We start from the raw sequence: 285,778 nt of genomic DNA on the forward strand, positions 1-285,778 counted from the left end.
TCTCCACTAAGTAGCTTTCCTCAGTGAGCATTTTGTTTTGGGGATCTATGTTGACATATCATGTTTATTTATTTCACTGCTACACTGCATTCTATCATCTGATTATATGTGAATTTATTCATTCTGTTATTAATGTACACTTATGTTTCTAATTTTTTTCTATTACACACAATGCTTCAAATAACATCCTTGAATATGCATGTGACAGAGTTTCTCTAGGTATTTGCGTAGAGCAGAATTTCTGGGACACAGAGTATCATACATCTTTAACTTCAACAGCTATTGCCAAATTACTCTCTGATGTGGGTGTCCCTGGTGGCTCAGACGGTAAAGAATCTTCCTGTAATGCAGGAGACCCAGGTTCAATTCCTGGGTCAGGAAGATCCCCTGGAGAAGGGAATGGCAACCCACTCCAGTATTCTTTCCTGGAGAATCCCATGGACAGTGGAGCTTGGCAGGCTACAGCCCAAAGGGTCGCAGAGTCAGACATGACTGAGCGACTAATGCATACACACACTCTCTGATGTGGTTACATTAATTTACATGCCCACCAGTAGGAGCCAAAAGTTCTTATTTCCCCGTATTTAGTGTTATCAGACTATAAAAATTTTGTCAGCCTACTAGTTATGAAATGGTACCTCATTGATGTTTTAATTTTTATTTCCCTAAGTACTGTTGAAGTTGGATTTTTTAATTTATTGGCCATTTTTTCTTCTAGAGGTTGTAGGTCAGGGGTCTTCAAATTGTTGGAGAGTGATGGCTGTGATGGGGATGTACCTAGGCTTGGAGTTCTCATAGCTTCCTCTCTGATTTGCATCTTTAAATTGCTTTGACTCGAAGTGTCTCTGCACTCTTCTGTACATTTCTTGTATCAGGTATCTGAGAGAATAATAAAATAAAGAGGAAAAATAAAATAAATGCAAGGTTACAAAAAGAAGAAAGATAATAGAGACAGTGAAGTCTACTTGGATGTAAAAATTATAAGGCTTTCTAACTTTCTGTTTTGTCCATTGGATTGAGTAGCCCACCAGTACAATATTTCACTAAACAACTGGCAAGGGAATCACAGAATTTAGATTTTAAGCTTTGCCCATACACTCCATAGCTTTGCTTTCTGGGGTCCCCACTTACCTCTTTATCTTAATTGAAGGTATATCTTCACTGCCTGTGTTTTTGGTAGAGGAACAGATTTTTCTCTGAGGTGTGCTATGTAGTAGATAAGATGGGGGCTCTGGAATCAGGTACTAGATCCATTGCTGGTTCTCTTACTTACTAGCTTTGTCAACCTGGAAAAGTTTCTTAACCATCCTACATTTAGTTTCTTCAAGGTAACATTACTACTTACTTCATAGGGTTGTTGGAGAAGGCAACGGCACCCCACTCCAGTACTCTTGCCTGGAAAATCCCATGGATGGAGGAGCCTGGTGAGCTGCAGTCCATGGGGTCGCTAAGAGTCGGACACGACTGAGCGACTTCACTTGCACTTTTTTACTTTTATGCATTGGAGAAGGAAATGGCAACCCACTCCAGTGTTCTTGCCTGGAGAATCCCAGGGGCAGGAGAGCCTGGTGGGCTGCCGTCTATGGGGTCACACAGAGTCAGACATGACTGAAGTGACTTACCAGCAGCAGCGGCATAGGGTTGTAGTAATGGTTCATGGATATAATATATGTAAATACTAAGCCCATGACACAGTAAGCCCTTAAGGTCAGTAATAATTAATCATCTAAATAAATAAGACATGGATGAAAATATACTATAGAAATTCAGTATTCTTATCTTAATGAAAAATCTGAAAGTTTGTATGACTTTCCTAGAAGTAGATGTGGTACTTTCTGTGATTGATAGATATACCAGTAACTTCAGGGTGATTTAAGTGGAAATGACTCAATTGATAATAGAATTTCCACCTAGTGTTGGGGAAAAGATGAGCACATTATGAAAGCAATCATTCATTCACTTATTCATCAAGCATTTATTGAAGACTTATGATGTGCCATGAACACTCTGTACAAGACAATGGGGAAATTAAAAAGCTAAATGATACTTCAGTTCAGTCACTCAGTCGTGTCTGACTCTTTGCGACCCCAGGGACTGCATCCCTGTCCATCTCCAACTCCCAGAGCTTGCTCAAACTCATGTCTATAGAGCTGGTGATGCCATCCAACAAAGGCATTGTCTGTTGTGCTCTTCTCCTCTTGGCTTCAATCTTCCCCAGCATCAGGGTCTTTTCCAATGAGTCAGTTCTTTGCATGAGGTGGCCAAAGTATTGGAGCTTCAACCTCAGCATCAGTCCTTCCAAAGAATACTCAGGATTGATTTCCTTTAGGATTGCCTGGTTTGATCTCCTTGTAGTCAAGAGTCTTCCCCAACATCATAGTTCAAACACATCAATTCTTCAGCTCTCAGCATTCTTTATGGTCTAACTCTCACATCCATACATGACTACTGGAAAAACCATAGCTTTGACTATATGAGCCTTTGTTGGTAAAGTATGTCTCTGCTTTTTATATGCTATCTAGGTTTGTCGTAGCTTTTCTTCCAAAGAGCAAGCATCTTTAAATTTCATGGCTTCGGTCATCATCTTCAGTGATTTTGAAGTCCAAGAAGATAAAGTCTGTCACTGTTTTCATTGTTTCCCCATCTGTTTGCCATGAAGTGAAGAGACTGGATGCCATGATCTTCATTTTTGAATGTTGAGTTTTAAGCCAGCTTTTTCACTTTCCTCTTTCTCTTTCATCGAGAGGTACTTTAGTTTCTCTTTGCTTTCTGCAATAAGGGTGGTGTCATCTATATATCTGAGGTTATTGATATTTTTTCCTGCAAACTTGATTCCAGCTTGTGCCTCATCCAGCCTGGCATTTCAATTAAATAAGCAGGGTGACAATATACATTCTTGACATGCTTCTTTCCCAATTTGGAACTACTCTGTTGTTCCATATCCAGTTTTAACTGTTGCTTCTTGACCTACATACATATTTCTCAGGAGGCAGGTAAGGTGGTCTGGTATTCCCATCTCTTGACAAATTTTCCACAGTTTGCGATCCACATAGTCAAAGGCTTTATAGTCAATGAAGCAGAAGTAGATGTTCTTCTAGAATTCTCTTGCTTTTTCTATGATCCAACAGATGTCGGCAATTTGATCTCTGGTTCCTCTGCTTTTTCTAAAACCAGCTTGAACATATGGAAGTTCATGGTTCACATATTGCTGAAGCCTGGTTTGGAAAATTTTGAGCACTATTTTGCTAGTGTGTGAGATGAGTTCAATTGTGTGGTAGTCTGAACATTCTTTGGCATTGCCTTTCTTTGGGATTGGAATGAAAACTGACATTTTCCAGTCCTGTGGCTACTGCTGAGTTTTCCAAATTTGCTGGCATATTGAGTGTAGCACTTTCACAGCATCATATTTTAAGATTTGAAATAGCTCAATTGGAATTCCATCACCTCCACCTGCTTTGTTTGTAGTGATGCTTCCTAAGGCCCACTTGACTTCACATTCCAGGATGTCTGGTTCTAGGTGAGTGATCACACCATTGTGGTTATCTGGGTCATTAAGATCTTTTCTGTATAGTTTGTCTGTATATTCTTGCCACCTCCTCTTAATATCTTCTGCTTCTATTAAGTCCATTTCTGTTCTTTATTTTGCCATCTTTGCATGAAATGTTCTCTTGGTATCTCTAATTTTCTTGAAGAGATCTCTAGTCTTTCCCATTCTATTGTTTTCCTCTATTTCTTTGCATTAATCACTGAGGAAGGCTTTCTTATCTCTCCTTGCTATTCTTTGGAACTCTGCATTCAGATGGGTATGTCTTTCCTTTTCTCCTTTGCCTTTCACTTCTCTTCTTTCTCAGCTATTGGTAAGGCCTCCTCAGACAACCAGTTTGCGGTTTTGAATTTCTTCTTCTTGGGGATGGTTTTGTTTACCACCTTCTCTATAATGTTACAAACCTCTGTCCATACATCTTCAGGCACTCTATCAGATCTAATCTCCTGAATCTATTTGTCACTTCCACTGTATACTCGTAAGGGATTTGATTTAGGTCATACCTGAATGGCCTAGTGATTTTCCCTACTTTCTTCAATTTAATCTGAATTTTGCAATAAAGAGTTCACGATCTGAGCCACTCAGCTCCTGGTCTTGCTTTTGCTGACTGTATAGAGCTTCTCCATCTTTGGCTACAAAGAATATAATCAATCTGATTTTGGTATTGACTATCTGGTGATACCCATGTGTAGAGTCATCATTTGTGTTGTTGGAAGAAGGCATTTGCTATGACCAATGCATTCTCTTGGCAAAACTCTGTTAACCATTGCCTTACCTCTTTTTGTGCTCCAAAGCCAAACTTGCCTGTTATTCCAGGTATCCCTTGACTTCCTACTTTAGCATTCCAGTCCCATGTGATGAAAAGAACATCTTTTTTTGGTGTTATTTCTAGGAGGTCTTGTAGGTCTTCATAGAACCATTCAGTTTCAGCTTCTTTAGCATTACTGGTTGGGGCATAGACTTGGATTACTGTAATATTGAAAGGTTTGCCTTGGAAATGAACAGAGATCATTTTATCATTTTTGAGATTGCATCCAAGTACTGCATTTTGGACTCTTTTGTTGACTATGATGGCTACTCCATTTCTTCTAAGGGATTCTTGCCCACAGTTCAGTTCAGTCGCTCAGTCGTGTCCAACTCTTTGTGACCCCAGGAACCACAGCATGCCAGGCCTCCCTGTCCAACACCAATTCCCAGAGTTTACCCAAACTCACGTCCATCGAGTCGGTGATGCCATCCAACCATCTCATCCTCTGTTGTTCCCTTCTCCTCCTGCCTTCAATCTTTCCCAACATCAAGGTCTTTTCAAATGAGTCAGCTTTTTGCATCAGGAAGCCAAAATATTGGAGTTTCAACTTCAACATCAGTCCTTCCAGGACTGATCTCCTTTAGGATGGACTGGTTGGATCTCCTTGCAGTCCAAGGGACTCTCAAGAGTCTTCTCCAACACCATAGTTCAAAAGCATCAATTGTTCGGCGCTCAGCTTTCTTTATAGTCCAACTCTCATATCCATACATGACTACTGGAAAAACCATAGCCTTGACTAGATGGATCTTTGTTGACAAAGTAATGTCTCTGCTTTTTAATACGCTATCTAGGTTGGTCAGAACTTTCCTCCAAGGAGTAAGCGTCTTTTAATTTCGTGGGTACAATCACCATCTGCAGTGATTTTGGAGCCCAAAAAAATAAAGTCAGCCACTGTTTCCCCATCTATTTGCCATGAAGTGGTGCAACCAGATGCCATGATCTTAGTTTTCTGGATGCTGAGCTTTAAGCCAACTTTTTCACTCTCCTCTTTCACTTTCATCAAGAAGCTCTTTAGTTCCTCTTCACTTTCTGCCATAAGGGTGGTGTCATCTGCATATCTGAGGTTATTGATATTTCTCCTGGCCATCTTGATTCCGGCTTGTTCTTCATCCAGCCCAGCTTTTCTCATGATGTACTCTGCATGTAAGTTAAATAAGCAGGGTGACAATATACAGCCTTGATGTACTCCTTTTCCTATTTGGAACCAGTCTGTTGTTCCATTTCCAGTTCTAACTGTTGCTTCCTGACCTGCATACATGTTTCTTGCCCACAGTAGTAGATATAATGGTCATGTGAATTAAATTCATCCATTCCAATCCATTTTAGTTCACTGATTCTTAAAATGTTGATGCTCACTCTTGTCATCTCCTGTTTGACTACTTCCAGTTTACCTGGATTCACGGACCTTCCAGGTTCCTATGCAATATTGTTCTTTACAGCATCAGATTTTACTTCCATCACCAGACATATCCACAACTGGGTGTTGTTTTCGCTTTGGCTCAGCCTCTTTATTCTTTTTGGAGTTATTTTTCTACTCTTTTACAGTAGCATATTGGGCACCTATTTATCTGGGGAGTTCATCTTTCAGTGTCCTATCTTTTTACCTTTTCATACTGTTCATGGGGTTCTCAAGGCAAGAATATTGATGTTTCGTATTTGCCATTAAGAAATTGAATAGGGGAAATAGCCACAAAAGTAAACTAGTGAATTCAATGAATTTTACAACAAAGATGCAGTGGGACCACAAAGAGGGAGTTTTCAGTTCTATATTAATGTATTAGGAAAACGTCCATAGAGTAGCATGTCATAAGGAAGGAAATCTCCCCACCACCTTTCAAATTCCAAGAGGTGGTTGCCTCTGGGCAGAGCCAGGGGAGAGCATCATGGTGAAGAGTAGTATTGGGAGGACAAGTCAAGCTATGAGGGTGCCTGAACCACATAATCTATGGGCTCGTTGCCAGACCAAAGATGCAAGGTAGTGATTAAGAGGAACCAAAGTCACAGCCAGGAATGCAGAAGTATGGTCAAGATAAGGACAGGGCCACGCCCTCTCTGGAAATGATCAGTGAAGCTGGAGATCCAGTCTAGAGAAACAAGAAGAGGTTTGTGGTCCAGATGTAGATGCAGATTCAGGCTTGTTAATCAATGAGCCCCTTTGGCTGTGCCAAGCGTCAGCCTTGGAATAGTGTGAAGTTATTTCAAGAAGCCATGCCAAGTTGAACAGATGCTGCCTAATTTGCCATCTCAGAAGTCTGATTTTCTAGCTATTTTTCCTCTTCATTCTAGTTCATGTAGGTGCTATCATCCTAAGCATAATTTTTGCTAACAGGTCCTGAAATGTTAAAATTCCTGCTTTAAAAAGTCTCATTTCTATTGGGCCATATTCAGATAGTAAAACACATGATTCATCTATATTCTGTGAAAGGTGTCCAGTGGAAATTGTGTTTAATGTGTTAGATATAAAATTACACCATCCTATTTAAGGCTATATGAGAGATTCCAGGAGAAGAGGACCAAAATGTGATGATTTAGTGTGGAGAGTGGCCCCAAAGAAAGAGTTGCTTGGTGTTCCAGCTACTGAATTCAGAGGCCAGATTTAAATGGTACAAACACGTCCAGTACTGATGCTTATTACCAAATGCATACCAGACAGTGGCCCACTTGGCAAATAACAGACATGGTGTGATTTTCCTTCCTTTTGTTGTTATTGTTTAGTCACTCGGTCACGTCCAGCTCTGCACAGCCCCATGGCCTGCAGCACGCCAGGCTTCCCTGTCTTTCAGTATCTCCCAGAGTTTGCTCAAACTTGTGTCCATTAAGCCAATGATGCCATCCCACCATCTCATTCTCTGTTGCCCTCTTCTCCTCCAGCCCTCAATCTTTCCCAGCATCAGGGTTTTTCTAATGAGTCAGCTCTTAGCATTAACTGGCCAAATCATTGGAGCTTCAGCTTCAGCATCAGTCCTTCCAGTGAATACTCAGGGTTGATTTCCTTTAGGATTGACTGGTTTGGTCTCCTTGCTATCCAAGGGATGCTCAAGAGTCTTCTCCAGCACCACAGTTCAAAAGCATCAATTCTTTGACTTGCCTTCCTCCTTGAGCTATTAACTTGCTTTCCATGGATGGTACTCATGTCCATCATGTTTAAATCTGTCCAACTTGTTTAAATCTGTATGATGGTAAAGTGTGATGGGAATTCTGGTCAGATCAAAAATGATTTATCAGTCTCTACAGGAATGGGCAGCTTGCTGGCAGGCCAGTGGCACTTCTGTCATTTTGCCAAAGTTCACAACTGGGGAGAAATAATTAAACCTAGACATGAAGCTCAGAAGTCTTTGAAAGTTTCCTGTAACGTTACCTTCTGCTTCAGAATTTGAGGCTGAATTCAAAGGTCAGTCTCTGAAAACCCAGGGACCATCCAAATCAGCATATTATTTTAAAATAATGCTACTAATAAAAGTCCCACACAGCTTTCTTATCATTAATTCAAAGAACACCTGTCTCTCTTCATATCTTAATAAATTACTTTTGCCCCTGGACAAATATATCCTCTGTCACTTTGCCAAGTCCTCACTTACATGCTGAATACACATTAGTAGAAGAACACAGATGATGTTAGTTGCCATTCCTGAATATGAGAAAAATAGCTTTTTTCATGGTTTGGGCCTTCCCAGAATCCAGTCAGACATAGTACAGAGCTACACTGAATCTAAGTTATTAAACTGAACAGGAAGTACCTTGCTCAAATACATAGTCTTAAAATTCTATGTTCTCAACTTCCTTCTCATAGTGGAAAAGTTTAGGAGAGTGAGGCCAACCCAACTTGTTTAAATCTGTGTGCCCTGACAGACGAAAGCCAATGGGGTTGGTATTTGGGGGATCGGTGGAAGGACACAGTGTGGTATTCAATATAATTGAATGAGAATCCAAAACCAAAGAGGAGGATCTAACGAAATACAAAGCAGGTATGTGAGGAGACCTTATGGGGAAATCTTAGGATAGGCTGTGGGCACTCGTGTGTTTCCCTTTACTCTCTGCGGGGCAATACATAGGTGAGTCAGATCCACTTAAAGGGTTATGTGGGATGCGTTTCCTTTGCTTTTTTTTTTTTTTTAAGTGCTGTGGAGCTGGTTGGGTTTTACTTCCCCAACCAAGGATTGAACTCCTGGCCCTTAGAAGTAAAAGCACAGAGTCCTAACCTCTGGACCACCAGGGAATTCCTGGATGTATTTCCTTTGATTCCCTCTGTTCATGTGGCTTTAGATGGTCTGTTATATTTATTCCATTTCAAAGGTGAAAGGCAGAATTCTGTGATTTCTGGCACCTACTCTTTTCCTAGTTAACAAAGCACTGGATATTCTTGGGAGCCCCCTGCATCTTCTCAGCCTTGATTCAGTGGGGCTTGGTATTGGGGTATGAAGTAGAAGAGTGGAATTTCTGTGGAGGCAAGTGGGAGGGGGATGCTGGAATACAGATGATGGGCAGACTACTTCTGTTACCTAGGAGCATTCCTAGCAGAGGTCCTCTGGTCTTTGGCAGAGGTGAGGGAATAATTAGCAATGGGAGGAGAGTCAGATGGAAGCTTTGAGTTTCTCTATGTGTCGGGAGCCAGCGTGAGGAACTCCGCCCATGGCAAAGGTCATGAGGAAGGAGGCTCGGCATACGCAAAGGCGGGATCAAGCCTCAGGAGTCCCCCTGGACATTCTCGAGCATCTACCCCCAAAACCAGAGTCTGCCTACTTTACTGCTTTGTGCTCGTACCTACACCTCTGACTTTACGGGGGGCTGTCCCCCACCACCTCTCTCTGAAAAAGAGTTAGCTTACAGCTCCAGTTAATAAAGTTCCTGGGCATGCCAAGGGTGTTTCAACCTACAAACTCCTTTGGAAATCCTCTAGCCTGCCTGAATAGGTTCTTCTGGCCACATGTGATTGTTCAGAGCCTCCCAACTGTGAGAGGCATCAGATGTTCCAAACTGTCTAAATACAGATTCCTTTGAGCAGTTAAAAGATTGATTAGAAATTGTATTGGTGAAGGGTTTTTCACTTGTTGGGCCAATGTTTGCTGCTAAGTTTCCCTTATCTACTGTGTCCCTGGCAGTGTATTGATTAATATAATTGGTGTATAGGAATGTAAGTAATAGCTTTAATGTTTGTAACCTTGGACCCTCGAGTTAATTCTTTTTCTTGTTATAGCCCACCACACCTTTGCCCTATAGGAATGCAACTTTATCTAATGCTTTCGGAGGGTGGCGCCTGACTTTAGAATAATCACCTTTAGAGAAAAATAAGTTTTCTGAAGAAAGGGTCTTAAAATGTTAACATGCCTCCGGGCCAGAAGATGATGTAAATCACCTAAACTTGCATATGATAAGTTTGCAGGAAGAAAGCCTGGCTTACTGCATGACTCTACCCCTTCCCCCATTATCCTCTATGCATAACTTAAGGTATAAAAACTACTTTGGAAAATAAAGTGTGGGCCTTGTTCACCGAAGCTTGGTCTCCCCATGTCGTTCTTTCTCTCACCTTCCGGCTGAATTCCTATCTGGGACGTGGAGGCTCGTCAAGCCTACTAATTTTGCCTGGGCTTCTAAGATCTGACCGGGGAGGCCTTAGTGTCTCCTCTCCTTTAGGACAACGGGAGGACACCTGCGGCCTATGTAGGTGACGCAAATTCCTTATTTTGGAATTTTATTAGCTTTCCACATAAACCAAGTTATTCAGCCTCTTTCTCCACTGAATTTTCCTGCTGAGCTATCCTTATTCTATTACTCTTTATATGTCTAATTAATATTTAATTAAAGCTATTGTATCCAGTTCGCCAACACCATCCCCGCTTTGAATTCCCTGGATCCACGGGGGCTGGACCCCGGCATCTATGCCTCTCAGGCATGAAGGCCTTCTTGAACTGTAAGTATCACAACTTGGTAGAGACTGGCTCCTAATTACTGTGGAAAGTCACATTCTGGGTGGAAAATTGTATCCAAATGTCATGGTAACTTAATCAGCCTTTAACTCCAGGAGTGCTGTCTCAGTGGCTGTAGAATGGAGGAACTCTGAGCCCAAATGTGCTCTATTAGGTAAATGGTTCAAACAAGCTGGAAAGTTGGGAAGATGGATGAAAATTTGGAGCTTTTTGAGTAGCATCCTACAAAATAAAAAGTTTGCTAGAGTCAGAGATGGTGTGCTTGGCTCTTCCGTGGAGAAGGACAATTTCCTTGCTGATCAAAGATGCAGTAGCTGGAATATATGAAGAAGGAAGACAGTTTGGGGGAGGGGACAGAGTCATTCTTTTTGAAGATACAAGGAGGAATGTCTTTGTATGGGGATGGGAGCAGTCTTAAATGAAGTTTGTTGCCAATGAATCCTCATTTAGATTTAGAACTGGGAAAGGAGATCCCAGATTCTTATACCACCTTGGCCTTTTCCTTTTATGATTTTTAAAAATTGAAGTGTAGTTGATTTACAATCTTATGTTAGTTTCTGGTACACAACAAAGTGATTCAGTTATATATGTGTGTGTGTATATATGGTTTATACTTGTTATGGGCTATTGAACGTGGTTCTGTGTGCTATACAGTAGGACCTTGTTGTTAACGCATTCTCTGCATAGTAGTTTGCATCTGCTAACCCCAAACTCCCAGCGCATCTCTCCTCCACTCCCCTCCCCCTGGCAACCACAAGTCTGTTCTCTATGCTTGTGAGTCTGTTTCTCTTTCATAGATATGTTCATTTGTATCACATTTTAGATTCCACATATAAATGAAAATGATATCCCATAGTATTTGTCTTTCTCTCTCTGACTTACTTAACTTAGTTCAATAACCTCTAGGTCTATCCATGTTGCTGCAAATGACATTATTTCATTCTTTTTTAGGGCTGAGGAGGATTCCATTGTATCCATGTATCACATCTTTATCCATTCATCTGTCCATGGATATTTAGGTTGTTTCCATGAATTGATTATTGTGAACTGTGCTACTATGAACATAGAGGTATACGTGTCTTTTCAAATTACAGTTTTGTTTGGATATACGACTTGGCCTACTCCTAACTCCCCAAATCTTTGGCCATTATGTTAAGACTTTAAATGGAGTCATCCAGGGTAATTTCTGGGTGAGAGACTTTCAGGCTGTGAAACAGAACTGATCATCCTACTAGATTAGAGGCCTTTGAAGTCCTTGACCCCTGGGGCTCCTCTGCATAGTTCTGGAGCTCCAATAATAGCTACTGCATCTTCTTGGTCAGCTAAAACCTGGGGCTGGATGGTCAAAGATTTCTCACACCAACAATTTCCCAAGGCCTGCTGGCACCCCATTATCACCTTTTATAGACAGCATTCTCTGCCTGGTGGGGCCAGAACTGGGCAAGGAAAAGCCAGGGGTTCCACTTCAGGCTCTCAGGCACCTGTTTCCTGATCTGGCCCCACACATGTTCTATTATCAAAGAATACTCAGATCAGGGGGGGTTGTAATGCCAGGATTGATTAAGAACTGAAACTGCCACCTATATCCTATGGTGCTCAAGCATAGAGAATCATCCGAATCACCTGAAGGAGTCTTTAAATGGTAGAATCCCAAATTTCTAGAACTCGTTTAATAGAAACAAAAACTAGCCTTCATCAAGTGGTTCTTATTATTAGCCAGGTTTAGGAAACTGTATGCAATATCTTTTAGATCGAGAATATCGAACTGTCTTGTAATTCAGCAAATTGTTGTTCTTGCTTTTGTGGTCAAGACCACTGGTGTCCTGGATGCCCAGGTTCAGGCCAGGACCACCAGAAGAGCAGAGATCAGAAGGTAATTGAGTTGAAGCTGCTGTCATGTTTTAATTGTACTCTTTCTTTGCCTCCTTGATATTATGGAGGCCCTTGTTTTCTGGAGTGCACCCTGGTGCTGAGAACTTTGCTTGGGATCCATCACAGTACATTTGTGATGGCCAAATAGGTTGCACACCTCCTCAGGTTCCTGGTCTGATGCTGTTTCCTGGTTGGCATTAGGAGCCTGATGTTCCAAGACTCCATCCTGGATATGGAGGAGACTACCTGTCATAGCTAGTTTCATAAGAATACATCAAGGCTTTCCTGGTAGCTCAGTAGTAAAGAATCCTCCGCCAATACAGGAGACACAGGTTTGATCCCTGATCCAGGAAGATCCCACATGCTGCCGAGCATCTAAGCCCATGTGCCACAACTATTTAGCCTGTGCTCTAGAGCCCAGGAACCTCAACTATTAAGCCCATGTGACACAACTGCTGAATCCTGCCTGCCTAGAGACTGTGCTCTGCAACAAGAGAAGCTACTGCAATGAGAAGCCTGCACACCACAACCAGAGAAAAGCCCATGCAGCAACAAAGAGCCAGCACAGCCATAAATAAATAAAATAAAGAATATATTGTAATCTAATCCTGAGATTAGAATACAACAAATGTACAGGAAATCTCTACCCAATTTCCTTCCTTTCTGTTAGAAAGCATACAGGGTCAATAAGTAGGGAGATTTAAAAAAGTGAATAATGAATCAGTCAAAGCAGAGGAAGTGATCGTGATGGTGGAGATGTTGGTGCTGGTGCTGATGTTGGTGATGGGGAGATGGCAGTCATCTTGATGACCGTGGTGATAGACATGATGTAGGAATAGTGGTTACAATCTAATAAATGTCTGAGATGGCAACTGTTGCTTGGGGCTAGCCTTTATTTGATCTTTTTCATATGATAAGTGCTGGTGAGTCAGCTACTTTTAAAAGGCTAGGAACAGTGAACAAAATATATAAATCAAAGTTTAATAAATATTTCCAGTGTGACTCGTTATTAATTTCAGAAGCATTAAATCTTTATTTCTGAATGACCTTTCATTGTCAGTGATGGAATAGTTAAGCCTTAAGTTACCCACCCCCATTCCCCCCCTAACATATAGTTACTTTGTAAAGAAACTGCTAAATGTTTCTTGGAACTCATATTTGAAGAATCATTTTGTAATGAGTAGTTGGCATATGTATAATTTATTAAATATTTTTGTTTTCCATCAGATAAAAAATTTTACACTGAAAATTCTAAGAGAAATATGCTGTACCATCCCTAAGGCTACATAGCTCATGAGGAATAATATTTAAAAGACCTAAAAGACAAATTATCTGTGTATTCCATTTTCTTCCTTTTTGGGAGAGATGATTCAGTTAGGAATTTTTAAAAAATAGCAAAAATGTGATAATGATATTCCACACATTAAAATGACTAAAATAACACTTTGTAGCAACATGAAAAATTTTTCTCTGAAGTTTAAAAATGCTGAAGATAGGATATTAGAAAAAAACAGAATGTTTATCTAAGAGAATTTCACTTAAAATAAAAATATATTTCATCACAAACTTTCTAATATAAATCTCAATGAGATAAAGCAATTCAACTAACCTATGAACAACTTTAGTCCAATAACTATAATTATTTTAATTTTCTTATGCTCCTTTTTAGTAGTTTTTGTCATTATCATCATCAACCTGCTATTTTTGTTGAGCAACATTGTATGCTTGACACCATGCTGGACATTTTACATATACAATCCCTCTGAATGCTCAAAGCAGTACTAGGTGGTATCTGTGATTGTCTCCATTATCAGATGAGGAAACTGAGGCTCAGGGGCTTTTAAGCAATCTACCCAAAGACACAGGGCTTGTAAGTGAAGACAGGAATGATTCTGAATAAGGTCAAGATTAAGCTCTTAACTACTACGAGATGCTTATCCACAAGCATACGTAATTCATATGAAGTGAAGTGAAGTCGCTCAGTCGTGTCCGACTCTTTGTGATCCCATGGACTGTAGTCTACCAGGCTTCTCTGTCCATGGGATTTTCCAGGCAAGAGTACTGGAGTGGGTTGCCATTTCCTTCTCCAGGGGATACTCCTGACCCAGGGACTGAACCCAGGTCTCCTGCATTGCAGGCAGACGCCTTACCCTCTGAGCTGTTGTAATTCGTATAGAGCATCTGAATTCAATTTTTTTTTTTCACTAAACACTGTATTGCAAACATTTGCTCTATTTGCTGGTCTTACACCCCCAGGACTCGTAGGCTGGGATCCTCTCTGGGGTGCACTGCCCTCTGATGGAATTCAGTTCACAGAGTACTGTTATCCCCTCCCCAACCCCTGGGATAAAGAAGGGTTTTCTACTGAATTACTGTTGCTGTTATTATCTCAAATATGGTGAAATGTTAAAAGGTCTTTTTCCTAGCTCCTTTAATGTAGAGAAAGATGATTATGTCCAGTTTTCTGGGTTGAGGGGTTGGAAAATAAAGTGAACCCCAAAGAAGTTCTGAAATATCCTCCAGGGAATGAAGTAAGTACTAGGTGCTCTTGGTGTTGAAAGCTATATGACTGCTCTGTTCCCTGAAGTAATCGGATATTTCAAGCATCTCCCTTCAAATTACATGGAAAGGCTTGAGAATGTGTCAAACTGTGTTAAGACCAGCACTGGAAGACAAAGCAAGACTTTACTGGGATCCATTAAAATAAAAAACTTGGAAATATATTTAAAACACAGGAAATTCAAACAGATCAGGAGTTGTTTTCCTCTGAGCTCACATAACTTCCTCAGTGTTCATATTTTTCTAAAGAATTTTTCAGTTTGATATTGCTAAAAATCCTAATTGGATTTAAATGCATAATTAGATGGCCTTGCAGAGAAGGCAATGGCAACCCACTCTAGTACTCTTGCCTGGAAACTCCCATGGACGTAGGAGCCTGGTAGGCTGCAGTCCATGGGCTCGCGAAGAGTCAGACACCATTGAGCAACTTCATTTTCACTTTTTACTTTCATGCATTGGAGAAGGAAATGGCAACCCACTCCAGTGTTCTTGCCTGGAGAATCCCAGGGACGGGAGAGCCTGGTGGGCTGCCGTCTATGGGGTCGCACAGAGTCGGACACGACTGAAGTGACTTAGCAGCAGCAGCAGCAGCAGTAGATGCCCTTGGTTTAATTAGAAAGGACTTGGGTTAATACCGCATTGTTTTGTAGACTCAGACACAGACTTGTGTGGTTGCCAAGGGGGAAGGTCGGTGGGGGAGGGGTGGAATGGGAGTTTGAGATTAGCAGATGCAAATTGTTACATACAGAATGGATAAACAGTAAGGTCTTACTGTATAGCACAGGGAATCATACTCAACATCCTGTGACAAACCATAATGGAAAAGAATATGAAAAATAATGCATGTATGTGTATAGCTGAATCAATCTGCTAAACAGCAGAAATTAACACCACATTGTAAATCAACTATATGTGGATAAAAAAAATATTGCGTTGTTTTGGGGAAAGTGACAGGAATGTGGTTTTTTTTTTTTTTTTCTTTGTAGAGAATTAGGCCATTATTTCTGCTATTGTTCATCAAAAAAAAGAAGCCCTGAGCAAAATTGCTGATGCTATCACATGGAAAAGGGCTGACTGGTGAGTCGTAATTGCTTTGTGTGCAGTCTGTGGGGCACACTATAGAGAGGAAGGGGGAAACCTGCCAGTTTTATCTTTATTAGCAAGCTGGCTCTTAAATATTAGATGTCTTTTATGCTTAGTGAATGACCAATATGAAAAAGGAGAAGCAGCAAAGACAGGCTTAGATGGTATTTAATAAAAAAGAGTTTCCCAAGGATTCTTAAGGAAATTATATTTCTTCATGGCCTCCATTAAATTATTTCCTCTGAGCTTAGATTTCAGGACAGGGATTGTAAAAAAAACTTAATAAAAAACAAACAATTTTAAAGACAAATACTTCTCAAACTAATACATAGATAAATTACCCAAAGGGTAAAAAACATCCATGACAAAAATACTCTTTAAGGACAGAAATGTACATGAGAGTCATGGAATATGCATTCAGTAGATTAATTTTGTTCATTTAGAGTCTTCTTTCCCAGCTTTTTTCTTTTTTTTTTTTTAATTGAAGGATAATTGCTTTACAGAATTTTGTTGTTTTCTGTCAAACCTCAACATGAATCAGCCATAGGTATACATATATCCCCTCCCTTTTGAACCTCCCTCCCATTTCCCTCCCCATCCACCCCTCTAGGTTGATACAGAGCCCCTGTTTGAGTTTCCTGAGACATACGGCAAATTCCCATTGGCTATCTATTACACATATAGTAATGTAAGTTTCCATGTTACTCTCCCCATACATCTCACTGTCTCCTCCCCTCTCCCCATGTCCATAAGTCCATTATCTATGTTTGTTTCCCCACTGTTGTCCCTGTAAATAAATTATTCAGAACCATTTTTCTAGATTCCGTATATGTGCATTAGAATACGATATGTATCTTTCTTTTTCTGACTCACTTCACTCTGCATGATAGGTTCATCCACTTCATCAGAACTGACTCAAAGGCATTTCTTTTATGGCTGAGTAATATTCCATCGTGTACATGTACAACAGCTTTTTTATCCATTCATCTGTCAATGGGCATCTAGGTTGCTTCCATGTTCTAGCTATTGTAAATAGTGCTGCAATGAACAATGAGATACATGTGTTTCTTTCAATTTTGGTTTCCTCAGGGTATATGCCTAGGAGTGGGATTGCTGGGTCATATGGTGGTTTTATTCCTAGCTTTTTAAGGAATCGCCATACTGTCTTCCATAGTGGCTGTATCAATTTACATTCCAAACAGTGCAAGAGCATTCCCTTTGCTACACCCCTCTCCATCATTTATTGTTTGTAGACTTTTTGGTGATGGCCATTCTGACTGGGGTGAGGTGATATCTCATTGTGGTTTTGATTTGCATTTCTCTAATAATGAGCAAAGTTGAGTATCTTTTCGGGTGTTTGTTAGCCATCTGTATGTCTTCTTTGGAGAAATGACTGTTTAGGTCTTTTTCCCACTTTCAGTTCAGTTCAGTTGAGTCACTCAGTCATGTCCGACTCTATGCAACCTCATGAATTGCAGCACGCCAGGCCTCCCAGGCCATCACCAGCTCCCGGATTTCACTCAAACTCATGTCCATCGAGTCAGTGATGCCATCCAGCCATCTCATACTCTGTCGTCCCCTTCTCCTCCTGCCCCCAGTCCCTTCCAGCATCAGGGTCTTTTCCAATGAGTCAACTCTTCGCGTGAGGTGGCCAAAGTATTGGAGTTTCAGCTTCAGCATCAGTCCTTCCAATGAACACCCAGGACTGATCTACTTCAGAATGGACTGGTTGGACCTCCTTGCAGTCCAAGGGACTCTCAAGAGTCTTCTCCAACACTACAGTTCAAAAGCATCAATTCTTTGGTGCTCAGCTTTCTTCACAGTCCAACTCTCACATCCATACATGACCACTGGAAAAACCATAGCCTTGACTAGACGGACCTTTGTTGGCAAAGTAGTGTCTCTGCTTTTGAATATGCTATCTAGGTTGGTCAGAACTTTCCTTCCAAGGAGTAAGCATCTTTTAATTTCATGACTGCAATCACCATCTGCAGTGATTTTGGAGCCCCCCAAAATAAAGTCTGACACTCTTCCCACTGTTTCCCCATCTATTTCCCATGAAGTGATGGGACCGGATGCCATGATCTTCGTTTTCTGAATGTTGAGCTTTAAGCCAACTTTTTCACTCTCCTCTTTCACTTTCATCAAGAGGCTTTTTAGTTCCTCTTCACTTTCTGCCATAAGGCTGGTGTCATCTGCATATCTGAGGTGACTGATATTTCTCCCGGCAATCTTGATTCCAGCTTGTGCTTCTTCCAGCCCAGCGTTTCTCATGATGTACTCTGCATAGAAGTTAAATAAACAGGGTGACAATATACAGCCTTGACGAACTCCTTTTCCTATTTGGAACCAGTCTGTTGTTCCATGTCCAGTTCTAACTGTTGCTTCCTGACCTGCATATAGGTTTCTCAAGAGGCAGGTCAGGTGGTCTGGTATTCTCATCTCTTTCAGAATTTTCCAGTTTATTGTGATCCACACAGTCAAAAGCTTTGGCATAGTCAATAAAGCAGAAATAGATGTTTTTCTGGAACTCTCTTGCTTTTTCCATGATCCAGCAGATGTTGGCAATTTGATCTCTGGTTCCTCTACCTTTTCTAAAACCAGCTTGAACATCTGGAAGTTCACAGTTCACGTATTGCTGAAGCCTGGCTTGGAGAATTCTGAGCACTATTTTGCTAGTGTGTGAGATGAGTTCAATTGTGCGGTAGTTTGAGCATTCTTTGGCATTGCCTTTCTTTGGGATTGGAATGAAAACTGACCTTTTCCAGTCCTGTGGCCACTGCTGAGTTTTCCAAATTTGCTGGCATATTGAGTGCAGCACTTTCACAGCATCATCTTTCAGGATTTGAAATAGCTCAACTGGAATTTCATCACCTCCACTAGCTTTGTTCATAGTGATGCTTTCTAAGGCCCACTTGACTTCACATTCCAGGATGTCTGGCTCTAGGTGAGTGATCACACCATCGTGATTATCTTGGTCTTGAAGGTCTTTTTTGTACAGTTCTCCTGTGTATTCTTGCTACCTCTTCTTAATATCTTCTGCTTCTGTTAGGTCCATGCCTATCATATATGACATTTACTATGTTGAGGTAGGTTCCTTCTATTAGCCATTATGGTCAACAAAAGAGTTCAAAATGCAGTATTTGGATGCAATCTCAAAAATGACAGAATGATCTCTGTTCGTTTCCAAGGCAAACCATTCAATATCACAGTAATCCAAGTCTATGCCCCAACCAGTAATGCTGAAGAAGCTGAAGTTGAATGGTTCTATGAAGACCTACAAGACCTTTTAGAACTAACACCCAAAAAAGATGTCCTTTTCATTATAGGGGACTGGAATGCAAATAAGAAGTCAAGAAACACCTGGAGTAACAGGCAAATTTGCCGTTGGAATACGGAATGAAGCAGGGCAAAGACTAGTAGAGTTTTGCCAAGAAAATGCACTGGTCATAGCAAACACCCTCTTCCAACAACAAAAGACAAGACTCTACACATGGACATCACCAGATGATCAACACCAAAATAAGATTGATTATATTCTTTGCAGCCAAAGATGGAGAAGCTCTATACAGTCAGCAAAAACAAGACTGGGAGCTGACTGTGGCTCAGATCATGAACTCCTTATCGCCAAACTCAGGGTTAAATTGAAGAAAGTAGGGAAAACCACTAGACCATTCAGGTATGACCTAAATCAAATCCCTTATGATTATACAGTGGAAGTGAGAAATAGATTTAAGGTACTAGATCTGATAGACAGAGTGCCTGATGAACTATGCTCGGAGGTTCGTGACATTGTACAGGAAACAGGGATCAAGACCATCCCCATGGAAAAGAAATGCAAAAAAGCAAAATGGCTGTCTGAGGAGGCCTTACAAATAGCTGTGAAAAGAAGAGAAGTGAAAAGCAAAGGAGAAAAGGAAAGATATAAACATCTGAATGCAGAGTTCAAAAGAATAGCAAGAAGAGATAAGAAAACCTTCCTCAGCGATTAATGCAAAGAAATATAGGAAAACAGTAGAATGGGAAAGACTAGAGATCTCTTCAAGAAAATTAGAGATACCAAGAGAACGTTTCATGCAAAGATGGGCTCGATAAAGGACAGAAATGGTATGGACCTAACAGAAGCAGAAGATATTAAGAAGAGGTGGCGGGAATATATAGAAGAACTATTCAAAAAAGATCTTCATGACCAAGATAATCACGATGGTGTGATCACTCACCTAGAGCCAGACATCCTGGAATGTGAAGTCAAGTGGGCCTTAGGAAGCATCACTACGAACAAAGCTAGTGGAGGTGATGAAATTCCAGTTGAGCTATTTCAAATCCTGAAAGATGATGCTGTGAAAGTGCTGCACTCAATATGCCAGCAAATTTGGAAAACTCAGCAGTGGCCACAGGACTGGAAAACGTCCATTTTCATTCCAATCCCAAAGAAAGGCAATGCCAAAGAATGCTCGAACTACTGCACAATTGCACTCATCTCACACGCTAGTAAAGTAATGCTCAAAATTCTCCAAGCCAGGCTTCAGCAATACATGAACCGTGAACTTCCAGATGTTCAAGCTGGTTTTAGAAAAGGCAGAGGAATCAGAGATCAGATTGCCGACATCCACTGGATCATGGAAAAAGCAAGAGAGTTCCAGGAAAACATCTATTTCTGCTTTATTGACTATGCCAAAGCTTTTGACTGTGTGGATCACAATAAACTGTGGAAAATTCTGAAAGAGATGGGAATACCAGACCACCTGACCTGCCTCTTGAGAAACCCATATGCAGGTCAGGAAGCAGCAGTTAGAACGGGACATGGAACAACAGACTGGTTCCAAATAGGAAAAGGAGTTCGTCAAGGCTGTATATTGTCACCCTGCTTATTTAACTTATATGAGAGTACATCATGAGAAACGCTGGGCTGGAAGAAGCACAAGCTGGAATCAAGATTGCCGGGAGAAATATCAATCACCTCAGATATGCAGATGACACCAGCCTTATGGCAGAAAGTGAAGAGGAACTAAAAAGCCTCTTGATGAAAGTGAAAGAGGAGAGTGAAAAAGTTGGCTTAAAGCTCAACATTCAGAAAACGAAGATCATGGCAGCTGGTTCCATCACTTCATGGGAAATAGATGGGGAAACAGTGGAAACAGTGTCAGACTTTATTTTTGGGGGCTCCAAAATCACTGCAGATGGTGATTGCAGCCATGAAATTAAAAGACACTTACTCCTTGGAAGAAAAGTTATGACCAACCTAGATAGCATATTCAAAAGCAGAGACATTACTTTGCCAACAAAGGTCCGTCTAGTCAAGGCTATGGTTTTTCCAGTGGTCATGTATGGATGTGAGAGTTGGACTGTGAAGAAAGCTGAGCGCCGAAGAATTGATGCTTTTAAACTGTGGTGTTGGAGAAGACTCTTGAGAATCCCTTGGACTGCAAGGAGATCCAACCAGTCCATTCTGAAGGAGATCAGCCCTGGGATTTCTTTGGAAGGAATGATGCTGAAGCTGAAACTCCAGTACTTTGGCCACCTCATGTGAAGAGTTGACTCATTGGAAAAGACTCTGATGCTGGGAGGGATTGGGGGCAGGAGAACAAGGGGACGACAGAGGATGAGCTGGCTGGATGGCATCACTGACTTGATGGACGTGAGTCTGGGTGAACTCCGGGGGTTGGTGATGGACAGGGAAGCCTGGGGAGCTGAGATTCATGGGGTCGCAGAGTCGGACACTACTGAGCGACTGAACTGAACTGAACTGAGAGTATTTTTCGGAGAAGGCAATGGCAACACACTCCAGTACTCTTGCCTGGAAACTCCCATGGACGTAGGAGCCTGGTAGGCTGCAGTCCATGGGCTTGCAAAGAGTCGGACACCATTGAGCAACTTCATTTTCACTTTTTACTTTCATGCATTGGAGAAGGAAATGGCAACCCACTCCAGTGTTCTTGCCTGGAGAATCCCAGGGACGGGAAAGTCTGGTGGGCTGCCATCTATGGGGTCACACAGAGTCAGAGACGACTGGAGCGACTTAGCAGCAGTAGCAGCCTCAGAGTATTTTTAATTTCTATAATTGTGTTGTTTCTCTCTGCATGTTTATTTAATTCTTCTGCTGCTGGTAAGTCACACCAGTCGTGTCCAACTCTGTGTGACCCCATAGACAGCAGCCCACCAGGCTCCCATCCCTGGGATTGTCCAGGCAAGAACACTGGAGTGGGTTGCCATTTCCTTCTCTAGTGCATGAAAGTAAAAAGTGAAAGTAAAGTCGCTCAGTCGTGTCTGACTCTTCGAGACCCCATGGACTGTAGCCTACCAGGCTCCTCCATCGGTCTTTGTTAATTGATTCTTGCATTTTCTCCATTTTGCTTTCAAGGTTTTTGATCATCTTTACTATCATTATTCTGAATTCTTTTTCAGGTAGTTTGCTTATTTCCTCTTCATTTATTTGGAGTTCTGTGTTTCTAGTTTGTTCCTTCAATTGTGTAGTATTTCTCTATCTCATTATTTTTTTTAACTTATTGTGTTTGAGGTCTCATTTTCCCAGGCTTCAAGGTTGAATTCTTTCTTCCTTTGGTTTCTGCCCTCTAATGTTGGTCCACTGGTTTATGTGAGCTTCTTAAAGGGTGAGATTTGTGCTGAGTTTTTGTTTGTTTGTTTGTTTGTTTTTCCTCTTATGGGCAAGACTGAGTGAGGTGGTAATCTTGTCTGCTGATGATTGGGTTTGTATATTTGTTTTGTTTGTTGTTTAGATGAGGCATCTTGCACAGGGTTCTACTGGTGGTTGGGTGATGCTGGGTCTTGTATTCTAGTGGTTTCCTTTGTGGGAGTTCTCATTATTTGATACTCCCTAGGATTAGTTCTCTGGTACTATAGGGTCTTGGAGTCAGTTCTCCCACTCCAGGACTTGATCTCTGGTCAGGAATTAAGATTCCACAAGTGGTTTGTTATGGCATTAAGTGAGATTAAAACAAATATCCAAAAACGAGAAACCAAAGATGAATCCCAGACAAATGGCAGTTACAAAATCAGGTAAATAATAATTAAAATAATGGAATATACACATATACATATACACCCATGAGCAAAGTCAAAACAGTTCAACTAAAATAAAGTACAATAGATTGACCCAGTGAACAACGGGAATCAAAAATTACATTAACCAGTTAAGAACAAAACTAACTAAAGCACAAACTGGAAAACAAAACTAAAGCAAGGTGCCAAGTGGGGAATAAAGCAATGAAAATAAAACTAACAAATATGTTGAGAGGAAAGAAAAGAAAGAAAGAATAGCTATGCAAAGTTAAATTGAGGTAGATAAAGAAGATTTATATACACTGAAGATTAACTGCAAGGGGAAAAGAACAGTAGGAAAGGCAAACAAAGGAATAAATGTAGAAAAAATATAAAAGGTTAAAAAAATTAAAAGTTAAAATTATAAAAAGGAGAAAAGATTTAAAAAAAAAAAAAAAGAAGAAGAAGAAAGAAAAAAGGGGGATTAATGAAAACTCCACAGAACTGCAAGTGCCCAATGTAGAAGCAGAGGTTTATAAAAACAATAAAAATGTGACTGAATATGCACATATACATATATACCTATAAGCAAAATCAAAACAGACCAAAAAAATAAAGTACTATAGACTGACCTGGCAAACAAAGGGAACCAAAAATTATGTCTCAGTTCAGTCACTCAGTCATGTCCAACTCTTTGCCACCCCATGAACTGCAGCATGCCAGACCTCCCTGTCCATCACCAACTCCTGGAGTTTACTCAAATTCATGTCCATTGAGTCAGTGATGCCATCCAACCATTTCATCCTCTGTCCTCCCCTTCTCCTCCTGCCTTCAATCTTTCCCAACATCAGGGTCTTTTCCAATGAGTCAGTTCTTCCCATCAGGTGGCCAAAGGATTAGAGTTTCTGCTTCAGTGTCAGTCCGTCCAATGAATATTCAGGACTGATTTCCTTTTGGATTGACTGGTTGGATCTCCTTGCAGTCCAAAGAATTCTCAAGAGTCTTCTCCAACACTACAGTTCAAAAGTATCAATTCTTTGGCACTCAGCTTTCTTTATAGTCCAACTTTCACATCCATACATGACTACTGCAAAAACCATAGCTTTGACTAGATGGACCATCATTGGCAAAGTAATGTCTCTGCTTTTTAATATGCTGTCTAGGATGGTCATAACTTTTCTTTCAAGGAGCAAGCATCTTTTAATTTCATGGCTGGAGTCACCATCTGCCGTGATTTGGGAGCCCCCAAAAATGAAGTCTCTCACTGTTTCCATTGTTTCCCCATTTATTTGCCATGAAATGATGGGACCAGATGCCATGATCTTAGTTTTCTCAATGTTGAGTTTTAAGCCAATTTTTTCACTCTTCTCTTTCACTTTCATCCAGAAGCTCTTTAGTTCTTCTTCGCTTTCTGCCATAAGAGAGGTGTCATCTGCATATCTGAAGTTATTTATATTTCTCCCCGTAGTCTTGATTCCAGCTTGTGCTTCATCTAGCCCAGCGTCTCTCATGATGTATTCTGCATATAAGTTAAATAAGCAGGGTGACAATATCCAGAACAAAACTAACCAAAGCACAAATTGGAAAACAAAACTAAAGCAAGGTGCCAATTGGGGTATAAAGCAATGAAAATAAAACTAACAAATATGTTGAGACTAAAGGAAAGACAGCAAGGAAAGAAAGAATAGATATGCAAAGTTAAATAGAGGTAGATAAAGAAGATTTTTATATATTAAAGATTTACTACAAAGGGAAAAGAACAGTAGGAAAAGCAAACAAAGAAATAAATGTAGAAAAAATAATAATAGGTTTAAAAAATTAAAATTTAAAAAAGTGTAAAAAAACAAAACAAAACAAAAACTCCCCAGAACTGCAAAAGCCCAATATAGAGGCAGAGGTTTACAGCAATAAACAGGGTGACTGAGAAAAAAAAAAAAAAAGCTCAAAAGCTTAGTTATATTTCATAGTGCCAATAAAATTGACAACTACAAAGAGGTGGGGAAAATCCAAGAGAATCTACAGGACAAGTCAAAACATAAGAATAATAAGTGTTTTTATTGAGTCACTGCTGTCAGAGTACTTTCCCTCGCTGGGAGTCACAGTCCACTTCACCTCCCTAGGATGCCATCTAATGCTGTGCTGATGCCTAGACCTGCTGTGAGGGCAGCTCAGATTCTAATCTGCTCCCACTCGTACTCTGTGTTCTTGCCTCCAATGTCCACAGCTATCAGAACTAGTGCATTTTCTTTGGTGGGAGCTCTCAATGACATTTTATATATTCCACAGACGCAGAGTCTGCCTAGCTGATCGTGCAGATTTAATTTGCAACTTGTACAGCTAGTGGGAGGGTTTGGGGTCTTCTTCCTTAGTCACATTGCACCTGGGTTTCAACTGTGGTTTTATTACCACCTTTGGATTTGGGTCGTCCACTGGGGTTTGCTCCTGAGGCTTCCCTGGAGGATTTGTGTTTGCCCCTGTGAGGGCCAGGTGTGGATGTGGTGCAGCTGCTTGAGTCACAGGGGTTCTGGCAGCACTAGGTACTCAGAGGAGTTAGCAGCTAGGGCAGCAGGAAATAGAGTGCTCTAGAAGGGTATGGCAACCAGTATTGGCCAATACTCTCCAGTATTCTTGCCTGGTGAACCCCACTCCCTGACACAGAAGCCTGGCAAGCCACAGTCCACAGGGTCGTAAAGAGTAGGACACTACAGAAGCAAACCAGCATGCATAGGTGCAAGAATTTTTTTGCCTGTGGAAGCTCTGCCCCAGTGAGAGTTGAGTGTGAAGGTAGCGCAGCTGCTCGGCTTGAGGGTACCCTGGCAGTGCCAACAGTGCAGTGACACAGACTGCCTCCACCACAGGAGTTATGGCCCTATCAGAGTCTTTTTTTCAAGCCTCTTGTAGCTGATGATCAGAAGGCCCCTTTAGCCAGTCTTTCTCTGTAGCTCCACCTGTGCAGGCACTTAGAGGGCTTGCTTGCCTGGGATCCTTCTCTGTTGTTCGGCGCATCAGGCACTTAAAGGAGCACCCTGGGTGGGGTCCTACTCTGTAGTTCAGTGCATTAGGCATTTCATGGGCCAGCCTCTCTATTGTGCAGCTGCGGAGGCTGTCCTGTAGGGGGAGAGAGGCTATGGTGATGGCTCCACCCCAACACGTGACTTAGCAGTATCGCCTTGCTTCCATGTCTGCCCAACTTTCCTCCACAGGCATTTCCCACCACAGTCTCCTCCCTCACATCTCCTTGATCTGTCTCTCTGCAGTCAACAGCACCCTCGCCCTAGGATTGCTCCACAATCCCTGAACTCCAGCTCCCAGCTGCTGTGCCATCTGGGGTACGTATGGCTGCAGCAAGGACTGTCTGATTCTCATTCCATTTAGGCTGCCACAGATCAGCTGTTTCCCTCTCAGCCTTAAATGTTTCTCCCTTGACTCAGATGCCCCAATGTGGAAGTTGGACCCCTGCTTCAGTTCCTCCACCCGCCAAAGGCAGGTCCAGTCCTACTAACCCTCTCCTTTTCCCCCCTAGTTCCTTCATCCTACTGAGTTTTGTGTGTGTCTATATATTTTTTCTGCTGGTGAGGTACTCCTGTCCACTCTCAGCTGCTATTCTCCATGCACTTCTGTGTCTGAAGGTGTATTCTTGATGTATCGTGGAGAGAGATGTATTCCACATCCACCTACTCCTCCACCATCTTGTTCCTCCTGTTTGCCAGCTTTATTGAGATGTACCTGTCACATAACATTGCATAAGCTTAAGATGCACAACATGTTGATTTGCTGCACACATATTGCAAAATGGTTACCTCCACAGTGCTAGCTAATTCTTCCATCACCTTACATAAATTACCATTTCTTTATTTGTGGTGGGAACATTTAAGATCTACTCTCTTAACAACTTTTAAGTATATAATACAATATCATTAACTATAATCACCATGCTATACGTTAGGTCCCCTAATGTACTCATAACCAGAATTTTGTACACTTGATCAACATTTCCCTGTTGTCCCTACATTTGAGATCCTGGTAACCACCACTCTATTCCCCGCGCCCCCTGTTTTTTTTGTTCTTTTGTTTTTTTTTTTTTTCATGAGCTTGACTTTTTTTGATTCCATGTATAAGTGATATCATACAGTATTTGTCTTTCTCCGTCTGATATTTCATACAACATTATGCTCTCAAGGCCCATCAGTGTTGTCACAAATGGTAGGATTTCCTTCTTATGGCTGAACAATATTCCATTGTGTATTTCTACCATATCATCTTTTTCCATTCATCCCTCGATGGAAACTTGGGTTGTTTTTACATCTTGGCTATTGTGAATAATGTTGCCATGAATTTGGGAGAGTAGATGTCTTTTTGAGATCCTAATTTCGTTTCCTTTGGAGATATACACATAAGTGGGATTGCTGGATCATATGGTAGTTTTTTGGTTTTTTTGAGGAACCTCTATACTGTTCTCCATAGAGAACACTGTGAAATGGAATATCCCCTTCTATCTCAATAAATAAAGATGTCACAGCTATCCGAGACTGCAGCCCTCTAATATGAATTTCTGAGCCATGCCAGCAAGCAGCAGCTATGAATTCCTGAGCCAGGCTGACAAGCAATGCCACTCCTTACTCAAGAAACTTAAGGATGTCACAGTCATCAGCAATTAACAGCCCTCAGATGTGAGCCAAAAGGCCCTAAAGGAACTCAAAAAAGAGAAAAATGTCTCTGTAAATATGCTGGATGCTGGCCCCAGATAGCTGAGATGCATATGAAAGGAATGACTAAATAATCCCAGACTCTTGCATCTTCCCATACATAGAAAAACACTGAATTCCTTAACTTGATATCTGGTTTTCCTTACTTAACAATAATCTTTGATGTTCAGACTGCCTGCCTGCTTTGTTGAAAATTTGTGTATAGTTTGACTCCCACTCCTGTCTCCTTGGAGCAGTCTCTCAGGGCAACTGAGATGTTCCTTCCCAGGCTTGGAGTCCTAAACATTCCCACCAAATAAAATAAGTCTCTACTTTCAGATTGTGACTATATTTTTAGTCGACAACACATATACATATTTCATACTACTTGCTCTTCTTACGGGCTTCCCTGATGGCTCAGATGGTAAAGACTCTGCCTGTAATTCAGGAGACCCATGAATTTGATCCCTGGATCAGGAAGATCCCTAGAGGAGGGCATGGCAACCCACTCCAGTATTCTTGCCTTGAGGATTCCATGGACAGAGGAGCCTGGTGGGCTACAGTCATGGGGTCACAAAGAGTTGGACACCACTGAGCTCTCTTTATAATGGGAGCTTGACCTGCCTCCATTGAGAGGTGTATCAGCAAAGAAGAGAGGAGATGTATGTCCCTTTCTCTTGAATCTGAGTGGACCTTTATAATTGTCTCACTCAACATAAGGTAGAAGATGTGACACTTTGTCACACTGAGGATAGACTATAAAAGGCAATGCAGCTTCCCTCTGACTCTCTCTCTCTCTGGATGCCCACTCTGGGAAAATAGCCCCCATGTTATAAGGAAACCCAGGTCACATGCAGAGGCTCTGTGTTGGGTTGCAGGTGACAACCCCAGCTAGGCCTCCTCCATGGCCAGCAACAACCTCCAGACATGTGAGGAAAAGAACCTTCAGATGATTTCAACCCCCAGAATTTAAGTCTTGAGGCCCCAGACTGTAGAGCTGAGACAAGCTGTCCCCACCTGGATATCAGATCCACAGAAACCATGAGAGACAGTAAATTCTTTTTATTTTAAACCACTATGTTCTGAGGTAATTTCTTACATAGCAATAGAAAACTAAAACATGTTAGGTTAAATCAGATCACTTCCATATATACACAAGGGTCTCATTCAAGAGAAAGGAGTCTCAATCTTTCTGAATTCTATTAAATACAAAGAAAACAAAACAACCACACCTATCCTATAACTACCAGATCCTTCCCTATACCAACATCTTTATTAGTAGTTCACAAAAACATCATGGTATCGATTTTACTATGTGGCAAGTACTGTCAAACTGAATCAATTAACATTTCCAGGAAATTTTCATTTCTACAAGCAAACCACATTCAGCTGCTAGAAACACATGAACTAAATTAAAGGTCACGGGTTTACTTTTATTTTTCAAGGCACATGGGCATCCCCATCTGCTACAAATGAGATCTATAAAGGTCAGATTGTAATATAAAAGTCAGCTCCATCATAATTGCAAACCTGAACAGTGATATCCCCTGGAATTAAGTGACTTTAAAAGTTCTCCGTTCAGTTCAGTTCAGTCGCTCAGTCGTGTTCGACTCTCTGTGACCCCATGAATCGCAGCACGCCAGGCCTCCCTGTCCATCATCAACTCCCGGAGTTCACCCAAACTCATGTCCATCGAGTCGGTGATGCCATCCAGCCAGCCATCTCATCCTCTGTCATTCCATTCTCCTCCTGCCCCCAATCCCTCCCAGCATCAGAGTCTTTTCCAATGAGTCAACTCTTCGCATGAGGTGGCCAAAGTATTGGAGTTTCAGCTTTAGCATCAGTCCTTGCAAAGAAATCCCAGGGCTGATCTCCTTTAGGATGGACTAGTTGGATCTCCTTACAGTCCAAGGGACTCTCAAGAGTCTTCTCCAACACCACAGTTCAAAATCATCAATTCTTCGGCGCTCAGCTATCTTCACAGTCCAACTTTCACATCCATATATGACCACTGGAAAAACCATAGCCTTGACTAGACGGACCTTTGTTGGCAAAGTAATGTCTCTGCTTTTCAATATACTATCTAGGTCGGTCATAACTTTCCTCCCAAGAAGTACGTGTCTTTTAATTTCATGGCTGCAGTCACCATCTGCAGTGATTTTGGAGCCCCCAAAAATAAAGTCTGACACTGTTTCCACTGTTTCCCCATCTATTTCCCATGAAGTGATGGGACCAGCTGCCATGATCTTTGTTTTCTGAATGTTGGGCTTTAAGCCAACTTTTTCACTCTCCTCTTTCACTTTCATCAAGAGGCTTTTTAGTTCCTCTTCACTTTCTGCCATAAGGCTGGTGTCATCTGCATATCTGAGGTTACTGATATTTCTCCCAGCTATCTTGATTCCAGCTTGTGCTTCTTCCAGCCCAGCGTTTCCCATGATGTACTCTGCATAGAAGTTAAATAAGCAGGATGACAGTATATGAGCAAGATAAATGTATTCAGTGTTTACAGTAATGTATCAGTTAAGGGAGCTATTTGGTCAAAAGAGCAGAAAATTCAACCAACATTGGCTTAAACAAATGTGTTTTTTTTTTTTCTCATGTAATGGGAAATTTGGAGATTGGGGCTGTTGACATTGGTTCAGAGGCTTGAACATTGTTAGGGCCAGAATTTCTGTGATTCTTTTTTTTTTTTCTCATGGTCTTAAGTTATGGTCGCATTATAGCTATTGGAGCTCTTGACAATCTGTGGATGGGGGCTGGAAGAAGTCAAAGGAGAAAAGGTGGTGCCAGAAAATTTCTCTTTGTATCTCAGTGGGAGAAACACACCAAAGTCACTCCAAGTGTAAGGGAAACTGGAAAAAAACAGTATTCAGCTTTCACATCCTCTGTAGTAGAGGCAGCAAGGAAAATAGCTAAAAGTTGAATGAACCTGCAGTGTCTGAAATTAATATTAAAAATGACACTTTATCTTGGTCAAATATTCATGAAAATATTGACCAATAGAATGTATAGATACATCAGGCCTTCTTTTCACTCATGAACTCATCCTTCTGATTACAACCTATATACATATACATCTCAGGTTCCAAAACTGCATGAATTTCTAATCAGTCAATTAGTGTGCACAGTATAGTCCTATTTTTGTGAAAAATAAACATGAACAAATAGACATTCAAAATAATGTAGAAGATTTGTTGTTGCTGAGTCCCTAAGTTATGTCCAACTCTTTGTGACCCCATGGACTGTAGCACGCCAGGCTCCTCTGTCCATGGGGTTCTTTGCCGGGGTCCAGCCCCGGTGGATCCAGGGAATTCGAAGCGGGGACAGTGTCGGCGAGGATCAGGAAACAATTGCTTAATTAAACGTTAATTAAGGATATAAAGAGTGGTTAAATAAGGATAGCTCAGTGAGAAAATTCAGTGGAGAAAAGAGGCTGAATAATTCAGCCAGAAGGTGAGAGAAAGAATGACATGGGGAGACCAAGCTTCGGTGAACAAGGCCCGCACTTTATTTTCCAAAGTAGTTTTTATACCTTAAGTTATGCATAGAGGATAATGGGGGAAGGGGTAGAGTCATGCAGTAAGCCAGGCTTTCTTCCTGCAAACTTATCATATGCAAAAGTTTAGGTGATTTGCATCATCTTCTGGCCCAGAGGCCTGTTCACATTTTAAGACCCTTTCTTCAGAAAACTTATTTTTCTCTAAAGGTGATTAGTCAGGCGCCACCCTCCAAAAGCATTAGATAAAGTTGCATTCCTATAGGGCAAAGGTGTGGTGGGCTATAACAAGAAAAAGAATTAACTCAAGGGTCCAAGGTTACAAACATCAAAGCTACTACTTACATTCCTATACACCAATTATATTAATCAATACACTGCCAGGGACACAGTAGGTAAGGGATATGGAAACTTAGCAGCAAACATTGGCCCAACAAGTGAAAAACCCTTCACCAATACAATTTCTAATCAATCTTTTAACTGCTTAAAGGAATCTGTATTTAGACAGTTTAGAACATCTTATGCCTCTCACAGTTGGGAGGCTCTGAACAATCACATGTGGCCGGAAGAACCTATTCAGGAGAGAGATGGTGGTGAGGGACAGCCCCCCTTAAAGTCAGAGGTGTAGGTGAGAGCACAAAGCAGTAAAGTAGGCAGACTCTGGTTTTGGGGGTAGATGCTCGAGAATTTCCAGGGGGGACTCCTGAGGCTCGATCTCGCCTTTGCGTTTGCCGAGCCTCCTTCCTCATGACCTTTGCCATGGGCAGAGTTCCTCACACTGGCTCCCGGCAGTTCTTCAGGCCTTTCCAAATACAGGAGAAGAGACACACACTAAACTATTGAGAAAATCATGCATCTTCCCCCTTTTATGCCACCTGATGTGAAGAGCCAACTCATAGAAAAAGACCCTGATGCTGGGAAAGATTGAAGGCAGGAGGAGAAGGGGATGACAGAGAACCAGATGGTTGGATGACATCACTGACTCAATGGACATGAGTTTGAGCAAGCTCTGGGAGATGGCGAAGAACAGGGAGGCCTAGGGCGCTGCAGTCCATAGGGTTGCAGAGTTGGACACGATTGAGGAACAACAACACCTTTTATACTGCTTCACTTTTTGTTTTACAATAAAACATATTAACTATGGCAACCCACTCCAGTATTCTTGCTTGTAGAATCCTCATGGACAGAGGAGCCTGGCAGGCTACAGTCCATAGGGTTGCAAAGAATTGAACATCACTGAAGTGACTGAGCATGCACACAAGAAAAAAAGAATAATATACATAGACAATTAGCATTAAAAATGTCAACTTTTATGAAAAAGGACATATATATGTATAACTGAATTACTACTTTTCTGTACACCTGAAACTAACATAACTTGGTAAATTACTTATATTTCAATTTTTAAAAAGAAAATGGAAAAAAAAGTTAACTTTTAAAAATATAAACCAAAGAGAAATAATCTCCGTTAACACTGGTATCAGTTTAGTTCGGTCACTCAGCCGTGTCCGACTCTTTGCAACCCCATGGACTGCAGCATGCCAGGCTTCCCTGTCCATCATCAACTCCCAGAGCTTGCACAAACTCATGCCCATTGAGTCAGTGATGCCATCCAACCTCTCATCTCAACCTCTCAACCTCTCATCAATCATCTCATCCTCTATCATCCGGTTCTCATCTTGCCTTCAAGCTTCTCCAGAATCAGAATGAGTCAGTTCTTCTCATCAGGTGGCCAAAATATTGGAGTTTCAGCTTCAGCATCAGTCCTTTCAGTGAATATTCAGGACTGATTTCCTTTAGGATGGACTGGTTGGATCTCCTTGCAGTCCAAGGGACTCTCAGGAGTCTTCTCCAACACCACAGTTCAAAAGTATCAATTCTTTGGGCTCAGCTTTCTTTATAGCCCAACTCTCACATCCATACATGACTACTGGAAAAACCATAGCTTTGACTAGACATTGGTATAAAGCCTTTCAAATGGATACACAATGCACTCACACATTTAACATATACTATATGTCAAAATCCTAATATATGATAGTGTTATCTTATGTAATCCAAACAATTATGTGATAAAGTTACTACTGAGAATCTTTCATTTCCCATGTATTTATTATCTAATCCCAAAGTTAACAATGAACATGAAAGTAATGGTCATAAAAAAAATCACTAATGAACACACCACCAATAAACCCACTGCTTACTCGGATATCGTCCTCCACTCAAAAACTAGCATGTTTTTGTCTAGTACATCAATATCTTTGTGTTTATTTACTACTTTTGACTTACTAAGAATTTGATCTTAAGTAAGTTATTAACTCTCTGTGCCTTCATTTTATCATTTGATAATTGCAGATGTAGAGGTATCTGCTTCATGGAATATAAGTTTAAATGGACAAATATCTGGCACATATTAAGCCCTGTACAAGGGATAGCTTTAAAAATTATAACATGCTTAAATGTAATAAGGTTAAATAGACATTAAATATATGAACTCGGGCTAGGTAAGGGTTTGAGAGGGAAAAAAAATATAGGATTGTCAGCATACTGATGATGTTTAAAATCACAGAACTGGAGAGAGGGAGTTTCTCTTTTTCTTTTCCATTATGGTTTATTACAGAATATTGAATATAGTTTCCTGTGCTATACAGTAGGACCTTGCTATTTATCCATTCTATATATAATAGTTTGCATCTGCTAATCCCAAACTCTCAATCTATCTCTCCTCCATTCCCCTCCTCCTTTGCAACCACAATTCTGTTCTCTATGTCTGTGAGTCTGTTTCTGTTTCATAGATAAGTTAATTTGTGTCATATTTTAGATTCCACATATAAGTTATATGGTGTTTTCCTTCCTTTGTTTAGTATGATAATGTCTAGGTCCATCAATGTTGTTGCAAATGATATTATTTCATTCTTTTTTATTACTGAATAGTATTCCATTGTATAAATGTATCACATTTTCTTTATTCATTCATCTCTGGATGGACATTTGTTTTCATGTCTTGGCTATTGTAAATAGTGCTTCTATGAGCACTGGGATGCAGGTACCATTTTAAATTATAGTTTTGTCTGGATATGTGCCCAGGAGTGGGATTGATGGATCATATAGCAACTCTGTTTTTAGTTTCTTAAGGAATCTCCATACTGTTTTCCAGTGGCTACTCTGATTGATTGATATTTTTCCCACCAACAGTGTAAGAGAGTTCCCCTTTCTCCATACCCTCTCTAACATTTTTTATTTGTAGACTTTTCAATGTTGGCCATTCTGACTGGTATATGATATGTTGGATCATAGAAAAAGCCAGGGAATTCCAGAAAAACATTTACCTATGCTTCATTGAAGCATATGTGAAGTCAAGTGGGCCTTAGAGAGCATCACTACAAACAAAGCTAGAGGAGGTGATGGAATTCCAGTTGAGCTATTTCAAATCCTGAAAGATGATTCTGTGAAAGTGCTGCACTCAATATGCCAGCAAATTTGGAAAACTCAGCAGTGGACACAGGACTGAAAAAGGTCCGTTTTCATTCCAATCCCAAAGAAAGGCAATGCCAAAGAATGTTCATACTACCACACAATTGCACTCATCTCACATGCTAGCAAAATAATGCTCAAAACTCTCCAACCCAGGCTTCAACAGTACATGAACCGTGAACTCCCAGATGTTCAAGCTGGATTTAGAAAAGGCAGAGGAACCAGAGGTCAAATTGCCAACATCCGCTGGATCATGGAAAAAGCAAGAGAGTTCCAGAAAAACATCTATTTCTGCTTTATTGACTATGCCAAAGCCTTTGACTGTGTGGATCACAATAAACTGTGAAAAATTCTGAAAGAGATGGGAATACCAGACCACCTGACCTGCCTCTTGAGAAACCTATATGCAGGTCAGGAAGCAACAGTTAGAACTGGACATGGAACAACAGACTGGTTCCAAATAGGAAAAGGAGGACATCAAGGCTGTATATCGTCACCCTGCTTATTTAACTTCTGTGCAGAGTACATCATGAGAAACGCTGGGCTGGAAGAAGCACAAGCTGGAATCAAGATTGCTGGGAGAAATATCACCAAACTCAGATACGGAGATGATACGGATGAAAAACCTAGACAGCGTAATAAAAAGCAGACATCTCTTTGCTGACAAAGGTGCATGGTTTTTCAATAGTCATGTGCAGATGTGAGAGCTGGACCATAAAGAATACTGAGTACCAAAGTATTGATGCTTTCAAACTATGGTGCTGGAGAAGACTCTTGGGAGTCCTTCAGATAGCAAGGAGGTCCAACCAGTCAATCCTAAAGGAATTCAACTCTGAATATTCACTGGAAGGACTGATACTGAAACTGAAGCTCCAATAATTTGGCCACCTGATGCCAACTCGTTGGGAAAAACTCTGATGCTGAAAAAGACTGAGGGAGGAGAAGGAGACAACAGGATGAAATGATTGGATGGCATCACTGATTCAGTGGGCATGAGTTTGAGCAAACTCCAGGAGATAGTGAAGGACAGGGAATCCTGGTGTGCTGCAGTCCATGGGGTTGTGAAGAGTCAGACATGACTGAACAACTGAACAACGTTGTGACTGGTGTAAGGTGGAATCTCATTGGAGTTTTGATTTGCATTTCAAGAGGGAGTTTAAATGGAGATCAAGTGCCTAGAAAGACAGATTCTTTAAACATATCGGTCCCAAGTGGTAGGCACCATATTTACTGAAACACTTAGTTAACTCTGTAGAACATCTTTGCTCCTGATATTTACTTAACATGTTAACTAATGTCTTTTCTATAAAGATTCAAGGGGAAAAAATCCCACCTTGAAGCTGCTCTAGGGAAAAGTTTCCTTTCCCTATGCATGAATTTATTTCCCTTTCCTGGACAATGGCAATACGTAAACCACAAATTTAGTTTTGGGGATTAGTTCCCACAGTTTCAAAGCTCAACTGAAAATTCATCTGCAGTTCAATTCACTGACTCTAAGTACTAATAGTTCTTTACTCTTTTTAATGAATATTTATTGTTTCTGTTTTCACTGTCTGATTTGGTTTTGTAAGGTCACTCCAGATCCTTTGTGGCAAAGTGTTGGTGGAGAAGCAGAAGCGGAAGAACATTGCTGGAGTAGAAGGATGGCACTGATGAGTGAACTCTGCATGCCTACCTCCTCACTGTAGCTGGCTTCACACACTGTCCTTCCCTCCCCGCTACACTGGCTTTCTCCTGGCTCTTTGGTTCAAAATTCTCCCACCATCAGGCTCCTGGGGTGTAATTCGAGGACCACCAAATGGGTGGGGAGTTTACCTTTTTTTTCCCCCCACCAGAAACCAGAGGCCTGAACTCAGTTCAGTTCAGTTCAGTCTTGCCCAATCCGTTTCGACCCTATGGACTGCAGCACCCCAGGCTTCCTTGTCCATCGCCAACTCCTGGATCTTACTCAAACTCATGTCCATCGAGTCGGTGATGCCATCCAACCATCTCATCCTCTGTCATCCCCTTGTCCTCCAGCCTTCAATCTTTCCCAACATCAGGGTCTTTTCCAAGGAGTCAGTTCTTCGCATGAGGTGGCTAAAGTATTGGAGTTTCAGCTTCAGCATCAGTCCTTCTAAACCATATTCAGGACTGATTTCTGCTAGGAGTGACAGGTTTGATCTCCTTGCAGTCCAAGGGACTCTCAAGAGTTTTCTCCAACACCACAGTTCAAAAGCATCAATTCTTTGGTGCTCAGCTTTCTTTAGTCCAACTCTGACATCCGTACATGACTACTGGAAAAACCATAGCTTTGACTAGATGGACCATCGTTGGCAAAGTAATGTCTCTGCTTTTTAGTATGCTATCTAGGTTGGTCACAGCTTTTATTCCAAGGAGTAAGTGTCTTTTAATTTCATGGCTGCAGTTACCATCTGCAGTGATTTGGGAGTCAAAAAATATAAGGTCTGTCACGGTTTCCATTGTTTCCCATCTATTTGCATGAAGTGATGAGACCAGATGTCATGATCTTAGTTTTCTGAATGTTGAGTTTTAGCCAGCTTTTTCACTCTCCTTGTTCACTTTCATCAGAGGCTCTTTAGTTCCTCTTTGCTTTCTGCCATAAGGGTGGTGTCATCTGCATATCTGAGGTTATTGATATTTCTCCCGGCAATCTTGATTCCAGCTTGTGCTTCATCCAGCCCAGCATTTCACATGATGTACTCTGCATATAAGTTAAATAAGCAGGGTGACAATATACAGCCTTGATGTACTGCTTTCCCAATTTGGAACCAGCCTGTTGTTCCCTGTCCAGTTCTAACTGTTGCTTCTTGAACTTCATACAGATTTCTCAGGAGGCAGGTCAGGTGGTCTGGTACTCCCATCTCTTTCAGAATTTTCCACAGTTTGTTGTGATATACGCAATCAAAGGCTTTGGCCTAGCCAATAAAGCAGAAGTAGATGTTTTTCTGGAACTCTTGCTTTTTCGATGATCCAACAGATGTTGGCAATTTGATCTCTGGTTCCTCTGCCTTTTCTAAATCCAGCTTGAACATCTGGAAGTTCATGGTTCATGTACTGTTGAAGCCTGGCTTGGAGAATTTTGAGCATTATTTTGCTAGTGTGTGAGATGGGTGCAATTGTGCAGTTGTATGAACATTCTTTGGTATTGTCTTCCTTTGGGATTGGAATGAAAACACCTTTTCCAGTCCTGTGTCCACTGCTGAGTTTTCCAAATTTGCTGGCATATTGAATGCAGCAGTTTCACAGCATCATCTTTTAGGATTTGAAATAGCTCAGCTGGAATTCCATCACCTCCACTAGCTTAACTCAACCAGTTCCCAAACCAGGGGGGTCATGAGTGTGGACAGGAAGCCCTCCAAGATTGGGGGAGGGGCTTTCCTAAGGCTTTGATTGCAGGACAAAGCTCTGTGGGCTTTTTAAAATTAATATTATAAAGAAGGCTGAGCACCAAAGAATTGATACTTTCAAACTGTGGTGCTGGAGAAGACTCTTGAGAGTCTTGTGGACAGCAAGGAGATCAAACCAGTCAATCCTAAAGGAAATCAACCCTTAGTATTCATGGGAAGCACTGATGCTGAAGCTGAGCTCCAATACTTTGGCCACCTATTGGGAAGAGCCAACTCATTGGAAAAGACCCTGATGCTGGGAAAGATTGAGGGCAGGAGGAGAAGGGGACGACAGGTGATAAAATGGTTGGATGGCATCACCAACTTGATGCACATGAGTTTGAGCAAGCTCCGGGAGATGGTAAACGACAGGGAGGCCTGGCATGCTGCAGTCCATAAGGTCACAAAAAGTCAGACATAATTTAGTGGCTAAACAATAACAACAGCAAAATAATTGCTTTTTTGACTTCCCTGGTGGCTCAGTGGTAGAGAATCTGCCTGCCAAAGCAGTAGATGCAGGTTCAATCCCTGGGTCAGGAAGATCCCTTGGAGAAGGAAATGGCAACCCACTCCAGTAGTCTTGCCTGGGAAATCCCATGGACAGAGGGGCCCAGCCGGCTACAGTCCATGGGGTCACAAAGAGTTGGCTGTGACTTAGCAACTAAACAACAACAACATAATTGTTTCACAATGCTGTGTTAATTTCTGTTGTACAATGTAATGAATCAGCTGTATATATACATATATCCCCTCCCTCTTGAGCCTCCTTCCCATGCACACCCCTACCCCACCCTTCTAGGTCATCACAGAGCACTGGGCTGAGCTCCCTGCATATGCAGCAGCTTCCTACTATCTATCTATTTTACATATGGTAATGTATATATAAGCCTCCCAATTTGTCCCACCCTTCCCTTCCCACCATGTCCACTTGTACATTCTCTACATCTGTGTCTCTATTTCTGCCCTGCAAATAGGTTCACTTGTACCATTTTTTCTAGGTTCCACACATATCCATTAATATATGATACTTGTTTTTCTCTTTTTGACTTCACTCTGTATGACAAACTCTAGGCCCATCCATATCTCTATAAATGACCCAGTTTTGTTCCATTTTGAGGTTGGGTAATATTCCATTGTATACATGTACCACATCTTCTTTATCCATTCCTCTGTTGAGGGACATTTTGGTTGCTTCCATATCCTGGTTATTGTGAACAGTGCTGCCATGGGGTGCATCGTCTTTTGAATTATGGTTTTCTCTCTGTATATTCACAGGAGTGGGATGCTGGATCATATGGTAATTCTATTTTTAGGTTTTTAAGGAATCTCCATACTGTTCTCCATAGTGGCTGTACCAATCTACATTCGCACCAATAGTGTAGGAGGGTTCCCTTTTCTCCACACCCCTCCAGCATTTATTGTTTGTAAGTTTTGTGTTTTTAGTCTCTAAATCATGTCTGACTCTTTTGAGACCCCATGGATTGTAGCCCTCCAGGCTCTTCTGTCCATGGGATTTCCCAAGCAAGAGTACTGGAGTGGATTGCCATCTCCTTCTTTAGGGGATCTTCCCGACCCAAGGATCGAACCCGTGTTTCCTGCATTACTGCTGCTGCTAAGTCGCTTCAGTTGTGTCCGACTCTGTGCGACCCCATAGATGGCAGCCCACCAGGCTCCCCCGTCCCTGGGATTCTCCAGGCAAGAACACTGGAGTGGGTTGCCATTTCCCTCCAATGCATGAAAGTGAAAAGTGAAAGTGAAGTCGCTCAGTCATGTCCGACTCTTAGTGACCCCATGGACTGCAGCCTACCAGGCTCCTCTGTCCATGGGATTTTCCAGGCAAGAGTACTGGAGTGGGGTGCCATTGCCTTCTCCCTCCTGCACTGCAGGCAGATTCTTTACCACTGAGCCACCAGGGAAGCTCTGTTTTTAAGGTTTTTTTGATGATGGCCATTCTGACCAGCTCACAGGCTATCTGCATCCATGATAGTGAAAGAGGCACAGGAGCCTAACACTCAAGGTGGTAACCGGAAAACCATGCCTGTCTGGGAGCTTTGCCAAGGCTGCTCTACCTGCCTGTGTGCCCTTCCCTGGTGTGCCAATGGCTCCCCCCAACTCGCCTGAGCAAATGCACTAAACTGGAGAGGACTTCCCCTTGTCTAAAACCAAAACCACTTCCCTACTCCCTCCTGTCCACCTGGAGAGTCTCAATTCTGGATGGACTGAGTACCTGGGAGCTTTCACATCCCCAGATCTGGGTGTTGATTCAGCTGATCCCCAGTGGGACCCTGGATGTTTCTGAAGGTCCACAGGGTGTGGGAGGTCTAATCTATACTCAGGTGGCAAACCACACGTCTACCCCCTCACCCCTCACCCCTGAGCACTTACCACTAGATTCCACATCTTAAAATTGCTTATTTATTTATCATCTGTCCTCCCTACCCAAATAAGAGCTCCTTGGAGATAGTAAGCCATGGCCATCTGGTTCCCCTCTATAGTCCCAGGGCTGGAAGGGGTCTGGGACTCAGCATGCACTTTAATAAACTGGTGTTCAATGAATAAATACAGAATTGTTGGAGGTCTTAATATGTATTCATTGCTTTGATGATGAAAAGTTATTCTAAAGTCAAGTCTTTAATCTGAAGCTAGGAAAAATAATTAAATCCAATATTACGGGGTCTTTGGGAGGCAAACACATTTCTCCATTCTGATTGTGCTACACATGTAACCTGGTGTCCAGCAAGTGGCAATGGGTGATGAAAATTACAAAAGCATTCATCCCTTTGCTAGAAAAGCAATGAAATAATTACTTATTTTTTTGGCTGCACCTCCTGGCATGTGGGATCTTAGTTCCCCAACCAGGGATCTGACACAAGGCCACTGCTTTTGGAACTCAGAGTATTAACTGCTGGATCACCAGAAGTCCCAAATGACATGACTCTTTTTTTGACAATGAAGTAATGAATAACCAAATTAACTGCAGAGAGGTTATGCAAAAATGCTACATCAGGGGATTTATAAGGCAGTGAAGCTATTCTGTACAATACTGAAACCGTCTATACATGTCACTGTACATTCGTCAAGATCTACAGCAAAAATGGACAGAAGACCCCAATAGACATTTCTCCAGAGCAGACATACACATGGCCAATAGGCATATGAAAAGATGCTCATCATCACTAATTATTAGAGAAATGCAAATCAAAACTACAGTGAGGTACACCTCACACAAGTCAGAATGGCCACCATTAAAAAATCTAGAAATAATAAATGCTGGAGAAGTGTGAGGAAAGGGAACCCTCTTACCCCATTGGTGGTGGTAATGTAAATTGGTGTAGCCACTATGGAGGTTCCCCAAAAAACTAAAACTAGAGTTGCCCTATGATCTTACAGTCCCACTCCTGGGTATACATCTGGACAAAATCAGAACTCAAAAATATACATGCACGCCAGTGTTCATAGTGGCAGGTTCATAACAGCAAAGACATGGAGACAGCCTAAGTGCCCATCAACAGATGAGTAAAGAAAGAAGATGCGGTGCATAGACTCAGTGGAAGATTAGTCATTAAGAAGAATGAAATACTGCCATTTGCAACAACATGGCTGGATCTGGAGATAATAATACTAAACAAAGTAAATCAGAAAGAGAAATACTATAATGTATCACATACATGTGGAATCTAAAGTACCACATAAATGAACGTATCTATGAAACAGAAACAGACTCGCAGACATACAGAACAGACGTGTGGTGCCAAGGGGGCAGGAGCTGGGGGTGGAGGAGGGAGGTATTGGGAGTTTGGGATTAGCAGATGACAGCTGTTATTAATATAGAGAGAATGAATAAACAACAAGGTCCTACCATATAGCACAGGGAACTATATTCAATATTCTGTGATAAACCATAAGGGAAAAGAATATGGAAAAGAACATGTATATATGTATAACTGAGTCACCATATATATGTGTATAACTGAATCACTTTGCTGTACAACATAAATTAACACAACATTGTAAGTCAACTATATGTCAATAAAATTTTTTTAAACTTATAGAAAGTGAACCCCAATGAAAACTGTGGACTTTAGTTAATAATAATGTGTCAATATTGGCACATCAGTTGTAGCAAATATAGCACCTGAATGCATGGTGATAACAGAAGGAACTATGGAGGGGGAATAAAGTGGTATGTGGAAACCTTGAAGTTTCTGCTCACTTTTCTGGAAACCGAAAATTACACTTAAGAAGTCAATTAGTAATAAATGAAATTTTAAGCTACAGCAGTTTCTAAGCATGACCAGCTGGAAACAATTTGAGAACCTAGTGATACAGAAATGATGAGGGAACTACTAAGATGGAACCACAATGCAAAAGTTTTGGAATACACAACAGATTTTTTTAATCTCATACACATTGATTTTACTTTAGACTCCACAGCCCTAAAGAAGGTAGGGTTATCACCATCACTCCCAAAAGAGACAGCAGGGTCAGGTGGAGAGATGGGAGGGCCACCTGCTGGTCCCTGAAGCCTCAGGGGGCTTGGACCTGGGATCCTGACTCTAAGTCCACGATTCTTTTCACCCCATTATATCACACACAGAAAAGGGACACCAAAGAGGATTGTCCCACTGCAAGGAAAGCAAGACAGTGTCGAACTTGATATATGAGAAGTGCATAAAGCAGGACTCAAGGAGAAAATCTAAACTAACGCTGGAACAGATTTTGAAGTTAAAGAGTGGTTAATACAGTTCATGGCAAATAGATGGGGTGGAGGGGAGGAGTGGAAACTGTGACAGATTTTCTTTCCCTGGGTTCCAAAATCACTGTGGACAGTGACTGCAGCCACAAAATTAAAAGAGGCTTGCTCTTTGAAAGGAAAGCCATGACAAAGCTAGAAAGCATATTCAAAAGCAGAAACATTACTTTACCGACAAAGGTCTGTCTAGTCAAAGCTATGGTTTTTCCAGTAGTCATGTACGGATGTGAGAGCTGGACCATAAAAGAAGGCTGAGCACTGAAGAATCGATGGTTTCAAACTGTGGTGCTGGAGTAGACTTTTGAGAGTCCCTTGGACTGCAAGGAGATCAAACCAGATATTCACTGAAAGGACTGATGCTGAAACTGAAGCTCCAATACTTCGGCCACATGATGTGAAGAGCCGACTTCACATCAGGAAAAGACCCTGATGCTGGGAAAGATTGAGAGCAGGAGAAGGGGGCAAGAGGATGAGATGTTGGATGGCATCACCGATTCAATGGACATTAGTTTGAGCAAACTTGGGGAAATGTTGAAGGACAGGAAAGCCTGGTGTGCTGCAGTCCATGGGGTCACAGAGAGTCAGACACGACTTAGCAACTGAACAACAAATACAGTTGAATGTGTGTCACCTGGTTGTTCAGGATTTATGAACTTGGCCAAGTTTTATAATGATCATGTTTTAAAGAGACCCAAGCAACAGTTAGAACTGGACATGGAACAACAGACTGGTTCCAAATAGGAAAAGGAGTCCATCAAGGCTGTATATTGTCACCCTGCTTATTTAACTTATATGCAGAGTACATCATGAGAAACACTGGGCTGGAAGAAGCACAAGCTGGAATCAAGATTGCCAGGAGAAATATCAATAACCTCAGATATGCAGAGGACACCACCCTTATGGCAGAAAGTGAAGAGGAACTCTTGATGCCTGTTGATGAAAGTCAAAGAGGAGAGTGGAAAAGTTGGCTTAAAGGTCAACATTCAGAAAACAAAGATCATGGCATCTGGTCCCATCACTTCATGGCAAATAGATGGGAAAACAGTGGAAACAGTGTCAGACTTTATTTTTGGGGGGGCTCCAAAATCACTGCAGATAGTGACTGCAGCCCTGAAATTAAAAGACACTTAGTCCTTGGAAGGAAAGTTATGACCAATCTAGATAGCATATTGAAAAGCAGACACATTATTTTGCCAACAAAGGTCCGTCTAGTCAAGGCTATGGCTTTTCCTGTGGTCATGTATGGATGTGAGAGTTGGACTGTGAAGAAAGCTGAGCGCCGAGGAACTGATGCTTTTGAACTGTGGTGTTGGAGAAGACTCTTGAGAGTCACTTGGACTGCAAGGAGATCCAACCAGTCCATCCTAACGGATCAGTCCTGGGTGTTCATTGGAAGGACTGATGCTGAGGCTGAAACTCCAGTACTTTGGCCACCTCATGCAAAGAGTTGACTCATTGGAAAAGATTCTGATGCTGGGAGGGATTGGGGGCAGGAGGAGAAGGGGATGACAGAGGATGAGATGGCTGGATGGCATCACCGACCCGATGCATACAAGTTTGGGTAAACTTTGGGAGTTGGTGATGGACAGGGAGGCCTGGAGTGCTGCGATTCATGGGGTCGAAAAGAGTCAGACACAACTGAGTGACTGAACTGAACTGAAAGCTCAGGGTCCCAGAAGGCACTTTTTTTTTTTAATTGGAGGAAAGCTGCTTTACCGTGTTGTGTTGGTTTCTGCCGTACAATGACAATCAGCCATACCGGAAGGCACTCTTGCTGATGTTGAGACACCCTGACTCCCCCCAACTTCTCTGCCCTCTCGTCTTCCTGATGAGCACACGCTGTGGGCCTGGCCCTCAGGCAGAGTCAGGATGCTAACTGGGGAATTCCTGCGCAGCACCACCCCGCCCTCAGCCTGTGTGCCTCCCCCGACCCCCAGGCTGGTGCTGCTGTACCTGCAGACTCAGGTGAATCTCCAATGATGGCAGCAGTCTGCCAGTCAGAAGGGCTTGTGAAGGATGACTCAGTACCAGCTGAAGGAGTGGCCTCATGATTCAGGCGGGCCTGACTCCTTGCACGGTCATCGGAGTGGGGGGCAGTGTTATTGGGGATCCCCAGGTGATCTGGGAGAAAGAAGCTGAGGGTGGGTGGCTCCTGGCACCGGCCATATCACTGGGTCCTGCCACCCACTGCCACGCACTAGAGGGAAAGGGAAGGATCATTATGAAGGGGTGGCCACAGTGACATCGAGGGTCACCACCACCACCATTTTAAAGAAGAGACTCAAGGGACTTCCCTGGTGGTCCAGTGGTTAAAAATCTGCCTTCCAGAATTTATTTGCAGGGCAACAATGGAGAAACAGACATAGAGAATAGACTTATGGACATGGGGAGAGGGGAGAAGAGGGTGAGATGTATGGAAAGAGTAACATGGAAACTTACATTACCATATGTAAAATAGATAGCCAATAGGAATTTGCTGTATGTCTCAGGAAACTCAAACACGGGTTCTGTATCAACTTAGAGGGTAGGATGGGAGGGAGATGGGAGGGACGTTCAAAAAGGGAGGGGATATATGTATACTTATGATTCATGTTGAGGTTTGACAGAAAACAACAAAATTCCGTAAAACAATTATCTTTCAATAAAAAAACTAATTAATTAAAAAAAAAAAAGAATCCGCCTCCCAGTGCAGGGGATGCCAAGTTCTATCCCTGGTCAGAGAATTAAGATCCCACAGTTCTCGGGGCAACTAAGCCTGTGCACCTCAACTTGAGAAGCCCCAACAAAGACCCAGTGCAGTCAAAATTTAATTAATTTAATTTTAAAAAATAAAGAAATAAAGAAGAGATGCTGGAGACTTCCCTGGTGATCCAATGGTTAAGAATCTGCCTTCCAATGCAGGGGACACAGGTTCCGTTCTTGGTCAGGGAACTAAGAGCCCACATTGCTTGGGGCAACTAAGCATACAAGCCACAACTATCGAGAAGCCCCGACCTAGACCCAGCACAGTCAAAAAATTAATTCAATTTAAAAATAAATTCAAGAAATAAAGAAGAGGTGCAGGGCAGTTCAGCGAGTCACTATGGAGCAGAGGATCTCAGATCCCAGACCCCCTCTCAGCTCTGCTGGCCTGAGATGACCATCCTCCCCTAGAAGCAGTTCACCCTTTGCTTTGATGCCAGTCCTGGGTTTGAAGGACTTGTGAGACCCCCACCCCAGATCACTTATAGCCAATACCACACTCAAAAGGACATCATCAGAAGTCATCAGTCTTGCCAGAGGATGTCTGGGGTGCTGCCCTGGCAAGCAGGGGGGTCTCACTGTGGATGAGCAGAGACAACCATCTTCAAAGACGCTCACCTATTTCATTCTAAGAAAACACAACAAACTTGTTTCTGGCAAATTGAGCACACGTGGACATTTCTCCATGAACTCCAGTCGGCCAGTCTGCCAAAGTTAAAGACATCAGAGAGAGGGTGGGATGTATGGAGAGAGTAACCTGGAAACATATATTACCATATGTAAAACGGATAGCCAACGGGAATTTGCTGTATGACTCAGGGAAGTCAAACCTGGGCTTGGTAACAACCTAGAGGGTGAGATGGGGAAGGAGGTGGGAGGAAAGGTAAACCATGGCTGATTCATGTTGATGTTTGGTAGAAACCAATGCAATACTGTAAAGCAATTGTCTTTCAATTAAAAATAAATAAAATTTTTTAAAATAGATAACTTCAACTCAAAAAAAAAAAAAAAAAGATGTCAGAGAAACTGAAGATTCGCCCACACTCACAGCCAAAGATGTCATGAACCTAGGAGAAATGCAGGGAGGGTTCGACTAGCATGGCTCAGTCTCTGGTCAAGAACAAAAGGTGTTTCTTTCCCACGCTAAGTGATAATGACTGCTTTCCCCTGTACTGTCCCTCCAGAAAGGTATCAGACTTTTCAAACCCGCAAGCACACACACTCGTGCACTTGCACACACACCGGTCTGTGTTCCAGGGGAGTGTGTCCAGCAGGAGGCGGCCATGCACACACAGCTGTGAGTCCAGACCCTGGCTGGTGGGGGCTGCATGCTTGGGTCCCGCACCTGCCCTGCTGGGAGACCACAGAGGCAGGGAAAAGACTAAACTGGGGATTCTAATTAAAGAAAGCTGATCTTCTGTTCCTCAAATAATCTAGGGGCAAAGCATGACATTTTTCCTGAATGTATTTATGGCATTTTTCCATTTGAAAAAGCATCCGCAAAAGCAAAAAAGGAAACAATGCTAAGAAACATTGTCTCCATTTTCAAGGAGAGGAGAATCCCTGTGCGGAGAGGAGAGGGTTGCCCAAATCTGTAAATAGCCAACCTTGGAAGGAACAGCGAAGGAAACCATGTTTGTGCCTGTGTGTGTGTGTGGGCGGGGACGAACCTTCCAGAACTTTCCCATCCCTTGTGATGGCAGGAAGCTCTCTATAAGATGAAGGCTGCAGACCCCACAGGGACCCAGCTAGAAGGAGCTGCTCCCAGGGTCCAGGTAAGAGCCCCTCCACCACCACCGTGCACTTGTGGGAACACACACACACACACACACATGTTATACGTGTTTCACTGTGTTTATTTCCACTGCAGAAAAGGGAGGAGCGGAGGCTGGGGAGAAAGCACAAGAGCTGCTTTACCCTATGTCTTTGTGTTTGTTGAGTTTGAAACTTGAGATCATTTGTGTGTGTGTGTGTGTGTGTGTGTGTGTGTGACCTCTGGATTAACTGTTGTCTCCTAAGAGATTCTGGCATCACTCCCTAATCTTCAGCAACAACCCACTCTCCTTCTGGGATACAGCACGCCGCCCCTCCTCCCAACCCCGATACACACAGCACACACATCACCCTCACACCACGCACCACACGTGCGCATCACACACCCTGGCCCTTAGGACACCTCCTGCAACATCTGGTGCCGGGCGGGGCTCAGCCTGCAAAGCAGGTTAAAGTCAGGTCACGATGCGCCCACTGACGGACAGGACTGGAAGGGCCCTGCCGTGGAAACCCCAGGATGCAGCGCCACCTAGAGGCTCCTCGGTGACACTGTTTCCCAACTTGGATAGAACAGAACACTAGGCGCATGGCATCTTGAAGAGTGTGGGAGAGCCTGGGATGAGCTAGGAAGGCGCCGCGTTTCTTGGGAGGACTGGACAGCTGGGGCTGCCCCTTCGAGGTGCTGGCCGGGCCACCACGGCAGCCGGACGTGCTCCACACCCTGCGATTTTGTGACTCCCTCTTTTGTATATTTATAATTCCTTCAGAGTGCAGAAGAATTGATGCCTTCCAACTATGGTGCTGGAGAAGGCTCCTGAGATTCCCTTGGACAGCAAGGAGATCAAACCAGTCAGTCCTAAAGGAAATCAACCCTGAATACTCACTGGAAGGACGGATGCTGAAGCTCCAGTATTTTGGCCATCTGATGTGAACAGCTGAGTCACTGGAAAAGTCCCTGACGCTGGGAAAGATTGAGAGCAGAAGAAGAGGGCGTCAGAGGATGAGATGGCTGGATGGCATCACCAAAGCAGCAGATGTGAACTTGAGCAAACTCTGGGAGATGGTGAGGGACAAAGAGCCCTGGCGTGCTGCAGTCCTGGGGTTGCAAAGAGTCAGACACAACTGGGCGACTGAACAACAAAAACTCCTTTTCCACTTGTATACACATATTTAATTTTTTCTAATTATAAAAGAAAAGTGTTTGAAAAGATGCCAGATGTCTTTAGTCATCAGAAAATGCAACCTCTGCCACGGGGAGGATGGGAGGAGGGATAGTTAGGGAGTTTGGGATGGACATGTACACATTGCTGTATTTAAAATAGATAAGCAAGGACCTACTCTCTAAGAGCCAACTCCTTGGAAAAGACCCTGATGGTGGAAAAAATTGAAGGCAAAAGGAGAAGAGAGCAGCAGAGGATGAGAGGGTTAGATAGCATCACTGACTCAATGGACATGAATTCGAGCAAACTTGAGGACATAGCGAAGGACAGGAAAGCCTGGCATGCTACAGTCCATGGGATCACAGAGTCCGATGTGATCCGTGGATCCATGTGATCCACACACAACCTAGCAACTGAACAACAACAAACCAACTAGGGCCTATTGGATAGCACAGCGAACTCTGCTCAATGTTATGTGGCAGCCTGGATGGGAGGGGAGTGTAGGGGAGGATGGATACATGTATCTGTATGGCTGAGTCCCTTTGCTGTCCACCTGAAATTATCACAACATTGTTAATCAGGCATACCCCAATACAAAATAAAAAGTTTAATTAAAAAAAAAAGAATGCAAACTAAAATCATATGCAGCCTCATGAATGCTCATATGGGGAACACCAAGTACTGGGGAGACTGTGAAGCAGCTGGACTCTCATACCCCATGGGGGCATAAATCCAGTACCTGGGGAAAACTGTGTAGGGCTTATCTGTGGAAGTCCAGCCCAGGCAGCCCTGGGCACCATGGTCCCACTCCTGCTATACGCCCAACACACACGTGGGCACACAGACCTGCTGCTCCCCCTCCAGGTGCATAAAATGAGGGCCTGGAGGACCTGAGCTCCCTCACTGGGCCCTTCACTCCTGCAGCGGAAGATCCACCCCCCCGCCCCCGGGTGCAGTGGCATCACACGTGTGGCCAGCCCTCTCCACCTGCCCTCTCTCCACCCTCTCTCAAGGCAGCAGTCCACCAGGGACAGTTTGGCCCCAGGGGACTCTGGGCATCTGGAGACATTTCTGGTTGGCAGCACCAGGGAGGCGGGGTGCTGTGACATCCAGTAGGTGGCAGCCAAGGGTACTGCTCAACATCTTCAAGGGCATAGCGCAGCCCCTGCCAGAGCAGGACCATCTGGCCAAAATGCCAATAGCAGGTTGAGAAACAACCTTAAACGCCCAACTGTGGAGCAGTGGTGTGTAAATTATTACTGCTTTTAAATAAATGGATGTTTTTATCTAAAATTTTAGAATAAAAAATTCTAAATAGAATTAATCAGATGAGATGGTTAGATAGCATCACTGATTCAATGAACATGAATTTGAGAAAACTCCAGGGGACAGCAAAGGACAGAGAAGCCTGGCATGCTGCAAAGAGTTGGACATGACTTAGCAACTGAACAACAAAAGACTCAAGCAGAGCACAGTTATAATGTAAGTGCATCCAGCCTGTATTGAAAAGGACAAAACTTCAGAAGGAAAAAGGGAATTAGCGCACTTGTTTTCCAGGGCGTATGTACAGATTTTAATACCTTTTTTTTTTTTTATCAACACTGGGGTTGCTCTGTTCTCCAGCTAACATTTTGCTTCCTTACCTAACAACTGTTAGGACTTTGGAGTTGGGAGGACACTCACATCCACGTGCTTCTATACGGAGCCATTCAAGAAATACATTTCTACACACTGTTTTCTCCCTAAGGGCAGTGTCTTGTGCAACATTCCTTTTGCCTAATCGGATAATTTGACTAATTTTTTTTTAATTTAATTTTATTTTTAAACTTTACATAATTGTATTAGTTTTGCTAAATATCAAAATGAATCCGCCACAGGCATACATAAATTTGACTAATTTAATTATGTTACCTATGAGATTGATGATTCAAAGGTCCACATAGTCAAAGTAATTAGCCTCCAATTAAAATAAAGATAAAAATAAATAAAATGACGTTCACATTGAAAAAAAATGAAACAGTCATATCATCTATTATTGTTGGCATTAGCCGTGAAAATTGTTTCCATTCACCATGGATTTATTAGGCATTTAACTTAATATTGCATAGAATTTACTGGATGCCATGGGAGGCACAAAGAAAGTAGAAAACACGGTCTCTACAAATGAGGAATTCTGTGTGTTCAATTTTTGCCAAATACTTTCTAGATTGTGGCTCTATCTGGTGTTTTAGAGACACTGAGGTCTCTTTCAGTACTTTTATTTGTTAAACTACATCATTCAGATCCAATCCAACAAAGTTTCAAAATTTATTCTGGCTGTTCCGCTTTTGAAGAATTAAGTATTTTTCTTTGGAAAACAGTTTTGTAGAAGAAACCAAAACCCCAGCAGTTCAAAACATCTGAGCAGAAACCAACACGAGGAATCAGTATAATCTTCAAGGGCTGGTCCCAGAGTAATTTAAGGAATCAATGTAGGAGAAAGTCCAATCTAAACATTACTAACTTGTTATAAATTTTAAAAGTCAAACATGTACATCATAAATTAAAATTCCAAACAGCATCAGAAAGTATACAGAGAAAAAGTAGGTCTCCACTTCATATGATTTCCTAGACTCCTTATTTGTCTGTTTTTTTGTGTTCTTTCAGAAATTCTTCAGGCTTCCCTGGTGGCTCAGATGGTAACGGATCCACCTGCAATGCAGGAGACCAGGGGTCAATCACTGGGTCAGGAAGATCCCCTAGAAGAGGGAATGGCAACCCACTCCAGTATTCTTGCCTGGAGAATTCCATGGTCAGAGGAGCCTGGCGGGCTACAGTCCATGGGGTTGCAAAGAATCAGACATGACTGAGCAACTATACTTTCACGTCAGAAATTCTTTATGCATACAACAAGCAAGCATAGACACTTTTATAAGTGGGGGTTGTGCTACATACTCAATGAAACAATGAGCCATGCCATGTAGGGCCACCCAATATGGACAGGTCATGGTGGAGAGATCTGACAAAATGGGGTCCACTGGAGAAGAGAATGGCAAGGCACTTCCGTATTCTTGTCTTGAGAACCCCACGAACAGTATGAAAAAGATATGACACTGAAAGATGAACTCCCCAGGTAGGCAGGTGTCCCATATGCTACTGGAGATCAGTGGAGAAATAACTCCAGAAAGAATGAAGAGGTGGAGCCAGAGTAAAAATAACACCCAGTTGTGGATGTGACTGGTGATGGAATTAAAGTCCAATGCTGTAAAGAACAATATTGCATAGGAACCTGGAATGTTAGGTCCATGAATCAAGGCAAATTAGAAGTGGTCAAATAGGAGATGGCAAGAGTGAACATCGACATTTTAGGAATCAGTGAACTAAAATGGACTGGAATGGGTGGATTTAACTCAGATGACCATTATAATCTACTACTGTGGGCAAGAATCCCTTAGAAGAAATGGAGTAGCCCTCATAGTCAACAAAAATGTCTGAAATGCAGTACTCAGATGCAGTCTCAAAAATGACAAAATGATCTCTGTTCATTTCCAAGGCAAACCATTCACTATCACAGTAATCCAAGTCTATGCCCCAACCAGTAATGCTGAAGAAGCTGAAGTTGAATGGTTCTATGAAGACCTATAAGACCTTCTAGAACTAACAACCCCCCCCCAAAAAAAACGTCCTTTTCATTATAGGGGACTAGAATGCAAAAGTAGGAAATCAAGAGATTCCTGGAGTAGCTTCAAATTTGGCCTTGAAGTACAAAATGAAGTAGGGTAAGGCTAACAGAGTTTTACCAAGAGAACGCACTGGTCATAGCAAACACTCTCTTCCAACAACACAAGAGACACCTCTACACATGACATCATCAGATGGTCAATACCAAAAGCAGATTGATTGTATTCTTTGTAGCTGAAGATGGAGAAGCTCTATACAGTCAGCAAAAACAAGACTGGGAGCTGACTGTGGCTCAGATCATAAACTCCTTATTGCAAAATTCAGGCTTAAATTGAAGAAAGTAGGGAAAACCACCAGACCATTCAAGTATGACCTAAATCAAATCCCTTATGATTATACAGTGGTAGTGACAAATAGATTCAATGGATTAGATCTGATAGACAGAGTGCCTGAAGAACTATGGATGAGTGTTTGTGACATTGTATAGGAGGCAGTGATCAAGACCATCCCCAAGAAAAAGAAATGCAAAAAGGCAAAATGATTGTCTGATGAGGCCTTAAAAATAGCTGAGAAAAGAAAAGATATACCCATCTGAATGCAGAGTTCCAAAGAATAGCAAGAAGAGATAAGAAAGCCTTCCCTGATCAGTGCAAATAAATAGAGGAAAACAATAGAATGGAAAAGACTAGAGATCTCTTCAAGAAAATTAGAGATATCAAGGGAAAGATGGGCACAATAAATGTCAGAAACAGTATTGACCTAACAGAAGCAGAAGATAATAAGAAGTGGCAAGAATACACAGAAGAACTATACAAAAAAGATCTTAATGACTCAGATAACCATGATGGTGTGATCCCTCACCTAAAGCCAGACATCCCGGAGTGCAAAGTCAAGTGGGCCTTAGAAGCATCGCTATGAACAAAGCTAGTGGAGGTGATGGAATTCCAGCTGAGCTATTTCAAATCCTAAAAGATGATGCTGCTAAAGTACTGCACTCAATGTGCCAGCAAATTTGGAAAACTCAGCAGTGGACACAGGACTGAAAAAGGTCAGTTTTCATTCCAATCCCAAAGAAAGGCAATGCCAAAGAATGTTCAAACTACCACACAATTGCACTAATCTCACAGGCTAGCAAAGTAATGCTCAAAATTCTCCACGCCAGATATCAACAGTATGTGGACCGTGAACTTCCAGATGTTCAAGCTGGATTTAGAAAAAGCAAAGGAACCAGATCAAATTGCCAACATCCACTGGATCATCGAAAAAGCAAGAGAGTTCCAGAAAAACATCTACTTCTGCTTTACTGACTGGGCCAAAGCCTTTGAATGTGTGTATCACAACAAACTGTGGAAAATTCTCCAAGAGATAGGAATACCAAACCACATGACCTGCCTCCTGAGAAATCTGTGTGCAGTTCAAGAAGCAACACTTAGAAGTGGACATGGAACAACAGACTGGTTGCAAATTGGGAAGGGAGTACATCTAGGCTATATACTGTCACCCTGCTTATTAAACTTACATACAGAATACATCATGCAAAATGCCGGGCTGGATGAGGCACAAGCTGGAATCAAGATTTCCGGGAGAAACATGAATAACCTCAGATACGCAGATGATACCACCCTTATGGCAGAAAGTGAAGAGGAACTAAAGAGACTCTTGATGAAAGTGAAAAAGGAGAGTGAAAAAGTTGGCTTAAAACTCAACATTCAGAAAACTAAGATCATGGCATCCCGTCCCATCATTTCATGGCAAATAGATGGGGAAACAGTGACAGACTTTATTTTGGGGGGCTCCAAAATCCCTGCAGATGATGACTCCAGCCATAAAATTAAAAGACGCTTGCTCCTTGGAAGGAAAGCTATGACCAACATAGACAGCATATTAAAAAGCAGAGACATCTCCAATGATGGTCCATCTAGTCAAAGCTATGGTTTTTCCGTTAGTCATGTATGGATGTGAGAGATGAACTAAAAAGAAAGCTGAGGGTCAAAGAATTGATGTTTTTGGACTGTGGCATTGGAGAAGACTCTTGAGAGTTCCTTGGACTGCAAGGAGTTCAAACCAGTTCATCCTAAAGGAAATCAGTCCTGAATATTCATTGGAAGGACTGATCCTGAAGCTGAAACTCCAATCCTTTAGCCACCTGATGCGAAGAACTGACTCACTGGAAAAGACCCTGATGCTGGGAAAGATTGAAGGCGTGAGAACAAGGGGACAACAGAGGATGAGATGGTTGGATGGCATCACTGACTCGATGGACATGAGTTTGAGCAAGCTCTGATTGTTGGTGATGGACAGGGAGGCCTGGCTTGCTGCAGCCCCCGGGGTCGCAAAGTGTCGGACACGACTGAGCGACTAAACTGAACTGAACTGTGCTACATACACATTGTTTTTGCAAGTTGCTCTTTTTTCACTCTTTTATTGTGGTGAAATACACATAAAATTTACTGTCTTGGACTTCGCTGGTAGTCCACTGGTTAAGAATCCACCTGTCAATGCAGGGTGCACACGGTCCGTCCCTCTTCCGGGAAGATTCCATATGCTGAGCAGCAACTGAGCCCTTGCACCTAAACCCGTCCTCCACAATGAGAGACCCCTCCGCGGTGAGAAGTCCTTGCACTGCAGCTAGAGAGTAGCTCTTGCTCACCGCAACTACAGAAAGCCCGAGCACAGCAAAAAAGGTACAGCACAGGCAGAAATAAATAAATGAAGTAATTAATTATTTTTTAAAAAAGAAAAAAATTACCATCTTAACCATTTTTAAGTATACAGTTCAGTGGCATTAAGTACTTTCATATTGCGCAGCTATCACCACTGTTTATTTCCAGAACGCTTTCATCCTGTGAAACTGAAACCATCCCCTTTAAACAACTATTTCTCATTCCTCCCCTGGCGAGCACCATTCTATTCTATACCTTCTGTCTCTATGAATTTAACTCCTTTAGATGCCTCGTATCAATGGAATCATACACTATTTGTCTTCTCTGTGACTGGCTTTGTTACCCTTCACGTAATGTCATCCAGGTTGTAGCATGTGTCGAAATTTCCTTCCTCCCTTTTTAAAGCTGAATAACATTTCACTGTAAGCATACACCATAATTTGCTTATCCATTCATCTGTCAGTGGATACTTGGGTCGATTCCACACTGTAGCTATTGTGAATAACACTGTTATGAACATGAATGTACAAATCTCTCTTCAAGACCCTTCCTCCTATTCTTTCAGGTTTATACTTAGACATGGAATTGCTGGATAATACGCTTGTTGTTTAGTCCCTAAGTCATGTGTGACTCTTTTGCGACCCCACGGACTATGGCCTGCCAGGCCCCTCTGTCTATTTTCAGGATTTCCCAGGCAAGAATACTACAGAGGGTTGCCATTTCCTCATTTCCTTCTCCAGGGGATCTTCCCAACCCAGGGAAGATAAGTGTACAAATCTCTCTTCAAGATTCTCCCTTTAATTCTTTCAGGTATATATTCAGAATTGCTGGATCGTATGGTAACTGTCTTTAATTTTTGGAGGAGCTGTCAAATTGCTTTTCATAGAGGCTGTACCACTTCACATTCTCACCAACAGTGTACAAGGGTTCCAGTTTCTCCATATCCTTGCCAACGCTGATTTTTTTTTTTTTTTTTGTAACAGACATCCTAACTGGTACAAGGTGGCTTCTCATTGTGATTTTAGTTTGCATTTCCCTAATGCCCTGAGGATTTATGATGTTTGGCATCTTTTCATGTGGTTATTGGCCATGTGTATGTCCTCTGTTCACTTTCTGTGGTTAGAACTGAGTCATAAGCAAGAGGTAACTATAAGGAAGCCTGAGAGATGCGGTCTAGTTGGGCTATGCATTAGCTATCTGTTATGCCTAATAACGTAACCACTAATTTACTACCTTAAAACTAAACATTTCTTATGTCACAGTTCCTGTGATAGAAGCTTGGGCACAGCTCAGCTGGGTTCTTTGCAAGGCTGCAGTGAAGGTATTGGCTAGGCCTGCAGTCTTTTCTGAAGCTGAACTAGGGAAGGATCTGCTTTTGGTTGTTGGCAGAATTCAGTTCCTTGCAGCTGTAGGACTGAAGACTTCAGTTTCTTGCTAACTACCCATCAGAAGCTTCCCTTAACTCCTCGGAGCCACCTTTAGTTCCTTGTCATATGGGATTTCCTCCAAGCCAATGAAAGAGAGAGAGACTCCAGTAAGACGGGTGCTACGATCTTACAAACACACACATCTGTGTCCTACTACCATGGCCATATTCTGTGGTTACAAACAAGTCTCAGGCCCTGCACACTCAAGGGGAGGGGACTATGCCAGGGCACAGACATCAGGGATTGTGGGCAGCACCCAAGAGTCCCACAGAGGCCTGCCTAGGATTCCAGGACAATGGAAGAAAGAATACAGATTTCAGAGGACAACCGGCTTTCAGCCTCCACCACATTATGTTGCAATGGAAAATTGCTATGTGGAAGATTGACTTTATATTTTAATTTGATGGTTACTTTTTGGTTGAGATTTTATTTTTAAAAATATTAATCTATTTTATTTGGCTGTACCAAGTCTTAGTTGCAGCACCTGAGATCTTTTTTTTTTTTTCTTTTCAGTTGCGGTGACTCAAACAATAAAGAATTTGCCTTGCAGGAGAGGTGAATTTGATCCCTGAGTTGAGAAGATCCCCTGGAGAAGGAAGTGGCAACCCACTCCAGTATTCCTGCCTGGGAAATCCCATGGACAGTACAGTACATGGGGGTCACAAAGAGTTGGACACAACTGAGTCTTTCTTTCATGCAGAATCTTTAGTTGCAGCATGTGAGATCTAGTTCCCCGTCCAGGGATCAAACCCGGGCCTCCTGGACTGGAAGCGTGGGGTCTTAGGCACTGGATCACCAGGAAACTCCCTTGACTGATATTTTAAATACTCATGACATAGAGAAGCTTTCCAATTGGATGAAGTCAAATTCATCAATATTTTCCTTCAAATACCTTCTGAATTTTGAAGACCTCCCCCTCCCAAAGTTACATAAAATCCCATCCACGTTGTCTCCTAAAACAACTCATTATTATAGTCAAGCATCCCATTTGGGGGAAATTTTTCTTCACTGGCAGAGTAATTTGTTTATATAAACTGTTTTGCTGCTGACTTGCTTAAAAAGCAATTTGTTCACAATTTTGCTAATCAGTGACTTTTTAAGGGGACGAAGTGGGATTTCAGCAAATTATTTTCACCCTTTAATATACAATTCTTCGTATGGTTCTAAGATAAGCAATAAAATTTCATGGAAAGCTCTTTTTTAGTGCAAAATCATCATTATTCCCATGTAGTCCCGGTATTGTTTATTCCATTTCTGAATTCTTAGCCTTTCTTGAGCAGGCCACAACTTCATGTTTTGTTCAGAATGTTTACTTCCAACAGAAAAGTATGATTGTGCCAATGGTATTCATCCACTTAAAGTCACCTGCCTCTCAAACAGAGGTTGAATCATTTAGTAAATCATAAAGGGACACCGTTTTCTTCTTGTCTTTTAGCAAATATTTAGTGCACCCCCTACTCTGGGCAAAGGAACCCATTCAAAATGGGTAGGGGCTAGCAAAAAAGAAAAATTTGAAAAATTGTCACCAACTTAAGAACCCCATAACTTAATTCTACAGATTCTACAGTTTTGGTAATAGTTTAACATCCCAGCATTATTCACATGTCCAAGTACATGAGACCTTCAAGCACGGCCACCTGTGGTCCTAGTGGCTCGAGTAGGGATAAAAGAGTAAAAGAGGAGACCAGTGTCTCATAAGTCTGTGTCTATGACAGTTTTTGCATCTGCAGTACTCATTCTTTGCCAGGCCCAGAGCTGATGTCCATGAAGTCTTGTGTAGTAGATACAGATCTCTGTTGATAAGTTCAGGTGTAACCCTGTTCATTTCTCTGTGCTGGCGCTCAGTCAGTCAGTCGTGTTCCACTCTTTGCATCCCTGAGGACTGTAGCCCACAAGGCTCCTCTGTCCCTGAGATGTCCCAGGCAAGAATACTGGAGTGGGTTGCCATTTCCTCCTCCAGGGGATTCTCCTGACCCAGGAATCTAAACCCATGTCTCCTGCATCTCCTGCATTGGCAGGCAGATTCTTTACCACTGAACCACCTGGAAAATCCCACGGACAGAGGAGCCTGGCAGGCTACAGTCCAAAGCGGTTCAAAGAGTTAGACACGACTGAGCGACTGAACATAAGAGGTGGGAACAAACTGTTTAAAAACTCATTTTTCCATCAGTTCAGTTCAGTCGCTCAGTTGTGTGCGACTCTTTGGGACCCCAAGAATAGCAGCACACAAGGCCTCCCTGTCCATCACCAACTCCTGGAGTTCACTCAGACTCATGTCCATTGAGTCAGTGATGCCATCCAGCCATCTCATCCTCTGTCATCCCCTTCTCCTCCTGCCCCCAATCCCTCCCAGCATCAGAGTCTTTTCCAATGAGTCAACTCTTCGCATGAGGTGGCCAAAGTATTGGAGTTTCAGCTTCAGCATCAGTCCTTCCAAGGAACACCCAGGACTGATCTACTTCAGAATGGACTGGTTGGCTCTCCTTGCAATCCAAGGGACTCTAAGAGTCTTCTCCAACACCACAGTTCAAAAGCATCAATTCTTCAGTGCTCAGCTTTCTTCACAGTCCAACTCTCACATCCATACATGACTACTGGAAAAACCATAGCCTTGACTAGACGGACCTTTGTTGGCAAAGTAATGTCTCTGCTTTTCAATATGCTATCTAGGTTGGTCATAACTTTCCTTCCAAGGAGTAAGCGTCTTTTAATTTCATGGCTGCAGTCACCATCTGCAGTGATTTTGGAGCCCCCAAAAGTAAAGTCTGACACTGTTTCCACTGTTTCCCCATCTATTTCCCATGAAGTGATGGGACCAGATGCCATGATCTTCGTTTTCTGAATGTTGAGCTTTAAGCCAACTTTTTCACTCTCCACTTTCACTTTCATCAAAAGGCTTTTTAGTTCCTTTCACTTTCTGCAATAAGAGTAGTGTCATCTGTGTATCTGAGGTTATTGATATTTCTCCCGGCAATCTTGATTCCAGCTTGTGCTTCTTCCAGTCCAGCGTTTCTCATGATGTACTCTGCATATAAGTTAAATAAGCAGGATGACAATATACAGCCTTGACATACTCCTTTTCCTCTTTGGAACCAGTCTGTTGTTCCATGTCCAGTTCTAATTGTTGCTTCCTGACCTGCATAATAGGTTTCTCAAGAGACAGGTCAGGTGGTCTGGTATTCCATCTCTTTCAGAATTTTCCACAGTTTGTTGTGATCCACACAGTCAAAGACTTTGTCATAGTCAATAAAGCAGAAATAGATGTTTTTCTGGAACTCTCTTGCTTTTTCGATGATCCAGCGGATGTTGGCAATTTGATCTCTGGTTCCTCTGCCTTTTCTAAAACTAGCCTGAACATCTGGAATTTCACAGTTCACGTGTTGCTGAAGCCTGGCTTGGAGAATTTTGAGCATTACTTTACTAGCATGTGAGATGAGTGCAATTGTGCAGTAGTTTGAGCATTCATTTTTCCATAGCCCTGGGTAATTTCCAACAATCAAATCACAGTTCCCCCACCACCAATTTCCTGAGTTGCAGCTGAGTTCTAGGGGAGGTGCATGGTTCCCCAGTGTGGGGCAGGGGCTCAGGGGTCATCTGTCCACACTTGCCCCTGCTGAGGTGGCCTTAGGTGCATCCGTCCTGCTGTCAGGCCCTTTTCTATCCCAGGGCCCCCAGGACCTGGCTTCCTGCTCACGTGTCTCCCACCTGTCCCCTCTCAGCACTCTGTGCTGAAAAGTCTTTTCTGACACCCACTAAGGGTTGGACCACACCCTACTCCCAGTTTTTTCTTTGTTTTGTCCCCTCCCTTCCCTGAGACAACAAAAACCTAACTGAGTGAAGGATCAGAGGGCAAAAGGGGAAACATCAGCCAATATTTCCAAATCACACGCTGCCTCTTCCTTTGGCAAAGAAGAGCCAACTCACTGGAAAAGACCCTGATGCTGGGAAAATTTGAAGGCAGGAAGAGAAGGGGATGACAGAGGATGAGATGGTTGGATGGCATCACCAACTCAATGCATTTGAGTTTGAGCAAGCTCTGAGAGTTGGTGAAGGACAGGGAAGCCTGGTGTGCTGCAGTCCATGGGGTCACAAAAAGTCAGACATGAGAATGAACTGGACCATCAACTGACCATAATGCAGAAAACTCCTTAAAAAAAAAAAAGAAAAAAGGAGGCTATATATTATTCTGGAACAATGCAAGGCTAGGTAAGCACTGATTTGCTTAAGCGTGATTAAAGTTAGCTTTCAAAAGACACTAGAAGCTTATTATTTTAAATTACAACGTATGTTCATAGCTTTAGTGGAGCTGTAGCCACATTACTACTGGTTTAAACAAGAAAGCCTTTTCTTTTCTCTCCCATTCCATCTAGGTATAGGGTCCCTCTGTCTCTTTGCTCCATCAGTCCTGGGGTGGCTTCAAACTGTCTCAGCACCACCATGGCTGCTGGCCAACCAGTAGAAGAGGAAAAAGGGAAAGGGTCCCTCCCAGGAGTGGCATGTAATGCTTCTTCCCCTGGGCCACACCCAGCTGTGAGGGAAGCCCCAGAATTAGGGGTCCTGTTACTGAAGAAGATGGGACAGTGGCTTAAAGGACAGTGGTCAAGTGGTAGAGAATCCGCCTGGCAATGCAGGAGGCACAGGAGACCTGGGTTCAGTCCCTGGGTCAGGAAGATCCCCTGGAGAAGGAAATGGCAGTCCACTCCAGTACTCTTGCCTGGACAATCCCATGGACAGAGGAGCCTGGCGGGCTACAGTCCATGGAGTCACAAAGAGTCGGACACGACTCTAAGCACACACAGCAATCTGTGATGCTCTTCTATAATAAAACAACTACTTTGGGACTTCCCTGATGTTCAGTGGCTGACTCTATGCTCAGAGTGCCTGGGTTCAATCCCTGGTCAGGGAACTAAATCCCACAGGCCACAACTGGAAAAAAAAAAAAAGATGTCCTATGCTGCAATTAAGACCCTACACAGCCAAATAAATTGGATAAAAGAGTTACTTTGCAAAAATGCCATCCATCCTTCAAGCCTAGCTCATACATCTCCAGCATCAGCTTCTGAACTAACAGTGATTCCTTCCCCTCCAAACTTTACCCACACCATTCACATGACAATTACCCTGAAACAGCTTCCTCCTCCCAAGCTGACCCCCTAAACCTCCTCCAGGTCCCAGTAAGACAGCTCCCACCTCTGCCAAAGAGGCGACCATGGGCCGCCTTTCCTGACCATGAAAGTGGTCTTTTTATTGAGATTTGTGGCCAACAGACCCCTTCCATTCACTCCCAAAGCCCATACAGCTCGCTCTCTCTCTCTCTCTCTCTCTCTCTCTCACACACACACACACACACACACACACACACACACACACACATTCACATCACACACTTCTCTGCTCACAGACCCCCATGACAAGAAAGATTGAGGGCAGGAAGAAAAGGGAATGACAGATGATGAGATGGTTAGCTGGCATCACTGATTCAACAGACATGAGTTTGAGCAAACTCCTAGAGATGGTGGACAGGGAAACCTGGGGTGCCACAGTCCACAGGGTCACAAAGAGTCAGATATGACTGAGCAACTGATAACAATGACAATGTGTTCTGTAAGCCCCTGCCCAGTGCTGGGGGAGCCATGATGGGAATAGACCCATCTTGGCAACTTCTCTCCCCTTTCCCATCCACATGTGGCCACATGACCCGATTCTGACCAATGAGACAAAAGGGGACCTTCCCTGCAGGGACCTCTAGGAAACCTGCTGTTTTCCTGCAGAAAGGGTGCAACCTTGGCTGCAAACACGCTCCCCACTTTCCTTTCCCCCTTCCTCCAGCCTGCATCTTGGAAATACTTCCTGGAGACCCAGTTTCCTCTGCAACTACAAGGACAACAGGCTGCGAGGGCGCAACTGAAAAAGTAACGGCCAGTCCTTGAGCCCCTGCGGCAGCCCACAACCGCCCCACTCAGACCTCCTGTAGGACTATTCAGTTAACCAGGTTAAAAAGAAATGTGCTATCATGCCATGAAAAGACATACTTATCACTGAGTGGAAGAAGCCAATCTGAAAAGGTGGCACGCTGCACAATTCTAACTCATGATGAACGTGCCAGAAAAGGCCAAACTGCAGAGACAGTCAAGAGATGAGTCTCCGAGGGGCTGGGGCGAGGGATGCGTGAAGAGCTGGATCACAGAGGATTTTCAGGTGGTAAAAATAATGTATTGTTGTTGTAGTTCAGTCGCTAAGTCCAATTCATGTCCAACTCCTTTGTGACCTCATGGACTGTCACCCACCAGGCTCCTCTGTCCATGGGATTTCCCAGGCAAGAATACTAGAGTGGGTTGCCATTTCCTCCTCCAGGGGATCTTCTCTTCTCAGGGATCGAATCCAAATGTCATTGGCAGGCAGATTCTTTACCACTGAGCCACTAGTGAAGCTTGAAAATATTCTACATGATTATATGATGGTGGATACATGTCAGTATACATCAGTCCAAACCCATGAAACACACAGCACCCAGAGTGAACCCTAATGTAAACTATGGACGCTGGGCAATGATGTGGTGCCGGTTCATGGATTGTAACCTGCCACCCTCTGGTGGGGTTGGTGATAGTGGGGGAGGCCTGCATGTGTGGGATCAGAGGGTAGATGGAGATCTCTCTACCTGCCGCTGAATTTTGCTGTGAACCTAAATTTTCTCAAAAGAATAAACTCTATTCACTTCAGATTAATGTATGTGACTATTCATCCTTGTTTGCCTCCACCTCTGCTGACAGATGTTCTGATACAAGCAGCCAAGTGAGCTTCCATCAGACACAAGCTGCAGTCTGCCTTCTCTCCATGCTGAACCCACAGAAACTGCTGGTCCCCTCCCCTCTCCAGGCGGAAGGGATGGGACCCAACCCACCTGAGTCCACTAGCACCCCCAACCCCTTGGTCAACTCCCACCCACTTGGAGGCTGGGCGGCCGGGGATGTCCCTGGGTTTCATGGACAAAAGCCAGGATCCAGGCTGAAGCAGACCCAAGAAACCAGACAGCTCTCTGACTGGTGCTGCCCCAGGTCTCAAGAGTCCAAGGTGACCAGAACTCCCTTCGTAGGGAATCTGAACTCTCCAGTTGCTCCATGCTGGTCTTAGTTCTGAGATGGGACAGATCAGCCCGCTGGGCTACAGGTTCCTGGAGGGTGAGTGAGATGCCTGCAGGTCCCCAGGGCTGCGCGGGCATCACGTCATTTGTGCTCTGTGCTAAGTCGCTTCAGTCGTGTCCAATTCTTTGTGACTCCATGGACTGTAGCCCTCCAGGCTCCTCTGTCCATGGGATTCTCCAGGCAAGAATACTGGAGTGGGTTGCCATTTCCTCCTCCAGGGGATCTTCCTGACCCAGGGATCAAACCCGAGTCTCTATGTCTCCTGCATTGGCAGGCAGGTTCTTTACCACTACCACCACGTCAGTGTCCATTAAACAATATTAAGCTCCCGTTGAAATCCTGCCGTGGCCTCAGGCAAAGAGAAGAGGTCCCAGCAGGCCAAATGGCAGTCGCCAGAGAGAACACAGCAAGTGTCACCTTCCATGTCACCTTGGACCGGCCTCTTGAGTCAGCAGAAGCTCCAAAGAAAACCCCCTTTGAAGACTCGAAATCAGGGCCCTTCCTGGGGCCACAGAGCTGCCTGGAAGGAAGCCCAGCAGACAGACAATTTATGGTTACCAAGGGGGTAGCTGGAGGCCAGCTCTTCAGAGGTGGTGGTGCGAGCACATGGGGTCACATATGGAAAGCGTCTTGGAGAGGAGGGGCGGGCATCTGGAGCGGGGACCAGGTAGGGCTGCACAGTTAACCAAAGCAGGAAGCCTTGTTAACGGGCCGGCAAAGCTGCACACGAAGCCCCAGGGCTCCTGGAAGGAGGGGAATGCTCACATTCCAGCAACTTCTAGGTCAGATGCCTCAGAAAGCGACAGTGCTGAAATTTGTGAACTTTGAGTTTAATAAATGTCACTGTCTAACAGTGTGTGCTACGTTGCTTAGCAGTGTCTAACTCTCTGTGACCCCAGGGACTATAACCCATCAGGCTGCTCTGTCCATGGGATTTCCCAGGCAAGAATACTGAAGTGGGTTGCCATTTCCTACTCCAGGGGATCTTCCCAACTCAGGGGTTGAACCCACATCTCTTCTGTCTCCTGCATTGGCAAGTGGGTTCTTTGAGCCACCTAGAAAGTCCCACCATCTAACAGACCCTTGCAAGAGTGGTGTGACAGGGCTCAATTTGGAGCAGGTGACAGTAGAAGACACTGTGACCTGGGAGACCCCTCGGCTGTCCCTTTCACTAGGAACTGTTTCCCCTCATAAGAAACTGAGGCAGCAACTGAAGCATTCAAAATAACACAATCTTGCATTTCTCAACCAATAGGCTTCCCCAGCGGTCACTTTCTCCTTGGGAACAAAAACTCCTGAATCTTAAAAGAATGTCAGTGTCTCTGGGACTGGATGTTCCAGCTCTGCTGACACAGAACAGCATCTTCCAAGAGAGGATTGCTTTTTCATCCTTGGTAATAATGAAAATTTCAAAGGAAAAAAAATCCTTAAAAATATATTTAACAGTCAATGGACACTTTTAGGAAAAGGCAATGGCACCCCACTCCAGAACTCTTGCCTGGAAAATCCCATGGGCGGAGGAGCCTGGTAGGCTACAGTCCATGGGGTCTCAAAGACTGAGCGTGTCCGACTTTTCATTTTCATGCATTGGAGAAGGAAATGGCAACTCACTCCAGTGTTCTTGCCTGGAGAATCCCGGGGATGGGGGAGCCTGATGGGCTGCCATCTATGGGGTCTCACAGAGTCAGACATGACTGAAGCAACTTAGCAGGACACTTTTAAAGGTCTGATGCATACATATTTGCATGTTTTTAATTGCTTCTGGGTCCTCGAAAAAAGAACAAAGAGTATTATTGAATAGACGTATTTAGAAAGAGCAGATTACCAGATCCAGGTTCAGCAGCCTAAATGAAGAAACTGTGGGGCAATACTGCCCTCTGGTGACCAACTTTTACTTTATTTCAGGGCGGTCCATCTAGAAACCAATGCAGCTAATTTGCATCAATACAATCTGCAGAACAGGACATGAAACAACAGCCTGGTTCCAAATTGGGAAAGGATTACATCAAGGCTGTATATTGTCACCCCGCTTATTTAACTTATATGCAGAGTACATCATGCAAAATGCCAGGCTGAATGAAGCACATAGTCAAAGCTATGCTTTTTCCCACAGTCATATACAGATGTGAGACTGTAAAGAAGGACCATAAGGACCATATGTTGGACCATAAATAAGGCTGAGTGCCAAAGAATTGATGTTTTCAAACTGTGGTGCTGGAGAAGACTCTTGAAAGTACCATGGATAGCAAGGCGATCAAACTAGTCAATCCTAAAGGAAATCAACCCTGAATATTCACTGGAAGGACAGATGCTGAAGCTCCAGTACTTTGGCCACCTGATACGAAGAGCCGACTCCTTAGAAAAGACCCTGATGCTGGGAAAGATTGAGGGCAGGAGGAGAAGGGGACAACAGTGGAAGAGATGGTAGGAGGGCGTTACCAATTCACGGGACATGAGTTTTAGCGAACTCCGGAAGATAGTGAAGGACAGGGAAATCTGGCGTGCTGCAGTCCATGGGGTCAAAAAGAGTCAGACACAACTGAGTGACCGAACAACAACAACAAATCTGCAGAAATAGAGGAATCCTATATGTTGCACCCCTGTTAACACCTTGAAGGAAGTAGGCACTTGCAGCACCATCTCTAAGTATGGAGAAATTTTAGAACTATGCCATCAAATTATCATAGTGGCTTTCCCAGGACTACTTAAGAAAATGTGGACCATTGATGTGGTAAGGAACGTCTTGCCTCCATCCCAGCTTTTTTTTTTTTTTTAACATTCCCCACAAATAAGGGAGCTGCAAATGTCCAAGGGATTAAAGTGTAAATTGCTTCCAGCTCATATAACTTACCTGGATTGTTTGCTGTAAAGAGACTGTTGTTCAGATAGTTTGTCTTCCTGACCGAGAACCCTGCAACAGAGAAATCGCTATCGCCAGCCCTGTGTCACAGGAGGAGATGCAGCACGAATAACCATCCAACATCACTAAAGTTGCCCAGTTAGGCTGCAGTGCTAACGGGTACGCACAAGGCTACTGGACTGTGGCACAACGAAGTCCATGGGCCACAACTACTGAACTGTGCTCTAGAGCCCGGGAGCCACAACTGCTGAGCCCACGTGCCACAATTACTGAAGCTGGCGCCCTAAAGCCTGTGCTCTGCAGCAAGAGAAGCCGCCGCGATGAGAAGCCATCACACCACAGCTAGAGGTAGCCTCCGCTCACTGCAACTAGAGAAAAGCCCACACGACGACGGAGACCCAGCACAGCCAAAAGTAAATATACACATTTTTTAAAAAGAATGAAACAGGAATGGAGGACAAAGAAAGTGTCGAATGAGTGGGCAGATTTATGGCCATCAGTTATGTAAATCGGTAATAATAACAACTGGATCTTTTCATCTGTATGGATAGACCTAAAACCCCAACTGATAATCCTATGTCAGGAGCAAGAACAGGCTGAATGTTCCCTAAGATCTGTGTATTATCTACGAAGAAGGGGATGCTTTTCATTCATTTCAAAAATAGCTTAATTTCATATGTTTATAATTTCTAAAGCAACCACTAAAAGAACAAAAATAGTATAATTTACAAGCCAGTGAACTGGGAATAAATGGAACAATATAAGGAAGAACTGATAGATCCCAGAAAAGGCAAAAAAAAGGAGATAGAACACTGACAGCATGAAATAAGATGACAGAAATAATCCAGATATAACAATTACATTAAGTGTAAATGGAGTAAATGCCTCACTTAAAAGGTAAAGACTCCATTTTTTTTATCCAATTTACAAAAGATGCAGGGAAATATATATATTTATGTATATAAATATATTATATATAAATATATATATGTATACATAATTTATACATATATTTATATAAATATATATATTTCCTTACATCTCTTGTAAATTGGATATATATATACACAAAAACTGAGCAAATGCTAATCAAAAGAGAGTTCAGTTCAGTTCAGTTCAGTCGCTCAGTCGTGTCCGACTCTTTGTGACCCCATGGACTGCAGCACGCCAGGCCTCCCTGTCCATCACCAACTCCCGGACTTCACTCAGACTCACGTCCATCACTCAGTGATGCCATCCAGCCATCTCATCCTCTGTTGTCCCCTTCTCCTCCTGCCCCCAATCCCTCCCAGCATCAGAGTCTTTTCCAATGAGTCAACTCTTCGCATCAGGTGGCCAAAGTACTGGAGTTTCAGCTTTAGCATCATTCCTTCCAAAGAAATCCCAGGACTGATCTCCTTCAGAATGGACTGGTTGGACCTCCTTGCAGTCCAAGGGACTCTCAAGAGTCTTCTCCAACACCACAGTTCAAAAACATCAATTCTTCGGTGCTCAGCCTTCTTCACAGTCCAACTCTCACATCCATACATGACCACAGGAAAAACCATAGCCTTGACTAGACGAACCTTTGTTGGCAAAGTAATGTCTCTGCTTTTGAATATGCTATCTAGGTTGGTCATAACTTTCCTTCCAAGGAGTAAGCGTCTTTTAATTTCATGGCTGGAATCACCATCTGCAGTGATTTTGGAGCACAAAAAAATAAAGTCTGACACTGTTTCCCCGTCTATTTCTCATGAAGTGATGGGACTGGATGCCATGATCTTTGTTTTCTGAATGTTGAGCTTTAAGCCAACTTTTTCACTCTCCATTTTTACTTTCATCAAGAGGCTTTTTAGTTCCTCTTCACTTTCTGCCATAAGGGTGGTGTCATCTGCATATCTGAGGTGATTGATATTTCTCCCGGCAATCTTGATTCCAGCTTGTGTTTCTTCCAGTCCAGCATTTCTCAAAAGAGAGTAAATGTCCCTAATTAATATCAGATAAAATAATATCATTCAGCCTTGAGAAAGAAGGAAATCTTGCCTTTTGCAAAAGTATGAATGGACCTTGAGGGCATTATGTGCTTAGTTACTCACTCGTGTCTGACTCTTTGCAACCCCATGGACAGAGGAGCCCAGCAGGCTACAGTCCATGGTGATTTTCCAGGCAAGAATACTGGAGTGGGTTGCCATGCCCTCCTCCAGGGGATCTTCCCAACCCAGGGATTGAACCCAGGTCTCCCACATTGCAGGCTGATTCTTTACCACCTGAGTCACCAAGGAAGCCCTGAGGGCATTATGTTAAGTGAAAAAGTCAGAAAAAGAATGGCAAATACTGTATGTTCTCATTTTTATGGGGTATCAAAAAGGCCAAACCCCAAAAAATAGCAAGTAAAATGGTGGTTTCCAGGGACTGGGGTTGGGAGAAACAGGAAATGTTGGTCAGAGAGTACAAACTCCCAGCTTCAAGGTGAATACACTCCGGGATCAAATCGACACACAGTGACTACAATTAACAATACTGTGCTACATACTTGAAAGTTGCTAAGAAGGTAGATCTCAAGTGTTCTCACTACAAAAAAAAAAGTGTCAGGACTTCCCTGGTGGTCAGTGGCCAAGATTTCATGCTCCCACTGAGGAGGCCCGAGGTCCCATCCAGGGACAGAGAACTAGATGCCGCATGCCACAACTAAGACTTGGAGCAGACAGATAGATAGACAGTTTTTTAAAAAGCTTTTTAAGTCTAAGGAGGTCTTCCCTGGTGGTCCAATGGCTAGTGATCCAGCTTCTAGTGTAGGGGGAGCAGGTTCAGTCCCTGATCAGGGACCTAAGATCCCACGTGACTCAAGGCCAAAAAACCAAAACAAAAACAGAAGCAATGTTGTAACAAATTCAATAAAGATGTCAAAATTGGTCCACATCAAAAAAAAAAAAAAAATCTTAAAAAAAAGGGTAAGGGGAAAGAGGGGAAAAGGACTTAAAAAAAAAAAAAAAACATATAAAAACGTATAATAAGTGAGGAGATAGATGGGTTAGGTAGCCATTTTTGTGGTAATCATTTGCAATATCTACATGTATAAATCACACTGTAACCTTGAACTTGTACATGTTGTATGTCAATGATACCTCAGTAAAGCTGAAGGAAAATAAAAGTAGTGGATGAAAGCTTAAAAGAATATTAAATAAAACATAAGTTTAGTCCAAGGCATTTTTAAAGTCAGATAAGATTGCTAGGGGGACTCTTGGGGCAGAGTTTATTGTTTGACTGAGGTGTTCATGAGAACGTGTCTACTGGGGCTGTAGGTTTAGGATCTGTGTACTTTCTGTACAGAGGAAGTGGGGGCTATTATGGCCACTCAGGCTTCAAGTCTCATTCTTTACACCCAGTGGCTAAAAAAGGACTTTAACTTAAAGTCAGACTTGCACGTGGTGAAAAGGCAGCGTCTGTTCTAAGGCCTGAGATTTTGGATCCTAGACTCTCCCCCCATGTGCCCCTGATATGCCTTGCATTACAACTTCTCTGGTGGATCAGATGGTAAAGAATCTGCCTGCAATGCAAGAGACTGGGGTTCAATCCCTGGGTCGGGAAGATCCCCTGGGAAAGTGAATGGCTATCCACCCCAGTATTCTTGCCTGGAGAATTCCATGGACTGACGCAAGCTACAGTCCATGGCATCGCAAAGAGTTGGACACGACTGAGGGACTTACATACACACCACATGTCTGGCTTTGCCTAATTAAAATTTTGCCTAATTGAAACAGCTGGATTTGTGTGACAGCTGCATGTGACAATTAGGGACAAACCCTCACACCCCCCCAACCAGGGGGGGAGGGACACTAAAAGTGAAAAACGAAGGTGAAATTCGCTCAGTCCGCTCGTGTCTGACTCTTTGCAACTCCATAGATTATACGGTCCATGGAATTTTCCAGGCCAGAATACTGGAGTGGGTAGCCTTTTCCTTCTCCAAGGGATCTTCCCAACCAGGGATCAAACCCAGGTCTCCCACATTGCAGGCAGATTCTGTACCAGCTGAGCCACCAGGGAAGCCCAAGAATACTGGAGTGGGTAGCCTATCCCTTCCCCAGGGGACCTTCCCAACCCAGGAATCGAACCAGGGTCTCCTGCACTGCAGACGGATTCTTTACCAACTGGGCTATCAGGGAAGCCCAAAAGTGAAAAATAGACTTTTCTAATAAAGTCAGATATTAAACACCTATTTATACAAAAATCTTTTTAATGAGATATACATACAAAAAACATTCTAACCCACTGACTTTATAAAGTGATTGAAAAGTACATAATTTGTGGATTGGGCAGCTGCGTGCCTTGGTTCTCCTCTCACTTCATGAGCAGGAAAAATGAGGTCAGGAAATCCAGAGCCTGAGCTCTACCTGGGAAGTCCTCAGCATCACAGGTGAGCCCCTGGCTGCCTGCTGGCTTCCTCTGTCATCAGCCAGTAGGAGAAAGACCTGCTTTAATTGTCTACAATGAGCCGAGCTCCTAGTACTCCAGATGTGTTGAATGCTCGTAACAATTCTCTAAGGTGAGTGCTAAGCTTACCTTAGTGATGCTCAGCCCCCAGCATCTGAGAGTAGTACTGAAGGTGCCCCGGGGAGCATGGTCCTCCCTCTGTAGGAACTATGATATCAACACATTTAATGAACACCAGCATCAATTGTGCGATAGGTAACTGTCTCCAGGTACCTGTCTGGAGATGTAGGAAAACGCTCAGACAACATGACAAGTACCCTCATGCTTGTGGATGCTTCAAGCCTGCTGCTTTCAACCAGCTAGGAGGGAGACCAGGGGTCTTTGGCACCTGGATGGAGGTGGTGGAGCCCAGAGAGTGGATGCAAGCACCCTCTTCCTCGTCTGTGTCCTGCCAGAGCCCAGGTTTCCAAAAAAGCAGAAAGATGCCACAGAAAAAGGCTTTTGCACAGGACTAACTAATATTTTGGACCCCATGGGCCACCAGGCTCCTCTGTTTCTGGGATTTCCCAGGCAAGAATACTGGAGTGGGTTGCCATTTCCTTCTCCAGGAGATCTTCCTGACCCAGGGATTGAACCCAGGTCTCTGCGTCTCCTGCATTCGCAGGTGGATTCTTTACCGCTGAGTAACCAGGAAAGCTCAACTAAACCCAAGTGTAAATCCTGACTCTGGCACATGCTAGTTGGTGACAGACAAGTTACTTCTCTGATCTGCATTTTTCTCAATCATGAAAATGAGGAAATGCTTACCTTAGAGAAATGTTACGAGGATTCAATACATCTGGAATACCAGGAGCTCGGCTCATTGTAGACAGTTAGAGCAGGTCTTTCTCCTACTGGCTGATGACAGAGGAAGCCAAAAGACAGACACAACCAGCCAGCTTTCCTGAGCGTCCCAAAACCCCTTGGAGATCTTTCTACCCTGGAGACCGCTCCCCTCCAAACCCAGTCCACATCCCTAGAGCAATTCCTGCCTGCCTGCCTGCTTTCTGAAATCCTGGAAATGTTCTGTATTTCCACCGTGCAAAAACCACATGGAGCCACTGAGCCCGGGGGATGTGACCAGAGCGATGGAGGAACTGATCTCTCCAATCCCTTCATTTCACAGTAAAGAGCCACATATGACCAGTGGCTTCTGTGCAGAACGCTAAGTCTTTATAAGCTCCAAGAGACCCACTTAGTTGCTGGAATGGTCAGATGAACTCCAAGTAAGGGTACCCCAGCATTGATTAAGCAGCTCTTCCATCTGACATCTTCATGAATTGCTGGATTCCAGGACTGGGATTACAAACATCAGATAAGTATTTATTTTTGCACTTTCATAAAGAAAGTCGTCCTGATTAGACATAAAACCCAAGCCCTAGTAGAGCCCTTTTGATTCATTGGGTAAGTTTGTCTAAAATATGTTTTGTTTCTCTCTTCATTGTTTCATACCCCACATGTCCACCACACATTTGCACATAAGTGCATGCAAAACCTCACACACTTAGCACTTTGATATCCCAGCCTCCTTCTCCATCTGCTGTTCAGCTGGTGGCCAAGGCAGGGAGCTGGGGTCCTGAAAGTTCCAACCGGGCTCCCCAAGAAAAGCTGGGGAGGGTGTGTTTGCTCTGCCTCCTCCTTCAACCCCAGCACCACCTTCCAAGACTGGCCTGGGGCAGAAGGTGCTTCCTGGGAATCAGAGTAACTACAATAAATAGATTTCTAACTTATTTCCATTGTCATCAAAGAAAATACTATATTTGATGCTGTTTAGTTGCTAAGTCGTGTCTTTGTGACCCCATGGACTGTAGCCCACCAGAATCCTCTGTCCATGGTATTTCTCAGGCATGACTGCTGGAGTGGGTTGCCATTTCCTTCTCCAGGGGATCTTCCTGACCCAGTTACCAAACCTGCGTCTCCTGCTTGACAGGCTTTACCACTGAGTCATCTGGGAAGCCCATGATAGTAATCGTTTATTTTGTAAACATCCCCTGTACATTTGAAAACAAAGAGTATTCTGCTGTTGTTGGATGAAGGGTTCTGCAGGTGTCAATTAGGTCAAGGTTTTTGAGAGTGCTGTTACGTTTCCTATTCTTGCTGATTTTACACCTGCTTGTCCTATTACTGAGAAAGAGTATTAAAACTTTCAACTCTAATTATTGGTATTTCTATTTCTCATTTCAGTTCTGTCAGTTTTTACTTTATGTATTTTGGAGGTCTCTTTTAGGTACAAATAGATTAATAATATTTATTTATTACTGCTGTATGACACTTTCATCGTTATGAAACAGTCCTCTTTGTCTTTAGTAATATACATTTTCTTAAAGACTCTTTTATCCGGCATTAATAAAAACCACTCCTCTTCCTTATGATTATTGTTTATATGTTTGCATCAGGTACATTTTGTCATCCTCTTACTTCAACCTTTTGGTGTCTTTGAACTTAAAGTGATCTCTTGCAGACAACATCTCTCTCTCTTTTTCCCAGTTTGACAATTTGTCTTTTGTCTGGAATTTTTAGTTCATTCCCATGGTAATGTCCGCTTTTTGCTATTTTTTTTCCTATTTGTCTCATCTTTCTCTCTCTCTTCTTTCTTTCTTTATTTGGCTGTGCTAGGTTTTAGTTGCGGCTCGTGGGATCTTTGATCTTTGTTTCAGTATGCAGGTTCTTTAGTTTTGGCGTGTGGGCTCCAGTTCTCCAACCAGGGATCAAACTTGGGGTCCCTGCATTGGGAGCATGGAGCCTCAGCCACTGGACCACTGGGGAAGTCCCTTCTCTCTCTTTTTAATGCCTGTTACTATTGCACTATGAAGTTAAACAAACATGTGTTAGTATTTTGTTTTAATTCTTATACTGACTTTTTAGCTGTATTTCTTTGCATTGTTTTGCATTTTATGTAACTTTTACAGTATACATTTTTTATTATCACAATCTATTTCAAGTTAACACTGACTTACTTCAAATACAGTTCATATAGAAATTTTACATTTTTGTAGCTCCATTCCTTTTGTGATGTTTCTGTGTTATTGAGTGTATATATATGTGTGTGTGGTTGTGTGTGTGTGTGTTTATATGTTAAAGCCCAATAAAGTGGAATTAGAGTTTTTGCTTTAGATATTTCTTATTTTAAAGTGAGAGGAATACAGTATACTAACGCATATATATGGAATTTAGAAAGATGGTAACAATAACCCTGTGTACGAGACAGCAAAAGAGACACTGATGTATAGATCAGTCTTATGGACTCTGTGGGAGAGGGAGAGGGAGGGGAGATTTGGGAGAATGGCATTGAAACATGTATAATATCATGTATGAAATGAGTCGCCAGTCCAGGATCGATGCACGTTACTGGATGCTTGGGGCTGGTGCACTGGGATGACCCAGACGGAGGGTATGGGGAGGGAGGAGGGAGGAGGGTTCAAGATGGGGAACACAGGTATACCTGTGGCGGATTCATTTTGATATTTGGCAAAACTAATACAATATTGTAAAGTTTAAAAATTAAAAAAATAAATAAATAGAGAGGAAACAAAGAAACAATTTACATATACATATATTCTCCACATTTCCATTTTGAGTATTCTGTCCTTCTCGTATCTGTGTTACTATCCAGGTTACCATCTGATATTTCTCTTTAGCAGTTCTTTTAGCACAGGTCTGCTAGCAACAAATTCTCTCGGTTTTAATTTTAAAGTTTTTTTTCTCTCTCTCTCTTAATCTAGAAATGACTTTACTTTTTGTCTTCAGTCTTGAAAGACAGTTTTGTTGGTTAGAGCTTTCTGTTTTCTTTTAGCACTTTGAAAATGTCATTAAGTGGAAAAGGAAAGCACTAAAAAGAATAGGAAGCCACTGTTCTTTCACTGAAAATGCAGTAAATCCACAAAGTATCTTAGGCTGTCAGTGTCTTCTGGCTTTTATTATTTCTATGAAAAGTTAACAATAAATCATATTGTTGTTCCCCATGTATAATGTAAATTTTTCTTTTCCTCTCTTAAAAATTACTTTTTTACTTCTGGCTTTTGGCAGTTTGATCATGAAGTATTTTCTTTTTGTTCTTTGGATCAAATAATTTCCATCATTGTATCAAATTCAGGGATTCTTCCTTCTCACATTTCAAATAAACTCGTGCCATGAATTTTTCATTTCAGTTTAGGGGCTTCCCAGGTGGCACCAGTGACCTGAAATGATTCTTTAATAATCTTGCCAGTTTTGTACTTATTTTCTACAGAGGAAAATCACTTGATTTTCTTTCACCATCATTACCAGAAATAGCTCCAAGATTTTATCCTAAATAGAACAGGAAGTTACTAAAAGGACTCAAGCTACAAAATGATAGAAATCAGCTTTGTATTCTTAAGTGCACATTCTGACTATTGTATGGGAAATTCGCTGGTGGAAGCAAGTTCCAATCAGGATGTATTTAGGGACAAGTCACAAGAAACACAACACATTCAGCTAAAACAATGAAAGTAATTTTGTTGTTATTGTTCAGTTGGTAAGTTGTGTCTAACTCTTTGTGATCCCATGGGCTGTAGCATGTCAGCTTTCCTATCCTTCACCATATCCTGGAGTTTGCTCAAATTCATGTCCATTGAGTTGGTGATGCCATCCAACCATCTCATCCTCTCACCTCCTCCTCCTGCCCTTCATCTTGCCCAATATCAGGGTCTGTTCCAGTGAGTCATCTCTTCACATCAGGTGACCAAAGTATTGGAGCTTCAGCATCAGTCCTTTCAATGAATATTCAGGGTTGATTTTTCTTTAGGATAGACTGGTTTGGTCTCCTTGCAGTCCAAGGGACTCTCAAGAGTATTCTCCACAGTTCAGAAGCGTCAGTTGTTCAACACTCATTCTTCTTTATGGTCCAACTCTCACATCCGTACATGACTACTGGAAAAACCATAGTTTTGACTATACGGAACTTTGTTGGCAACAAAGTGATTTGTTAGCATATAACCAGAAGTAGGACAATGCAGTTGGAGCCAGATATTCATGATGTCTTTAGAATGGTAGTTCTGTTTCTCTGGGATGCCCCCCTGGTCTGTCTTAAGCAGTCACGGTAGTGAGGTATGTGTCAGGAGCCTCCAGGTTCATATTTCTCCATTTATATCCAAGAAGAAGAATCTTCTCTTTCCTCAGTCATTGAGCCAGAGCACTGGGCTTTTCTCTGGTTAGCTCACTGCTAGACTAATGACCGTGACCAAAGAGTTCAATGTGCAAATGGCTCTGACTGATCGGGATTGATCCCACCCAGACCACATACCTGGGAATTTCTGGATCTCAGTAGAAAGAGGGGAGGGTTAAGTGGAGGCTGAGGAGGCTCCAGGGTGCCGGAGGGGAGAAGCACTGGTGCTGTTCTTCATTACCAGTGCACTAGTCAGTGTTGCACGAGTGTTGTTGCTGTTGTTCAGTCACAGGCACGCAAACAGTGTCTGACTGTTTGCGACCCCGTGGACCACAGCCCGCCAGGCTCCTCTGTCCATGAGATTATCTTGGCAGGAATACTGGAGTGGGTTGCCATTTTCTTCTCCAGGGGATCTTCCAAACGTGGAGATCAACCCCCCATTACAAAATCCTGCATTACAGGCAGATTCTTTACCACTGAACCACCAAGGAAGCCCCATTAGTCAGCTTGGGCAGTTATAACAAAACACCACAGACTGGGAGACTTAACAAAAAGTTTGTTTTCTCACAGCTCTGGAGACCAGAAGTCCAAGATCAAGGTATCAGCAGGGTGCGTTTCTGTGTGACAAGTCTCCTCAGCTTGTAGATGGCCACCTTCTCCCTGTGTTTGCACACAGCATTCCTCTGGGCTTCCATAGTGGCTCAGATGGTAAAGCATCTGCCTGCAATGCAGGAGACCCAGGTTCAATCCCTGGGTAGAGAAGATCCCCTGGAGAAGGAAATGGCAACCCACTCTAGTACTTTTGCCTAAAAAATTCAATGGACAGAGGAGCCTGGTGGGCTACAGTCCATGGGGTCACAAAGAGTGGGTCACAAAAAGTCACTGAGTGACTTCACACTCACATTCACTCATGTGGAAAGAGAGACCTCTACTGTCTCTTCTTCTTCTCCCAAGGATACCAGTCTTTGTGGGTTAGAGCCCACCTCTATGACCTCAGTTCAGTTCAGTTCAGTTGCTCAGTCATATCCAACTCTTTGCAACCCCACAAATTGCAGCACGCCAGGCCTCCCTGTCCATCACCAATTCCCGGAGTTCACTCAGACTCACGTCCATCGAGTCAGTGATGCCATCCAGCCATCTCATCCTCTGTCGTCCCCTTCTCCTCCTGCCCCTAATCCCTCCCAGCATCAGAGTCTTTTCCATGACCTGCGGAGTTCGACCTCATTTAACCTTAATTATCCTCAGAAACTCAATCTTCAAATACAGTCATATTGAGGGTTAGGGCTTCAGTGTACGAATTCGGGGTTGGTGGAGCAGGGACACAATTCAGTTGATGACATCAAACAAGGAGCAAGGCTTTGGACCACCACTGCTCTCCTCCGCTCTGGCCAGTATCACTGCAGAAGATTCCACATGCCATGGAGCAACTAAGCCGAGTGTGGCAACTTCTGAAGCCATGGGGTCACAAAGACGGGACATAATAGGGCTTGTATCCGCTCTCTCTTTGCCATACAAGGATTCAAGGAGCAGATAGCCATCTTCAAGCCAGAAAAAGAGTCTCACCAGGAACGGAGTCAACCAGCAACATGATGTCAGACTTCCCAGACTCCAGAACTTTAAGAAACAAATGTGTGGGTTTTGCTACCATACAACCCAGCAATATCACTTCTAGGCATACACCATGAGGAAACCAAAACTGAAAAAGACTCATGTACCCCTGCAATATTCATTGCAGCACTATTTACAACATCTATGACATGGAAGCAACCTAGACGTTCATCAACAGATGGATGGATAAAGAAGCTGTGATACATATATACTCAGTTCACTTCAGCTCAGTCACTCAGTCGTGTCTGACTCTTTGCAACCCCACGAACCGCAGCACGCCAGGCCTCCCTGTCCATCACCAACTCCCGGAGTTTACCCAAACTCATGTCCATCGAGTCGGTGATGCCATCCAGCCATCTCATCCTGTCGTCCCCTTCTCCTCCTGCCCCCAATCCCTCCCAGCATCAGGGTCTTTCCCAATGAGTCAACTCTTCGCATGAGGTGGCCAAAGTATTGGAGTTTCAGCTTTAGCATCAGTCCTTCCAATGAACACCCAGGACTGATCTCCTATACTACTCAGCCATAAAAATGCATTTGAGTCAATTCATTAGATGAACCCAGAGCCTTCACAGAGTGAAGTAAGTCAGAAAGAGAAAAGCAAATACCATATATTAACACATATATATGGGATTTAGAGACATGGTACTGATGAATCTATCTGCAGGGCAGCAGTGGAGACGCAGATATAGAGAACAGATGTGTGGACAAGGACGGGTGGGGGGCAGGAAGGAAAGGGTGAGATGAATGGAGAGAGTAGCATGGATGCATAAACAGTAACATATGTAAATAGATAGCCAATGGAAATTTGCTGTGTCACTTAGGGAACTCAGACTGGGGCTCTGTAAGAACCTAGAGTGGGAAAAAGTGGGAGACGGGAGGGAGGGGACATATGTACACTTATGGCTAATTCATGTTGATATATGGCAGAAATCAAACCAATATTGTAAAGCAATCATCCTACAATTAAAAATGAATAAATATTTTTAAAAATAGTGGTTTTTAAACCACTCGGTCTGTGGTAATTTGTTGTGCAGTCTGAACTAAGACACTCCTCAACACTCCTCCTCCTGTCCCATACAAACCCAGTCCTCAGGGGACAGAAATGTGCTCCCCCCGACAGCTGTCCACCTCTCAGGAGCTTCTATGGCTGGAGACCTCTAAACCCATGGAGTCCATTCTCATTACTCTTGTTAGTAATCAGCTCACCACAAACATGGAGTCATGAGAGCTGAACCACTGCCCTAGGGGAGACATGGGCATGTACACTGTAGATACGCATCTCACACGAATCACAGCCTTTCATCCTCAAAACAACTCATCCAGGCAGATCCTAGTTTCTTTATCTTACAAAAGAGAAAACAAACAAAAGCTTCTGAACAAAGCTTTAAGTGAGTTGCCTGACAGAGAATAGGAGTCAAACCGTGTGTGGCATTCTGAGTTCTAAAATGTGAAGGTGTGAGTCGCTCAGTCGTGTCTGAGTCTTTGCGACCCCATGGACTGTAGCCCACCAGGGTCCTGTGTCCATGGGATTCTCCAGGCAAGAATACTGGAGTGGGTTGCCATTTCCTTCTCCAGAATAAATAATGTGGAGGACCATAACAAACTGTAGAAAATTCTTAAAGAGATGCGAATACCAGACCACCTTACCTGCCTCCTGAGAAATCTGTATGCAGGTCAAGAAGCATCAGTTAGAACCAGACACAGAACCACAGACTGGTTCCAAATTGGGAAAGGAATACATCAAGGCTGTATATTGTCACCCTGCTTATTTAACTTATATGCAGAGTACATCATGAGAAATGCTGGACTGGATGAAACACAAGCTGGAATCAAGATTGCCGAGAGAAATATCAGTAGCCTCAGATATGCAGATGACACCACCCATATGGCAGAAAGCAAAGAAGAGAGTGAAAAAGTTGGCTTTAAACTCAACATTCAGAAAACTAAGATCATGGCATCTGGTCCCAGCACTTCATGGCAAATAGATGGGGAAACAATGGCAACGGTGACAGATTTTATTTTCTTGAGCTCCATTTCTTGAGTCAGATGGTGACTGCAGCCATGAAATTAAAAGATGCTTGCTCCTTGGAAGACAAGCTATGAACAACATAGACAGCATATTAAAAAGCAGAGACATTACTTTGCCAAAGAAGGTCCATCTAGTCAAAGCTATGGTTTTTCCAGTAGTCATGTATGGATGTGAGAACTGAACCATAAAGAAGGCTGAACGCTGAAGAATTGATGCTTTTGAACTGTGGTGTTGGAGAAGACTCTTGAGAGTCCCTTGGACTGCAAGGAGATTAAACCAGTCCATCCTAAAGGAAATCAATCCTGAATATTCTTTGGAAGGATTGATGCTGAAGCTGAAACTCCAACACTTTGGCCACCTGATGCAAAGAACTGACTCATTGGAAAAGACCCTAATGCTGAGAAAGATTGAAGTCAGGGGAGAAGGGGACAACAGAGAACAAGATGGTTGGATGGCATCACTGATTCAATGGACATGAGTTTAAGCAAGCTCTGGGAGATGGGGAAGAACAGGGAAGCCTGGCATGCTGCAGTCCACGGGGTCACAAAGAGTCGGACACGACTGAGGGACTCAACAAGTCATATAAATAAATATTTTTTTAAAAAACATCTAAGCAGGGACTTCCTTGGTGGTTCAGTGGCATCTCTCAAAGGTGGAGGCATCCTGGGACCCCCTCCACCTCTCCATGGACAAGCCCAGAAGCCAGCCTGGTTGGGCAGCCCTGAAGACAGGCTTGGTCTTGGCTGGCCAGCTGGCACACAGCACTAGCAGTCAGGTCTATGGCCTGGTCTAGTGGGTGATGCTGTCTGGATCAGGAGTTGAGGCAGCAGGTGGACGAGCTCCACAAGAGTCCCCCTGGCACTTCAGCAGCACCTGGCTGGGCCCCACCGAGCTTGTTGGAGGAACTGAGTGCCCACCAGACAGACATCCAAATCCTGCTTTGCCGTCCACAGCCCAGTTCAGCTGCCAGGTCTCTGGCTGGTCCCTTCACTAAACACCTGCAGACATCCTCAGTCTGACTGTCTCTAAGCTACAGCACACATGGCCTCTAATTCCCTTTCCTCCAGGACTTGAGTCTCAACCCTTGCTCTGTCGGCCCAGCTGCCAACCCATGTTTTCCAAACCTGCCCAGCAGGAAACAGGTGCCTACAGAGACTGCCGAGTTCAGATCTTGGAGGAGCATAAGGGGAACCAGGTCTGGAGCTAAGAGGCACGGTGCATGAGAGCCTGTGATCAAAACCCGGGGGCAGAGCTGAGAGAGACCGAGACTCAACAGCCTGGCCCCATGTCACCCTGGCCTGGCCAAAGGTTGCTATTCCGTGTCCAGGTGCCTCAGCTGTGGCCAAGATGGAGCCGTTGAGGCCAGGAACCCGGTTCTTCTGGACCGTTTCCCTCCCAATGAGGCTGAATCCAGTCTCCAGTGGGTGCAAGTTTCCCTGTCTGCTGGTGGTTCCAGCCGTGAGGCCCAGAACCTCGTATCTCCAGCCCTGGGCAGGGCAGGATGGGCAGGACTAAATCTGCTCCTTAGCAGAGGAAAGTTCTACTCAACTCATCTGTATTGTAAAACAGGCTCTTCCTAGGTCTACTTCAAGGATATGAAATCGGGGAGGGATGAATTACAAGTTTGATTAACATATGCTTGCCGGGAGCCACCAAGGGAGATCCCACCCATGACAAAGGTCATGCAGAGAAGACCTTCCCTGGACCTGCTCGAGCATCTACCCCGAAACCAAAATCTGTCTATCTACTGTTTACTATGTTATGCCTTTCAACCACTCTTCTGATATTAGCAGGGGGCTATCCCAGACCACCTTTCTCTGGAGAAAATCGACTTAGGGCTCTAAGTTGATAAGTCTCCTGGGCATGAAAGGAATATTTCTATTCTAACCCCTTTGTTGGCATTCTAGCTTGCTTGACGGGTTTTTCCTTACTCTTACAACTAACGCGCATGATTGTTCACAACTTCCCAACCATGAAAGGCACGGGAAGCCTAAGCATTCTACAAGTCCTAATGGGCACAGAGCCCTTTAAGGGGTGAAAAATTATTAGAATAGTACTGGTAAAGGGCTTCACTATTGGGCCAATGCTTGCTGCCAAGTTCCCATATCCCTTATCCATTGTGCACCTGGGAGTGCGTTAGTTAATGTAGTTGGAATGTAAGAAAAACAAGTAGTAGCCTTGGTATTAACCACATCAGACCTTTGAGCTAATAAGTTCTTTCTTTGTTGTGACCCACTGCACCTTTGCTCCATGAGAATGTAACTCTGTTTAGTACTTTCTGAGGCTGACACAGATTAGAAATATAAAGAAAAAACACTTCAAGGGAAAACAAGTTTTCTGGTTGATCAACCTTTATCAAAAAAGGGTCATAAAATGTCAACAGGCCTCCAGGCCAGAAGATAATGTACATAGCATAAGACCCTTGTTTAAGGAAAGACATACAGAAAAAAAAATCCTGGTTTCGATAAGGGCAAAACTGCTGGAATGTTTGGGCTGACTCTGCATGACCTTGCATCTTTCATTTCCCTCTATGTACAAGTCAGGGAATAAAAGCTCCTTTTGAAAATAAAGTTACGGGCCTCACTCACTGAAGCTTGGCCTCTCCCTGTCATTCATTCGCCAATGCCGTTCATCTTGAGGGTATCCCTGGACTCTGAGGCTGGTCCCCAGCATATGCTCTTGTTGTTCAGTCGCTAACTCCTGTCTGACTCTTTGTAACTCTATGGACTGCAGTGCACCAGGGTCCCCTGTCCTCCACCATCTCCCAGAGCTTGCTCAAACTCACATCCATTGAGATGAAAATGACATCCAACCATTTCATCCTCTGTTGGCCCCTTCTGCCCTCAATCTTTCCCAGCATCAGAGTCTTTTCCAAAGAGTCAGCTCCTTCAGATGGCCAAAATATTGGAGCTTCCCCTTCAGCATCAGTCCTTCCAATGAATATTCAGGGTTGATTTCCCTTAGGATGGACTGGTTTGATCTCTTTGCAGTCCAAGGGACTCTCAAGAGTCTTCTCCAGCACTACACTTAAAAAGCATCAATTCTTCAGGGCTTAGCCTTCTTTATGTAGACACTACTATCTATAAAATAGACAACCAACAAGACCTTACTGTATAGCACAGGGAACTAGCTCAATATCTTATAATAACATATATTAGAAAAGAACCTGGAAAAGAAAGGACATATGTATACATATAATTGAATCACTTTGCTGTACACCTGAAACTAACACAACAGTTGTAAATCACCTATATTTCAATTTAAAAAATATAGAAAACAAAGCAGGGACTTCCCTGGTGGTCCAGTGGTTAAGAATGCACCTTCCAATGCAGGAGCCTGGGTTCGATCGCTGGTGGGGGAACTAAGGTCCCCTATGCTGTGGGCTGTGTCCAAAAATTTAAAAATGAGACACACATAAAACAAAAGAAGGGGACATGAAATGACAAATAGAACCCTGTCTAGGCAGCGCCATGTACACTATGAGGATTTAAGAAGCATTTGTCCCTGTTCCTCTGGTTAATCACAGTAGCTTCTTTTTAGGGCGGAATTAAGGTGAAAGGGGAGTGAACGCATTTCCAAATGGCCCCGAGGATGGACAAAGCAGGAGGTTTTAGTTCATTCTGTTTGCCTTTTTCCTAAATAAGCAAGTCTGGTGTTCCTGGCTGGAAGTTATCTTTTCCCAAAAGAAACAACACTGACCTGGCTTCTTTGGAACTCATCCCTTCCCTCCCTCTCTCTCGGCTCTACTGGTGTGAAAGCCAGGAGGACTCAGATCAACCAGCAGAGATGTGTTAACAGTAGTGAGCCAGCTTTGCCTTTCATCTCCCTTCCTTTGCTTTTCTGAGGCGCTAATGAAGAGCGACATTGCCATGGGGTTTCACGAATCATAAAATGTCACTTGCAGATTATGCTGAAACAAGACTTCTATTTGTCGTCATACCGGAGATTATTTAAGCAGTGTCAGATGGTGCTTTCTTAAATAGGTCACCAGATAGGGGCTGGAGATGGTTTTCATGTTCCAAAATCGTTGTGGCGGCTGTATTTAACAGGAGGGGGTGGACAACAGACTGGATCACCAGCAACAAGATAGACTGACGTCAGATGATTATTTCAAAGAACTGCACAGACGTGGGTGACGTGTGTGTGTGTGTGTGTGTGTGTCTGCACAAGCGTGCTCGTCATGTCTCTTTCCAATTCCACGAACTGTAGCCTGCCAGGCTCCTCTGTCCATGGGATTTCCCAGGCAAGAATACTGGAATGGGTTGATATTTCCTTCTCCAGGGGATCTTCCTGACCCAGGGATCCAACCCGAGTCTCCTACATCTCTTGCATTAGCAGGCAGATTCTTTACCACTGAGCCACCTGAAGTGTGTAAAATGAGTTCCTCCTCTCATCGGAGGCTCTCGGCCAAGCTGTATTCAATCTGAGTTTTTCTTCAACTCTGATTTATCTGGAGAGTCCCAAGGGGAAATCCAAGCTTCATCATGCATCCCGCTTCCCTAAAAAAAACAGGAATACCAGGCCACTCTGGAGGCAGTCAGTATCCCTCTCTATTTTCACCTTTCTCACACTTTCTCCTCTCTGCCCCCTCCAAGGCCCAAATGAAGGTCACGAGACTTGACTACAACTCTGAGAGGTCTCCATTGCATTGGAAAAAGAGAAATCAGAAGGAGAAGTCATCTGTGTGCATTATGCTGTTTATTTTTCTCCAGAAACCACCACCATACACATTCGTGATCCACTGGTATGAATAAAATCACAAATCCTAAACCTTGAAATAATTACTGATCTGTTGTGTGCATACTAAATTGCTTCAGTCATGTCTGACTCTTTGGACCCTATAGACTCTAGCCCACCAGGCTCTTCTGTCCATGGGGATTCTCCAGCCAAGAATACTGGAATGGGTTGCCATGCCCTCCTCCAGGGGATCCTCCTGACCCAGGGATCGAACCTGCATTTCTTATGTCTCTTGCATTGGCAGGTGGGTTCTTTACCACTAGCACCAATTGGGAAGCCCCATTGATCAGTTACTCTTTATTAATCTCTGTGCAAAGTGAGGGAATTCAACCAACCACCACACTGAGAAATCCAAACTCGTTTTCCTTGACATGTCAGCAGCAAGAAACTCAAATAAATAATCCTTCCTGCTTCAAACACCTTCTTGGTAGGCTTGCAGGAAACCATGGTCTCCCAGCTCCATCCGACCTTACTGGGGCCCTTCTGGGTCTCCTGGGGTTTCCCTGACTGGTGACATGGCAGGGCCCCAGGGCTTGTCCCTCGGTCCCTCATACTCATTGCCTGGTGATCTCACCCCACCCCAAAGCACTAAAATGGTCCCTTTGCAGACAATTCCCATCTTTAGCCGCCAGCCAGGACCTGTCTTCCAAGCCCCAGGCTGTGTGTCCAATTCAACATCTCCACCTGAGCATCTAGTTGACACCTCAGACTGACACCCAGAACCACCCTGGACTTCTCTCCTTAACCTACAGGCCTCCCTCTGTTCAACTGTTCACAACACAGACCTGTGGTGCATCCTGGCTTCTATAGCCAAGCTGTTAGCAAATACTATTGGTCAGATTGCTCAGTGGCTGGTGGGGCAGTATAGATACAAGGAGTGAATTTTACTGGGAGAGAAGTGTCACATTTCTGCACTTGTTAAGAGCAGAGATGCTAATTCAAGGCTGTTTGTGGGGCAAATGATCTTGGAAAATGGAGATTGGGTCTCCTGGAGCAAAGCACAGATCTGCTTCTTGTCCAGTGAAATAACATTTCCTACAGAGAAAAGGCAGGGCTTTCCCGGTGGCTCAGAGGGTAAAGAATATGCCTGCAATGCAGGAGATACAGGAGACGTGGGTTCCATCCCTGGATTGGGAAGATCCCCTGGAGGAGGAAATGGCAACCCACTCCAATATTCTTGCCTGAAAAATCCCATGGACTGAGAATACGACTGAGCGACAAAGCATGCACACACAGAAAAGGCAGGTTTGCTTATCATTCGTCATGGAAGTTCCAGGTTCCTTAAATCCAAGGGTCTTCAGCTGTGATGCAGACCCACTGCAAGCAAGTATCTACCTGGATAGTTCTGCCTCAGCCTATTGGGACTTGGGGGATGGAAGGCAGGTGAAACTGACACAGACATGAAGCACAGGCTCCTTGCTTGCTCCAATTAAGTCCTGTCTCTAGCCTGAAGTCTCATGTCTATACCAGGCCTAGGGAGATTGTGGCAGACTTACCTGTAAGTTTTCAAGTCAGCAAAATTCCTTCATGGTTCTTGACACTGTGATGTTACAGAGTGGACTATGATTAGATATATAGAAACAACACAATATTTTTAAGGGTGTTGTATTTCAGGCCATCATATTTCTACTAATCAGAAAGCTACAAAGCTGCTAACAAAGGTCATTTCTTTGAGAGTATGCAAGGAAGCAATGAAAAAGAATGCCTTACGAAAGGACGGTGAATGAGGTGGGAGAAGTTCTGCCAGAGAAGAGAAACAGCCTTGTCATGGAACCCTTCCCATGAGTAGGCGGCGGACGCCAGGCACTAATTTCAAGACTGGTACAACTAGTGCCTACTGTCTGTTCGGTTTCCCGGTGGCACTAGTTGTGGTAGAGAACCCACGTCCAATGCAGGCAACGTAAGAGACACAAGTTTGATCCCCTGGAGGACAGCACGGCAACCCCTTCCAATATTCTTGCCTGGAGAATCCCATGGACAGAGGAGCCTAGCAGGCTGCAGCCCACAGGGTTGCACAGAGTAGGACACAACTGAAGCAACTTAGCTTGCATGCATTATCTGTGTTCTAGTCTCTGTGTTTTCAAAGAGAAGCCTTTCTTGCATATGTGCTGTCCCTGTCTCACCCTCATGCACCAGGTGTGTTGAGAACAGACAACTTGTCTTTTTAGTTTGTTGGTGTCTGTAGAAGGTGCATCTTGACCTGATCTAGGTCACAAGATTCTGGACTTTGAGCCTAATACAGTAACTGGATGACACAATGGGTGTCAAAGGACTGGGATGCATGTATGTTGCACGTGGGAGAGGCATGAGTAATTGTGATCAGAGGGCAGACCCAGGCACATCAATTCTATTGATGGCCCGTTTCTCATACTCCTGCCCCTGCCCCATCTATACCTCTTGGCGGTGCCCCCTCCCACATACTATCTCTGGATGTGACCATGGGGATTACAGCCAACTTGATAGAGTGACTTGAAAAAGCCCTTGCTAGTTTCTGTCCCCTCTTTTGCTCCTCTGTAATCAGTGGGAAATTCTGAGGCACGTCTCAGCACATATCCTGGCTCCTATTGAGAGTCAATTCCTAGGCATGTTGATAAGAAGTCCAGGGTCCCTGAGGAGGAGAAAGGGGTCTGGGGCCCTCAAGGAGGAGATAGGGGTCTGGAATTCTCAAGGAGGAAAGGACAAAAACACAGGAAGAATTATATAACAATAATGTATCCTGCTTGAGGACATGTTTCTTATTCCTGAAAACCTCCTGACTAATCATTATCTTAAAATGTGTATTATGGGAGTGGGTCTAGTAAGGTCTTTACAACCTTGAGACATTCTTTTGATTCATGGGGTCACAACGAGTCGGACACGACTGAGCGACTGAACTGAACTGAACTGAATAACCAATTAAAAAGTATAAAATTCCCTTGCCAAGACTAGGGATTGGGGCACTCTCCGTCCCCCTCTGATGTCTGTATCAGCTTTCTCTGTCCCTTTTTATACTTTAATAAAACTCTGCTACACAAAAGCTCTTGAGTGATGAAGACTGGTCCCTGGCCCCGAGGCTAAATCTTCTTCGGAGATCACGAATCAGACACCATTCACCCTAAATTATCACTATGCTGGGGGAACAGGAGTGATGGGTGAAGAAAGCTCAACCACACCAATCGAGGCCATTGCAGGATCAGCCAGGCCCCGGCAACTCATGTCACACACCTGACTATGGATGTGGGAGCCGAGAGACCAGTCAGTCAGGGACACTCGCCCACTCAGCAGACTCAAGATTGACAGAGAATGCATTAAGTCTCCAAGTTCAAGTGTGGGTATTAGGCTGTAGTATTATAGCTAGTAAACAGGTAAGTTACCATTTTGTTCTCAACTGCATGGCACTTCAGCTTAAAATTCAATAATCTAGCTTTTTATGTCTTCATTCTTAGCACTGATGGGACTCTTTCAATTTACAGAAAGTCTTTCAAAGTCTGTCTTCATATTGGAAGAAATTGTTGTCATTAATTACTGTCTATGGTCCAGTCCCTTCTCCAGGAACAGGCCATCTTGCATCATCTTTCCATTCCTGTCCTTCTGCATCAAAGGACATACCTCAGCTTAATTCCCAATGTAACAGCTTTGTTTGTATTAAATACTGTAATATACATGCAATAAATAGTACATGTACTTACGTGCTGCTGCTGCTAAGTTGTTTCAGTTGTGTCCAACTCTGTGCGACCCCATAGACGGCAGCCCACCAGGCTCCCCTGTCCCTGGGATTCTCCAGGCAAGAACACTGGAGTGGGTTGCCATTGCCTTCTCCAATGAAAGTGAAAAGTGAAAGTGAAGTCACTCAGTCGTGTCCGACTCTTCACGACCCCATGGACTGCAGCCTACCAGGCTCCTCCGTCCATGGGATTTTCCAGGCAAGAGTACTGGAGTGGGGTGCCATTGCCTTCTCCGGTACTTACGTGACAAACTGCCTACTACTGACACACAATCCCAATTTTAATTCTAAGGGTAAATTTTGGTTTCTTTCCACATCTTTTACACAGTTCTTAAATTTTCCTTTCAGCTAGCTTCTTTAGCTCATACATTCTCAATCTCTCAGAAAAATCCAAAGTCCCTGAATTTAAAAACAGCCTGATAGGTATGGTTCTGTCAACTCCACCATTTTAAAATTTATCTTCGTGGATGCAGGTTACAGTTTAATGAATGGTCCTGTGCAGCAGGGCAGCTCCTTGGAACTCATCACCTCCTCACATTCTAATGAGAACATTCTCCCGCAGCCAAGCTGAGGACATCAGTACAGCAGCAACACTGCAAACAGCCCAGCAAGTCTGGGGAGAGCAGCTACCGTAAGAGATTACTGAAAGTCATGAGATACAAATTTTCTGGTTTCATTTTGAGCAAGTATGTAACTTCGATTTTTATCCATAAAACAAAAAAACTGAAGAACTCACAATATAGAACCTTTCCGCATATTAAGACTCACCAATACCAGATCATCAGCTTTCAGGTATCACATAGAATTTTTGCACCAAAGTATATATTTTGCCATATTAATAACACTTGTTAGCTGTAGCTTTTTAACAATTTAACTGTCTTACCTTAAGATAGTCAAATAAGACAAAACCCCCACCTTGTGGATAAAGAGAACCATCTGGCTTATTTCAGGTGTGAATAGAACCACCATAAACAAGGAACAGAAACTACAATGAATTTAAAATAAGTTTATTCTGTTAACACCCTCATAATACCCCCGTGGAAAAAAGTAACTACAAAACAGGGTATGCTGCTGCCCTTAAAGGAATGGATGGGTGATACACGGCACAAAACCATCTTGGGAATCACGTGTAAATGTTACTCTGAATCTCATTTGTTGTCATCAATTTCTTCAGTATCTCTGTGCTCTGGGGAATGTTCTGGAGGGAGAGAAGTTGTTAACATAGTGAGAATTTAGTCAGAACAAGGCACACGTGCCCAGCCAGCCCTACTACTGACACAGAAGCAGAGAGGAAACCGGAAAGGACAGGCCCCACCTCTCACCGCCTCACCTGATGGACGGGACATCTGGTGGGTCCTCTTCAACCCTGCCCGAAGCTCTCTGACAGGACCCCAGGCCTCCAGGAGTCTTGAGCCCTTTGCCACCTCTTCCACATGTGCTCAGTCCTCTCTGCACCCCAACCAAGGGGCCTCCCAGTCCCCTCAAACGCACCTGAGCCTGCCCAGTTCACGCTACACTGCCTCGCTGGGCATGTCTCCTCCACCGGGACCTGCCCATCCCCTGGGTCCAGCTGAAGGGCTCCTTCCCGTGGAGCCTCTCCTCGGATGACCTCACCCCCCGCCCACCCTGGCTGGCAGCTGGCACCTGGCACAGCAACCACCTGTGCCACCTCCAGGCCATGGACCACCCAGCACCATGTGGTCCACACAGCAGGGACGCAAGAGAATTCCATCTTGTTCCCAACTTGAACTCCATCTTGTTGACCAAATACCACTTCAAGAAGAACAGAAGCTCTGACCTAAGCCAGGACGACTGTATTCAGTCACTAAGAAGACAGTGCTCTTCAAAAAGCCCCTTCATCCTCCCATAAGTCATCATGTTTACAGCAAGAAATGAAAAGGTAAAGAGAAGTTAACTACATTTCCCCTACAAAGGATGTTTTTAGACACTTAAAGTTGACTTAAACTCTACATGACAAATGGTTTACAAGTCTCAGAACAAGTACAGAATATTCTGGGTCACTGGAGCCCTGAGCACTGACCAGCATCACAGAGCCCATGCAGCCCCTTCATGGAAGCATCTGGACGGCTCTGCTTCTGGCCCTTCACCACTCTCACCGCAGAGCTGACAGCTGCGAGGCAATTTGCCATAAAAGACGGAATAACTGGCTGACAGTCTGGACTTTGCTGCCGATGAAGGACTCTCATTTGTCACTTAAGTCGCAGCCCTCACAACGGTATGCAAGGTGACAAGGAGACCTGGTGTCTTAAAACAGGGGACTCTGACAACTACGGACACCGACATGATAGAAAACACGGTGACAAAACTCAGGGGACCATATGTGAAACAGACAGCCAGCCGGAATTTGCTGTATGGCTCAGGAAACTCAAACAGGGACTCTGTATCAACCTAGAGGGCTGGGATGGGAGGGAGACGGGAGGGAGGCTCCAAAGGGAGGGGATATATGTATACCTATGGCTGATCCATGTTGAGGTTTGACAGAAAACAAAATTCTGTAAAGCAATTATCCTTCAATAAAAAAAATAATAAATTTAAAATTAAAAAAAAAAAAAAAGCCAAGGGGAAGTGTGAAACACGGGAGCATGAAGCCAGATTGCACGCTATACAGAAAAGAGCACATCAGTGCAAAGCCTTTGGTGATCTGCAGGTGCAGAGTCGGGTCCACGCTTCCCACAGAATTTAGAATGTCCACCAATGGACCTGTGAGAATGGGCCAAGAACAGACAGTGCAGAACAGGCTTCACCAGATAATAGCAGGCTCAGGTCACACATCCACATCCCAGGCTTGGAAACTGACACCTGTCTTAATAAAGGGAGAAATTCTGGTGAAAAAGACGAGGTGCAATGCTGAAAGGGAAACAAATCAACAAGCCTATACGTCTGTACTACCTACACACACACTATGTTCACGTGGACGTACAGCCGAGCAGACTAGTGCTTAAGTACAACCCCCAGAACCCGTGCTTTGCACAGCACTGCCAGGAGGTAGATACATTTTAAATGTATTCAAGTATTTCGTGCTTCATAATAAAGTCTAAGTTTGTTATTCATTTCTCTTGTTTCACTATGTCCCTTTTAATGTCCCTCTTTTATTTTTTCATTATTTTATCTCTCATGGCAAAACTGCCTCTCAGACAATTCAGTACGTGGTGGCAACATCTGCATGAACGAGCTCATGGCCATGATGTCTGTGGTGAAGATGCTTGGGTGGCAGTGCCCAGAGTGAAGACAGTGGCCACGGCCCCTGCCCTCAATGAAGTGGGAAGAGTTGATCAGGTAATCACAGACGCAGGCAATGCCACTAGTTACCACATCCTCAGAAAGGGATGCTAAATACAAAATAACTTGCCTGAGAGGTTATCCATGACTCCAGGTAAGCTGAAAGATATACTTCAATTATACTAAGTTAGGACTTCACTCTTACTAATTCAGTAAATGCCTGAGGGCCTTTGACACATCAGACTCATGACGTACTGGGGCTACCACAAGAGAAAACGCTCCCACGTAGGTGACAGTCTAATTTACGAAACCTATGAAATTAGCTGATGCCAACAGAAATTACAAAGGAAGCTGCCCTACTCCTAATGGCCATCCTAGAATAAAACAAGGCTTTCAACCTGGAACAATGCTGTTATTATCTCATCCCCTTAAAGAAGAAGTTCTTCAACAAGAGTCCATACTGTCAGCACATCTCTTAGGGAGAAGATGGGAGTCCCTAGACTACCTGAAATTACTGGCAAAACCTTTCTGTACATGCGGATATGTATTTTTCTGGGAAAAGAGCCCACAGGTACATCCAAACTTAGAACAGGGAACAGATTTAGCCCATCTAGTCCCAATGCAAAATTAAGTCAATAAACGTTATGATAATTTGATCCATACTATGCTCCAAAATGCCTTCTCAAAAATTATACTTTGCAGGAACTTCCCCGGTGGCACAGTGGATAAAAATCTACCTGTTAACGCGTGGGACGTGGGTTCAATCCCTGGTCGGGGAAGACCCAACATGCCACGGAGCAAGGAAGCCTGTACACCACAACTATGGAGCCTGCGCTCTAGAGCCCATGTTCCATGACAAGAGAAACCTCAGCAAGGAGGAGCCCGAGCACGGGAACAAACTGCAGTCCCAACTTGCCGCAAGTAGACAAAGCCCATCGACAGCAACAAAGACCCAGCACAGCCGAAAATTAATTAATTAATGTAAAAAAAAAAAAAATTACACCTTCCAAATTAATAAGTTACAGAAACTTCTTGAAGAGTGAAACCATCTTCCCACACAGACATCTGGGATTTAAAGCACTGGCCTATCCTGACAAACATGAACAAAATATTCTCGGAGTTTCAGAAGTGTATCTAGAAGAACATGTGATAATCATATGCAAACTCCCAGACCAGCAGCTTTCTCTTTACTTGGGGTGAAAAAGATCTCTATTTGCTACTTAGGTTTCACATTCAATACCACATTTATGTTCGCTACCAAGTTCATTATTAAGTCAATAAAATAAAGCCTTACCTTAACCAAACACTTTAAACTTTTGGAAGAAAGTACAGGCTTAAAAGCTTCGATTGTGATCAGGTCTAATTTCATCACATCAGTGTAACACAAGTACAGAACTGCAGGGATTCTCCATACTTGACAGTAACTCAGAACTATGAATAGACAAGAACAAAATCACTTAGGTTTTCTGTTACACAATTTTAAAGTGTAACACCTCTACCTCATAAAGGCTGCTTTTAAAATAGTCGTCTCTGTTGCCTCTTTTCATCATTTATAGCCATTTTGAATCAATTATAACGCATATTTTCTTTCAAAGACAATTTACTTTCCTAAGTTATCTTTGCTTTACAAGTAAGATACAAGATTATAATTTTGTTAACTGCACTGAAGTAAATTAAATGCAAATAATAAATATATAATGCATAATATAAAACATTTAGCCATTTGCTCTAATAAATGTAACATTTAAAGTTTAAAAAAAACTTTTATTTATGAACAAATAAGTGAATTATATAACATATTAACCACTAAAAAGTGAGAATCAAAATTTGATATGTTAGGGTATAATTGGTAGTATGAATAAAAAATAAACTATTAAAGTAACTACCAAAATTCAATATCTGAAGCTTCTATTCTAACAATTAAAACACACTTTGCCAACTTTTCATGCATGAACAAATGACATCTAACACTGGTTTGCAGGATAAGTTATCAATGCTAGAAAGAAATGGCAGCTCTGAGTTAAGAGCTAAGAACTCAGAGCTGCTCTCATACAATCTCTCATACAATGAATGTGTGTCTGCAAAGTTTAAACACTGAAACCAAATATAACATGCATGCGTGCTCAGCTGCTCGTCATGTCTGACTCTTTGTGACCCCATGTACTGCAATCTGCCAGGCTCCTCTGTCTATGGGGATCTAAATGCAAGAATACTGGAGTGGGCTGCCATGCCCTCCTCCAGAGAATCTTTCCCACTCAGGGATCGAACCCACTTCTCCTGCACTGGCAGACAGGTTCTTTACTGCTGAGCCATCAGGGAAGCTACAAAATATAACATACCTGCAACTACAGATACTGAGGACTAACACCAACACACTGGTATCAATCACCATTAACACCTCAAAAAGATCTCTACTTGTCCTAGCAACAACTATGAAAAAAGCAGTAACAAGAATAGAAGTGAATGGCATGAACTGCGATACTACCTGCTGCAGGAAGGTCGTGGACAATATTTGGTTGTTCTAGCAGTGAACAAAAAGGAGGCTCTTTGAAATTCTGAGTTTTTAGAGCTTTCAGGAAAGGAGTATGAAGGCTGCTGGTAGATTCTGAAGTTTTATAGTCAGTAACATGGCGACATGTGAGAATAGTGACTTGCATATTCTTCCTTGGACAAGAGCCAAAAACCTAACACAAAATTGATTTCAAATTAAAATAGATACATATTTTGTGACAGAACAGAAATATCCCTCAAGCTATTTACCTAACACCATTCATATTACAGTGTATACGTATGCTCTGAAGGGCTGGACGTGTCAATGGAAAACAGAGCCCCCGCTCTGCTATCCCCTCACTGGGGTGGGACTGATCTTAATTCTGTCACTTTCTAGCCAGGTGACCTTCTCCAAGTCACTTCCCCCACCTGTGAACTAAGGACAGAGGGAGGTGTGATCTGAAGTCAGAGAAGACAGGAACAAAGGAGGCAGAGCAGCTGCTATAACAGCCAGAGACACCATCACAGGTAAGGGAGTCACTCAACTACAAGCACCTGTTCATTTACACCCTCCCCGCCATCCGCCGACGATGCCTGTAGGCGATTTTTTTTGTTTTGTTCCAGTGTTTGTTCAGTTTCTAAGAGCACTACTTGCCTACTTGCCATCGGTGTTGAGAACAATGTTACACTGAATGGAAGTGACACCCATTCTTTGCTGGAGAAAGTGACATAATTAAGATCCTACCTCGATGGACATGAGTTTGAGTGAACTCCGGGAGTTGGTGATGGACAGGGAGGCCTGGCATGCTGCGATTCATGGGGTCACAAAGAGTCGGACACGACTGAGCGACTGAACTGAACTGAACTGAACCTCTAAGAACGCTCCATTCAGACTAGTGTTGTATTAGCAACAGGAAGTGGTCCTCTCCTTAATGCATGGAATGATGGGTTCAAGAGCACTGTACTGAGGATGCTTCTAAGAACATCACTTGCAAGTTGCACTCATAACAGTGTTACATCAGTGCAAATGATTCTTAAATTCACCTTTAAGTGTATTTCCTTTATAAATCAAGTTTCAACTGCTCAAGGCCTCAATGTCCACCTAAGTTGGTACTTCATGGATTTCTAAGGACTCTTTCAGCTTTTAAAATCTCTGATAACATAAGAAAAGGGAAGAGGCTATCTTCAAGGGGAAAAATAAGAGCAGATTTTAGATATCTGCACCTCTTCTGAAAATATTTTATGAAGAAAAGAAAGAAAATGGCTATTTCAAATAGCAAGAGAACTGAAGATTTTAGGTTATGTGCTGTAAATGATTTGTAAGACTTTTAATTATAGCATAGCTTTATAAATAAACACAGAACTTAACATCATATACATTTATAAGCAATGTTCCATTTAAGAAATATAACATTATTCACAAGGCCTGATTTATCATCCTCTCTGAATACTTATGTTTTGGAATACTTTGTTTTGGAAATGCATAACTTTACATTTTCTCAAGTCAGAGAGAGAAAAGCTATTCCACAGTACAAAACATCATACATAAATTAATAATATAAATTCATACAGCAGTTTTCTACTCTTCTGAGATCTATTCAAAGTTATGGACTCTGTCCCTACAAAATACACATAGGGACATAAAATAAAATGATATATACAGCCATCAGAACATTCATAGACCATATCAGAGAATCTCTCCTTTAATCAAAACAGCTACCAAAAATTATAAAGTGCATTTTAAGTATGCCAATCTAGTTTAAAACAGGTGTGCACAAAACTTATTTCTAATGAACTTAATTATATCTATATTTAACTGACATTAAATATATATAATAAATAAATATATATCTATATTTAGCCTAACTTTTAAACTGAAACATTTATAAGATGTATTGAAAAGGTTTATTTCATTAAAAAATAATACACAACTAAGAAAATTATGATTATTCCCTAAAATTGTTCAGTTCAGTTGCTCAGTCGTGTCTGACTCTTTGCGACCCCATGGACTGCAGCACGCCAGGCCTCCCTGTCCATCACCAACTCCCAGAGTTTATTCAAACTCACGGCCATTGAGTCAGTGACGCCATCCAACCATCTCATCCTGTCAGCCCTTCTCCTCCCGCCTTCAATCTTTTCCAATGAGTCAGTTTTGCGCACCAGGTTGTGAAAATATTGGAGTTTCAGCTTCAGCATCAGTCCTTCCAATGAATCAGTTGAGTTCAGTCACTTAGTCGTGTCCGACTCTTTGCGACACCATGAATATTCAGGACTGACTTCCTTTAGGATGGACTGGTTGGATCTCCTAGTTAAATTCTTCACTGAAAAATTTTTTACTGGGCACATACAATTGCTCTATTCTCCCACAAAATGAAGACTCAGTTGATCCATCCTAATGCTAAGAAATATGGCTGCAGCTCTGGTGTGAGTGGCGGCTTCGCGCCAGCCCCGTGAACCCAGGTTGTGAGACCAGTTCACAGAGGCCTCCCACCTCGCGGCCCCGCGTTTCCAGGCAGCCTGGGCACCATGGCTGGTTCTCACCCGTGGCTGTGCCCTGCTCTGCCTCACGTGGGTAACTTGTTCAAAAATGTGTTACATTTTCATGACCCATGATCTTCAGCACATGCTGGTTACATTTGCTTGTGTTCTTTTATTCTTCATGTTCTAAAACTCCTATAATATTTCTAAGGGAAAAAGCAAATACTTGCCCTACGTCAACATCTGACTACGCAGGCTTACATGTAAAGACACTGAACCCTGATACAGTAGCAACCCCAGATGAGACTCTCTCACCTTTTCCAGCCACTGATATTGCTGATCTTCGGCCACGTAGCAACTGCACTGGCAGAGCATGACCTGAAATCAAATTCCGTGTTTCCCGTCAGGTCAAGCAAGCGTTACACACACCCCACACTGTCATCACATATGCATCATGTGAATCCCAAAACAACCCTTGGATAACATTTGGTTTGCTTAATCTTGTACCGGCTTATTCATTTTTCTTTAAAGTTTAAAATTTTAAGGATCAAGCCACTACTGGCAAGTAGTATCAGAAGAAAGTGCACACTGACAGCACAACCGTGAGGGCTGGCCAAGGAGATGCTGAAGATGCTGTCAGTAAACACCACCAGAGTCCTCTTTACAAAACTGGGGAGAACACCAGGCCTGCTGCCCTTCTCGGGGTCACACACTGTGAAGACCAAACTCAAAAAACAACAACAAAAAAACCACAAAAACATCAAGTGCTGTGAGAGTCAAGGGTAACAGTCCAGCCACATCTCAGGCCAGCAGTACGCAAGGATGGGGCTGATGTCTGGAAGGTGGCGGTAGTCTAGAAGCCAAGTGCTCAAACTGAAAACCTGCCACACAGAGGTGTCAGAGGGTAAGATGACTGATCATCAATGCTCGTGGAACGATAGTATCCATAAAAATCAACCGTGTCCAAATATTGCCAGAAACATTAACACCTAATGATGCAAGTGGGAAAACATGAAGCACAGGGACCTTCCCAGCAGCCCAGTTAGACTGCAGGGGCCACGGGTTCAATCCCTGGCTGGGGAACTGAGATCCCACATGTAATATAGCACAGCCAAAAAAAAAAAAATTAAGCACAAGAGGACAAAAAGGGGCTCCAAGGTTAGGGAGAAGAACAAGACTAGATACATAATTAGTTATACACACAGGGTCTGAATAGTCAAGACACCCAACAAACCAATGGTAAACCTAAACACAGTAACAGAAAGTTTTCCTGCTTGACCCCCAAGACGTATTCTACAGCGAAAACTTTCCACTAAGGACCAGATGAAGAACATGCTTAGTTCCCTTACTATTTATGCCCCATAAATATTGGGTGCTTACAAAAACCCTTATGTAACATTTTAATAACGTTGGATTACATGTTACAGAAACAAACTGTAAATATTATAAAACCAAATTTTATCATTTTCAAGGCTAACCTTATAGTATTACAGTTACTGATGTCTTCTACTGTCTGAGCCCCTGCCCCTGGCCTCCGTTCAAGCGTCCAGCACCAGTGGAAGAGCACTCTGTCAACAAGCAGGTGGGCAGACAGGCATCACCCGCAGGGCCGCCTCACCAGCCTAACGTGTCTCCTCAACTGTGCTGCTTTTTTGGAATGGTCCCAAGGACAGAAGATGTGCTCAGTTGCTCAGTCGTGTCCAACTCTCTTCAACCCTATGTACTGTAGCCCGCCAGGCTCCTCTGTCCATGGGATTTCCCAGACAAGAAGACTGGAGTGGGTAGTCATTTCCTCCTCCAGGGCATCTTCCTGACTCAGGGATCGAACCTGCGTCTCCTGCCTTGTTTACTATGGAGCCACCTGGGAAGCCCAGGACCCAAGAACAGGACTAGGACAAATGCGATCCAATAAAATCACTAGGCGTCAGCTGCAGAGCATGTTTTACAGCTTAACAAATCAGGATGAATTAGGAATTCTCTAGGGGTCCAGCAGTTAAGACTTCACACTTCCACTGCAGGGGGACCAGGTTCCATCCCTGGTCAGGGGGAACCAAGATCCCTCAGGCCATGCAGCAGCAAAGCCAAAAAATAAATCAGGATGAATTAGGCAAGGATGAAAGCTCAGTGTCAACAGAATTGCATTCAGAGTGCATAAAGCACTCATCTGCTCAGTGTTAACTGAGTGTCCGGTCTATAGGAATGGGTTTAAAGCTGAATGCCAGGTGGATTTAGGGCAACAAAGCAGAACCCCTGCTTCCACAGCGTGTATGCATTTTCCCACATTTAGATCTGCCAGCTTAAATCATTTTCTGAATGAGGGCAAGGTTTAAGTATCTAATGTCATGGTTTGTTTCTAAAAAAGTTACTTCAGAATTTCTTCAGAAGTTTACCAACACACCGTATTTGCCACATTGATATTATACAAGCAGAAAAATGATTACTACCACTGCCAACAGGCAGAATCCCTCAGCCCAAAAGTAGATATAAAGGAATGTGGAATTCAAATGAACACTACATAAATGACGCCTAAATAACTCCCACTATACACACAAGCCAGGCGCCACATACCGAAGGATTCGATTTCAGGTGATAAAACACACAAAAAGCCTCTGTGGGGGACAGGTGTGCAGTGTCCGTTGTCCTACACCATTCATTCCAGAGTTTAGCACAACCGACTTCTTCCCAGGCTCCTGAATTCATGACAAATGATGACAAAAACGCTGTGAAAAACAAGGCACATCGGTTAGTGCTGGGCTCCACAAGTTGTATTTTCTATTCAATAAAAAACAAATTCAGTATCTACGGCTGATTCATATTGTTGTTTGGCAGAAACCAACACAACACGGTAAAGCAATTATCCTCCAATTTAAAATAAATGAATTTTTTAAAATCATAAAAAATAAATAAATTCAAGTTGAGAATCCTAGTGCTAAAGAGCCATTGAGAGCATCAACCTTATACACATCATCATTGTGCAGAAAAAGAAACTGAGGCCTCAAGAAGTTAGAGGCCATGCCCTGAGTTTAGAGGATACTGGAGCCAGGAATCAGGAAGACAGGTTTACTGACAGGTCTCACCAAAGTCTCACACTGTAACAACCTTCTGGAAAATTTTAGGCCAGGAGAACTGTAAATAAGTGAGTCAGCTATTATTTACCATGTACTGTTCTACAGGCACTGCTGCTGCTGCTAAGTCGCTTCAGTCGTGTCCGACTCTGTGCGAAGGCACTAGGGGTACCTTACAGGGCAAGGAATTTTCACTGAGTTCCCCAAGGCTCTCCTCTGGGCCTATGAACTCCCTAAAATGATACAGGTTTGTGTACTTTTGTGTGTGTATTCATTATTCCAGCTGAACTCGGCACTGTTCCGACTTTAATCTATCAAATGAATTCATATATATATAAACCTTATATTGCTAGAGTTCTCCTTATGATTTTAAAGGAGTCAGTTAACTCACAAACATACAAAGACCCACTGTAACAAGGGACTGCTGACCCCCTGGCCAGCTGGGCCACAACAGGCCCAGAAGCCCAAGAAAACCTGGATACTAGAAACGGGGTTTCCTTGAAATCATAAGTTCCTAAAGCCAAGAATATTTCCCTTAAATCTTAGTTTTCAAGTTTCTCAAAAAGCGCCACATGAGCAGGGACGGATTTCATTCAGACACAGTTATTCTGCTATGACTTCTTCTAAAAAAGTAATATCCATCTGAAATCTGTTATGATGGAAAGAAGTAACTTCAGCTTCTGCTCTTTCAACAAAGCGTGTAGTCTAATGCACTTCCACTTACCTACTGCATTATTCCCTATTGCAATTATAAACTTGGAGCAAGGATGTTTTTCCAGCAGAGAAACTTCCAACGTTGTTTTTGTCTGTCTTCGAAAGAGCCGCACCTCCCTAACAAGAGAAACAAAAAAATGAAAGAAAAGCAATTTAAATGTTGTTGTTCAGTCACTCAGTTGTGTCTGACTCTTTGTGACCCTATGAACTGTATCCCACCCCAGGCTTTCCTGTACTCCACATAATTTAAATGTAATTAGTATCATACTGTGACAAAAAGGTTACCACAGGTATGATTTTGTATTAAGTAGAATGCAAACTTTAATTCTATAAAGAACATAATTATCATTTTAAGGAAGCAACGGATTCAAGCAACAATAATTCATAGGTAAAACCGTTTGTTGCCCAGTTTATGGAGAACTGTAGCAGAGAGATCAGGCTGTCCAGGTGATCCACAGATCAATCTGTCTTAGCAACCCAAACAGTGGACAACTAGGCACAGTGTGTGGTGAGAAACGGCAAGCACCACCTCTGAGGCTTTCTTGCAGCACAACACTGACCAAGCCTCTTAGAAGGAACTTCCCTTTACAGGAAATGCATGTGACAGACACACACCTGAATAAAGGACACCAAGAGGAAGCAATCAGGCCAGTCCAGAGAGTGGGACATCCCACAGGACAATCGGTCTCTCGAAGCGGGAGAGAGAGTTGGGGGCGGGGAGGAAACTGCTCTAAATGCATGGAAGTTCAAGAGATAAAACGTCTAAATCTAAGGTGTGTGCCTTGCCAGGGTTCTGACTTCCTCAAACCCACTGTAAAATGTCGTGTCTGAGACAACTGGATAACTCTGACCATGGACTGGCTATATTACACTGTATCCAAAAAGTTAATATGTAAGAAAATACCTGTATCTTTTGATACGCATTCTGAAAGCTGTAGAGGTGAAAGGCCACGGAGACTGGGACCCACCAAAGGGTGGAGAGAGAGAAAATGTGGCAAAATTTTCCTGTTGAATTTATGTGACTGGAGGGGCTTAACGTGCCATTTTACTGTTTTCTCTAATGTCTATGTGTTTGGAAATAACACTTTTTTAAAAAAGGACATATCCATATGCTGCTGACACACGATGCTAACCAAGAAGTGCGGCGGCGAATACAGTTTTTAAGAGTTGTCTTATATCCATGAACCAAACGCACGACAGACTTGAGGGAGGAAGACAGCCCCGCAGCGCTGGAGAACGGATCACGCCCGCAGGAAACCACCGGCACCAACGCTGAAGGAAGCCTTTGAAGACGGCAGGAGCCGACGCCCCACCGAGCCGTCAGCAGAGCCCGCGGGCCGCCTCCACCCGGCACCCCCGCAGCCGTCTTGGCCCCCAAAGCAGGGGGCCTGGGGGAGGGCGGAGCAGCCGCAACCTCAAGGCCTGCACGTCCGCTCCGATGCCCCAGGACCTCACCTCTTCCGCGCCAGCTGTCGCCGGACCTCCCTATCCTCGGGCGTCTCCCTATTCCCCTCTTCTTCCTCCTCCTCCTCCTCCGTCCCGGCTCGGCACGGCGTCCTCACCACCTCCCCGAAGAACGTGGCCGCCATGCTCTCCCTTACTCTTTCCCAGCCTAACTGCGGTGCCACTGAACCGCGCACGCGCCCCGCGCACGCGCCCGAGAGCACCGCCCCCCCCGCACCCCTCCTCCACAGCACCGCCACACCCCCTGCACCACCCCCGCGCATGCGCCCCGAGTCCTTGCGGCGGTGCAAATCCAGGACCTTTTTCTTTCGCAGCCCGAGCCCGGTGGGGCCGCCGAAAAATCGGGTGACTGCAGGCTAGAGAGGCGAGCCGGGGGGCGGGGTCTCCCGTCCCCGCAGGTAACGGACCAGGCCGACAAGGGGCTCGACCGCCCCCGGCCCAGTCCTTACAGCTCCGGGAAGAGGCCAGCCCGGTTACCTTTCCTTCCTTAACTCCGTTTCCGTTTTCTTCTCCGTTAGGAGTGACAGGGTGAGCTTTGGTTTATTAAGAACCCGGCTTCAAACCGCGACCGCCCCAGGTAGGTGCCGGCCCGGCCCGGCGCGTCCTCGGGACAGTGGACAGAGGGCGGATGGACGGGCAGGAAAAAATACAGTGCTTCGCGGTGTTGGAAAAATGAGCTTTTACTCTGGCAATAGGAATTCACATTTCAAAAGCTGATGATCTGAAAGATTTCATGAGAATGCAAAAATAGTTGCTTCTTTTTTAAAACTTGGCCATCTCTGGTACAAAATTTCGTTTTAAATAGCCTTTCATTAATAAGAAACGTATGTAATTATTTTTGAATTGGTTCTCATCTTTCATTATTTAACAGCACTAATCCATGCAGGAGAGAAGTGACACTATACCATAGCTTAAGTGAAAATATACAATATTGCAACGGAAAAAAAATCCATTTACCTACATTCAGTTGTGCTGAAACTAGAGGGCATTTGCTTACATTCTGGAACCCTATCAATAAATAGTCACAAAGTTAAGTACTAATATGGGGTCGGGGAAGCCTCTTGAGATTAGAAAAAAATCACAAATCTGTTGCTAGAAACATTTTGCTTTTAGATGTGGAGAAACTGTCACCAAAAGCATTTCCATAAGATCAGTTATTTAGCAATTTTACACATTACTGCAAAATAATATATTGGGTTTTGAAGCAAAATATGAACATTATAGTATAAACAATAAGACTAGCTATCTAGTTCACGCTTAGGAAACTGGCTATGTTAGCAAGCTAGAATAGACAAGATTTTAAGATTACATTAACACTCCTGGGCTACAGTTGGGCACCACTTTGTCTTAGTCCTTTTGTTGAATAAAATCACATCACTTTTACCAGTAAGATCTTCAATTTGATTTCAATTACATTATGAAGAAGTCACTTGTGGAAAGCTGATTGAAAATCATAAATAGGGTAATGATAGTACATTTAGTTATGATTGAAATTCTGCATACATTTCAGAGATTTTTACAATATTAAATTTTAAACAAATGCTTATTTCATGCAGTTACAATAAATTTAGGCCAAGCACTTTAAAAAAGGCAGTATATGTTCAAATCAAATACTCAACCAGAAAAGGGATTCCATTATGAAAGAAGGCTGATGGTACAATCTCAAGTGGTAACAGAAATTAACCCCACCAGAGAAAATTATAACTTCAAAATGAAATCTTCACGACACTAAAATGGTCAAAAAACAGCATAAAATACTCTTAACTGAGATTTTTAACATTTTCATTTTATGACATTTGTTGAGGACATAGCATATCCCAATAAGAAATTTCTGTGAAATTAAGTGCAAATATGGGACTGGAAATAGGTTTAAACATTTCATTAAAGATCAAAAATCAAACCCCATGCACCTAAAAATATTTGCAGTTTATTAGGAATTCTTCCCTTTCTCACCTGTACTATTAACAAGTTACTGGTATCAGTATTTCAGATGAAAATATACTACAAACAGAGCAAATACAGACTCTGGCTTATGCTAAGAAAAAGAAAGTGACAACAAAAAGCCTTTTTTAAAAGCAGACATGCAACCACAAGTAAATTTCTCAATAAGACACTTTAGTTGATCTGTGTAACAAAAAAATGCATTACATTGTCTTTTAATGAAAAAGGAACATAAACCCTTAGATTGCTGTATTTTAGATTTACACATGCAAATCATATATTAATATTCACAGATACTTTTAAATGGGAAAACAACTTAACAGTTCATTTTTCCAATAGCATGTTGCTATGTTAAAAAGATTTGACAGTGCGTTCATTTAATCTGGTGATTTTAATTTCAACAAATACCTACTCACAAACCTCATTGCAAATAAATTCTTTATAGTATCAAGACCAGATTTTCTAATCCTAATGAAGGATTGATATAGCCCAGACATGCTGCCTTTAAAGTCTGTTGTGATGAGACTCTAATAAATTTGCTCAAAATATTCATAAAGTTCTAACGTTTAAGGTGCTATAAAGAAACAAAAGATGTGACAGTATCATCTAAAAATATGACTGTTTCCATCTTTATACTTTTTATTTTCTAACTCATTAAGACTAAGACCTGCCTCATAGTGAGGCACATTTTTGGCATTTCTATAAATGCTGCTACATGAAAGTAAAAATGAGAAAAAGTTGTGATAGTCACATTCATAGCTTTCATATAAAAATATATATTCCCTGAATTCGTCATATCAAGTGGTCATCATTCTGTATGAATTGCAGTATTATAAACAAAATAAGAACATTAATGGACTTTTTCTATTTCCAACACGACTTCAGAACTCATTTATCAACATTCCCGTCATGGAATTAATGGACTTTTTCTATTTCCAACACGACTTCAGAACTCATTTATCAACATTCCCGTCATGGAATCCCCAGGCCCTTCTAGTTTATGAGTTTTGGGGTTGTGAATTATAGGGCGTGGATCTTAGTATTTGCTTCACTCAAATGTCCAATAGGCTCAGTGGCACTCACTCTTGAAATGTGCCTATTTTTTACCTTATTTCAGTAATGACACCACAGTCATGGTGGTCTGAAATGTTATACTCTTAACATAGAACCCTGAAAATTAGCATCAGGTTGAGATTTTGAAATGTTTTCATCCTTTAAGTTTTTGCTACCGGCCCTGTACACTTCCCATTTTCTTCCTCTAAAGAATCGAGAGATTTCTTCAAGGCCCTTCCTTTCAGAAAAGGAATAATCTCATGACAGGGCCATTTGTCTTTTCTTCCCACCTCTCCAACTACAGGCTCCACAATCTATTTCCTCCTCAGAATTCTCTTGTCATATGCATCCGTACAAGGGCTGACTAGGAGGAAGCCCTCCTCCCACTTTGCTCCACTGGGTTATGGCTTTTAGAAAATCCCTCAGAAGGTGCCAACAAGGGGTTAACAACGTTAGAGCTAGGAGCGGAATGCAACTGCCAGTGGCCCCTGGTTTTCAATTCCACTTCTACATTTTCATAGTCACTACTGTGCTTTTTCTTTCCAGGATCTGAAACGCCTTAAAAGGGGCATTTTTCTATTAATATCTTCTAGCTCCTTTTCACTTTCAGAATTTATGGTTGTATCATCCTCTTTATAAACATTGAGTAATTTTTTCTTAGCCGCAGCAGAAGCATTTCGATGGGGCAGTTTTCTGCTGCTCTTCCTAATCCACACATTTTCTGGTCCTGAAATGGTTTCCTTTAGATTACTCATTATCTTTATTTTATTTGCAGCAACAGTAGCACATCTGCGGGGAACTTTCTCAGGTACCATTTTTGCTTTCAGAGTCTCACTAGGCATTGGCACTGCATCCTTCTGATTATGCACACATGTTCTCATTTTTGTATTGGGTTCTCTGTCTCTAGGAACAGATTCTGAAAAATGAAAGTTCATGTAAATGCAAAAATCTTGTACCACAAGATTTTACTACTACATTCCTCAACAATACATTCCTCGACAGTGTTACTACTCACATTGCTAAATGAAAAACCAATGATCATCATCAATGACACTACACGTTTTTGACGCTGATATAACCTTCCACTTCCTTGTCTACAAATCCAAGTCTTGGACAGAAGTTACAGCCCCTTGCACACTTCACTGTCTCTAAGGATAACTGTCCCTTAAAGCAGCAGACTTGTAAGAATAGGGTTAAGTACCCTTCAGGGTCATAAAGTGAAGTCACTCAGTTGTGTCTGACTCTTTGCGACCCCATGGATGTATAGCCTGCCAGGCTCCTCCGTCATAAAGCCACTCACCAAAAAGCACTTTTTAAAAATCTTAATTTTTACAGTAGAACTTTGTAGGTTTAAAATTTTTGGTATCATTTCTAATACTCATATGTTGAATTACTTTAAAATATTCAATAGGATTTCTGAAATAATTTTCCTAGAACCTAAACAAGGAGGAAATGCCATCATGACTATGACGACACAGCATCAGCCCTACTTTAAGGTTTCAGTTCCAACACGTATTTCCTTTAGTCAAAAAAAAAGTTACATGGGTCGCTAGTAGATAAAAAGAAATGTATATTGGTTTTATACAACTGAAATGTGGTTTTAATCCTAGATTTGTCTTTTTCAATTTCAGGATTTTATATACTTGAAATGATTAAATCCTAGTTTCACTGCTATTCAGATAGTTTCTGAGCTGGTGTATGTGGGGCACAGAGAGGATCAGGCTGAAGCTTCTAAAAGACACAAACTCTACACACAAGCAGTTGCTGTAAGGAACTAAGGAAGTAGCGCAGACCGCTGTCAGAACTTGTTCTAGAAACTGAACCTCCTAAGGGGCAATGGAGAACTTCTTTCAAGGAAGTGTTATTGTAGCTGAGAACCAGAAACTGGGACAGGATCCAGCAGCAAAAAGGTAGGACAGAAAGCACTCTGCAGAGGCTAGTCCTTCACTCAGCCTCAGCCAACAGTTTCGACGGAGCACAGTGGGGTTGTGCAGAGCCGCCATGTGGTGCTTACTTAGGTGGGCTCAAATCATTTTCATTTTTGCCAACATCTGAAAGCCAGGTTTTCACATTTCAAATACAAACTTAACTAGCACTGTTTCTTGGGCACTAGTATTTCTTGATAAAAATGCACCTGAAGTTCATTAGCCCCTGAATGTCAGGCCTTATCTGTTGGCAATCTAGTCTTGCTGCCATTAAGAGCCAAACTATCTAAGACTGTCTTCAAGGGGCACAAGTCTTGCTGGGGGTTAGCGTGTAGGATGCTATCTCAGGTTTCCACTCAGCATTTGCTAAGGACAGTCTGCAGCCACTGAAATAACCACACATCATCTGGGACTCACTTCCTTTTCACTGCTAAGGATAGAAAATAAGGGTTTTCCCAGGGGTCAGCAGTTACTCTGTAGCAGTGAAACTACAAACTACCAGCCTTCTTCGTTTTTCCTTTGTGAAGGGAGACATTTAACTGTGATCAAGGGCAAATGAGTACAGGTGAAAATGACTTCTGTGGATTGACAAGTTCGTTAACAACAGAGAGGGTGATGAGCTAAGCCTTAAAACCTCAAAATTAACTCTTCAGAGTTTACCTTAAATCTATGACATGCATTTCAAAGATGTGCTTTTGTTTCCTCCAAGACCCACGAAAGTTCTCCCATAGTTGGCTAGGAACTACTTTGCTAAAAGCAATTTCCCACAAATGCTTCAGTCCTTTTTACCAAAATTACATGATTCACTTGTTTTTACAGTGAAAATTCCATTTCTAAAGACATCAGTCACAAGGCATTGCAAAAATGGCATTTTAGCGGGCTGAGCTGCTCAGCAGGGCCCCCCATAAGGCGCCCCCCAACCTTGCCTTGGTTGGGCTCTGGAGTCGCTGCACAGGAAGTTGGGGAGTGAACGGAGGAGAGGCTTAAAAGTGGTATTACCATTTCAAAAAATGTTTTCTTAGGAATTTTAAAATTATAAACTACTGTCCTCAAATCAATCCTAGATTCAGAGTGAATCTTCAGCACATTAAGCAAATGCTAGAATATGCAACAACAGATGAATAGTTTTAAAAAATACATGGTAAAATTAAGGTGAAATTTCTACTTTACAGTAAAATGAGGATATGTTATTATCAGTCAACAAACTGTGTCCATTTGCATGTTGGAAAAATATTAAAAATATACAATTAGTTCATTCCCAACATATCCAGTGGATTTGTATATATAAAATCCTACTACACTAAATTTCTGAGACAAAATGATTGAAGCTGCAGCAACTAATTCCTTTTCAGTGTTGTGACGAAAGTACTTATACTGACACCTTAGAAACCTAGTAAGTACCAACTCTTAAGACATTTGTAATCCAAAATAAGGGAAAAGATTCTACAGAAGGAACTGTAACTAGTCTGTAAAATGCTTTAAGGAAAGATGAACTATTAGAGGGGAGAGGACACAGGATTAAGTTATATTGTATAAGGTATTTCCAACTCGATTAAGCTGAAATCTCTAAAGGGTTAAACCATAACATGGGAATGTCATCAAGATAAAAACAATCTGAGGAACACAGAATGACAGTGTGGGGAATTTTTTAAAACAGTAATACATGTAAGTCAGTGTCAATTTTATTACTGAGAACTTGGTAAATTATCAAGTGCTTTATTCTGAGAAAACTAGTTTTTAGAAATATATAGACAGACTAATTCAGGGTTAGAAGTTCAATATATATTTATTAGGGTATAAGCTTAAAATTTTTGGAGGATACTTCTCTAATGATAATGTGAGTGCCATTTAATACTAACCAACCAGCACAACCCCGCAAGTCCTACCATCCCAGGTGGTCTTTGGTCAGCCACGGGTGTTGGAATGGTCACTGAGTGCTTGAGGCATTGTTGCCTTTCATTAAATGACTCCTTATTTGGGTATAATAAAAACTTCGTTAATACAGTGACAATTTACATCTTTAGTAGGGCTCTGTCACAGTTTATTGAGATGACCACTTTAAAATAGAACTCACAGATCACTATGTATTCTAATATGGTCTGTAGTGAATAGAAATCTGGATGTAGACATGCTAGTTTTGATTCAAAGCAACAATCTCTAGTTTCTGAAGGATTATTCATATTCCAATTATGATACTTTGTAACACAAAATTGTAGTCCTAGATCTGAAGTAAACTTTACATCATTGCTATAGAAGCATAAACAATTGTATTCTTATCAGCATTTAAACTGAGAGAATTAGAAACAAATTTGAGAATGGAAAAATATAAGAAAATGTCTGAGTCAAAGTAAAAATAATATACTGGCCTATTTCATATACTTAAGTACAGACAACTATTGGTCACTATGATTGTGGGTAAATCAAACTCCTATAAAGGGAAAACATTTTAGTTGCAAATAGTAACCTCTCTCCAGCAAGCCTCTCATCAGAGCAGACTTTGAGATGGCCTTTCTTTTCTTCATCGTCTGACCTTCACTGATAGGCAATGACCAAAACTCTGGAAGCAAATAACATTTACTGATATTCCCCACAGTATAAGTCTCCAAATACCCCATAACCTGGAAGTCTCACTAGAGATGGGCTGTAGAAGAGGGTTTTCTGTAACTCACAGGGTTTAACATTTTTTTTCAGGGGAGATGGTAACACTGAGAAGTCAATGGTATGGCAGTGTCAGGTCAAGAGACTGTTAAATAATTCTGTAACCTAGGGTTGTTCTCCAGTAGTTTGGTCACTTCTGTGGTTGAATAAATGGCCTTAAGTCTTCAATTCACTCAATGATGGGTACACAGAACCTTGATGTGTTTTGCATCTACAGCTAATCTAGCTCCCTATAATTTTATCTCTAGAAACAATTGATAATCATTTTTAATGATTCTCACATGAGTTGTGATGGCTACTGCAACTTTTTCTAAAAATCTAAAAAACCTATGAAGTATGAATTCAGGGATCTTAATCTGCTTAATTTGTTAGGAGATGGATCATTTCAGACTAATGCAGGCAGGATAAGATGATATCAGAAGTAAATACTGGGTTTTTCAATCTGCTTTATTAGTTTACAAATGAAAAGCAATGGGGCCACCGACAGCTAGAAGGCAGCCCCCTTTCAAGCACGTCTCCCTCCAGGCTCTGACTCACACCAAATGTGGGAGTCCTGCATTCTGCCTGCAGGAGAAGAGATCACAGATGGACACAGGGTGGAGAGCTGCTTAAATCCAGAGGTGAAAGAGTTGCAGGGGGAACTAGATGGTGCAGACCTCACACAATCAACCAGCTAGGCGGCTTGTAGTAGTTAAAAAAAAAAAGCCTTTACTTGTAATTATAATGACTATTAAATTTGTTATATTTTACTACTTCAGTTAGTTGAATAAAAAACGAGTTCCTAGTTGACAATGCAGATTCTGACGTGGTAATGAGCTAATTTTAAAAAGTTACAAGTACAGATCTCAAATGGAGGCAGAAAACTAAAGATCTGCATTTTTGACAAGCTCCAGTTAAGTGGTTAGAATTTTACAGGTGAACCAAATAAGTATGGATCAAAACTTAGAAAATAAACTTTAACCTATTAAAAATTAAAAATTTCTTTAACATGTAATCACTAATCGAAAAAGGTTAACAACTTCTAAATAATTTTCCTTGTGGAACCAAGGGTAGGCTGGCTGCTGCAGTCCACATAGTCTGTGCCATCTCATTCAATTGTCAGACTGCCTCTTTACAGTCTGAATTTCCACTGAAGATTTTAATAAATGATCAAACTTACCTTAAAGTTAACTTAAAAAACTAAAGTATGACAAGACAATATGCTGTAGCACTGATAATTCAACGAAATAGTCAGTCTTTACAAACAGTCTGAAGTTACTTACATGCTGCCAGAGACAGAGCCTGGAGTCTGCAGGACTCCAACGCCGAGCACCCCTACCCGCCTCCCTCCATCAAATCCACACACAATCCTTGAACAGACACCAAGTAATAGCCTTGATTTTTTTTTTTTTTAACCAAATTAGCAATGTATTAGAAACCAGTTTGGCTTATGAGTGATTGGTAAAAATTTCTCTTAAATTTGAGAATTCCCATGTATCCTTAGGCAACATCTATCATTTTTTAAAAGTTATAAGATTTTCCTTAAACTGTGAGAAAAGACAACACAGCCCTCATCATTATATTTTTTACATTTCAATCCTTTCCATTAAATTCACAATTTGATAATACTAACCTAGTTGGACTAGATTTTTCCACAATGCTTCATTTTCTTCCCTAGCTTTGACAAATATATTTGGTCTGATCTGTATGTTCCCAAATAGAGACAGTCTTATTCTGTTAGGTTGCAATTTTCTTAGGGTTTCTGCTTTATTATTTCCTGATACCCACAGAAGGTGAGAGATATAACTTAAATAATTAACAGACAAAAAGTTCTTCTACAATGAAGGTGCTTTGTTACACTCCATCATACTAGAATAACTGAACTGTAATTTCCATACAATGTATGAACTAAAGGATTTGGTGACAACTACAAGATACCTGATAAGGTAAGTTTACTGACTTAATACCAATGAGAAGAATGGAGATGGCATTTCAGCTATAAAAAGGGAAGGCAAAAAGACCTTTTCTAGCCATTTAAATATTACTCAAAAAACAAATACAATTGACTACAAAGGAAAACCAAAAATACTGTATGTACCTTTAACAATGTTCTTGCAATCTGATATACAAAACTTCTCATTTTTTTCCCCCAGGTAACACAAATTAAATTTGTACTGACAGAAGAGATTAATAAAGTCCTTCCATTTCAGTTCTTAATACCATACAGTGAACTTAATAAATTCTGTGTTCTGATTATTCTAAAGAAAAAAGGCTAGAAGAGGGACAAAGGAACACAGTATGGACCCACGTTACTCTAAATAAAAATTTTACTTAAGAGATCATCAGCCAATGGAGTGTGAAGGATTTAGTGATGTATTTTATTCTTATTTTTGGACAGTAGTACCTTCAGGTGCTAAGTTTATTGGTTTATGTCTCCTTTTTCCATTTACCTAAAACATAAGTTCTTTCACCCCATTTCTTATTATAAAACTAATTTTCTTTTTAGGTACAACTCAACGATTCTTGGAAGAAACTTTTATGTTTTAACACAGAGGTTGTGAGTAAATAAATGCATCATTCTTTTGAGGATTACTAAACTGACAAAGGATCTAATCCCCTAAAATTAGAAAAAAAAAAAAAAAAAGGGGCACAAGGGAGAATGATTACCCTAGGAATTATCTGAAAATGGAATAAAGTTTTCCTTTTATTCGGAAGTTACTATACATTGTCAATATACCCTTTTTAAATGAGGAAATGGGTGGGGGGAAGCTTTTTAAACTTCACCTATTTTTATGTTTGAAATCTTTTTGTCTTAATATGCTTGGTAAAATTAATCCTTAAAAGGAATCAAAACTCCAATCTAAATAACCTCAAACCTTTTTTTAAACCATAAATGAATAAAATCATAGGACTCTGGACATACACAACCACAGTAGTCTTTTCTTCTTCATATACATCATTTAGTTATTTCAAGTGCAATGGAAAGCTCTAGCACTTACTTCTGGATCAGTTCACATTCCACTTGTAACCTTTTATCTTTTTTCACAGGAAAAATACAAACTGATCCCAAACTTATTAAAGTACATCTGTGCATTAAATCCCTGCTCATTTTGCAAAAAGAGAAATAGAAAAAAAAAAAAAAAAAAAGGTCAAACATGTTCTAGTGCTCAGTGTAAACATTTTGAACTATTAATTATTTATTAATTTTCCTTAAGGGTACTTAGAAGTGTGTGTCACATATTCAAAGTTAACCTTAGGAATAGCACCATGACCAAAAAAATCCATAAAAATGATTCTCTCTATAATCCCTTAGTTTTATTTCAGAACTTGAGAAGCTACCATTGTCAACCATGTTTTCAAAGTCACCAGGCCAATTCTTACTTGTTGTGTTTTTGGTTTTTTGTCAGATGAAACAAAAATACTGCTTCTACACACAAGGGTCTAACCATTTTGGACAAAATGAAAAATTAGGAACTGGCTGACCAGCCAATCAGTTCAGTCCAAAAGTTAAGAACAGTTCTACTGATGAAGCCTAAATGGTTTAAGTATCATTTTACCAAAAGAACTGATGTATTTATGAATATATTCCATATTTGTTTATGGATTTTTTTGGTACCTTTCTGCAGATGATGGTAAACATGGAGTTATAACCCTGAGAATAGATATAAAACAGAGAAGTTTAAGAAGAGTTAAAATAAATTAATGGATATGACATCTATCACCATTTCTCAAAATTAAGGAAGTAAAGAGCATTCCATTAATTTTTTTCGGGCCACTAGTCAAGGACAATTATCCTGACTCAATCTGTCAACAATATAGTTAACGCAAACTTTGAGAAGGAAAGCATCATACTTTTGAAGTGGTGATAGCTCTCTCAACAACCAAAGGAGAGGCAGGCAGACCACCTATCTTACTTGGTAATGTCTAAGAATATCCTTCCCCTTACACCAGAGTAGAAAGAGAAAGAACCTTCTACCATGTCAACTGGAATAGAGAACCAAGAAATACCAACACTTCAGAACATTCTAACACTGATATCAGAGTCTGATGCTTTTCAATGTCTACCACCTTAAGGATACACAGGAGAGAAAAGGGTTAATTTTGTCTGAAACCAAACACAATTAGGGCCAATAAATAACAAAGGGTGGGGGTACTGTAACACACCCTTTAGCTACAAAATATGTAAACCACTTGAGTCAAGTCCATCTTCAGGCACAAACAAGCTAGGAATGGCCACCTACACTGTTTGGAGTAGCACAGCCTATCAAGTAAAAATATTTGGCTCGAAAATAAGTGTACTATGGTATTTGATGATGTGGCAAAAGTCACGCTTTAAGTGAATTTCAAAATTATTTTCCCACAACACTTTCTTAGATTTATACTAGAGGTCACTAATAAAGATACTTAGTTGCACCAGCAAAGAATGCTTGGGATTGCACATGGCAGCAGTAGACTAAGAGAGATGGAGAATGACAAGGATTTTCCTATATAAATGAGATTTGCAATTGCACTCTTACCAAAACTCTACAATTTAAGAGATGGGGGAACACTACATATAATTTAAATACTCTTTTAGCCCTGTACACTCTATTAAAGAACACACTTTATCTAAATCTAAGGCACACAAACTCTATTTCACAGAGTAAGACTATGGAAGACCAAGATTTTGGTTCAATTCCATAAATGGAAAACAGGAGATCTTGGAAAGACAAATTATATAATATTTTGTTAGTGCACAATTTAAAAGAAAATGCTAGCTATGGTCTGGCCTTAGAGATTTAAAATATACAATCAAACATTTAAAAAAAAATAATTTACCAGCACTTTATGAATTCAAGTTTATAAAATAAAGTAGATGATATTTTCCTTAAAAATAAAGAGAAAAAGAAGACCCAACAGGACTTGGAAAGAAAAACTGGAAACCATTTCAATGAAAATGATAAAATCTGGTAAAATGCAATCTACTCAAGTAGCCAGGGAAAGAAAAAAAGTGGCAGGTACCTTGCCTACTAATTGTGGTTACCGCCCCTTCCCCAATTGTTATGTCAGTATGAACATAATATTTACGAAGAATCTGTAAACAAAGGTCATGTGAAATTTATACTACAATAGGACTGGAATTAGAAACTACCACCTCTTGACGAATTCTGAAAATAACTGTATGACACTTGCTACCATAAAAGTAATGCTTATTGGTTCTGATAACCAGAATGTCTAGTGTTTAACATATTTCAAACTCTTGCTATGTGTAGTTAAATACTGTCAAAAGTAGGTTAGATCTGCCCCCAAAATGAAGCATATTTTGGCACCTGTGCTGATGCTGCTACAAAGGCAAGCAAGTGCAAATAAAAATAACAGTCATGATTTAGTCACATTCATAACTTTTCATAGAAAAATATAAATATATTCCCTGAATTGTAGGACAAAAAATAATTTCAACAGCCAGCTTTCACTATCAATTCCAGTCCATTCCCTCTTTTAAGTGAACTGGTCTTTCCTCAAGGTCATAAGGTGCAATCATCAAAATCTAACACATTTTCTAAGCTCCTATCATCATCCCCATCATGGTATCTCACGGTCCTTCTACCCTGATTTCTCGTCTTTATTTTTGAGCGTCGAAGAACTCTTTTAGATTTTGCATAGTCCACATCCTCCCAGTCATTATCATCCACATTTAACCTAGGACGTTTGCTCTGTCTTGGTCGTCTCATAGTTTTAGATACGTTAGCTGTAAAAGTTTTACCTTTTCTAACTACTTTTGCTTTCCCTTTCGTTTTCCTCTTTTTGGTTTTTGAATCATCTGTACAGTCAGCATCTGATTCAGTGGCAGATCCCAAATCTGAGTCAGATTTGGGGCTAGTGTCTGGTCCACACTTTGAACTCCCTGTTGTTTCGGAAGCTTTCACATTTTCCAATTCAGTTTGCAGTCTCTTCCTTTTTACTTCTGTCTCGGCAGCTTCCTGCGAATCCCGCACCACTTTTGTCTTACTGAAAGGAGCCTTCCCATAGGTCCGGAGCCTCCTGCCGTTCCACCTACGTAGCCCATAGTTCAGTTCCTCTTCAAAGTTATTCTCTGCAGTAGCTTTGTGCACCAAAGTTGACTCAGAAGAACATTTTCTACCTATCTCACCCCGTGGAATATGGCTTTTTGAATCTTCCTCCAAAGACACAATCAAGGCATTCTTTGTTTTAGAAGGTGCAACACTGGTTTTGAGACTCCTGGTATGCCTGTTCTTGTGTCCTGAATTCAACACACCTTCAGAGTCTGAGTCTTCATTTAAAGACTGACTGATACTTTTTGCACTACCTTCTGAGTCGGCATCAAGTGGCTGCCCTTCACAGCCACTCTGTTCGTTTGGCACTTCACAGTTTACATCCCCCTCAGAATTGCTGTCTATCTTCTGAGCTGGGGCACATGCAATATGGAGGGGCTTTTTCCTCGCATTTTTGCGCCTGGTGCACACGTGGTCTACACGGCCATCTTCCTCATCACTCATCAGCTTGATCCGACTGGCAGCAGTGGTGGCACACCTCCGAGGCACTCTCAGAAGGCCTGGTCTGGCTGTGGATGCTTTCTTAACCACCTTCGAATTGCTGTCTGAGTCACTGGAACAGACCCTTTTCCTGGCAGCTTTCCTGCTCTGTCCATGATTTTGTGATGCAGAATCTAAAAATCAAGCATACTCTTTTAATCTTTACTAGAAGAGTTAAGTCTAAAGGAATTAAATGTTCAATGTTTTAAACAACTTAAGTCCAGCATTTCTTCTAACTTCAAAGGAGGATGGCAGTGAATGATGGCTTTTACTACTTTCGAACAGTGACTTTTTCAGCCTCAGCACCATTCACAAGTGTAACATACGCCCATCAATAACACCCCATGCATTTCTATCTATATACACAAGACACTCAACACTACAGTATTTTATTTACCTGAATACAAACTAGTCTCTTCACCACTGCACTAAGGTATGCAAACTAACCACTGTCAGCCTTCCTGAAACTTAAAAAGTTGCATCACACACTACGTTTAATCTTAGCTTTACATGCCTCCCGATCTAGTATTTTTCTCCATTTACCAGGACAATCTCAATTCAGTGATTTATCTTAACTCTCCATACTCGAGTTATTATCAATAAAATGGACATAATAATAATAGTACTTATCTCATAAAAGATATGAAGACTAAACTGGTTCATAAATAAATGTAAAGCATTTAGAAAAAAAATCCTGATGACAAATAGCTTGGGAACTGTTCTGTGAGCTATTATTATTACTACCTACCACATTCCTTTCAATCACCCTTTTCTTTCCTTCCTCTTCTCAAACTATTATCACCAACAGCTTATAAATGCTGGCCTCTGCTTTTCTTGAACCCATAGCCAATACAATATCCCCATTATCAATATAAGAAGTGAAATCTCTATTAAAAATAGCTTTGGCCAAGGCTGCCTGTTACCTGAGCAAAACTAAATGTACTCAACAACCAGTAACAGTACACACAGAAAAGATGAATGGAGAATGCATGGCATGGAAAGAAAGCAGGGAGCAAAGTAAAATTTCATGGGGAAAAAAAAATATGCTATAGAAAAAAAAAGCAGTGAACCAAGATTAAATGTTTTGATTACCTTTTATAAAACTATTTGGTTTTTCTTTTGCTTTCTTGTCATCATCTGAATCCAAATCAGTTTCAGATACATGATCTGAAAAACACTGGGATCTGGCAGCAGGTTCACATTCCACATTCCCTGAACTCGGGTTCATTTCCATCTTATGACATCTGTCTTGTCCATCTTCTTTGTCAGACTCAGAGTCCTCTGAATCACTGAAGAGCTTTGCTTTTTTAAGGAAAGGAGCATTCTTGCGACCTGTGCTGTATTTCCTACTGCTGTATTTTCTTGTTTCAGAATTTGCTTTCTCCTCTTCCTCTGAAATGCTTTCTGCCTTGAGTTTCAGCAAAGATGTTGATGGGCCAGCAGTTCTGCTATGTCCATTATCTGAATCATGACTTTTAGAGTCTTCCTCAGAAGACGCTATTTTAAGGAATTTTGTTTTAGAAGTTGCTGGAATTTGGGACTTGTAACCATTAGCATGCCAATTTTTCCGGGCTACCCGTAAATCACTTTCTGACTCTGAATCTCCATTTTCAGTATTCTGGGCAGCAAGAGAGTTGGACAATGGTGATAGTTGATCTTTTAGCTCCTCTTCTTCAAGTTCTGACTTCAAGCTCTGGTCATCCTCAGAATTATGTAATAATTTTTTTCTAGCTACAGCAGAAGCATTGCGGTGGGGCAGCTTACGGCCAGAACAGACACTTTCAGAGGTAGAATTCTCCTCTACATCACTCATTAACTTGATTTTATTGGCAGCCACAGCAGCACACTTTCGTAGCACTTTCCGGTTATTTCCAGCTCTCACTTTTACACTTTCACCAGTCGCCAAAGAATTGTTATCTGAGTCACTTAAATAGACTCTCTTCCTAGTGGCTTTTCTGCCACATCCATTTTCTACAGAAACTGGACCTAAAAATAAAGTAACAGTTAGATTAGAAAGGCCTTCCTTATTCCAACAATTTTAAATGACTTCATTATTTTAGTACTAATGTTCCTTATTCTTTTAATGTCAAAACAGATTACACCTGTCTAAATTTAAAAGTTTAAAGGGTAGAACAGAAGAGAATCCAGAAATAACCCAAGCACAGATGGTCAATTAATTTAAGACAAAGGAGCCAAGAATATAAAATGGAAAAGGACAATCTTGTCAATAAATAGTGTTGGGAAACTAGACAAGTCACATGCAAAATAATGAACTAGACTACTATCTTATACCATAAGATATACTATATCTTATTCTGTATCTTATACAAAATTAACTCAAGGTGGATTAAAGAATATAAAGACCTGAAACCACAAAACTAGAAGAAAATATAGGCAGAAAGATCCTTGACATTGGTCTTGGCAATGATTTTTTACATCTGATTCCAAAAGCAAAAGCAATGAAAACAAAAACAAACAAGCAGGACTACATCAAACTAACCCGCTTCTGCGCAGTAAAGGAAATCATCAACAAAATGCAATGGCAACCCACTGAAAAGGAGAAAATATTTGCAAATATATATATTTGATCAGGGGTTAATATCCAGAATATACAGAGAACTCATTCAACTCAACAACCCCCCTGCCAAAAAAAAGATCAATTTAAAAATGGGCAGAGAATCTGAATAGGCATTTTTCCATAGAAGACATACAGATGGCCAACAGGCACGTGAAAAGACACTCAGCATCACTGATCATCAGGAAAATGCAAGTCAAAACCAGAATGAAGTACCACTTCACATCTGTTAGAACAGCTATTATCAGAAAGACAAGAAATAACAAGTGTTGGTGAGGATTTGAAAGAAAAGAAAACCCTTGTGCACTGTTGTTGGGAAAACTGGTGTAGCCACAATAGAAAACAATATGGTTGGTCCTCAAAAATTATATGATCCAACAATTCCAATTCTGGCTGTTTACCCAAAGAAAACAAAAACATGAATTTGAAAAGATACATGCAACCCCAATGCTGACTGCAGCATTATTTACAACAGCCGAGATTTGGAAACAACCTAAGTGTTATTTCCATATGGATGAATGGATAAAGAAGATAACAAGCACACATCTATACAAACAGGAATACTATTCAGCCACAAAAAAGAATGGATTCTTGCCATTTGCGACAACATGGATAGACCTTGAGGGCACTATGCGAAGTGAAATAAGTCAGACAGAAAAACAAATACCCTATGTTTAAGTGGAATCTATACTTATATGTGGAATCTACAAAAACTAAACAAAACATGCGCCACCAGAAAACAGACTGGTGGTTGCCAGGGGGAGGGTGGATAGGGAGTGGGTAAAATGGGTGAATGGAGTCTAAAGGTACAAACTTCCAGTTATAAAATAAATAAATCATGGAGACACAATGTACAACATGGCAAGCAGAGTTAATATGGCACTGCATATTTTAAAGTTGCTAAGAGTATATCTTAAAAAGTCTTCATCACAAGAAAAAAGAGAATTTTCTGACTATGCATGGTGGCACATGGTAACTAAACATTCTGTGGTAATCATTCTGTCAAGTACACAAATGTCAAGTCAATTACACTGTACACATGAAATTAATATATTTTATGTCAATTATGTCTCAAGAGAAAAAAAGCATAAAGGACATGTAATCATGTGCAGATGCGTCAGGTAAATAAAGCATTCAATATTTATTTAGCTTTTGGGTTCTCTTGACACACATTTCTCCCAGTACATTGAGCCTCTTCTCACCAGTTTTTCTCTGTGCAGCTCTGGTCCTGGTCACCCTGAGGTTGCTGCTCCTGGCTAGCCCACTACGGGAGGAGGAGTCTCGAGCTCTTGGACTCTCCTTGCTTTCCTCAGAACTATTTGAAGCTGAAGATGATGAAGAGGTACCTAAAGAATCTTCCATTTCACTTTCTAAGGAAAATGAAGCATCAACAGTTCATTACATATACACTCCTATCTTTACACAGTAAGCAGTTATTTTGTAACAACAGACTAAAGGCAGATTCTTAAAACACTTAGAAGTGAGTATATTTTTAAAAACTTTCAAAGAATAGCTGATAATATTAAAAGGTACATAATCAGAATTTGAGTTTGTTCTCTTATTTCTGAAAGTAACATATTAATACTGATTTAGATTCAGAAAATAAGTTTATATACTGATTATTTTATAAACAAGCTTTCATTAAAATTTTAACAAGCTCCACAATAGTGGGGCTTCTTCCTGCTTCTGTTTTGAAACAAGTATTTCCTATAGAAAAGACAGTCACTTCAAGTCCAATATTTTAGCAGGCTTTCAGGTCTCTATCTCTAGCAGTTGTTCCTAACAGCATCTTTGTACCACACATGCTTCCAAGCTCAAGAAAGAGCATTTCAACATGCGACACACACACACACAAAGGTAGAAAAGGTGTGAGATGAGTAAGATAGGAAACCAAATTTCCTGTTCCTTCACTCAGCATGTCTATCACAAAACAAATATTCCATCAAAATGAGTGGGAACATATTGTTAAAGGACTAAATCGTGCTCCATAATACAACCCAATTCTATGTCAAAGAAGAAAGTGGCTGATAGAGGAATGTGTATGTGCCAACTTCTGCATTCCACGTCCCATCATGCTGACTGTGTTTCCAGATTCTTCTCCTTCCCCATGTATCACTGTCAAACTCATTCATCCTCCTGAGACAAAATTTGTCATGTGATTCCCTCAAAACAAGGGACCTTATTAAGTACTGTAAGGCTTGCCAGTCTCTAACTAAGGCTGCATTCTACTTGTCTGATCCTACTGTTTTAAATCACAACAGTAACCACTATACTATCATGACAAGTCACCGAAATCACTCAGAACAAACTCAACTATGTACAAAACACAACCTCATTCACAGGATGTTCACAGTCTGTGTCAGCTACAGTTATACCACCAAATGTTAATAAAATAAACAGTATTTTTTATTTTCCAGTCATCAAGCCTTAAACTTACATGATTCAAAGAAATTTTTCCATGTCAAATTTTGTACACAAAGTATGATATTTATATCACATTATTTAAAACCTGAAGGATTCAAATTTGCTTAAAATGTGGCCACACCATTTGCAAAGAACAGCAATTATCAAATATAATTATTCCATGTGTTACTTATGTCTCTTCTGTTAAATTTTACGTTCCTTGAATATCAAGACCATATCTTACTTCTTTATTCTTTCCTCAAAATCCATAGTAACTAGCAGTGTTATAAACTTGAGTGCTCAACAGGTGAACACATAACATTCCATTTCTCACCAGATAATGTAGAACCATTTGTCAGAGTGACAGGTCTATTTCTTCTCATTCTTTCTGATGATGCTGCTGAATCTGAAGAGTCACCAGAAGTAACACCTGAAGAGACACTAGCAGTTGTCTTGTGGCTTGCGGAGTAAGTTGCCCTACTTGAGGTAGGCTGGATAGGAGAACCTACGAACTCAGAAATTACTTTTGTCTGAGATTTTAAACGCTTCTGCTTGGTATTTCTGGTCAAAGATAGGAAAAATAGAACAACATTGAGCAAAACAGAGGATGTCTAAATAACAGTGTATTATTAAAGAATAACTTTATGATCAAGACACTGAAATATTCATTATTAACATCTTACTCAAGCTTGGGTTACTATTCTTTTACTTTAAATTTGACATTGTTTTATTCCAAATTTGAGTAATAAACAGATAGTAACAGTATTATAGAAAATCATACTGAACATCTTAGATTGTTTGGATTAAATGCTAAGAAGAGCCAACATTTATGTAATACAGGCATTCATTCATATTATAAAATTTTTAAAGTTGTATGTGTAATGAAATTTGTGATTTTTTATTTATTATTTTTGGCCACATCACTACCTGTGGGATCTCAGTGTCCTGACTAGTGACTGAACCCAGACCATGGCAGTGAAAGCCTGGAGTCCTAAACACTTGGCCACCAGGGAATTCCATATATTAAAGAATGAGATTCTCAATATGACAATATTCCCTCTAGGCTCATTTTTATATATTCCTAAAGACAGTATAGACTTCCCTGTAGCTCAAATGGTAAAGAATCTGCCTATGATGCAGGAGACCAGGGTTTGATCCCTGGGTTTGGAAGTTCCTCTGGAGAAGGGAATGGCAATCCACTCCAGTACTCTTGCCTGGAGAATTCCATGGACAGAGAAGCCTGGCAGGCTCCAGTCCATGGGGTCACAAAGAGTTGGAGATGACTGAGAGACTAACACACACACAAAGACAGTATAAAATCAGGAGAAATCAACAAAACCTGAACAGAAAGAACAGAGAGGCAAAAAACAGATCAAGCTAGTTTTTTTTTGAGACCAATATGTTTACATCTAAGTGCCAATTCACCGTATTTGATTCCTGAGCCCTGTATTATGGTGAAAAAAAGATGGAAGTTTAAGACAATCTGACTTTAAATTACAGATCTGAGTAATATTCATGTTTTTTAAAGATAATCCTTTAAAACAAAATGATTTGGTTTTGCTTTCCCTTAAAACAAAAAGATAAAGGTGCTTTTACTTTTAGGAGTATCTAAGGCATCTGAGCTTACAGATAACCATACTCAACTATACTTCAATTTTTTGAAGAAAAAAAAAACACAATAATTATTTTAAGCAGTAACTTTATCATAATCAAGAAAATTCAAGTTTTCAAATGTAAATAGACCGTTTTTAAAGGCAAGCAGTTTTCCAGTTTCCATGTGTTAAATGCAATCTGTCAGTTACAAATGGGAGGACAGATGGCTGCAAAATGTAGTATCTTGATTTCCTTTATTTAAAAAACAAAAGGATTTAAAAAGAAAACTCAAGTTTATTATGTCAAAAATTTAACTTCCACTAATATCAACCATGGGCTTCCCCAGCGGCTCAGTGGTAAAGAATCTGCCTACCAATGCGGGATGCATGGGTTAGATTCCTGGGTCAGAAAGATCCCCTGGAGAAGGAAATGGCAACTCACTCCAGTATTTTTCCCTGGGAAATCCCAGGGACAGAAGAGCCTGGCAGGCTACAGTCCATAGGCTCGCAAAGACTCAAGACATGACTGAATGACTAAACATTAACTAGAGACTAATATAAGAAGAAATAATTACATGCTTATACCTATCATAAACTTGACTTTTAACAGGAGACAAGGTGGAGTAGCTCAAGAATGAACACATTCTCTTTTTATCCTATCCTTTATGAATAAAAAATGAATGAAGCCTCAGAAACCATTGGGAGACCATTAAAACACACCAGCATATGTATAATGGGAGCCCCAAAGGGCTTCCCTTGTGGTTCAGTTGGTAAAGAATCTGCCTGTAATGCAGGAGGACCTGGGTTCGATCCCTGGGTTGGGAAGATTCCCTGGAGAAGGGAAAGGCTACCCACTCCAGTATTTTGGCCTGCAGAACTCCATGGACTGTATAGTCCATGGGGTCGCCAAAAGTTGGACACGACTGAGCAACTTTCACTTTCACAGGAGACAAAAGGAGCAGAACAAAAATATTTGAAAACATAATGGCTGAAAATCACCCAAATCTGATGAAAACAGTACACATCCACAAAGTTACACAAATTTCAAGGATAAATTCAAACCCACACCTACAGTCAGCTGCAAAATGAAGACAAAAAAAAAAAAAATCTTGAAATCAGCAAGATAAAAACTGCCTGTGTACAATGTAAGGAACCTCAATAAGATTAACAGCTGACTTCTCATCAGAAACACTGGAGGTCAGCAGGCAGTAAGATGACGTAGTCAAACTGCTAAAAGAGAAACACTGCCAACTGAGAATTCTATATACAGCAAAACTAGTCTTGATAAAAGTGAAATGAAGACATTCCCAGATAAACAAAGATTAAGGGAATTCATTGCTAGCATGTCTGCCTTACAAGAAATAGTAAAGGACTTTCATTGACTTCCCTGGTGGTCTGGTGGTTAAGAATCTGCCTGCCAATGCGGGGGACATGGGTTCAATCCCTAGTCCCAGGGAAGATCCCAACATGCCTCAGAGCAACTAAGTCCATGTATCACAACTACTGACCCACATGCTGCCCACACGCTGCAACTACTGACGCCCACATGCTCGAGGGCCTATGCTGCACAACAAGAAGCCACGGCTGTGAGAGGCCATGCACCTCACACAGCCCGTGAGGTGTGAGAAGCCCGTGCACCACAAGAGAGCAGCCACCCCGTGCTGCAACTAGAGGAAGCCCACATGCAACAGGGAAGACACAGCACAGCTCAAAAAATAAATAGGGAAGGCCCTGCTGGTCCAGTGGCTAAGACTCCACGCTCCCAATGTAGGGGGCCAGTTTGATCCCTGGTCAGAGAACTAGATCCCAAGTGCCTCAGTTAGAACCCAAACTAGCACAGCCAAATAAAGAAACATAAATAAGTAATTTTTTAAAGAAATATTAAAGGATTTTAGGTTGAAAAGAAATAAAACCAGAGGGTAACTCAAATCCACGAAAAGAAATAAACGACCAGTGGGAAAGGTAATTACATAGGTAAATATATTGCGTTGACCAAAAAGTTTGTTCTGGTTTATCCATTAAGATGTTACAGAAAATCCTGAATGCATCTTTTGGCCAACCCAATGTAACAGTATAAATAATTTGCTTCTTGTTTTCTTAACTGATTTAAAAGACAACTGCATAAAACAACATATAAAAGTATAAACTGTATGAGAGTTAAGGGCACAAATAAGAAGGGGAAAAGAGCTAAACTGGAACACAATTCTTAAATCTGTGGGAATGAAATAGTATTAACCTGAAGTAGACTGTTTTCAGTTTAGATGCATGATGTAATCCCAAAAACAACCATGAGGAAATCCATCAAGGGTATCAGTGCACATTATAAATGTACACGAAAACAACTAAACACTGAAAAACTCAACTTCCACATTTCAACACTTTAAAATATCTATAAATTTGATATTAATGCAAGCTATAGTCATAAATGACAGAATAATTTACTATAAAAAGAGTAACTCCTGCATTTTATATTTCTTCTCTACAAGTAATCTCTAGTGAAAACATATACATTACATCAAACTGGCACTTTCCCTTACACAATCAAATGCTCAATAGCCATAACTAGTAATCATTTTACCCTCTGCATTAAAAAAAATTCTTATGTGAAAGATAAATAATATTTTGAATAATCCTTAATAAGACTTAATTGATATTTCATTAAATGCTTACAAATTTATGTGATTAAAAATCACCGCAATAGCTCTATATGCAGAGAACGCTTTCAACCTATAAAAAGTGACTATTCTTTTCTGTTCTCTAAAATGATCAAGCATTTCTAGCATAATAAAAATCAAGTATCACAACCTGATTTAAAAACTGCATACAGAGACTACAATAACCAATTCACCTGATACTTTTGTTAGCCTGATTGACACGGTTACAATTTTGTCGTCTCTTAAACCTCTGGCTTCTTCGAAGTTTTTCACTGAATTTTTGACCAATTTTAAAATCAGAGGAGATTTTCTTCATTTTTTCTTCAAATAAGGCAGACAATCTCAATGTCATACTGTAAATCTGCAAGGACATGAAAGCAAAACTAGAACTATAAAATCTTATATTTTTACAAATAAATTTGTAATAATCATTGAGGTACTTGTAATCTATTATATCACTGTTCTAGATAATGGCTGGTCCTTATTTTATCTATTTCCCATCCCTTCCCTTCAAGGACACTGAAGTACCAAATACACACCTCTCTGATAAAAAGAAAGTAATTTTAAATAAATCAACCATCTAGAATCTTGGGTTTAGATCTGTATGTCAGTGGTTCTCAGTTGACTTTTCCCACATCTACATGTACAAACGTCCAAAATGCCTCTTTCTTCTAAAGTTATATAAGAAGTTGATTGGTTTTAAGGTTGCTATTTAGGCAGAAGGGCAGTGTCTCCTTGGGATAAGGGAACAGAAGCACTTCCACATCAGTCTCTACTTGAAATCTGAATGCCTCTTATGCCACTTAAGATCTAAATCATTGTTAGAAAAAGAGATGGCTTGCAGCCAGAAGAAGACATTATGCCCTATAACCTTAATTATGTAAGAAAGATTATGTTATAATAACTTTTATAATTAAAAACATCAAATTTTTAAAAGGACAGCAATGCTAACTATTGGCACAGCCTATGTATTTACAGGAAGTACTATGCATTCATCTACAATCATTCCTGAAAATAAAATGTAAAAATATTTAACAAAGTTAAATATCAATCACTCTGGTACATGATGGAGGAAGGTGAAGAGACTAACACTGGAGAACCTTTAAAAAGTGTGTAAAATATGTGACTTTCTCATATTTATATATATATACACATATACCAGAGAAGGCAATGGCATCCCACTCCAGTACTCTTGCCTGGAAAATCCCATGGATGGAGGAGTCTGGTGGGCTGCAGTCCATGGGGTCGCTAAGAGTCAGACACAACTGTTCACTTGCGTGCACTGGAGAAGGAAATGGCAACCCACTCCAGTGTTCTTGCCTGGAGAATCCCAGGGACGGGGGAGCCTGGTGGGCTGCCGTCTATGGGGTCGCACAGAGTCAGACACGACTGAGCAACTTCCCTTTCACTTTTCACTTGCATGCATTGGAGAAGGAAATGGCAACCCACTCCAGTGTTCTTGCCTGAAGAATCTCAGGGACGGGGGAGCCTGGTGGGCCGCCGTCTATGGGGTCGCGCAGAGTCAGACACGACTGAAGCGACTTAGCAGCACACATATACAGGTATCCCCCACTTTTAAGAAAGGTTTACTTTCTGCCACTTCATTTTTATAAAAGACCTACTTTATTAGTACCTGTTTTCACTAACTCAAAGAAATTCAAAGACTTTCCCTTTTATGAAAAAAGGTGAAGAGAGAGTTCAGCATCTGTTTGCAACAAGCCATTACAGAGGCACAGCGAACCGCAAACAGCAAGAGCAGTGCCACCAAGCTTCTTCCCCAGCAACTACTCTCACCATCTCAGCCATGTGTCACCACAGTTGTGATTTTAGTTTTCAAAGTGACATCCCAAACCAGAGAGATACATTTATTGTGGTTGCTGAGCCTGCACTGACACATCATCACCCATAGTCCATTGACAACATTAGGGTTCATTCCTGATGCTAAATATTCTATGGGCTTTGACAAATTTTCCCTTTCGACAGCCTTCTAGTCAGCAAAGTTTTGGCAGGGAGATCAGCTGATACCCCTTTATGGGGGATCCCTTACTTATGATTCTCTATTTCTCTCTTGCTGTCTTTAAAATTCTTTCTCTATGCTTGACTTTTACCATTTCAACTATGCTATGTCTTGGTGTACATCTATTTGTTTGTGATTCATTTTGTTTGGGCAAGTCGCCACAGTTCTGAACTGTGTCTGTGAGAATCTGAGTTTTATCTTGGTGTATTCTGTGCATCTGTCATTAAGATGTGTCCTAAGGTAACTGGTTCTTCACCTCACACCATTTCCCCTTAAAAAAGATTTCATAGGAATGTTCTACCTTCAAATACAGGAGGAAACCTATACACACACACACACATAATGAGTATATGTGAAATCTGTAATCCCTCTTATCTTTGAAATGATCTTTAACAGTTATTTCTAGTATTTTGTATATATATTCAATTTATTCTTTTCCTTCAAACCTGAACTCTAGTGTAGTCACCAAAGTGACTTTGTTCCTCAACTGTATTAAGTTTGAAACCTCTGAGAATCCTGAGTACCAATTTTTCATATATCTGAAAAAATCAGTAATACATTTTTAATATAAAATAAAATCATCTAACAAAACAAGTGCTAAAATTATCAGTTCAACATGAATATGGGCATGTCTCAAAAACCCCCAGTTATCACTATGCACAGTGGTAAATGATAAAAGACTGGTCAGGAATGTACAAGGATACCTGGTTTCAGCACTGCTACTCAACACTGTACTTAAAATTTTACCAGAGCAATTAGAAAAGAAATAAAAATAACTCAGGCTGGAAAGGTACAAGTAAAACTATATCTATTTGCAGATGAAGTGATCCTATGTATAGAAACTATCCAAGATTCTACAAGAAAGCTATCAGTGCTAATAAATTAATCCAACAAAATTACAAGGTATGAGAACAACACACAAGAATCTGCCACCAACAATGAACAAGTACAAAAGGAAATTAAGAAAGCAACTGCATTTCAAATAGCATCTAAAACAAAAAAAAATATCTGGGAATACATTTCACCAAGGAGTGGGGAAAACTCTCCACTGAAAAGTACAAAACTTTGCTGGAAGACATTAGACCTAAATAAATGGAAAGGGATCTGGCATTAAGAGACAGAAAGACTTAGTAGTGTCAAGACACCAATGCAGTCCAAAGCCATCTATACACTGAATGCAATCCCTATCAAAAATTCAACTTTTTTAAAACAGAAATGGAAAAAGTTAATCCTCACATTAATAATGAATTGCACCCCTGAATTGCCAAAATAATCCTGAAAGAGATCAAAGTAAGAGAACCAAAATTTCCTTTGTTCCAAAACATTCTACTAAAAGTACAGTAAGCAAAACATTTTAGTACTGACATACAAGACAGACAGAGATAAGAGACAGAGACTCATATGTACAAACCAATGAACAGAACTGAGCTCAGATACAAACCAATCTATCTATCTAGCAAATTGATTTTCAAAAAGGGTACTAGGCCATTTAATAGGGAAAGAACAGTCTCTTCAACAGATTGTGCTGTAATACCCAGATTTCTACACACAGAATAAACTGGACCTCTGTCTCACTCCATACACAAACAGTAACTCAAAATGGATCAACAGCTTAAATATAAGAACTAAACCATAGGAACATATGAGGTCAATCTTTATGACACTCAACTTGGCAATGGATTTATTTTTTTAACTATTTTGACCACTATTTCCAAACATTTGCCTCTATAAATTACTCTTTGATATACATGTATTCTACAAGTATTCTTTTCCACAGTTAATTCTATAAAAAATAATTAAAATTGGAATTAATGAGTTAATTGACACTTATTTTTCAAACCGCTCCGTAACAGTGTCATATACTTATAGGCTGTGTGACCCTAAGCAGCAATGGGTTCTTAAATATGAAACCAAAAGCACAGAAACCAAAGGGAAAAAAAAAAGTTGATTAATAATTTTAATTTTATCAAAATTAAAAACTTCTGTGCATCAAAGGACATTATCAACAAGTAAAAAGACAACCTATAGAATGAGAGAAAATAACTGGAAAACACTTATCTGATAAGGACTTAATATCCAAAATATATTTTATAATTCTTACAAAAAAATAAATAAAATAAAATTACAACAAAAAGACAAAATTCAAATTAAAAACTGGGAAAAGTACTTGGAATATATATTTTGCCAAAGAAGATAAACAAGTGGTCAATATGCACATGAAAAGATTCAACATCATTAGTGTAGTGACTGTACTTTGTTTTCTGTATTCTTGATGCTCTGGCATTTGAAGCCTTGATCCTGGAGACTGCCCCTCCCAGGGATAATTGATAGCAAAGGACTCTTTCACAGGTATACCTGTGATACAGAAATCAATCAATCTAGAGCTCACAAACCTAACCATCTTCTTTATCAAATTCTCATACACCAAGTGAATAATATTCCCCCTACCCAAATCGGAGAAGGCAATGGCACCCCACTCCAGTACTCTTGCCTGGAAAATCCCATGGATGCAGGAGCCTGGTAGGCTGCAGTCCTTGGGGTCGCTAAGAGTCAGACACGACTGAGCAACTTCACTTTCACTCTTCACGTTCATGCACTGGAGAAGGAAATGGCAACCCACTCAGTGTTCTTGCCTGGAGAATCCCAGGGACGGGGGAGCCTGGTGGGCTGCTGTCTAAGGGGTCGCACAGAGTCAGACACAACTGAAGCAACTTAGCAGTAGCAGCTACCCAAATCACCCCAGGCTAAGAGTCAGACATCTAGAGACCACACCTACAAATCAAAGCTCCAATTATTGGTACCAGCCAGAACTAGACTGTTTGCTCTGTTCTGGCTTGCTTTCCTGTGAAAATCCCAACGTAGGCTCTGTCATGCTCTTTCCATCCCTTCCCTCTGCCAACTCTGCCTCCTGATCAACTTTGGTCCATCCCCAAGTGGCCTGAATGTTGTATCACACTTCTCTTCCTAGGGATCTGTAAGCATAAACTCTCTTCATGACAATTCATATCTGCATGTCTTATCATATCTGATAAAAATAAATTCCAGGTACAATTTTTAATAAGTCAAATACAAATCAAAGCTACAATGAGATAATATCTCACACTCACTACGATGCCTATAATTTTTTTTACAAACACAGAAAATAACAAATTTTGGCAAGTGTGTGGAGAAACTGGAATCCTTATACATTGCCAATGGGAATGCAAAATGGTCTAGTCATTATGGAATACAGTTTGGTGGTTCCTGAAAAATATAGAATTACCCTATGAACCAGAAATTCCACTCTCAGATATATACCTAAGAAAACTGAGGATGAGAACTCTTACAGATTCTTATATTCCCATATTCACTGCAGCATCAGTTACAACCACCAAAAAGTAGAAAACAATTCAAGTGTCCATCAACAGATTAATGAGCCAAATGGCATACACCCATTCACCCTACAAAATGGAACAAAGTTCCAAAACAGGCAACAACATGGATCAATGTTTAATACACTAAGTGAAATAAGCCAGACACCAAAGACAAATTCTGTATGTTTAATTTGTATAAAATATCTAGAATAGGCAAATTCATAGAGATACAGACTGAATGAGAAGCTATCAAGGTCTGAGGAAAGCAAAGAATGTAGAGTTGGTTGCTTACTGGTTATAGAGTTTCTGTTTGGGGTTATGAAAGAGTTTTGAAAATAACTGATGGCTGATCAACACTATGAATGTAATTTACGTCACTGAATTGTATACTTAAAAGTGGTCAAAATGACAAATTTAATGTTATGTATATGTAACCACAATTTTGAAAATTTGGTCACATAATACACCAAAACTCATTAATTGTGCACTTTAAATGAGTGAGCTATATGATGAATCCTCAAACATGTACTTTAAACAAAAGGGAAAAAAAGACATGAATGAAATTTATTTTCTCTCTGGGAGGAAGTCTCACAAATGGTGAATACTGATGAAAACATAAACTGAGAAAAATGTTAAGACTTGAATGTCAAACTGATCCAATAAGCAACCTGGATATTGAAATGTGAAGGTTCTTAAATTAAGATAAGAATTAATAACATGGGTGGAGTCTGATAATAAGTAATGAGGGGAAGTGAAATTAAGATAAAACAATTAATTAGCAGTAACAGTCACTGATGACAGAGAAAATGCTATAGCATCTAGCAAGCACTTTAATTTAAAAATCTTACTCTCAAAGTATTGCTGTTTTTTTAAATGATCCAGCACACTGACTACAAGGACTTCTGAATATTCACTGAGAATATATATACAACTTTGTATACTTAGTATACTTCAACAAGTTTTGAAAAACTATCCAACATTAACGTTTTAACAAAAATTTAGGAGTGTCCACAATGCTGTTCTTAACTAATCAGATGCTCACATGGTTCTTCTTCAGATCCAAATTATTAGTATGCATCAGTAGTCCCATCCCCACCTCAGATTTTCCTTTTCTTACTTGTAATATTCGTCCAACCTCTATAACTAAGTTCCCAAAGTTCCCAATCCACTTTTCAAGATTCCTGTATATAAGAGAACAGACTTTTCTCACTATACATCCAATACAAATCTGTTCACTCTTCACAGATCTCCTCACTGGTACCAATCTTCTTTTGTTTATAAAACTTTAGGAAAGATAAACACTGTCACCAGGAACCAATATTTCCACAGCAGATACTTGGGCTGTGGTGAAAGCTCTATTCTCAAGAGTAGTCTTATTATACTCACTGTTCTTTCATGTTTCCACCTCTACCAAACAATAGAAAATCATCATCTACATAGATCACACATATTTTTTTTTATAAACCACTTTTAATTTTACCTTTGATCTTTTGTTTGGTGTATATGCTTTTGCATTGCTAAATATCAAACGGATGTCTTTGCAAAATTCCAAAGGGCTGTCATAGTTTCCCGCTTCTAAAGTTTCCCTTACTGTTCCAAAATCCATTGGAGTATCTATAATGTCTCGGTAATCCTAGATTTTAAAAACAATAGTTAGTTCAAAGATTCAATTCCTGTCTTTAGAAATGTAAAAGTGCATCAAATCTCTAAAACATTCAAAATGACAGAAGAGAAAAAGGTTATAAGATCTTAAAAATCATTAATAACTTTTAAAAAGACATTCAAACATACAGATAAGAAATGTAACAAAATTATATATTTGGAATCAGGATATGAAACTGTTATTTCCTTCTATATACTCTACTATATAATTTCTAAGCTTCCTATAGCAAATTTGTGCTTTCTATCTTTTAAAAAGGTCATTTTTTATTTCCCTGTTAGAAAGTGGAGAGTGACACTTAAAAAAAAAAATCTTTATTTGGCTGAGCCAGGTCTTAGTTGCAGCATGCTGGATCTAGTTCCCTGACCAGGGATTGAACCCAGGCCCCTGCACTGGGAACAGGGAGTATTAGCCAGTGCACCACCAGGGAGCTCCCAAAGAGAGACACTTTTAACCAATTCATAGTTTTCTCAAGGTTGGGCCTACTAACCCTCCGATAATGAGGGGTAACATTGGTAACTAAGTCTTACCCAAAGTACAAGGTACAATTTCTTGAATTCTATTAATTCAAGAACCTTTAAAACAACTCTTCCATCGCTGACTTAGTGGTAAGAGACAAAGTTAACCTTAAGCCCAGATGTCACTTTTTGGTTGCTGGGTTGCAAGGGGCAGGAGGTGCTGGTTGTTTACTTTTTCTTTTTTTGTGGCTATGCCTTGAGGCTTGTGAGATCTCTCTCAGTATCCCAACCAGAGACTAACCTGGGCCATAGCAGTGAAAGCCTGGAATTCTAAGCATTAGGCCACCAGGGAATTCTAGACATCTTACTTTTTCATTTAAACACCTCTACCCTAATCTCTACACCAATAAGAAAAGCACCAAACATTCAAATAATGACAACTTACTGGATATTCAACCAAATCAACAGGTTGTCTAAATGGTTCAGAATCTTCACATTGAAAAATTAAGTTCACTAGTTCCTTACACTGTTTCTTCCAGTTGTTTTCAACATAATTGGTTGTTTTGATGCTCCTTTTTTTCCAATCATGAACCTAAAAATACATTTATAATATTAAACGCTTTCTCAGCCTTGGAAAAGCTGCACTATGATATGGTATGGTATCATAGTCATAAGTTGCTCAGTTGTGTCCAACTCTTTTGCGACCCCATGGACTATAACCTACCAGGCTCCTCCATCCATGGGATTTTCCAGGCAAGAATACTGGAGTGGGTTGCCATTTCCTTCTCCAGATCTTCCCAATCCAGGGATTGAACCCATGTCTCCCGCATTGTAGGCAGACGCTTTACCATCTGAGCCACCAGGGAATGGTATGGTATAGTAATGGTAAAAATCTAACTGAACTGTTGTCTTCTGTACTATGTCAAAATATGTCATTATACGATTTTCTATCTACTTAGGCAAAAGTCCATTAAAAAAAAAACAAAACACAATACTGTCATATCTGTTACTCCAAAAGCACATTTTCATTCTACCACTTATCTCCTAAGTTTAAAAAATGTTTCACAGCATATGAAGTACCCACACTGGATAACATAGTAGGCAGAATCATATCTACATCTTGGTCCCAAAAACCTGCGACTGTGGCCAAAGGGACTCCACAGATATGATTAAAGGAATGGCTTTTGAGATAGGGAGGTGGTCCTGGATTATCAGGGTGGGCCCAATGTAATCACAAGGATCTTCATACAAGGGAGGCAGAATGGTCGGAGGCATACTGGGAGATGCTATGCTGCTGACTTGGAAGATGAAAGAAGGGGGCCATGAGACTACAGAAGCTGGAAAATGCAAGGAAATTACTTCTGCCCCAGTTTTCAGAAAGGAACACAACTATGCTGACACCCTGACTTCAGTCCAGTGAGACCCATGCCAAACTTCTAATCTACAGAACTACAAGCTATTTTTATTGCTTAAGCCACTAGATTTGTAATTTGCTACGCAATCATAACAAACACTAAACAGATAACTAAATCCTTAAGTCTGTTTAAAAGTGAAATTATATGAATATGACAATAATTCAAGTCTTAACTTTTCAATGTTATTTGAGGCAACGTATTATGAAAACTGATGTGACAGAAAGCTTAAATTTAAGCAGCATTTGAATGAAATTTAAAATAAGTTAACATTATTAAGCATTTTCAATTAATAACCTTTACTTTTAATTAACATGTTACATTAGAACTTTTTAAGAACTGCTGATGACACAATTTTAACTTATCCAAAACTTATTTCTCACTTTATTCTCCCCTACCCCTCCAACAAATTTTCATTTTTTTAAAAGGTCCAGTCACCAAATCCTAGTTTTTCCATTAAAAGGTCTCATCTTCTTCCCTTCCCCTCTGTTCCTAGCCAGCACTATTTTTTTTTTTTTTTTTCAAATGGCCACACAGCACGGTGGCTTGTGGCATCTTGGTTCTCTAACCACAGATCGAATCTGAACCCTCAGCAGTGAAAGCAGAGTCCTAACCACTGGACCACCAGGGAATTCCCAGCCAGAACTATTCTTGACTAGGTTTCCTAACTTTTACTTAAGATTCTTGCAACGAACTCCTAACTTTAATATATTTAGTACCTATTCTCTTATCCTTCAAAATCTACCGTTTTGGCTATGAAAGTGACTCTACTATAAATTTAAATGAAATCCTTGGTTTTTAATATCATCATAATCTGCTCCCAATATAAAGGCTACATACAACCACTTGGCTTGCTCCAAAATTCAACCCCTACACTAGCCAGGCCAGTGTTCTCAGTACCCACCGACATGCCATACTTTCCTACTTTCTTAAACCCTATACTGTTTGAATTTCCTCTTCTTACTCTCTCATTCTGAGAACACAGTACAAATCCCAACTCTTCCACTAACCCTACCTAGCCATCCACCTTCCAGTGATTTCTCCCATTTCTCTCATAATACAATATCAGTATCAATATCCCTTTTCAAAGACAACCCCTAAAATCCTACATTGATATTAAATCAGAGAATAAGTCAACAACTAAGGTTAATCACGTGGATTAACTTACTCTCCTTCTTCCAGAAGATGTTTTAGGAAGATCACTATCATCCTAGGAATAAAAATCAGAGCACTGTAAGTGGTAAGATTGTCATTAGACAAGCAATAATCTTAACATAAAGTATATCAAAGACTTTTAAGTTCTACAAGGGTTATAACTTGATAACAGAACCTCAAAAGACAGACTATCACATGATCTTCATGGCACTCAGTTCAAGGAACCGACCCTTATTCTTAATAATCCTTTACATTGCCTAATATAAATATGCACTAATTCCAAAATATAGCTATAACAAGTTGTTCTGTGCACGTCCACAGAGGACATGCACAGGATAAAACTTAGAAACACAGTCTCCCACAGATGCTTAGATTATGTTAAGCTACAGGTTTTATCGCCTAAATCGTGTATTAATCATGTATTAGCATACTCATTTATATTCCAATATTAAATTAGCAGGAAAATCAGTGAATCACGATAATAGTTTGTGTGGAAACTGACACCACAGAGAATCCTTCCTCCAACTACATACAACAACTTGATTTTGTATGAAGTGAAATTACACACAATACCATGGATATCTGCTTTGTACTTGCACTTCAACACCATCTTGAGTGAAGGACTTTAGGGCACTTAAAACATAGTAATGTTTATTGATTTTTAATTACAATTAAATCCAACTCTCAGATACTGCCTTTCTTTTTTGGCTGCACTATGTGGTTTGCAGAATCTGAACCCAATCAGGGACTGAACCCAGGCCACGGCAGTAAAAGTGCACAGTCCAACCACTGGACTGCCAGGAAATTTGCTCAAATACTGATTTTACCAAAAGTATTTCCAAGGTACTTTTTATATTACATCTTTCTCTACCAAAACTTTGGAAAGAGAACATGTTCCAAACCTAAATTACTTCCCTAGACATTACTTGTTTATTTAGTATCAATTATTGTCTATTACCTCATTGACCATCTAGATAATTTTAAACTGTAGTTTTATCAAGTGCCCTGTTTTCATAGTTCACTGAACTATAGCAAGAATTGATACAGGTAACCAATGTTTTCTATTTCACTCTTCATTCTAAGTCATCATTTGAAATAAACAAAAGCCATTATAAAATTCACAAACTTCATACCAAATCCTCGGCATTTTGCTCATCATTTTCAGAAGTGTTAGAAAGTTCTGAGATATTTATACAGTCTTGATTCCTAAAAGACAATTTTTACTTTAATATTATGCAAATATAGTTCTTGTTTCTGAATATTTAAACTACTTTAAGATACAAATCCCCAACTATGGAAACAGCTCCCCAACGATGCACACCCAATTAAAAGCAGCAGAATATCAGGTTTTCACGCTATCCTCTGTGGAAACAATTAATCGTACTAGAATACTGAAAGTAATTTTTTTCAATTAAGTATGTATGGAAATTAAGCTGGTAATCCAGAAGTACTGTAAGTATGGCCTCAACTGGATGAATACACAGATGAGTTTTTCTAAGTTATCACCACTGGTAATATTTGTACAGTGAGTATCAGAAAAATGGCTGATTTGAGATAAAAGAGAATAGAAACAAAAAAGGAAGTAGAAACTGAAGCAAATTACATCTTGATCTCACTGTAAACACAGCAGCAGAAGGAAGAATGTTAAAATAGGGAATTTATTCACCAGTTTGGAGCCAGATGTTTAAAATCATGTCAGAATTTAAAAATTATCTTCTCTAATTCATAATTCTTTCAAAGAATTTTTATAACTGTGGGGGAAAGCATATAAGATCATACAGCAAAAATCATATGACATTTTAAAGGAAAGAGGCTAATATGTCCAAAGTCATCCAGAAAGTTGACTAGAACAGACTAGGTTGGGACTAGGATCTCAATTTGCAGGTCAGTTTTAATCCTACTATTTGAAACTGATTTCCAAATGCCAGAAAGTGTGGACTATTCATACAGACACACGTTCACAGGATACAATCCAAAACAGATTAAAACTCAATCTAATCATGAGAAAATATCAGACGACCCAAATTAAACTACATGCTACACCTGACCTGCCTCTTGAGAAACCTGTATGCAGGTCAGGAAGCAACAGTTAGAACTGGACATGGAACAACAGACTGGTTCCAAATAGGAAAAGGAGTACGTCAAGGCTATATATTGTCACCCTGCTCATTTAACTTATATGCAGAGTACATCATGAGAAACGCTGGGCTGGAAGAAGCACAAGCTGGAATCAAGATTGCCGGGAGAAATATCAATAACCTCAGATATGCAGATGACACCACCCTTACGGCAGAAAGTGAAGAGGAACTCAAAAGCCTCTTGATGAAAGTGAAAGAGGAGAGTGAAAAAGCTGGCTTAAACCTAACATTCAGAAAACGAAGATCATGGCATCTGGTCCCATCACATAGATGGGGAAACAGTGGGAACAGTGTCAGACTTTTATTTTTGGGGGCTCCAAAATCACTGCAGATGGTGACTACAACCATGAAATTAAAGATACTTACTCCTTGGAAGGAAAGTCATGACCAACCTAGACAGCATATTAAAAAGCAGAGACAGTACTTTTCCAACAAAGTTCCGTCTAGTCAAGGCTACGGTTTTTCCAGTAGTCATGTATAGATGTGAGTTGGACTATATAGAAAGCTGAGAGCCAAAGAATTGATGCTTTTGAACTGTGGTGTTGGAGAAGACTCTTTGAGAGTCCCTTGGACTGTAAGCAGATCCAACCAGTCCATCCTAAAGGAGATCAGTCCTGGATGTTCATTGGAAGGACTGATGTTGAAGCTGAAACTCCAATACTTTGGCCACCTCATGCAAAGAGCTGACTCATTTGAAAAGACACTGATCCTGGGAAAGATTGAGGGCAGGAGGAGAAGGGAATGACAGAGGATGAGATGGTTGGATGGCATCACCGACAAGATGGACATGGGTTTGGGTAGACTCCAGGAGTTGGTGATGGACAGGGAAGCCTGGCGTGCTGTGGTTCATGGGGTCGCAGAGTCGGACACGACTGAGCGACTGAACTGAACTGAACTGAACTAAATAAGGGTACAACATTCATTAAAAAATGATGATGTAATTAAAGAAAGAAAAGACTAGATTAATGGAGACTAAGAAAGAAAAGTCTAGATGAAAGCAAACTATGAAAACCAAAGAGCGAACGAATGCAGTGGGAATTCTGGATTGGATCCTGTACCATAAAAAGACACTGATGTAATAACTGATGAAATCCAGATAAATTCTGTACTTTAGTCAATAGTATTGTACCAAGGATAATTTCTTAACACTTCATAAGGACACCACAGCTGTATAAGATGTCAACCTAAGGGGAAAACAGGGCAACTCTCTGTAGTATAAAATTATTTCAAAATTTTAAAGAAAGAGAAAAAATTTGACTGTTCAACTTCTTATTCCTTTACCTAAATTATAACCACAGAAAGAGAAATTTAAAGAAATGTCCTTTAATATAACACATTAAAATGCAACAAATTAAAAACACAATATGCAAAGTAACTTTTCCACAACATCTGTAACATGAGGTCACTTACTTGATAAATTTTAAAAGCTGGTCTGTTATCTTCTTAGCTGATCTTGCAATTACACTCTCAGGTTCATTAAATGTTCTGGCATTGTGTTCTATATATCTGACTTCCCAAACTAACGCAGATAGCCTCCTTCAAAGTAAAAAACAAGGAGGTTAGGGTTTAAAAAATGAAAATACAGAAACCAAGTTAAAAAATCCTGCATGTTAAGCCAGTATGATACAGTAAAATAATGCTGTCAACTTCATCACAGTCATAGCAATTATATTAGAAGCTAAACTGCAGAGAATACATTTAAGGACTGAAAATCTTAACAGATCACTTAATCACATCCAGAAAACCAAAAAAGCAACTCTCCCTTTTCACACTGCCTTTAGGCATGTTTGAAGCTATAGACTCAATGAACAAAATATGTTAAGTACCATCAATCCTAAGAAACTCAATCTGACTACAGACTGACAAAGTAGTTTCTGACTAAACCCATGTTTGCAACACTACAGAGGTAAATTAACACCAACAATACGAACTCAAGAAGTCAATATTTTGTAAAGATAATTTTCTCAAAGTTGCTGAATCATACAGAATAAAATACCATAACCTGCTTAAAAAAAAAAAATCATTGAGAATAGGAAATTTTATAGTTTTCAGCACTCTAAAAGCCAGAGACAAAAAGTTGATGATTCCAGGAAATTAATTTTCAAAGGTCAAAGTCTAACTATTAACTCAGTTCAGTTGCTCAGTCGTGTCTGACTCTGTGACCCCATGGACTGTAGCACGCCAGGCTTCCCTGTCCATCACCAACTCCCGGAGCTTGCTCAAACCCATGTCCTTCGAGTCGGTGATGCCATCAAACCATCTCATCCTCTGTCGTCCCCTTCTCCTCCTGTCTTCAATCTTTCCCAGCATCAGGGTCTTTTCCAAGGAGTCAGTTCTTCACATCAGGTGGCCAAAGGATTGGAGTTTCAGCTTCAACATCAGTCCTTCCAATGAATATTTAGGACTGATTTCCTTAGGATTGACTGGTTTGATCTCCTTGCATTCCAAAGAACTCTCAAGAGTGTTCTCCAACACCGCAGTTCAAAAGCATCAATTCTTCGACACTCAGCTTGCTTTATGGTCCAACTCTCATGTCCATACAAGATTACTGGAAAAACCATACTTTTGACTGGTATGGTTTGTCAGTAAAGTAATGAATGTCTCTGCTTTTCAATATGCTGTCTAGGTTGGTCACAGCTTTTCTTCCAAGGAGCAAGCATCCTTTAATTTCATGGCTGAAGTCACTATCTGCAGTGATTTTGGAGCCCAATAAAAATTATTAACTAAATTTTATATTTAAATGGAGCAGCTTTTGTAAGAAAAATAGAATACTAAAGACTAAGGAATGAAACGTTGTTACTTTTCCTTGTCCAGGTTCTATCTATACCTACCCATAGGCATCTAACCCTGTCTTACACACAGGGCCAAGAAATGACTATAATGAAAGAAGAGAATGAAATGGAAAATAATGTTAATCAGCCCCCACTCCAGCACTGTCACTGTCAGCCACTACTACCTCTTTTCACTCTAAATGGTATGGCCCAAATTATCTTTAAAGTAGGTTTCTACTCACCTATAAAATCGATTCACAAGTCTCATTCGAATGGTGTACAGATCAGTTGGGTAAGCCACTACAGTACAGTACTTCGGATATGTACACAGATCAACCGGACCTGCAAAAGCTGCTGCAATATCTGTAAGAGCAGAAGGAAGAACCTTCATCTAAATTCACGACCTCTATGGGATATTTCTTGACAAATCATTCATAAAACAGAGCTACAATCAACACTGCAGGCTTACCCCAAAAGTAACAAATGGAAATTGTAATAAAAGAACATAATCACATTACTGTTTTAAAATACCTCTATGGAAAAGAAATCGTGAAAATCAAACTTTTTCACCGTAAAAAACTTACCAAGATTCAAAAGTTGATCTATACCACTAATAATTCGTTCACATTCTTCATCTCTTGATTTCTGACCCCATTCACCATCTTGGGGTTTGTAGAGCAATTTCTCTAGCTCATCTGAAGTGACAGAAATACTAGCGCCTAATTCTTCAGGTGGATCAACTATGATTTCATTAAAAAAAAAAAAAAAGAAAGAAAGAAAAAAAAAATCAAACCAGAAACCAAACATACACTATATTTTAAATTCAGTTGCCCAAGTTCATAAACAGGATACTAACCAAAGGAAAAAGAAGCTACTTTGTAGCGGACAAACCTGGCTGACTCCATCTAAATCAAATGATTAAAGTTAACATTCCCAGCAATAGGACAAAATGCTATCAGATGCCTCCTACAGAATGTACTGGGAAAGCCACAACATCACTTCCTCTGACACTCCTGCCAAACATGCAAACTCCAGAATTAATCATGGGGGATATCAGATAAACCCAAACTGAGGGATATTCTACAAAGTGGCCAGTGCTCTTCAAAGGCATCATGGCTGTGAAAGATAATGGGAAAATTCAGGGATCACAGACGAAAGGAAACAGAGAAGACATGGTGATGAAACCCAAGCTGTGAAGAAACATCAGGACTACGGTAAAAACCTGGAAAAGGCCAGGAGGATGAGAACTGTTACAAGGGTATTTCCTGATTTTGATGACTGCACTGCACTTATGGAAGATGCTAACATTTAAGAAAGCTGCTGCTGCTAAGTCGCTTCTTACTGTACTTTTTAAACATTTCATTTTGAAATAATTTCCAGCTCAAGAATACTACAAAAAAGAGTGTGCGCATTTTAAAAAGGAACAAGAGGCAATATAAATATTCAGCGAATAGTTTCTTAAAAATTATTTAAAAAGGAGAAAAATGTCAACAAGCCTGGAAGACAAATGTATCACTCTAATAATCTGATAGGTAAAACAATATTTTATTATTACTTAATGCACATTTCCAAGACTGATAATGAAAATGAGCTTTTCTTCATATACCTCCAAATTTATCTTTCTGCCTATTCATGTTGTTTGACAACTCTTCCAAAGGCTTCTTGGCCTCATGAACATGTAAAATCTTTCTATGTGAGTGCTTTCACTAATTTGGCATTGTTTACAAAGAAGTATCTACAACTGGCTGTTAAAAACACGGGCTGATGCCAGACAGCTTAGAATCCTAACTCCTATCCTTTTCAGAGCTGTGCAACTCAGAACCAGTTACTGGAGACCCTCTTGAGTCCACATTCCTTCACCTGTAAAATTAATAACAGAGCATCACTTCAGAGAAAGATTAAATGAATTGATACACATGAAGTTCTTAGCAACAGAGTAAGACCTCAAAAAGGGTTTATCTAAAGGGTTTATCAAAAAGGGTTTATCTATATATGCATTATACAATGCAAAATTTCATTTCACATTGCTAAGTATTATTTGTTAAGATACTAAGCTCAAAAGAAAATTTAATGAAGAAGTCACTGGTGACTTTCAAGACATAGTTATTTTTTCAAATTTTTCTGGAAAAACTCCTAATTTCCAAAGTAAAGCAAGACGACAGTTGATGGAGATATGTCAGTGAATAAAACATGGAGGAAAAGGGCTTGGCCCCTAAGGCAGACACAAGAACACCACACAGAGCAAAAGTTTCACGTGTCAATAACTGGAGGTAGACAGACAAAAGTTTTTGCATGTTTTTATGTTCAGTCAACACTAATACAGAAGAAAGGCCTGACAGAGGAGAGATGGAGACAAGAGATATACAGGGCACCCCTTCAGAAAGTTTAACAGGAGTGAAGTTAATTCAGTAGCTAAAATGTTCAAGAAAATGTAAGGAGAGCTGTTTTAAGGTACAAGACACAAATTCAAACTTGAATGGAGATGGGAAAGTTTCATTGTTGGAGGCAGTGAACTCAGTGTCAATACCGGGTCTGAGAGGAGCTCAAACCAGGGGACAGCAGGCACTTCAGAAGAGGCTGCTGTTGGAACAGACACTTACCTCTGACAGGAAAGGAACAGACAAACCCTAGTAAGACAGGAAAAGCTGACATAATGCAAGAGACAGAAAAAAGTCAAATTAGACTTTTCTTTAAACAGGGTACTAAAATAAGGATGAGGAAAAGGAAATGGAGGATTCATGAACGAGGTCAAGAAAAGATAAATACATAGTTACTTGAGAAATGATAGCTGGTGACTAAGGTACAGTCAGAAACAGGCTGGAAACAGGATAAGAAATAAGGAGCCAGGATACACATAATTCTGTTCACTTATTTACTAAAGCTCACAGTTACCATAATAATTTTAATGTTTCTCAAAGATCACAAATGCACTCTATGTACATGAGTAAGATAAAAATACTGAAAACATATTTTCATCATTTAAAAACTACATACCATTGTCAGGTATTGGTTCCATATCCCATGGGCTAAGTTTTTCAATTTCAGTATTGTCCCACCTGTTAAGACCAAAAAAGTTTGGTTAGCCTTTCACAAAGACAATTTCTGGCTAATAACTAGGTATTCACTATTAAACAAATGATAGAAAATGCAAAAATTAACCTCACTGTAGCAATGAAATAAGTATTAACAGTGAGTGTTCTTCAGGATACAGTATAATGCATGCATGCATGCTAAGTTGCTTCAGTCGTGTCCAACTCTGCACGACCCTATGGACAGCAGCCCACCAGGCTCCTCTGTCCACAAGATTCTCCAGGTAAGAATACTGGAGTGGGCTGCCATTTCATTCTCCATATAAAGGTATAAAAATGTATGGCAGCTTCAAAAACAGAACGAAAAATCCTGTGTGGCCTGTACCCAGGGTAAGTGAAGAAAGACAGTGTGAAAGCCTTGAATGCCATGCTTCAGAATGTGGACTTTGTTTCCACAGCCAATGCAAAGACAGCAAAGACTTTTCCTGAACAAGGGAAATAGAGTAATATGTGCTCTTGAACAGTGAAATGATCCTGCAACACTGGTCTGAGGAAATATTGTGCTCAGTCACTCAGTCATGTCCAACTCTTTGCAACCCCATGGAGTCTGCCAGGCTCCTCTATCCATGGGGATTCTCCAGGCAACAATACTGGAGTGGATTGCCACGACCTTCTCCAGGGGATCTTCCCAACCTAGAGATCACACCCACATCTCCTGTGTCTCCCGCACTGGCAGGTAGATTTTTTTACACTGAGTCAGACCTACACAAAAGGCCCCTGGGAAGCAAGGAGAGCCCCTACCAATGAAGGCACTAGCAACAGAGGCGTGCTAAAAAGACCCTACAATGTGAGACTGACATAGTAACAAATTTGATGGTGTTATTTTTATTAACCTGAAACACATCAGTGATTTATATCACAACCTGTCACAATGAACAAATTTTGGGAGGACTATTTTCATTGGCATACAGACCTCACAATGTAACACTGGAAATGACTATCAGGGTACTGTGGCTGATATGGCTCTTGACGTAGCACCGTTCCAAACCACCAAGCATCATCAATGATGGAACGGAACCTGTCACCTGTAAGAGACAACCAAATCTGAGATATCAATTTGCTAATAACATTAACAATTTTAATTTTTACAACACCTATGACACAGATAAATCAAATAATATTTTTATCTAAAAATGAGTCATTCCTCTTGTAGAGAATCAAGGTTAAAAAAAATTTTTAATGGAAAAAAAATAGAAATTTATTGAATTTTTGAAAAAATTTATTAAAAAAAATTTATTGAAACAGAATGGGAACTTATAATTTACACATTATGGGGGTTGAAAAGCAGGAATAGCTAGGAACTATCAAGTTTTTTGGGACCTGGCTGTACAATGTTAACTTCCATATATTCCAGTTGTCTGGTTTTTGTTTTGTTTTTGGTGCCTAGATGTTCTTCTTCACGAAAACGTTCATCTCCTCGGTCCTCAAAATAATCCTGATTACCTGAGTGGACATTACCCATTCAACTAGGCTACCAAGAGAAGTCATAAATTCATTTCAAATAGGGACTCAGGAAATTTATCTAAAATTTACCTATTTGTATTGTCTGTAGAAAAAGGATAAAGAAATTAGAAAAACTAATGAGGTCAAGGCAATGGCACCCCACTCCAGTATTCTTGCCTGGCAAATCCCATGGACGGAGGAGCCTGGTACCCTGCAGTCCATGGGGTCGCTAGGAGTCAGACACGACTGAGTGAATTCACTTTCACTTTTCACTTTCATGCACTGGAGAAGGAAACAGCAACCCACTCCAGTGTTCTTGCCTGGAGAATCCCAGGGATAGGGGAGCCTGGTGGGCTGCCGTCTACGGGGTCACACAAAGTCAGACACCACTGAAGTGACTTAGCAGCAGCAGCAGCATTTATGAATGTGTACATGAACTGACACAGTGGAGGTAGAACAGAGTATTTCACTAAAACTGATAAATGGAGAATGAGCTGTTCTAGGTGCCTGAAGTCAACTTAATACATGAGTTCCCCAGAAGCACTGCATACTGAACAGCAATACATGCAAAACTGAAACAGCTATGACAGGTGCTGGCCTAATGACAGTCATCAATTACATCCTGAGGAGATTAATGACCACTTAAGTCTAAGCAAGTCAGCCCACTGGCCTGCTTTAAATGGTCACCGCAAAAACAACATTCAAACCACATTCAAATACCCACATTAAAAGTTAGTGCCTACATTTAGGTGATTTTATTTTCTCTGTCCACCTATATAACTCATGGTTATAAAATATCAATTTTATACAAATTTTTAATTTTTTAAAGGAATAGTTTTCTCAAGTCAATCTATTTAAGTCTAGGTTGATATAGTATCAAAGGCAAGATATTCAGGTATACCAGAACACTATCAGTGTAACAGCTGCATCATTTTTCAACTTTCTTATTGTTTTATATCACAGGTAATTTTATGGATTATACTGTCACATAACAGATGGAGATAATGCAGTGTAGACCAGTCAGAAAGGAAATAAAAGGTCTACTCTAGCCTATAATCAAGGAGTAAGAACTCATTCTTCTGAAATGTCACATATTATACTAATCCCTAAGCAAAATATACTTAGCAGTCATTTATATTTCTTTCCAGATTTTACATTTTTCCATCCTCCATAATAAGCAGCACAACTAAAAAATTCATATCAATGAGAGATTAATTTCTCAGGGTATACATAAAATCCAATAAGAACAGACTTACAAGACTGCCAATTCCTCTGTCTTGCTTCATCATAAAACTGACGCAAGACAAGAAAGTCAATAACATCTGGCATGTCATGGTATCTAAACAAAAATAAAAGATTGTTAAATTTCCTTCATAGCAGGTTATAGTCCAGAACAACAATGTCCAAAGAAAATATAATGGGGCCCATATATGTAGTTTTTAATTTTCGACTAGCCTTATTAAAGTAAAAAGAAACCAGTGAAATTAATTTTAAGTGTATTTTATTTAACTCAATATATCCTAAATATTGATTTACCAAATAATTAATACAAAATAATGAAATATTTTACATTCTCCAAGCCTTCAAAATCCAGTGTGTAAACTTACATCATACTCAATTCAAATTAGCAACAGTTCAAGTTTCCAGCAGCCACACCTGGCTGACAGCTACCATACTGGATGGCACAGGTTTAGAAAATTATTCTAACATTTTCTGAAAACAAATGTAGATGCCATCTCCACTACAGGCCAGAATTCTCTACACATTTAAGTGGCATGGAAAATGCAATCGACACACTCCCACCTAGTTGCCACTGTAGACCCAGGATTTTTACTTCTATGGGTCCCCTCTATCAGAACTGCAGCTTACACCTGTGCTGTCCACCGTGCTCTACTATTTACCCTGCAGCTGAAAGGAAAGGACATGCTAACCAGGCAGGAGGTAAAATCTAAATTTAAGTAACTCCATTTTAAAAATATAACATGTACCTAATAGAGAAAGATTTGTCCATAAGTTTTCCAGTTGCAGGATCTATAAATGCTAGTTTGAGGCAACAAAGTGTCGGGGGTCCAACCTCATATCGTATTCCAACTATTTTGACCAATTCTTGATCCTGTTAACAGATATTTTAAAAAAGAATTACTAGAGCTAATCAAAGAATATAGTAAAGTTGCAGGATATAAAATCAACACACAGAAATCCCTTGCATTCCTATACACTAATAATGAGAAAACAAAAAGAGAAATTAAGGAAACAATTCCATTCACCATCGAACAAAAAGAATAAAATACTTAGGAATATATCTACCTAAAGAAACTAAAAACCTATATATAGAAAACTATAAAACACTGGTGAAAGAAATCAAAGAGGACACTAACAGACGGAGAAATATACCATGTTCATGGATCAGAAGAATCAATATAGTGAAAATGAGTATACTACCCAAAGCAATCTATAGATTCAATTCAATCCCTATCAAGCTACCAATGGTATTTTTCAGAGCTAGAACAAATAATTTCACAATTTGTATGGAAATACAAAAAACCATGAATAGCCAAAGCAATCTTGAGAAAGAAGAATGGAACTGGAGGAATCAACCTGCCTGACTTCAGGCTCTACTACAAAGCCACAGTCATCAAGACAGTATTTATTGGCACAAAGACAGAAATATAGATCAATGGAACAAAATAGAAAGCCCAGAGATAAACCCACACACCTATGGACACCTTATCTTTGACAAAGGAGGCAAGAATATGCAATGGAGAAAAGACAATCTCTTTAACAAGTGGTGCTGGGAAAACTGGTCAATCACTTGTAAAAGAATGAAACTAGAACACTTTCTAACACCATACACAAAAATAAACTCAAAATGGATTAAAGATCTAAATGTAAGACCAGAAACTATAAAACTCTTAGAGGAGAACATAGGCAAAACATGCTCCAACATTAATCACAGCAGGATCCTCTATGACCCACCTCCCAGAATATTGGAAATAAAAGCAAAAATAAACAAATGGGACCTAATTAAAATTAAAAGCTTCTGCACAACAAAGGAAACTATAAGCAAGGTGAAAAGACAGCCTTCAGAATGGGAGAAAATAATAGCAAATGAAGCAACTGACAAACAATTAATCTCAAAAATATACAAGCAACTCCAGCAGCTCAATTCCAGAAAAATAACAGCCCAATCAAAAAATGGGCCAAAGAACTAAATAGACATTTCTCCAAAGAAGACATACAGATGGCTAACAAACACATGAAAAGATGCTCAACATCACTCATTATCAGAGAAATACAAATCAAAACCACTATGAGGTACCATTTCACACCAGTCAGAATGCCTGCGATCCAAAAGTCTACAAGCAATAAATGCTGGAGAGGGTGTGGAGAAAAGGAAACCCTCTTACACTGTTGGTGGGAATGCAAACTAGTACAGCCACTATGGAGAACAGTGTGGAGATTCCTTAAAAAACTGAAAATAGAACTGCCTTATGACCCAGCAATCCCACTGCTGGGCATACACACCGAGGAAACCAGAACTGAAAGAGAGACGTGTACCCCAATGTTCACCACAGCACTGTTTATAACAGTCAAGACATGGAAGCAACCTAGATGTCCATCAGCAGATGAATGGATAAGAAAGCTGTGGTACATATACACAATGGAGTATTACTCACTCATTAAAAAGAATATATTTGGATCAGTTCTAATGAGGTGGATGAAACTGGAGCCAAGTATACAGAGTGAAGTAAGCCAGAAAGAAAAACACCAACACAGTATACTAACGCATATATATGGAATTCAGAAAGATGGTAACGATAACCCTGTATGCGAGACAGCAAAAAAGACACAGATGTATAGAACAGTCTTTTGGACTCTGTGGGAGAGGGAGAGGGTGGGATGATTTGGGAGAATGGCATTGAAACATGTATAATATAAGAAACGAATCACCAGTCCAGGTTTGATACAGGATACAGGATGCTTGGGGCTGGTGCACTGGGATGACCCAGAGGGATGGTACGGGGAGGGAGGTGGGAGGGGGGTTCAGACTGGGAACACGTGTACACCTGTGGCAGATTCATGTTGATGTATGGCAAAACCAATACAATATTGTAAAGTAATTAGCCTCCAATTAAAATAAATAAATTTAAAAAAAAAGGATATACGGTTAAAATAAAACAATTCCTCAAGATGATAATTCTCCACATATTCCCAAATTAAGTCAGCTCACAATTCAGGATTTCAAACCAGACGAGGGATTTAATTTATCATTAATTATAGTCATTTTTTGCTGTATCTTCACATCTTTTTGAAGGTGTATTTAAACATTTTCTAATGTAAGCAATATGCTAATTTTAGGAAAAAACACAACAAAAGTATAAGGAAGAGGACACAAATCACCCATCAGCTCAGTATCTAAAGACAACCACTGTATACGATCGGAACTTCCTTCTCTTTCTACAGACACATTTTCATTTACATAATTTTGTATTATGCAAATCAAAATATACAAGCATTTGGCTTCCTATTCTTCAAAAATTTGATATTAAATTTCAACCTGATACATTGCCATAAATACTTGTTTATATGAAGACCTACTGTGTGTTGTGAGCTGCTCCAGGCAGTTGGGGTAAGTAAGACAGGCAAAAGGAGAGGTTCCTATTGTGAAAGAGCATCCTACTCATTAATGAGCCTTCTACCAATATCTGCTTCCTTAATGCTAACAGTATGAGATCATTCATCCACTTATTCACTACACAAAATGTTATAGTTATAATATGCCAAAGTGCTAAAAATACAGTTGATTCTCATTATCTGCAACATTCTTATCATTCTACAGGGCCACTTAAAACAGGCAATCAGTGAGTTCACAGTGAATACTGAACCACTGCTCCTGAAGGAAAAACAAGCTCAGGTTGATACAAGTCACAGCATTTCAGTCACCTGATTAATATAGTATCTTGTGTAATGTGAATCTCGGTGTTAAAAAACCTCCTTTAATATATGTGCTGAGTCATTAACACTGGACTCACGGCCAACAGCACTATGACTCATGTCTCAGTGAAGCTACTCTAACACAGACCTTCTACCTAAGGTACATCATCACTTTCTTGTGTTTAGTTACACAAGACAGTACTTGAGCACTATGTTTGGGGACCATTTTAAACAGCAAGTCAAAAAAAAAAAAAAAACAGCAAGTCACCACAAAAAAGCACAACAACGTGAAAAAAATTTAATGTGGCAATGAATAAAATGAAAAGAACACTTATTTACAACATGAGAGCTCAAAAGAAGCTCATCTTGTTCACCTCAGCTAAGAAACATGTTAGGTGGGCAGATCAAATTTTTTGCCAAGCTATGCATGTCTGCAAATGACTAGAAAGCATCTTGAATACTGATTCTGGTGTTACAAATAGTATACAGTGAATAGGCAAGTTGCAAATAAAAATTCACGAAAAATGAGAATCAACTGTCCTCAGGTACATAGTAATAAGTAAAAGAGATATACATTTCAAGGTATCTTAAAGCCAACTGCACAGAAGCAGAGTTTTTTCACCTTCTATAGTTAATGAAAGTATTAAAAAATATGAAGTATAAAAAATAAAAATTACCTATAATACTATTCTACATTTAATCACCACTGACATTTGTATTTATTATGGTTGACCCCATGTCTTTAAAATTTTTTTGTAACTAAAACTGTAATTTCACATCCCATTTTTCCTCTTACTGGTGAAAATGTAACGTTCATTTAAAAAATACTTTACAACTTTCAGTTACATGGTGGGCTCTACATAGTAGCCAAATATAGAAACATATTGTGATTTGGTTCCTTCAGTATTGTGGGATATTTGGATTTTTTTACTAATTTTTGGCTTTTATAAACAATGATACGGAATTACCTTGCTCATAAATTTGTATGCACTTTTGGTTGTTTCCTAAATTACCAAAAGTAAAATCACTGATTTTAAAGGTGTAAATATTTTCAGTTTTAATTCTAATTACCAAGATGCCTTCTAGGGAGCCTGGACTTGTTTCTTGCACCTTTATCACCAAGTTGAATAACTATTAATAAACCAAAACCTTTGCTGCTACTTGTTAGAACATGGTATTTTTCTTTAAATGTTAAAAATACATATACAAAGTACAGGGAAGCTAAAGTTTTTCCTGTACTTTATTATGCATGTCACTGAAACTTCTTTACCAATTTTTTTGTTTGTTTGCTTTTTGGAGACTTGCACTTCTTTTGAAAATCTGTCCTGGGTACAAGCATTTTAATATTAATGGTAATATAGTCAAGATGCCTTCCAGCATTGGTGGACAATTGTCCACCAATAAGCATGTCTTCTGACTAGACCTTAATGCTTAGCAGGTTAACAGCAAAAATGTTTTTAAGGTGGAAATTAATGGAAAGATAGTAATATGGTATGCCTCCAGAGTGTTTCTTAAATGGATTTACAAATAACTACATGTATATGTGCTAAATGTTTAAGACTTCATAATGCCATCATCTTACCCTAAGATCCATTTTTCTCCATGGCTCCTTGTTAGGGTTCAGTTCATAAATGTTATTTCTTCTGACAGCCTCAATATAAGCTTCATGACCCTGTCGAAAATATATTACCTACAAAAGGGAAACAGACATTTAAAAATAAAAACCTAAGAGTAATTTAATGATCCATATCCATATTTTCAAACTCTGTAACTCTCACCTCATCACCCATTTGAGGAACAAAAGGAGATTTTCGAAGTGTGGTGTCAGTTATCCAAACTGGAGGATGAAATTCATATAAACGTTCCACGTCTGCAAGCTCTGCCTGAGTCATCCTCCGCAAATTCTGCCAAGGGGAAGAGCACAAAGTTTAATAGGATAGAAAGTGGCGGCACGCACTGTTTAATTGAAAACAAAAGACTTTGGCTGTTTTATAAGCATGTCACCTAATGATTAGTTCCTAACAGCACATATATTTGGTTCATACATACACAAGAACATTATCAGTTGTATAAGCATTGTAGATCTACCAAGCACTTTCTCCTGAATCTCTAACAGATTCTTCACAGCACTCACATTACATCCTATGAAATGGGGCTAATTTCCAACTAAACCCTCTTCAACAACCCTCTTCAACACACTAAGCCTGCTTTGCCAAGACTCCCCAGTGAATTCTACCACAGACTAATTATCTCAGGCAGTCTCCTGTGGATTTGAGGTTTTGAGACCGGTAATTTTACATATGATTTCACTTACATGTGCAATTTAAAAGATGACACAAATGCACTTTCATAAAACAGAAACAGATTCACAGGCGTATAACAGACTTGTGGCTGTCAAGGGGAAGGGAGGTGGTAGAGGAATGCGTTGGGAGTCTGGGGTTGGTAGAGGCAAACTATTATATATAGGATGGATAAACAACAGGTCTACTGTAGAGCACAGAGGACTATATTCAATATTCTGTGATAAACCATAATGGAAGAAAAGTTTTTTAAAAAAGAGACTGGTAATTTTAAAACAGAACCACAAATTCTGATACTCTTCCTTTCCTCTTTAGCAGGTGGAGCCCAAGTCTCCTCCACTGCAGTGTGGGCTCCAACTCCTTTTAACAAAGAGAAAAAAGCATAAGTAACAATGGGCAACTTCTAAGTCTAGGTCATAAAAGGTTTAGCCCTTGTTTAATTTTTGTTCCACTTGCTCTGGGGACAATCTGCTACCAAGTTAAGAAGACACTCAAGCAGCCCTATGGAGAGATCCATGTGGTGAGGAACTGAAGCCACCAGCCAGCCAATCCATGAACAAGCTTCAAAGATCCACCTCTAGTCAAGACTTCACCACACTGTGACCCACGCCAATACGATGACTGCAACCTCATAAGTCAAAAATCAGCTAATCAGTTTCTAAATTCCTGATTCATTAAAACATGAAATAATACATGTTTGTTGTTTCTAAGATAAGTTCCAAGATGATCTGTTATACAGCAAAAGATAACTAATACAAAGACATAGCATCTTTAAATATTCAACAGGAGCACATGTACTATACGTGTAACGAGGTATAGGGATGTTACAATTAGGAGAAAAGTACTAAGACAGAACATGTCAAATGAAAATGGGAAACATGACAATAGCAGACAAAACAAGAAGGCCCTTAAAATGCCTTTAAGTATATTTCTGGTGTTGAAATTGACAGGAGAAAATAAGAGTTATGGTGGGGTTCTAAGCAAAATAGATCTTTCCCTCTGAAGTTATAGATTCAAAAAGGTGTTAAGTGCCAAGTTCAATTCAGAGCAGATTAGATAGTTTTTATAATAAAGAAATGTTTCCAAAAGTAACTTTGTATTTTACATTTGACTCCTGATGATACATTATCAATCAAAAAAATAATAATGAAGGCTCCAAATTCCCAAACATACCCAATTTCTAAATATGGACAGAAACTATGAAAGTGTGAAAGTGAAAGTGAAGTCGCTCAGTCGTGTCCTACTCTTTGCGACCCCATGGACTGTAGCCTACCAGGCTTCTCCCTCCATGGGATTCTCCAGGCAAGAATACTGGAGTGGGTTGTCATTTCCTGGTGCTATATTGGCTTTTTTTTTTCTGCACTGGGTTTTGAACCTAGGTCTTTCTGCCTCCAAAGTCTGTACTTTTAGCTGCTATACTTTGCAGCAGCCTATATATGTTTTGCATGTGTGCATGCTAAATCACTTCAGTTGTGTCTGACTTTGCAACTCTGTGGAATGTAGCCTGGTGGGAGTCAGAACTCCACCATAAATGAAAGTGTAGATAGATGTTATTTTTAAGGGTATACTTTTCGTACCTCTTTTTTAGGCTTATTTTCTTTCTTTCTCTTTCGTCTCCTTTTTGGAGGAGATAAATTCTCAGCAGACATTTCATCCTCTGAACTGCTGCAAAATCGAGTAATTCGTCGACGAGATGATGTTCGTAAAGGAGGCTGCAGGTGGATGCCTGCGTCAGCTGTCCAATCAGAATACCTAGAGGAAGAGTCACTGGAAAAGGAAAAGTTGTAAGTTGTATGGAACCAGAATCTAAGCCTGAATAGCAAATTAATCCACCTTAAGAGAGACAGAGACAACAAGGAGGAAAGAAAAGATCCTAGGAAGATTCAACTACCCTCACCATCAACAAATACTGACATGACCAAAGATCATGAGAAGAGAAAAATCTTCACTGACACTGGAAATTAGAAAAGGATGTAAGCCTGAGTAAATGTTTTTAAGTATAATTTAGATGAGACCTCAAGAAAGACAACATCAAAAGCCAACTAATAATTTCCCCTTCCAAAAATGAAGTGTAGTTATGAAAACAGTAGAGACCAGAAGAGCAGCACTTCCCCTAAACTGCAGGAAGCTCAGAAATGGACTAGAAATGTTAACTGGAATGACAGATCCGTCAGTGAGTATACTGAGAAGCACAAGGAAAGCAGAGCCACATCAAACAGAAAGCTATAAGTGGGCACGGCTTCTTGCCAAGAAGGGGATTCTCCCTGATATGAGGAAAGATCCCACAGAGGGACTAGTCTCGGCCTACTCTGGAGCAAAAGCAGTCAAATAGGAAACTCAATCTAGAAAACTAGCCCCTGCCACTGCCAGCTTTAGCAAACACAGAAGAGGATAAAGACCCTCTAACTGGGGCCATCATTACCCAACCACATACCTCCCAGGCTCCATAAAACCCATATCCAAAAGCTATTTACTATAAATGTTATTTCTGCATTATCTTTTACGCTATAAAAAGAGCTGTTTTAAAAATCTTAAGAGCATGTGCTTTGTATAATAAAATTCACAATAAGCTGAATTCAAACATAATGAATACAGAGACAGAAAGGCAAGGGTGGTAGTTGCCAGGGTAGGTGGGGTGGAGTGATGAATTGCTGTTCAGTGGGTATATGTCTCAGTACTGCAAGATGAAACGAGCTCTGGAGACTGGGTGCACAACACTGTGAATGTACTTAACACTACTGAACTCTACAGTTAAAAACAATTACGACGATCAATTTCATGTTCTGTATATTTCCAATCAAAATTAAATAAAAAAGACTGAGCACCAAAGAATTGATGCCTTCGAACTGTGGTGCTAGAGAAGACTCTTTTGAGAGTCCCTTGGACAGCAAAGAGATCAAACCAGTCCAATCCTAAAGGAAATCAACCCTGAATACTGACTGGAAGGACTGATTCCAATACGTTGGCCACCTGATGTGAAGAGCCGACTCACTGGAGAAGACCCTGATGCTGGGAAAGATTGAAGGCAGCAGGAGAAGAGGGTGACAGAGGATGAGATGGTTGGATGGTATCACTGACTAGTGGGACATGAGTTTGATAAACCTCCAGGATGTCCATCACCATCGAAGGACAGGGAAGCCTGGGGTGCTGCAGTCCATGTGGTCACAAAAAGTTGGACACGACTGAGTGACTACAACAAACAAAACTAAACAAGTATTCTAGAAATCACTCCAGCTCCTAAGCATAATGGAATAAAAAGAAGACAAGAAAAGAAGCCAGGGGTATGATATAATAGTCTGTAAAGCAAAGTATCAATGGAAATTAAAATACTGAGTCATATTTAGGAGAGGTAATTTTCTAGACATGGTGACAGAAATAATTACGAAGAGAGAATGACGTCTAGGTTTCTGGTCTGAGCATCTGCCAAGAAAGTTGACATTTATCAAGATGAGGAGCAGATACTAACACCTTAAGTCCCATGAATTTGGATACCAAAACTAAACAAAAGCTAGTATGTATGATAAAATAACGTTTATATTTTAAGACAGGACAAGGAAAATTCAACATAAAATTATCTCTGTGTGACCATTTGGGCCTCCCTCCCTAATGAGCAGTGGGCATCAGCATTATATGTTAGCCAGAGCCACTCAAAGACAGGAGTGCCTGCTCAATAGTAAAGATCATTTTTTCTCCTTTCTTCTGACATTAGCAATTTAACTTCTTAAAAGAATAACCTGCTTTCCCAGCTCTGGAGGGGGTCACAGTACTTAGTGCTCACTTTGTACAAGTTGACCTAGACTATGTATCCTTGGTGAAACTTAAAGAAAATAGCAGTATGTCATCCTGATGTACCATCTTTTTATCTTGAAAATGCACGTGATTGTGCCTTCAGCTTCCAACAGGCCCAACAGTTCTCAGAGCTTCCTGCGAATCTGCCTCCTGGTTTTAATTGTTAGTTTGGCTTGATTGATTAAAATTCCCTTTTTCTTCTTGATTAATTAACTGAATTTCCATCAACATATGCAATAACTAATAAAAAATTTAACAGTGATTTTACCATTTAGACTTTGGATATTCCTCTTTATGAATGTAGCCCAAGGCTAAATTGATATTCTGAGTACACATATTTACACTTTGGCTCACATGTTTTATAGTTAAATAAAATACCCAAAATATTTTCTATAGAAACAACTGTTAATCTAGGTTTTTTTCTCCTTTTAAATGTATTAAAAACCTGACAGATGGAAGCTCTTAGATCTTGAATGTCACTCAAGTATGATTCCATTCAAGGTTATGACTAAAACGCTTCAAAGTTTAAAACAAGTAAAAACAGGTACCTTGAACTTTCACTGTCACTTTCACTCCTTCTATCACTTTTCCATTCTTCTTCTTCAGAAGAACAAGAACCTTCACTTTGATCACAAGAAGTCTCCTGATTTGTGGAAGGGAGAAAAATAAAAATCTTAATCTCCTATTTTAAACAACACAAGTCAAGAGAAACCACACAGTCCTTCTAACCAGGTAACAAAATATAATTAGGTAAACTTAAAACAAAAAGCAAGTGTCTTTACTACATCCCTTTTCTTATCAAAGAATTAGGCAAGAGAAAATATCTGTGAGACTTAATGCTACTACTATTAGCAAATAAAAACCTGATATAAGAGACCATTCTCTGAGCAAAGTTAATAAGAAGACAATGTAAACATTCTCAGTGTTTCAGACTCAAGCCTCTCGTGCACTTTCAGTTCTCTAATGACATATGATGTTGAGCACCTTTTAGAATGCTTATGTGCTACCTGTATATCTTCTTTAACAAAGTGCCTGTTAGATCTTTTGTCGATTCTTAAATTCAATTATCTTTTTACTGAATTTTAACAATGCAAGTCCTTTATCAGATATGAGTTTTACAAACATCTCCCAGTCTGTGGCTTGTCTTTTCATTCTCCTAACAGTATTTTTCAGGCTTTTCTATTGTCAGGTTTTTCTTTCATGGATCACGGCCCTGGAATTGTATCTAAAATTCATCACACCCAAGGTCATCTAGATTTTTATTACATGTTATCTTTTAGAAATTTTGTAAGTTTGTATTACATTTACATTAAGTTTATGATAATTTGGAGTTAATTTTTGTGAAACTGTGTCTAGATTTTTTTCTTTTTCTTTTCCATGTGGCTATCCAGTTGTTCCATACCACTTGTTGAAAAGACTATGCTATGTCCATTGAGTGGTCTTTGCTCCTCTGTCAAATGCTAATTGAGTCTATTTGTACTGGTCTATTTCTGGGTTTCTTATTTTGTTCCACTGATCTATTTGTCTATTCTTTCACCAGTACCACGCTGTCTTAAAAACTGTAGGTTATTTATACTAAGTCTTAAAGTCAGGTAGTAGCTATCAGTCCTGTCCTTTTGTTGCTCTTCAGTATTCTGTTAGTTATTCTAGGTGGGTTTTTTTTTCCCTCCAAACAAACTTCAGAATCTCTTCGCCAATATCCACAAAATTAACTTGCTGGGACTTTAACTGGGACTGTGTTCATCTATAGATGAAGCTGGGAAGAAATAATATCTTAACAAAGATGTGGAACACAGGAACTTTCATTCATTGGTGATCAGAATATAAAATGTAATTCAAGCACTATGGGTAACAGATTGGCAATTTCTTACAGAGCTAAAAAGAAACTGACCACAGAGGAAAATTAAACTCACATTACTAAAAAGGGGTCAATGTGAAAAGGCCACATACTTTTTGATCCAACTATATAACATTTTAGAAAAGTCAAAACTATGGAAATGGTAAAAAGATCAATGGTGCCCATGGCTCAAGAAGACAGAGAAAGTGATGATTAAGTACAGCAGAGCAGGATTTAAGCCAATGGAACTATTCTGTATCTTATGGTAGATACCAAACATTATGCATCTGTCACACCCCATACAGCACAGTGATCCCTAATGTAAACTATAGAATTTAGTTAATGATAATGTATAAAACTGGTTCATCAGTTGTAGCAAGTGTACTATACTAAATCAAGATGTCATTAATAGGAAAGAGAAACCATATATGGGGACTACGTGATTTTTTTTTAAACCTGAAACTACTCTAACATATAAAGTCTTTAAAGGAAGAGAGGGGAACAACCGACTAATTTCCACAACCCTAATACCTGCAGTCTACTTTAACTGCTGGTCTTTGCTACTAAGCAGGTATTTTTTTGTTTTGTTTTCAGCTGCACTGGGTCTTTGTTGCAGCAGCTGCAAGCGGGCTTTCTCTAGTTGTGGCGAGCAGAGGCTACTCTCCAGTCGCAGCGCACAGGCTTATCATTGTGGTGGCTTCTCTTGTTGCAGACCACGGGCTCTAGGCACTCACGCTTCAACAGATAGGCTTAGCTGCCCCAAAGCATGTGGGATCTTAGTTCCCCGACCAGGGATCAAACCCATGTCCCTTGCACCAGGTAAGCATATTCTTAATCAATGGACCACCAGGGAAGTCCCCTGAAGCAGGTATTTTTAAACTGAGACACAACCTTTTCCTGTAACAGCCATTAAGTGCATCATAACAGATATTGAAAATGTCAAGGAGAAACAAAACTAAAAGAAAATATCTACTTTGTTCACTTCATTTGAAAATGCAAAGTAAACATATTCAAAAAAAAAAAATGCTTCTCAAAATGGGAGCCCAACGCCATTCAAGGAGTACAGATTCCTAGGCCTGCCAATCCAGATCAACTGAACAGAAGTCTGCTTTTATGTTCAAAACAGACTTCTAAAAAAATAACAGTAACAATAAGCTATTAAAATATACTACCTGGAAACCACACATTCTGTGAAAAAATTTTACATGTTTTATCTCAGTTAACTCTCAAAACACTTCTGTAAACAAAGGCAGGGTTAAGACAAAGCTAACAAAACTTAAGTTTCAGAGGCTTTCAATTTATCTTGTCTATCAAGGCCTTGTGTCTACTTGTAACTCCTGAGTTCTTTTTCTAAAAGATGTCCCTAAGTTTAACAAGATTCAAACCCCCAAAATCCTGGATCTATCCTGCCTGTGAGTTTTATACTGTCAAGTCACTACCTGCCCACTAACTAAATAACAACTGTGGAAAAAGATGTGAAGAAAACTGGAAACTGCATACATCACTGACTGGGACTATAAAATGCAGCCACTTTGGAAAACAGTCTGGCAATTCCTCAAAAGGTTAACTACAAAGTTACTGTATGACCCAGCAAATTGACTACTAGATATAAGCCAAAATGGAAATTTATATCCTAACAAAACCCTGTACATAAATGTTGATAAGCAGCAATATTCGCCAGTCAAAAAGTAGAAGCAGAACTTCCCTGGTGATCTAGTGTTTAAGTATCTGCAGGGGATACCAGTTCAATCCCTGGTGCAGGAAGATTCCACATGCCATGGGGCAACTAAGCCATGCACCTACAGCCTGTGCTCCACAACAAGAGAAGCCAGCACAACAAGAATCCCACACACCACAACGAAGAGTAGCCCCTGCTCTCCCCAACGAGAGAAAGCCTGTGCACAGCAGCAAAGAACCAGTACAGCCAAAACTTAAATTTTTTTTTTTTGAAGTAGAAATAATACAAATGCCCACTAGCTGATGAGTGAGTAAACAAACTGCAGTCTATTCCTATAACAGAATATAGGACAATGAAAAAGAATGAAGTACTGATCCTGCCCTGGAAGCAATGGAATCAGCCCTGAAAGCATTAAGTGAAAAAAGCCAATCACAAGATCATACTGCATGTGTTTATTAAATGAAATGTCCAGAATACAAAAATTAACAGGAATAGAAAGATTAGTGGCTGCCAGGGGCAGCCATCCATGGAAGTACTTGCAAATGGGTATACGGTTTCTTCTTAGGTGATTAAAATATTTTGAAATTAAACAGTGGCGGTGACAGCACAATTTTGTTAATATTCTAAAACCACTGGACATTGTACATGGTATGGTACAAAGGTGTTCAAAATTGTTAGAGAAATTCGAAATGTGAAATTTCATCTTAATCTCTAGAGAATACTATTGTTGTCAGTTTAGTCGCTAAGTCATGTCAGACTTTTTGCGGCCCCATGAACTGTAGCCATTTCCCAGACAAGAATACTGCACTCCAGGGGATCTACCTGAACCAGGGATCAAACCCACAAGAAATAATAATAATGATGATAAAAATAAAAAGTAGAATACTGTATTTTTACATAATTTCAAGGTAGATTCAAAGTAAAGAATTAAGACAAATTATTATTCAAGATAATTTTGTATGTTTTAAAGTTATGAAACTCACATGTCTTACGGAGCTTGAAGATTCATTTCCAGAAGACAACTCAAGCCGTCCAAGATTTCTTCTACCATAATTTGGATATTTACGCCTACATGTCCTCTGTCTAGACTGTGACATAAAAGTCACCGAATCAGACTGAAATACAAATGTGCAGATGAGAATAAACACTTAAATAAGTACAACCTTCAATAAAATATTAATCATTCTATCAAGTCCCTAAAAGATTTAAGGCAAAAATAATAATAGTAAGTTCAAAAAATAAAATATTCTTGAATGGGTATTTTTGCCACATATTGTAAATCAAAATTGGTTGTTTTTTGCTTTTTTGTTTTTAACTTGTAAGATATTTAGACGACATGGCTAAATTTAATAAGCACATTAGATCAGCATCTTCCAAACTGCATCATATTAATGCATTTACCATAATAACTACAATCCAAAAAAGAAATTACTTTAAAATATTTATCTTAGAAGTGAAAGTATATATTCCTATATTATGATGCAGTAACCAATCTTAAGAAATATATCACTGTGTGAATGCACGGAGAGAAATATCTGAAATGATCCTTAAATAACAATACAACCTATTTTCAGGTTTTAACTTTTTCGATGATTTGTTGTCAGTACTTTTCAGCTGTGCTTGAATTTTTTTAAATACTTTTTAATTAACAAAATAATTAAATAATATTTTTAAATCAGCCAAGTAAAACAGCTAGACTGAAAGGGCAGCAGCTGGGAGTGAAGTGGGGAGGAGCATGCTATTCCTTAAACACCAAAGTCACATATGTGAAAGCACTCCATAAAGTATATATTCCAAGAACTGATACACAATCAATTTTCATGTTAGTGTCATCTGTTTATAACCATGAGGGTGTTTTATCAATATATCCTGGCTGATTTTAAAACAACTGCTTTCCTTAATCTGCCAGTACATTTTTTTTTGTTAAAGGAACAATTCCTACTAATGAATTTCATGCCTAAGAATACGTAAATCAGATGGACCAAAAAACTACCACTGAGAACAAGAAAATCTGTCAAAACACAATTTTTAAAAAAAGTTTGAGGGCACTATATACCTAGCAAGTCTATGAAGATTTACAAGACTAATACACACAAAAAAGTTATCAGCAATGTAAAAGAACCCTAGATTTTCACTCTGGAAGAGGAAGCTGAAAGATTTAGCAGATAAGCAAAAAACTGACACACTAAATTCTTGAGTTAAGCTAACAAAAATTGCAATCCAGAGTCTCCTATATATAGGTGAGCACCTCAAGCTTCGGCTGTTAACCCAAAGGACTACAATCTAGACTATAAGTAAACTACAGATTAACAGTAATCCCAAGCAACCAGAAGTCCATCCTTGTCTGGGTTAAGGTGATACAAGCTTGAAAGTTGCCCAAGTAGCCTACGAGAAGCAAATCACACGTGCTCTGGGGAGTAAAAACCATCCGAGGCTTCAAATCATCTCTAACCTCTAACATTCAATGAAAAAACACAGGGAACAGGACTTCCCTGGTGGTCCAGCAGTTAAGAAACCCCCTGCCAATGCAGGGGACACAGGTTCAATCCTTGGTCCAGGAAGACTCCACATGCTGCAGGGCAACTACGGCCCTGCACCACAACTACTTGAAGCACACACTGGAGCCTAGGCTCTGCAGCAAGGGAAACCACAACAATGAGAAGCTTGCACACCACAACTAAAGAGTAGCTCCCACTCACCGCAACCAGAGAAAGCCCATGTGCAGCAGTGAAGACCCAGAGCAGTCATAAATAAATTAAAAAAACATAGGCAACAAAGAAAATGTAACTGTAAAAAAATGAGAAAAAAAAATCAATACTGAATGGAAACGTATCAACAGGGGAGTAAGATACTGAAATACTCAAATGGGTTTTTTAAATAACTAGGGCTGATTTTCAAGGAAATAAATAATGAGAACTTCAGAAAATGGAAAATTCTGAACTGAAAAAAATACAATAACTAAAACTAAGAACACAAATTTAATAGGAGATTACACACAGAGAGCTGCAGAGAACTAAATGGAATATATTCAGTCAGAAAAAAAAATTCAGAACAGCAAGAAACAGCCTAGAAACAAAATAGATAGAAAATAAGAGACAGAAAGTAAAGAATAAAAACATACTATGCAAACACTAGCCAAAAGAAGGCTAGCACAGCTACAATCCTATAAAAGAATCTGAAGAATAAAGCACTACTACAGATAAATTCATAATGATAAAAGGTTCAATTCAGTAGGAAAAAGGAAAATTCTAAATATGTACACATGTACACACCATATGACATAGCTTCAAACTACATAAAAAACAAGCAGAATCAAAGACATCTACAGTAATATTTTAACACACATCTCACCTTATAGTGATATTTTAACACACATCTCACCTTCCTTACAGAAGAGTTCAATCATTTTGAAACCACATGTAGCATTAACTACTACAGCTGAATATACACATATATGATCCAATAATTTTGCTCCAGTGCATATACTCAAAAGAAATATATACACGGATACCAAGAAATATGTACAAAATGTTCAAAGCAGTATTCCTACGTTATTATTCATAATATGAAAACAATCCAAATGTCCTTTAAGAACAAATTAAACAGCAACATGCTCATTGTGTGAATACTATCCAGTAATGAAAACAACTGAACTGCAACTACTCACAACAAAGATAAATCTCACAAGGTCAAATGCAAGCCAGATACAAAATATTACATATACATACTGTATGATTCCATTAAGATCAGTGTTTCTTATCCTTTTTCACATTATCATTACCCTATAAGAAACTTGACTTTCTCATTTGCCCCCTCAAAATTGTTATTACCACAGATACCATGTAAGTATTTATGTACTATGTATGTATCCATGATTTGTATATAAATATATTAAGGTTTAAAGTGTTAGCCTTCTTATCCAACACAGTGTTTAAAATAGCTAGAAACAAAAAGTTAATTGAAAACTTTAAAAGCTCTCTGCATTTGATTTGTAACTGTTTCTTGAATAAATTTTTGATGTAATTTAATTCAATTGTAAAATATCAAATTACATACCCAAATTAGAAACTTAAGAACATATATGCTGTGCTATGCTTGGTCATTCAGTTGTGTCCGACTCTTTGCAACCCCATGGACTGTAGCCTGCCAGGCTCCTCAGTCCATGGGGATTCTCCAGGCAAGAATACTGGAGTGGGTTGACATGACCTCCTCCAGGGGATCTTCTCAACATAGGGATCAAACTCAGGTATCCCGCATTGCAGGTGGATTCTTTACCGTCTGAGCCAGCAGAGAAGCCCAAGAATATTGGAGTGTGTAGCCTACTCCTTCTCCAGGGGCTCTTCCTGACCTAGGAATTGAACTGGGGTCTCCTGAATTGCAGGCAGATTCTTTACCGTCTGAGCCAGCAGGGAAGCCCAAGAATACTTCCAATAGCGCAAGCTACAGTGGGTAGCTTATCCCTTCTCCAGGGGATCTTCCCAACCCAGGAATCACATCGGGGTCTCCTGGATTACAGGCAGATTCTTTAACAGCTGAGCTACCAGGGAAGCCCTCTATGAATATATAATAGCACTGTAATCAAATTTTTAAAAATCTTCCATAACTTATTTTTTCAGCAAAAACAATTGAAAAAAATTGATTTCTTAAAAATTGTAGTTAAATATAACTTTAAAGTTTTTTCAAGAGAAAATACCCTAACTAAAGCTGAAGATATACTCATTCAGATAGTCAACATTTTCTTTGAATTTCTTTTAAATTAAATAATAAGATAGAGACAGCTTTTATTGAATTCTCAAAGCCCAAGTCATAAACAAAGGCACTGTTTATGTGGCAGCATCAAGATAGTGAATGTGGCAGCCAGGCACACAGAGGCCATTTCTCATGATACAGATACAAGACTAAATGATCCACTGAAACAGAATACCTTGCAAACACAACCATGTTTCAACACAGTTTTGTAGCACTTATCTTGCATATATTTTGTGTAAATTTCATTAACTTGCTAATGCTTCATATGTGATAGTTATGAAAATCTAAAATGAGCAATTAAACACTAAGGAATAAGATTTTTCTCAAGTGGGTTTGGGCTTTACATGGTTACATACCTAAGATTTTTTACAGGTATGACATCTAAGATTTTTAATAAATGCATGATTTGGAAAACATCAGAAACAAAGCTAACCAGCATCTTTAGAAGTCAAATAGTTGATTACCTTCAGGTGAAAGGAGAAGTGATTGAGAATGGAAACAAAATGCTTTTGATTGGCTCATAATGTTCTAGTGATTATTAAGAGTGTAATCATTTTTTCTTTTTCTTCTTAGACCACGCCATGAGGCATGCAGGATCTTAGTTTCCCGACCAAGGATTGAACCCAGGCCTCCCAGGCCCTCCACACTGGGAATGGGGAGTCTTAACCACTTAACCACCAGGGAAGTCCTGACAATAATTTCCTAGAATTCTTCAGCACTCTCAGCCATTAGGCTACTTACTGTAAGTTTCAAGCCACTTTTCCTAACAGCTGTACAACTTTATGTCTACCATTTAAAATTCCAAACAGAAGACTAATATTACTAATATTCACATTGACCAAAAAGAAAACTGTAAGTTTCAGTTCAATTTCTAATTTGTTTATTCCTAAGAAAATGGAATTTAGGTTACCTTTTGTGAGAACTGGAGAGTCTTCCTCTTTCTTCCAATTATATAAAGATTTCTTTCTTGTTCACCTTTCTCTATTCTGAAGTCTTCCAACTTCCTACAAATTTAAGTACCCAGTTATATTAGTTACAGATAAAGGATATATATATAGAAAAAAAAATCAGTACGATTCTGGGAATCATAAATTACTTTTTTAATATGGAAATTCCTAAAGTTACAATAAAACTTAAGTCAAACAGTAGTTTGCAAGGAACTTAATATAAACAATATCTTACAGGCAACTAGGAGGTCCTATTTTTCATATCTAACACACAAATATTCATTTATGTTCTGCTTGGCCCTATGAGGACCAATTTGAACAGAATCTCTCACATTAGCTACTCAAAATGTATCTATGATTTTTCAAAATTGCAATTCTATTCTCTAAAGAAAAAATAAGAGCAGAATCCTCCTCCAAACTTAACACTTCTCATTTTGTAATTTCTGGAAACGAGAACAGCAATGTTACTGGTTCTTCTAATCACCTATATTTCACTCACATGACACACAAGAAAATTCATAATGTTGCTGTGACCAATTTCAGAACAAGGGGTCTTTGGCAATGAAGAACATTTTCCTTCTTCACAACTAGAGGGTTCAAGTAACTAAATGTCTTTTTTCTCAGATATGAACGTTGTTGAAAACATGGCTTTATGCCTTGTGTGCTCACTTTAAAATTCCACTAGAAAAGTTTCAAAACTGACTTTGTACCCATGCTCTAAGATATAAGTGAACACTGAAATGAGTATAAGCATAAATAATATAAAGACACAAACTGATTTCCAAGGACATCACTGTTTTCTCAAGACACATCTGCAGCCCACACTCATATGACAGCCAAACATCATCCACAGGGGAGTTCTAAGTCAGACTCCCCTCACAAGTAATCCATTTCACCAGCAGTATGTGTATTTAAGGAACTACCATGAGGTTTTTCACTTGTAGCCAAATGAAACTCCTACCCTATACCTGTACACCTCCCTTTATTTTGACAGTGAACCACTACACACAATTTATTTTCAATCAATAATAAAGCAAAGGAACATTCTAGATCTTCAAAAGTACCAATTTCAACTGTGCGTGATTCCACACCTATGTGAGGTGGTCAGCTAAGAAAAGTAACATTATGAAAGATCACAATATATATATGTGAGTCACTCATTCATTTAGAATGAACATAATTTCTATTTATTGGATTAAGACAAACTATATACCTGAACTTTAGCCCCAAACAGAACCATGCCAGGTCATGCTAAGTCACTACAGTCATGTCCGACTCTTTGTGACCCCATGGACTGTAGCCCGCCAGGCTCCTCTGTCCATGGGATTCTCCAGCCAAGAATACTGGAGTGGGTTGCCATGCCCTCTTCCAAGGGATCTTTCCAACCCAGGGAATTCTGGGACTTCGCTGGTGGCACAATGAATAAGAGTCCTCCTGCCAATGCAGGGGACACCAGGATTTAACCTCTGGTCCAGGAGAATTCCACATGCCTTGAAGCAAATAAGCCCATGCACCAAAACCGTGGTGCCCTAGAGCCTGTGCTCCGCAACAAGAGGAGCCACTGCAATGAGAAGCCTGCACACCACAACGAGTAGCCCCAACTTGTCACAGCTAGAGAAAGCCTGCACACAGCAAGGAAGATACAGCATCACCAAAAATAAATAAAAATATTTTTTAAAAAAACAAAAGAAATGCTTGTTTAAGGAACTGTTCTTCAGGACTTTCATTTCTGATAACTGTTTGCTTCCCTTGATTTTGACAACAAAAAGTATAGCAAAATGACATGATCATGCAACTCAAGACAAATTTTAAGGCTTAACTATAGCATACTACATACATGGTGGTGATTTTCTGTATTTCTTATCCCAATTTCAGGTTTTGCTTTTCACCAGTTTATTGTATACTTACAAACATTCTTAAATTCACTATATAAAACAGAAGTATCATAAAATACTACTCACTGACTCTTCTGGCTAAACACATGAAAACTTACACAAAATTATCTTCAAGGTATTAGTTATTACAAGACACAAACATGACAGAATGCTGAAAGGTTTTAGATACCAACAAAAATAGTATTTGCTGCCTCCATTTTGATAACTTGAAAATCAGTACAGTACAATTCAGTACAAGGAAAATCCTACCATCCATAGTATACTTAGGAGCTATCATTTCTCCCTAAAAGAGAATAGGGCTACTTAAGAAGAAAGCCTGATCCTAGGTCTAGGTAAAGAAATTTACAAAATGAACCTGTAACCCTATCATGCCTGACATCAAAGATGATATGCAAGGGTATTACATCATTTCAAAAGGACTCCAGGGCCAACCTGCAAAAGCTCCTCCTGGCCAGAGATGGATAAACTTAAATATCAATAAGGACATTAGAAACAGCTATATCACAGCAGTGTGATTAATACAGTGAAAATACAAACACACACAAACTGGCCACTCTAGGATAGAAAGGAATAAATTTTTATTTTGAAGGCAAATAAAGCAAAATCAACAAGCATCTATCCTATTTTTTGTATACAAACTTTACTACTAGATGATCAAATTGTAGAAGTGGGTAAATTTTTATTTAGAAGTATCCAAGATAATAAAGAACTCAGAGCTGAAATATCACTTTTATAATCTCTAAAGAATTAATGCATCTAGGGTAGTCAGCATCAACACCTGCTACCACCACAAAAAAAAAAGGAAATTATGTGCCTTCTGATGGAATTTTACCACTTATGAAATAATCTCACAAAAAACTAAAAATACGACATTTGGAACAACTGGAAATTTGAACACTGGCTATTTGGTTCTATTGAATTGTTTGTTTCTTTTTAAGATATGACAATGGCACTTATGGTTTTAAGATAAGGAATTATCTTCAGAAATTACATACTGATAAACTTTTGGACAAAATGGTAAGTCTGAAATATCCTTCAAAATAATATTGAAGGAAGAAAAGGCAGGTGTTTATGAAGATAAAACAAGATGAGTTATGAAAAAATTTACCACAGTAAAAAGTTAGAGAACAATTTTGACATTTTTCTACCACAATTAAAATATATCCCAATCCATTACTAAAATATATGTATATGATTATTTATACCACTAAAAATTTAACTATGTGTAAATAACCATATAGATATATTTTCATAGATATAAACAATATTAATAGATATCCTAAAACAAACCTAAATATGCCTAGTGGTACCTCTGGGACAACCACTCTTCGCTTCCAAGCCTGCAGGTCACGCTCCGTAGCCATCTGACTGCGCGGAGCATTCTGGTGCATCTGACGGACACCTTCCACTTGTCCACTACGACGCAGACCAATATTTGGAGGAGACTGGATGTCTAAGCTTAGTCTTCTAAAACCTAGGAAAAAATTGTAAAGAATGACTGCAAAACAAACGTCAATCTAATATGCATACACATTCCTCCTAATATGATACAAACCAAAATAAAACGATCTACTGAAAAAACTTTGGAAAAAAGAATTAATGTGACTTAGATAAAAATGTAGAATACAGAACATGATTATTAACATCATTTTCCATTTTTACTAGACTTTCTGAATTTTATGTTACAAGCATTTTCTATAATAATATTATACTTGCAGTCCTAAAATCCTTGCCTTCCTCAAAACTGCAAGCTAAAACATTATCTTTCTGGAAAAATCAGCAATGCAAATACATGTCTCAAACTGTAGTGGCTTGATAATAAGAGCTCTAATAACAAAAATTATTTATGACCTAAAGAGATAATCTAAGCCACTCAGGCAGGCAGCCTGCCAGAGACCATTATTAAAAATTCACAAAAATGTGAAGTGGGGATATGCCAGCAGCACCTGAAATGGAGCTAGGGGAGTGGGTAACAGGGCAATGTGGACAACACTGAGCCCTGAGCCTGCGCAGAGCTGGGCAAGCAGACACAGGAGGTGGCAGGGTAACCTCCCAGGAGCTGGAAGTCACAAAGGATGGAGACTACCCTGAGGGGTTGCAGGGCGGAAGCCCAGGCAAGTACTCGTTTCCTTAAAATACAGGGTGAGCACAGGGAACTCTACTCAATGCTCTGTGGTTACCTAGATGGAAAGAAATTCCAAAGAAGAGGGGATATATCTATATGTATAGGTAATTCACTTTGCTGCACAGGAGAAATTAACACAATGTTGTAACGCAACTATACTCAAAAAAAATTTTTTTTAAGAAAGTTAAAAAAACAAAAACAAGAGTGAAGAGGACCCTGCTACTAACTGGGGGTGATGTACTTTTTGGCCACCTCTAAAAAGCAGAGACATTATTTTGCCAACAAAGGTCCGTCTAGTCAAGGCTATGGTTTTTCCAGTGGTCATGTACGGATGTGAGAGTTGGACTATAAAGAAAGCTGAGCGCCAAAGAATTGATGCTTTTGACCTGTGGTGTTGGAGAAGACTCTTGAGAGTCCCTTGGACTGCAAGGAGATCCAACCAGTCCATCCTAAAGGAGATCAGTCCTGGGTGTTCATTGGAAGGACTGATGTTGAAGCTGAAACTCCAATACTTTGGAGTTTGGCCACCTCATGCAAAGAGCTGACTCATTTGAAAAGACCTTGATGCTGGGAAAGATTGAGGGCAGGAGGAGAAAGGGACAACAGAGGATGAGATGGTTGGATGGCATCATCGACTCGATGGACATGGGTTTGGGTGGACTCCGGGAGTTGGTGACGGACAGGGAGGCCTGGTGTGCTGTGGTTCATGGGGTCACAAAGAGTCAGACACGACTGAGCGACTGAACTGAACTGAACTGATGCCAAGAGCTGACTCATTTGAAAAGACCCTGATGCTGGGAAAGACTGAAGGCAGGAGGAGAAGGGGACGACAGAGGATGAAGTGGTTGGATGGAATCAACGACTCCATGGAGATGAGTTTGAGTAAACTCCAGGAGTTGGTGAATGGACAGGCAGGCCTGGTGTGCTGTGGTCCATGGGATCGCGAAGAGTCAGACACGACTGAGTGACTGAACTGAACTGAAGGAGGCTATTAAATTTTACTTCAAATATACCAGCTCTCCTTGCCTAGGATAAAATTAAAATATGAGTGAATGCAACTTCTGCACTCTTCGACATACAACATTCTGTTTACCGATCAAATGGGAACCAGTCTGTACTGCACAGCATACTATACTTCATCTATTAAAAATGACATTAAGTGAGTCTGCTATTAAACCAAAATTTATATTAAAACATACTGATGTTTAAGAAACAAATTTTTGCATTTAGAACTAAAAATAAATTCTAAATTTAACTGCCCAAGTCACAGCATTATTCTCCAACAATTTGAAGAAAACATGCACAGGTTACTTATCTCAGGTTACTTTTCATACTTGCTGTTCAAAGTATGAAAAATAACATGAGTGACCATAAACAGACTAATCACAAAGAATGGTTATTCCACACAGTGGAATACTATGAAGCTATAAAAAGGAATGAAGAAGAGTTCTATGAATGGATAGGAGTGATTTCTAGAATATACTGTACAGGAAAAAAGCAAGGTGTGCAGAGGAATGCATACATATCTTGAGTCACTTGCTCTGATGCACTGAGATAAACACAGCAGCAACTATGCAGTGTGTGTGTGTGTGTGTGTGTGCGCGCGCGCGCGCGCGCATGCATGCGCACTTGTGTTATTTGCGTAGTCGTGTCCGACTCTTTGCAACCCCATAGACTGTAGCCCACCAGGACACTCTGTCCATGGGATTCTCCAGGCGAGAACACTGGAGTGGGTTGCCATTTCTTTTTCCAAAAGGAACTATAGAAAGAAAAGAAAGTGAAGTTGCTCAGTTGTGTCCGACTCTTTGCGACCCCATGGACTGTAGCCTACCAGGCTCCTCCATCCATGGAATTTTCCAGGCAGGAGTACTGGAATGCATTACCATCTCCTTCTCCAGTATTCTTGCCTAAAATGTTGAACCTGAATCCAATTATGAGATAATGAGACACATGTAGGGAACTGAGGAAAAATTGAGGGAAAATCTGTGAAATAACAGGCCTGAACTCTCGTAAGTACCAGCGCCATAAGGGAACTGTTCTGCTGCTGCTGCTAAGTCGCTTCAGTCATGTCCGACTCTGTGCGACCCCACAGATGGCGGCCCACCAGGCTCCCCCGTCCCTGGGATTCTCCAGGCAAGAACACTGGAGTGGGTTGCCATTTCCTTCTCCAATGTATGAAAGGGAAAAGTGAAAGTGAAGTCGCTCTGTCGTGTCCGACTCTTCGAGACCCCATGGTCTGCAGCCTACCAGGCTCCTCCGTCCATGGGATTTTCCAGGCAAGAGTACTGGAGTGGGGTGCCACTGCCTTATCCAGTTCTAAATTAGGAGAAATAATAATTAAGCACAACAACCAAGGCTTGATTAAATCCTAAAATTTTAAAAAGCCCTGAAGGACAATTTTGGAACAAGTGAGGAAATAGGAAGATTGTACATTAGGTAGCAGTATTTTATAGTTTGTATACTGTATAGTATTATAAAGTTTGTTGACCTATGATCACTATATTATGAACATATAAAAATGCTTCTGGTTCTTGGAAGATACAGAATCATGTCTGAAGGGATAAAGTTCACAGTGTCTCCAACTTGCTCTAAAATTTAGGAAAAAATTACCAGAGACAGAAATTATTTCAAGTGTATATGAGAACCATACAAGACTTAATATCATTTCTGTTTGAGATTAGTAAACTCTCAAAAGTACCCAAAAGTCCATCAAGAGAATGAATGAATAAAATCAGATATAGGCATACAATAGAGTACACAAGTCAAAATTAATCCAATGCAATAACTGATTAATCTTAAAAATATAGCATTCTAATGGCAGAAAACGAAGAGGAACTAAAGAGCCTCTTGACAAGGGTGAAAGAGGACAGTGAAAAGCTTGCTTAAAACTCAACATTCAGCTCTTTTCCGGTTATCACGGCGTAGGGAACTATGAGCAGCAAAGTCTCCCGCGACACCCTCTGCGAGGTGGTGTGGGAAGTCCTGCACAGGAACCAGCGCAAGCGCAGAAGGTTTTTGGAGACGGTGGAGCTTCATATCAGCCTGAAGAACTATGACCCTCAGAAGGACAAACGCTTCTCGGGCACCATCAGGCTTAAGTCCACTCCCCGCCCCAAGTTCTCTGTGTGTGTCTTGGGGGACCAGCAGCATTGTGATGAGGTCAAGGCTGTGGATATCCCCCACATGGACTTCGAGGCGCTGAAAAAACTCAACAAGAATAAAAAACTGGTCAAGAAGCTGGCCAAGAAATACGATGCCTTTTTGGCTTCAGAGTCTCTGATCAAGCAGATCCCCCAAATCCTGGGCCCAGGCCTGAACAAGGCTGCCAAGTTCCCTTCCTTGATGACCCACAATAAGAACATGGTGGCCAAAGTTGATGAAGTGAAGTCCACGATCAAGTTCCAGATGAAGAAGGTGCTGTGTCTGGCAGTGGCTGTTGGCCACATGAAGATGACAGATGATGAGCTTGTGTACAATATCCACTTAGCTGTCAACTTCCTGGTGTCATTGCTCACGAAAAATTGGCAGAATGTCAGGGCCTTGTACATTAAGAGCACCATGGGCAAGCCCCAGCGTCTGTACTAAGGCACAGCTTAATAAACCATACTAAACCATCAAAAAAAAAAAAAAACTCAACATTCAAAAAAGTAAGATCATGGCATCCAGTCCCATCACTTCATGGCAAATAGATGGGAGAACAGTGGAAACAGTGACAGATTTTTTTTTACCTGGGCTCCAAAATCACTGCAGATGGTGACTGCAGCCATGAAATTAAAAGACGCTTCCTCCCTGGAAGAAAAGCCTAACAAACCAATATAGCATATTAAAAAGCAGAGACATCAATTTGCTAACAAAGGTCTGTCTAGTCAAAGCTATATGGTTTTTCCAGTAGTCAGCTATGAATGTGAGAGTTGGATCACAGAGGCAGAGTGCCGAAGAATTGATGCTTTCAAATTGTGGTCCTGGAGAAAACTCTTGAGAGTCCCTGGGACAGCAAGGAGATCAAACCAGTCAATTCTAAAGGAAATCAACCTTGAAAATTCATTGGAAGGACTGTTCCTGAAGCTGAAGTCCCAATACTTTGGCTACCTGATACAAAGACCCAACTCACTGGAAAAGACCCTGATGCTGGGAAAGACTGAGGGCAGGTGGAGAAGGCGACAACAGAGGATGAGATGGTTGGATGGCATCACCAACTCAATGGACATGAATCGTGAGCAAACTCTGGGAGACAAAGGAGAATAGAGAAGACTGGAGTGCTGTAGTCCCTGGAGTCACAAAGAATCAGACACAAAGTTCCCTCTATAAATCTTTTTATAGTTTCAAAACAAAAGCTTTTTATTAATACATTTAAGAATGTCAAGTTTATTTTTAGAATGCAAAGGAAGGATCAACAGAATTGTCATCTTGGGAGAGGGAAATAGAGCAGGACCACATAAAAGATGTGATTATCATGATTTTTTAAAAAAAGAAAAAGAGCATCTGTGAACCAATGATAAGACTATGTCAATAACAAAATTTGAGAGTTTTGTTGCTGTTGTTAAGTATTTACTTATTTACTTGACTATACCTGGTCTTAGCTGCAGCATGCAGGATCTAGTTCCCTGACCAGGGATCGAACCCAGGCTCCCTGCACTAAGAGCATGGAATCTCAGTCACTCAACTACCAGGGGTTCCAAGAACAAAGTTTTGATAGACCCGATTCTGTGCTGCTAGAAACCAAAACAACTAAATATATAAAAGAAGTAAAACTTAAAGTATAACGCAATAATTTTAAAGAGAATTAATGAAACTTCTTTAACAGTCCTTTCAAATAAAAATCTAAAGCTCTCCGAGTTTTCTGGAGTTCAGTGGTTACAACTCTGTCCTTTCACTGCTGAGGACCTGGGTTTGATTCCTCGCCAGGAAATTAGATCCCATTGGTCATGTGGCCAAAATAAAAAATAATAATAATAAAAAATCTAAAGTCTATTAGATGAAAGAGAGCAAGAGTGAAAGGGCAGAAAGAACTGAAGAAACTGTTCAGAACAGAGCAGGAGCAATAAAGAGATAGGAAATTCTATAGCATTTTATGGACTCAAAAAGAGGTTTTAACTTTCCCAGAGTTCAGTTGCATAACAATCATCCATCTCTTCTAGATTATTTCCATTAGTATAATTATTACCACATTCCAGTATTAAGTACTCTGCCCTGAAATTCACTGCAAGCTTTCTGATTCTACAAGAAACATTAGGGCTCTACTCAATTAACTTTTTAAAAGATTACATAAAAAGGAAACCTAATGTTCCTTTAGAAAACACTTTGTTCTCTACTCTTTTTAACTCAAAACAATTTAATATAATTTTGTAAATACTCTTATTTTAGAGCAAAAAGACTTCAACAGCCTTTCAAAGTACCTGAAATTCAAATGCTCATTTCTTAGTCTTTCAACCTTATACCTAATAAAGCTATCCTCCAGACTTCTGCTCAAAGTTGTAAACGTATACTGCTTAGTATACTGCTTTTATACTGATAAGTTTTTCACACTGGATGCAGGGGACAATGACTTCATTTATTTGTCAATTTCAATCTAGCCATGTTAAGGCAAAATACCTCTGCTATATTTCTTACCTCTTCGGGGTGTTTCTTCCCCATTTGAAAGTCCACTTGGAACAGCCTCCTGACCTGCTCCCATTCTCTGATCTTGCTGCTGCTGCAACTGTCTTATCATTCCATCCAGGACACTGCGCTCTGGGCTTCGTTCACCATTATCATTGGTTTGCAGGCTTATAATTTGTTCTATTACCTCTCCATCACCTGCAAATTCAATGAATGAATATCACATCATAATACATACAAAGATGGAAAAAAAACTTTCAACAATTAAAATTACATTAGAAATTGTCAGAAGACTTGTTTTTCAAAAATAATCATTCAAGATAGCCTTTATTTTTACAACTAATTAAGTTAGAGAAAAGATTCAAAACTAACTTTACGGTACTAATTTCCACAAAAACCTCAACAGAGCTTCTGAAATCTGTCAAAGTAAGTAGAGGAAAACACATTTCAGCAAAAATCTTGTTTTTCTGTTTCAGATCAATGCCTCTTATTTACACATTTCATTAAAATCTTATTTCCCAAGGTCTCTGACTATAACAGATCAACAAAGAATCAACTGGACTTCACTGTAAACCTCTGAGTTTTCTATGCAACTCCGTCTCTGATGTAGAGTAAAGCACTGGCATTTCTTTAGTCTTAAGAAATAAAAAAGAGTGAGTAACACCTTTTTGGCCTTCAGCAAATGACCATTCCGAACTCCAGCTATAATTCTTCAGATATAAAATCAGATTTTTTTAAGTGTCTTTGCTTCTTTATTTTTCAAACCACCCTTATGGCAGAAAGTGAAGAGGAACTAAAAAGCCTCTTGATGAAAGTGCAAGTGGAGAGTGAAAAAGCTGGCTTAAAGTTCAACATTCAGAAATGAAGATCATGGCGTCTGGTCCCATCACTTCATGGGAAATAGATGGGGAAACAGTGGAAACAGTGTCAGACTTTATCTTTTTGGCTCAAAAATCACTGCAGATGGTGACTGCAGCCATGAAATTAACAGACGCTTACTCCTTGGAAGGAAAGTTCTGACCAACCTAGATAGCATATTCAAAAGCAGAGACATTACTTTGCCAACAAAGGTCCGTCTAGTCAAGGCTATGGTTTTTCCTGTGGTCATGTATGGATGTGAGAGTTGGACTGTGAAGAAGGCTGAGCGCCGAAGAATTGATGCTTTTGAACTGTGGTGTTGGAGAAGACTCTTGAGAGTCCCTTGGACTGCAAGGACATCCAACCAGTCCATTCTGAAGATCAGCCCTGGGATTTCTTTGGAAGGAATGATGCTAAAGCTAAAACTCCAGTACTTTGGCCACCTCATGCGAAGAGTTGACTCATTGGAAAAGACTCTGATGCTGGGAGGGATTGGGGGCAGGAGGAGAAGGGGACGACAGAGGATGAGATGGCTGGATGGCATCACTGACTTGATGGACGTTTGAGTCTGGGTGAACTCCGGGAGTTGGTGATGGACAGGGAGGCCTGGCGTGCTGCGATTCATGGGGTTGCAAAGAGTCGGACACGACTGAGCAACTGAACTGAACTGAACTGAATACATTTTCAGAGATATTTAATACAGTCATACTTATTGTAAATGGAGAAAAAGTGCTGGATAGTTGTGGAGTCTTGAAACGTACTTAAGACACTAACATTTATATACAAAAACAATTCCTTACTTGTCCTCCCACCATAAAATACATCTTTGAACACAGAACACAGACCTTCCAACCACACCAACTTATAAGAAACTTCTAACAAATTGAAATGAATAGGGTATTAGGCAAAAAGACTGCAAAGATACACATGTATACGTGCATCCACAGTAACACATGAGAAACTGAAAAATGTCATACTATTTCAGGGAAAAAAAGAATACTTCTATCCTACTACATGAGTTAGATTCCCTTGTATCTCAGATAACATCTCCATTTTACTACGGAAATCAATGAAGAACTTCAAAGAGCTAAACAAAAATCACTGAAGCTTTTTTGATGACTCTAAAAAAAAAAAAAAAAGAGCTAAGAAAGCAGAAGTAGAGCCCTAATCTAAAAGGATAAAAAGACTTTCATTAGAACCAGGAGTAACATAACATTCCAAAGATCACAACATGGAACCAAAGGGAAAAGAGCAGAAAAGGAGACTTCCAATCCTCTCCCCTCTCCCCAGAAACCCATTTAACGTTTCTCTCCTGGCCCTGGACTTAGATGTAAGCTTGGCAAACACCATTAGGAATGATACTGGTTTCTATCCGGCATAATGCAACCACTATACAAATATTAAAGAAGGCTTCAATGCTACAGTATTCTTTCACTACAAAATACTACAGCACTGGAAAAAATACAAGAAAGAAGGGCTTTCAAATACTGGATAACTGGGACCCCTGAGAGAAGACAATAGAGTCCAGTCTTTGGATTGCTCCAGGTAACAGCATGGAGGCAATTTCCAAGGTGTAGAACAAGGAGAGGGAACCCAAATACCATCCAGAAATCACAATGAGTTGAGAGACAGAGGTCAGGGTCTGGGAGCAAGCGGGAAGACTAAAATATGCAGATTGGTTAGAATTGAAAAGATATGCCATGATAACACTAATTTTAAAAAAGCTGGATTATTTACATTAATATGAAACAAATAGTCTTCAAAACAAGAAATACTCTCCCAAGAATAAACAGGGACATTTCATAATGATGAAAGAATTAATTCACAAAGAGCACAATCTGAAATGTGTATTTACATAATAACAGAATTTTAAAACACATAAAGCAAAAACTGATTGAATCAAAGGAAAAAAAATAAGACAAATCCACAGGATAGTTGGATATGTCAGCACTCCTTAAAAGAGCCACAAAATGGGAAAAAGCCAAGTGTTCTCCAGCTACTAGTGAATGGAGAAATAATGGTATATCCATGCAATGGTGCATGATCACTAAAGAAAAAAAAAAAAAAAAAGACTGATATCTGCAACAGGAATGAATCTCAAAAGCACCATGCTAAGTTAAAGAAGCCAGACACAACAGACTACATATTGTATGATTTCAATGATATAAAAATACTTTAAAAGGAAAAATTAAAGTGACAACAGTCATTACAAGAGGCCAGGAGAAGGGAGAGGAATAATTCTACACAGGCTCAGGAGAATTTCTGGGGGCACTGGAAATGCTCTGTATTTGGATTGTGGTGGTGGCTTACGTGACTGTCTTAACATTTAACTCATTTGAACTGCACACTTAAAAGTGGTGAATTTTGCTGTATGTAAAGTATACTTCAATCAAACTAATAAAAAGAATTTGGAAGAGTAAACATATGGTGATTTACATTAATCTTTAACCTTAAAGTTTTAGCAAATCAATCCTCATCCAAACAAAAGTATCTTTTTAAATTTTATTTTTAATTGGAGGATAATTGCTTTACAATGTTGCATTGTTTTCTGCCATACATCAACATGAATCAAGTCATAGGTATACACATCCCCTCCCTCTTGTACCCCCTACCACCTCCCACTTTATCGCAAAGACGTATCTTTTTTCCTTTGCTTAGTACAAGAATATTAGAGAAAAACACTACACTGCTATGAACAAAAACAAAACAAAGCAAAACACCTCTGCCCTTGGCTAGGACAGGCAAAGGACAAGATGGAACTGGAACCTTCTCTGCCAGAAAGTTAGTGTTCCAGGAATGATGGGGACTTGGGAAAGGACACAAAACTCAGCCTAAAGGGTTTTCACAGCCAAATTCAAGGATAACATGAACAACTTAGTAACAACAGTACTGGATTTTAACTCACTATATAATGATCTGGAAGTCCAGACTAAAACTTAATAAATGAGAGAGTAGTAGATGGTCAGCTAATGGTAAAATGAAAAAGCAATGATAGAAGAGTTGGAAAACCATTTCACAACCTTCAGAACAACAACTGATTCAGGCAAGAATTACCAATGGATCCTGAAAGTTACAGGTAAAATTAGAAAAGGAACAGGTTTTTTACACAAGTTACTAAATAATTACAAAGAGGAAAAAACCTTCAGAGTGGAGAACTTTGGCAGATACCCAGTGTTCAAAGTCAACACCACCAATAATTGGATGAAACACAGTCACAGGCATCCTGACATGATACTCCAAGAAGACTACATCATTTATGTTGTGCTCTTCAAAAATGCACAACCTGAACTTAATGACAGCTAAATTTAATGTTCAGTCCCAAATTACACCAGGGAGAGAAAAAAACCTGTAACAGGCATTATTAGAATAACAAAATTTGATTACAGGCTATAATAGTATAAATGTTAAATGTTCTATTTTTGATAACTGTTTATGATTACATAAGAAAACATATTTTTTCTTAGAAAATACAAACTTAAGTATTTAGTGGTAAATGGACATGAGGCCCAGAACTTAAGTCTCACAACAATGATATCTATCTAGAGATAGAATAATAAAACAAACATTGCAAAATATTAAGGACTGGTAAATCTGAAAGTACAAGAGTTCTCTGTATTATTACTTACATTTTTCAAATTAAAAAAAAATTTTTTTAAAGGTTTAGCACTTACTTGTTGCCACATAGCCTAGTTGTGGAACCAAATGTTCATCTGCAGAATTTTCTCGGCCAGGCACTAATCGCTGATACTTAGTTGGATGAGGGTTTCCATCTACATCTACCAAGAACGGTGGAGGCATAAGGTGAGGGGCCTGCTGAGTCTGCTCGTCTAACACGTAATTATTAGAATCCCTAATCAGCGGTCGATAGTCAGTATGGAAGAACATCTGGTCAGGAATCTAGAAATGGAAAGTTTACAGACTGAAATTTTGAGGATTAAACATGTTAAAGAACATAAATATTAACCAGTTAATTTTATTGGAAAGGATAAAAAATCAAATCAATACATCTAACCTATTTTAAAAACATCCTTCTTAACTATTTACATGCTCTAAGAAAGTATGTAAAATGACCTTTTCATATGGCTTGCTGCATCCAAAACCAAATATCAGAAGGTGACCATGAGAATCTGTACAGGCAAAATGCTGTCCATCCTGTGAAAACTTACAATCAAAGACAGCTCCATGTCCTTGTCCTTCAATCTAGGAAACAAAGATGGAAATTTTTATAACCATTTCTATGTAACACCTTTAGTTATTATATAAAATTCTGATTTAAAAATGAATTTTTCATTAAGCACGTCAATATTTTCATAAAGTAAAATTCACTTTAGATATCACTGGCCTAGAAAAAACCTTGATGGATCTTCTGAGAATTAGTTCTCAAAATGATCAAATGAAGGATCATAAACCAACCCCAAGTGAAGGCTTTCTTTACGTCTTATGAGAGAATGAAACCTCCATAAACTTTCTAATACATAACAAAAATCTATTGATTAATAACTTTGGGAAATGATTAAAGATTAATAAAGTTTGTTATTCATGAATTAAAATCAATACTTTTATGGAGTTTAAGCTTTCCACTTAATGACTAACCACCATGCAAAATTTGTAATGCTGCAAGTGTCTCAAGGGTGCATATGTAAATTCTTACACCTGCAACTACCTTACTTCAGACTGCCACAAATTTCTAAGTGTGTTGTGAATGTTGGGCTTCCCTCATAGTTCAGTTGGTAAAGAATCACCTGCAATGCAGGAGACCCTGGTTCGATTCCTGGGTCAGGAAGATCCCCTGTAGAAGGGAAAGGCTATCCACTCCAGTATTCTGGCCTGGAGAATTCCATGGACTGTATAGTCCATGGGGTGGCAGAGTTAGACACAAATGAACAACTTTCACTTTCATGAATGTTGCCTTAAATAAGTAACTTCTAAACTGCTTTATTCTTGTTATTTTAACTCTAAATTCAATTAGTTTAGTATTAACAATTTATAGTTAGATGAGATGTTTCATTAACTCATTAGTACAGAGCTATGCATACTTGCTGTTTCAGCCTATAAATAATAATTAAAATTCAGGACAAGTTAACCTAAATCGGTACTGGAAAAAGGAATCATCCACCCAAACAAAACAGAAGTATTTATTTTCACTGCCAGAACAAACTCTCATACATACCTAAATACCCACTTGAAAAACAATTCACTTCTGCTATACCACACATGAAAGAGTGCCTTTAACAAAATGGGGGGAAATTAAGGTATTAGGATACTTAGGGACCTGCTGAATAAGATAATGCCCCCCTGACCTGAGACTCTCAGTCCAAGTAAAGCAAAGGCAGGTGGGGAGGCAAGAGCCCTGGGCTGGTCAGGCAAAGTTGGTGGCAGTTACTTTGCTACCACACATGTGCAAATAACCTCAGCAAAAGTTAAGGGTACCTACTGAGAAGGAAGTTTCCCAAGTGGGCAAACCTACCTAAGCAGAGCAAGACACACACCGCGTTTTATCTGCTGTCAGAAGAGTCCTACACAATCATTCCTAATAAAACAAAAATAGCCTGCAAATGTATCTGGAGAACACTTCAATGTCACACGATGTTTGTTGTGTTAGTCACTCAGTCGTGTCCGACTCTTTGCAACCCCACAGACTGTAGCCTACCAGGCTCCTCAGTCCATAGGACTTTCCAGGCAAGCGTACTGGAGTGGGTTGCCATTTCCTTCTCCAGGGGATCTTCCCGACCCAGGGATCAAACCCAGGTCTCCCACATTGTAGGCAGACGCTTTACCATCTGAGCCACACACTATGTTTACTACTTTTTTAATGAAACACTGTCTCATTAGCTTAAAGCCCAGGAATTAGGAGACTCTCGGGTGATCAGTAAAGGTAAGAATTATTCAGCCTACAAGGTCAATTTCTGGTATCTGACTAGAAATAAAACCACCATTGTCCGTTTGAGACTCTTCAGGTTACTCTTTGGCTTAGTGGTTATTTTAGATTATATTCTGTTTAAAGCCTGAATTAATGTAGTCTTCTGTTTTAACAGATTAATTTTAGGATGTTCCTATTGAGTTTTAAAGGACAATTAAGAAGATGGATGTACCTATGAATTTTAAGGCCAAAGAAAAACTAAAGAAGGCTTATTTGTTTTCCAAGGATTCCGAACAGAGATGTAACATTCAGAGATGCCTAATGATGTACTTTATGCTATTTGAATTGTTTTAGTGCATTTAATGTTAGTAAATAAAACACTTTATTTTGGACAGTTGAACTGTCCAATGTAAGCATACTGAAATTAGAATTTTAAAGGTTAAAAAAAAAAAACAGGAAAAACATGGAACATATGGACGAAGATGGTTTTCAATCAAAAGGTCTAAGAAACACTCATCTGTAGGATGCTACTGTACTGCCTCAAAAATTAATTAGCCTTTGAATTGGGTCTCAATATACATAAAGAGTAATTTTAGAAAACCCATCATGTGTGTGTCTCAAAAGTCTTAACAATATATAAGCCCTTTTATACATTCCCCTCAGAATTTATCCCAAGGAAATAATCAGGGATCTACATAAACAGACATGTATATTCAAACTGTTACTGTTGTGCATGTTTTAGAAACTACTTAAATACTCAACAACAGCAAATTAGCTACATAAGTAACATTCTTCTAAGAAAGGCTGAATTTACCACCAAACATACATTTACAAATTCTTAAAAATATTTTAGGGCTTGAAAAGCATTCTTTACATAAAATGAGAAGGGATTACAAAACTGTGTACAAAAGAGTAAAAACAAACAAAAAACTATGTGTAAGAATGCCAACTAATAATTCTATAAAAATGATGCCATCAGAAAATCTTCAATGGATATTGATACCTGTGAAAGTTTAATGAAGAACCAGACATTTACACAGTCTCTGGAAAAAAATCAGTTTAAAAATTACAAAGAAAAGAAACATTTAAAAAATTAGTGCAAAAACTTGGCAGATGTCACCTTAACCAAATACTTATAATTATCACCATATTAATAGTGGAACATATAAACATCATTAGCCTCCTAATACAATGCATGGAGGGCACATTATCATTTATTTTTTTACTCAAAAAATATACAAGAGTATTACATCATGAAGAAATACCAGACAAAACAAATATCCTGTAATATCACTTGTCTATAAAAAGGTAAGATATGCAGGGTGAAGGATTACTGATTTTACAAAAGTGGAAATATGTAACTACTTAATATGATGCACGATCCTGAGTTAGTCCAAGAGGTAAACATAACTATAAAGGCATTATTAGGACAATTGACAAATTTTTAATGTAAACCAGATTAGATAATGCTACCTTATCAATGTTAAATTTGCTGATTTTTGGTGACTATATTGCAGCTATGTATAAGAAATTCTAAAAATATGCAATAAGATCATAATCTGGTTTTCAAACATTTGTGTGCAAGAAGAAAAAAGCTGAGGAAACAAAAACGATGTTTGACTCCTGAGAGGACTTAACTGAATAATATTTTTTACTACAGGTATTTTAATAAGTTTAAATAGTGAAAAAATATGAATTACCATAATTTTGCCAATTTAAACACAAACAGGGACACATTCACAGACACAAAGCTAAATAAATAAACTTTTAAAATCTTCCCCTCATGTGAATTAGTTGTACAGATTTCACTTACATATGTACATTTGTACATATGACTATCAGATATTTATTAGCCTTAAAGTAGCACCATGATCTCTAGAAATACAAACTGCCAAAAACATGCAGATCGGTTTCGGCTACATCTCCTTATCCAAACATCTGAAACAAGTGCAAACAGGTATAGAGACACACACTCCCCCCACTTACCATATTGAAATAATGTTTCATCTTGGTGCCTTTTGTGATATCCCATATGAATATGCTGCCGTCATGTCCTGCAGATAACATAATTCTGGAATCAAAGGGATGTGTCTCCAAAACAAATACTTCATCAGCATGTCCCTTTATTCAACAAAGTCATATAGTTAAGGAGGGTCTGCAAGTTGTAAGTTTAAAATTAAAAGCCCATGTTGTCACAGTATCTAAGGGCTTTTAAAAATGCATTAATGACAGTAATTTATACATTAGTATATATACAAATTTCTATTCATTTGATAAATTAAAGTTTTTTTTTAATTTGTTAAAAAAAAAATCTTTATTTGTTGTATGTTATAAAACTACCTACCAACAGGTTATGAAGCAGCTGTCCAGTGTAAGAATTCCACACTTTGAGGACATGATCATTCACAGCTGTGACAACAATGCTATCATTCTGATTCCAAGCTATCATTGTTACTTTGGGTTTCATAAACCTTTCCTCTTCCAAAGATAAATCTCTAAGAAAAAAAATACAACATGTGCAGTGCTATATGTGTAGGAGGCTACACAATCTCTCATAGATACAAAAATAGTAAATAATCTAGCTCACGTCCACACCTTATCCACTTCACAGAGTTTATCACATCTGACCCACAAGAGGTTATCTACAAACAGATGAGGGCAAGATCCCAAGGGGGAAGGGATGATCCAGAAACAGTTCAGGGGCTGAACATGGGCAGACTCCAGAACATCACATTATTCATAAAAGCAAAGCTTTTCTCTACATCTAGGATTCCTTTCTCTTGACTACAAGGCCTATTGGTAATATTTTCAACTACTTGGAAGACAGAAAAAAGGTAATTCACCTTCATGCCCTCAATGTCTAGAAAAGTGCCTGACAGACTTTCAGTATGCTGAACTACCTCTTTACACTTCCCTACAGACTATTCCTACGGCTCCCTTGGCAAGAAGAGTCTTATACACACGTCTGCAATGTTTTGTTGCCTTCATGAAAGCAATATGCAGTTTCTGTGTAAAATACAGCAGTCAGTAATATGGGGGAGGGGGGAGGGGGAGAACCTAGCTGTTTCTGAAGTCATAGAGCACATTCTAAGAAATTATAAAATAGACATGTATTTTAAAGAAAACAGCTACAAGAAGGAGTGCTATGTAACAGCTACCTGTTAAGCACAATGGAACACAAATGACTGAATAATTCTAACTAGATTGGTCAGAGGAAGTGTAACACAAGAGACAAAATGGAATACAAGCTAAGATTCCATGCTTCACCTGAATTTACTAACAGATGTGTTGCATTTCATCAAATAGATCAGCCAAGATCAGAACACTAGAACAAATATATCCATCAATTTATACTCACAGAAAACACTGCTTTTCAAGATTCGAAAGAGGTAAAACTTTAAATGAGAAAAGAATATTTCTACCCGGAGGGGAAATACAGGAAGAGTTCTCTCCATGAAGACAGTATAGCAACAAGAAAACTAAACAGTTCTCAATCTCATTTAAAAGAATTCTGGACCTCCCTGGTGATGCAATAATAAGGCATCCTCCTGTCAATGCAGGACTTGGGTTCAATCCGAGTCCAGGAGGGTTCCACATGCCATCAGGCAACTAAGGCCCGAGGCAGCCAAATAAAATATTTTTAAAATTTTATTCAAGTTTTTACAATGATGTTCCTATTTTGCCTAATAAAGTACAACTGTTCATACATGAATACAGTTTCAAATTTTCTTCACTGTTATTCATTCATTATTATTCACTTTCACACTAAAATGCTGAATATCCAAATATAACATCTTTAAGTAATTGTAAAGATATGTTTGTGAACAGGGATTATCAGATTTCTAGTATGTATTCTTTCCATTCTCTACCACAGGTCATTTCACAAAAATAGTAATATCAAATTTATTTTGAAATCCAATACAACTGTTTGAGCCACAGTGGAGAATGAGTTGATTTCTCCTATTACTAAAAATAAAGCAGACATGAAGATTTCTAAACAACAGAATGTGTAACATTTCTCAGAAAAAATGCTAAAAACAGTGATGTGCCTACTCTACACCAAGTAGACTGGGCTCGCCTCGCAGCTCACTCAGTAAAGAATCTGCCTGCAATGCAAGAGACCCAGGTTTAACTCCTCAATCGGGAAGATCCCCTGGAGAAGGAAATGGCAACCCACTCCAGTATTCTTGCTTGGGAAATCCCATGGACAGAGGAGCCTGGCAGGCTAGTCCATGGGGTCACAAGAGTCAGACACAACTTAGCAACTAAACCACCACCACCACACCAAGTTCTGCTAGAAATCTGCATATGATTTTCAATTGCCAATAGTACTTAAAGGCAGATAGTTTCATCTCCCAGATGATGAAACACATTGTGATGGTCTCAAAATGATATAGCTATAAAAAGTGTAAGTGGTATTTGAGCAAAGTTCTGACTCCAAAATGCATATTCTTCCCACCACCTATACAGTCTCCCAGTATGTACAAATCCAAAACCACAATGTATTTGAAATTTATAATATCTATCTTGGAAAATACTGAAATTATCTCAAAGCTGCTCAAAATATGTTTGAGACTCTGAAGTGTTGGGGGAGGGGCACAGTTAAGACAAACTTGCCTTCAGTACCATTTTACAAACCAAAATTTTACCACGTAAAATAAAAATATCACTCCCAATGGAGACCAATTTTTAAAAACAGAAACAATAAAATGTATTTCCTTACTTTTTTTTTTAAACCAGATATAGCTTTTTAAAATATAACTTTTTAAAGATTCATGTCAGTGTGTGGCAAAACCACTACAATTCTGTAAAGTAATTAGCCTCCAATTAGAATAAATTAATTAAAAAATAAAAAAATTCTAGATCTTTACATAAGTAAAAAAAAATAAACTAAAAAAAAAAAAATCCAAAAATCGTATCTTCATTTCTGTTTTCCCGGCTTGTAGGATCTTAGCTCCCTGATCAGGGATTGAACCGATGGCCCCTGCAGTGGAAACCTGGAGTCTTAAACACTGGACTGCCAGGGAGGTCCCATCCTATCTTTAGAAAAATAGAAATTTCTGAAAATCTCCACGTTTGACATACTTGAGTTATTTATATATTTAAAGCAGTAGGTGGTTTTAAATGCAACACCTCAGAGGAAGTCAATGCTTTGAACAATGGAATAAATACAGTGTTCTTTTCTACATAAATCTAAGATTGTAATAGGTTTAAGTATCTGTCAGATATGCAGGAGGGAGCCATTCACTTAGATTGGAGGTGGCTCTAGTTCCTGAACAAAGTGAAAAACCAACCAGAGAGACAGACCAAGTACTCAGGATGCATCTACTTAGAAACAAACCATCTCAACTTACCCTGAGATTCTAGTGGCCATATCTAGTAAGATGCTTCTCCATTCTAACTGTTCAAATCTCCAAATTCGTGCTGTTCCATCTCTGCTACCACTTAAGAACCTTAAAATAGAAGAAACAGATCTACTTACATATATGCTACCAAAGGGTACAGTTAAAACCACAAGCAAAAAAATTTTTAATGTAGCTATCTTGCCTGCAGGTAAATCTACAGGTGTAAATTCAAAAAAGACAGGGATTTAGGGCCTACCTAAAAGGAGAAAAGGAGCTTCCCTTGTGGCTCATCTGGTAAAGAATCCGCCTGCAATGCAGGAGACCTAAGTTCGATCCCTGAGTTGGGAAGATACCCTGCAGAAGGCAAAGGCTATCCACTCCAGTATTCTGGCCTGGAGAATTCTATGGACTGTTATAGTCCATGGGGTTGTAAAGAGTCAGATATGACTGAGTGACTCACTTTCTAAGCTACCTGGTGGCTCAGACGGTAAAGCGTCTGCCTGCAATGCGGGAGACCCAGGTTCGATCCCTGGGTTGGGAACATCCCCTAGAGAAGGAAATGGCAACCCACTCCAGTACCCTTGCTTGGAAAATTTCACGGACGAAGGAGCCTGGTAGGCTACAGTCCGTGGGGTCGCAAAGAGTTGGACACGACTGAGCGACTTCACTTCACGAAAAGGAGAAAATCTGCTTTACTCTGATTTGCCTGGCCCTACTGTAAAGCACATTTCAAACCCAATCACTACCTTGTCAAATAGTTTTGAAAAGATATGTACATAAGTAATAGGGGGCTGCTGCTGCTGCTAAATCACATCAGTCATGTCTGACTCTGTGTGACCCCATGGACGGCAGCCCAACAGGCTCCTCTGTACCTGGGATTCTCCAGCAAGAGTATTCTCTTGGAGTGGGTTGCCATTTGGGGAAGCACAATTAAAGATGAATGGGAGAATTAGTAAAAGCAAAAGTGCCATTATAAGCATTTAAACTCTAAACTCAATTTCACACTAGTCACTTATGTATAAATAAATCCCTCACTTAAGTGTTAAAAAGAAGAGGTAAGAGGTACCTGAAAAGACACTGGGGACCACAAAAAAGGATATAATTGAAGGGATAATTTTGTTGCAGATTACATCACAGTAATTGATTAGAAAAGATTTAACTATTCAAATAGGCATCCCTGGGTGGCTCAGCTGGTAAAGAATCTGCCTGCAATGTGGGAGACCTGGGTTCAATCCCTGGGTTGAGAAGATCCCCTGGAGAAGCTAACGGCTACCCACTACAGTATTCTGGTCTGGAGAATTCCATGGACTGTACAGCCCATGGGGTTGCAAAGAGTCAGACACAACTGAGCGACTTTCACTTTCACACAACTACTCAAATGTAAGAAATTCCATTATCCTTACACCTAATTTTCCTATAAATCAAACAGCCAGCAGTGAACTAAAGAACCACTTTTGATATATGAGGCTGCAAAAACTACAATTCTAAAAACTTAATTTGTTTCCTCCCTGACACAGACGCTTTTCCCTCAATTACTACAGTTACTAACAAGGGCCTGCCATATGATATATACCTGGCAAAGTGACACGTAAACTACACTAATAGGAAGCAAAACACATTTACCTAAAAACACACTCACAAATACAAACTCACACTTACCGATCACCATTGTTACAAAATTGGATACTATCAACTTTATCCTAAAGAAAAAACCAAACACAAAAGTAATCATCTATATAGTTTATAAACAAAGAAAGAGCCCACCCAGTTTTACAGTTAGAAGCACATTTGGTTTAAAGCAAGAGATCTACACTTTTGCTGCTTAATCCTGCCATTCAAACATATATTGTATGTTTAAGAGCAAAGAACCTAACTACATATCAAATCAGACTAAGACACAGCTTTTATCTCAGAGATAGACACATAGGGTTTAAAAAGAAAAAACAGCCTGCTTCTAAAATTAAACCTGTATTTACAATTAATTACATCTACAAAATTAATATGGATAGAAAGTGATAATAAAGTTTAAGTAGCTGAAAACAAGTTGCATTCACTTTGATGATTATGTGCAAAACAAACAAAAATTTCCTTTAAAGTGATTCTGTTTTTTATCAAATAACTTTACAGAACTTCCTTAAGGAGAAAAAGATGACCTGACTGCTGACCAGTACTCCAGAACACTGAGAGTTACCGATCTTTAGTGCACGTTAATAAAATAGCATTCTAATTCCATGAGCTTGGTTAAGATAAACAGGCCCAATTTGAACCTAATCCACCCAAATCAATTGTCATAATCAAATGTACCTGAAGTAGAAATAACCACTGTAAAGCATTTGCACAGTAAGGTTCTGAGCTTATCAGTATCATCTTTAATCTTTAAATGCAATTCCTCCTCCATTTAAGTTGAAAGTAAAATCAATAACAATCTCCATTATTGAGACTATATACCAACAGGAATATCATAAGTAAATCTTAATTTTAAAACATGAAGACTTACAGTGTGACTTTCAAGTTCTGCGATTTTTTCAGGTGCTTCAAAACCCAAAAAATACATTCTGATTACATGATCAGTACTACCTGTGGCTAGAAACATACCACCTGAAACAAAAATTTTAAGTTTTAAAAATCCAGTTTGTAACAAATGTCTTAACCAAAGTTCTATATTAAGCTCTCTCGCCAAAAGTAAATTCATCTCAATAGATCCATCTCATTAAATAAAGAACTTTTAAAAATTAACATAATATATTGTGATATGATTTTTAGGAAGAAATCTGTATCTGGTCTTCATCCCTGTTTCTGGCTGAACTCCTAAAAACCCTTAGAATTTCCTAAGTGAAATGATACTGGTATCTTGATGTTCATATAACAAACCCATTTCAATCACACCAGAGTTTATGTTAATGAGGTAACTTTTGAAAAGCATCTATGGAAGAGGAACCAACCACGTGATAGAGGTTGGGAAAGAGGGCTGGGAGACAGTTGAATCCATCCTTATGGCCAATGAGTTAATCAACTGTGCCTGTGTGATTAAGCCCCATAAAAAACCCAAAGGGCAAGACTCGGAGAAGTTCCAGGTGGATGAACAGGAGGAGATTAGAGAAGAATAGCAGGACTGGAGAGTCCTCCTTCCCACAGACTTTATCCTAAGCATCTCCTCCATCTAGCTATTCCTGAATTATGTTCTTTCATAATAAACCAAAAATCCACTAAGTAAAAGGACTGCTGTCAGCTGTTCCAGCAAATTAACTAAATCCAGGGAAGAAGTTGTGGGAGCCTCTGACCTACATACAGCCTGTCAGCAGAAGCAAGGTGACAACCGGGTCTGAGGCTGGGGGTGGGCTGGGAATCTTGTAGGACTGAGCCTTTATCCTGTGCAGTCTTCACACTATTCTCTAGGTAGGCAGTGTCAGAATGGAGTTGAATTGTAGGATGCCAAGCTAGTATCAGAGAACTGTTTGGTGGTATTATAGCGGGGCGGGGGTGGGAGTGGGGTACACATCAGATGAGGCTTAATTTTAAAAAGTTAATTCAATCTGGAAATGTTCATTATCTCCCTCTGTCATACTGGTTGTGGTAAGGACTAAGATGCTGCCACTCCAAAAATGCATGAAAACAGGTTCTGCTTTCTAAATACCTTTACACTCCTAGGGAGTTCCTGGTGACTTAGATGGTAAAGAATCTGCCTGCAATGTGGGAGACCTGGGTTCAATCCCCAGGTCAGGTTCCATCACTGGCTCAGGAAGGTCCTCTGGAGAAGGAAATGGCAACCCACTCCAGTACTCTTGCTTGGAAAATCCAATGGACAGAAGAGCCTGGTGAGCTACAGTCCACAGGATCAGAGAGAGTCAGACACGACTAAGTGACTAACACACACCTAAACATAGCTATGGTATATGAAGTTCACTTGTTTGCATGTTCAGACTTCTATGGGGGAAAATCTTTGACCTCTCCCCCAAACAAAGGTTATCACACAAGTCCACTGTACAAAAAAGAAAAAGAGGAATAATTTCACAAGATGTGTGCAAAACAAACTTAAACTACCAAAAACCAGCAATTCAAAGAAAATCACAATCTTGGCTTATCATACACATGGGGCACATGGCACAGGAACTGCTCATTTGGACACTTTAAGCATCCTTTTTGCCAGTTCTTATATCCCTGGCTCTGATTACCATGAAAAATCAAAGAAAGTCAGCATGGGGAAGATAAGGAAAAGGCTAATTAACATCACAGGTTAAATGTAATGAAATGAACGTAAGACATTCACCATCTATCTGATAAAAGCCATTAGCCATGTGGTTGCTCAAAAAAACTACAAAACTAAGAAAAAAACACTAAAGGTATCTTACCAACACTAAATGAAGAACACAGCATTTGAACACCTGGTCTAGGCTTTTCAGTGAACTTCAGGGGACGTGGACTAGAAAAGAAGAACATGTTGTTTTAAAATACACGTTAAAACAGTTTAACATAGTGGAAGTTTCCATAAGCCTCTTATCCTTATTTCATCAGAGGGCAGACAGAATGAAAACCACAATCACAGAAAATCAACCAAACTATCACATGGACCACAGCCTTGTCTAATTCAATGAAACTATTAGCCATGCCATGTAGGGCCACCCAAGACGGACAGGTCATGGTGGACAGTTCTAACAAAATGTGGTCCACTGGAGAAGTGAATGGCAAACCACTTCAGTATTCTTGCCTTGAGAATGCCAAGAATAGTACGAAAAGGCAAAAAGATGTGACACTGAAAATTGAACGCCCCAGGTCGGTAGGTGCCCAATATGCTGCTGAAGAAGAGTGGAGAAATAACTATAAAAAGAATGAAGACACAGAGTCAAAGCGAAAACAACATGCAGTTGTGGATGTGACTGGTGATGGACATAAAGTCTGATGCTGTAAAGAACAATACTGCATAGGAACCTGGAATGTTAGGTCCATGAATCAAGGTAAACTAGAAGTGGTCAAACAGGAGATGGCAAGAGTGAACATCAACATTTTAGGAATCAGTGAACTAAAATGGACTGGAATGGGCGAATTTAATCAGATGACATTTCATCTCCTATTGTGGGCAAGAATCCCTTAGAAGAAATGGAGTAGTCCTCACAGTCACAACTGAAATGCAGTTCTTGATTGCAATCTCAAAAATGACAGAATGATCTCTGTTTCCAAGGTAAACCATTCAATATCACAGTAATCCAACTCTTTGCCCCAATCACTAATGTTGAAGAAGCTGAACGATTCTACGACAACCTACAAGATCTTATAAAACAAACACCAAAAGAAGTAGTCCTTTTCATCATAGGGGACTGGAATGCAAAAGTAGGAAGTCAAGAGATACCTGCAGTAACAGGCAAATTTGGTCTGCTAAGTCGCTTCAGTCGTGTCCGACTCTGTGCAATCCCATAGACGGCAGCCCACCAGGCTCCCCGGTCCCTGGGATTCTCCAGGCAAGAACACTGGAGTGAGTTGCCATTGCCTTCTCCGAAATTTGGTTTAGGAGTACAAAATGAAGCAGGGCAAAGCAAACACCCTCTTTCAACAACACAAGAGACAACTCTACATATGGACATCACCATATGGTTAATACCGAAATCAGACTGATTATATTCTTTGCAGCCAAAGATGGAGAAGCTCTATTGCTTCTCAGCCTTTTGGCTAAGATCAGACACAAAGATGGAGAAACTCTATCCAGTCAGCAAAAACAAGACTGGGAGGTGACAGTGGCTCAGATCATGAACTCCTTATCGCAAAATTCAGACTGAAATTGAAAAATGGAAAACCACTAGACCATTCAGGTATGACCTAAATCAAATCCCTTACAATTACACAGTGTGACAAGTGAAAAATAGATTCAAAGGATTAGATCTGATAAAGCGTCAAGAACTATGGACAGAGGTTCGTGACATTGTACAGGAGGTAGGGATCATGACCACCTCCAAGAAAAAGAAATGCAAAAAAGGCAAAATGGTTGTCTGAGGAGGCCTTACAAACAGCTGAGAGAAGAAGAGAAGCTAAAGGCAAAGGAGAAAAGGAAAGATATACCCATTTGAATGTAAAGTTCCAAAGAACAGCAAGGAGAGAGAAGCCTTCCTCAGTGATCAATGCAAAGAAATAGACGAAAACAATAGAATGGGAAAGACTAGCGATCTCTTCAAGAAAATTAGATATCAAAGGAACATTTCCTGCAAAGATGGACACAATAAAGAAGAGAAATGGTATGGACCTAACAAAAGCAGAAGATATTAAGAAGTGACAAGAATACACAGAAGAACTATATGAAAAAGATCTTAATGATCCCAATAACCACAATGGTGTGATCACTCACCTAGAGCCAGACATCCTGGAGTCCAAAGTCAAGTGGGCCTTAGGAAGCATCACTATGAACAAAGCTAGTGGAGGTGATGAAATTCCAGCTGAGCTATTTCAAGTCCTACAAGATGATGCTGTGAAAGTGCTGTACTCAATACGCCAGCAAATTTAGAAAACTCAGCAGTGGCCACAGGATTGGAAAAGGTCAGTTTTCATTCCAATCTCAAAGAAAGGCAATGCCAAAGAATGCTCAAACTACCGCACAATTGCACTCATCTCACACACTAGCAAAGTAATACTCAAAATTCTCCAAATGAGGCTTCCAGAGTAAGTGAACCAAGAACTTCCAGATGTTCAAACAGGACTTAGAAAAGGCAGAAGAACCAGCAATCAAATTGCAAGCATCCACTGGGTCACAGAAAAAGCAAGAGTTCCAGAAAAACATCTACTTCTGCTCTATTAACGATGCCGAAGCCTTTGATCTGTGGATCATGACGAACTCTGGAAAATTCTTAAAGAGATGGGAATACCAGATCACCTTTCCTGCCTCCTGAGAAATCTGTACGTAGGTCAAGAAACAATAGTTAGAACTGGGCATGAAACAATGGACTGGTTCCAAACTGGGAAAGGAATACGCCAAGTCTGTATATTATCACCCTGCTTATTTAACTTCCAAGGAGAGGACATCACACGAAATGCCAGGCTGGATGAAGCACAAGCTGGAATCAATATTGCCGGGAGAAAGATCAATAATCTTAGATATGCAGAGGACACCACCCTTATGGCAGAAAGTGAAGAGGAACTAAAGAGCCTCTTGATCCAAGTGAAAGAGGAGAGTGAAAAAGTTGGCTTAAAACTCATTCAGAAAACGAAGATCATGGCATCCAGTCCTATCACTTCATGGCAAATAGATGGGGAAACAATGGAAACAGTGATAGATTTTATTTTCTTGGGCTCCAAAATCACTGCAGATAGTGACTGAAGCTGTGAAATTAAAAGACACTTGCTCCTTGGAAGAAAAGCTATGGCCAACCTAGACAGCATAATAAAAAGCAGAGACATCACCTTGCCAACAAAGGTCCACCTAGTCAAAGCTATGATTTTTTTCATAGTCATGTATGGATGTGCGAGTTGGACCACAAAGAAAGCTGAGCACCAAAGAATTGATGCTTTTGAACTGTGGTGTTGGAGAAGACTCTTGAGAGTCCCTTGGACTGCAAGGAGATCAAACCAGGTAATCCTAAAGGAAATCAGTCCTGAATATTCATTGGAAGGACTGATGCTGAAGCTGAAATTCCAATGCTTTGGCCATCTGATGTGAAGAACTGACTCACTGGGAAAGACCGTGATGCTGGGAAAGACTGAAGGCAGGAAGAGAAGGGGATGACAGAGGATGAGACAGCTGGATGGCATCACCGTCTCAATGGACATGAGTCTGAGCAAGCTCTGGGAGTTGGTGATGAACAGGGAAGCCTGGCATGCTACAGTCCATGGGGTCACCAAGAGTCAGACACGACTGAGTGAGTGAACTGAACTGAACATACTGGCTTTATGCTGAAATCAAAACTGTGATTCAAACATCTCCCCAAAAACAAAAGCCCACAACCAGAGAGCTTCACAGCTGACTGGAGTAGAGCTAATGCCTATCCTTCTGAAACTCTTTCAAAAAATCGCAAAGGAAGGAACGCTCCCAAACTCATTATATGAGTCCACCATCATCATGATACCAAAACCAGACAAAGACATCATAAAAAAAGAAAATTACAAGCCAATATCACTGAACATCAACACAAAAATCCTCAACATTAATTCAAGCAAACAGAATTCAACAACACATTAAAAAGATCATACACCATGATCAAGTCGGGTTTATCCCAGAAATGCAAAGATTCTTCAATAAACACAAATCAATCAATGTGATACACCATATTAAATAACTGAAAGATAAAAACCATATGATAATCTCAACAGATGCAGAAAAAGCTCCTGACAAATTCAAAAGCTTGTTTTGCCCATTTATGGGCATAGAAGGAACCTACCTCAACATAATAAAGGCTATATACAACAAACCCACAGCAAACATTATTCTGAATGGTGAAAAACTGAAAGCATTCCCTCTAAGATCAGGAATAAGACAAGGGTACCCACTTTCACCCGGAAAAGGCAATGGCACCCCACTCCAGTATTCTTGCCTAGAAAGTCCCATGGATGGAGGAGCCTAGTGGGCTGCAGTCCATGGGGTCGCTAAGAGTCAGACACGACTGAGCAACTTCACTTTCACTTTTCACTTTCATGCATTGGAGAAGGAAATGGCAACCCACTCCAGTGTTCTTGCCTGGAGAATCCCAGGGATGGGGGAGCCTGGTGGGCTTCCGTCTATGGGGTCACACAGAGTCGGACACGACTGAAGTGACTTAGCAGCAGCAGCAGCAGCCCACTTTCACCACTATTATTCAACACAGATTTGGAGGTCTTAGCTATGGCAATCACAGAAGAAAAAGAAATAAAAGAAATCCAGATTGGAAAACAAGCAGCAAAACTCGCACTGTTTGAAGATGACATCATACTATACATATAAAATCCTAAAGATGCTATCATGAAATTACAACAGCTAATCAGTGAATTTAGTAATGTTGCAGGATACAAAATCAATACCTAGAAATCACTTGCATTCCCATATGTTAACAATGAAAAACAACAAAGAGAAATTAAGGAATCAATCCCATTTACCACTGCAACAAAAAGAATAAAATACCTAGGAATAAACTTACCTAAGGAGTCAAAAGACCTGTATACAGAAAATTATGAGACTGATAAAAGAAATCAAAGATGACATTAGCACATGGAGAGATATTCCATGCTCCTAGGCTGAAAGAATCGGTATAGTGAAAATGACTGTACTATCAAATGCAATGTAAAGATTCAATGCAATCCCTATCACGTTATCAAAGGCATCTGTCACAGAATTAGGACAAAAAATTTCACAATTCGTATGAAAACACAAAAGACCCCAAACAGCCAAAGCAATCTTGAGAAAGAACAAGGCAGCTGGAGATATCAACCTTCTTGACTTCAGACTATACTACAAAGTTACAGTCATCTGGACAGCATGATAAAAAACAGAAATGTAGGCCAATGGAACAAGATAGAAAGCCCAGAGATCAACCCATGCACCTATGGGCACCTTTTGACAAAGGAAGCAAGAATACACAGTGGGGCAGATAGTCTCTTCAATAAGTGGTGCTGGGAGAAACAGAGAATGAAGAATTGAAAAATGAAAACACTTCCTAACACCATACACAAAGATAAACTCAAAATGGATTAAAGACCTAAAAGTAACATCAGAAACTATAAAACTCTTAGAGGAAAACATAGGCAGAACACCATATGACATAAATCACAGCAAGATCCTCTATGACTCACCTCCTACAGTAATGGAAATAAAAACAGTAAGTGGGACCTAATTAAACGTAAAAGCTTCTGCACGGCAAAGAAAACTGTTAACAAGGTGAAAAAGACAACCCTCAAAATGGGAGAAAATAATAGCAAATGAAACAACTGACAAAGGATTAATTTCCAAAATACATAAGCAGCTCATTCAACTCAATATCAGATAAACAATCCAGTCAAAAAGTGGGGAAAAGACCTAAACAAACGTTTCTCCAAAGAAGACATACATATGGCTAATAAACACACGAAAAGATACTCAACATTACTCTAAATTATTAGAGAAATCCAAATCAAAACTACAGTGAAATATCACCTCACACCAGTCAGAATGGCCATCATCAAAAAATCCATAAACAATAAATGCTGGAGAGGGTGTGGAGCAAAGGGAACCCTCTAACACTGTTGGTGGAAATGTCAATTGATACAGCCACTGTGGGAGACAGTATGGAAATTCCTTCAAAAAAAAAAAACTAGGACTAAAACTATCATATGACCCAGCAATTCCACTACTAGGCATATACCCTAAGGAAACCAAAATTGAAAAAGACACATGTACCCCAATGTTCATTCACTGCAGCACTATTTACAATAGCTAGGTGATGGAAGTCACAACATAGACTGTCCATCAACAGATGAATAGATAAAGCAGCTGTGGTACATACATACAATGGAATATTACTCAGCCATAAAAAGAAACACATTTGAATGAGTTCTAACAAGGCAGATAAACCTAGATCCTATTATACATATGAGTGAAGTTAAGTCAGAAAGAGAAAAACAAATATCACATATTAATGCATGTAATATGGAATCTAAAAAGATGGTGCTGATGAACCTATATGCAGGGCAGCAATGGAGACACAGACACAGAGAACAGACTTATTGACACAGGCTGGGGAGGAGGTAAGAAGAAGAAGGTGGGATGAATGGAGACAGTAGCATGGAAACATATACACTACCATATGTAAAACAGATAGTCAATGGGAATTTGCTGCATGACTCAGGGAACTCAAACCAGGGCTCTGTAAAACCTAGAGGGGTAAGAAGGGATGGGAGGCAGAAGGGAGGTTCAAGAGGGACGGGACATATATCCGGCTCATTCATGCTGATGTATGGCAGAAAGTTAAAACAATGTTATAAAGCAATTATTCTTCAATTAAGAATAAATTTTTTAAAAAGATAATGGCTTTAATCTAGCATACATAAATGTTGCCATCTTACTTCTATAGTACCTCTTCGTATACCAAATATTTCCACAAACATTGTTATAGGTGGTGGATGTGAGAGGACTGTCTAACCCCCAAACTTACATGGATCCTAGTACACAGAAAGAGCAAGCCCACTAACCACTGTTCTGTAACTGAGGTGATTAAAGCTCACAGAGTGTAACAGAACCCATTATCAAGGCCGCAGAACAGGCTGTAAAACCACCAGATGATAGCATGCTCTAACAGAAAGAGAACGCAAGCTGCATATCAAACATTAAATTTTTAGTAGCCACATCATAAGTAAAAAGATAAAATTAGTTTTAATCCATTTAACACAATATATCCAAAATACCACAACAATGTTAATAAAATTTTAATGAGAACTTTAATTGCTTTCATAGTATATCCTTTAACTCTTCCGTAGCATATTGGACACTTATAATACATCTCAATTTGAAAAGTTTTCATCAAAAATACTTGATCTGTACTGAGATTTCATGAAACTTCTAGTTGAAAAACTAATTCACATACTCAAGTTGTTTAAAATACGCTTAAAAGTTCTATAAGTACTGAATCATATCCATTAAAAACTTAATAATTCGATTCCTCAATTGCACCAGCCACAACCAAAGTGCTCAATAGAGATGTGTGGTTAGTGAGTACCACGTTGGGCAGTGTAGGGCTATAATCCAGGTCTGATTCTTAAATAATTCCTGCCTAAATTTCTGCCTATGCATATAATTATATATATTTCTAACATTTTTCAAAATGTTTCACACACTATCACTTTTTCAAAAACATGTGACCACTAAGAGAGAACAGCTCTGCCCCTTTAACATACCCAAATATCTAAATGGTACAGTGTAAACAGCAGTCAACAAGGTACATGCACTGTATTTATCAAAAATTACGTTCAAAAGTAAAAAGGCAATCACAATACATAATTTCTCTTTATAATCAGATTTCATTTTTAGACTAAACTGTAACATCACGAAAAAAGAAAAAACTTACTACACAATTACAGTCACTTACCTGAATTTCAGGGATTCTAAATCCCACTGCCAAAAACAAACAGTCCCATCAGCACCAGTGGAGACCATGTATCTTTGCGAGCCTTTGGCCATGGGGCTAAACTAAAAAGGAATAAAAACATTTACACATCAGTTTCCCGAGCTGGCACTAACATTACAGTTTAAGTTTTTCAAAGTTAATTTCAATTGACACTTTGAGTAACACACAGGAAATCCAAAATACAGGTGATGCTATAGTGAGAACTCCTAACCAATAAAAAAAACAAAACAAAATGAAAGTCTATCTCTAATTTATAAATGTAATGTGATCTCAATAAAAGTTTATTTTGGAAACTAATAAGAACGGTCAGAAAAACTTTCATTAAGAGAAAGTAAAGATCTAGTCCTGTTGATATGAGACCTACCACAAAGCCTCAATAATTAAAACTATGGGGCACAGTACATACATTATGACAGAAAGACCAACGGAAAACTGTGAAGTCCAAACTGGACCCTAACACACAAGACATACAACAAAGGAGCCATCTCAGTCAGATGGGGAAAAAATGGACCATAAATGCATAAATGGTACAGGACAACTATGCAACAATCTGGGGGAAAATGGATCCATTCTTGAGACTATAAAGCAGGATAAATTCCAAGTGATCAACATTTTAAATATTTAAATAACAAAACCATAGAAGTATTATAACAAAAGAATTATACTGTAACTTCAGAATAGGGTTAACACTTGTGTTTAATAAAGTACCAACTGTGCTACACAAACAAGCTAGAGAAAGGAAGATCCTTTTGGTCCAGAAACATCCAAGACAGCTTAAAAGACAGAGAGGGAATTGTAAGGAAAACAAGAAAAACACACTTAGCAAAGGAGTAAGATAAACAAAACTACCAAAGTGAGAGGGAATGTGGTATGTGATAGCAACAGAAAGATCTATACTAACACTGAAGTTACCTTGGAATACATGAGCTCTTATTACTGTCAGTTTAATTCTATATATAATCTAAAACCCTAGAAATGATATTTGTTGCAGGTGGTCAATGTTTATTTCCATTTACCCATACACATTTTCTTTCAATTCTTCATTCCTTTTTATTACTCCAAGCCTGGGATCACATTCCTTCTCTGACTGAAGAATACTATTTCAAATTCCCCTTAGTGCTGTCCCATCAATAAAAAACTGAGTCTGACTGAATATGTGTTTACTGCACTTCAGTGGATTTTCAGTAGGTTCAGAATTCTTGACCTGCAGTCATTTCCTATCAGCACTCTCAGAAAAGCACTCCTTTGTCTATGAACCTCCACTGCTTCTACTGAGAAGCTGGCCATCAGTCTTGCTCCTTTTGTTATTTTCCCCTCTGATTCTTTAAGATTTCTCTTTGTTTTTGGTTTTAAAACTAAATGTGATGTTCAATAGTTGTAGTTTTCTGTATATTTACTCTGTTCAGGAACCTTAGCATTTCTTCAATCTGTGGCTTTATTTCTTTAGTGTATTCTGCAAACTTCTCAGCTATTATCACTACAAACACAGCTTTGTTTCATTCTCTCCTTCAGGAATTCCAGTTACACGTATGGTACATATATATGTATACACATGTGGAATCTTTTCAGCATTTCCTCTTTATTAACTAACCTATTTTGGTACATTCTAAACTCTTTACTCTGTGCTTCCATTTGTTTATTTTCTCTGGCCTCATTGCTAACTCATTAATTCTCTCTTTGACTTCCTTAGTAGAATTTAGTCTGCTGTTAAAACCATCTACTGAACTACTAAATTCAGTTGTGCATGTCAGTTCTCAAATTTCCTTTTTACTAATTCTAGTTCTCTGATGAAATTTCATCAGTAGCTGAATTTACTATGCATGGATATTTCCAAGATATATCCTCCCCAACCCTACAAGTCTGTCAAAATTTCTGCTAAGCTTCTCAGTCACCTATGAAACTGCTGTTGCTAAGTCGCTTTAGTCGTGTCCGATTCTGTGCGACCCCATAGACGGCAGCCCACCAGGCTCCCCCGTCCCTGGGATTCTCCAGGCAAGAACACTGGAGTGGGTTGCCATTTCCTTCTCCAATGCATGAAAGTGAAAAGTGAAAGTGAAGTCGCTCAGTCGTGTCCGACTCTTAGCGACCCCATGGACTGCAGCCTTCCAGGCTCCTCTGTCCATGGGATTTTCCAGACAAGAGTACTAGAGTGGGCTGCCAACTGCTAAATGCCTTCAAATTCAAGGTTCCTCGCTCTGGGCTTTCCATATCTTGGCTACATAATTTCTCACTATGTTAGTACTTTGTGGAATGGAATGGAAATGAAAACAGTGACAGACTTTACTTTCTTGGGCTCCAAAATCACTGCAGATGGTAACTGCAGCCATGAAATTAAGACACTTGCTCCTTGGAAGAAAAGCTATGACCAACCTAGAAAGCATATTAAAAAGCAGAGACATTAACTTTGCCAACAAAGTTGGCATCTAGTCAAAGCTATGGTTTTCCCCGTAGTCATGTATGGATGTGTGAGTTGGACCACAAAGAAAGCTGAGCACCAAAGAATTGATCCTTTTGAAATGTGGTATTGAAGAAGACTCTTGAGAGTCCCTTGGACTGCAAGGAGATCAAACCAGTCAATCCTAAAGAAAATCAGTCCCGAATATTGGACTGATGCTGAAGCTGAAACTCCAATACTTTGGCCACCTGAGGCGAAGAACTGACTTAGAAAAGACTGTGATGCTGGTAAAGATTGAAGGCAGGAGGAGAAGGGGACGACAGAGGATGAGATGGCTGGATGGCATCACCAACTTGACAAATACGACTTTGAGCAAACTCCAGGAGTTGGTGATGAAGAGAAGCCTGGCATTCTGCAGTCCATGAGGTCACAAGGAATCGGACACGACTGAGCAACTGAACTGATTAGTACTCTGGATACTTTTTCACCTTCATCCAACTTTTCTATTAATAGTTTCCACCTAAGCATTATGTCTCTTACTCCTCAACATCTTGATGCTGCTGCTGCTGCTGCTAAGTCGCGTCAGTTGTGTCCGACTCTGTGCAACCACATAGACGGCAGCCCACCAGGCTGCTCCGTCCCTGGAATTCTCCAGGCAAGAACACTGGAGTGGGCTGCCATTTCCTCCTCCAATTGTTACTTCATACTCAAGGTTCTAACTCTAACCCAGTTAGTCTAATACTAACACTATTGAGAATGTAAGCAATCTGTGTTTTAAAGAAAGCCTCCAAGTGACTCTCATACGCATTAAATAAAACTACTACTCCAGATCCAACAACCAACTTACAAGAAACACAAAGAAACACGTTAATCTATTCTACAAGGAAGCAAATGGTACCCAAACTGTGGGAACTTTATAAACCCAATTTCCTCAACAAAGAAACTGCAAAAAAATTGGACTAGATGGTGAAACTTGTTGTAAAATTCTTTTAATGTATAGCAACCAATTGTAAGATATTGACTTTGGTTCCTAATTCAAACAAACTAAATAAAATAATGCTATTTATGAAAGAGTCGTGACTGACTCTTTGCGACCCCACAGACTATACAGTCCATGGAATTCTCCAGGCCAGAATACTGGAGTGGGTAGCCTTTCCCTTCTCCGGGGATCTTCCCAACCCAGGGATTGAACCCAGGACTCCCACACTGCAGGCAGATTCTTTACCAGCTGAGCCACCAGGGAAGTCCATTTATGAAACTATTTGAAATTTGAACGTCAACAAACAAGTGTGATGATAATGTTTTTGGTTGTGTTTTTAATAAAACACAGTAGACATACTGAAGCATTTACAGATGAAATGATATGAAATCTAGCATTTGCTTTAGGTACAAGGCGAAATAGATGAAGAACTGGCCAGGGATGATGGACACATAAAGGCTCATCGTACTATTTTGTCTACCATCTATACGGTTCAAAAAAATTAATGTCCACAATAAAGAAAAAAAATATAGTTCAGCCAATTTAATCAACTTATCAAAATCCACAAATTTTAAAGGAGAAAAATTATTAACCTGTCACCATGAGTGTATGTATAATTGCCACTCACTCAGTTCAACTGTAAACCTAAAGGAAATAGTAAGTCATCCCAGTAAAGCTCTTAACTACATTACGTATCTATTACATTACCCTTCCAAGATTCATGGAACTATGATTAATTATATTTTTCCTGATTACTAAATTTAAAATAGATCATGTAATTACTAAACATCTCACTATTTCTCATCTCCAAAGATAATGACCATTTAAATGAAAAGGAGACAGTCCACAAATGTGCACACTAAAGTGGGTTTTACCTGTAAAGATGTAATTGACCCCGTGTGTCCTTGGAGCACAGCAACTGGAGCACAGGTTCTCAGGCACCACACTCTAATTATTTTATCACAGCTCCCTGCAGCAATCATTGTATTCTCATAGTTTACTGCCATATCTGAAATTTCTGCAGAATGACCTCTTAATGTGGACAATAGGCGGCCATTGTGTGTTGACCAAATCTTCACCAAACAATCATCTGAACCCTAAGAAAAAATATACCCCAAGATAAAATGTTAATACAGCAAGTCTTATATTTCATTAAAAAAATACCATTCACTTGTCACACAAATATATCTCCTCCTCTCTTTCCAACTGTCGAATACTCTGTAAATTATGAATCTGATGGCCAAGAACACTTACAATGTTTTTTTTTCTTCAAATCAAATAATAAAAAAGATACATTCTTGTAGTTTTCATTTCTATGGCTTAGACCTATTATAAATACTATTTTCTCCAAATTCTCTGCCATGTAATAAGTCCAACTAAAAGTCCAAGGCTCATCCATTTCAGTTAACAAAGTTAAATGTTTGTTTAGTTCACATTAAGTTAAATAACTTGGTAAGTATTAGTTAGGACAGTTCTGTTTCACAATGGCAATTGTGGCAATTCCAAAAACAAAAAATAATGGGACTAAAGCCCTCATTTTAAATAACTAAGCAACAGAATCTCAAATTTATAGTACCATCCAGTATCCATCCATCCAGAAAATATCTGAATATCAACTGTGAATCTCAACAACAGAAAAATGAAATCTAAACTTCTTATCCATCCTAACTTCCCTTAAAACACTGAAAGTGAAGTCGCTCAGTTGTGTCCAACTCTTTGTGACCCCATGGACTGTAGGCCACCAGGCTCCTCCATCCATGGGATTTCCCAGGCCAGAATCCTGGAGTGGGTTGCCATTTCCTTCATCAGGGGATCTTCCCGACCCAGGGATAGAACCTGGGTCTCCTGCATTGCAGGCAGACGCTTTAACCTCTGAGCCACCAGGGAAGCCCAAATTCCAAATATTTACATGTAGTTTTACAATAATTATAAAATAATCTTTCAGTGTTAATCAATTTCCCCAGATCATGAGTAATCAATGTGAATATGAATCACCTGTAGACATTTGGCTTTTGAGGGGAGAGGGTCTTTCTGATTAGGGGATTTTTTGGATTGTTTTTGGTTAATACACACTAGAACCTAATTCAGTAGGTCTAGAATGAGCTGGAGGTGATCCACCAACACCATACAAGGCCTGATTATCTGCTTCAGAATTACAGGGGATACTTAATAAAAATGCAAATAAAAATGCAAAAATGCACAGACCCCACACCAGACCAAGTCAAAATTTCTGAGAAAGGGAAAAGACATATTTAATTAAGCTTTCCTAGATAATCGTGAAGCACACGAAAGTGCTCCAGATGATACCAAATTGACTTTAAAATGGTAACTCACTGTAAAGATTCTATGTCCTGTCCTATCAAATGCTACACAGTAAACAGCAGACAGATGTCCGAGAATCCTCCTGTGCATTTTTATGTGCTGATACATAGCTCCTGGAAATGCTGTGCTAAAAGTGGAACACCCTGTGAGCTGTTTTCCTCGATGGATCTCCACTAGGAAATAAAAACATGAAAAGGGTTAAGGGGAAGCCAGTATGTGAGAAGCTAAGAAAAACTCCAAAACAATTTCTAGAGGGCCACAAAAATTAACACTTGAGAAATCCTAATGATGAAGTTTCTTCCCAATTCTGTTCTATTATAAGCACTGCTGCTGCTGCTGCTAAGTCGCTTCAGTCATGTCCGACTCTGTGCGACCCCATGGACTGCAGCCTACCAGGCTCCTCCGTCCATGGATTTTCCAGGCAAAAGTACTGGAGTGGGGTGCCATTGCCTTCTCCGACTATAAGCACTAGTACAGATTTATTAAATAAGATTGTTCTTCATTACCTTTTATTACTTTTAGTAATAATTTTAGGAAAGCAATTATCTGAAACATTACCAGCACCTCCTTTAAAGTTTTAATACAGCAGTTACAAAATTGGTCAAGAAATTAAAAAATTATTTTGGGCAACTGAAAAGTCAACCTCACTTACCAAGATTTGGTGGGGAACCATAATTCACTGGCATTTCAGGAGGTCTTCCTCTATGAAGAGCAGCAAAGGCAGAGCCCTTCCAAACTGTGTGCCTGCAGTCTTTAAAATGAATTTTAGATACACATAAAATCTTGAAAGTTAACCCCAAGAAAGATTTTATAGAATACTTACGTATATTGTAATAAACTGTTTATTAAAAGGTTTACCAACTAATATATTTTAACAGAAAAGCCCTAGAGGTTTATTAGACTATTTCTGAAGGAAAAAAAAAAAATTTAAGACATCTCAGATACAACAACAACAACTAACATTTGTGTAGCACTTTACAATTTACAAAGTGCTTTCCACATACATTATCTCATTGAATCCTCACAACAACCCTGTGAGGTAGGTATTATCGCCAATTTACAAGTGAGGTAACTGAGGCTCAAAGGTTCCAGGACCTTTAAAGAGATCCACTGCAAATACTTGTCAAGATGGACCATAAAACCAAATCTTTTGACTCCAAGTCCTACTCAATGCCAAATGGATTTTTATTTTTCATCACAGAATTACACCATACAATCATTAGTGATAAAGGTCTTACTCGCAACTGATCCAATTTTCCCATAATGGACATTTTTGTAAGGAAATTTTTTTTTCATTTATATGAAAATCCTTGACTTATTTAAATGTTACTGAGTTTAAAATTAATGCTGGCCAATATTACCACGACTTTAATCTCCTTAGTATTGACAAATGGCTTTCCTCTTGTTTTAGGATCATAGACAATCCTTTACACAAGAGCACATGTAGGACCTGTGAGTCTGAACACTTAATTCTGAAGTCCTATCCCTCGTAGCAAATACACAAAGAAAACTGTCTAACCCCCTCTAGAGGAGATAGCAGCAGAGCACAGAGTATGCTGTGCTAGAAATTAGCTTCTGGCAGGAGGAAGGGAAGAAAGGAATTATATAAACCTCCACTGAGCCTCGGGTGCCCCAAACTAACAGGCATATCATGTTTTACAGGAATGAATTCATTACCACTATCATTATCAGTTACAAGGCATCCTCTCATGTCACTAGTACAAACAGAGAAATATAGTCCCTACCCTAGGACAGCTTGCTGAAAAGCTTCTTCTACAGTCTGCCAGTTCTAAAGCAGTGCTCATCACAGAACAACATTGAGCTTGACACAAGTAAAGAAAACAGAAGAAAACAGGCTACCCAAGCAACTACTATATAACAACCTAAAATAGAATAATTACAAGGTGAGTAGAACACAGAAAAAGGAGGAATATGAACAGTTTCCTGATTCGAGCCACAGTGTGGCGTGACTACATAGAGCACTGAAAAACAACTAAAGCTGACAAACCAGTCTGGCATGGAACCAAGAGGAAGGGTTGCTCTTTCTCAGTCAAACTTTATACTGGTGGAGCCATCTAAGAGGCAGCATCACAACAGCAACAGATCTTAAAAATAATCATGAGGGATGAATGTGACGGATACTCAGGATCAGAAGAGCCAACATTCTTGCCCATTAGCGGTTAAGCCACGTTGTATACATAGATTGTATCACATACATATACTCAGTCTAAGTGATTTATACCAAGCTAACAGAAAAACAGCAATTCCAAACATTTTGCTACCACACAATTTCGCAAAAAATTAAATTGGTGGAAAAAGAACCATGCAATTGTACATTTTTGGTACTCATTTTCAAAATGCTACCAAATTTAGAAAATCACTTCCCCTTATAACAAAGGGCTTGCAGAATCTAAATATCAAATGAAATACTTCTAGCATTTAAAGAGTTTATTAGACACATACAATTACATTCAATGAAGTTATAAGTGAGCTACAAAATGGAAAATTAAGAACTCACATTGATAAAACCTCAAACACATCTCAGAATAAATTCAAGCTTTTGAGCTTAACATCTGTACCTTTATCATTTTTTAAATGCAGAAGGACCCATTAAACACTGACGTAATAGAAATCAATGCCTAGGCTAAATGCAGAGAATTTTATAGTCCACAGCATGGTTTTTAGTTACATATCACCTTTCTTCCACAATGCTTACATTACTTCACAATTATAGTAATTATTAAGCTAGTAATACAAAGCAGAACACTTCTTCAAATTAAGGTACCTTTTGCTGTACGTAGCAAAGACTGCCTTCCTGCCCCAAGTAAAGAAGTGACTCTTGAAATGCTGGGTGGGATCTCTTTATCCAGCATGGGACCGATGCGTTGGCAGATTTGCAACAGATGGTCAGGAGCCACATGCTTATTGGACAAGACCTGATTGGAGAGCAAGTTTTGAAAACAACATTTTTTATAAGAGTTTCAAAAAACAAATACTTAGGGACAAATTTGACGAAATATGTGAGAAACATATACAAAGAAAACTACAAAATGCTGCTCAGACAAATTAAAAAAACAAAATAAGCAGTAAATTAATCTACAGATTCAAAGGCATCCCAACCAAAATCCCAGTAGGCTTTTTTTGTTGTCGTTAGAAATTGAAAATTTTATTCTAAAATGTATAGCAAACAGCTTAGAAAAGCCAAAACAGCTTTGAAAAAAAGCAAAGTTGAGAACTAACCACCTGATTTCAGGACCTGTTATATAAGAACTGATTTTTAGCAAAAGTGCAAAAAAGAAGATAAATCTTTTCAAAATTGGTGTCAAAACAAGGGAATATCCATTTGTCTAAATAATTATAATAATAATGAAAGTGAAAGTGTTAGTTGCTCAGTCATATCCAACTCTTTCCAACCCCAGAGTTTGTAGCCCACCAGGCTCCACTGTTCATGGAATTCTCCAAGCAAGAATACTGTGGTAGCCATTCCCTTCTCCAGGGGATCTTCCCAAACCAGGGATCAAACCTGGGTCTTCGCATTGGAGGCAGATTCTTTACCATCTGAACCACCAGGTAATTAACTTTAATATGTACATGACACCATAAACAAAAATTATCTCAAGATACATCATAGATCTAAATGTTATCATCTAAAACTTTAAAATCTATAAAAGAAAACTTTAGAGAAAAATCTTTATGACCTGACATTAGGCAAAGATTTCTAAAATGACACCAAAAACAAAATCCACAAAAGAACAGATCAATAAAGTATCCTTCACCAAAACAACTTCAGTAGGTATTGTTAAGAGGATGAAAAGACAACCATAGGCTGAAAGAAAATACTGGCAAAGTATGTATCTGATAAAGGACTCATATCCAGAATACATAAAGAACTATCAAGACAATAAATTTTTAAAAACCTAATTTTTAAGAATGATTTGACTAGACACCTCACCAAAGAAGACATACAGATGGCAAACAAACACATGAAAAGACGCTCAACATCACTGGTAACAGATGAAATACAAATTAAAACCATAATGAGATATCACTACACATCTACTAAAAAAGCTAAAATCTAAAAAACTGACCAGACCAAGATCACAAGAATGTAGAGAAACTGCTGGTAGAAAGGGAAAACAGTACAATCACTTTGGAAAACAGTGAGGTAGTGTCTTTAATAGTAACACATACATAACCATTTTATCCAGCTGTAATACTCATAGGTGTTTACACAAGAAAAAAGGAAGCATATGTTCACATAAAGGTTTGCACATGAATGTTCTTGAACAGCTTTCTTCTCAAGAGCCCGGAAGTGAACACAATTCAAACGTCTATTAACAGGTGAATGACTAGACACATTACTGTGTCTGTACAATGGAATACTACTCAGCAATAAGGAAATTTAGTAACACAAATTAATGGGTGAATCTCAAAATAACTGTGGAAAGAAGCCAGAAAAAGAGCACATCCTATATGATACCATTTATATAAAACTCCAGAAAATGCAAATTAACTTATAGTTACAGAAAGCAAGTCACAGGTTACTAGGGGCTGGGAGAGCAGCAGGAGGAATTATGAAGAGGAAACCTTTGAGTGTAAGAGGGATGTTCACTATGATGATGGGTTCATGGTGTAACACATCTAAATCTATCACTCAAACATTTTATATGCAGTTTATTCTGTCAATTATATCTAAAAAAAAAAAAAAACCTAATGTTACCTGATATAATTTGGCATCAATTTTAACACTTCATCCCATGGGCTCCTCAATCGCATTGAGGAAGTTCTGACAAAACATCACTGTCAGGACTGTCCCAATATTCAAGACACACAGTATCTCTGCTCCCTTCCATTAATACCAAAAATATTCCCCATGCCATTCTGATACCAACAATGGCTCCACATTATTTCCAAATTCCTTGAGAAACCCCATTCCAAAAAAATTTGAAACCAAGTTCTATTAATAAATCTCTTTTGGCTCTGAATCATGAATTCAAATGTAAAATAAACTTGGATTCAATATAAAGTTTTTGTTCATAAACCCTGGTGACATCTTTAATTTTCCAACCTGACTTAACGTTTCCCACCATAATAGATATTCCAAGGCAAAACTCAAAAGATATTATCAGAGCTCAGTCAGACCTCAAAAAAGCATTCACTTTTTTGAGTGCCAAGATATTACTTGGCACTCTGCTGCAAAGTGTCAATATGTAAAAGTTCAAGAACTGTTGCAGATAATTAGCTCATCATAAGAGTGGAGAGGAAGACAGGAGGAACTAGAAGGTAATTCCAACAGGATCAAGAAAATCAAAGATCTAAGACTTTGTCAGTAAAGAAAACCTGAAAACAAAACCCCTATTAAAGCAATTGTATTGAGTGACCTGAACAACATAAGGATTAAATATCCTATGGATTAAATATATGAGATAAATGACTTTGGGAAATGGCAACATGACTTCCATAACGTGGAAAATCACACTTCTCTAATAGTTCTCTTTGAGTTTTCCACTATTTAGGTGGATGTGTGTGTCAGTCTCTCAGTCCCGTCCAGCTACTTGTGATCCCATGGTCTGCAGACCACCAGGCTCCTCTGTCCATGGGATCTTCCAGGCAAGAATACTGGAGTGAGTTGCCATTTCCTTCTCCAAGGAATCTTCCTGACCCAAAAATCAAACCCAGTCTTCTGCATTGCAAGTCGATTCTTTACCTTCTGAGCCACCAGGGTAGCCCATTAGGTACACAGAGAACTCTTAACTATATACACAACCAACTCTATCTGAGTTGAATGGAGACTTGTTTTGAAGATCAGCTATAAAAGCTATGGATAAAAAAAAACTCTCCAGAGAAAAGGTATGGATAGAAAATTTTAAACAGATTGTTTCCCAGTGGTAGAATCTTATTTTCTCTCAAGTGATATGGAAAGAGAGCTTTACAAACATGCAATAAAAGACTGCCTGTATTGAAGCAGCAATAAAACTGATCATTAAAATAATAGGAAGCTTCAACACAGATAAATGGATCTAGATAAAGTCCTTATAGGAATACAGACTCCATATGGCAGCTATTAATTCCCATGAAGAGAATTACAGATTCTCTGCATTTTTTCTGAGGATTCTAACGTAACCAAATCTAAATAATAATAATGATAAAAATCAGAGATCTGGGGTGGGGGGGACATCCTATTCTTGTACAAAATAAGATGTATCTGAAAAATAATATGGTCCTAGTACCAATATAGACCAAAAAAAGAAAAAGAAAAACCAGTCCTGAACTTTAAAAAATATCATTTTGACAAAAATTAATATAAGTAATAAATAGGTAATTTTCCTTTAATATTTTCAAGTCCTAGATAGGAGCATTAGTAACAGTTTCTAACCAGAGCTTCAATCAGTATGTCAGTTATACAAGGCTCTCAGGAGTCAGGCCAGAAGCTAAATCCTTTCAGTGGCCAAACAGCTAATCCCTCGACCCTCTAGTTCACTGTAGCCATATTCAGTTTCAGGAAGTTTATCAGCCACAACCCTAGAATCACTGTGTCATTATCACCAAGTTCTGGTCATAGTGATCATGAGCCCCTTTCAAGCCCTGGGTGGCAGTTACAGAAAGTGGGTGTAGAGTCTAGATAACCTAATTGGAAAATTATGGGGGAAAATAGCTTGTTCTATAAAGTTTGGGATGCTGTAATCTAACCAGGATCTAAAATGAATATTTAATATCTTAAAGATGTACCTGTCTGACCTTTACCTTTCCCTCAAAGTATCTTAAACTACATCCAGAAATTTTGCAATGGAAAATGTGTAAGTGTTAAACTACCATAACTCCTGTAACAATGAAAATTACAGTACAACAATGAAACACAAGAAGTGACAGAAAGCACTGCCTTTTACACAAAATACAAAATTTGGTGTCTTCCTTAAGAAATTCTCCTCAGCTTCTGATGACAAACGTTCTTTATTTAAAATGTGCAAATTTAGTATCAATGGCAAAATATTCCCCTAAGAAATAAGAGGAAAAAAGAGCTTAACAGTATAGACAAAAGACCTACACAGAGAAATGTTCTAGTGCTGGTGTGAGATCTTCATGTAAAAGCACTTTAATGCGTTTTAATTACAGAAAGTTAACTAGCTCTAGCTTCTCAGAGCAATGACTGCTTGCTTACCCAACAGCCATCACCTCCCCACTTCAGCATTACCTCACTTTTCCAGTTTCTTTCATAACCAAGAGACCACATGATCTAGTTCTGGCCAATGAAACTGAGAAGAAATCTCCTGAGGCAAGGGAACATTCCTGGAAAAATTCTCCTCCCTAATAAAATAGTCACAGGAAGAAAGAATTCTTCCCTCCCAGCATTTCTAGGGTATGATGGCAAGAACTGCAAAAAACCATCCAGCAACGTAAAAACTAAGAGTCTGAAGTAAAAAGACCAAAACGGCAAGGCTGCCAAAGAAGAAAGGCAAAGACTGACTCTAGTGACGCCATTAGACCCCTGCATCAATTCTATTTATAGACATTTAAGAAACCATTGTCCATCTTCATTGTTACTTAAGCCACTGCTTCTCAGCAAATGTATTGATCAGATAAGACTATTGTGCCACATGCAATCTCACCAATCCTAACAGCATGTTTCCCAATCTGAGTATCTGTAACAAAGTAACCCACCAACCATCTCAATCAAGCCAGGCTTGCCTAGAAAATGCTATTAATGCTGACTGCTATGTTAAACCGGAGAAGGCAATGGCACCCCACTCCAGTACTCCTGCCTGGAGAATCCCATGGATGGAGGAGCCTGGAAGGCTGCAGTCCATAGGGTCGCTGAGGGTCGGACACGACTGAGCGACTTCACTTTCACTTTTCACTTTCATGCATTGGAGAAGGAAATGGCAACCCACTCTAGTACTCTTGCCTGGAGAATCCCAGGGACAGGGGAGCCTGGTGGGCTTCCGTCTACGGGGTCACAAAGAGTCACGACTGAAGTGACTTAGCAGCAGCAGCAGCAGCTATGTTAAACAGAGATACAGCCTTAGCTAACATTTCTATGCAGTTCTATTAATACCATTTTCATCCTCCCTTAGCAAAACAATGATCCCCCTTTCTAGACCATTTCAGCTTTTTCAAATTACAAACTATTCAGGAGAAAAAAAAATCTAACATTTCTGATATTGTCTGCTTGTTTGGGATAGAACCCTGGCCCTGGCAGTGAAAGTCCTAACCACTGGACTGTCAGGGAATTCCCATAAGATTTCTGATTTTGTTGATAAGAGAGTTCTCTTGCTGTTTCTAGACCTAGCATCAGATCATCTGACAAGAGTAAAATACAGAAAGCAAAATTCTCAGGAATTTTATCCATAAATCAGCTGACTTCTGAAGCATCTTGAGATTTGTGTGCATCAGTCTCGTCTGACTCTGTGCAACCCCATGAACTGTAGCCTGCCAGGCTCCTCTGTCCATGGGATTCTCCAGGCAAGAATACTGGAGCAAGTAGCCAAGCCCTCATCCAGGAGATCTTCCCAACCCAGGGATTGAACTAGCGTCCCTTAAGTCTCCTGCATTAGCAGGTGGGTTCTTTAACACTAGTGCCAGCAACATCTGGGAAGCCCCATCTTGAGATTTCTGCTATATCAAATCAAAATAACAGAGTTTTCTAAGCTGAGTATGACCAAAACATGGATTTATTAAAGTCTGAATTCTATATGGAACTTAATGAAGAGATAAATATTCTCCCCCCCAAAAAACTTCATTTTTTAAAAATGTTTAACAAGATGTAGCATTGGGTTGGCCAAAAAGTTCACTCATTTTCCCAGTTACGATGGCTCTAGTAGCACTTAGTTGTCTTACCTTCATTCGAAGTAATTTTGTTAAGATTGTCTTGTGACAGTTGTCATATCAGCATGCATTAAAAAAAAAAAAATTTACTGAAATTGGTGAATTTTTGTGTAGCCATTTTAAAATTGAAGATAGGGGAAAAAGCAACATTTTCAGCATATTATGCTTTATTATTTCAAGAAAAGTAAAAACCCAACACAAAAGACTTGTGCAGTTTATGGAGAAGGTGCTGTGACTGATCCCAAATGTGTCAAAAGTGGTTTGTGAAGTTTTGTGCTGGAGGTTTCTCACTAGATGATGCTCCATGGTCAGGCAGACCAGCTGAAGTTGATAGCGATCAAAGTGAGACATTGAGAATAATTATACCATGAGGGAGTCAGCCAACATACTGAAAATATCCAAATCAAGACTTCCCCGGTAGCACAGTGGAAAAGAATCTGCCTGCCAATGCAGGGGATATGGCTTTGATCCCTGGTCCAGGAAGATTTCACATGCTGTGGAGCAAGTAAGCCCATGAGCCACAACTTCTGAGCTTGCACTCTAGAGCCTCAACTATTGAACCTGGGTGCCACAACTATTGAAGCCCAAGCACCTAGATCCTGTGCTCTGCAACAAGAAAAGCCACCTCAATAAAAAGCCTGCATACCACAGTGAAGATCAGCCTCCACTCACCACAACTAGAGCAAGTCCTAGAGTAGCAATGAAGACCCAGTACAACCAAAATTAAATAAATAAAAATTTAAAATATCCAAATCAAGTGCTGAAAATCATTTGCACCCAGTTGGTCATGTTCATTGCTTTCATATTTGGGTGCCACAAAAGCTAAGCAAAGAAAACCTTCTTGACTGCATTTCTGCATGCGAATCCCTACTTAAACATATGAAAACCATTGTTTTTTAAAGCAAATTGTGACAAGCGATGAAAAGCGGATATTTTGCAATCATGTGAAATGGAAGAGATTACGGGGCAAGCAAAATGAACCACCACCAACCTCATCAAAGGCTGGTCTTCACCTAAAGAAGGTGATGCTGTGTAAATGGTGAGACTGGAAGGGAGTCCTCTATTATGAGCTCCTTCCAGAAAACCTAATGATTAGTTCTGATTAGACCAACTGAAAGCAGTATTCAATGAAAAACATCTGGAATTAGACAACAAAAAAATGAATCATCTTCCATCACGATAAAACAAGACCCATGTTTCTTTGATGACCAGACAAAAACTGTTATAGCTTGGCTGGGAAGCTCTGATTCGTCTGCTATATTCAGACACTGCATCTTTGGATGATCTTTTCAAAATTCTCTTAATGAAAAAAAAAAAATTCAATTCCCTGGAAGACTATAAAAGGCCCCTGGAATAGTTCTTTGCTCAAAAAGATTAAAAAAAAAAAATCAAGGAAGATGGAACTATGAAGTTGCCTGAAAAAAGATAGAAGGTAGTGGAACAAAATGGTGACAATGCTCAATAAAGTTCTCAATGAAAACGAAAAACCATGTCTTATTTTTACTTAAAAACCAAAGGCAATTTTTGGCCAAACCAATAAAACAGAAGAGACCGGCACATTTTTTTTTTGGCCACACAGCTTGTAGAATCTTAGTTCCCCAACCAGAGATCCAACCTGTGACCCTTACAGTGGAAGCGCAGAGTCCTCATCACTGGACAACCAGGGAACTCCCAATACAGGTGCACTTTTAAATGCATGAATTTTACAAAAGCTACAGCCTACAGAAGATATGAAATAATAAAAGCTCTTGGTCAAATAATTTCAGTCACATGTACATAGTAAAGACCATAGATTTCAACATTAAGGCAAAACATCTCCTAGTCAGTCTGAGCTCATTATTTCACCCAGAAGTCTGTACCTATTTCAAATGATCAAAAGAAATAAAACCTATTCATATTAGCTACATCTTTAAAACAAATTCATAAAATACAATACAAACATAAATCAAGAGTTTACAGAGTCATATAAAAGAAATGTAGTTGATGGAAATTTAAAGGTTCAGCTGCTAAGCCCAGAAATGTCTGAAATACTAGGTAAATGCAATTAAACACTCAAAAGGGAAATATTAATTCCCAAATAAAAAGCCAGAAAGGACCTATGGCTTCACAGCTGTTGGTTAAATTACAGTTCAGAGCCAATTCCCTAGTATGTAATGATCACCTTCATTAAAACAGTACAGAATGCCACAGGAACAGAAAGAGATCATGGAGGAAAGTCAGAAAGAACTTAGAAAATAATGATGACTGTGTTCTCTACAAAGATGACTCAGATGGTACTCGTTAACTGACTGACAAACTGGAAAAGGCTAGACTCAAATATATCATATTAACCAAATGCTAAAATACACTCTACATAAAGACATTAAAAAAGAAATTATAAATGCCATAGGAAAAAATATAAATGGATATATAATATTGCCTTTATAATTTTATTGTACAGAAAGACTTTAAGGACAACCATAAAGGCAAAATAAAGATTAAGAGATGCAAAATATTAAAAATCTTGAACCACCAAAAAGAAAGAAAAACCCCCAAAGAAAACTAAAAAGCAACCTGAAAACTGGAAAAAGGAATTCAGAACAAGTGACAGACTAAAGAATAACCTATATATATATATGTGAGTGATATATATTATATATCCATTTATATTTTTTTTCTTATATATGGAGAATACTTACAAAACAGTAAGACAGTAGTAGAAAAGCAGATAAAAGATATAAAAAGGCAATTCAAAAAAGATGATTACCAACAGCCAATAAACTCACTTCTTTTAAAAAAATCCTAGACATTTAACTACTGGGTCAGAGATTAGGCAGGTTTTTAAGGCTGACGGTGACCACACTTTCTTCTGATCTTCACATAGCTGGCTCCTTTTCATCCTTCAGGTCAAATTTTATCCCATCAAAAAAAGGTTTCCCTCACCATTCCTTAAATATCAGGTTCTCCTTTCACCCTCCCTTCCCAATCCCCATCACCGGTCTTAATTTGTATTACAGTAACTGGACTGCTGCTCCTGGTCAGTTACACCCCAAGGGGCCAGCTCCAATAACGTAGGAGCCTTGTCCATCTCCTCCAGACTGGTATCCCTGGAACTCTGAACACTGCAGATACTTATTGATTGCATAAATGCACTACGCATTACTGAATGAACAGTCAACATACAAAGTGCAGCATACAGCCCAAATAAACATAACCTCATCCAAGTTACTTGTCTCTTCCAAGTTCATTTCAAACAGGAAATCATGATATATGTAAGGTAACAGGGTTGCTGAGAAAACTAAGAGAGAAAACGCAAAGGTTAAAGCTCTTCTGTGCAGTACCTGGCAAAAAATGCTTCGAACCTTAACCATGAGTACTATTTTATCCATCAAATTAACAGAGATAAAAAAGGTTATGTGGCTATGAAATCAGTGTATTACTGCATACAATAGTCGAAAGTTTAAACAGGAACAAACCTAAGGAGAACAAATCAAACATTATAAAATATAAACCATTTTGTGAAGTGAAAGTCACTCAGTCATATCTCTTTGTGATCCCATGTACTATACAGTCCATGGAATTATCCAGGCCAGAATACTGGAGTGGGTAGCCTTTCCCTTCTCCAGGGGATCTTCCCAACCCAGGGATCAAACCCAGGTCTCCCACATTGCAGGTGGACTCTCTATCAGCGGAGCCATCAGGGAAGTCAGTAAACCATTTTACTCAATGATTAAATTTCTAGAAATTTATTACAAGGGACAATTATGTACATAGATAAATAAATACATAGATATATAGATCTCAATTTGATATTCACAGAATCACTAATAGAAAAACCTGGAAACCAAACGTCCAAGAAGCAAATAGTTAGGTAAAATTTTCCAGAGAAATGGCAAGGAATTAATTTTTTTTACCCCAGTTTTGTTAGATTATATGCATAAAGAAAAATAAACACTTCTCATTTTAGTGATTTTTTTCATTTTCTCTTTGCTTTTGCATTTTCTAAATATTCTACAATGAAAGTAAGCAAGCTTTAACATTAGGCCAATTTTTAGTCACAGTTCACACAGAAAAGCTAATGAACTAATTACATACCAGTTTGTAAATACCTATAGAAAGGTCACTACCAATATCTTCAAATATTTACATAAAAATAAGGGCAAATTTTAAGGCTTTAAATTGAGGCTCTACCACAACATCTTTCTCAGGCAAAGGTCTCTCCATCTAGAATCTGGCCTCAAGTAAACCAATGATAATTTAACTAACAGATACCAGAAAAAAGGGGGTCAGGGACTCTCCAGATCCACAGGAAATACGGTTAACAGTTCTAACTCTACATCTAGCTAGTTATGGGAAAGCTGGACAAAGTACTCACTAGGACTTCAGATTCCACATTAACAAAAATAACAAGAGGAAATAATGTATATTTACAATGTACATGTCTAAGTATTTAAAGGTTTTGACTAATTCATTACATTAATAACAGCTAATACTTACACAGTAATTATTATCTGACACTGTTATAAGAACTTTGTATACACTAGCTTACTACACCTCCCAACTAATTCTCACCTTAAAAATGAGAACAAGCTGGGACTTCCCTGGTGGTCCAGAGGCTAAGAATCCGCCTACCAATGCAGGGGACATGGGTTTGATCCCTGGTCTGGGAATATTCCACATGCTTCCAAACAATGAAGCCTGTGCGCAACAACTACTGAGCCTGCATGCCTACAACTCATGTCCTGCAACAAGAGAAGCCACCTCAATGAGAAGCCCAAGCACCACACCAAAGCCCTTATTCAGCAACGAAGACCCAGTGCAACCAAAAATTATTTTTTTTAGGCGAGAACAAGCTGGATTATCTTTAAAATAACTTTTATCACTATCTCCCCTTCACAGAGCTAAGGAAACAAATCTAAGTTAACTACACCCCAGAAACTGATAAGCTCTTCTGTGAACAGAAAACAAGACTTCAGCTGTTTTCATCCCTAGCAGACAGGCAGGAAGAACTGACACCGACAAGAAAAAGAAAAAATCTGCCAAACCTTTAAACAGCTGCCTGCAGACTCGCACAAGTGATGAGAATGCTAAGGAGCTTCCTCAGAGTAAGTGGCACCCACTCCCATTCCCTTCCATAGGCCTTCACCAACTACACAGAGCCAAAAACTGGATGCAGAGCAGCTGGGAGAGAAACCTCCTAAGGGTAGGGATAGTTCAAGGTAGAAAGCCAATGGCTGGACTGGAGAACAAAGAGAACTCTTCATCAAACAAAAAGTAGGCAGCTGGAATATAAAACAGTACACGATCTTACGAAGTCTGGAAAGCTGGTAACTGGCCCATAAAGTATGACCTCCCAAGAATCTCACTAGGGCCCAAATTTCAAAATCGGCTGAAAAAGTCTTAATCCCACCCTCAAAAAATGTGAGCCAGTTATTAAATGAATACAATTAAAGTCACACAAAAGGTCAAAGATGATCAGATACAAATTAGATTGACCCAACCCCACACTAATAGTTTGGGGGGTGGGGTGGGGGGTGAGAAGCACATCTTTTTTTTTTTTTTTTTTGGACCACATCTGAAAGCATGTGGGATCTTAGTTCCCCAACCAGGGATCAAACTCTTGCCCTATGCAATGGAAACACAGACTCTTAACCAGTGGACCACCAGGAAAGTCCAAGTACCTTCTTTACGGAGACTGACAGACTAAACTACTCTTTTAATATAAAAAGGCCCACTATACTTCAAAAGATGATGAAAAACACAACAAAACAAAACATGAGAGGTCAAGAGAGGGAGTGGCCAACAGCAGCAGACCTAGAGCTGGCCAAGATGTTGGAAAACGTTCAGCCATTATCTCCTCAAAATACTTACTCTGCTTCCATCCTTTCTACATGGGACTTTTAAGCTATTCATTGAACTACTTGATATCCTACAGGTTTAAGAAGCTCAGAGAACCTTTAAGTGCCAAAAAAATCCACCTAGGCACATGTGGTAGGCAGTTTCTGACATGGACTCCAATATCTCCACCTTCTGATACTCACAGACTTGAGTCCCCTCCCCATGAGTAGCTTATTTCTAACCAAAGAGCACTAACTCTGGGTAACATATCCATTACTAGCTTACAGAAGAGCGTGACTTCCGTCTTGCCTGCAGGCTACGCCTTGTCAGCTTTCATCTTCCGACAATGCAAGTTGCTAGGTTGGAGAGATTAGTATGCAGCTGAGGGCAGCCAAGAGCCAACCAGGAATCGAGTCAAGGCTCTCAGCCCAACAGTCAACTCCACGGACTGAACCAGCCAAAAAACATGTGAATGTGGAAGCAGTTCCTTCCACAGTCAAGCCTTCAGTGGAAACGCCAGCTCTGGCCAACACTTTGAGTGCAACCTTGAGACGGAGACAAAGGAATCAGATCAGTTGTGCCTGGATTTCTGACAAACTGTGAGAGAGTAAATCTGTGGGAATTCCCTGGTGGTCCAGTGGTTAAGACTCAGTGCTTCCAATGCAGGGGGCATGGGTTCCTTCCCTGGTCGGGCAAATAAGATCCCACATTCTGTGTGGCATGGCCAAATAGAAATAAATAAATAGATAAATAAATTAATAAATTTGTGCTGTTTTAATTCACTAAGTTTCAGATAATTTGTTATACAGTGATAATGACTATAGTATATCACATAAACCTTCTGAAAATTAAAGACAAAATGAAAATCTTGAAAAGCAATCATAGTGAAAAACATTATATTGGGACTTCCCTGGTGGTACAGTGGTTAAGAATTCACCTTACAATGCAGGGGACGACGGCTCAAATGCCTCAAAGCAACTAAGCCCAGGTGTCACAACTAAGACTCAACACAGCCAAATTAATTAATTAAACACACACACACACCTTAAAAGAAGAAACAGTAAGACCGATGGCTTTTCAATACTAATGTGCTGAAAGAAAAAAAACAGAACTAAGCAACCAGAATTTCACAGCTTAAAAAAAAATGCATTTAATAAAATCAAAGCAAGTTTTCAAACCAAAAAGGAAAACTAAAATCATTGTCAACAAACTTTCATTAAAAGAAATATCAAAATAAGTTGTGGAGACCAAAGAAAAAAGTAGCACAGCCAAGGCTAAGTGGCTGAGACAGCAGCACCACTACCATAATTTGGCACTAAGCTAGAGAAACTGACTGCCATTGTCCATCCTACTCTGTGGTCATCCATAAGGGTAAAAACCAAGTATCATAAGCCCACATACTAGAGCTCACATAGACTGTATTTTGTTATTTCACAAAACACTACAAATATAAATTAGGTGAAGGGGAAGTCTACACAATATGACTTAAATGTCCCATCAATGTTATCACTCATAAATACTACTGATTACTACTGTGTGCCCAGCACAGCAAAATCATTTTTTTCAGTATTTTTACAACACTTTTTATTGTTATACAGACTAAAGAACTGAGGTAGAGATTAAATAATTCGCCTGAGATTACATGTATCAAAGCTATGGTTTTTACAGTAGTCATGTATGGATGTGAGAGTTGGACCATAAAGAAAGCTGAGCACCGAAGAATTAATGCTTTCGAACTGTAGTGCTGAAAAAGACTCTTGAGAGTCCCTTGGACTGCAAGGAGATCAAGCCAGTCAATCCTAAAGGAAATCAACCCTGAACATTCATTGGAAGGACTGGTGCTGAAGCTCCAATACCTTGGCCACCTGATGCAAAAAGCCTACTCACTGGAAAAGATCATGATGCTGGCAAAGATTGAGGGCAGGAGAAAAAGCAGACAAGAGAGGATGAAATGGTTGGATAGCATCACTCACTCAGTGGACAAGAACTTGAGCAAACTCCAGGAGACACTGGAGGACAGGGAAGGCTGGAATGTTGCAGTTCATGGGGTCGCAAAGAGTCAGACACAACTTAGTAAATGAACAAGAAAATGTAGTAAGCAACTAGAAAGGCAGGATTACAGCCCAAATCTTTAACTTAACACTGTCCTATTGCTAGACTGCAGCTCATCACACTGTTATGATCATTAAGTGTTCCCAAGTGGTATCAATGAAATGCTTACAGAAGGACAGATCTCTACAGTCAAGTACAAAGAAAATGCAGAATCCATATGGAGAGGGAAAAAAAAGGCTGCACTCAGGATAAAGGGTCTTTAGAATCCACAATGAGCAAAAAAAAAAAAAAAAAAAAAAGTACTGTGACTAGCTGCGATATAGATTTGGAATACACAGTTGTATCATTTTAGTTATTCATTTTTTGGCTGTTTGGCACAGCATACAGGATCTCAGTTGGAACCCGTGACCCCTGCAGTGGAAGCACAGGGTCTTAACCACTGCCAGGGAAGTCCTGGGAGTTTTGTTTCAAATGAGTAAATAGCCTTGCTATTAAAAAAAAAAAAAAAGTTTCAACTTTAGACTCCAATAGAGTCTATCTGGCGGTGCACCTGAATTTCACATCTTGGGTTAGAATTTTCTAACATAACCTGAGTCCTCAATCCAGTAAGCAGCTCAAGATGGTTATACCACTCTCCCCTTGATTTGAAGAGTGAATTCCTAAACTGAGAAATGTTGACAAATAAGTAGAAGTGAAGAAAAGCAGCAGAGATATATTTGTACAAATCAGTTATTCTGATATACTAACAAATGTACTTACTGAACTATTTTTAATGTTTGAAAGAGTAAAAAGTAATAATCTACTATGATAAATTTAAAATATATTTACAACACTTAAATTATTAGAAAGATTATGCTTAGATCTAAATGTGCCGTATAGAGGCTTCTAAAGATTAAAATCATCATTGTAAATATAGTGTGGAAATCCCTAAGGAAATTTAATTAAGTGGTGTTAATATTTTTTAAGTGGTGTGAAATATTTTAAGATTAAATTCAAATGACAAATCAAACACTAATCAGAATGTAAAAATAAACATACTGGTTTCTACATATTACTAGATTTATAAGATTTGTAAATGAACTTAAAGGTTTAAGAAAAATGACTACTTAAAATTCTAATAAAATACTGATTTCAATATAAATAACTCTGTTCTCCTTACACAAAAGGTCTACTCAAACATGACCAAACAAATTAAAAAAAGTTAATGATAATAAACCCCCTAATGATAGTCCACAATTTAAGAATCTTGATTTTTTTTCCCCTGCTTAAGGAAGAGACTGGCCTACAAAAATTGATCTATCATGTCACTCAATTACAAAGTATACCAAATCTCTCTCTCCTTTTCAAATACACCCCTCCTTTACAAACCGTTCCAATTCTCATGCCCAATTCTATACTTCTATTTCATTCTTCCCCTTTACCACCAAAACTCATAAAAATTACATAAAAATTCACAGGCTCAACTGCTAATGCAGAGTTGGTATTGAGAGATAACTAGTTACAAATTTCCTAAGAAAATACCAAAAATATTCTTGCTTCCAAAGCACAAGCTGGACTAGTAGCACAGTCACAAGTCTAAGATAAACTGCAGCTGTGCAGACAGTGATACTAGAATCACTTGAAAGGCTTTAAAATAATAGTGATGTGCAGTCAGTCCCACCACAAAGACTCTGATTTAAGTGGTCTGGGGCACAGCCTGGGCAGATTTTACAAAGCTTTCCAGATGGTTGTGATCCAAGAATCAGAACTACTGAGAAAAAGGAATAAACAACATACAGAAACAAACAACATTTATAAGGAATCAGACAAAACCAAAATGTGAAATATTCTACAGAATAACTCAAGTATCTTCAGTAGATCTACAGCACAGGGAGGGTGGAAAAAAACTATGCAAGATAGAAAGATTTCAGATCATTTCAGTGTGACCCATGAACCTTGTCTGAAGCCCAATTCAAGGCATATATTGAAAAATATAGCAAACTGGTAATGAATTTATAATACGGAAACTCGTTACATTGTTATCGTTTGTGTATATTTGAATGTGTCCCTGCTAAGTCGCTTCAGTCATGTCTGACTCTTTTTGAACCATAAGGACTGTAGCCTGCCAGGCTCCTCTGTCTGGGATTCTCCAGGCAAGAATACTGGAGCGGGTTGCCATGCCCTCCTCCAGGGGATCTTCCTGACCCAGGGTTCAAACCCACATTGGCAGGAGTGTTCCTCACCACTAGTGCCACCTAGAATACTTTAAAATATGTATTTTTAAAGAGAAAAAGAGTTTGGAGAACTAGAAGCTACTCACATACCCCTGACAAAAGAATAATTCTCCACACAAAGCTCACTGTCTACCACTTAGTGCTGAGAAAGGAGGCAGGAGGAAGGTAAAGGAGGCAGAGGCTCCTCACCAGACAAATCACCCAGGCAATGAGAAAGCATATGTCACAGCCACATCACAGGGCACATCACAGAGCAAGATTCCCAATACTTTAAAGCAGAATTTTATTATGTTTTTGGCCACACTGTGCAGCATATGAAGGATCTCAGATGAAGCACAGAGTTTTAACCACTGGACCACCAGGGAAGTCCTGAAAGCAGAATTTTAAGCAGTACTAACAGGAAAAGCCAAAAAATATATGAATCTATTTTTAATGTAACTTTCCCAGTAGTTATAGCATCATGCTTATTTCAAAATGTAAACAACTTTATCCTCAGTAACATAGCTGCACGTCTTGTCAATAATGCTTTGCTGGGGAGAGGCGGTGGGAGAGGGTTAGACTGGAGGAAGTTTGGGGTTAGCAGATGCAAACTGGTCATACAGAATGGGTAAACAAGGTCCTACTATATAGCACAGGGAACTATCTGTATTCTGCAAGAAGCCATAATGGAAAAGAATATGAAAAGGAACGTATATATGTGTGTAACTGAGTCACTTTGCTGTACAGCAGTAATTAACACATTGTACTTCAACCATACTTCACTAAAAAAATAAATTTCAAAAATTATGTTTTTCTGCTTCACGGATACACTGTTTGCACCTAGTAACAGGAGTAAAACATCCTTTACATATTCCCTTTAAGGTTCAAAATGTCAAACTCAAGAAAACATTAAAAACTCTGCCATGATGAAGAATTTTTACAACTCCCTTTCCTGAAAATACTTTGAGTTTGCTTCAAAAAATTCTAGGAAGGGAAATACTAAAACTGGCAATTAAAATAGAGTCTTTTGTTACATTCACCCAGCTTTAAGTGTCAACACTTAACTGTTCAGTATCTATCAAGCATGAAGACTCACAAACACAGAGAACAGACTTATGGTTGCCAAAGAGGAGGTGGCAGTGGGGGAAGGACAGACCGGGAATTCAGGATTCACAGACGCAAACTGTTGTATCTGGGATGGATAAACAACAAGGTACTTCTGAACAGCACAGGGAACTATAATTAATATCCTGTGACAAACCGTAATGGAAAAGAATATGAAAAAGTATGTACGTATGCGTAACAATCACTTTGCTGTACAGCAGAAATTATCACAAAACTGTAAATCATGTTGTAAATTAACTATACTTCAACAAAGGTTTAAAAAAAACTTTTCATATATAGGTAACAAATCTATTTCTGTTCTTTTATATAATTTAAAAATGGTGATGTTATTCTATATTAACACCTACTTCTACTTGCAGCTGTTAGAACTACAGTAAAAGATCACTCAGCTCTTTTTCTGTCAGCTGTTTTGCACGTACAAGACGCTGAATATGCAACTAACGAAAATCCTTTGTCCTAATATACAAGTCAGAAAAAAATTTTCCTGAGAAATATTTTATTTCACTAAGGACTAACAAGTGGCTCAAACCAAATCACATACTGTGAGAGCAACTAAGATGACAAAGTACAATGAAAAGAGAACTGTAATCCATGTTACTGGTGCTCCAGCAAGAGAAACTGCATCGTTAGGACCTACATTCAAGTTATATACAGCAAAGAGCAATATTAAAAATTCATAAAAATAAGTTTCCTAAGGCACTACTCTACAAGTGTAGCACAGTTTAGAGCGGCAAAAGTACTGGAGGAGTGGTAGAGTCTCACAGCAGCAAGATTTTTATTACTCTGCTGAGGGAAAAAGAAAGAAAAACGTTCCGAGACTCTCCACCTTTGAGACATGAATGCTTCTATTCCTAGGAACAAGTGGTTGGAGGATCTGGGAGGGGCAAATGGAGGAAGACCAATCAGAGGTCGAGTTACAAGTCGGGATCCGAAGAAACACAAATGAGAGCAGCTCGCTGACTGGGTGGCGTGCCCCCGGCTCTCACCAGACGCACCGCACCTGGGGACCCACCCGGCCACAAACCGCGGCACAGGGTCGCCACCACCTACCCCCGCCGCCCCCGGGGCCGTTTCCTGCCCAAACAAACCAGCCACCCCAAAACAAAACAAAACCTACGGGGGGAAGTCCCGCCGTCCCCGTGGCTCCCCGGCCGCCTGCCCGCCCCCTCCGAGCGCCGCTCTGTCACTTCGTCCCTCCAGCGGGAGCCCCGAAAAGGGGGCGGGGGGGAGGGGGGCGGCGGCGGGCGCTGGGAAACATCGGGATGGAAATGTCAAAAGTCTCACCAATTCCTCGTAGCTCCTGTTGTGCTCGTTGCCCTCCCAGTCCAACCTCTTCGGCAGCAACTGCAAAGACCCGAGACGCACACGACTGACCACCGCGCAGGGCAGGAGGGGTGCGGGGGCGGGGGGCGGCGGGGCAGGGGCGGGGGAGCCGGGAGCCGGGCGAGCGGCCCCCAGGCAGGGACGGCGGGGGACGCGGAGGACGCCGCCAAGCACAGACCTGATACTGCTCCAGCTCCTGCACCAACACCTGCAGCCAAAGAGACGCGCAATTAGGGGGGCGGGTGCCGCACCCCGGTCCACCCGACGCCCTCCTCCCCGCGACCCCGGGCGGCGGCGGGGCCCGGGCTCCCGGAGCGCGGCCACCGCCCGCGGTCCTGCACTCACCTGGGCGGCTCTCCGACATGGGCCGGCTGATAGGTACCGGGCGATGAGGAAGTACAGTTCTGCGGAGAAACGGGGAGACCAGTCAGGAGACCGGGAGACCGCGGCGGCGGGGAGGGGGCCGGGGCCCAGGCGGGGGCGTCGGGGGAGGGCGCGGGCGCCGCGCGTCTTACCCGACTCGATGAGAGGCACCGGGCGTCGGGCGGGCGAGGGCTCCGCCATGGCCGGGCGGGGGCCGGGGCGGGAGCGGGCGAGCAAAGCGTGTAGGCCGCGCCGAGGCCTGACCGGGCCGGCGTCCCTCTACCTCAGGCGCGCCGCCGCCGCCATGCCGTGCGCGCCGCCAGCGCTGACGCCTCCGCGAAGTAGTGCCCCCGTGGGAGAAAAAGTAGTTCCTCTGTGGGAGCCGCCTGCGACACGGGAAGAACGACGTTTGGGCCCCGCCCGGAAGAGTGAGCCTTCCTCCTTCTCTGCCTCAGGGGACGCAGAGAGGAGGCTGTATGCGCCAGGAGTCGGGCCCCGGGGAGGCGGCGGGTGGGGGAGGGGCGCGCGCGTGGCTGGGATCCCTGCGCGCGGTGAAGCGGCAGCCGGCCATTGTGAGGCGGCGGCCGGGCTGCGCGGCTGGGCTGGCGCCGGGGGCGGAGGTCGGGCGGGGGCAGCACCGGGGGCTAGGGTGGGGGTGGGGACAGGTTCCCGCTTTTCCAGCCAGAACTGAGCCGCGAGACGCGGGGCCGCAGGGGCCCAGGAGGGGCGGCGGAGTCTCCGACTTCGGGCTGTCAGAAGAACACAGTCAACTGGGGCCAGTGCGTTTGCCCCCCGCGAAAGAACGCTGTCTTTGAGGACGCGAAACCCTTAAAACTGAAAAGCGTGCCAGCTGCAAAGAGTAGAACGCTGGCCCGAGAAACTTTGCCCGGAGACGGGAGGAGGAATGCGGGGAAGACATAGGATGGGAGAACCGGGGGCGGGGAAAGGGGGCTGCCTCGGACACTAACCCTCTACGGTTCGGAGGGTACTGCAAACGTTACGGAGAGTCCACGTTGCTGAGTGCAGTAGGAAAAAGATAGAACCGTGAGACCCCCGCCGCAGTCCTGGGGAAACCCAGAAGGGTGAAAGAAAACGCACTACATGGCAAAGGATGTCGACCTGGCTAGTTGGGGAAGGCAGTCCAGGCCGGCGATGACTTAGCCGGATAGGAAGTGGAGTGGGAGGAAGCGGGCCATAGAAACGCAGCGGCCCACTCCCTTAGACGACACCTGGGGGAGGGGGAAGCCATGCGTACTTAGGATACTCTTGGAAGGCAGTAGTAGGATTTGAGCCTGGGGCAGCGGACGAGGATCCGGAAATTTTCCTTCAGGCTGTGCTAGGCTGCGGATTCGTTCACTCCGCCTAGCCAAGGCCCTGTCTGAGCTCTAAAGAAGAACAGCGGGAAGCAAAACACTGCCCTTAAGGAGTTGTTTATTCTGCAGTCGCTCAGTCGTGTCCGACTCTGCGACCCTCTGGACTGCAGCAAACCAGACTCCCCTGTCCTTTGCTGTCTCCTGGAGATTGCTCAGATTCATGTGAGTCCGTGATGCTATCTAACCGTCGAGAGTGGACACTGAAAATTCCAGTTCCTACTGCTGTAGAGTGACCTTCACAGCATAGAGAAGTTAGGATAGTGGTTTAGATCAGACCCTGGAGTGGGACTAACCCTGGTCCTTGCCGGGCTATTCAGTGTGTGACTTTAAGTAAATCACAACCTCTGAGGCCAGTTTTCTTCACAAGTGAACTGCAAATATTTGTCCCTACTTTATAGGGGAGGATATAACGGGTTAACCTGTGTTCTTAGCATGTAGCAGGCACCATATACGTGCCAGCTTTTATTCACACCACGTGACAGAAGTTTTTATACATGTTTGTGAAGGAATAGTCCAAACATGTTTGAGCAAGTGCGTCTTGTATCTATTGGTTCAGCAAATACTATGAAGTGATGAGGATAAAGATGAAGGAATAAGCTACAGCTTTGCCATCCCAAATTTCAGTGTCTGTTAGGAGAAAGGGTGCAAAGAATGACTGAGATTTAGGGCAGGGATAGAAGGGAGGTTAACCCACATGTGGGAGGGGGAGAAAAGTGAAAGCATTAGTCACTCAATCCTGTCCGACTCTTTGTGACCCCACGGACTGTAACCCACTAGGCTCCTCTGCCCTTGGAATTCTCCAGGCAAGAATACTGGGGTGGGTTGCCATTCCCTTCTCCACAGGATCCTCCCAACCCAGGGGTTGATCCCAGGTCTCCTGTATTGTACCCAGATTCTTTACCCTTTGAGCCACTAGGAGGGGGAGATTTTAGAAGAGTCTTAGTGTGGGAAGGTCCAAAATGTGAATAACATTCCAAGTTTAGGAACTCAAGTTTAGTAAGACTGCTTGGAGTAAGTTTGGAGGTGGGATGGGACTCACTAATTCAAACTTAAAATTAGGGGAGGGGGAGTTGAAACTGGGAGCAAGTAAAGGGTTCTAAACAAGATAGGATTCTTTTTCATCTAGAATGATTTGAGAGTGTTAACACAGGAAACCACTTAGACCCCCTAAAGTAGGAAACAGTTGAAGTGCAGTCATTATAAGGATAGAAAGAGATGGCTTCAGAAATACCTAAGAGGTTCAGTCATAAGATGAGGTTGAAGTGGAATGAGAGGAAATGTCATAAAAATCTCAAGTTTGAGGCTTAGTAGGGTCAAGGTTGGGAGAAGGCAATGGCACCCCACTCCAGTACTTTTGCCTAGAAAATCCCATGGACAGAGGAGCCTGGTAGGCTGCAGTCCATGGGGTCGCTAGAGTTGGACACGACTGAGCGACTTCACTTTCACTTTTCGCTTTCATGCATTGGAGAAGGAAATGGCAACCCACTCCAGTGTTCTTGCCTGGAGAATCCCAGGGACGGGGGAGCCTGGTGGGCTGCCGTCTATGGGGTCGCAGAGTCGGACACGACTGAAGCAACTTAGCAGCAGCAGCAGCAGCAGGGTCAAGGTTGGGCCACCAACTGAGATATGGCACACAGGCGGTAGCTAAATTGTTAAGATGGATAACTATCCAGAACAGTGTGATTATTTGACATTACAGTGCATATATCCCTGTAGGACAGTATGCTCTGATGCTCCAAGATAACCAAAGTTAGCAAATAACAAAAACATTAAGAGAGAATCTCACCTTTCAGAGATGGCCAGGCAGTTGCATATTTTATTTTGTAGCAGTCTCATAAAAGTAAAAGATAGCCCCCAAAACATGTTACAAGAATTTATATCCGGAACACTGGTCACTGTCCAAAACTGCAGTTCTGGTGTGGGCAGCTTGGTAACTGTTATAAGAGGTCAGAGAGATGGCAGGAGTTTGCCGTTGCACAAGCCCTACTGGTTCCTTTACAACTCACTGACGTCTGTGACAAACACCATTCCTAGATTTGAAGTAGAAATGCAAGATTGCTGACAGGAGGCAGAATATCTTCCCCCCTCCAGCTTTCGAGTGACAGAGACCCAGATTTGACTCCCACTTATGCCAGTGAAGTGGAGGAAAGGGGGAAATACTGTCCATCAGCAACTCCATAGTAGGGACTGCTGGAAATGGTCTCCAAACAAGACACGAATCTTGTCTGTCTCTCACACAACTGAATCCACACCATTCCAAATGTACGCCCTTAGGTCTGCTTTGGGGGTAAATGGAAAGAACTTCTGAATGTCAAAGTAATCGAAGGAAAGCAATTATTGAAGAAGTGCTTGGTAAGCAAAGGTTGAAAGATCTCAATGGCTGGTGACATCAGCTGTAACGCTGTCACCCATCTCCACTACAAGGAAACTACTACAACATTTTAGTCCTTGGATGCTTTAGTTCTCCTGAATAAGCGTCTCTGATCTCCACAAAGATCAGGTGCTACTAGTACTCTCACTTCACAGTGACCTCAGCCGAGAAAACAGGCCCAGAGAAACTGAGGAGGGCCCAAGGGCACATAGCTGCGAGCCTGGTGGGACAGTACTACCTTAGACAAAGCACATCCCACAAAGCAGGATGCTTTCTACCCTGGCCACATTGCATGAAAGAGGAAGCTGGGGCCAGAGAGCTTGGACAAAAGCACACAGCTAGTAGGTAAGAGCTGAAACCTGAAAATGCATAAGTGTCTGATCTCACCACAGACAAGTCTGAGCCAGACTCTATTATTCTTGATTTAAGGATAAGGAAACCAAGGCTTAGAAAGTTTAAGAATTTGCCTAAAGGGGCTTCCCTAGTGATCCAGTAGTTAAGACCCCGGGCCACCAATGCAGGGGGCGTGGGTTTGATCCCTAGTTGGGGGATGAGGGGTACTAAGATCCCAGATGCCATGTGGTATGGCCAAAAGATTAAAAAACTTTAAAAAGGAAGAACTAATTTGTCTTAAAAAATAAAATGTGATGGGGCCTTCCAAGTCACTGCTTAGGAGCCACAAAGTCATGAAGTGTGAAAAGCACATCTGGAATACGGTGAGCAAAGCAGCCTGTTTCCAACACCTGCCATAGGAGAGTGATCCAAAATGAAGGTCAGAGTAGGTTGCAGTCACTTTTAAGAGTAAAAAGGAGGTCAGTCTGTGAGCAGTGGAGATTATACAAAGAAAATTATTTACATTCTAATTCTAATTTCAATGTGTAAATGCAAATATCTGTGGTTAACTGAATTTAGTTTCAGCTTGTTGTTTTAGCCGCTCAGTTATGTCCGACTTTTTTGCAATCCCATGGACTGTAGCCTGCCCGAGTCCTTTGTCCATGGGATTTCCCAGGCAAGAATACTGGAGTGGGTTGGCATTTCCTTCTCCAGGGGATCTTTCTGACCCAGGGATTGAACTGTCATCTCCAACATTGGCAGGCAGATTCTTTACCACTGAGCCACCTGGGAAGCCCTTCGTTTCAACTAGCAGGAACCAGTACTGCAGGGACCATGTCAGCATAGTTCTGAGGAATGTAAAGAGAGTAGAGGACACTGGAACCTCTGAAAGAACAATACCACAAAACTGCATCAGTACATGGAAGTAAATTCAAGTGCACACAAAACCTGGCATCATTTCATTCATTCAACAAAAGTCGAATTTCCCTAAGGCAGGCCACATGGGGTAAACACTGGCTCCTGAGTTTCTATAAGATAACTTCCCCAGAAGTAGAAGAGTTAATATCTTGATAGATTTCCAGGGAACTTTGAAAGAAAAAAAAAAAAAAACAAAACACGAGTAACTTTGGGATCAGGCCCTAGTCACTAGCAGACCTTGCATCTAATTCCCAAGGCCCCTCCTCCATCTCGGGGCAGTGTCGCCTTTCTCTCAGGACCTCTTCTTCCCTCTTAGTCTAGCCCAGTCAGCTGTCCCTTGAATGCAGCCAGTCCCTGCCTCCCTCAGCAAGTTGTTTCCACATATATCTCTTCCCTTTCAGTTCTGCCTCTCCCTTCCCTTTCAGTTCTGCCTCTCCCTTGTCGTTGGCTTCTGTCCCTCATGTTCCCACACTGCAGGCACTGGCCCGTGTCCATCTCCAAGACGTACCAGTTCTTCCTTTGAAGTGTCTCTCAGGGCACTGCGGAAAACAGTGAGGTTGGGCATGACCTTGGGAACATGGGAGCCAGCATCAGAATGTCCCTGTGGTTGAACATGGCTTACTAGTTGAGCAGCTTCTCTGTGGCTCAGCATTTGTTTTTGATTTTTTAATCATCTTTATAATGGGGGTGCCAGCTAATAGATCACACATGTTGAATGTTTCTGTTTCCTGGGCGCTGTGCTAAACCATTGACTGTACCATTTACACTCAGTGTGATAATTGAGGCTACTTATGAGCACTTCCTAATGCCTGCTGAGCTCTTTGAGCAATGCCTCTCTCTCAACGTGATGCTATCACATAAAAATGAGTATTCTGTGCTCCATTCCCTCCAAAGAGGCTCTTCCTTGACTCCCTACCCAATTTCCCACAGCACAACTCTGCGTATTCTATATTCAAGCCTTTCTTGATCCCTAACACCTAAAGTTAAACTCCTGGCATGTTCTGAAAGCTGGGTGGGCTGCCTGGTGCTCTACCCTCTCCCTCCCCACCCCACCCCCACCCCCTGCATCCCCAGGCCAGCTGACTGCACTAACAGTAAACGGCTCTCTTGCCCTTGGGCTTCATCCAGTAGGAGGCCCCCGAGGGAGGTGAGAGAGGCGGGTTTCTATTTTCCCAGCTACCTTCCTGCCAGGCCATAGGTTGGTGGCAGCTGTTGTTCCTCAGCTGGAGGCCACAGTTCTTGAGAAATAGCCCTGTGTCCACACAGCAATTGTCTTGGGGTTTTGATACCCCTGCCCCTTTAGGACTTGGGCTTGTCTTCCCAGTAAGACGAAAGTCCCTGAAGGTGCTTCACCATCCCTTGTGCTAAGTTGCTTCATTCATGTCTGACTCTGCAACCCCATGAACCATAGCCTGCTAGGCTCCTCTGTCCATGGGATTCTCTAGGCAAGAATACTGGAGTGGGTTGCCATGTCCTCCTCCAGGGGATCTTCCCAACCCAGGGATCAAACCCTTGCCTCATGCCTCCTGCTTTGGCAGGCAGGTTCTTTACTACTAGCGACACCTGGGAAGCCCCTTTATTTTTACTGCCCACACTCTTATAAGTAATCATTGTTGTTGTTCAGTCACTAAGTCATATCTGACTCTTTGTGACCCCATGGATTGCAGCATGGCAGGCTCCTCTGTCCTCCACTATCTCCCAGAATTTGCTCAATCTCCTGTCCATTGAGTCAGTGATGCTATTCAACCATCTCATTCTCTTGTCGTCCCCTTCTCCTGCCCTCAGTCTTTCCCAGCATCAGGGTCTTTTCCAATGAGTCAGTTCTTCACATCAGGTGGCCAAAGTATTGGAGCTTTAGCTGCAGCATCAGTCCTTCCAATTAATGTTCAAGCTTGATTTCCTTTAGGATTGACTGGTTAATAACATCACTACTGCTCCTCCCTTATCCCAATGTGTTACGCGTTCTGTATTCTTCCAGAACTCTGGTAGGTGCTTATTCTCTCCACCATGACTGCTACCCTCAACTGTATCCCCTGGGACGGTCCACAGCACCCCCTGTCCAGCTCTGTCTCCCCTCTGCTTCCAGATTTCTTTCTTGTCTATACACATCTGTCTTCTAGCCTGAAAGTATCCACCTAGACCTCTAAACTCCCTTCACAAAATGTTTCTGAAGTCATTCTGGTTCTGGTTAATCTCTTTTCAGAAATTTTAGAATCATCTGTCTTTACTACCTCACATGCTCATCAGTAAGCCCTGATGAGCCAACCTTCAGGGTAGATCTCTAATCTTAGCACTTCTCACCCAAATGAGGACAGCAATCTCCTAAATGTCTTCCTCCTTCTGTCTTCATCCTGTTACTGCCCATCCTCAACAGGCCACTGATGGATCTTTAAAACCTGTCAGATGTGTCCTTCTCTAAAAATGCTTCACAGGTTCCCATCTGACTCAAAGGCCAAGGCCCAAGAGGCCCAGAGGAGCTGATCTCACTGGTCTTTCTCTGACCTCTTGACCCACTGTGCTCCCCTCCTTTCACTCTGCTCTGATCATATTGGCCACCTTGTCATGCCAGGCATGCTGCTGCCCCAGGGCCTTTGAACATGCTGTCCTTCTGCCAAGAACCCTCTTCCCCTAGAACACCTCATAGCTCCCTTCCTACCCTCCTTTAAGTTTTCACTCTAGTGTGTGTGCTAAGTTGCTTCAGTCATGTACGACTCTGCGACCCTATGGACTGTAGCCCGCCAGGCTCCTCTCCAGGTAGGAATACTGGGGTGGGTTGCCATGCCCTCGTCCAGGGGATCTTCCCTACGTAGGGATCAAACCCACATCTCTTACGTCTCCTTCATTGGCAAACAAACGAGTGCCACCTGTTAGTTTGGCTCTAAATCCATTGATTAAGTCTTGGCTCAGAGACCTTTCCTGAATGCCCTACAAAAAAAAAGTAAAACCTACCCTCACTCTGCATGTCCATTTCCCTTTCTTTCCTCCCTGCATTCTTTTTTTCCTTAGTACTTTTGACCTTCTAACCTACTGTGAAATTTGCTCATCTCTTTTGCTTATTGCCTGACTCTTCTCACTCTGAGGGCAGACAGAGATATATGCCGTCTTGCCCTCTGTAATCTCTCTAGAGCTACAACAAAGCCTAACACACGGTAAGCACACAATAAATAGCTGTTGGATGTTTAATGAAAAATTTCTGGAGCAGACAGTTCCTAAAATATGAGATAGTTATGCTCTGAACACTCACTCATAAAGCTTCTGGATGGTGTGGTAGTTAGACCTGGCGACAGCCCACAACAACCTGTTAGCCCTTAACAGACCTGGAGACCTGTCCCGCCCCGGCCTGGCCACAGTGCCGCCACAAAGACTAGACCAGCAGAAGTCAAGCCTGGAAGGCTGGGCGTGCCCTGTTCCTCTCCAGAACTACCCCCCACAGTGAGCCCGCAGGAGAAGGACCTCCTGGCTTCTCTCAAAGGCAGGAAGGAAGCCTTTTTGAGAGACCAAGGTGAGTGGAAAGACCATTTTTGAGAGCAGGAACAGAGGCTGCTTTAGGGAGAGGATCAGAGCACTCCATGGGTGGAAGTTCTGTCCTGCCTTTCTCATGGGCGTAGTGTGGCCTCAGCCTCCTCCCTGGCCACACAGTGCGCTATACCCACCGTACCCCCCGGAGACCAGCTGGCTTTACCCCAACTGGTCCACAGCCTCTGGCCTGAGCCCTAACAGCAGAAAGCCCACCCACAGGACCCTCCCCAGCCCCTCCCCCAAGCAGGCACTGCCTTCTGGGGTTTCCTCCAAGTTTCACTCCGCAAAGATGAGGAGAGAAAGGAAACTAGCCTCAGGGCCTCCCCAAGATGTGAGCCACCACAGCTCCCCTGAGGGAGGGGAAGGAGGGGAAGCCCAGTAGGCTCAAGAGGAAGTTTGTACAGAGGAAAGGACAAAGGGTGGAGTCTAGGGAAGAAAGGAGCGCTCCAAGGTCCCTGGGTCGCCTGGCTGGGGAACCCTCCCCTCCCAACTAGGGTTGTTGGTTGTTGTTCAGTCACTAAGTCGAGTGGACTCTTTGCGACCCCATGGACTGCAGCCCGCCAGGCTCCTCTGTCCTCCACTATCTCCTGTTTTGTGTTAGTCGCTCAGTTGTGTCCAACTCTATGCGACCCCATCGACTGCAGCCCACCAGGCTGCATGGGATTCTCCAGGCAAGAATACTGGAGTGGATTGCCATGCCCTCCTCTAAGGGATCTTCCTGACCCAGGGATTGAACCCCTGCTATCTCCTGGAGTTTGCTCAAATTCATGTGCTTTGAGTCAGTGATGCCATCTAACCATCTCATCTTCATCTGCCCCCTTCTCCTTTTGCCTTCAGTCTATCCCAGCGTCAGTCTTTTCCCAAGAGTTGGCTCTTTGCATTCAATGACCAAAGTAAACAGGAGTCCTTCCAGTGAATATTCAGTGTTGATTTTCTTGAGAATTGACTGGTTTGATCTTGCAGGCAATGGCATGTGTAAGCTAGGTGCCCCAGGCAAGACTGCATATTTTCTTTGATGATGTTTGACACCTAATTGCAGTGATAACATCCCTGTTTACAACCTGAAGAAAGTTTCCTGGTCCCCCTTTTTCACTTATGAGTAAATCTGGCCTAGAGAAGGGTCCAGAAGCCCAGAGTCTAACACAAAATAATCTTAATTTTTAAAAATTACCTGGAGAGGGAAATGGCAACCTACTCCAGTATTCTTGCCTGGAGAATTCCATGGACAGAGGAGACTGGGAGGTGGGCTACAGTCCATGGGGTTGCAAACAGTTGGACTCGACTGAGCACACATGCAGAGAATGCACATATATAATTAATAAGAACTGCTGTATAACACAGGGAACTCTACTCAGTACTCTGTAATGGCCTATGTGGGAAAAGACTCTTTAAAAAAGTAGATATATGTACATGCATAACTGATTCACTTTGCCATACACCTGAAACTAACACAACATTGTAAATCAACTACACTCCAATAAAAATTTAAAAAAAGAAAATAATAATTAAAGCCACCAAAGGTTTAAGATATGAATGTTGGTTAGTGAGATGAGGGGAATTCCGAGGTGGAGCTAGTGGTAAAGAACCCATCTACCAATGCAGGAGACCTAAGAGACGCAGGTTTGATCCCTAGGTCGAGAAGATCCCCTGAAGGTCATGGCGACCCACCCCGGTATTCTTGCCTAGAGAATCCCATGGACAGAGGAGCTTGGTGGGCTGCACTCCATAGGGTCACAAAGAGTCAGACAAAACTGAAGTGACAGCACACATGCACTGAGATAAGGTGAAGATAATATTAAGAACCCAGAATCTCAAATCTTGTCCTTCAGCCACTTTCTTCCTCAAAGTCTCCAGGGAAAGTCCATGCATGGTGGACACTGCTGCAGGGGTTGCTTTATGAACCCTGAGCCCACCACCTGGTGATCTAAGCTAGATGGCATATAGAATTATTTGTTCAAGCCAAGCAGTCTCAGGAGACTAAGACAAAGTAGCCCCAAAGGGCCCAAGTAGGCATGGTGGTTCCCCATAGTCGGAGTCTGCAGGTGCACCTTGCCTGGAGAGGCCCATCCCCCCAGTACTAGGACTTATGGGCATGGCTCCTGCCCCTCCCCCCAGGCAGATCCTTCTAGCTACTTGAGAGGGAAGACTTGATCAACCTACTCCCCATAGGACCCAGCCTGACCTCTGGAAGAACTGGCCTTTGTAGGTTAGATAGGGCTTAGGGTTAGATAGGGCTTCCCTGGTGGCTCGGGGGTAAAGAATCCGACTGCCAATGCAAGGGATAAAGTTTCCATCCCTGGGTTGGGAAGATCCCCTGGAGAAGGAAATGGCAACACACTGCAGTATTCTTGCCTGGAGAATTCCAGGGACAGAGGAGCCTGGAGGGTTACAGTCCAAAGAGTCAGACATGGCTGAACGTCACACACATACACACACACACACACACACACACACACACACAAGCGCTGGTGTGTTTCCTAGGCTTTTAAGAGGGCAGAGACCAGCACACTGACCAGCCAATGGATTCATGCGAAAGGAGATAACAGAATTAACGCAGTCATAAGTAGTGTTAGAATTATCACAAAGTGGGTATGTTCAATAATCTTGTGAGTAGATTCTCTTTCCAAAACAGCAAATAGAAAGTATAATTTTCCTACAATGAACCTATTAGACAAACTTTGCCACAAATCTACCTCACCAAGGTTATACATTCCACAGAATTTAATTACACATTCCACAGAATTTAATTATAAAGCTCTTAGATCAGATCAGATCAGTTGCTCAGTCGTGTCCGACTCTTTGTGACCCCATGAATCGCAGCACGCCAGGCCTCCCTGTCCATCACCAACTCCTGGAGTTCACTCAGATTCATGTCCATCGAGTCAGTGATGCCATCCAGCCATCTCATCCTCTGTCGTCCCCTTCTCCTCTTTCCCCCAATCCCTCCCAGCATCAGAGTCTTTTCCAGTGAGTCAACTCTTCGCATCAGGTGGCCAAAGTACTGGAGTTTTAGCTTTAGCATCACTCCTTCCAAAGAAATCCCAGGGCTGATCTCCTTTAGAATGGACTGGTTGGATCTCCTTGCAGTCCAAGGGACTATCAAGAGTCTTCTCCAACACGACAGTTCAAAAACATCAATTCTTCGGTGCTCAGCCTTCTTCACAGTCCAACTCTCATATCCATACATGACCACAGGAAAAACCATAGCCTTGACTAGACAGACCTTTGTTGGCAAAGTAATGTCTCTGCTTTTCAATATGCTATCTAGGTTGGTCAGAACTTTCCTTCCAAGGAGTAAGTGTCTTTTAATTTCATGGCTGCAATCACCATCTGCAGTGATTTTGGAGCCCCCCAAAATAAAGTCTGACACTGTTTCCACTGTTTCCCCATCTATTTCCCATGAAGTGATGGGACCGGATGCCATGATCTTCATTTTCTGAACGTTGAGTTTTAAGCCAACTTTCTCACTCTCCACTTTCACTTTCATCAAGAGGCTTTTGAGTTCCTCTTCACTTTCTGCCATAAGGGTAGTGTCATCTGCATATCTGAGGTGATTGATATTTCTCCCGGCAATCTTGATTCCAGCTTGTGCTTCTTCCAGCCCAGCATTTCTCATAATGTACTCTGCATATAAGTTAAATAAACAGGGTGACAATATACAGCCTTGAAGAACTCCTTTTCCTATTTGGAACCAGTCTGTTGTTCCATGTCCAGTTCTAACTGTTGCTTCCTGATCTGCATACAAATTTCTCAAGAGGCAGATCAGGTGGTCTGGTATTCCCATCTCTTTCAGGATTTTCCACAGTTTATTGTGATCCACACAGTCAAAGGCTTTGGCATAGTCAATAAAGCAGAAACAGATGTTTTTCTGGAACTCTCTTGCTTTTTCCATGATCCAGTGGATGTTGGCAATTTGATCTCTGGTTCCTCTGCCTTTTCTAAAACCAGCTTGAACATCAGGAAGTTCACGGTTCACGTATTGCTGAAGCCTGGCTTGGAGAATTTTGAGCATTACTTTACTAGCGTGTGAGATGAGTGCAATTGTGCGGTAGTTTGAGCATTCTTTGGCATTGCCTGTTTTTGGGTTCAGTAAAGCTCTTACTGGGTTCATTCCCTGTGTTGGGAAGATCCCCTGGAGATAGGAATGGCTACCCACTCCATTATTCTGGCCTGGAGAATTCCATGGACTGTATAGTCCATGGGGTTGCAAAGAGTCAGACAAGACATGACTGAATAACTTTCACTTTACAGAGAGCAGAATGTGACAGAACATCTTGGTCTTTACAGTAAATAATTAGCTCAATTTCATGACAAGATCTACTATAAAACATATGTTTTCCTTGTACTAGAACTTGGTCCTACATGGTTAATGTTTTGGAATAATTAAGATATAAGTTCTTCAGCTTTCTCTTTTTTCTTTATAAAAAAGAGTAATGGCCAGCCCAGTACTTTGAATTCTCTACAATCTTAAAACTTTTCAAGGATTCTAACTGCATAATTATCTCATTAAGATGATGGGGATGGACTGACCTGTAGGTATAAAGTTTCCCCAGCAGCCAAGAACACAGATCTAAAGTTTGCTAGTTACACAAGGCAGGAGACACACAACCTGCCTGCTTGCTCCCAGCCAAGCACAGCTTTCCAGACCTGCATTCCCTAAGAGAACCCACAACTAGCAAAGATTCCGGTGGGTGGATGAAGCTCTTTTATTTTTTGTCATTCTCCTGATTTTTTTTTTAAACTTCTGGATCCGCTTTCCCACCTGACACTTCTTGAGGCTTAAATGTCCTGCCACCAAGGACAAAACACCCCAGGATTTTTCTGAGTGCATTCCTTGCATTTTAACACACCATTGATGTACACCTTAACACACCCAAGGGATGTATGTCACAGCCTAAAATAAACAGACCGTCAACAATTGCATCATTTTAAAAGTAAACCAAGACACACACGAAGCAGATACTTTCGTCTGATCTCTCAGCTTCATTCCACAGCTGAACTTTACCTCACTGCCAGTTCCTGGGGCCCAGGGTGTTGGGAGGCTGGGTAAGACAGGCTGCAGAAAAACAGGGAAGTCAGGGACAGGGAGAAGGGGCAGGCTCAGGAATGGGAAGGATACAAATGAACCCAAATGGTGGTTTCCCCAGTACCCCCTGGGGGAGCGGGGTGTACGCACACCCTATGACCCAGCAGTCTCACTTCTCAGATTACACACAGCAGAGATGTGTGTTTGTGTTCATCAGAAGACACATGCAAATAAGTTCTTGGCAGAACTTACTATCACCCCCAACCGGAAACATCCAAATGTCCATCAGCTGTGGAATTGATAAGAAACACATTTATTCAAAATACTGGGGGACTTCCCTGGTGGTCCAGTGGTTAGGACTCCACCCTTCCACTGCAGGGGGCATCGATTCAATCCCTGGTTGGGGAACTAAGCTGCCATATGCCACAAGGTGTGGCCAACAACAACAACAAAAATAACACACAGACAAAATACGGGTGAACTATACAGATGTGAGTTTATCAGTATTTTGTGACTTCCCTGGTAGCTCAGCTGGTAAAGAATCCGCCTGTAATGCAGGAGGCACCAATTCGATTCCTTGGTCAGGAAGATCCCCTGGAGAAGGGATAGACTACCCACTCCAATATTCTTTCTTGGGCTTCCTTGGTGAGTTAGTAAAGAATCCACCTGCAATGTGGGATACCTGGGTTCAATCCCTGGGTTAGAAAGATCTCCCAGAGGAGGGCATGCAACTCACTCCAGTTTTCTTACCTGGAGAATCCAATGGAGAGAGGAGCCTGGCAGGCTGCAGTCCATGGGGTTGCAGAGAGTTGGACACGATTCAGTGACTAAGCACACACATACAGATATGAAAAGAGATGTTCAACACAAATGACTTATAAGGATTAAGAGAAAGAAATCAGACACAAAAGAGTACATACTATGCAATTCTGTCGATGTGCAGTTCCAAGCCAGGTGAAACGAGTCTGTGGCATTAAAAATTAGGATAGTGGTTGCCTTTGCAGGTGGGGTATGTGAGTGGGGCATGTGGGAACACATGCACATTTCTGTGTGATCTGTTTCTTTTTTTTCTTAATATATATTTTTTATTCAAGTATGGTTGACTCCAGTGTTCTTGCCTGGAGAATCCCAGGGACCGGGGAGCCTGGTGGGCTTCCGTCTATGGGGTCGCACAGATTCGGACACGACTGAAGCGACTTAGCAGCAGCAGCAGCAGCACAGTTGACTTAGTGCTCTGTTTCTTAATCTATTATGTATTATTCACTTGGTGAAAAGTTCATTCAGCCATAGGCATATGACTTCTCCACTTTTCTAAACACATTACCTTTGATTAACAGCTTACATCGGAAGAAAAGAAACAAGAAAAAAATTCCATGGTGCCTGTGGTAGTCGGATTAATGACACTCCACAATATCCACATCCTAATGCCCAGAATTTGTGAATACATTGGGATGGCCAAAAATCTCGTTCAGGTTTTCTGTAACATTTTATGGAAAAATTCGACTGAACTTTTTGGCCAACCCAATATTATATTACATGGCAAAAGGGACTTTGCAGATGTGATGTGGTTAAAGGATGTTGTGACTCAGAACCTAACCTAGATTATCCAGGAATGGCAATGCCATCATAAGCGTCCCTATACAAAAAAACCAAGAATCAGAGTCCAAGAGGAGGGACCCAGAGGTTAGAGATGGGCTTTGAAGTTGGAAGCAGGAGCCACAGGCCAAGAAATGTGGGCAGCCTCTAGAAGCTAGGAAAGCCCAGGGGACTTGTTCCCCACCAGCCCTGAGCCTCCTTAGGGAGCACAGCCACCCCCAATACCTTGGTTCTGACCCACTAAAACTCATTTTGATGTCTGACCTCCACAGCTGTAAAATAATAAATAAATAATAACCTACTAAGTTTGTAGTCATTTGTTACAATAGCAGTAGATGCCAGAAGCAACTCCTTTTTTGGCTGTGCTGGGTCTTTGTTGCTACACCTGCGCTTTCACTAGTTGCACTGAGAGAGCTCACTGCAGTGGCTTCTTGTGTTTTGGAGCGAGGGCTCTAGGGTGCTCAGGCTTAGTTGCTCTGTGGCATGTGGGATCTTAGTTCCCTGACCAGGGATCAACCTGCATTGCAAGGCAGGTTTTTAACCACTGGGCCAACAGAGAAGTCCCAGAAGCAACTTTTAAGATCCTAATAATCAACACAAGTAATATAATTAACAATTTGCCAGGTTACATGAAACTAGTTATCATTCAAAAATTCCAGACTCTAGAAAAGATACCTCTCTCTTTCCTCTCAGCTTAATTAGATAATTCTGGAAAGTAGGTTCAGATGTGACTCCAAGCTATTTAAAGATGAGTGATCACATGATTTACATTTGGCCACTTACTTTTTTGTTTTGTTTTGTTTTAAGTTTGGGCTTCTATCAATAGTCAGGATTCCACCAAAGAAAGCAAACTGCTGGTTATATAATAAGCATCTGTTGTTCAGTCAATTCAGTCATATCCAACTCTCTGCCTCTCCATGGACTGCAGCACACCAGGCTTCCCTGTCCCTCACCATCTCCCGGAGTTTGCTCAGACTCATGCCTACTGAGTCGATGATGCCATCCAACCATCTCATCCTCTGTCACCCCCTTCTCCTGCTGCCCTCGACCTTTCTCAGCATCAGGGTCTTTTCCAGTGAGTTGGCACTTCTCGTCAGGTGGCCAAAGTATTGGAGCTTCAGCATTAGTCCTTCCAATGAATATTCAGTTTTGATTTCCTTTAGGATTAACTGGTTTGATCTCTGTGCTGTCCAAGGGAACTCTCAAGAGTCTTCTCCAGCACCACAATTCGAAAGCATCAATCTTATGGTGCTCAGCCTTCTTTACGGTCCAACTCTCACATCTGTACATGACTACTGCAAAAACCATAGCTTTGACTGTTAGGACTTTTGTGGGCAAAGTGATGTCTCTGTTTTTTTAACACACTGTTTAGGTTTGTCACAGCTTTTTTCCCAGTGAATAAAGTATTTTACTTTCATGGCTGCAGTCACCATCTGCAGTGATATTGGAGCCAAAAAAAGTAAAGCTTCTGCAATTGCAGAAGCTGGTTAATCACTCTCTGTGAAACTATTGTCTTTCTTACTTAAGATGGCGTCTGGTGTCCACAGGGCAGACAGTCAAGAAGAGAAAAAAAATGGACATAAAGGGTGTGAAAGGAGGACAAACAAACCCATGGAGACAGAAGCCTGTATCGTGTCAGAGCTAGCCTCCAACTCCACATCCTCCAACTCCAACAGGATGTGTGTCCTGTTAGAGAAGGTAAAGCACACTTTGTCACACCTGGAGAATCCAGAAGGAAAAAAGAGTAGCTTGGGAGAGACTGGGCCAGCAGGTAACCTATGCATGTGAACTTCAACAGCACCTTGGTACCCTGCACAGGTCTGCTGGGCGTAAGACTCCACCAGGCTCTGGCTCCACCCCTCCCTTCCCACTTGGATGCAAAATGTCTTTTATAGCCCCACAAGGAACTAAAGAGCCTCTTGATGAAGGTGAAAGAGAATAATGAAAAAGCTGGCATGAAACTCAACATTCAAAAAACTAAGATCATGATATCCGGTCCCATAACTTCACTGCAAACAGAAGGGGGAAAAGTAGAAGCAGTAACAGATTTTATTTTCTCGGGCTCCAAAATCACTGCAGATGGTGACTGCAGCCGTGAATTTAAAAGACGCTTGCTCCTTGAAAGAAAAGCTACGCCAAACCTAGACAGTGTATTAAAAAGCAAAGACATCACTTTGCCCACAAAGGTCCCAATAGTCAAAGCTATGGTTTTTCCAGTAGTAATGTACAGATGTGAGAGCTGGACCATAAAGGAGGCTGAGCACCAAAAAATTGATCTTTTTGAATTGTGCTGGAAAAGACTCTTGAGAGCCCCTTGGACATCATGGAGATCAAACCAATCAATCTTAAAGGAAATCAACCCTGAATATTCATTGGAAGGACTAATGCTGAAGCTGAAACTCCAATACTTTGGCCACCTGATGTGAAGAGCCAACTCATTGGAAAAGATGATGATGCTGGGAAAGACTGAAGGCAAAAGAAGAGGAGCAGCAGAGGATGAGATAGTTGGATGGCAAACTCCGGGAGATGGTGAAGGACAGAGAAGCCTGGCGTGCTGCTCTCCGTGGGGGTCTCTAAGAGTTGAACATGACTGAGCAACTGAAAAACAACAACAACCCATCCGAGTGACACACACAGAGGAGAATTCTGGGAATGCAGTTTTGCTCCTTGAGTTGGCCCATTAAAAACTACCATATGGCTGTGCTCTTACAGCCAGCATCCTTGCAGTAAATTCCTTCACTTCATCTGAAAAGTGGAAGCTGTTGTAATTTCACATGGACTTTCATAAGACTTCAAAGAAAGACTATATATTCTAGGTACTCTGCCTAGAATATGACACTCAGATTTCTGTTGAATGGGTTCATTGATCCTGTTGTGAACTTTGATGCTCAAAGAATGTGCTTTCAGTCTAAATGGGTTACTCATAAAAATAATTAGCCCCTTGAAATTGTAAAACAGAATTATTACATGCAAATTTAAGATGAATGATAACATCATAAAACTTTCATCCATTTCTTTACCAAAAAAGCCCAAAATCACAAACAACAGTTCTGCAGTCAGACAATGTGGATTTGACCCTGGACTCCACCTTGTACTTGTCCTGTTAGCAAGTTAGGTGAACATGATGACTGTGGTGTTAGTAACAGAGGAAAGTGGTAGTTCTAACCTCTCGGAGTTGTGATATTAACTTAGAAAGTGTGAGTGCCTGCTTAAAATAGTACCTCGTACATATAAGTGTAAAATAAACTCTTCCCGCCCCACCCCCACTGAATAATAAAAGACTATTTCTGTGGGATTGAAAGCAAAATGATGTGAAAACATTATTTGATCTAGTATTTTATGTTTTTTTAATTTTATTGGGGTATAACCCAGATAATCATGATGGTGTGATCACTGACCTAGAGCCAGACATCCTGGAATGTGAAGTCAAGTGGGCCTTAGAAAGCATCACTATGAACAAAGCTAGTGGAGGTGATAGAATTCCAGTTGAGCTATTCCAAATTCTGAAGATGATGCTGTGAAAGTGCTGCACTCAATATGACAGCCAATTTGGAAAACTCAGCAGTGGCCACAGGACTGGAAAAGGTCAGTTTTCATTCCAATCCCAAAGAAAGGCAATGCCAAAGAATGCTCAAACTACTGCACAATTGCACTCATCTCACATGCTAGTAAAGTAATGCTTAAAATTCTCCAAGCCAGGCTCCAGCAATATGTGAACCGTGAACTTCCTGATGTTCAAGCTGGTTTTAGAAAAGGCAGAGGAACCAGAGATCAAATTGCCAACATCCGCTGATTCATGGAAAAAGCAAGAGAGTTCCAGAAAAACATCTGTTTCTGCTTTATTGACTATGCCAAAGCCTTTGACTGTGTGGATCACAATAAACTGTGGAAAATTCTGAAAGAGATGGGAATACCAGACCACCTGATCTGCCTCTTAAGAAATTTGTATGCAGGTCAGGAAGCAACAGTTAGAACTGGACATGAAACAACAGACTGGTTCCAAATAGGAAAAGGAGTTCTTCAAGGCTGTATATTGTCACCCTGTTTATTTAACTTATATGCAGAGTACATCATGAGAAACGCTGGACTGGAAGAAACACAAGCTGGAATCAAGATTGCCGGGAGAAATATCAATCACTTCAGATATGCAGATGACACCACCCTTATGGCAGAAAGTGAAGAGGAACTCAAAAGCCTCTTGATGAAGGTGAAAGTGGAGAGTGAAAAAGCTGACTTAAAGTTCAATGTTCAGAAAACAAAGATTATGGCATCTGGTCCCATCACTTCATGGGAAATAGATGGGGAAACTGGAAACAGTGTCAGACTTTATTTTTTGGGCTCCAAAATCACTGCAGATGGTGATTGCAGCCATGAAATTAAAAGACGCTTACTCCTTGGAAGGAAAGTTCTGACCAAGCTAGATAGCATATTGAAAAGCAGAGACATTACTTTGCCAACAAAGGTCTGTCTAGTTAAGGCTATGGTTTTTCCTGTGGTCATGTATGGATATGAGAGTTGGACTGTGAAGAAGGCTGAGCACCGAAGAATTGATGCTTTTGAACTGTGGTGTTGGAGAAGACTCTTAAGAGTCTCTTGGACTGCAAGGAGATCCAACCAGTCCATTCTGAAGGAGATCAGCCCTGGGATTTCTTTGGAAGGAATGATTCTAAAGCTGAAACTCCAGTACTTTGGCCACCTCACGCGAAGAGTTGACTCATTGGAAAAGACTCTGATGCTGGGAGGGATTGGGGGCAAGAGGAGAAGGGGATGACAGAGGATGAGATGGCTGGATGGCATCACTGACTCGATGGACATGAGTCTGAGTGAACTCTGGGAGTCAATGATGGACAGGGAGGCCTGGCGTGCTGCGATTCATGGGGTTGCAAAGAGTCGGACACGACTGAGTGACTGATCTGATCCGATCTGAGTGTGTTAATTTCAGGTATACAGCAAAGTGATTCAGTTATGCATATATATATTCATCCTTTTTTAGATTTTTTTCTCATATAGATTATCACAGAATATTGAGTAAAGTTCCCTGTGTTTTTCTTTAAGTATAATTCAATTACAATATTTTATTATTTGCAGCTGTACAGCATAGTGATTTGATATTTTTATGCATTACAAAATGATCACCATGATGTCTAGTTGCTATTTGTCACCATACTAAGATTTTATAATATGATCGAGTATATTCCCTAAGTCATACAGTTGTTATACATTTATTCTGTAACTGGAAGTTTGTACCTCTTAATCTCCTTCATCTATTTCACTCATCCCCCAGGCCCCTAGTCTCTGGCAACCAACTGTTTGTGAGTCTGTTTTGTTACGTGTGTTTGTTTGGTTTTGGGTTGTTTTTTTCTTTTTTGAGTTCCACAATAAACATTTGCTCATTGTCATCATCACTTTTTCTAGTGTGTAGAAAACAGCCTGGAAGCTCCTAAATACTACCCTCCATGGTGGAATGTCAGTGGTTTTGTTTTATTCTTTGTGCTTTTTTTTTTTGTTTGGGTCTTCACAATCATCTACAATAAATGTACAGGCTATGTTTGAAACAATTCCCCACCCTCACATAAAAACCGTTGCCTTTTTTTTGTCCCACCCTCTCCTTCCACCCCTTGCCTTTCTTTCACAAGCCCTTTCCTCTGACTCTGTTTACACACTCTTCTCTACATTCTACCTTCTGCTCTTCCACATAGGAAAAAATACATAAAATTAGATCCTTTCTGTGTTCCCAAGATCAACCATGCATCTCACTCTCTCCATATAGTTTTCTATCATTATCCCATCTGTTAGAATTCTCTTGTTCCTCCTTAGGTGAAGAGTGACAATTTCTGTCTTAATTCCTAACTATTAGGTAAATATTAAATGTATCTTGTGAATAGTTGTACTGTAAAATTCAAATATGATTAGCATAGGGAGAACATTTTCTTCTAGCCAGTAGGAGAGGCACAGCCTGCCAAAATCAACTCTACCTTGTCAACTTTTAACTCAAAGAGCAAATATTTCTCCATGACTACCCTGTAATCTAAATGTAGGTTGCTTCAGCAAAAGTATCTGCATTTTAAAAATATTTATTTCAAGATCCCAAATAAACGTAATGTCAAGTTTAACAACATCAAAGCATAACAGTATTTTATTAACCAAGTAATGCTCTTCTTTTACTGTTGTTTTTCATTTTTCCCCTCAAATTTTTATCTTGACAATCACAAGCCTATAGAAAAGTTGAGAGAATGGTACCCAAAATATCTTATATATCCTTCGTGTAGTTCATCAGTTGTTAACTTTTTTCCATATTTGCTTATATTTGTTTAACCTGACTCACGTGAAACAAGTTATACACATCATGACTTTTCATCTCAAATAGTTTCTTGTGTGTCTACTAAGAATAAGGACATTATTCCACATGATCACAGTACATGATTATACCCAAGTAAATGAACAAAAATCTTTCAAGGTTATCTACTATGCAGTGTATATTCAAATTTCTCCAATTGTCTAAAATTGTCAAGTACAACAGCTTTTTTTTTTTTTTTTTTCGGATGCAGGATCCAGTCAAGTTTCAGATACTGTATTTGGTTTTATTTCTTTGGTCTCTAGAATTGTTCCTTCCCCAGCCTTCTCCTTTGTGTATGTTTTTACTGAAGAAAAATTGGGAGACCTGGGTTCGATTCCTGCATTGGGAAGATCCCCTGGAGAAGGGAACAGCTACCCACTCCAGTATTCTGGCCTGGAGAATTACATGGGCAGAAGAACCTGGCAGGCTATTGTCCATTGTTGCAAAGAATCGGACACGACTGAGCGACTTTCACTTTCATAGTTGATTTAAATATCATGTTAGTTTCAGATGTACAATACAGCGACTCAGTTTTACATATATATATATACACACACACACACACATATATTGTATATTCCTTTTCAGATTCTTTCCATTTTTTCCATTATAGATTGTATTACAAGATATTGAGGGCTTCCCAGATGACACAGCAGGAAAGAATCCGCCTGCCAATGCAGGGGACACAAGAGACACAGGTTTGATCCCTGGGTCAGAAAGATCCCCTGGAGGAGGAAATGGCAACCCACTTCATTGTTCTTACCTGGGAAATCACATGTACAGAGGACCCTGGCAGGCTACAGTTCATGGGGTAGAAGAGGGTAGGAAATGAGTGATATTGAATATAGTTTCCTGTGCTAAACAGTAGGTCTTCGTTGGTTATCTATTGTCCCTCACTTTTTTTTAAGACATTGATTTTTTTTTTACAACAATGTAGGCCATTTGTCTTCAAAATTGTTTCTGAATTTGTCCTACTATTCCTCATGATTAGATTCCAGCCAAACATTTTGGACAAGACTGTCTTGGAGGTGATACCATTTATAGTCATTTTTGTTTGTTTTTTGGCCATGCCACTCAGCATTTGCAGTCTTAGTTCCCCAACCCCTGCCACCTGCAGTGGAAGTGCATAGTCTTAACCACTGGACTGCTGGGGAAGTCCTACCATTTAGTTTTCAGTTCTTCGTAATAGGAGAGGCACTATATCAGTTTGGATGATGTGGGGTAATGCCAGGTTTGATTACTTGTTTTTTTCATATAAATCATGCAATGATTAATTTGCTTGAGATTAAATGTAACTTAAGCTCAGTCGTGTCTGACTCTTTGTGACCCCGTGGACTGTAGAGTCAATGGAATTCGATAGGCCAGAATACTGGAGTGGGTAGCCGTTCCCTTCTCCAGGGGATCTTCCCAACCCAGGGATCGAACCCAGGACTCCCACACTGCAGGTAGATTCTTTATCAGCTGAGCTACCAGGGAAGCCAATTAACATAAATCATGCAATGATTAATTTGAGATTAAATGTAATTTAATTATTATTTTGCTTGTCTCAAGCAATACTTTGAAAATCTTTGTTTTAGTAGATCCACACTGTTTTTCATTTTTTTCAACTGTTACAATCTTTCATAGGGTGGTATATTCAACATTTCACAAGATCTGGGATATCTACTAATATGGACTGAATGTTTGTTTCCCCCCTGCCCAGCATTCCTGTGTTGAAACTCTACCCCCATGTGATGGCCATAGGCGGTGTGGCCTTTGAGAGTCACAGAGGCCTTTTAGGTCACGAGGGTGGAGCCCTCAGGAGTGGGAATACTGTCCTTATACAAGAGACCCCAGAGAGCTCCCTTGCCCCTCTGCCACCTGAGAAGACAACCAAGAGATAGCTGTCTGTGAACCAGGAACTGGACTCTCACCAGACACTGAACCTGCTAGCACTTTCATCTGGACTTTCAGCCTCCAGAACAAATAATTTTGTGTGTAAGCCACCCAGTCTATAGCATTTTGTTACAGCAGCCCAATTGAACTAAGACAACTGGCCCAAATTTTTAACATCTGCAAATCATGTATTTGATAAGGGATTACTATGCAGAATATGTAGAGAACTCCTAAAACCTAACATCAAATAAACTTATGATTAGTCCTAGGGCTTTTTTTTCTTCCTGCCTCTGGGCTATCCAAATAGCTTCTTACATAATGTTACATTATGACATTTGTTTCAGTCCCCTGTGAGAATGTTTCTCTTTTTCTTATGTTTTACCTGATCTATCCCTGCCCCATATTTTAGCTTTCCAGTTTGATTCATGTAAAATAATTTATGTATTAAGTGATGAATCCAGCCCAATATTAAAAGGAACTCCCTGGAACACATCGTCCAACTAAAGAGCTTTTCAGTTGGATATTTAGAACATGTTAGGAGAAGGCAGTGGCACCCCTCTCCAGTACTCTTGCCTGGAAAATCCCACAGACGGAGGAGCCTGGTAGGCTGCAGTCCATGGGGTCGCTAGGAGTCGGATGCGACTGAGCGACTTCCCTTTCACTTTTCACTTCATGCATTGGAGAGGGAAGTGGCAACCCACTCCAGTGTTCTTGCCTGGAGAATCCCAGGGACGGCGGAGCCTGGTGGGCTGCCGTCTATGGGGTCGCAGAGAGTCGGACACGACTAAAGCGACTTAGCAGCAGGACTCCCTTTGCAATTCAATGATTAGGATTCTACTTTCACTGGCTCGACCTGGGTTCCATTCCTGGTCAGGAAACTAAGATCCTGCAAGTCATGTGGTGCAGCCAAAAAAAAAAGATTAAAAACTAAACAACAACAAAAAATCAACGTTGTCGAAGTTACCCTCCCAATTTTATTCCATGTGTGGCCCCCAGAGGAACCTGTTGGCCTAAACTGTAAGTTTATCCAGCACTGCTTTGGTTTTTAGTTCTAAATAGTTTTACCAGGTACATAGGATTCCTTCCATAGCATACTGTTCAGCTTCCTTGGTTTCAAGCTTTGTAAAAATGCGATCATATCATCTGTAGTTGTATCAGCTGGGATCTCTCTAGAAAACAAACGTCATGGATCAAGTAAAAGATTGTACTGAAGGAGCTACAAGTTGTGGCCTAAGTTGAGGGAAGCAAGAAAGACCATGGTGCACAGTGCAGCCAAAAAAAAAAAGAGAGAGAGAATGGGTGGACAGAAGCAAATCAATGAAAACATGTCTATACTTGGTGGACATTTTTCTCTCACTCTATACAGTATTGCTTCTTAGGTTCAGCCTTGCTGTGTGTGGTGGTGATTCATTCATTTTTCAGATCAGATCAGATTAGATCAGTCGATCGGTTGTGTCCGACTCTTTGCAACCCCATGAATCCCAGCACACCAGGCCTCCCTGTCCATCCCCAACTCCCAGAGTTCACCCAGACTCATGTCCATCGAGTCAGTGATGCCATCCAGCCATCTCATCCTCTGTCATCCCCTTCTCCTCCTGCCCCCAATCCCTCCCAGCATCAGAGTCTTTTCCAATGAGTCAACTCTTTGTATCAGGTGGCCAAAGTACCGGAGTTTCAGCTTTAGCATCATTCCTTCCAAAGAAATCCCAGGGCTGATCTTCAGAATGGACTGGTTGGATCTCCTTGCAGTCCAAGGGACTCTCAAGAGTCTTCTCCAACACCACAGTTCAAAAGCATCAATTCTTCGGTGCTCAGCCTTCTTCACAGTCCAACTCTCACATCCATACATGACCACAGGAAAAACCATAGCCTTGACTAGATGAACCTTTGTTGGCAAAGTAATGTCTCTGCTTTTCAATATGCTATCTAGCTTGGTCAGAACTTTCCTTCCAAGGAGTAAGCGTCTTTTAATTTCATGGCTGCAGTCACCATCTGTAGTGATTTTGGAGCCCCAAAAATAAAGTCTGACACTGTTTCCACTGTTTCCCCATCTATTTCCCATGAAGTGGTGGGACCGGATGCCATGATCTTCATTTTCTGAATGTTGAGCTTTAAGCCAACTTTTTTACTCTCCACTTTCACCTTCATCAAGAGGCTTTTGAGTTCCTCTTCACTTTCTGCCATAAGGGTGGTGTCATCTGCATATCTGAAGTGATTGATATTTCTCCTGGCAATCTTGATTCCAGCTTGTGTTTCTTCCAGTCCAGCGTTTCTCATGATGTACTCTGCATAGAAGTTAAATAAGCAGGGTGACAATATACAGCCTTGAAGAACTCCTTTTCCTATTTGGAACCAGTCTGTTGTTCCATGTCCAGTTCTAACTGTTGCTTCCTGACCTGCAACAGATTTCTCAAGAGGCAGATCAGGTGGTCTGGTATTCCCATCTCTTTCAGAATTTTCCACAGTTTCTTGTGATCCACACAGTCAAAGGCTTTGGCATAGTCAATAAAGCAGAAACAGATGTTTTTCTGGAACTCTCTTGCTTTTTCCATGATCCAGCAGATGTTGGCAATTTGATCTCTGGTTCCTCTGCCTTTTCTAAAACCAGCTTGAACATCAGGAAGCTCATGGTTCACATATTGCTGGAGCCTGGCTTGGAGAATTTTGAGCATTACTTTACTAGCGTGTGAGATGAGTGCAATTGTGTGGTAGTTTGAGCATTCTTTGGCATTGCCTTTCTTTGGGATTGGAATGAAAACTGACCTTTTCCAGTCCTGTGGCCACTGCTGAGTTTTCCAAATTGGCTGTCATATTGAGGGCAGCACTTTCACAGCATCATCTTTCAGGATTTGGAATAGCTCAACTGGAATTCCATCACCTCCACTAGCTTTGTTCGTAGTGATGCTTTCTAAGGCCCACTTGACTTCACATTCCAGAATGTCTGGCTCTAGATCAGGGATCACACCATCATGATTATCTGGGTTGTGAAGATCTTTTTTGTATAGTTCTTCTGTGTATTCTTGCCATCTCTTCTAAGTATCTTCTGCTTCTGTTAGGTCCATACCATTTCTGTTCTTTATCGAGCTCATCTTTGCATGAAATGTTCCTTGGGTATCTCTGATTTTCTTGAAGAGATCCCTAGTCTTTCCGATTCTGTTGTTTTCCTCTATTTCTTTGCATTGGTTGCTGAAGAAGGCTTTCTTATCTCTTCTTGCTATTCTTTGGAACTCTGCATTCACATGTTTATATCTTTCCTTTGCTCCTTTGCTTTTTGCTTCTCTTCTTTTCACAGCTATTTATAAGGCCTCCCCAGACAGCCGTTTTGCTTTTTTGCATTTCTTTTCTACGGGAATGGTCTTGATCCCTGTCTCCTGTACAATGTCACGAACCTCATTCCATAGTTCATCAGGCACTCTATCAGATCTAGGCCCTTAAATCTATTTCTCACTTCCACTGTATAATCATAAGGGATTTGATTTAGGCCATACCTGAATGGTCTAGTGGTTTTCCCTACTTTCTTCACTTTAAGTCTGAATTTGGCAATAAGGAGTTCATGATCTGAGCCACAGTCAGCTCCTGGTCTTGTTTTTGCTGACTGTATAGAGCTTCTCCATCTTTGACTGCAAAGAATATAATCAATCTGATTTCGGTGTTGACCGTCTGGTGATGTCCATGTGTAGAGTCTTCTCTTGTGTTGTTGGAAGAGGGTGTTTGTTATGACCAGTGCATTTTCTTGGCAAAACTCTATTAGTCTTTGCCCTGCTTCATTCCGTATTCCAAGGCCAAATTTGCCTGTTACTCCAGGTGTTTCTTGACTTCCTACTTTTGCATTCCAGTCCCCTATAATTAAAAGGACATCTTTTTTGGGTGTTTTAGGAACTGTTTAATATGCTGTTGGATGGATATACTGCCACTTATTAACCCATTCTCTTGTGGATCGATGTCTGGGCTGTTTCTGGAGTTTTATGACTATGGACAATGCAGGCAGCCATGAAGATTACTGGGATGGGGGGGTGGCCAGGGGGTTGCCTACAAACAAGAGTCTCATCAGAGCTGGGAAGAACCCTGGGCTTTTAAAACCTTTTCTGGAGCAGACGTGACTCAGTCACCTCATCTCACACTTCACTGGGATTCATCAGCAAGATGACATTTTTTGCTTTTCATTGTGTTAAAATACACACAACACAGAATTACCACCTTAACCATTTTTAGTGTACAACTCAGTGGCATTAAGTGCATTCACAGGGCTGTTGTTCATAAAAGGAGTAAAGTTGAACAGCTTTCTGGCATGATCTTTATGCCAAGATTTTTCCCACGAATTTTACATACATAATATGTTCAATTTTTCACATTTCTTGATTTATCTGTAAGAAAGGTACACACAGTTCTGGGTGGAATTTAGTTAAAAAGAGAATACAAGTTTGGGGGGGTTATTTATTTATTTATATTTATTTTTGTTTGCAGTGGGTCTTTGCTGCAACATGAAGGCTGCTTTCCAGTTGCCATGTACGGGTTTCTCATTGCGGTGGCTTCTCTTGTTGCAGAGCAAGGGCTCTAAAGCACAGGCTCAGTAGTTGTGGCACACAGGCTTAGTTACCTCGACAAGTGGGATCTTCCTGGACCAGGGATCCAACCCATATCCCCTGCATTTGCAGGTGGGTTCTTCCTCACTGCACCAGGGAATCCTATATATATTCGTTGATAACTGTATCACTTTGCTGTGCCCCTGAAACTAGCACAACATAGTAAATCAACTATGCTTCAGTGAAAAACAGGAACGAACAATCCACACATGCAAGAACATGGATGAATGTCGGAAACATTCCTCTGAGTGAAAGCAGCCTGTTATAAGAGTACATGCCACAAGGTCGCATTTCCATGAAGTTCTAGAATTGTTCAGTTGCTAAGTCATGTCTGACTAGGACTGCAGCATGCCAGTCTTCCCTGTCCTTCACTATCTCCCAGAGTTTAATCAAACTCATGTCCATTGAGTCAGTGATGCCTCCGTTTTCTCCTTTTCCTCCTGTCCTCAATCTTTCCCAGCATCAGGGTCTTTTCCAATGAGTTGACTGTTTGCATCAGGTGACCAAAATATGGGGACTTCAGCTTGAGCATCAGTCCTTGCAATGAATATCCGGAGTTGATTTCCTTTAGGATGGACTGGTTTGATCTCCTTGTTGTCCAGGGGACTCTCAAGAGTCTTCTCCAACACCACAACTCAAAAGCATTGGGCTAACATGGTGGATAAGGTAAGGCTGGGGTGGGAAAAGGGTGGAACAGGAAAACCCATGAGGGGACTTCTGAGTGATGATGATTTTCTGTATCTTCATAGGAGTTTGGGTTACACAGGTGGTTCTCATCAACAGTACACTTGAGAGTTGTACATTTCAGCAGATGAAAATCTAACCTCAAAAGAAAAAAATAGAACCATAAACAAATGTTGAACTCTAATTAAATAATATGCCTGCTTAAGTATTAGGAGGAAGTGTGCTGATGTCTACAACTGACTGTGAAATATGAAAAACACAAGATGAAATTTTGGTTGGAGGGAGGAGGAATGGGTACATGGACAGAAAGTATGTTAGTTGCTCATTCATGTCCAACTCTTTGTGACCCCATGGACTGTAGCCTGTCAAGTTCCTCTGTTCATGGAATTCTCCAATCAAGAATACTGGAGTGGGTTGTCATTTTCTCCTCCAGGGGATTTTGCCAACCCAGGGACTGAACCCGGGTCTCCTGCTTTGCAGGAAGATTATTTACCATCTGAGCCACCAGGAAAGCCCCATGGACAGAAAGATATGGAATAAAGCAATTGTAATCAGAACATCAATGTTAAATGGGTGTTCCAGCAGCCAGAGTTAGCTTTTAAAAGTAAAAATGAGGACATTGATCATAAAGCTTTCCCATCACACTTAGACTAATACCCAAACTCTTTCTGTGATCTGGTTCCTATGTACCTATTTCTCCTCAGCCCCTGCTGCTCTTCCTAACAATGATGAAGCCTGCCTTTACTTCCTTGGCTAAACCCAGCTCGTGTCAACCTCAGGGCCTTTGCACTTGCTGTTTAGGGAGGGGTGAAGGACAGAAGGGTGGAGGACAGAGGGTAGAGCCCAGGACTCTAAGAGATGGGCATAGATTTGAGTGACCTTCTTCTCCTTGAATGCTCCAATTTGTCTTTTATACTAATTTATGGACATTCCCTGGTGGCTCAGATGATAAAGAATCTGCCTGCAATGTGGGAGACCTGGGTTCAACCTCTGGGTCAGGAAGATCTCCTGGAGAAGAAAATGGCTACCCACTCCAGCTTTCTTGCCTGGAAAATCCCATGGACAAAGGAGCCTGGCAGGCTACAGTCCATAGGTCTGTATGGAGTCGAATATGACTGAGTGACCGACACTATGGGATACTTGAAAATGTCTTTTCAGAACCTTTCATCTGAAATAAACTGACAGAGCAGAAGCTGGAGATGTCTGGATTGAAATGCAGAGAGCACACTGCTGTTTAATGATAAACTGTCATGAGGTATACTGTTCCTCCTTCCTGCCAAGGCTGTCTCACCAAGATTAGACTGCAAGATCTTTCAGAAATGTCTTCAACTGATTAGTAAATTGGTGATGATGCTGGAATCCATAACTGCCTATTAGCTGCCACTCAGTGGCAGATATTTTACAGAGAGATGGGACAAACCCAAATGTCCATAAATGGATTTTTAAAATATGTTATATACCTAAATGGAATCACTCAGTCGTGCCTGACTCTGTGACCCTGGACTGCAGCGCACCAGGTTCCTCTGTCCATGAGATTTTCCAGGCAAGGATACTGGAGTGGGTTGCCATTTCCTTCTCTAGGGAAATGGAATATTATTCAGCCTTAAAAAGGCAATTCTGACATATGCCAGAACATGGATGAATTCTGAAGATACTATGCTAAGTGAAAAAAGCCCATCATAAAATGACAAACACTGCATGAATCCACTTACACAAGTACTTATTCAATCCATAGAGACAGTGTTTAATGGATATAGAGTGTTTAATGGGTACAGAGTTTTAATGAGAGAAATGAAGAAGTTCTCAAGATGGATGGTGGTTAGATGAGATCAGTCGCTCAGTCATGTCCGACTCTTTGCAACCCCATGAATCCCAGCACACCAGGCCTCCCTGTCCATCACCAACTCCCAGGGTTCACTGAGACTCACGTCCATCGAGTCAGTGATGCCATCCAGCCATCTCATCCTTTGTTGTCCCCTTCTCCTCCTGCCCCCAATCCCTCCCAGCATCAGAGTCTTTTCTAATGACTCAACTCTTTGCATCAGGTGGCCAAAGTACTGGAGTTTCAGCTTTAGCATCATTCGTTCCAAAGAAATCCCAGGGCTGATCTTCAGAATGGACTGGTTGGATCTCCTTGCAGTCCAAGGGACTCTCAAGAGTCTTCTCCAACACCACAGTTCAAAAGCATCAATTCTTCAGCGCTCAGCCTTCTTCACAGTCCAACTCTCACATCCATACACGACCACAGGAAAAACCATAGCTTTGACTAGACGAACCTTTGTTAGCAAAGTAATGTCTCTGCTTTTGAATATGCTATCTAGGTTGGTCAGAACTTTCCTTCCAAGGAGTAAACGACTTCTAATTTCATGGCTGCAATCACCATCTGCAGTGATTTTGGAGCCCAGAAAAATAAAGTCTGACACTGTTTCCACTGTTTCCCCATCTATTTCCCATGAAGTGATGGGACCAGATACCATGATCTTCGTCTTCTGAATGTTGAGCTTTAAGCCAACTTTTTCACTCTCCTCTTTCACTTTCATCAAGAGGCTTTTGAGTTCCTCTTCACTTTCTGCCATAAGGGTGGTGTCATCTGCATATCTGAAGTAATTTATATTTCTCCCGGCCATCTTGATTCCAGCTTGTGTTTCTTCCAGTCCAGCGTTTCTCATGATGTACTCTGCATAGAAGTTAAATAAGCAGGGTGACAATATACAGCCTTGACGAACTCCTTTTCCTATTTGGAACCAGTCTGTTGTTCCATGTCCAGTTCTAACTGTTGCTTCCTGACATGCATACAAATTTCTCAAGAGGCAGATCAGGTGGTCTGGTATTCCCATCTCTTTCAGAATTTTCCACAGTTTATTGTGATCCACACAGTCAAAGGCTTTGGCATAGTCAATAAAGCAGAAACAGATGTTTTTCTGGAACTCTCTTGCTTTTTCCATGATCCAGCAGATGTTGGCAATTTGATCTCTGGTTCCTCTGCCTTTTCTAAAACCAGCTTGAACATCAGGAAGATGGTGGTGGTGACTGTATAACAATGAATGGACTTAATGCCAGAAAATGGTACACTTAGAAATGACTGAAATACCTATGTCTCATTTATGTTGATATTTGACATAAAACAGCAAAATTCTGTAAAGCAATTATCTTGCAATTAAAAAATAATTTTTTAAAAAATTTAAAAATGATTGAAATAGTAAATGTTATTGTTATGCATATTTTACAATTTAAAATATGATTTTTTAAAATTTAAATTTATTTATTTTAATTGGAGGCTAATTACTTTACAATATTGTATTGGTTCTGCCACACATCAACATGAATCCACCACAGGCATACACGTGTTCTCCATCCTGAATCCCCCTCCCACCTCCCTCCCAGTACCATCCCTCCAGGTCATCCCAGTGCACCAGCCCCAAGCATCCTATAATGAACCTGGACTGGTGATTCGTTTCTTATATGATATTATACATGTTTATAAGAAAGCTGTGGTACATACACAATGAAGTATTATTCAGCCATTAAAAAGAATACATTTGAATCAGTTCTCAGTTGAATGAGGTGGATGAAACTGGAGCCTATTATAGAGTGAAATAAGCCAGAAAGAAAAACACTAATACAGTATACTAACGTACATGTATGGAATTTAGAAAGATGGTAACGATAACCCTGTATGCGAGACAGCAAAAGAGACACAGATGTATCGAACAGTCTTTTGGACTCTGTGGGAGAGGAGGAGGGTGGGACGATTTGGGGGACAGGCACTGAAAAATATGACTTTTTAAAATTTGTATTTCTTTGTGAATTGTCTTTAAATATTTGTGTTATTTCTATTGATATTTTTCTTTTTCATAGTGACCAAAGAAATTATTTCTATGCTTTGGATTTTAATCCTTTGTTTTATATATATATATAAAATATTTTCTCTCAATCTAACATTTCTCAGATATTTGTTTTAAAAAATCATATAAAAATCTGAAATGTTATAAGATCAAATATTTAGCATTTTCCTTTATGGCTTCAGATTTATTACTTAACAGAGAAAAGCAGGCCATTTAATAATTATAAAACTATTTTATACTTTCATAGTTTTTCTATATTTAGATTTTAAATCTATCAGAAACTGTGTGTGTGGTGCAAGGTAGAGAATCTAATTTACTAATTTATTGTACCAAAAACTAACTGAATTTATAGTTTCCTAAAGGAATGGCCTTTTCATTATAGGGGACTGGAATGCAAAAGTAGGAAGTCAAGAAACACCTGGAGTAACAGGCAAATTTGGCCTTGGAATACAGAATGAAGCAGGGCAAAGACTAATAGAGTTTTGCCAAGAAAATGCACTGGTCATAGCAAACACCATCTTCCAACAACACAAGAGAAGACTCTACACATGGACATCACCAGATGGTCAACACCGAAATCAGATTGATTATATTCTTTGCAGTCAAAGATGGAGAAGCTCTATACAGTCAGCAAAAACAAGACCAGGAGCTGACTGTGGCTCAGATCATGAACTCCTTATTGCCAAATTCAGACTTAAAGTGAAGAAAGTAGGGAAAACCACTAGACCATTCAGGTATGGCCTAAATCAAATCCCTTATGATTATACAGTGGAAGTGAGAAATAGATTTAAGGGCCTAGATCTGATAGATGGAGTGCCTGATGAACTATGGAATGAGGTTCGTGACATTGTACAGGAGACAGGGATCAAGACCATTCCCGTAGAAAAGAAATGCAAAAAAGCAAAACGGCTGTCTGGGGAGGCCTTACAAATAGCTGTGAAAAGAAGAGAAGCAAAAAGCAAAGGAGCAAAGGAAAGATATAAACATGTGAATGCAGAGTTCCAAAGAATAGCAAGAAGAGATAAGAAAGCCTTCTTCAGCAACCAATGCAAAGAAATAGAGGAAAACAACAGAATGGGAAAGACTAGGGATCTCTTCAAGAAAATCAGAGATACCAAGGGAACATTTCATGCAAAGATGGGCTCGATAAAGGACAGAAATGGTATGGACCTAACAGAAGCAGAAGATATTAAGAAGAGGTGGCAACAATACACAGAACTGTACAAAAAAGATCTTCACGACCCAGATAATCACGATGGTGTGATCCCTGATCTAGAGCCAGACATTCTGGAATGTGAAGTCAAGTGGGCCTTAGAAAGCATCACTACGAACAAAGCTAGTGGAGGTGATGGAATTCCAGTTGAGCTATTCCAAATCCTGAAAGATGATGCTGTGAAAGTGCTGCACTCAATATGCCAGCCAATTTGGAAAACTCAGCAGTGGCCACAGGACTGGAAAAGGTCAGTTTTCATTCCAATCCCAAAGAAAGGCAATGCCAAAGAATGCTCAAACTACCGCACAATTGCACTCATCTCACATGCTAGTAAAGTAATGCTCAAAATTCTCTAAGCCAGGCTTCAGTAATATGTGAACCGTGAACTTCCTGATGTTCAAGCTGGTTTTAGAAAAGGCAGAGGAACCAGAGATCAAATTGCCAACATCTGCTGGATCATGGAAAAAGCAAGAGAGTTCCAGAAAAACATCTATTTCTGCTTTATTGACTATGCCAAAGCCTTTGACTGTGTGGATCACAATAAACTGTGGAAAATTCTGAAAGAGATAGAATACCAGACCACCTGATCTGCCTCTTGAGAAATCTGTTGCAGGTCAGGAAGCAACAGTTAGAACTGGACATGGAACAACAGACTGGTTCCAAATAGGAAAAGGAGTTTATCAAGGCTGTATATTGTCACCCTGCTTATTTAACTTATATGCAGAGTATATCATGAGAAATGCTGGACTGGAAGAAACACAAACTTGAATCAAGATTGCCAGGAGAAATAACAATCACCTCAGATATGCAGATGACACCACCCTTATGGCAGAAAGTGAAGAGGAACTCAAAAGCCTCTTGATGAAAGTGAAAGAGGAGAGTGAAAAAGTTGGCTTAAAGCTCAACATTCAGAAGACGAAGATCATGGCATCTGGTCCCATCACTTCATGGGAAATAGATGGGGAAACAGTGTCAGACTTTATTTTGGGGGGCTCCAAAATCACTGCAGATGGTGATTGCAGCCATGAAATTAAAAGACACTTACTTCTTGGAAGGAAAGTTATGACCAACCTAGATAGCATATTCAAAAGCAGAGACATTACTTTGCCAACAAAGGTTCGTCTAGTCAAGGCTATAGTTTTTCCTGTGGTCATGTATGGATGTGAGAGTTGGACTGTGAAGAAGGCTGAGCGCTGAAGAATTGATTCTTTTGAATTGTGGTGTTGGAGAAGACTCTTGAGAGTCCCTTGGTCTGCAAGGAGATCCAACCAGTCCATTCTGAAGGAGATCAGCCCTGGGATTTCTTTGGAAGGACTGATGCTAAAGCTGAAACTCCAGTACTTTGGCCACCTCATGCGAAGAGTTGAGTCATTAGAAAAGACTCTGATGATGGGAGGGATTGGGGGCAGGAGGAGAAGGGGATGACAGAGGATGAGATGGCTGGATGGCATCACTGAGTCGATGGACGTGAGTCTGGGTGAACTCCGGGAGTTGGTGATGGAGAGGGAGGCCTGGTGTGCTGTGATTCATGGGGTCACAAAGAGTCAGACACGACTGAGCGACTGAACTGAACTGAACTGAAAGGAATGGCCAATTGGACTGAAAATCTTTTCTGAATGGTCTCTTCCTGACTGACTTGAAATGCTATCTTTATCCTGTATTAAATCTGTTTTGGCCTATTTTGTTTTATTGACTTTTTCTCTATTTCTGCTCCAAAAAATCATATGGCTTTTATTACTGTAGTTTTATAGGAGCTTGTGATATCTGATAGAGCAAGACTTCTCTTATTTATATTTATTATCAAAAAAATTCTTTGCTAATCTCACAATTTTATCTTTTAGATGAACTTTAGACTCAGCTTTCCAATTCCTAATGGAAAATCTACCAATATTCTGATTGGAATTGCATCACATTAAGAGATGTCACCCTTAAATATTGACTCTTTGTAGGAACATTGTGTTCCCCATTTATTCAGATCTTTTACATTAGTCAGTCAAATCTTTTATTTTTCTTCATAGAGAAAAGTGCCCATTTTTAATGCTGGCCAAGACCCATTTTGAATTCCAAAGTTCAGAAGAGCAGTGTGCTCCTTGTCCATGTCAAGTATCCAGGCTTTGTTTATCTGGATATCTAAAGAAAAGTATTTTATTCATATTCAGTTCACTTCAGTTCAGTCGCTCAGTCGTGTCCGACTCTTTGCGACCCCATGAATCGCAGCATACCAGGCCTCACTCTCCATCACCAACTCCCAGAGTTCACCCAGACTCACGTCCATTGAGTCGGTGATGCCATCCAGCCATCTCATCCTCTGTCACCCCCTTTTCCTCCTGCCCTCAATCCCTCCCAGCATCAGAGTCTTTTCCAGTGAATCAACTCTTCGCATCAGGTGGCCAAAGTACTGGAGTTTCAGCTTTAGCATCATTCCCTCCAAAGAACACCCAGGGCTGATCTCCTTCAGAATGGACTGGTTGGATCTCCTTGCAGTCCAAGGGACTCTTAAGAGTCTTCTCCAACACCACAGTTCAAAAGAATCAATTCTTCTGCACTTAGCTTTCTTCACAGTCCAACTCTCACATCCATACATGACCACAGGAAAAACCATAGCCTTGACTAGACAGACCTTTGTTGACAAAGTAATGTCTCTGCTTTTGAATATGCTATCTAGGTTGGTCATAATTTTTCTTCCAAGGAGTAAGCTTCTTTTAATTTCATGGCTGCAATCACCATCTGCAGTGATTTTGGAGCCCCCCAAAATAAAGTCTGACACTGTTTCCACTGTTTCCCCATCTATTTCCCATGAAGTGATGGGACCAGATGCCATGATCTTCGTCTTCTGAATGTTGAGCTTTAAGCCAACTTTTTCACTCTCCTCTTTCACTTTCATCAAGAGGCTTTTGAGTTCCTCTTCACTTTCCGCCATAAGGGTGGTGTCATCTGCATATCTGAGGTGATTGTTATTTCTCCTGGCAATCTTGATTCCAGTTTGTGCTTCTTCCAGTCCAGCGTTTCTCATGATGTACTCTGCATATAATATTAGCTCAGGTAAATTAGTTGAATGGTAGTGGTAAAGAATCTACCTGCCAATGGAGGAAATCCAAGGGACCCAAGTTTCTATCCCTGGGTTGGGAAGATCCCCTGGAGTAGGAAATGGCAACTGGTTCCAGTATTCTTGCCTGGAGAATTCCATGAACAGAGGAACCTGGCAGGCTACAGTCCATGGGGTCACAGAGAGTCAGACACAACTGAGTGACTGAGCACACACCCATGTCACTCAATATTTAGTTCACTTTGGCTTCAAAGATGAATACGAAGTGAAGCAAGGGGACTTCCACATGGTCCAGGGAAGTCAGGTTTGATCCCTGTTGGGGAACTAAGATTTCACATGCCGAGAAGGAACTAAGCCCATGGGCCACAATTTGAGAGTCCAGGAGCCACAATGGAAGATCCCACGTGATGCAACAAAGATCCTCATGCTGCAACTAAGACCCAAAGCAGCCAAATAAATAAGAAGTGAAGCAGAAAGTGAGAAATCATGCTACAACAGCTAAGACTGTCTTTAAATACATTTCTTGTGAAAGCCCAAGTCAGCACTGGTGGAAATTTTAATCTTGCATATTTTGATAAACAACCATCACCTTATACAGACACATCCAAGCATGCAAGACTTTCAGCTTTTCCTCTCTATAAATCATGCATAACAGATTAGTATATTCAATATTTTTCATATGTTACTTGAATGTATCATTTGCTTTCATACATTTTTCAACTTGAATTTTCTCTGGGTAACAAAGTGCTTTCCATAAAACCACAAAAACTCCCAAAAAACTGCTTTCCGAGATAAAAAGTAATATTAGCAGAATTTACAGTTAGGAATTACACCTAAAATGCAACAGTAGCCTTTACAGTACGTTAAAGATGTAAGGGAACACTACCGGACTTAACCAATGCCACATTCTAGTGAGTAAACACAGCCAGATCTTATGAGCTGGAGTTCTCATTTATAGCACTCAACTTAAAGTTGGTTCAATCAAATGTATTGTCTAAGGTTTTGCACCGAAAACATATATCGGTGTAAAGGGGAATACATCTAACAAGAATCTAGGTACTGTAAGCTCTGAGAATCACTGAGGAATAACAACATCAGAAATTTTATTGGCAGGCTTCTCTGGTGGCTCAGCAGTGAAGAACTGGACTGCCAAAGCAGGAGACATGGGATCTATCCCTGGGTCAGGAGGATACCTTAGAGAAGGAAATGGCAACTCACTCCAGTATTTTTACCTGAAAAATCCCATGGACAGACGAGCCTGGAGGGAAACAGTCCATGGGGTGGCAAGGAGTAGGACACGACTTAGTGACTGACCAATAGCGAACAACCATTTTATTGCGTGCTCTGTGCCAGCACTGCTTTAACTCCTTGGACCTTCTGAAATAGGCATTAATATCACTCCAGTTAAGTCCTATTACCAGTCCCTCTCCCCTTCCCTGGTGGGGTCACAGGCTTCTGCAACCAAGGTAGTGCAGCTGCTGTAACCACCCTTGACTCAGACCTGCATTTGTACCACGTTGTCCAGACTCTCTCTTGCCTCCCTGCTCTGTGGTTTCAAGAGCAACTTTCTTACCAATCATGTTCCATTTCTACGCCCTCCCAAAATTTCCAAACACCTTCTTACTTAAAAAAAAAATCCAAGTGGATTCAGCGTCTGATGATATTATAGGTGGAACTACACCAGATTTTTTTTTTCTTTTTAAAATAGCAGCAGCTTGTTAAATTGAATCTGCATGAAACCCTGACCAAACATGTAAAACTTCAAAGATAAATGGACAATTTTTACCGCCTATGTAAATATCTGCTTCCTGTACATTCTGTTCGTTTCCTATTTATAGGTATTTTTAAAATATCCATCTTTATTTGCTTCAAAATAATAAGGATGGACTAGATTGGTCATGGTTGGATGGCTTTGGGGACTGGTTGACTGAAACATGGGGATTTAGTATACTGTACTTATTTCTGAGTATGAGTAATATCATCCCTAATTAAAAAAAACTGTGATGGCCAAATTATGGCACAGCCATACAATGAACTATTAAGCCAATATTAAAACATTTTACAAATAAAACCCAGAGCTTCCCTGGTGGCTCAGTGGCAAAGAATCTGCCTGCCAATTCAAGAGATATGGGTTCAATCCTGATTCAAGAATTTCCACACTCCGCGAAGCAACTAAGCCCATAGGCCACAACTGCTGAGCCTGTGCTCTGCAGCCTAGGAGCTGCAACCACTGAAGCCCAGGCACCCTAGAGCCTATGCTCCGCAATAAGAGAAGTCCCCACAATGAGAGGTCCGAGCACCACAGTAGCCCCTGCTCGCCACCGCTAGAGAAAAGCCCGAGCAGCAACAAAGACCCAGTACAGCCAAAGATAAATTTAAAAAAATTGTAAAGAAAACCCCAAACATATATGAAGAAAATCCAACATGTTGAAAACAATTATTTTTAGCTTCCAGGATTAAATGATTGTATTTTTCAATTTTTAAAAAAAATGTAATCCTAAACAATTATGATCTGAAAACCAACTTGTTACTTTCTGAGCTGCTTCCCATCATCTATTTAAGATTCTTTTTTACCTATTTAAGGTTAATGTTTTCAAACTCTCAGCTGCCTTGCAATTAAGTGATGGAACAACTCTGGATTGTAATAGGCAGATATATACTTAGAATTTATCTGTAGAGATTAATAGAAATCACCCATATTTCAGTTTCACAATGCTTGTTTTAATGGGGAAAATGTCTGACAAATTACATTCCTGAAATAAAATACTACGCAGTGCTTACAAATGCTATGGAAGAATACTCATTAACCTAGGGAAAAAGTTCACAGTATGGGAGAGACTACAAAACTGGATGTAGAGGGAATACCCTGGCGGTCCAGTGGTAAGGGCTCTGTGTTTTCACTGCCAGGGGCCCAGGTTCTATTCCTGGTTGGGGAAATAAGATCTGTAAACTGTGTGTCTCAGCCAAAAGCAAAAAATAAAAATGGAAAAAAGGACTTTCCTGGTAGTACTCTGGATAGAAGAATCACTTGGCCAATGCACGGGACAGCGGTTTGATATTTGGTCCGGGAAGGTCCCACATGACTCAGAACAACTAAGGAGATGCGCCACAACTACCAAGCCCGTGCCCCTAGAGCTAATGCTCTGCAACAAGAGAAGCCACCACAATGAGAAGCCAAAGCTCCACAGCTAGAGTATCCCTCACTCTCTGTAACTAGAGAAATCCCTGCTCACAGCAATGAAGACCTAGCACAACCGAAAAAAGAAAACCAAAATGTATGACGCCAATTTTGTAAATTCATACAAGCACAGAAAAGGATCTGAGAAAAACCCATCTTTAAATAGTTGCCTAGAGAGTGATTTATAATTTCAGGTGTTTTTAGCTTGTCTGTTTCCTGCAGTTTTCCCCCCATTGAGCATGGATTGCCCCTGTACTCGAATTAGACACACATACATACATATTTCTCCTCCCTGCACCTGCCAAATCCCCTAATTCCTGTCCCCAACCTCACAGACTTTTGCACATGCTTCCCAACACCCCTACAACTCTTTTCTGGGGCTTCTGTGATTATCATGCATCTCTGCATCACGCACCAGGCTTTTGTCTTTAAATCCTCTAATTGGATTCATCTGAAGGTCAACTCCAACCTCAGTTCAGTTCAGTTCAGTCGCTCAGTCGTGTCCGACTCTTTGTGACCTTTGAGGCCATGCCAGGCCTCCCTGTCCATCACCAACTCCTGGAGTTCACTCAGACTCACGTCCATCAAGTCAGTGATGCCATCCAGCCATCTCATCCTCTGTCGTCCCCTTTTTCTCCTGCCCCCAATCCCTCCCAGCATCAGACAAGCCCAAATACAGGGCTCTTGCTGACTTCCCTAGGTAACAAATGAGACTGTAAGATTTGTCAGTGAAGTGAAAGTCACTCAGTCGTGTCCGACTATTTGTGACCCCATAGACTATACAGTCCATGGAATTCTCCAAGCCAGAATACTGGAGTGGGTAGCCATTCCCTTCTCCAGTTGGGATTTTCCCAACCCAGGGATCAAACCCAGGTTTCCCACACTGCAAGTGGATTCTTTACTAGCTGAGCCACCAGGGAAGCCCTGGTTCTATTTGTCAGCATTATTACTAAACAGTTCTCTTCCTTGTCCTTTGAGGTTTGCTGTACTGATGTCCACTCAACCATTCCTATCACTTGGTTCTCGTTGTTCAGAACTAGTTGTTCAAAGTATAGGAGATGAAACTTTTCCTGAGTACTGATCCCAGAAAAGATGCCTCAAAGTGGTGTTCTTTTTCCTATTTTTCAATTGAAGGACAGTTGCTTTACAGAATTGGTTTCTGTGAAACATCAACACAAATCAGCCATAGGTATACATACCTAAGACATAGTTTTTAAGTAATAGTTTTGACAGCTGAGGGGAACATCCACTTAAGAGTTCACTTTTTAAGAAAATTAATGTCTCTTTAAACATACTATTATAGCAATGAGTTCAGAATAAGAAAATAGTTGTGACTGTAAACATGTATCATGTTCTTAGGGGTGGGATGGTTGGGTAGTACAATAAAGACTGCCAGATGGGTTACAAGGTTACAACTATTTTCTTTGTTTTTTTTAGATACCCCTTAACCTGTGAGAAACAGCTGCTAGAAATTCTGGTACCCAAAAACTGCATAAGTAGCCATTCACACAGCAAAATGTTTCAGCTCCTTTAAATTTGCATATGCACTTTGACCTATTCTATCAAAACTCATAAAGTGTCTGAAAGGAATGGCCATCCACTCCAGTATTTTTGCCTGAACACCCCATGGACAGAGGAGCCTGGCGGGCTACAGTCCATGGGGTCCCAGAGTCAGACATGACTGAGCAACCAAGTTTTATTAGCGTCAGGATCAAGAATTTTCACATTCTCCAAGGGTTGCCAAAGCCCTCTTTTTTTTTTTTTTAATTTTTAAACTTTACAATATTGTATTGGTTTTGCCAAATATCGAAATGAATCCACCACAAGTATACATGTGTTCCCCATCCTGAACCCTCCTCCCTCCTCCCTCCCCATACCATCGCTCTGGGTCGTCCCAGTGCACCAGCCCCAATCATCCAGTATCGTGCATAGAACCTGGACTGGCGACTCGTTTCATATATGATATTATACGTATTTCAATGCCATTCTCCCAAATCATCCCACCCTCTGCCTCTCCCACAGAGTCCAAAAGACTGTTCTATACAGCAGTGTCTCTTTTTGCTGTCTCATATACAGGGTTATTGTTACCATCTTTCTAAATTCCATATATATGCATTAGTATACTGTATTGGTGTTTTTCTTTCTGGCTTACTTCACTCTGTATAATAGGCTCCAGTTTCATCCACCTCATTAGAACTGATTCAAATGTATTCTTTTTAATGGCTGAGTCATACTCCATTGTGTATATGTACCACAGCTTTCTTATCCATTCATCTGCTGATGGACATCTAGGTTGCTTCCATGTCCTGGCTGTGATGAACATTGGGGTACACGTGTCTCTTTCAATTCTGGTTTCCTCAGTGTGTATGCCCAGCAGTGGGATTGCTGGATCATAAGGCAGTTCTATTTCCAGATTTCTAAGGACTCTCCACACTGTTCTCCATAGTGGCTGTACTAGTTTGCATTCCCACCAACAGTGTAAGAGGGTTCCCTTTTCTCCACACCCTCTCCAGCATTTATTGTAGACTTTTGGATCGCAGCCATTCTGACTGGTGTGAAATGGTACCTCATAGTGGTTTTGATTTGCATTTCTCTGATAATGAGTGATGTTGAGAATCTTTTCATGTGTTTGTTAGCCATCTGTATGTCTTCTTTGGAGAAATGTCTATTTAGTTCTTTGGCCCATTTTTTATTGGGTCATTTATTTTTCTGGAATTGAGCTGTAGGAGTTGCTTGTATTATTTTTGAGATTAGTTGTTTGTCAGTTGCTTCATTTGCTATTATTTTCTCCCATTCTGAAGGCTGACTTTTCACCTTGCTTATAGTTTCCTTTGTTGTGCAGAAGCTTTTAATTGTAATTAGGTCCCATTTATTTTTGCTTTTATTTCCAATATTCTGGGAGGTGGGTCAGAGAGGATCCTGCTGTGATGTATGTCAGAGTGTTTTGCCTATGTTCTCCTCTAGGAGTTTTAGTTTCTTATGTTTAGATCTTTAATCCATTTTGAGTTTATTTTTGTGTATGGTGTTAGAAAGTGCTCTAGTTTCATTCTTTTACAAGTGGTTGACCAGTTTTCCCAGCACTACTTGTTAAAGAGATTGTCTTTAATTCATTGTATATTCTTGCCTCCTTTGTCAAAGATAAGGTATCCACATGTGCGTGGATTTATCTCTGGGCTATTTTGTTCCATTGATCTATATTTCTGTCTTTGTGCCAGTACCATACTATCTTGATGACTGTGCAAAGCCCTCTTTTTGGTACCAGTTCAACCCAAATCAATGTCCTCTGGATTTTTTCTGTAGTTTCACTTTTTAAGATGCCACATCTTGCCACTCCCTGTGAACTCTGATCTTTTGGGGACATTCAAATGGCACACAGCCTTTGCAGAGTTCTATGACCCTGTAGGAGTCATTTCTAAAGCACTCATGCATCCTACTCATCAAATCCATATGTGGTGTAACATCAAGTGTAGAGAGCTCTAAAGTCTCTTCCATGGCTTCTCCCTCTTCAGTGCTGACCCTTGCAAAGTGCTATCTCTGGCCCCACTTCTGCATTTACCAAATCAGCACAGGTGTCCAGTATTATCTCTGAAGACTATTTAGATGGGAAAACAGGGCAATACACATGAAAACAAGTCTTGAAAATATGCACACACACCTAGTTCTAGCTTACTCATTATTTAAAGCTTACTTCATAAGAAAAGTAGTAATTAGGTATTTATTTTGCTTCAGAGGACAAGGCGCTCATTTCCCAAAAAGCCAATTTAGTCACAAAAATATCTGCAAGGTACACTGTAGAAGTATTATAGAAAAAAGGAAGTAAGAACAAACACGGAAATTCTTTAAAATCTAGGGAACTCCCTGGCGGTCCAAGGGTCAGGACACTTCAGGCTTTCACTCCTGAGAGGGAATGAAGATCCTCCAAGTCACTGAGCCAAAAATAAATATATATATATAAAATTTAAACCAGAACTTAATACATGCATTTCATGAAATTCTTTTATAACTGAGATTTTATTGGTTGTTTTGAGGATCACTACACAGACATTTCAATTTGTACACAATTCTTCACATATGTACCAGAAATCTAAAATATGTAGTTGTGATTCATAACAGATATTCCAGTGACTTTCCAGCTTAAAATTTGGAGCAAACTTTCCTTAACAGGATATCAAGTACCAATATCTTCAAATATTGATATGTTGTTACATCATAAGTCCCACTGATTCACAATTTAATATCATATACACTACATACCCAAACTGTCAATCGTTCACAGCACATTAACCAAGTTACTAGGAAAACTGGACTACCACGACCAAAGATGTTATAGTATAGTGCACAAAATTCTGACCAGGAGAGCCAAGATCAAAAAGTGGTTTGCTGTATGAAATAATTCTACCAAAACGATATGGGAAGAGAAGTAATTTAAAGTGTTCAAGACATTAAATGCACAACTGACTCCAAACTGCCATTTAGTATGCTTTTGTGTTACAGGATATAAAAGCTACCCCCCATCTATGGAATGTTAAGCTGACACCCAAGACAATCAAAGCCTCCCGTATCCAATATCCCACTATTTTCTGGTTGTACCAAAAAATAAACAACCAGCAAATGATTTCACCTCTTAAAAAAAAGCATTTACACTTAAAAAATGGGATGAGGTGGGATTCCCTCCTTTTTAAAAATGTTTCTAGAGCTACTAAAAAACTTGCATTTACAAAATAGTTGATAAAAATATTCCTCTGGATTGTACAAGAAGGGAAACAGGGACCACTGACAGGACTCGGTATGTGGTTATTAATCAGACTTGGCTTCTTTCTCTTCTGCTTCATCAGAGGCTGGGCTCTGCAAATCAATGAAAAAAAGTGATCAAACATTTGACTCCTGCATCATTGCTATAATAAATGCTATATTTAGCATTTATAATAAGTTTTCCTCATTGTACTATTAAGTCTTAAAAATACATTCAACTCTCAATATTTGTAGATTCTGTACTGGTGAATTCACCAACTCACTACAAGTTATTTGTAAACCCAAAATCAATACTGATGGCATTCCCACGGTCTTGCGCAAATACATAGCAGTAAAACCATGAGTCACGTGACATGCAGTCTCAGCTAACCCTGCTTGTTTCAGCTCTAACGCTGTCAACAAGCATTTATTTCACAGTCTATTTATGCTACACGTATCAATTTTTTTTGTCCTCATGGTGGAGAAAATGTTGACTAGACAAGTCTAGTGTTTTTCAAGACTATGTGCAACAAGGCTGTGGTATACATCTGTGTATATGGAGAAAACCGACAACGGACAGCTTGACTGAAGCACAAGTTATACTGCTGCCTCTCTTGGCCCTGCGTTCTATATAATTTCTCAAAAACACGTATTAAGCATGAAAGCACATAAGGTTGGGGGCTTCCCTGGTGGCTCAGTGGTAAAGAAGACACCTGCAAGGCAGAAGATGCGGGAGACTCAGGTTTGATCCCGGGTGAGGAAGATCCCCTGGAGAAGGACACGGCAACCCATTCCAGTATTCTTGCCTGGAGAATCCCATGGACAGAGAAGCCTGGGAGGGTACAGTCCATGGGGTTGCAAAGAGATGGACATGACTGAAGCTACTAAGCACACACGCACTTAAGGTTATGGTTTGATCTGTTGATGGAAATGTTGCAATGAGTGTATTTTGAGACTCTAACCCTGTATTTCCACTACGTTCAACTATCCAGTACTTGGAGCAACCTTATAGAATACAACCATCACAGATAATGAGAATCAACTATAGTTTGATAAAAAGGATTAGAAGGTGACATTCTCCCCTTATAATTGTATTAGTTATTTACCACAACCTTGAAACCCACTTATTTTTATAGGTAAAATCTTTTTTTTCAGAGCTTAAAAGGATAGATTGAGGACATCAACCCTTTTAATTGATCGAAGTTACTACCTAAATCTAGACAAGTGGCTACTTTTAAGAAAAACTTCATTATATAAAAGTTAAGAAAAATGTGAAAAATTAAGGGAATGGATTAAAAAAATTTTTAAAGGAACATCCAGAATATTAGAAACTAACAAAGGGAATGTATGTATACCTATGGTTGATTCATGTTGAGGTTTGACAGAAAACAAAATTCTGTAAAGTGATTATCCTTCAATTAAAAAATAAATTTATATTAAAAAAAGAAACTAACAAAATTATTAAGATCTACAGATGGCAATTTGGTTAAAAAAAAGACCAGAATGTTTAAACAAAATCCCTACATTATGTAAAGAAAAATAATTTAGTAAAAGAAATCTTTAAAAAAAAATCTAGCAATTAATAAACATATATACAATAAAAATGGTGAATCTGAATGTAAAATTCTGTGTACGATTTCATGTTTACAGTTAAAAAAAGAACCCATTAAAGGTAAAATTTAAAATATTATCTAAATTCATAAAAAATATTCTGCCCACTTGGAGCAAAATACAATCTTTGTTCAATATTATAAAGATTGTCTTATCTGCTACATTATTCACTGTTGCGAGTCAAAATTAAATCACACACACACTCCTGACCTCCTCGTTTTTAGTCTCTCCATTTTCTGCAGGTAAGTCTTCTTTAGTCTCCTGGTTGGCCACTTCCGCCTGTTTTCCCTTTGCTCCTCTTTTCCCTTTTGTTTGCACTTTTTTGTCTGAAGATTTATCCTGTGATAAGAGTAAGAGTATATTTAAGTATCAACTCTGCACTTATCAACATTTTTTGACTTGCTAGGAATTGTCCCTACCATAGCTGCAGTGTTAGTGCTGCCGCTTGCCAGTCTGAGTTACAGGACACACTTCAAGGTCAGCCCGCAGCCAACAGGACCACATAGCATGCTGAGGTCCTAACAGCACCTGTATACCAAGCCTCACCAGACTCAAGACAATTACATCTAAAGCCTCAGCAACTCCCCTTCTCCACTGTTCTCTGAAGTTCCAACAGGAAAGAACAGACAAACTGAAGAATTTTTGCAAGGCTCTCTCCCAGCCCCCAACCCTACCCACCCCCAAACTTCTTTTAAGTGGGAACAACAATCAAATTATCAAATAACCACTGTCCCGAGGATTCACCTGAGAAAAGCACCATGTTGTAAGGTCAGATTGATTATCCTGCTCCAGTTAGTCCCTTGATACATAATCAATAGCTAAAAAGATCGAGTTTATAATTTCATTTAGGCATATGAAGTATCTGAAAACACACAGGTATGTGATGATAAAAGACCTTCAAAGGTTATGCCGCTTTAAAATAATATACAACAGTATTTCTGGATTCGATCCACCAGTGGGCAAGGAGAAATCTAACAAATATTTATTTCCTATAAGTAGAGGATGTAGTTAACAGTCAAATTAAGTCAAGTCACCAGTGAGTTGCGTAATACTGACCAATACTTGCATTAAACAGCCACAAAGATACAGAAGACCTTACAACTTTAATGCTAAGGGAGCGGGGGATCAGTGGAATGGATTCTGTGCCAATAGTGGCATTCCATACATGACAGCAAGTCAACCACTAGCAACTGAGTATCTTTAGAATAAACAATAAATCATCTAATAACAAACGTATTTGGGGCAACACTGCTACATACAGACACACCATGAAGTGTCACAACACTTTCTGCATTTAAAAATAATTCTTTAACAATCTGATTGCTTTAGATTTCTCATTAATTTCATAACCGCTATCAGAGCATCATGAAAGTATAAAACCTTAAGTGGATAACAGCCTAGACTGAAATATCACTTTTAACTACTAACAGCCGGAAATCGAGATGAAAGAAAATAAATCTACGCATCTATAGAATGGTAATCAATACACCAAAAGCTTTACCTTCTGTTTAAGGCTTTAAAGTGGATCAATTATGAAGACAATACTACTTTATTAAAATTAAACGGAAGAAAAACTTCTCCCTTTTCCCATCACTTTTCCTTTAGGAAACTGAGCCGACAGGTTTGTTTCTCAAGGAACACGTGAAAACTTACCTGTTGGCCTCTGAAAGGGAAGAAGAAAAACGTTAATTACATCTAATGGCCCCAAATGCAACTGATAGTAAAATTTGATTTTTTTCTTTTTGGCCGCACTGTGCACCGTGTGGAATTTCAGTTCCCTGACCCGGGATCGATCTGGGGTCCCCTGCATTGGGAACTCAAGAGTCTTAACAAACTTACTACCGGGGAAGTCTCTGAACTGTTTTCATTAAAAACAAAATAAAACCCCAAACTTTTAGGACAGATTAAAACAGAGACAGGTAAATAAAAAAGATGTAAAAGAAAACAAGCATAGCATTTTAGCCAATTGGTTTATTGAAAAAGTAAATAATAAAAGACGAGTAGTAATAGTATACTTTACAAGTGGATACTTTCCAACAAGATCTATTTTCCCTGCATTCATGAAGTTTCCCTTTACTGATTTTTCATATGGAATTCTTCATTTTCAGGTCTGAGAAATTCCAAGTTGGCCTACTACACCTATACCTTCTTTAAATCCACTTTGAAAAGGTCACAAAACAACTTTCTATTGGGAAAACGCTGAAATTTTTACACTCAGCTCTGTACAATGTTTAAATAAAGACAAAGGAAAATTTTTTGGTATTATTCAGTATTTAGCTTTCACCTATACTCTTAGGAAAGGGGAGATAACAATGAAGACTGAGGGGAGAGGAGGCTTCTAATAGCAAACTTTCACCTAAGTTTTGAGTTAACAGAAGTTAATCACACCATGAATTTCCCCTGAAGAACAAAGAAGAGCTTTAGAGGGTGGTATCAATGCTAGATCCAAACAGTCACAAATGATGTACACATATTTTGCTGTCCCAACTTAGATTTTCAAAATACAAACATCCAACAACTACCCAAACACTCTCCATGTGAATAAAGCAATCAGGAATCTATTCCAGAGCAACACTATTTACGATCATCTTAAAGAATGTCAGGATAAAACAATTTAGAGAACTTTCACATGAACTATACAAAATAATCTTAAAAGAGGAATGTTCTCAGAGAATATAATTTTTGATCTCCCCCTGCACATAAGGTATAATCCCCTACCTTGCTTTGCAAACCTCATATGCAAAAACAGTCCCCGTCTCCTGGCTTCAGTCCTAGCTTTTCTGATACTCAGAATAGGAAGGCCAAACATGCAACAGAGAACCACCAACAGGGAACCATTAACCATAACATACACATTACAAAGAATGAATTACCCTGGTGAGTGAAAGTTATTCAATATTTTCAGTTTCAGAATTTAAATTTCCCAAATTCTGGAGCAGCACTAATGTGATACGTTATACTCTCGTAAGCCAGGATGATGACTACATTCACTGAATTTTTCTCATACTAAAAAAGGCAGTTGGTGATGGACAGGGAAGACTGGCATGCTGCAGTCTATGGGGTCGCAAAGAGTCGGACACCACTGAGCCACTGAACTGAAAAAAGGCACTGTTTATTGAAGTTATATAACATAAAACTAAAGTGGTAAATAAAATAACCCTCCGACGACTTTTCGGCAGACTGTGACAACAAACTGTGGTTGATTTGCAGAGTCTCAAAGTTAAGACCTCCGTTGCCAGCAGTAACCGTTAGAGACCTGCAACAATTCAAAGACACCATGATCTCTAAAGGCTGAGTCTGAAACCTACCTTTCCCGCCGCCTTTTTTGGCTTCGTTTCCACTTTTGCAGGAGCCGGTTTCTGAAAGACAAAGGTAACACTGAGCTTCTTCCCTAGGTTCGAACCCACGGAAAAGAAAGGTTCGGGGGCTTGCTTTACTTACAGCTGACAACCTCGCCGACCTCCTCTTGGGCTTTGGGAGAAAAAACGAAAATGAGCAAGGAATGCGCGGTGCGGAGCAAACCTAGCCCACCCCCGGGAGCGGAGCGTGTTCTTACCTCCTCCTTCGCCGCCCCCTCGGCGGAGCTGACCTGCGGGAGAAAGAAGAGGGCGAGTGAGCACAGCCCGTGAACAAAAGTGCCCGCGCGCCCCGGGCCTGTCTGAGCGCGAGAACAATGCCCGGCCGCGTGACGTCAGCGGATTCCCGCCGCCGCGTTCGAATCTCGCACCCGGCTCCTCGAGCTGCCGAACGTTCCAGAACGCGGCACGGAGGCCGCCGTGCGCTAGCCCTCCCGCCCGCCGCAAGTTCGGCAGCCTTCCCGGCCCAGCGCTGCAGAGGAAGCGGCGGGCCTGGGCCTCGCGGGGCTCTGGGGACGGCCGGGCGGCGGAGTGGGCGTGTGCGGGACGCGGCCACTGCTCACCTTCCTCTTGGGCATCGTGGAGACGGGGCGGGCGAGAGCCGGGTGCCTGAGGGCCGCGGCGCGCCGAGAGCCTTCGCGAAGCTGAGTAGCCTGACCGCTGCCGCTCCTCCCGCCGCCCGAGCTGCTGGGACCCGCGGCGGGGGTGGTGGGAGAACCGGATGGAACCGGATTGGGAGCCCGCCCCCTCCTCCCCCCGCGTCCCCCGGCCGCGGGCTCCCCCTCCCCGCCGGCCGGGCCGCCCCTCGCCCTCGCCCCCGCCCATTGGCTGCGGGGTCCACCGCTCCGCGGCCCGCACCCCGAATAGGTGAGGCCGGCCGTCACTCGACCACTGCGCCCCGCCCCCGCTCTCGGCGCCCCCACCCGCCCGCCGTCTCGCGGGGCCCCAGACCCAGGCGAGGGGGCGGGGCCCCACAGGCCGCTCTCGCCTGACGGTAGTTTGTTTGAAGCCGAGCCGCAAAGTGCGGTCTGCACGCTGATTGGCGGACGCCCGCCACGTGGTCTCCGTGTGCGCCCACCCACAACCCTCCGGGGTACCTGGTCGCCAACCAGCGCCAGGGAAACCCCGAGGTTAAGAGTCCCTTCTCTGTAGGGGCAGTTGGGTCGGAAGGTTTATAGTTCACAGAATGGGAAGGGAGAGACAACGGGTTTAACTACGAACCAATTTTCCCCACCTCAGTCGGTAAGAAAAGCTATCTACTAGGTTTACAGTCTTGCTGGCCTGCGGTCTTAATGCGCAGGCGCGGGATGGAAGGTCGTGGGAAGGAACGTCCGCGCGGGGCGCCACTGCGCAGGCGCGGATCTTTGCGACGGCGCTGGATTCCCAACCAGTATACCCTGGTCGGGTCTTTTCGTATAGCTTTTTAAAAAAAGTCGTCCGTCCCTTGAGGGGCTGGGGGTGCTGGCGGTTCGTCTCAGGAGCTCAGTGGGCGTCTGAGTCCACACCCACCAAGCCGAGGACGCGCGGACCCACTCTCAGATCCCTTGGCCGGCCGATCCTCTCCTGCGCTGAAGTGAAAGGGCAAGAACGCCCACCCAGTTCTTGTTTTCTAACCACTTCCTGACCCAACTACCTTTCTGAGGTGGAAAAAAAGAGTTTCACGCTGGGAGTCAGCTGGGAACCAGTGAGAGCACGTTACCCAGTTTCTTTACTGAATAAGAAAATTTTGCTTGTAAGGACCACTTGAGTTACTGCAGAAGAAGTTTTTAATCAGAACAGTGTTAACTGGAGTTCATGGAGAGGAAGAAACAGACTGAAAACAGACTGAAAGTCCACCACTGAAGAGCTCCAGATAAACCATGACACTATCACATAGTGGAATAATGAGCTACTGCGAAAAAGAATGAGGCTGCTCGTTGTAGAAATGAATTTTCGAAACCACTAGTCAGACTCTAACTCCTGATCCATAAGTACTGCCTTCCCATCTCATTCAAGAAAGTCTTGGACTGCCCTTGCGGTCCAGTGGTTAAGACTCTGGGATTCCACTGCACGGCTTGTGGGTTTGATTCTTGGTCCGGAAACTAAGGAGCTTCCCAAATGGTGCAGCGGTAAACAATCATGCCTGCCACTTCAGGAGGTGGGGATTCCTTCCCTGAGTGAGAAAGAGGAAATGGCAACCCACCCCAGTATTCTCGCCTGGAGAATCCCATGGACAGAGGAGCCTGGTGAGCTATATTGTCTATAGGGTCCCAAAGAGTTGGACTCCACTGAGCACACATGCATGCACTGGGAACTAACATTCCCAGATGCATGGGAATGCTTGGCCAAAAAAATAGTCTTAAGTTCTTAGAGTGGCTTATATGGTCCTCTGCCAATGGGCCCACTTCAAAAGGTTTTTCCCCTTGGTTCTCATTACCAGTCTCAAATAGGCTGGGCATCACTGTTTCAGGCCTTGTCACTTGCTGTTCCCTCTGCCTGGAATGCTTCCTGTGCTGCTTCAGACCAGTGCCATCTCTTCCTCACCTTCTGTGGGTCTTTCCACAAATGTCACCGTGTCATTGAGACCATTACTGAGCTGTCAGTTTAGGATTGCACCTCCCAATCTCTAGTTCTTGCCACATCTGTTAACTAACTAGCTGCTGCTGCTGCTGCTGCTAAGTCATTTCAGTCATGTCTGACTCTGTTCGATCCCATAGACAGCAGCCCACCAGGCTCCGCCGTCCCTGGGATTCTCCAGGCAATGACACTGGACTCTTGAGAGTCCCTTGGAGTGCAAGCAGATCCAACCAGTCCATTCTGAAGATCAGCCCCGGGATTTCTTTGGAGGGAATGATCCTGAAGCTGAAACTCCAGTAATTTGGCCACCTCGTTCGAAGAGTTGACTCACTGGAAAAGACTCTGATGCTGGGAGGGATTGGGGGCAGGGGAAGAAGGGGACGACAGAGGATGAGATGGCTGGATGGCATCACTGACTGGATGGACCTGAGTCTGAGTGAACTCCAGGAGTTGGTAATGGACAGGGAGGCCTGGCGTGCTGTGATTCATGGGATCGCGAAGAGTCGGACACGACTGAGCGACTGAACTGAACTGAACTGATGCTGAGTATAAAGTTACATGTTCGTTGTATATTTCAGCAAGGTGCCCGGAGAGGTGGTGCGATTGGTTGCTTGTGAGAACAACTGGGGGAGAGGGGAAAATGAAAATTTACCTTTTTCTTTTGGACAAGAACCCTAATTTTTTCTTTTCTTCTTGAGATCTATTCTGGCAATCCTGTCCCCCTTTAATGTAATCTCCCCCTTTTCAGTTCCTTCCACGTCACCTTGCAGTATTTCTTTTATGATTGGTCACATTCCATAATTGCTTTATGTGTTTAGTTATTTGCTGCCTGTCTCCCTCACAAGAGTGGGAGTTCTGTAAAGGTAGGAACCCTGTTAATAATCGTCCCCAGAACCTTAGATGTTTGTTCAGTTAGTAATTCTTTTGGAATTGAAGTATATTTGATTTACAATGTTGTGTTCATTTCAGGTGTATAGAATAGTGATACACACACATATGTAATCTTTTTCATATTCTTTTCCCTCACAGGTTGTTACTCGCTCCCACGCCCTGCTCCTGTTTACATTAAAAAATAATAGCGTTGGGACTTCTGGTGGTCCAGAGGCTAACACTCCTGTTCCCAGTGCATGGGGCCCCAGTTCAGTTTCGTGTCAGGGAACTAGATTTCACATGCTGCAACTAAGACCTGGTTCAGGCAAGTAAATATTTATTCTAAAGAATAGCATCAGAGTGTTTCCAAGTTTTGGCACAAACATGTACTGAGCCCCTACCCTCTGCCAGTGGTTGTGATAATCCCTAGGTTCAGATCAGATCAGATCAGTGGCTCAGTCGTGTCCAACTCTTTGCAACCCCATGAATCAAAGCACGCCAGGCCTCCCTGTCCATCACCAACTCCCGGAGTTCACCCAGACTCAGGTCCATCGAGTCAGTGATGCCATCCAGCCATCTCATCCTCTGTCGTCCCCTTCTCCTCTTGCCCCCAATCCCTCCCAGCATCAGAGTCTTTTCCAATGAGTCAACTCTTCGAATCAGGTGGCCAGAGTACTGGAGTTTCAGCTTTAGCACCAGTCCTTCCAAAGAAATCCCAGGGCTGATCTCCTTCAGAATGGACTGGTTGGATCTCCTTGCAGTCCAAGGGACTCTCAAGAGTCTCCTCCAATACCACAGTTCAAAAGCATCAATTCTTCAGCGCTCAGCCTTCTTCACAGCTCAACTCTCACATCCATACATGACCACAGGAAAAACCATAGCCTTGACTAGATGAGCCTTTGTTGGCAAAGTAATGTCTCTGCTTTTGAATATGCTATCTAGGTTGGTCAGAACTTTCCTTCCAAGGAGTAAGCGTCTTTTAATTTCATGGCTGCAGTCACCATCTGCAGTGATTTTGGAGCCCAAAAAAGTAAAGTCTGACACTGTTTCCAGTTTCCCCATCTATTTCCCATGAAGTGGTGGGACCGGATGCCATGATCTTCGTTTTCTGAATGTTGAGCTTTAAGCCAACTTTTTCACTCTCACTTTCACCTTCATCAAGAGGCTTTTGAGTTCCTCTTCACTTTCTGCCATAAGGGTGGTGTCATCTGCATATCTGAAGTGATTGATATTTCTCCTGGCAATCTTGATTCCAGCTTGTGTTTCTTCCAGTCCAGCGTTTCTCATGATGTACTCTGCATATAAGTTAAATAAACAGGGTGACGATATACAGCCTTGACGTACTCCTTTTCCTATTTGGAACCAGTCTGTTGTTCCATGTCCAGTTCTAACTGTTGCTTCCTGACCTGCAACAGATTTCTCAAGAGGCAGATCAGGTGGTCTGGTATTCTATCTCTTTCAGAATTTTCCACAGTTTATTGTGATCCACACAGTCAAAGGCTTTGGCATAGTCAATAAAGCAGAAATAGATGTTTTTCTGGAACTCTCTTGCTTTTTCCATGATCCAGCAGATGTTGGCAATTTGATCTCTGGTTCCTCTGCCTTTTCTAAAACCAGCTTGAACATCAGGAAGTTCATGGTTCACGTATTGCTGAAGCCTGGCTTGGAGAATTTTGAGCATTACTTTACTAGCGTGTGCGATGAGTGCAATTGTTCGGTAGTTTGAGCATTCTTTGGCATTGCCTTTCTTTGGGATTGGAATGAAAACTGACCTTTTCCAGTCCTGTGGCCACTGCTGAGTTTTCCAAATTTGCTGGCATATTGAGTGCAGCACTTTCACAGCATCATCTTTCAGGATTTGGAATAGCTCAACTGGAATTCCATCACCTCCACTAGCTTTGTTCATAGTGATGCTTTCTAAGGCCCACTTGACTTAATTCCAAGAACGTGGTGGTACTTCAGTGGGGCGAAAAGTATTAATACACAAATTGGCCTGAATTACTAAGTGGAAGAGGAAGCCACTAATAGAGACAGAACATCCCAAGGCATATGTTCTTAGCAGAATGAGACAGCCATGCAGAACCCTTAGAGTGGCATGGATGGACACACTGACAGTGGGAAGGGAAAATGCGTGAAAAGAGGCAGAAAAAAGAAGGGCATCCTGCAGAGAGCACTTGACGCCAGGCTAAGGGATCTGGCTGTTAGCCTGGGAGACATTGCAAGGTTTGTTTTTCCTTTTTTCCCACTGATATCCATTTGTGGGATTTTAGTTCTCTGACCAGGGACTGAAACTGGGCCCTTAGCAGTGAGAGCTCATGATTCCTAACCACTGGACCACTAGGGAATCCAACAAGGTCTTAAGGGAATGATGTGCTGAGAGCTCAGCCTCATGAAGGTCTTTCTCCCATGAGAACTGACAATGCACTGGGCCAGAAGTGATGACAGATGGGTGGCCCACAGGTGTTTGCTTTACTTGTGACTTTTCTTAAAGTTGCCAAGACAAGGATGTGGAGCAACTGGAAGACAGTAAGAAAAGTCTTAGTATTTTTTTAAAAAGTAAACAGATACTCTGTGACTCAGTAACTCCACTGCAAAAACATACCAAAAAAAAAAAAAAAAAAAAAAAGCTTACATCTGTTCACAAGAAGACATGAAATAGAATTTTCATAACTGAACTATTTTATAAGCCCAACTGGCAGCAACTTAGATGCCTACCAACAAGAGAATGGACAGGTGGAAAAGTATGAGCAATGAGAAACGGCTGCCTGCAACTCCACCCAAGATGAGGCCAAGCACAGTACTGAGAGGCAGGCCAGACACAGTACTGTGTGATCCTGTTCATACAGTACAGAAAGGCAGGCAAAACAAATCCTGTGTGTCAGAAGTCAGGATAGTAATTGAGGTGGGTGGGGTGCTAGTGACTGGAAGAGAGCAATGGAGGGCTTCATAAGGGAGCTGGCCATCTTCTATTTAAAAAAAGGTTTTTTCAGTAATTTTGTATCTTGGCCCAACTTAGTTTTTTAATTTTTGGCCGAGTGGCATGTGGGATATTAGTTCCTTGACCAGGAATTGAACCCGGGCCCCATGCAATGGAAGCTTGGAGTCTTAACCACTGGACCATCAGGGAAGGCCCATCTTGTATTTATTTTTTTTAACGTTACACATTAATCTAAAACGTCAAAAGTTTAAAAAGACCAAACATATTGGCAAGGATATGGAAGAACTGGAAGTCCCAAACTCTTCTGGTAAGAATACAACAGGAAACAACCATTTAAGATTATAGTGTGTGCTGATGTGCTTAGTCATGGCTGACTGTAGCCCACCAGGTTCCCCTGTCCATGGCATCTTCCAGGCAAGAATGCTGGAGTGGGTTGCCATTTCCTTCCCTACCATCTTGTATTTCTTGATCTGTGTGTTACTTGTACTGTTGTGTTTGCTTTGTGAACGTTCATGGAGCTGTGCATGTGCATTTCTGGAGAGACGTCAGCAGTAAAGTTTGTAAAACTTTTTTTTTGTAACATGCCCGAATCAGGTAATTTCACCTTCTAATAGGGCGCTTCAGCTTCTCCTGGTCTCCTTTGTGTGTGATTCCACAGCACACTTGACCTTCTAACTTGTAAGGAGGCTTCCTTTTTCTAATGTGTCAGGGTTCCAGCCCTGGTGATTTTTCTCACCTGTGTCTTCTACCAAGCCTCTGAAGGCATTTTAGTTTGACCTGCCTGTATGTAAGCATATGTAATTATAGATGCCACTTGTTATATTTCTGTTTATTTTTGGAAGAAATATTTATATGGCTCAAAATTCACAAGAGCAAAATGCTTTCCAGAGAAGTCTCCATTCTGCTTCTGTTCCCCCAGAGGTCTGGCTGTCTCAAGGAGCTGCCAGTGCTGCTGCTTCTTCTGGATCCTTCCAGAATGCTTTATGCAAATATAAGTGTATATATAATATATACTTATTTTTCACAGTTTGGCACCTTGCATTTTTCAGTTAATGGAGTTTGTTTCCTATGAGTACTTGTTAAGATTCCTCCTTTTTATTGCTGCATTGAAGTGCACTATATAGATGTACCAAATGTTTATTATTTTTTTTGGGCCGTGTCACGCAGCCTACGGAATCTTAGTTCCCGAACCAGGGATAACCCTCGCGCCCTGCATTGGAAGCTCAGAGACTTAACCAGTGGATGGCCAGGGAAATCCTTGTACCAAAGATTTTAAAACCAAATTCTCCATTGACCAAACTTTACAAATTGTGCCCAGTGTTTCGTTCCCGCAAAGGATGTTGCAATGAATAACCACGTACATACACATCATGTGCATACTGTATAAAACAAATGTCCTTACAAGCCCCAGTACGGGCTGAAATGACTATTATAAAGTCCACTTATGCCTTTGCAAACTTAAGGTTGAAATGTTTAACACTTAGCAGTTTTAAATAATTATAAAGCTAGAACTAACTTTTGAGCCTCCCCAAATCTCTACAAAACCAGTAAAATTTAAACCAGTAACATTAACATGAATATGAGTTTTGCTAAAAGCAAATTGCTGCATGCATATGGTATTTGGCCCGTATGATCTCTGCAGAGATTGTTCTGGCACCTTGTGTGTGTAATTGACAAGCCATCCTTTATTTGGCCTTCTGTGGTATGACGTGGGTTTCATGTGATATACACTGTTTATGAATTAAAATCATTTCTACAGTTTTATTATTACCCATAAACTGTGGAAAGCTGGTCGCACTTGATGCCAAATATAAACACACACCCAAAACAGCACAAAAATGGTAATGCTTGGTCAAAAGTGGCAATCTATGTTGGGTGATGCAGAATGTCAGATAATCACCTGAACACACAAAGGTCTAAAAATTCCCCAAGAATCCACAGGACTTTTGTATACATTCACGAAAGTATCCTCACCACCACTCTACCCAGGGTCCACGTGACCCACTTTGGAAAATCATGCATTGATTCAGGCTAGTCAGGACGTGCTTGCAGGAATTTTAGAATTACAAGCTTAATGTAGGGCAGAAATTGTGGTGACAGAGAAGGTTCTGAGGGGAACTGAGAAAGAATGGATAAGAGGCGACAGTTTGCCTACCCCTTACCAGGTGGTGTCCTCAACCTAGGGACAGAGTGACCTAGGGATAGACAGGCACAAGAGTTAAATGCCTGTCCTCCTGGGGCTTCTGCTCCAGTGGGAATACCAATAAGGAAAGTAACAAAATTCTTTCCCATGGTGACGGCACCTTGAAGGAAGCAGTGTCCTAATATAGAATGTGCTGGAACCACACAGAAGGGAGCTGCTGTACATGGGATCGTTCGGGAAGTTCCCAAGGGAGAAAAGGGAAGGGTGAGATGACCTGTACTCTGAGGGATCTGAGGGAGAAGCCTCTGGACAGAGGAAACAGCTCCCACAAAGATCCTGAGGCAGGACCAAGCTTGGTGTCCACGAAGGAGGCAAACATGTTGTGCTTAGGGAAGGCAGCAGCCAGGATGTGAGAGCAGTGGTGGAGCTCTGAGGGCATCTGAAGTCATCAATCTGGACTCCCAAGTGGAGGCTGGGCTGAGAGGTTGGGATGTGAAGTCTGATCGCTGGGAGGAGGCACAGGAGACCAGGAGAGGTTTTAAAGTTGTCTAGGAGAGACTTCTCTGGTGGTTCAGTGTTTGACTCCAGCTCCCAACTCAAGAGGCCCTGGGTTAGATCCCTGGTCAGGGAACCAGATCCCACACCCTGCAACTAAAAATCCCGCCTGCCACAACTGAGACCCAGTGCAGCCAAATAAGTATTTTAAAATGTTAAAGTTATCTAGACAACAAAATGACTAGGATGCTAGCTGTGGGGATGGAAATAAATGGAGGGAGGGTCTGGGACCTATTTTGGTGCGGGTGGCTGACAGGACTCTTCAGTGGATTGGGTGGGTGAGAGATGAGAGTTTTGGTTAGGAGTTACAGAAACCCAGATCAACATGAACAATAAGCAAATAGATTAAATAAGCAAAACCATGACAGTGTTCCACACTGGGGGATTCAGTGGCTTACTGTATTATCACAATCACAGATTCTTTTCTACCCTCTGTCATGCTCTTGACTCCTCCCTCCTAAGCCAGCTTCCCCTTTGGTCCAGATGTTACATGCAGATTTATAGCATCCAGGAAAAGCATGTCTCTTTTATCCTAAGCCCTGACTAATTGCCTTTATTACTGGTTGGAACTGTCACATGGAAGGGAGATGGGATATCCTTAGAGAAAATCAAGCCAATCCTGGATTTGGGCATAGGGCCAAGAATGGGAATGGATGCCTGAACAAAAGAAGGGTTGTGTGAGGAAGGACGAAGAGGGGAACGGGCTGATCATCACCTGTGTCTAGTAGGCTGTGTGGTTAGACAGCCACTCGCCAGGCTAGGGACCTAGGGAGTTTTGGGGGAAGCAGGTGGGCTTGGTATTGACACACTGAGTGTAAAGGGCTTGGGAAATATCCAGAGTCTGGCAGGCAGTTGGATCTACAGGTTTGGGGCTCTGGGGAGGGACAGAGCTGAAAGAAGTGATGTGCTCTGGGGGCTGAAACCAAACGGATGTAAATAGTCAACCAGGGTTTGGAAAGTGTCACCACACTGAGAACTAAGCATGTCACCAATTGTCCTGATGAAGCTGTTTCAGCAAGTGGTAGGGAGGAACCAGACTCAAGTTAGAGAGTAGAAAGGAAGGTAAGAAGCAGAGTGAGTTTCAAACCCTACTGTGCTGGGCTATACTGTACTGCATCCCAAGAGGCCCAGTCTCGGCCAGTTTGTTCATGTGGTGAAGACTGAATATAAACAAGGACAGGTGTGAGCCAGCATGCAAAAGAAGGTGAGAGGGAAGACGACGGCCAGAGACTCAAATGCCTCTGTTCACTGCTATGCTGGATATCCAAGCTGCTGAAGGATGAGATGTAAGGGATGCAGAGAACAAAGATATGGGCCCTGATACGGGAGCTCTTGAGGACCACTCTGCTCAATAAGTTGGCCGGAAATGCTGCAACACAAAGAGCCCAAGGATGAACAACCGATATAGATCTTACCATGCAATACTCGTTTCTAGCCTGCTTGCAAACTTTATGGATACACGACTGTATAAATATTTGTTACTAGACAAGATCACTGGCGTTATTATTGTTACAAGCTTTCCTTTCCAGCAGTCCAATGTACTTACTGACTGTTATTTTAAAAAGAACATTAAGCCAGGAGGAACCTGGTCACATTATTCTTTCCTGCTCCCAGTGAAGTATGCCTTTCTAAATATGGAAAGGAAGTGTTTTAATATACTGGGGCTGCTATAACAAAAATGCCATAGACTGGGTGGCTTATAAACAACAAATTGTTTATTTGGTGCAAAAGTAATTGCAGTTTTGGACCATGAATTTTAAATTATTATAACTAGGCTCAAACACATCTTTATTAGTCAAAATAGGAACCATTACAATCAACACATTTTTGCCAACGAGAAGTAAGT

The 285,778-nt window shown here is 40.8% G+C and overlaps 3 protein-coding genes and 1 pseudogene across 6 annotated transcripts in view; 1 reads left to right on the forward strand and 3 right to left on the reverse strand.

Moving 5' to 3' along the window:
* Positions 1 to 88,655: 88,655 nt before the first annotated feature.
* PSMG1 (proteasome assembly chaperone 1) lies at positions 88,656 to 101,283 on the reverse strand. Of its 2 annotated transcripts, XM_019962651.2 has the most exons (7): positions 101,107 to 101,281; positions 99,662 to 99,768; positions 98,441 to 98,592; positions 96,188 to 96,250; positions 93,390 to 93,588; positions 92,199 to 92,335; positions 88,656 to 88,862 (listed from the first exon to the last, which is right to left on the reverse strand). In XM_019962651.2, the coding sequence occupies exons 1-7, from the start codon at positions 101,238 to 101,240 to the stop codon at positions 88,788 to 88,790; spliced, it is 867 nt and encodes a 288-aa protein (XP_019818210.1). In that variant the 5' UTR covers positions 101,241 to 101,281; the 3' UTR covers positions 88,656 to 88,787. The 2 variants fall into 2 exon arrangements, with proteins under 2 accessions (XP_019818210.1, XP_070651127.1); XM_070795026.1 differs by lacking the exon at positions 96,188 to 96,250 and having other exon boundaries at positions 101,107 to 101,283.
* A 494-nt stretch (positions 101,284 to 101,777) lies between these two features.
* On the reverse strand, positions 101,778 to 225,608 carry BRWD1 (bromodomain and WD repeat domain containing 1). 3 transcript variants are annotated; one of them, XM_019962667.2, is made up of 42 exons: positions 225,428 to 225,607; positions 225,258 to 225,316; positions 225,091 to 225,120; positions 224,874 to 224,933; positions 206,366 to 206,516; positions 204,233 to 204,331; positions 203,593 to 203,753; positions 202,134 to 202,355; positions 197,846 to 197,946; positions 190,190 to 190,260; positions 188,338 to 188,438; positions 187,500 to 187,540; positions 185,850 to 185,948; positions 182,840 to 182,990; positions 182,482 to 182,616; positions 178,707 to 178,835; positions 178,307 to 178,532; positions 173,790 to 173,975; positions 167,345 to 167,528; positions 164,123 to 164,216; positions 159,447 to 159,578; positions 155,497 to 155,591; positions 152,737 to 152,926; positions 150,638 to 150,763; positions 150,442 to 150,549; positions 145,913 to 146,037; positions 145,181 to 145,263; positions 143,395 to 143,506; positions 142,387 to 142,448; positions 139,977 to 140,132; positions 139,635 to 139,755; positions 138,032 to 138,157; positions 135,617 to 135,689; positions 134,497 to 134,538; positions 132,362 to 132,508; positions 131,279 to 131,431; positions 124,623 to 124,789; positions 120,517 to 120,743; positions 118,982 to 119,149; positions 116,297 to 117,190; positions 114,415 to 115,338; positions 101,778 to 105,025 (listed from the first exon to the last, which is right to left on the reverse strand). In XM_019962667.2, the coding sequence occupies exons 1-42, from the start codon at positions 225,474 to 225,476 to the stop codon at positions 104,634 to 104,636; spliced, it is 6,972 nt and encodes a 2,323-aa protein (XP_019818226.2). In that variant the 5' UTR covers positions 225,477 to 225,607; the 3' UTR covers positions 101,778 to 104,633. The 3 variants fall into 3 exon arrangements, with proteins under 3 accessions (XP_019818226.2, XP_070651114.1, XP_019818233.2); XM_070795013.1 differs by lacking the exon at positions 224,874 to 224,933 and having other exon boundaries at positions 225,428 to 225,608; XM_019962674.2 differs by lacking the exons at positions 225,091 to 225,120; positions 225,258 to 225,316; positions 225,428 to 225,607 and adding an exon at positions 219,265 to 219,311 and having other exon boundaries at positions 224,874 to 224,911.
* LOC109560434 (large ribosomal subunit protein uL1 pseudogene) lies at positions 171,103 to 171,810 on the forward strand (annotated as a pseudogene).
* Positions 225,609 to 285,625: 60,017 nt separating the features above from the next.
* Positions 285,626 to 285,778, reverse strand: part of LOC109563294 (histone-lysine N-methyltransferase SETMAR-like) — a 15,042-nt gene continuing 14,889 nt past the window's right edge. Inside the window, exon 4 of the mRNA XM_070787351.1 lies at positions 285,626 to 285,778. This exon is cut by the window's right edge and continues 962 nt beyond it. Within this exon, the coding sequence (XP_070643452.1) occupies positions 285,724 to 285,778 (55 nt within the window). The 3' untranslated portion in view covers positions 285,626 to 285,723.

Source organism: Bos indicus, chromosome 1, assembly GCF_029378745.1.
Source record: "Bos indicus isolate NIAB-ARS_2022 breed Sahiwal x Tharparkar chromosome 1, NIAB-ARS_B.indTharparkar_mat_pri_1.0, whole genome shotgun sequence".
Lineage (NCBI taxonomy): Eukaryota > Metazoa > Chordata > Mammalia > Artiodactyla > Bovidae > Bos > Bos indicus.

Bases quoted from the DNA above. Each gene is read 5' to 3' on its own strand.
- PSMG1 (XM_019962651.2), bottom strand. From the start codon at position 101,240: ATGGCGGCCACGTTCTTCGGGGAGGTGGTGAGGACGCCGTGCCGAGCC. The intron at 98,593-99,661 runs GTAAGTGGAAGT...TGTTTTTCACAG, and splicing joins AATAGGGAATAATGCAGTAG to CGTTTTTGTCATCATTTGTC. The intron at 88,863-92,198 runs GTAAGGCTTTAT...CTCTCCCTCCAG, and splicing joins GTTTAAAGTGTTTGGTTAAG to AACATTCCCCAGAGCACAGA.
- BRWD1 (XM_019962667.2), bottom strand. From the start codon at position 225,476: ATGGCGGAGCCCTCGCCCGCCCGACGCCCGGTGCCTCTCATCGAGTCG. The intron at 159,579-164,122 runs GTAACCTAAATT...TTTGTATTTCAG, and splicing joins CTCTCCAGTTCTCACAAAAG to TCTGATTCGGTGACTTTTAT. The intron at 138,158-139,634 runs GTGAGTAGAAAC...TTTACTTTGAAG, and splicing joins CTTGTGAATCGATTTTATAG to GAGGCTATCTGCGTTAGTTT.